The sequence below is a fragment of the Leiobunum rupestre genome, chromosome 7, assembly GCF_980474605.1.
Source record: "Leiobunum rupestre chromosome 7, qqLeiRupe1.1.hap1, whole genome shotgun sequence".
NCBI lineage: Eukaryota > Metazoa > Arthropoda > Arachnida > Opiliones > Sclerosomatidae > Leiobunum > Leiobunum rupestre.
The window spans coordinates 15,722,153-16,010,510 of record NC_143390.1 but is presented as its reverse complement, the minus strand read 5'-3'; the positions used below and the strand labels follow the sequence as shown (position 1 = coordinate 16,010,510).

The window sequence follows — 288,358 nt, the reverse complement described above, 5'->3', positions numbered from 1 at the left end:
TCCTAATTCTCTTTCTAGCTCCCCTTCCCAGCACCCCCCTTAATTTTCCTTTCTCTCGTAAAAGAGGGAATCTAGAGAGAGGAGATCTGCCTAAATTTAAATATCCCGGGGTGTTATTTACGGCCAATCCTAACCCCTCTCTTCGGGGGGAAGAATAGAAAAAAATATTCAAAGTGTACGAAAAGTTGCTATCCCGAAATTTGAGAGCGCGTATAAAATAAAAAGCGGGTAAAAACGTTGTATATTTTTACACTTAACGATAATTATACATAATGCCAGTGGCTCGGTATATTTCGTGGTAAGCAAACACGGTATATTTCCACTACTATTTTAAAATGTTACTCAGCGCGAAATATATTAACGCGGCAAATCTTTTTAATCAACATTGATGCTTTTAGCGATTATTTTTTATATATAAACTAACGACTATTGAAACAATAAAGCTACTTTAAATAAAGTATTTGTTAACAGGGTTTGTAACAATTACTTTTTACCTAAAATACAGGTTATCTCTGACCAATATCTGCCAATTTCGTAGAAATGTTTTGGTAATATTACTGGAATGTGTTTTTAGGTGAAAGAACCACGTGTAAATTTTTAAATATACCGAACTAAAGATATTATTTCTGTAATTTAGCGTGAAAAATAATTGGCAATGCATCGTTTGATTGTATGAATAAAACTATTTAAATTCATGACTAATCCCGGACTTTTCCCTTCAGTTTTGGAGATTTCTAACTTATTTAAGATTCTGTAAGAACCCTAGTTAAATCTTAAATAGTTTGCTTTCAAGGCCTACTAGAGAAATAACGTATTTAGCTATTGAGAATTTACGAGGCAGACTGCAAATCGCAATGAAAATTTTAACAATAACTCCACCTATTTAATTTAATTAATAGGAACTATATAAAGCGTTAAATTTAACTTCTCCATAACGTTCTTAAAGACAGTGAGTGGACCTTAGCAAGGAACCCAGAAAACAGTTTTAATTATTTATAGCAAAAATAAGGTAACTTGTCAAATTATAGGATTATACAGGATACGATAAATTTTAATCATATATTAACCTAATAACTTTTAAAGTACAGGTTACATTAATTTCATGTAAAAAAATGCTTTCAAATAAATAAGTAGAACCGCATACTAGCACAAACTCATGACATTTCAAGAAATTAAAGGATAATAACAGATATTCATTAGCTTTTCCCTGACATTCATTTTGAAGTCATTTTCAAATTCCCTGACCTTTTGGAAACATTTTCAAATTCCCTGACCTTTTGGAAACATTTTCAAATTGTGACTTTTCCCTGACTTTTTGGAAACATTTTCAAATTGTGACTTTTCCCTGACTTTTTGGAAACATTTTCAAATTGTGACTTTTCCCTGACTTTTTGGAAAGATTTTCAAATTGTGACTTTTCCCTGACTTTTTGGAAAGATTTTCAAATTGTGACTTTTCCCTGACTTTTTGGAAAGATTTTCAAATTGTGACTTTTCCCTGACTTTTTGGAAACATTTTCAAATTGTGACTTTTCCCTGACTTTTTGGAAACATTTTCAAATTGTGACTTTTCCCTGACTTTTTGGAAAGATTTTCAAATTGTGACTTTTCCCTGACTTTTTGGAAACATTTTCAAATTGTGACTTTTCCCTGACTTTTTGGAAAGATTTTCAAATTGTGACTTTTCCCTGACTTTTTGGAAACATTTTAAAATTCCCTGACTTTTCCAGGTTTTATAGTAATTATAGGGTTTCAGTAACATAAATAGGTTCTTCGTAATATAGTAGTCAACGATAAATAATTTTTCCCGTTTCGATATTAAAAGGTCCATAAGAATCGCATTAAAACAGGTGAAACCAGCATTGACGAAATCTCTATACTCTCGATAGCAGACTGAAAAATAATGGTCGCTTAAACCAGCGAGCGTTTTCCCTCGCTTTCATATTTAGCAAATGGGCCAAAACCCCCAATTTCCCGTTAAGAATAAACAGGCTTTTTGCCCAAACATCCTTCACAAAAAATTACGCTCTTCTATCGCTACAACGCGTGAACGAAAAATGTTTGGTTGGCAGCGCAGCGTCCAAAAAAAGGGAGATGGGGTGGCCACGAAAACCAATTTTTTAGCCTACAACGGCCAACGCCATCTAACGGCGGCAAAAATAAAGAGCAAGGGGGGGAAGGAAAAAGTCCTAATTCAACATTTTTCTTGTTCAATCAGAAGTATTTCCCCGCTCCATTAATTTTTCATATCGGCGCTGCCATAGCGAAGAAAAACGGGGGGGGGACTTTAAGGGGCAAGGGGTGAGCCCCCGAGCCACGAACTTGGGGGCAACGGGGGGAAACGGGCGAAAAAAGCAGCTAGAATGAGATGATGATGAAGAGAGAAGTAATGGAAAATGACCCAAAATTCATCCTGCCGAACGGAAAATTCGCTCTCCATCACCGCAAAACCTCACCTCACCCGATACTACCTACAATGGAAGGATAAATACCATCAAACCTATAAAGAAGGTATTAGGTTAGTCCGACGCGAAACGTACAGCTATCCCTACTAAAAAACCGCTCATCAATTCTAGAAGGGGGGCTATTTTTTCATCTATTTTCTTTTACGTCCCCCCTTGTTTCGTTCTCTTCTAAATGAGAGTATCGGCTTCTAATAATCTTGTTTTTTTTTAAAAGAATACTACGGATGGGGGGGGGGTGACCTAACTGTGGATCAGACAAAAGAACAGAAAAGCTTTCTTGATGACAATGTCATTTAGGGGAAGCTACCCCAATAGGGGGGTTAAGGATAAAGATGGGACCTCGAAAAAAATTGGGTGATAAAGTAACGTGCCCAAAATGAGGTTTCCTACCCTTAACGACACCCCTTATTCCTAACCCCCCTTTATTTTATTTTTTATTTTCTTAATGGAAGGTGGGTGGGAGACTGAAAAATCAATATTAATGAGGATCGCCCAATTAAATCTAACTACTTATTCAACCACTCTTTTCGGTCGCCAGTCGCCTCTGATTATTTATGTTTAGAGGATGCGCATTTAAATACAGTTGACTGGAAGAGGAAAAAAGTTTGGGTGATTTTCCATTTCCAGCAATTACTCCTGTTCTAACGAGACGATTTTTTACGGTAACTTAAACCCCATCCACTAATTCCTCTCTAAGGTTTTTTATTCGTTCGATTGGCTCTAAATCTAGTCGGATAATTCAAATCGATTGTTAACAAAAGAGATTTCAAATAAAATTTTTCTTCTACGTGAACTAAAGTTTAGGAAGGAATCTAAAATCATTTTTCAATGGTTTAAATTATTGTTGAATTTAATGCGCCGTTTTAATATTCGTATTTAAAATGCACGATTTATTTCGCTTTGTTTAGATTTCCTAGTCCTATCAATTTGCGAACCCCTGAAAGAGATAAAGACTTCGATACCGTTTGTTTCGCACGATAACAACGGGACGGATAAACCTAATAAAAATAACCCTCTTCATATTTTAATTACTTTTTCATTTAATGAGAAATACCCTACCATGAATAACACCAAGTTTTGGCTAAATTAAATCAATTTTATTTTAAACACGTTATAAATTGAGTTTGTATTTAATTGATTTAATTGCAGGAATACAAATTACAAAAAAAAAGGTTATAAAAAATAACTTTTCAAATTCAAATAATAAATAGTAATCAAAATTTGATTTCGTTTAATTTTAAATTATGTGAATAATTTGACTGTAAAATCTAATCGTTCAAAAACAATTAAAATAAATCTGATATAAATCCTGAACATATCCGATTTAAATAAAAAAACAATCAAATTAATTTTAAAAAATCCGATTTAAATAAAAAAACAATCAAATTAATTTTAAAAAATCCGATTTAAATAAAAAACAATCAAATTAATCTAATAAATCCGATTAAATTATAACGTCAAATTTAAAAAATTCGATTTAAATAAAAAACAATCCAATTAATTTAAAAAATCCGATTAAATTAAAACGTCAAATTTAAAAAATCCGATTTAAATAAAAGCATCAAATTTTTATTTAATAAAATCCAATTTAAATTAAAACGTCAAATTTTTATTTAAAAAATCCAATTTAAATAAAAACATCAAATTTTTATTTAAAAATATCAATTTAAATAAAATTAATGGATTAAAAATCAAAACATTTAAATAAATTGGTTAAATTTATTTTTAAAAAATCCAAAACACCAACCCAAACTGTTTTACCATCAATTATTTATCAGTTGGTAAATAACGAGTAGAAGTAAAAATATACAATGATATTTTTAGATGGTTGCCACAAGAAACGAATGGAAAAAACAAGGAAAAATGATGAGATTGTCCATCTATAAACTTAAGGGTACAGGGAGCCAATTGTGCCGAGTAAAAACGAATGAATCGAAAGATGTTGAAGGATCCATCAAGTCAGACACCTTCAATATCTTCTGTTAAACTTCCCATCGTTTTTCTTATTTGGAGGACCTTCTCCCCATCACGAAAAGGGAGGAATAGCGAGAGTGGATAACAAAGAAAAACCTCACCTCATTCTACTTTTGTCGTTACCTCTTTCAGATCGAAATAAAAACAAAGATTTCAGAGGAGGGCATTTTTTGTGATGTACACGAAAGGGTCTTAAAAATAACATGTAACCGCGTGGGAGGGAATAAATATAAAACAAGAAAGCTGACAAAATAAAATATAAGAAACATTTGCTTTTGATTTGGAAGGAGAAAAAATAAACCGATAAAGAAATCGGAAATATTTCTTTGAAAAAAAAGCAATATCATAAGCCTATATATTTAGGAATTTAGAATTTATTTTTGGGTTTGTTGGAAGTTTAAATTTAAAAGCAACTGTTGTTTTTACCAAAATACCGTGGCTGCCATAACCTAGTGCAATTTGTACTGAAATTTCACTTAGAACTAATAGAATTTTGGCAACACTATCACTTTAACCAGAGCCCCCCCCCCCCCTCAAATCTTATTGGATAAATATGATTATATTTCTAAAAATATAGGACTTTATAGGACTATTTTTACAAAATTATAGGATTTTATAGGACTATATACTTTATGCATTTAAGAACAAAATCTATATTTAGAGAAATAAATCTTTGATTTTCACTTAAAAAATAGAAACTAAGCATTTTATCACAAAATTATACTCTTAGCTAACCATGTTAACAATAACAAAAGTATAGACTAGAATGACTTGGTATAGGAATTTATCCTATATCTAAATCTAGCAATTTAACTGAGTGGCTGGATTTGAAATGGGCAAAATATCAAAATTAAAGGATTTTATAGGACTTTTGGGGGATTTTGCTAAAAATATAGGATGTTATAGGACATTGTTGAAATTATAGGATTTTATAGGAATTATTTGAACCTCTGGGACCCCTGCTTTAACCTTAACAGGGTTGCCAACTATATTTTCAGATTGAAATTTCCTACTATTTCTGAACAAGTTTGGAGATTTTTCTTGGAACGTTGTAGGGCCAAATTAAATAATTTCTAACTTTAATTTATTTTTAACTCAAGTTATTGAACTTACCTCAACTTAAATCTCAGTTTAACGTTTTATTGCAATGGTGGAATTAAAATAGTTATCACAGATTAACAGCAAAAATACCTTCATAACATTCCGAAAATAATTCTGAAAATTCACTGACTTTTGAGCTATTTTAAAATTTTAAGGGTTGTCTGATTTAAATCAATTTTATTTAAATTATTAATTTTATTATTAATCATTAATTCAAATGAATTTAAACTATAGTTTCGGTCGATTTATTTATCAAAAACCAGCATAAAACCATAAAGGAGCTAACAGTTCTACGTCACACGACGTCATACATTGAAAAAAGTCTACCCAACATGGCGGCCACAGCCAAAGCTACGGAGAGTTAGTTCCCTTTAAAATCTACAACCCTTGATTTTACCTAACCTGTTTGAACCCTTCACAATAATCATTAGCACCCTAACCATCGAACAATCCACTTATTAAAAATAACAAAATGATATGATTAAATATATTACGCGTGGCTACCGTATAAAACCTTTTGCAGATAGCATGGATACCATGAGAAAACGTGAAAAAACTATAAATAAATTAATGGAAACTATAAAATTACACGACTTCTCCAGCTTGATATTTTCTTGTACGATTATTTCAATTTTTAGGTTCTGTATATCCATCACATTTTAATAGATTCAATCAAGATTGACCCAAAGGGTATACGGGTAATTTCCACGAGTTTTAGACTGACATGCAAATACAACGGATGAGATGTGGGCGGCAGGAACGTTTCCCATTTCCCCAATAACGAAAACTACGGGCTTCCGTGTACGAAAAACGCGAAATACGGAATGTCCGATCAAAAAATGCAAGATATTTCATTTCAGTCTGAGAGAGTTAAGTACTGGCAGAAAATATGGGCGCACCTGTGGGTTCCCAACCAACCAAAACCGAATTAATAAGAGACGGCAGAAAAACTTTCGCTCACTGTCGAATGAAGCAGCCCGAACCACTTTCAATATTTCCTTTACCCGAGCAACCGGCCAAAACGACCGCCTTATCGGATCGGTATCGCAAACTGGATGGTGCTTTAGCTCCTTAAAATGAAACTATTAAAAACTAAATTTTAGACTATTTACACAAAATATTTGTGTTTTAAAATAAACTTAAAATTACTTAAATCTAGTATGTAACGACCAATTTCGTCGTTTATAAAGATTGTCACTTCAGGGTTGCCTCAATATTTTCATATTTAAATTCCCTGACTATTCAGTTTTCCCTGACCATGAGATTTTCCCTGATATTTCAACGCCAAAATTGTAAAATATTTAATTTATTTTTACTTAGAATGTTAATAAAGGCCAAACTTTCAAGGAACAAAATAAACACAGAATTTTTCGAAGATATACAGAAAAATTAACTTCAAAAAGTGTCAAGTTAAAATTGATTTCTTGAAATTCCCTGACCTTTGACATTTTAGGCGAATTTTTTAATTCCCTGACGTGTGGCAACCCTGCACTTTGTTTAGCTATTGCTTGACCATACTTTATTAACATTCGCAGAGTAACCAGCATGTAAGTCTCAATAATATATAGGAATTATAGCATATAAATATTAAAATTAAATATGATTTATAGCACTAAAATGTCTCCAGAAAATTGCTTAATTAAATAAAGCTACAATTATAGGATTATGTACGACCACTTCATAGTTGTTTCTATGAAAAAAAAATTAATAAAAAGTAAATATAGGATAAAAATTAAATCACAGAATTTTAGTAAATACAGCATAATTAAATGCAAGGATTTTGTACGACAATTTCAAAATCATAGGAAATATAGCATAATAATGAAACTCTAGGATTTTGTATAACTACATCAGAATTATAGTAAATATAGCATGATGAAATCCTAGGATTTTTTGTACGACTATTTAAGAATTACAATAAATACAGCATAATTAAATGCTAGGATTTTAAACGATTATTTCAGTCATAGTAAATAGAATATAATTAAATCCTATACGAAATACAGCATAATTAAATGCTAAGATTTTGTACAACCATTTCAGAATCATAGGAAGTATAGCATAATAATGAAATTCTAGGATTTTGTATCACTACTTCAGAATTATAGTATTTAGTAAGATCATTTCAGAATTACAGTAAATAAAGCATAAATTCTATAATAATTTAAAACTATTTCAGAATTTCACGAAATATAGCATTATGAAATTCTAGGATTTTGTATCACTACTTCAGAATTATAGTAAGTATAGCATAATGAAATCCTAGTATTTAGTAAGATCATTTCAGAATTACAGTAAATAAAGCATAAATTCTATAATAATTTAAAACTATTTCAGAATTTCACGAAATATAGCATTATGAAATTCTAGGATTTTGAACGGCCATTTCAGACTGATACGAAATGTATAAGAGGCGAGCTTCTTTGTGAAAACGACACGCGACGACTCGTTTCCTATTAACCAATAAAGAATCTTGTGGAAAGAAAATCCGATTTTTCTGCTTCCTTAGAAAGTTGGAAAGAATTTTTTCGAGTGGAAGGCATGATCAAACACTATCAAGATGTGATGATCGGACAACTACGAGTCGACGCGAAAGAGGGCAATACCAGTAAGGAAAATATTACTTTTAAGATACCAATATTGTTCTAAGTACCTCCCCTAAAAAAGAACGACAGCAGATAAGTTATCAGTGTGAACATACGAGAGTGGCCAGTTTCCAATTCTCCTACAAAACGACCCACTTGAGGGGGTCATTTGCTTAGCACTCTCGTATTAAAGGAACAAAAACACACGAGTTAGAAAAATAACGTATGAAAAGTTTACATTGCGTTGTCTTTTGCCAATAACAATAATTAGATCCATTGCTGCCGCAATTTATTCCCTGACATTTCCAGGTTTTTGCCTGACCAAATTTTCCCTGACCATTTTTGTAGAATAAATGAATGGTTTTAGGTAAAATTTCGCAAAATATTTATTATGTATTTTTAATATCTCTTTCAAAAATGTATTTGCCTTTTTTTTTGGGAATCATTTTCAAATTCCCTGATTTACCCCTGACCTTTTAGAATATTTTCAAAATCCCAGACTTTCCCTTGTTTTCCCTGGAAATCTTTTAGCAGGGTTGCCATAGATTTTAGATTAAAATTTCCCGAACTTTAAGAAATTTTCCCAGAATTATTTAAGACCACGTTTTGGCAATTTTCAAACTAAACTTCACATTTTTTTTTATTTGCAACCAAAATTAAATTACCTGACTTTTTCATGCTTTCCAAGTACTGTAGCACCCCTGTTTAGAAATTTTCCCTGAATATTTTAAAACCAAAATGATGGCATTTTAAATTTTATAATTTACTTTTAAATTAATGATTACCATTCAACTCATATTTTAGTATGAGCCTTTACCTCAATTATTTATTATTTTTATTATTATTAATTTATTTTAAACAACTTATTTCAACGGTGCAATTATTAAGTTTAAAAATGAGCAAAACGTTTAAGAAACCTTAATAATTTTCAAAAATTATTCACTGAACTAAAGTAAAAATAATTTCATGAAATTGTGAAGATGAAAATTTAAAATAAATAATATTTTTACTGCAACGTTTAAAAAATAACCAGAACTTTTTAAGACCTACAGAAAAAATTTCAAGATAAACTTAAATTCCGTGACAAAATTCTTTAAATACCGAGACTTTTAAGGGCTAAATTCCTTAACCTGATTATACCTCCAAAATAAAATCACCCTTTTTTATTTTTATTATTTATTATGTAAATTATTATTGTAATTCAAGCCGTTTCTAATTCCTTGGAAATAACGTTATCTTCCAGACTAAACCCAGCGTTATTAGACACCCGATGGTAGCGTACACAGCACCTGACAATACTATGACATTAACATAAACTAATTAAACGGACTGACTAGAAATCATTATTCGTAAGTTAGAGCGTAGTCCGTAAATAAACTTCCAACTGTCTTCGCTAAGGCGGAGCTTTCTAGCGGTGTGAAGGATTGTAAACTAAGCTTAGCACTTTCCCCCTCAAACGAAGTGGGGGGAGGGCTTTATATATTTATAAGGTACTAATCTCATCTTGATTTAATTTGCGAAGCCTTGGTCAACTCTCGGGGATTCCAGTACGGAATTTGAAGATCCCTCATTCCATCAAAGGTGACAATGTAAGGCGCGGGAGACGGAAAACGGGGAAAAAAATCTGCTAAGACAGAGTTAATTCTCCGCTCTTGCCCCGAAGACGCTATTAAAAAGAGACCCGGATTACACGGGGGGGTTCTACTCCCTCTACCGGGAAGAGCGAGAAAATTTAATTGGCATCATCATTAAAGAAGAACGAAGGTTGCCAGTGAGACGAAGAGATGATAGAGATCAGTCTCTCCTCCGTAGAAACCCCACCAAAAAAAAACGGTTCTCCTGAATAAAATATGAATTTTTCTTCTGAGCAGGAACTTTATAATCCCACCAGAGGGTTTGATGGGATTAGCAAATCAATGGAAAACTTTTCCCGGAGACTTCAGAAATGCTACAGAGGCCTAAAGGGTATTAACATCCGATGGTGAGGAACGAAGCCGATGGATTGGTAAAGTTAACACCTCTCCTTTAACAGCGCTAGTGCCACGTAACTATCAAACTCAACACCGAAGGAACAGCGTGGTTGCGGGGGAATTTAAGAGAACAAAAATAGATTTTACTTCCATATTTAAATGAGGGTAGCGTCTCCCAACGGGGAGAGGGGGGCCAGAGTTGAGCGGAGTGAAATGAGAAAGACGCCAAGAGGGACGGGGGAGGGGGACCGAGCTTAAAACTTGGCTGTCCGTCCGTCCTGCGTGGAATATAGTCGTTCAATCATTTCTTCGGCGACACAACCTACAACCCTCAAAAACGATGCTCTTGGCGCGGTACAAATAAACGCTCGAGGGGTCGGGGTTCGCCAGTAAGAACGCCGGACCTTACAAGCTATAGCCCTACCTTCCCTTCGCTGTATTGTTGAAATGGGGGGGTTGACAAGAGGGGGGGGTCTTGGGGAACATTCTTTGGGCATTTCCAACTAAGTTAATGGACTAAAACTGTTCCATTTAAATAGATTATCCAGAATAATGTATAGGAGGAATTCTAAGTAAAAATGAAATATTACTTTTTCCTCAATGCCAGTGGAATATTATAATAAAAGTTTTTGGTATTTTTTTTTGTTACTGGCTTTCTAGTTCATGTTCTCCGAAAAATAAAATTCTGTAAAGTTACGACTAGTAGCTACGATAAATAAAAATATTAAACATTAACAAATTAAAATTCCGATACAGATTTTGAAAGCAAAGATATGAAATTTTTCGATTCATTTATCTCAGGGCTCCCACCAAAATCTGAAAACAAAATAGGAAAATAGGGCATTTTTCTGGCTAGAAATAGGGTGAAATAGGAACCAAATTTTTTAAATAGGAACCAAATAGGGACCATTTTAATAAAAAAAATAAGATCTTTATTTAAACTTTTAAAAGTAGCAAATTTTAAAAACTGACTTAGTTTTAATTTAAAAAATGTTTTATCACAAAAATGTCTTAGTTTTAATTTCTAAAAAAACTATAGACGTGAATAAATACAATTCTGGTTCAATATTTTAAACCGATGGTACTTTTCACCAAATGTACTAAAAATAGGGTGATTTTGTGACCAAATCCCAATGTTATGGTGGTTTAGTGACCTCGAAAAAAAGTAGGGGCTTTTAGGTATATTAGGGACCTGGTGGGAGCCCTGTTATCTACATAAAATTGGTAGAAGAAATTTTCACTACTTAAGAAATTATTTTTTCTTTGACTTAATACCTCAATTAATTATCTATAAATCTTAACAGTGTTGCCAGTTTCTTCTCATCCAAATTCATTGACATTTCACAGTTTCCTCTGATCATTTCAAAAGATATTTTCCAAATTAATTTAAACCAAAATTTTGTAATTTTTAATCTATAAATTTTATTAAAGTTTTTCATTTGCAACCAAAATCATATTCCCTAACGTTTTTACTAGTTCTTTAACCCATTTTCAAATTCAGTGACTTTTCCAGGTTTCCCTGGTAGTGTGGCAACTCTTACAACACAATAAACTACCCCCTAATATTTTGAAGTTTAACAAAAAATAAGTTTAAATAAATATTAATTTTGCACCATGTTAGTATGGTTTTAGTATTGAAATGAGTGAATAATAAAACTTAAGAAAGCACGCTTGGACGTTTGGTTAGGTAAGAAAAAAATCTTATTGCTACGCGTAAATTCTAAAAACAAAATACATAAACCGAAAAGATTCTCAGCAAAAATTAATATGAAAAATAATGTATCTTTTAAAAACATATTTTCAATCTGTAATTATATTAATTAGTAGCTTTATTTTTGTTTAAATAATTATGAAATTAGACGTATTTATAGTATCATTTTAATTAAAATATTAATAATTTCCAGTACTAAACATAAAAAAACTAAGATGATAAGAAAAACTACGGTAACGACATTTCATAGTTCATACCCACCATACCCACTTTAAACTAATGATAAAATTTTATCATTTACATTGGATAAAGGCAAATATACACTATAAGCGATGTTACTGTTGTAATTAATCAAAACGCTTATAAAGTATACCGGTACCTAAATTACTTTTGGTAATCGTGAATGTACATCATTACAGCGAACCGTAAATAATTATTAGATAAAATATTTCTACGAAACATGGTATTTATAGACTTTTCTCATGTAATCATTTCTTTGAAGGTTACACCATAAACAGAAATGTATGGGGAAAATGCCATGAATTCCTCAAACAACATGACAGTATTCGCAAAAATGCAGCAGTTGCAATATGACGGGTACCACAGCATATTTCACAGTCTCCGTAACGAGTAGTATTACGTTGTTGAATAACAGGACTTGATAAACACTAATAGGCAATTTATAGCTACGCGCGAATGTAGGCAATTGGATGACGTAAACAATTCAAAAGTGTAATTGTGGTTTAAAAATACTATTGAAACTATAGAACCATGATAGAAATATAAACCAAAAAATTCCCTATTCGCGTTGATACACTACGAGTAAAACCTAAAATGTTATGAAAAATTACGTGTCAATCAATTTAAAAACGTATGACGTAGACTATAATCAAATATTTTTTCAAATAATATAGAATTTACACTTTAAAATGACAGCCAATGATAAATATACAGCATGACAAGACAGAATTAAGTCATAATGCAGCATCGTAAGGCAACGCAAAGAGTCGCTACTCTCTCAGTTAAAATAGACGCAGCGCAAATTAACGGTTCTCAATTTAAAAATTAAATGTAGAAAAAGATGCACTAATACATTTAATTTGGTAGTTTACCATATCCACTACATGTCAATAACGCATTGACAAGAGTCAGACTGGAAAGAAGCCCTATATGGGCCAAAATAGCAAAAATTTAACACTGGGCCTATTTCTCATAGGATTTTGCTGGCAAAACGTTCCAAAAACCGAATTTGGCGCCCACCGGGAATGGGGAAATAAAGAGAAATTCGGTACTCACTTCGTGAATGATTTTGCAGCCCCTGACCGCTCCAATCTGTCCAAATAGAGCCAGGATGAGCTCCTCAGTCACGGAGGGATCTAGGTTACCAACGTACCTAAGTATTTTAAAAGGGAAAGGCTTATTAGAAGAGCGGCAATGCCGAAGAAAGGAGACACGTTGTACCCTTGTACACACACACATGTGAAAAGGAATGGCTGGTGCCGAGGGAACTCGGTAGCACAAAGCCGGCATACACAAATACGCGTTAAAACGACGTCTTAAACGCTAAACTTACAGAGTACGTGGTTGATTTTCATTTCCCAGATCCTGGAAGAGAACGTACATTGAGTCCATGAGGCTGAAAAACCACTGCAATCGGCAATTATTCGAAAGAAAATTCTTAAACCTAGTTCGACATAATGGCGTCTGATCACTGAGCCTACAATAACAGCGCACGCGTCACCTCAGCCGCAAGGGCTTCTGGGAGCATCCGGTTTCCGTGGCGCGAAAATCGCGATTTTCAAACATCCACTTTTGTCAAACTGGTAAGAAATGGTTACCTAGTCGTACTAAAACCCAACAAAATTATAGAAAATGACCATTTTCTTCAATTTAAATCTAAAAATGTTATTAATCGAATAAATTCAAGGATTTTTAAGCAGAATATAAATAGTTTTAAGCTAAATAGTAAGCTTAGTATAAAAAAATCGTAATTTTGGCTATATTTGAGCTAGAGTTACTACGTTTATAAACTAAAGAATATAGATATAATTTAGGCCTACGATGACTAATTCGCGGGCTATCACCGATTTAAATTTTCTCTTGCGTAAACTGATTACAAACTACCACCACACCCATATGATTTTAATAATTTTTATTTGTTAAGTCAGTCTGACCTAGATTAAGTAATTACTTGTTAATATATCTTCTAAAATTATCATACTTGTTTTTACAAAAAAAAACAAGTATGACAGCCTAGAACAGTACGTTTATTCGAACCAAAAAAAATTTGAAAAATCTAGAATGAAACGCGGAAAATATTGAAATTATATATTTAGCATTTCGAAACATAGATCCTGTACGTTTCAAATTTCTGGTGAAAGGGAAATTTATCGGCCCTTTCGCCGATTTCAATACATTATAAAAGGTCGTAAAGAGTAGGACAAAGTAGGTCAAAAGAGTAGTAAATCTTTTAAAAGAACGGAGCCATGGTTTCGACCAACAAGAGGGATACTCCCCAAAAACCTGCAAAGAAAAGGGAAGGCGTTATCCTAAATTATCAGTATAGATTTAACATTGTGATAAATTGATCGGCGTTAAGATGGTGACCAAACTATCGAGTGCGTCGATTCTCGAATGGGACCTTCGAGGGTTCGATTCAAACAAAACTGCACGTGAAAGTGAGAGTGAGATAAAAAAAATATATAAATTTTAAATAGAGAGTCGGCGAAAACCCGCAAAAATATTTACATACGAAGTGGAGAAGAAATTCGATGGAGTGACCCGAATAAAAGGAGCTATTTATATAAAGTCTCGCTCTGGAAATGCGGTGAAAACAGAAGAGAGATCACTTCTATTTATATGCAAATTAGGGGAAGACCACTTTCCTAGAACTCTCGGTCGCCGAGCGTGAAATATCGGCAATCGACCAAAAGACATCACCCATCCCGTCACCCCGACCGCCGCCCTGACACTCCCTCCCCCTTTATTCCGCTTCTTTTAAATCGAAAAATATAAATGTATTAATAAATCGTCTTAACGATGCAGATATTATTTATTCACGACTTTAAAACAGGGAGCGCGCCTTAGCTGATTTCATACACTGATAAGACGGTTCTCTCGTTCATAATCGTCGACTAACTTCATTAATTGCGAAATAAATCACGGGATTTATTAATCTTCTTTCGTAAATAACCCAACCATTATCGAGGTAGTTGTTTAATACGCAGTCTCTGTTTTACATCTACGCCGAGAGATGTCGCTAGCGCATCGTGAAACGAAGTTTACGAGGCAGAGACGCCGCGGCTGCGATTCCTTTTTCGAAGAAGGGGGATAAAGTTTACACTCAGTCAGTGCCAATACCACGTAATTCCGAATATAAGTAATACGAAATTATTTAATGTACTTTCGAAGTATTTTCCAAAATTACCCTTATTTTTCACTTTCAAATAAATTAAAAATTAATCATTTATTTATTGTTGTCATCAAACCGATAAACAATTTTTAGGAATATCTGGATTATATTGTAAAATTTAAATAATAACATGACCTTGAAAAACATTTGTGTTTTTTTAGTCTTGCCTCCATTTAAGAGATAAAGCTGTTATATTCGTGTTTAATGTTAACAGTTGAAGTCGTTAATATTAGCATAGTGCCTTTAAAATTACATACATTTTATTTTGGGCCACGAACCTAGCCCAACTTGTTCGTTAAAATTTCGATTATTTACTCATCATTTCCTAAAGTTTTTGATTATTTGCACGTCTACCTAGACTTGAAAATATTTAAAAATTGCATCTGATATTTATATTTACTTGTGTTATATCAGATGCAATTTTTAAAAATTTTCAAGTCTAGGTAGAAAATTCCAGAAAAATTCGAGGGAATTAAATTTTTTCTATCAAATAGATGTTAACGGTAATAGTTAGTGTAATTAGCTGTTGGCTCGCGTGGAATGAAGGGCTTGCCACCACCCTCGTAAGCATTGTAACCCGGCCATTGGTAATTAAAAATATGTAAAAAATTAAGAAATAATTCCAAATGTTAAGAATTAAGTCAAAAATTAAGAAATAAGTCAAAATATTAAGAAATAAGTCAAAAATTAAGAAATAAGCCAAAAATTAAGAAATAAGCCAAAAATTAAGAAATAAGTCAAAAATTCAGAAATAAGTCAAAAATTCAGAAATAAGTCAAAAACTCAGAAATAAGTCAAAAATTCAGAAATAAGTAAAAAAATCAGAAATAAGTAAAATATTAAGATAAGTAAAAAATTTAAAAATAAGTCAAAAATTCTGAAATAAGTCAAAAATTACGATTATGATTACTCGGGAGACATGGTATTTCTTACTGTAAATTAGAAAAAAAAATAATTACTAAGATACAGTGTTGTCCGTCATGTTTTTGTTAAAATGGCGACATTCACGTCTCGCCGTTAAACAAAGTTTACTGACGTTCGAAGCTGCTACTAAACGTAACATATATCCCCTTCCAAGATAGATTTACAAGGTTTTAGTCTCCCTCGCCTTACACGTGTGATTTATAGGCTCCCATTTCATAGATTAATAAACCAACTAAGAAAATTGTTGTCATCAAACCGAAAAACATTTTTTAGGAATACCTGGATTATACTGTAAGAAAATAAAAACGTGACCTTGAAATTTTTTTTTTTTTTTTAGTTTTGTTTTCATTTAAGAGATGAAGCTGCTACATTCGTGTTTTATGTTCACGGTTGAAGTCGTTAATAATAGTGCCTCTAAAATTACATACATTTTAATTTGTGCTACAAGCTTGTTCGTTAAAATTTCAGTTAAGTTAGAAGAAACCACCTATGGACTGTGCGAAGGATAATAAAATACGCGAAAAAGTAGATTAGTTCATAATTAAAAGGGATAATATAGCTAAACCCTAAACAAATTTGAAGAAATTAAAAAACTTACTAATAAACCAACTAAGAAAATTGTTGTCATCAAACCGATAAACATTTTTTTAGGAATACCTGGATTATACTGTAAGAAAATAAAAACGTGACCTTGAAAAATATTTTTTATTTTTTTTTAGTTTTGCCTTCATTTAAGAGATGGAGCTGCTACATTCGTGTTTTATGTTCACGGCTGAAGTCGTTAATAATAGTGCCTCTAAAATTACATAAATTTTAATTTGTGCTACAAACGTAGCCCAAGCTTGTTCGTTAAAATTTCAGTTAAGTTAGAAGAAACCACCTATGGACTGTGCGAAGGATAATAAAATACGCGAAAAAGTAGATTAGTTCATAATTAAAAGGGATAATATAGCTAAACCCTAAACAAATTTGAAGAAATTAAAAAACTTACTAATAACTCGTACCAATAGGTCTTCGAGTAAACAAAAAGACGCGAATCTCGGATCAAATAGATCTTCGAGTTAAAATTTCGACTATTTTCATCTTTTCCTAAAGCTTTTGATTATTTTCAGGTCTACCTAGACTTGGTAATATTTAAAAATTGCATCTGATATAACATAATTAAAAAATACATATATATATATTGAGAAAATTCCAAATGTGTTCTATCAGATAGATACGTCGGATATTTCCCTTTATCCGTACAAAAATGTACATAAAACCAAAAGACAGAAACGGATATTGCCGGAAGAACAGTAAAAGTAATTTGGACAAGAAAGAAATGAGTGAGATTCGTTGCGAGAATATACTTTGTATGTGAAAGGATGAAAACAATTTTTTCTCATCAGTGGGAAAAAGCCCCCCACAAAAAAAGGGCCATCTTCCTCCCCCCCCCCCCCCCCTTGAAGACTTTGCATGAGACCCCAGCTGAGAGGGGCTTTTCTCGGGGGGGGGGGGGGTAGAAAGAGCCGATCGTTTGCCCCAACTTCCGCCCCTTTGTTTTCCTCAGACGCTCTTTGCCGCTCATTATTACAGCGAGAGAACTTTTCACTCCTTTCCACTTCGGTTATTTTTCTATATTTCGCACCCTGGCACCGCCCCCTTTCCCCGGGCAGCTAGCCTCAGAGACAGCCTTGGAATAACGGGGGGGGGGGAGGGGGCGCTGAGGGAAGAACACAAGAAACCCCTTTCCAAAAAATATATGGGCCATTTCGCGGGAAAAGCTAACAGAAACAAATAAGCGTCAAAGTTCGCCTACGGAGATAAATGAGAACGGCCATGCAGGCCTCGGCGTTGTATCGCGGATTAAGGAGGCGACGTAATCTCGAAAGCTGACGGCTTCTAAGATTCCTCCTTCATCCCTACACGTCAGATCGGACGGCTCAAATATCCGGGCTAGTGTGACTGCCTAGTCTGTCCGTCCACGGCCAACTTTGATTTCTCGCGCATCTCTCGCGCTACAGCGGCCATCTCATTCGTTGACGTTCCTGTGTTAACCTATGAGCAAAAGATGTGTATGACGTCAGCGCCCCTAGCGGATTATTATTTTTAGTATAGTTTTTACATTGGGGACAATATAACCACCGAGCGTGGCGCTGAACTCCTACACATTATAGTACAGTTTATAGGGGGAAAATCCTTACTCGCGGAATTTCGACGAATGTGTTGGCCGTAGTAGGGCGAACAGCGCGTGATCAAAGTTGGCCGTGGTCCGTCCTAAGGTGCGTCTCAAACGAGGGGTCCAACATTTTGTGTTCGGGACAGGGGCGCACGAGGGCTCGGACATTCCCAAAAAAAGCGTACGGGATTTCGAAATCTCTGTGATTTCGCGATTTCGTCAAATATTTCACGATTTCGTCGGAGATTTCGCGATTTCGTCAGAGATTTCGCGATTTCATAAGATTTCGCAATTTTATTAGAGATTTCGCGATTTCATAAGATTTCGCAATTTTATTAGAGATTTCGCGATTTCATAAGATTTCGCAATTTTATTAGAGATTTCGCGATTTCATAAGATTTCGCAATTTTATTAGAGATTTCGCGATTTCATAAGATTTCGCAATTTTATTAGAGATTTCGCGATTTCATAAGATTTCACGATTTCAAAACATTTCGTGATTTCGTCAAAGATTTCTCGATTTCGTCAGAGATTTCGCGATTTCGTCAAAGATTTCGCGATTTCAAAAGATTTCGCGATTTCAAAACATTTCGTGATTTCGTCAAAGATTTCTCGATTTCGTCAGAGATTTCGCGATTTCGTCAAAGATTTTGCGATTTCAAAAGATTTTGCGATTTCAAAAAATTTTGCGATTTCGTCAGAGATTTTGAAATTTGGTCAGAGATTTTGCGATTTCTTCAGGTATTTCGCGATTTCGTCGGAGATTTCTTCTGAAGTGTACGGGATTTTGTACAAATGTCCGACCCCTCGGGGACGCATTAACCATTAGGCCGAGTATGCACGTGCCTAGGGCGCCATTTTTCCAGGGGCCGCCAAAACTGTGATAAAGCCCCACGGTCAAAGTACGTGGGTTGCCCCTACCACGGCCAACTTTGATCTCTCGCGCTACAGCGGCCATCTCATTCGTTGACGTTTCTGTGTTAACCTATGATGATGTGTATGACGTGAGCGCCCCTAGCGGATTATTATTTTTAGTATAGTTTTTACATTGAAGTCAATATAACAACCGAGCGTGGCGCTGAACTCCTACACGTTATAGTACAGTTTATAGGGGGAAAATCCTTGCTCGCGGAATTTCGACGAATGTGTTGGCCGCTGTAGCGCGAACAGCGCGTGATCAAAGTTGGCCGTGCCCCTACTTAGCTAACCAACCCGTTAGACAATGCCCAAGGGCGGAAAATTATTCTGTGCCTAAAGGCGCCGAAAGGGTTAATCCGCCCCTGGATCGGGATTTAAAATTTTAAAAAAATCCCGGATTATTTACTGTGTATTTGTCAGCGAAATTCTTGGATTTTGTACAGGATTTTGTACAATGGCCGACCCCTCGGTCTCAAAGGGTTGTATACTATTGGACCGAATCCCGTTTGACCGAATCCCATTGAACCGAAAAGTATTTTCGTTTATAGCCCAACATGGCGGGATTCAGTTGAATGGGAAATTTAAATCTGGTTCGTTTTCACTTCGGGTAGGTTAGTTCAGGTTGGGTTAGGTTAGGTTAGGTTAGTTCAGGTTGGGTTGGGTTAGGTTAGGTTAGGTTAGTTCAGGTTGGGTTGGGTTAGGTTAGGTTAGGTTAGGTTAGGTTAGATATGGTAGGCAACTATTTCACGTCGGGTCTTATCAAGGTTATTTTCCAAAATTAAACCCGGAAAATATCAAATTTCAAGGGAAAAAGGTCTAAAAATACACGTCGGTACGAAATAATAAATATTTAAGACATAGTTTAGTCCAAATTAGATATACTATCGTCACGTAACCTACGATATATAAATATGTATCACTAACGGTATATTGAATGAAAACCGAGCAAAACGCGTTTTTCGGTCGATTGGAATTCGGTTGAATGGTACATTCGGACGAATGGGATTTCGCTCCAATGGTCTACAATCGTCTCAAAGTTGTAGATTTGGTTTCGACGCCATCTATATAGGGTTTCCAGACGTACGATAATTATCGTATACGTCGATAATTTTGAGATAATTTTTGGGACGTACGATATTTTTCGATAATTCAGCTCACGCGTACGATAATGTACGATAATTTTATTAATTGGCTGAAAACCAGTTAAAACGGTGATTTTTAAATATAAGTTTTCAATCGGTAGAACTTTAAACGTTGTTAAAAATTTTGATTTCAAAAGTTTAACGTCACTATTTCACAAACAAATTAAATCTACCGCCAGTTTTCAGGCATACGATAATTTTTTCTGAGAACGATAATTTTTTGGCTGTGGTACGATAATTCGAGTTTTAGGAACTGGCAACGCTGACGCCATCGCCGCACTCCGTTGTTAGAGTAGTAGGTGAATGTAGTAGGAACTGTAGGTTGTGACTACAGCATACTATATTCGTTTGGTATTTTATAATAGGCTTTTCTGTAAAATAAGCTTCGTTTGCTGAACTGGTTTTTATGTAGTTCATTCGTCACGTCGAAATACGTAACAGTTCAGTTCAGTTCAGTTCAGATTATACTTCAAAACAGGGTGCCTCACTGAATTTACTCTTATATCAGAGTTAAGTGTTCCCTGTTATAACATACCATATACAATATATACAGCAGGACTGCCAGCAACAACTCCTTCCGCGTCAGTGTTCCGGGGTGGTAAATACCACCTGACATTTATTGTGGCAAATTGTGGCAAAAAGTGTCATGGTAAATAATGATTTTTAGTGACAAATTGACAAATAGTCGCAAATATTAGAAAAAGTAAAAATACTAATAGATTTTTCGTATGAAATACCATTGGGATATTTTTTATATTTTTCACATAAATATATAAAATGTTTGGCTATTATGAAACATTTGTAAAGCACAATTAAATATTTTTATTTTATTCATTGCTAAACGTTACAGCAAATAAAGTGTTCTAAGAGTACAAAATTATTTTTCCCCCTTTTTGTCATTATATGCCATTACTTGTCACTATTTACCAGTGACATGGCCTATATTCGAAAAAAGTGACATTTTAGGAACACTGTAATCCGCGTTGAGTTTGCAAGTTATCTCCATGCTGATTAGATGGGTTTATCCCCGAGCTCTTCGGTTTTCCCTTCCATAAAAACTTGATGTTTACGGTAATAGTTAGTGTAGGGAGCTCTTGGCTCGCGTGAGGGCTTGCCGCCACCCTCGTACGCATTGTAACCCTGCCATTTAAGAAATGTCAAAAAATAAGAAATAAGTAAAAAAATTAACAAATAAGTAAAAAATTAACAAAGAAGAACAAATTTTAACAAACAAGTAAAAAAATTAACAAATAAGTAAAAAAATTAAGAAATAAGTAAAAAATTAAGAAATTAGTAAAAAATTAAGAAATAAGTAAAATATTAAGAATTTAGTAAAAAATTAAGAAATAAGTAAAATATTAAGAATTTAGTTAGAAATTAAGAAATAAGTAAAAAATTAAGAAATTAGTAAGAAATCAAGAAAAAAGTAAAAAATTAAGAAATGTCAAAAAAATAAGAAATAAGTAAAAAATTAACAAATAGGTAAAAAAATCAAGAAATAAGTAAAAAAATTAACAAATAGGTAAAAAAATCAAGAAATAAGTAAAAAAATTAACAAATAGGTAAAAAAATCAAGAAATAAGTTAAAAAATTAACAAATAAGGAATAAATTAAGAAATAAGTAAGAAATTAAGAAATAAGTAAAAAATTAAGAATTAAATCAAAAATTAAGAAATAAGAACAAAATTACGATTATTATGAATAAGGTGACATGGTATTTTTTACCGTAAATTAGAGTAAATTCATTACCAAGATACAGTGTTGCCCGTCATGGTTTTATGAAAATGGGGACATTCACGTCTCGCCGTTAAACAAAGTTTACTGACGTTCGAAGCTGCTACTAAACGTAACATATATCACCTTCCAAGATATATTTACAAGGTTTTAGTCTCCCTCATCCTACACGTGTGATGTATAGGCTCCTATTTCATAGTTAAAAAAAACATCTAAGAAAATTAATACGAGCAACCAAGGCCTAGCCTCAAAAATGTTTTCCCAAAAACACACAAGCCAATTTCGTTGCGTGATTGATTATGCGTTTTTTCTTTATATTCTTTAAACTGGTCAAGCGTGGTGGAATGGTCAAACACGCTCCCACGTTTAAGCTCCTAATAACCATTTCAGCCTCAGATGTTTTTTCTTACTTGAGATTTGATTCAATCCTATCTCAGTCTTAAATTTAATATTATCATAAGTAACATAATAACAATAAGTATGATACTTCCTATTGCTTTAATGCTAATTTTCTAATCGAACCTTTTTCGGCACTGATACTCTCTTCAAGCTGTGACTTGGACTCGCGACTTACCGTTTTGGATGCCTACTTTTTGATAAAAATTTAAGCCTAATATCGGAGAGCACGTTCTGGAGTCGCGAGGGACTTTGGCTTTGTTTAGAAGCCCGCGTGCGAATCACGCGTGATAAAAAAACATGAGCTCGTGGCGCCGAGAAAAACTTTTTTAATTTTTATCATTTTAGCCTAATATTACCCCTATCTATCGGAAACCAGATATTTCGGCTTAGCGGAAGTCTCGCATATTTTAGACACTAGAGGGCTCTGTGCTGAGAAAACATCTTGATTACGCAATAATTATGTTAATCCGTTTGGTTGTAAATCTCGTTAATTGTCATACTTATTGTAATTATGTTACTTATGATATTATTCATCTATAGAGTAATTTCACTATGGCCGCCATTTTGTGCGGGATTTTTTCCCAATTTGCGAAAAAGCATGGACGACGTCGTGTCACGTGGGACTGAAATCACTGAAGTTAGTTACTGTCGAGGGGCTAGTCACTCGGCGTAATCGGTGTACAAGCCCGTACCTTTGACTGTACCGTTCAAGGATCTAAATAATAATAGCAGTATTTGCCATAGATCTAGAGTAAAATTACCTTAAAAAAGAGTCCAAGATTTAACTGAATTCCCTGACTTCTTATGATGAATAATTTCCGAGATAATTTCGAATCTATCTTAGAATCGGAGGTGGAAAACGTATCGTTTAACTATACCAATTATACTAAAATAATAACTATAATTATAGTTATTTAACGTGATAACATGGATGGTTATGAGAGACGTTTGAAAATTCAAATCACAACCGCTAAAACCGTTAAAAATCAGTTTCCTGTTTATGACGATTGAATCACCAGGATAAAAAATATTTGCCTGGCAACGCTGCTGAACGCGTTAACACTTTTATTTGGAGTCTTTATAGGGAAATGTTATAGATCTGGGCCGTCCTTGTTGTTAATTAGTCCATGAGTAAGATTTGGATTTATTTGAAAGATCATGTTTAAATAAACTCAAAAATATCAGTCGTAAAATTGTATCTTTTTTTAATGACGAGAAATTAATTTTTAAACGAGCGAAATTTACCCGCCAAGCAATCTGCCATTTTGTTTCGCGGTGAGGTTTTAGGACTTAAATCACGAGCTTTCGCGCTATAACAGCGCTCTGTTCCATGTGCGCGCTAGCTCCAAGGTTCGTAGAGAAAAATACATGCGCTAGCTCCGCGTGCGGTCTGCGGAGGGAAGGCGAAAGAAAATGGCAGCTCGCTTGGCGGGTAAATTTCGCTCGTTTAAAAATTAATTTCTCGTCATTAAAAAAAGATACAATTTTACGACTGATATTTTTGGGTATATTTAAACATGATCTTTCAAATATACCCAAGTTTTACCCAACCTGGAGTTTTCCTTTAACTTAAAACGCGTTATTTTGAAAGGCGTCACTAAATTTCATTTGACCGTATTATTTTACAAAATCTAGAATTCACCAAAAAAAAAAAAATTTCACTAAATTTCACTTAACTCACTAAAACTATCGGTATTAGCATAAGCCTATAATATTATTCCATAAGTTTGTCACTTTGGGGAATATCTTACTGAGAGCTAGTAACGGAGTGACGTCATCACAAGAAGAAAATCTCCCCCTAGCGAGGCGCTGTTAAAGGCTACTTGTGACGCGGGAGCAAGCGGACGCAAAACGGCGACGAAGCCCGTTATGCAGTCTGTCTTGTGAATAGCTCTCAGTAAAACTTTTGCATGTGGAGAATAGGAAGTGTCACACTTATGTAACAATCTTATATACTTATGCCGCGTAATCGGTGTACAGGCCATCTGATAGTTAGCCCCTTGGTTACTGAGCTATATAGGCCTAGTTTTAATAATTATTCTTATAACTTTGACCTCAAATTTCTCACATTGAATTGAAAAACTCGAGCTTTGTAGGATGACTTGGTAATTAAATTTAATTAATTTACCAATAGATATGCTAAAACATTTATTTATATTTACTCAGTGGTGTAGTCCTAAAAAACGAAAAACCGGGGCGCTACCGGGGTACGGCCAACTTCGATTACGTGTCAGCCGCTATAAATGTAGGTCCAACTTCGATTATTAGTGTGATCGAAGCTGGCCGTGACTAAGTGACTATTTGAAATTTTATGGTATTTTCCTGCGGGCAATATTTATAACAAATTCACATACTCTTTATTCGAGAAAAATGATTTACAAAATAGAAGCAAGGCGCGCCTTGGCAAGTTGAAAAAAAAAGGCAGGGCGCGCCCTGGCAAAAATGAAAAAGCACCGGGGCGACGCCCTGGCCCGACTACACCACTGTATTTACTGATAACATAAGCCTATAATAAGGGCCCATGTTAACGGCGTTGTCCTGGAGAGAAGAAAATTAACGTACGACGATAGGGCAGTAGCGACATCTTCGTTTTAAAAATTTTCTACATCTAAAATATTCTCTTACTTTTTAAAGTTTTTAGAGCAGCCACAATCGGGTGACGGGTTGATAGGTGCCACACAAAACGCGTCTAAATCTCAAATTTGGAAAATAAATACCTTCAGAAACAAGTTCTCTTATTTCTAAAAGCCACTTTTAGGTTCTGATGAATCATTTCGCAACGATAAGTGTTAATTTTAAGTTTGAAAGTGATCAAATTGTGTATAAGCCTTTGCTACGGTGCTTAGGGCTGGCGGCGGAGATTTCTCCCGCGTGATTCTAAGTTTAAAAACGTTCGCGCACGGCTTCCGCGCATTCATCATGAAAACGCGCGAAATTCATTTGGAGAAATGCCTAGTTGAGGATGTGGCCACTAGGACGTGCAGATTTTGAATAACTACCTCTTAATAACGGGTATGTAATCGTCAAAAATTTGGCCTAGACCTTTGCTTATGGGGACCTTATGATAACTAAGAGGTGTATATTTGTCACTTGTTCTGGAACAAAAGGTGTACACTATTCGTTACGGTCAGAGGATTTTCTACTAATCCTTACAAGGAGGTGTAAAGCATAGCTGCACGGACTCGTCTCAATTTTGAGCCAATTTGTGAGTTTGAGTCATTAAATCACGAGCCTCGGCTGGGACCATTCGAAAAAACGTAAACCATTTTGAGCACGAGCTAGATAAACACAAGTTAATGGCTTAAAGCCTGCAATTTTATTGTCGCGTACCCTGCCCTTTCTAAAAATCGTTTGAACTGATTTAAATAAACCAGCATTCATGCTATTTTAGAATGAGGTATTCGTGGTTAACAACAAATGAGACCGAGGTGAGTCCACATGAAAAATAAAACTTAACTGAGTCTGAGCTGAGCCTGTACAATATTTTTCCTAACATTGAGACCGATACGAGCACTTAAACGTAAAAATTTTGAGATGAGCCCGAGTCCAACTTGGGCCGTGCAGCTATGGTGTAAAGAGAGTAAATTGATAAAATCGTCTGCTTATACAGGATTTCTCTGGTGAAATCGGGTAAGATGGCCACAGGCAGACATTTGAAAAAACGTTATTACTCCGACTCGAACCATTCGCCACCACAGAATAGGAGTAAAATGACGTCATAGAGCTACTCTACTTACACTACTTCGAAATCCCAGAACCAGTTTTACACAAACAATGACCTCATAGTTCTCAAGGGACCTAATTGTTAAAAATGGTGTTATGTTAAAAATTGCGTCCTAATGGTCGATCTAGAAGATTTCTAGTAACGCGTACATATCCTAATTGGAGTTGCGTGATCAATCCTTCCGTTTTGATAATTAAAGTACAAATTTAGCTCGAAGTAATGACGGACGAACACGCAAAAGTGAGGTTAAAACGCCCTTGGCGCCATCTCTCTGCGGCGGTGACAACTATTTCGCCTTAGTTATCTCCTCCGCATAGTGATGGCGCCAAGGGCGTTTTAACCCCTCTTTTTGGGGCATGCACTGATAAAACAGATTCGAAATGATCGGCAAAATCTTCAATATAACTTTCTAAAGTTTTAATTTATTAACCACACAGGTGTTTCCAGGTGAGGGCGGGGGGTATCAGGGGCAATTTTCCACCAATCATTGTTTTTACAAATAGTGTGACCTCCAGGCTACGCTACCGCTTCATCAATGATAAGTTCATAGCGAGGGGTCCAACATTCGTAAAAATCCCAAACACTCTAGAGAAAAATGATTTTAAATATCTTGAAATCAACTTGAAAATCCCAAAAATCAGTTCCAAAATCTTGAAATCAATTAAAAAATCCCAAATAAAACATTTCCAAAATCTTGAAATCAATTAAAAAATCCCAAATAAAACATTTCCAAAATCTTGAAATCAATTAAAAAATCCCAAATAAAACATTTCCAAAATCTTGAAATCCACTTGAAAATCCCGAAAAATTATTTTAAAATATCTTTAAATTAATTTGAAAATACCAAAAATTATTTTAAAATATCTTTAAATCAATTTGAAAATACCAAAAATTAATTTCAAAAATCTTGAAAAAATCCTAAAAATCAGATAAAAAATCTTGAAATCAATTTCAAAATCCCTAAAATCAGTTCCAAAATCTTGAAATCAATTTCAAAATCCCAGAAATCAGTTCCAAAATTTTGAAATCAACTTAATTGCAAAAATAAGTTCCAAAATTTTGAAATCAACTTAATCCCAAAAATCAGTTCCAAAATTTTGAAATCAACTTAATTGCAAAAATAAGTTCCAAAATTTTGAAATCAACTTAATTGCAAAAATAAGTTCCATAATCTTGAAATCAACTTGAAAATCCAAAAAAAAACAGTTCCAAAATCTTAAAATCAACTTGAAAATCCCAAAATTCAGTTCCAAAATCTCGAAATCATCCTTAAAAAAATAATAAATCAAACCGAAAATGGTTCTCTGAAATCTCGAAAACCTGTTTTCGATTTCTGAAATAACTTAGAGATTCAAAATACGCAAATTCAATTCAGTTCAAGGACACAGAAATACAAAATAAACAATTTAGAGACTTCTTAACTTTTAACCCAATAAAAAATAATCGTTTAAAAATACGTAACATCCAATACAAAGATATAAAATATTCCAGTATATATATATATACATATATAAAAGAGAGAAAAAAACTCAAGAAAAAAAGCCATTGTTGGGCGGCGGTACAAAGAAAACTGCTTAAAACAAAGGCGAACGGCAGACTTCCGAAGTAGCACCCGCCAAAAAAAATGCAAGAAATAAAAATAAGAATGAAAAAAAAAACAGTAGCAATTTCCAGACGCTCTATTGGTTGTCTTCCGGAACTAAGATAAAGTAAAGGGGGGTCCCTCTAAAGAAGAAATGGGGGTGAAAGAACCAGTTCCGGTACTGAAGTGCCATTGTCCGCCTCTCTCGATGCTCTTGACGATACGTCGAAAACAAGGCGATTTCTCCCGAACTCCATCTCTCTCTTATCATCCGAAAACGGGAAGGTTAATATGTAAAAAGATAGCCCGAAAGACTAGCTAAGTTCCGATCGATTGCATCTTCAATTTTTCCAAGAGGCAGCGACCGCTACTTCCGTGCGCGTTGAAGTCTACCCTGCCTCCAATTTGCCTCGTCGAGAGGATGTGATTGAAAATCTCTCTTTCGTGAGATCTCGAAGCCAGAATGTTTTTCAGGGCTTCAACAAAGACTCGTTGCTTACGTTACCTCATTCTAATGTTATCTAGGGTCTTTCCTTATAGTTTAAAAACGATTCGATTATATATCAAGCTATATCAATTTTGAAAATAAATAAATTAACAAATAAATAAATAAAAAAATTAACTAATAAATAAATCAAAAAATAACCAAATAAATTAAAAAATTAACAAAGAAGTAAAAAATCAACAAATAAGTAAAAAAATTAAGAAATAGGTAAAAAAAATAACAAATAAGTAAAAAAATAACAAATGAGTAAAAAATTAACAAATAGGTAAAAAAATCAAGAAATAAGAAAAAATTAACAAATAAGTAAAAAATTAACAAATAGGTAAAAAAATCAAGAAATAAGAAAAAAAATTAACAAGTAAAACATTAAGAAATTAGTATGAAATTAAGAAATAAGTAAAAAATTAAGAAATAAATCAAAAATTAAGAAATAAGAACAAAATTACGATTATTTCCTCATTCTAATATTATCTAGGATCTTTCCTTATAATTTAAAAACGATTCGATTATATATCAAGCTATACCAATTTTATAAAAACTTAACGGTAATAGTTAATGTTGGGAGCTGTTGGTTCGCGTGGCATGAAGGGCTTGCTACAACCCTCCTAAGAATTCTAATGAATTAATGGAATTAGAAGTTGCTAGGTTACTGGGGTCTAAAGTGGTGCCTTAGCTATTAGCCTAGCTGATTATTATTATTATTATTATTATTATTATTATTATTATTATTATTATTATTATTATTATTATTATTATTATTATTATTATTATTCATATTATTCGTTTAGCGTAGCTTAAACATATTAAAAATATTTTTCCAAATGACGTCAAAAAGCAACCTAAATACTCCGTCCAATAATTGGCCTTTTCAGTTTAGACAAAGCCACCTAGCATCCAACGCGAGAAACTTATAAGCTGCTGTATTTTCGTTTGCTAAGCAGACGCGTTTTTGATATATCGCCTGAATTACAAAAGAAAATCCAGCAATTTATGAGTTTTTCGCGTTGGCCGTTAGATGGCTTTGTCTAAACTGAAAAGGTCAATTCAGTTTGCATATCCATTTAGATGCAGCGGACGAATTAATATAGCAGACTAAAATTCAGACCAATCAGAAGTTTATGTTACCTGATTACCTCTTCCGAATAAAAAGTGTAACACGAAAACGTTCTAAATACACCGAACTCCACCGAGTAGAAAGTGTAACACGAAAACGTCCCAAATACACCGAACTCCACCGAGTAAAAAGTGTAACACGAAAACGTCCCAAATACACCGAACTCCACCGAGTAGAAAGTGTAACACGAAAACGTCCCAAATACACCGAGCTCCACCGAGTAAAAAGTGTAACATGAAAACGTCCCAAATACACAAAACTCTCCCAATAAATTTCCGTGTAGTGTAGTTAGTGTAAAATAGGGAAGCTAATTATAAGGGCAAGCGTAAAAAGCGTACACTTTTAAATCTAAATTCAAAATGGCCGAGCAATTTACGTCAAGTTGGAATCGGTAGGATAAAAAAGTCTGTGAGGGGGTCAACAATGGAGGAGGGGGGCTACGGGCTCTTAAAGGGGCTCTCGCTTAAAGTTGCGCCTTCGAATTCCATTTTTAATAAGGAAGAAACGAAGCGTGATAAAGAAATTGGCTTTCCACGCTCGGCCGACCAACTTTTTCCATTCTGGCATCAACCTCCCACCCAGTTCCCTCGTCTTCCCGGCCCCCAACCCCGCGGGGGTTTGGCCCCTTCTTCGCCGTCGTCGTAGTGAAGTTTCCGAGAGGCTCAAAACCGGGAGCGCTAACTCCTTCCATCGACATTTCGCCCCATCTTTACACGTTCTGCCCAACTTGCTCGAAAAACGTCATCTGGGAGAGCAACCCGCAGCAGGCTCGTTTCCAGGAAAATTTCTCTATCTCCGCGAGAGTCTCCTCTTTCATTTTGCTCTAGCGCCTCTTACTTCTCATCTGCATCATTGCCGGCGTCCTAAAAAGTTTTCCCCAAAACCGGCTATTGCAAGGACCGATGACTTCTCCTTCGTTCAGTCGAGACATCTTCCCACGCAATTCTTTCCAGACTTTTGCTCCTACTTTACTCGCCTGTCCTGGTTATCCGCCGCACCTGCGAAAAGGAAGACGATTCGTAAAACTATCAGAAAGCGTTTGTCTAGTACAATATTTATTAGGGATGCATCGATATGGGTACAGCCGATATATAGGCTATTCGTGGCCGATATTAACAAAGTTATTTTTTTATAATCATAATTAGTTAGGCTATTACCCGTGATTAAAAAATGTCGATACAAATATAAATATTTTTATTGAAACAATTTGAAATTGTAATTTACAGATATATAATTTAAAAGGGGTTTAAAAGTGTAAATTTTTAGGTTTTCTTTTTAATAAAATAATTGTAACTTACTCTTCTACTAATAATCAACCACCTTAGGCCCAAGTCATCTATCGACTTTTAAAGCCATTAATTCAGGTGGCCGGGTTACAATGCGTTGGAGGGTGGTGGCAAGCCCTTCATGCCACGCGAGCCAACAGCTCCCTACACTCACTATTACCGTTCATAATCTTTATAAATACATTTAAAAAACGTTTCTACTTTTAAATTATCCGAATTCTTACAATTATCTGTAGATTATCCCCAAATTAGAAGATAATAAATAAATAGTGCATATATAAGCACAAGAATGATGTAAAAGTTATCGCTTCTACAGGGAAAAAACTCAGACAAATTTGGGGCTAATTAAACTCAATGGCACTACGTACAAATTAAATTCAACCTTTGGGAAACTTTGGGAAAAAAGAAAGATTATAAATTTAATCTGGCGAAACTTTTGAAGAATGACAAACTCTCGCTTGGATTAACGACCTCCGATCCAGCGAGGATATTTGGAAAAATTATACGTTTTTCTAATCAACTTAAGAATTTCTCGGAAATCTCACGCCTCAGACCGAACTAAGAAGTGTATAGACTGGAGATGAAGTGGCGCACTCTGGTGGTGGATTTTCCTTCGCCCCCCACCCCCCCTCCACCATCTAGTAATCATTGCGCGAATAAGAGCGGGATGTAGGAAAGAAGATGGAGAGAGAGAGAGAGTGAGAGAGAGAGAGAGAGAGAGAGAGAGAGAGAGAGAGAGAGAGAGAGAGAGAGAGAGAGAGAAGAGAGAGAGAGAGAGAGAGAGAGATAAAGAGAGAGAGAGAGAGAGAGAGAGAAAGAGAGAGAGAGAGAGAGAGAGAGAGAGAGAGAGAGAGACAGAGATAAAAAGAGAGAGAGAGAGAGAAAGAGAGAGAGAGAGAGAGAGAGAGAGAGAGAGAGAGAGAGAGAGAGAGAGAGAGAGAGAGAGGGGGGGGGATGATAGCCGGGTTTGTTTTGGGAGAGCCGGCTCAACAAGATTAAGGCTAGATTTACTTCGTTCCTTCTCTACTTTCCATCGACTGCGCCAGAAATTGCTTCTTCCAAGTCAGCGAGAAAATTTTCTTCTCCTTACCAGCATCATCCTTCGGCTCGTCTTCAGTCGATGATTTTTTTCTTGTTCTCATTGACTTTTTTTCTCTCCATCCTCGCATCGCGAGCTTAACGGGAGTCGAGTGTTCCTTCATTTTTATTTCATCCGCTTCAACGGCGCGAGTTAAACGCCAAATAAAAAGACACAGAAAAAGAAGATTCTATTTCGAAGCGGAAGAAAAAAATTCTTTCGTTTAACGCCAGGTGATCCGAGTGGCCGTTTTTATTTTATTATTATCATTTCGGGTCGGCGCCACCTGCTTCGACACGAGGAGAAGAAGTTGCCTAAGTATAACGAAACAGTCAATAAAACACGGGGTCTAGAGGTAACACTCACGCTACATTTAAAAGGGTACTTTTGTTTTGTTTCCGATGATTAGGCGCCAGAGGACAAAAAAAATGAAAACTTCAAGTTGACAAAGTTCGATTTCAAAAGTTTGATTCTTCCGTAGAAATTTGTTACATTGCTGACAATTCGGTTCTCTGTTTTTCAATTTATTTACAAAGTTTCTTTACTGGAACTAGTGTCTACGTTCAGGGTTTTTCCGAGGTAGGCTAGATTATGGAAAATAAGCTACCAGCCCCCGAGCAATTCTCGATTTAATTACAAAGTTTCTTTACGGGAACCAGTGTCTACGTTCAGGGTTTTTCCGAGGTAGGCTAGACTATGGAAAATAAGCTACCATCCCCCGAGCAATTCTCGATTTAGTTACAAAGTTTCTTTACTGGAACCAGTTTCTACGTTCAGGATTTTTCCGAGGTAGGCTAGACTATGGAAAATAAGCTACCAGCCCCGTGCAATTCTCGATTTAGTTACAAAGTTTCTTTACTGGAACCAGTGTCTACGTTCAGGGTTTTTCCAAGGTAGGCTAGACTATGGAAAATAAGCTACCATCCCCCGTGCCATTCTCGATTTAATTACAAAGTTTCTTTACTGGAACTAGTGTCTACGTTCAGGATTTTTCCGAGGTAGTCTAGACTCTGAAAATGCTCCCAGTGCACGTGAAATTCTCAAAAAATCCATACAAAGAAACAAACCTCCAAAATTACGAGTAGCCTACCACCTACATTATTAATAAACTAGGTACAAACTTGAAGGTATAAAAATGTTCTTAATAAACTATAATCAAAAGCAAACAGATTAAAGGAATAATAAGTAGTTTTCAATTAGGTCAAATTAATGTAACATAACAAAATCTATTGAACAGAAGAAAAACAAGGCAAGTTTGATGTAACAATGGAACGGTATGAGTCCTAAAATGGGCTCATTGGCAATCGGAAAAAAGTAAGTAAAAGTCAGTGTATCTCAACCAGCCGTCGTCAGCGATCCTATATAGGAACAGGGAGGGGGAAGGAAGAGGGGAAGCTAGTACGACGCCTGAACGTCAAACAAGCACCAGTAATTAGTGGAAGAGAGACGGAAAATAACACAGGGTAAACACCATCAGAGCCGAACCCTAGTTTGTAAGGAAAGCTTTAATTAAAATTTCAACCCCCTCGCTATAGCACCCCCCTCTCAGCCCACCCCATCGTTTACGACATTCTGCAACGAATTTCTTTTAAAGTAGAAGGGGGGGGTAAAGCAATTCACTTCCCCCTCTTCCCTAAGCTCTACGATCGAATTGAAAGGTATATATATGTGGTTCAGTGTTGGCTGAAAAGAGCTACAATTTCAAAGCTATTTGGGGAAGGGAGGGCTGAAGGCTTGGGGTAGAAAATCACGTTCCCCCGACCTAATTGGAAAATCAATCTGGAGAAAGGACGCGCGACATTGGCGCGTGGGGGGAGGGCGATGTTTCGAACCCCAATAATTTCACCTTCATCGCTTTTCTTTTGTTTGGTCTTCTTTGGTTAATAGAAAACAGAAACCCCCCCATTCACTCATTCTCTGGAACTGAAGGCATCGGGTCCCCCCAGAATCATTCTCTGGGCTTCTCTCTGTTCCCCCTTCCCTTCGTAGCGCGCTCTTTGAATCTACAGCCTCCAGCCATCCATTTAAACGTTTACGGTGACAGAGATTGGATGCTAATTTGGTTCTGTTCTTTTGATATATTGTCCTCATCGAACCGTCTATTGTTCGTGGCTTCTGACTCCTCCCATAGGCAGGTTAAGAGACTAACGTCATAAGGAGGAATATAAATAAAAGGGAGAAATATGTAGCGTTAATTATAGCCATTGTTTTCATGATTCTTGGAAGATATTATACGCTTTCGGGTGTATGAGCTTAATATTATTTTTCACCTTTGCAGGGAAAAAGAGGAAAAGAATACAGGAAGGGGCGTGGTTTTTCCCCCGGGAATCATTAGACGAACATGATACTACTTTCTTATTCTCTGTTCACCTAAATAAATTCTTACTAAAAGATAAGGAAAATTTTACCTACATTGTCAAATTAATTAAGTTTTTTTAAACCATTTTCGAATGTAATTTTAGATTAACTTTAAAAGGGCTCTATTAACTTGACTAGCCGGGTTTCAAAAGTAAATATAACTTAAGTTCGTTTGGTGCCAAATTTGAAATAATAATGGTGCAAATTATGTACATTGACAATGGATTGACTACATCCAGTTTGAAAATGCAATGTGGCAAGCTACCATATTAACTTGGAAAGCCAGGTTTCAAATCAGTATATATATATTTAACCGGTTTAGTGCATTTTTTTTTAAATGTGGTGCACAATGGTGCATTTTTTTAAAATGTGGTGCACAATGGTGCATTTTTTTTAAATGTGGTGCACAATGGTGCATTTTTTTAATGTGGTGCACAATGGTGCATTTTTTTAATGTGGTGCACAATGGTGCATTTTTTTAATGTGGTGCACAATGGTGCAATTTTTTTAATGTGGTGCACAATGGTGCATTTTTTTAATGTGGTGCACAATGGTGCAATTTTTTTTTAATGTGGTGCACAATGGTGCAATTTTTTTAATGTGGTGCACAATGGTGCAATTGTTTTTAATGTGGTGCACAATGGTGCAAAACTAGCGCAACCAGTTAGGCTTTTTACATTAGGGAAAAAAGTCATTTATTGTTAACATTAAATTGGCCCGCCCATTTCCAGTGTATTATATCTTTTAAATTTGAAAATGATGGTGCACAATGGTGCAAAATTGGTGCAATGAGCTAGACTACTTCAATCATTGAATTTAAGAAAGTGGCCAGCTGCCATTAACTTGGCCTCCAAATTTAAATAACTCGTAAGCCGTGATGGTGCAAAATTTGAAAGTGGTGGTGCATAATGTGTGCAATATATTTAGTTAGGTAACTATGGCGAGCAAGGTTAATGGAGCCCTTTAGGCGCAGATATACCTCCTTAAGCCCCATTTTCATGCTCGCTGGTAGCGGGTAAAAATCGACAAAATCCGCTTTCGCTACACACTTTTTCACTTTCCGCGTCGATCTGTTTCAAACAGATATTTTAGCTTTATTTTCACGCTTGCGAGTGGCGGATGCGAATTTTGACGATTTTTATCCGCTACCAGCGAGCATGAAAATGGGCCTTAAAAGATTTCACAAATGTAGCGAAAGTTCAAGGAACCCCAAAATTCTAAGTTTTTATTTTGGTTTTCTATAGCCCGTTATATTTGGTGACAAATCAGATAGTCGGTGTGAGATTTTGAAGTAGGCTGTCGTCGGGCAATATTTCTTTGTCGACTTGAAAACAGTTACTCGTTGCTGTCCAAAGAATTACGGATGAATGACACGAAACGGGAAAAAAATGTACTTATTGCCTCGCCATCACCGAAGAAGGGACCTTCTCTACAAAGTTGACACTTGTCCGCTGGAATTCCCCAGGGGCTGACCGTCCAAAAAGGGAGCCAACCAGACGTATAAATCTTCGGACATCAACCGCGCGAGGCCCCTATTTGAGTCGGTCACCCGACTGCCCTCTCCAGCCAATACGGTGCGCCGGAAGAGAAAATACTAGCCATATTTACTCGCTTATAGACTCATCAAACCTCGGGCTAGTTGTAAACAAACTTTGTGCTGGCCTAACTTCTTTTGTTCCTTTTCAAAACATCAATCTCTCTCTCTATATTTACGCTCTGTTATCTCACCTTTGACACTGTTTCGTCAATCACGGAGCGTCCTTATCTATTCGTGATAAATAGCGCGATAGACCGAGGATGACCTTCCGGCGATATTTGCCTTATTTCGGGAAACAAAACGCTACCTGACAGCTCCACTCGATTGAGGGAAAAAGGCAAATTTCAGCGACGAGGATTTATACCAGTCCGTATCTTTAACTGAACTATCAGGTTATATTCAAACTCGATTCGTACAAATACTGGTGGGGCGCTTCAGCCTAGTACATTGCTGCGCTGCGGTTGGAGCACTTCTACAGGCGTTTGTAGGCCAATTTTAGACCTTCTTAAGCACTAGCCAAAGTTAAAAATACTCTTCTATTTCAAAAAGTACATTGTCATTAAATAACTAATAATATAATATAAAATAGTAATAAAGTAAATTAAGATATTTCTAATTAATTCCTTGAAGACAGTTCAAATATTAAACACCGACCAGGAGGGAAATGAATTAAAAATAAGTTTGAGAAAATTAAACTTTCTCATTCCCATTCATTATTAATTCTTTCGCTAAATTAAAACAAAAAACGTCATTATACATTTAGTTCTTTCGGAAACGAGAAATGTTATTCGGAGCTTCGTTCTTTTTCGTATAATTTCGTTCTGTTCTTCGCGAGTTTTTTGACAAGTTAAATACTAGGAGTTAATATTTCAACATTTTAAGACCCCCTCCTTCTCTATCCTAGAGAAAATAAAATTGTTTTATTTTTTTTTGCGCCTAAGATTTCTTTTTATAAAATTTTTTTTCCTCGGAATAATTTTTTTTATCTTCATTATGGTAAAAGATATAATGGTATTATTGAATAAAAGGCATGAAGGCTCGTACTAGAATGATAGTAAGAGGAAGAAGAAGCTGAAGAGAAAAGGGGGCGTATGCCCCTTCATTTCCTATCTTCAAACTATCCGTAAAGGCAGCTAATTTTCTAGTCTGGAATCCCCGAGCGTCTAGGAGAAAAACTTCGGAATTAAAAGATGGAGGAAAGAATAAAAAAAAATCTTCCTTTTCTTCTCATCCCGCAGCTCTCCATCCTCGCCTTGGTCCCAAATATATATATATATATATATATATATATAGAATTAAGACAATTTTCCATTTTGCCGTATCTCGTTTAGGTTATCTTCTCTTCGCTTTGGGCGGATCCGGAGCCGTTGCCAATCCCCGAGGGGAGAGCCATCTATCTTCAACGGGAAAAAGCTCGAGCGGAGAAATTAGAAAAATTTTCATTTCACGCGTCATGAAAAGAAAGGATATTAAAGAAAGAGGTATCCCCTAATAAAATAACTGAAAATGAAAAAGGGAATAGAGAAAAAAATTGAAATAGAAGAAGTAAAGAAAGTGGGAGAAAATTAGGGAGAAAACTTCATTTGGAAATTCATCATAGTCGTCAGAAAAAAAATGGAAGAGGTTGACGCTTTAAAGAGACTTAACGAAATAATGGGATTCATAAGTAGGCGTTAGATTTTGGAAATATGTCTTTAGTTTATTACGAGATTATTTTGATGAAAAATGTAAAATAAATAACGCGAGTAAAAAAAATCCATTGGATGAACTATTTTCAGATTCTGACTGTGTATAAAACGTTTCAGCCAATTGCCGGTCTAGTACGTTAAAACAGCGATATCTTTCAATATGGCGATACCCATTGAGCCTTAAAGTAAAAAAAGGATACCTATTATCTGAAAATGGGTTTTAAATCTAAAAGTATCCGAGAGGATAGTATCATTTTAGGGTGTTTAGCCCATTGGGTTAGCCTAGCGTGGATTACTCTTCAGAATTCCCAAAACAAGCTCACCTTAAAGGCGAGACCCAGAAACGACTTGACCTACAAAATCCGTCACCTTTGTCTCAACGACGAAGTGAAACGTTCTGGACTATAGTAGTAGCGCCTTAATAAAAAAAAAAGTAGACGTGCTGAACGACTATCATTCTGGGCCCCGTTCCGTTTTTATCTACTCCGGCTTTTTCGCGGGTCAATATATATAGAGGCTGGCGGGGTGGGCTATAGAGTGCCATCTCACACTGAGAGAGACGAGACAGTCATGGGCCTTTGGATACTTTTATTGCTGGGTGTAAAAAGACTAATTTCGCGATGCAATTATTTGCCCGTCTTCGTGAGTCCCGCTTTACGACCAATATATTATTATCTATCCGATATAAAAGTTTTAATTTAGAATCATCCGCGGGCATAAAATGATTTTACGACCCAGAGATTACCATTTGGAGAAATAAAACCAAAAATAATGCCCTTTCCTATATTTGCCACTTTTTGAAATCAATATATCAATGGACTTACGAGGACCTATAATATATCAATGGACTTACGAGGACCTATAATATATCAATGGACTTACGAGGACCTATACTAAATAGAAAGTCGAGTGAACGGTCATTATCACCCTTCCGTTTTCGCGGTGAAAGAACAGGACAGACAAAAATGCCACTTTTTGTTGATGGTTGAGGTATGAGCTTTTGCGATATGGTAACGCCTTTATTTCGAGCAACAAAAGACTTAATTTCGTAGGGGCCAGTAGATAAACCGACACTAAAACAAAAGGAAATGAAGCTTTTTATAAATCTTCCATTCACTAAGGCCATCAATAGATTTTATAATCAATTGTGACATCAACCAGGTGTATAAGGTTAGCTTACGTACGAATTAAGATGTTTTTTACTAAACAATTCCTATAATTATTAATTAATCGATTAATACTTCAAATAATCCGATAAATATTTGATATAAATAATATAAATATTCGAGACGCGTTAATAAACGATTTAATATAAATTACAAAATCGATAAATTTTAAATAAAAAGGAAGATTTTTACTCCGATATTACTGTAGATGGCGCTACACAACACTAGGAAGGCTACAGTATTATCGGAGTAAATATCTTCCTCGGAGTCATTGAACTACATGGTTCGTTAATAGCCTCGTACTATTCGCTTAAGGTGTAACAAATATTCGATATAGTTAAAGAAAATTTTAAATTTCACAAGATCGAGGACCGTATGATATCAAGGAAAAAAATCTGATAGTTCGCTGATTATGGAAGCAAAGAAAAAAATTATGACGAAGAAGAAAGGGAGGGGGGCGAAAAAGTGGGCAGGAATTAGGAGTGACACCGGAGATTGAGTTGTCTCAATCGGCTGGGCGCGTTAAGAGACGTGCTTGATTGACCAAGGGTCACTTTCGCCCTCCGCCACCGGGTTTTCTTCCTTTCGCTTGGCTACTAACCTTCCCCGATCGCGGCTGATATAAAGAAAACTAATAGAAGATTTCTCGTTCAGCCTGCCTCTGCGTCTAATATACATCTCTCTGGCTCTGTTCTTGTACGCCAGCAGTTCCACTCGCTGGAAAAAGATGGCCAAAAACAAGTGGCGGAATAAAAGGGTTAGGGTTCTCCTATACCTACAAATGTGTCCGATGGGACGAATTTGCCCTCTCCAGAAAGAAATTGGGGGCTATTCCTTATTTTCTCATAGGAGACGGCACCCGTACCCCATTACTACCACACCACCCATTCTAGTATGCTCAGCCAGTACTCAGGGTCAATAGTGCAGTCGTTTCTTACTCAACAATGTGTTCCTTGTATCAGTCTACTCTTACTCTATTATATTACCTTATACATGATTTTTATCGCCCTTCTATCGGATTCGTGCCGTAGAATTCGTTCTTTCCTGGGCTTGGGGGTCAAAGCTTAGAGGTCATTTGTAGGTCAAAAATTCAACAGGGTTCGTACAAATTCCCGGAATTAAATTCCCTGACATTTCCAGGTTTTCCCTGACCAAATTGCCCAATTTTCCCTGACCATTTTTGTAGAATAAATGAATGGTTTGAGATAAAATCTTGAAAAATATTTTATTTCAAAAATGTATTTGTCTGATTTTTTTGGGGTCATTTTAAAGTTCCCTTACTTTTTGGGACCATTTATAAATTCCTTGACTTTTCTCTGTAATTTTCGAAACATTTTAAAATTCCCTGACTTTTCCCTGACCTTTTGGAAACATTTTAAAATTCCCTGACCTTTCCCTGACATTTTCGAAACATTTTAAAATTCCCTGACTTTTCCAGGCTCTTCAGGTTTTCCAGGTAGAGTACGAACCCTGTCCAACATATTGGCCAACCTTTACGTAAGAAAATTAAATTTTAACAAAGGCTAGTGTTAATATAATAGAACTCTACCGAATGCGATTCAAATTGGGGGTCCGCAAGGTTAAGCGCGTAAAATGTTTACGTCTAGAGTCTTATCTTTGTCCGAGGTGGAGAGTCCGAAGGAAGGTTGGGCGGCGAGAAAGAATGAGAAGAAAGAAAAGAAAAAAGTAATTTCAATATTCAAAAACGTTTAATCACCGACTGAAGGTCCGCTCATGAATTATGTAAACAAATTAGGCTCGAGAGAATTCCGGCAGAGGGAGGAGGAGGACCAACGTGGCCTTGTCTTCCTCCTGTCCACGTCAGTTTGGGAACACTAAACTTTCATCTCAGTGACGGATTAGACACCCTTCCCTCCCATCGAGCAGCATCGGGGAACCCTCCGGTAATTCCTCTGGCTGGAGTGCGTGCTAGTGGGCCAATATCGGCTAGAACAAACGACAGGCGAGGGAAAAACTAATTGAAAATTCGGGAGCGGCCGGCCACATTTTTATTTCATCGATGTCATTACCTACATTCTGGTCTCTCCCGGTTTCTTTTAGTTTTCTTTCGATAAGAAACAAATTTCGGTTACGGATCAGATTTAACGGATTCTAAATTTTGCTATGATACGCCCTATAACCAATAAACACGTCACTCGTTTTTTAAATGGATTGTAGAAAAACAGATTATATTTCCTAAACATTTTGTCAAGCGATAAAGAACAGTAAAGTCAAACATTTTTTACAGCGAACTGTTTAAATTCATGCCCTAACTAATTAGTTAAAAAGGTACTAAATAAACATATGGGATAAGTTCCAGTTAGTTATTCACTTAATTATCTCATTTAACTAACATTTTATTTTTTGATTTAATATACTTTGTCACTACTCTATTGTTTTGCTAATAAATATGCGAGGGGGTAGTCACTTAAGTAATCAGGTGTACAAATCATAGGTAATCATGGGAATTCACTTAAAATAATCACAAGAAAATCACCGAAAATTTGTGAATAATCACTGGAAATCATCGAAAACTTACGAGCAATCACTGGTAATCAACGATTGTGTAAAAAAATCAGTAATCAAGTGTACAAAATATTTACGAGTGACTACCCCTCGTAAATATGTATTGTATTATTATACTATTCGCTTTGATATTTAACCATAAGCTAGATCAATCAAAGTCAGCGTATATAAATACACCGGCTAATTAAATCTACTTTGATTCGTTGTTTACCTAGCCGAAATTCATATAAAGTACCTCATTTCCTTCTATTTGGTATTTATAAAACTCGCTTCAATTTCCAAATATTTGGAGTCACATCGAATAACATTAGATTATAAATATTTTCGACGATTTTTTATAGAGATATCTTTTACTCCTTGAATAGAAAAATCTGTCGATTCCTTCATACAGAGAAGAGAGAATATAGGCACTTTGATGGGGCTTATATTACAAGTCGTGCCAAAGTGGGTGCTCTCTTCTAATCACGTTAGATGGAGACACTTTCCATTCCACTTTCTTTCCTTTACCACCCACTTCTCTCTCCTCCCAAACTTCCTTTTACAGAAGACACTGCCACCTTTACTTTAGTCGAGCGACTTATCGAAGCTTCTCCTCTGGCAATTGAGACGCTAGAAGGAAACGAGTACATTCAAAACGGATTGGTCCTAGCCGTAAATCCCAGGTAAGTCCTTTCGTCTTGACCAAATTTCCGCCCACGGAGAAGGAAGTTGAACCTCCCGCCAAATTGAATCAAATTTCCAGGTGTCGTTTAACATATCAGGCGGGTTGGTCCGCGGAGGGTGGGGAACAGTTTTGAATGGGGGAGACTTATATACGTATAAGTATAGATAAGGTATTACCCATTTCGGAGTTAAGGGTAAAATCGCTCTCCGAGCGAAAATGTGGAGATACGGAAAAAAAGAGTTAAAAGTAGGGGAGAGTGAACATCTAAATATTTTCGGGATCTTTTCACCTGCAGGGAAGGTTGAGGTGGAGTAGCTGCTTTGGGGATGTTCGACTGGCTTTCAACAGCGGGGTTGTCGGCCGCCTGACGGTAGGTTACTTTCTTAATGGAGTCAAAGCGAGCGGAAGCCCACACAGAGAGGGGAAGGGGGAGGAACGGGGGAACCGAGATTTAAGAGACTGAATGGATCGGGAAGGTGGATGAGGGAAATTGATAAAGGAGAAAGTCGGCTTACACCGGTATAGTTTCACGCGTTTAAGTTAAGAGTTTAAGTATTCCGCCTTTGGGGGAGAGCTTCCCGTCCGTGTTAATTTTAGAAGTTTCGCGCGAATTAATTTCTGGCTGTTCGTCTAAAAACGGGAAGACGAGAGGCTTATCAGGGAACGAGAGGGCGTGGAGAGACGGTAGGAGGGGGTGAGCCGCGGACGACGAACGTGATTGATGACCTGGTCGTTCGAATATCGATCATCGAAAACTTCTCTGTTTTTCCAAGCAGTTCCATTCTGATAAGGATTTCTAAAAGATCGCCGCCTCCCTCGAGACCCGTGAGCGAGAACCAATAGGGGGAGGGGGGCCAGGATAAAAAATATCAGCGCGAAAGGGGAACATTCAAAATTATTCCATCCATAGAGAGAAAAGAACTTTAAAGAGCGAGCTAAGAAAATCGAGCCAGATCATGAAAGTTGAAATAAGTGCCCCTTCTTACATATACGAATAAAAGAACGGGAGCGAATTCTTACAACAGCTCATCGAGATTCCGAACATTTTCTCCTCTATATTCAGAACCATCTACCGAGGCTAAGATTTCGTACGATAACGACAGACAAAATTGAATACTTGACGAGTCTATATATCATAAACAGTTCGATTTTGGAGAAATTAATAATAGAATGGAAGAAAATTCCAGCCAAACCGGAAGACAAATTACGTATATTCATGACGCGTTTAAAACGAGCGAATCCAAATTGTTATAAGCTAACTTGGAAGCTCGACGGGATGAAATCCCACTAATATACGTATAACTCAAAGACTTTACCGTACCGCCGGAACAATTTAAAAATTCCCGCTGATGCTGGGTCGATTTTTGTTTTACGCCCACCTAATATTGCCTACGTTGGCTATTCCCTGATAGGTTGACCTTATCGACGGTCCCCACTCTGATCATCCGACACTTTAGACGAAGGTACCACGACGGTGAAGTCTATTTAATTTTATTCCAAGTCCAAACTACACATAGGGACTGAATAGTTTTTTATTTTTACGGGGAAAAAGTGGAAGGGATGGGTTTTGGAGGAAGCCCTACCAGGAAAGGGGGGGGGGGGGCTGAAGGGAGCTACATTTGGGAATTCGGAGAGTTTTAGAAAGATAGAGAGGATAGAGTCATTAATTTCCTTAATGGAAAAGCGGCTCACTCTATGGAAAGTGTACAAAGCGACCAACCACTCTACGCGAGCACTAGCCTTCCCCCGATATTCGCCCAGTTTCGGGGGAAAGGAGCCAGTGGTAATTCACCCATGGGGTTTCATGGCCCCGGTGTCACTAATCAATAGAACGGGAGGCGACCCATGCGACCAGCCAGGGGCATCCAACCATCGCCATCGTGCTATCTGAATAATTACCCGCTCTCGAACTATTTACACCGGAAAAGAGTAAAGAACACCCAACGTTGAATTAGATACTATTTATTTACTCCGAGTTTGAGAACAGGGGATAACCTTAACAACAGCCTCGTTCCTTTAAGACCGACTTAAAGTTTAAATATATCAGACCTATAGTTACGTTTCCAACTACACTAATTTTAAAGTTAAGTAGAAATTACTACGGTCAAATCGTCTCTAACTAGAAACATCCCTTGACAATAAGAGCATGACCCGCGTCATTTCTAATGGCAGCCCTGACCTCGATTAGCGAGGGTTATAGGCCTTCGATTTAAATCGTGGTAAAAAATTAAATAAAGAATCTTCCAAGTGTAACGCCCCTAAGAAAAATATTCTCGTCTTTCGCGATTAACAGTGTCCTTATACGGAGGGAGATGGGAAGGGGGGGGGGTTGCATCTTAATACCGACCTCGAGCTTTGACCCTGGGAGGTCAATCCGTCAAATCAACGAGCCGTCAAGCTTCCCCTTTCTTCATTTTGGTCATGCACTCACCGTCCGCTTTAGGGTATTTTTTTCACCAATAAAACTCCTTATAAAGCTACGGGTCAGGATGGCCTTAACTCGAGCCTGTCGGTGGTCAATATATAAACTAAGCGAGCGGAGATAGAAGTAGAGCCGCTCCTCCAATCAAAAGCGGAAAGCGAGATTTGGTCTGAGCCCCGAACCCCTCCGAACCCTCCGCGCAACCCGCCGACACACGTATACGAGATAAGAAGAAAAGAACGAGCCAGAGCACGCGTTGTGTTCGATCTTAATCGAATAATCGATTACGAAGCCAATGGGTGCGTAACGTGGCGATGCTGATGGCATAAAGAAAACGGCGGTCAAGTTCTCACACGATACAACCAAATAGCTTACCTTCGACTTCGTATCTTACCGTCGAGTAGGTGACAGCTAATTGCGAAAATTTTCACCTATTGTATTTGTAACCGTAACATTTAGCTAGAGGTCGGGGATGGTTAACTTTTATTCAATAGATAAAGCTCTCAAAATTATTCGTAAAACGTTTTGATCAAGTAATTTATATTTCTGTATTATACGATTAATTTTTTGATAAATTTGTAAAATTAATCGGAAAAACGACATTTTTTTCGATAAAAAAACTCAAATTTTCCGAAATATTAACCGGTAAATTTCTTTGTTTACATTTTTTCCCGAAAAAATCCATTTAAACATGTATAATGATTAACCGTTACCGAGCTCTACATTTAGCTGACTTTTCCGGCATCAATTCTCTATTTGAAGATTTAATTACCCAAGTTATATAAATAATTTTTACATTGTCTACAATTTCTCTGTTAAACTCAATGCTAATTTCAATTTCAATTTAAACAACGTGGAATTTCTTGGAATGTGTTAAATCGGATAAGCAATTCTTAGGATGTTGTAAATCGGATAAGCAATTCTTAAGTTAGAAGAAACCACCTATGAACTGTGCGAAGGATGATAAAATACGCGAAAAAGTAGATTAGTCCATAATTAAAGGGAATAATATAGCTAAATCCTAAACAAATTTGAAGAAATTAAAAAACTTACTAATAACTCGTACCAATCAATGTTATAAATTGGACAAACACTTCTTCAGATTTTATAAATCAGACAAGCATTTCTTAGGGTTTTGTAAATCGAACAAGCTTTCTTAGGATGTTATAAGTCGGATAAGCAAATCTTAGAATGTTCTAAATTGGACAAGCAAATCTTAGGATTTTATAAATCTGACAAGAAATTATTAGGATTTTGTAAATCAAACAAGCAATATTTGGATGTTATAAATCGGACAAGCATTTCTTAGGATGTTTTAAATCGGACAAGCATTTCTTAGGATGTTTTAAATCGGACAAGCAATTTCTTGGAATGTTATAAACCGTACAAGTAATTTAAAGAACGTTATAAATAGAAGAAGCAATTCTTAGAACGTTATAAATCGGACAAGGAATTTCTTGGAATATTATAAATCGTAAAAGTAATTTATAGAAAATTATAAATCGGACACGCAATTCTTAGAACGTTATAAATAGAACAAGCAATTATTTTAATGTTATAAATCGTACAAGCAATTTCTAGAACGTTATAAATTGGGGGGTTCAAAAACGTGTATATAATAGCGCAACCAAAAGCAATCAAATCTTGGCGAATCCAGGGACGTCCAAATTTAGGTCATGGAGATTAAAATCGAGGTCAATGCGAACGGGTCCGTGGTCGGAAATGAAGGAAGGAGGGGCGAGTGGGTGGGTAGTCGGACGGGCCAATATAGGGTCGACATTAAGAAGAGCGGCCACGAGTGCCAGGAGGGAAAGAAAACTCGAAGGAGATAAAAAAGAGCGGGTCGGTAGGCGAACAAGAAAGCGCCATTTTCGCTTCAAAGTAAATGCCGCCGCCGGTATATATATAGATTGAGAGACGGCCAATGGGCCAGCGATGGAGCCTTAGACCACGGTCAAGACGGAGAGAGACAGGAAAAAATCCCCAACACGTTGGTGCGCTGACCATAAATTAGGAAGTCCCTTCTGGAAAGGGGGAGCGGAGAGATGGCGTCGTTACTTTAGGTTAGATGCGGCCCACCAACTATTAGGGCGATGGAAAAAACCAGCTCCACATCCTCCTATATATTTTTTCTTTTTGTTCTTAACCTACACTCTTTAGGCATTCTGGGAATGCTCTGACCCCTCCTTTTAAGCTGCGGCGGATCCACGCTCCTCTAACTCCCAGGGCATCATTCATCCCATCGTCCGGAAAACAAAACGCATTTATCCCGCCAAAAAAATTCGCGCCCGTTATCCTGGTTCACCGAAATAGGAACGCTATAGTAGCCACCCTGGCCACCACCTTTGTTAAGACGCCGTACCCCCCATGCTCTCAAAACGGTTCATTTGAATCATTTATCTTTGGAAAGCGACGATTTTTTTAAAAATAATTTCGACTATCGAATATTTTGCATTTTGCAATATCATACGGTAGAATCAAAAATGTAAGGAAAAACGTCACCAGGGCTAATTTAATTATTTTATATGTGATGAACCGGAAATAAGTAACTCAACCTTGACTACCTTCGGAGAAAAACAATTTTTTTTGACGCTGCTGTATCTTCAATCTTTTGGTGTCTGGTCTTACGTCGTTAGTTGGTATGATATAAAATCTTAATTTTCGAAATAACATGAATAAATAAAAGGCATTTGTCATTAGCCTAAGGGTTGTAAAAAAGCACTTTCTTAAAATTTTTATAAAAACAAATAAAAAAATGAAATATTTTGCCAAAAGTTTAAAACAAGAAATATTATCAGCGAAAAATATAAAAGCTTTATAATTCTTTTACGAGCCTACATAGAGAGCCTATATTCTTTACAACTCGAATAAAGTAGTTTTTTAAACCCCTTTACACGGAGAAGAGTGCTTATAAAAACGACGATTGTCTGGAGAGAAGGTATTTTTGCCGGAGAAGGGAGGGAAAGATGGGGATGGTGTTTATCCGAAAGACGAGATTTCTCGAAAAGAGTTGGAAGTATAGAGATCAATTTTGAGCCATCCATCAAAGAGGGGTAATCGAAACTCACGGGCCGGTATTTGTAACGTTAGAACAGCGCCTCCTTTCGTCCGACGGAAGAAGCTGGAGAACAGAATGTTATTACAGGTTTCGAAGCTTATCTCGCTAAAAGCCAGAGGGCGCTTCAATCGAACGAAGATTTTAATAGCAACCTTCCTCCCGCTTACGCTCGTTATTATAAAAGAAAGAAAAGTTTCTTCGACAGACGAGGAATATACAAGCACTGTAAGACAGACCAGCCTCTGAGACGTACAGACTTTACCCTTGCCCTCACCCTGGACCTTGTGTCGTTTCTTTCTCGCTTTTCAAGGGGGAGGACGGATATATATAGATAGATAAATTTATAGATATCAAAGAATAATTTGAAGGCACCCAATACCGTCAATATGTACACGATAACTTCGTGTTTCACGGCTCCTTCTTACCGCCCCCCCCCCTTACCCGATGCCTACAGCCTTCATCTTGCTCTTCTTTCATCCCCCCCCCCTCCCGGAGGATGAACGAGGGATTCTGAAATGAAACGGACCGTTCGCACTAATATTTTACTTTTTAACTTTTTAATTATTTTTTTGTTATTTTACAGTTACTAGAAACACCACTGTTAAGGAAATAAAAATTATTATAATAGAAAAAATATTTTTTTGTTATTTTATGGTTACTAGAAACACATTGTTAAAGAAATAAAATTAATTATGGTAGAAAAATATTTTTTGTTATTTTATAGTTATGTATAGAAACACCATTGTTAAAGAAATAAAAATAATTATAATATAAAAAATATTTTTTGTTATTTTATAGTTACTAGAAACACCCTTGTTAAGGAAATAAAAATAATTATAATAGAAAAAATATTTTTTGTTATTTTATAGTTATGTATAGAAACACCATTGTTAAAGAAATAAAAATAATTATAATATAAAAATATTTTTTGTTATTTTATAGTTACTAGAAACACCCTTGTTAAGGAAATAAAAATAATTATAATAGAAAAAATATTTTTTGTTATTTAATAGTTACTAGAAACACATTGTTAAAGAAAAAAAATAATAATGATTGAAAAATTCTTTCAATTTAAATGTTATTGTGAATTTAAACCATTTTTAAATCTCATTATTAGTTTTGTTACAGTTATTAACTGTCAATTTCATATATGATGGATTACGTCAATTATTTTATTAACTTTCTCGAAATGGAAGTCTGTTTTTAAATCAATAAATATAATAAGAAATAAATAAGAAATAAATAAGGAATAAATAAGAAATAGATAAGAAATAAATAAGAAATAGATAATAAATAAATAAGAAATAAATAAGAAATAAATAAGGAAGAAATAAGAAATAAATAAGAAAGAAATAAGAAAGAAATAATAAATAAATAAGAAATAAATAAGAAAGAAATAAGAAATAAATAAGAAATAAATAAGAAATAAATAAGAAAGAAATAAGAAATAAATAAGAAATTTTTAAGAAATAGGAAGCAAATAAAGAGTTAAATAATAAGAAATAAGAAGCAAATAAAGAGTTAAATAAACGAAAAAATCCAATAAATAAATAAACAATAAATAATAAATATAAACAATAAATAAATAGTATTTTTTTAAAATTTCCGTAGGAAACAAGTTAAAATAATTTAAAATATTTTGGTATTATCATCTTGGTAAATTTTAAAATCGTAATAGATTTAAGTGCGAACTAGACTAGTGCAGTGTACTTTACCATTCCCCAATTTTTGGGATCCTTTTCCTATTTTCTCGCTCATCAATATGTAATTTATGGAAAAATATAGCGGCATCATCTCTTGGTAAGAACTTGCCATTTTTTGACGTCCCCCCCTTCTCCCTCTCCATCTCTTGCAGCATCCCGATCCTCGTTTCGGTGTTTCTTCGCCCGATTACTGTCTCTTTCAACTCCTACGATTCCTTCCTGACAAACACCACTACCACCTCGCGGGCAACAATCTCCTAATGCTTTCCAGATATTGAAGTTTTCCTCCTATCCTCTCCTCCCATCCTCCCATCCCCGCGATGCGGGAGACGATGGTTATGAAAATTTTCTAAACTCTAAAAAACTACCAACTATTTTGCTCTAGGAAAATTCGAAGAGGGGAGGGGGGAAGGAAAGAGTAAAATTAGTAAACGAAACACGCGCGCGGTTTTAACAATCGATTTTGCGAGTCCTAGCGGACAAGGATAAAAATATGCCATAGTTATTTTTTTTAAACCCGAGATTTTTTAATAACAATAATCAGCTAGGCTAATACCCAAGGCACCACCTTAGGCCTAAGTCATCATGCGACTTTTGAAGCCCTTAATTCAGGTGGCCGGGTTACAATGCGTAGGAGGGTGGTGGCAAGCCCTGCATGCCACGCGATCGAGCCAACAGCTCCCTACACTAACTATTACCGTTAACCTAGACAAGTTTTTATATAAATAATATAGTTTCTAATCGTCTTGAATAGATATTTTTTTATAAAACGAATAATAAGTACAAATGTAACATTTTGTTCGTGCCATAGACAAGTAAACTAATGGACACGAATCCGAAACAAAAAAAAACATTCTACAAAACGCATCGTACGCTAGTGCGCCTACCGAGAGAATTTCCAAACATTTCCACCCAAATGCAAAGTACCTGCGTAAAAACTTTAAATGACACCTTTAAGATATTAGGTCTAACGCTTGTTATTTTGCTTACGCGTTTAATATTTCCGAAAACAGGCGCGCAATCTGGATTTTACTCTACTATTTTACTTGTCCATGTTTGTACGTCACAAGACAGAGCTTAGCATGTTCGATTTGAACGCTCGCTACAAAATCAGAAGTTACTCGCAGCTCCAGGACGCTCTCTTAGACTTGTAAAAGAAAGAGGCAGTGACGTTAGAGCTACATTAAAACAAGATAGCCATGTTACTTTGTAAAAAAAAACCTATTGTTATGTCAGTCAATTTTTGATTTTATAAAATGTCTTTACGCTTGCCCAACTTGTTGAAATGTTGCCCTGGAATAGTTCAGCCAATCCCTAAGAATGAGTTCATAAACTCTTTAGTGGGAGAGAAAACGGATCCACAGCTGAAGCGGGGAGGCAACATTTCAACAAGATGGCCAAGGTTATTTTATAAAAAGAACTGTTGAAATTCAGAAATTGACTCATAATGTAATATCATGCCGTAGTGAAATTATCATCGTAGAAACGAGGATAAGCTACGACATCTGTTGTCAGTTTCTATAAGCTTTGAAGGTGCTTGACGAATTATTACGAATTAGAGCTTTAAAGTTTCTTGTTTAATTAGTACACGACATCTGTTATCAGTTTCTATTAATTTTGAGGGTGCTTTGAAAATTAGTATTTACTTTACGAGTTATTACGAATAAGAGCTTTGAATGCTCTTATTAATTTAATATTAATTTTAAATATAAATTTTTTGACGAATCATTATGAACAGGAATCCACACCTCTACTTGGAATGCTTATCGCGGCAGATTTCTGTCTCGATGTGGCTGACGTTTTTTTGACGTCACTATGTTAACTTAACAAACACCAACGTGAGAGGGGAGCGCGCGCAGAGGGGATTTTTTTTCTCTTAGGCGGGGCCAAAGCCATCAAAGTGATCTTACCATACGATATACGGCAGGATAAGCATTCCAAGTAGAGGTATGGATTCCTGGTATGAATAATTATATTTTTAAGGTTCCTTAAAAGTTTACATTAACCAAGGAGGATAGGAATGGAGGCGAAGTAGGAGGGATGAACGCGCATGCATCCTTGTAAGAAGTTTAGCGCGAACTCGGCGGGAAAATTTTGGAAAAATGGCGGCAACACGTAGCGTAGCGGCCGCAATCTTGCCGCCATTTTCCGAATTTTGTTTTTCTCCCTTCCTAACAGAGCACTTATGGCCCCAGCAAAACTTCTCAATTTCATTTAAAAGATCCCTTAAAAGTTTACATTAACAGACAAATGATGGCGCCACCAAAATTTATCAGTTTCATTTAAAAGGTCCCTTAAAAGTTTACATTAACAGACAAATGATGGCGCCACCAAAATTTATCAGTTTCATTTAAAAAGTTCCTTAAAAGTTTACATTAACAGACCAATGATGGCGCCACCAAAATTTATCAGTTTCATTTAAAAGGTCCCTTAAAAGTTTACATTAACAGACAAATGATGGCGCCACCAAAATTTATCAGTTTCATTTAAAAGGTCCCTTAAAAGTTTACATTAACAGACAAATGATGGCGCCACCAAAATTTATCAGTTTCATTTAAAAAGTTCCTTAAAAGTTTACATTAACAGACCAATGATGGCGCCACCAAAATTTATCAGTTTCATTTAAAAAGTTCCTTAAAAGTTTACATTAACAGACCAATGATGGCGCCACCAAAATTTATCAGTTTCATTTAAAAGGTCCCTTAAAAGTTTACATTAACAGACAAATGATGGCGCCACCAAAATTTATCAGTTTCATTTAAAGGTTCCTTAAACGCTTACGTTAACGAACACATAATGGCGCCCCCATATATCCTCTTTATTCTTTGACAAGGTGATACGAGTCCCTTTGATTATAAATGGTCCGAGATTCAAATCTTCCCAACTTAATTGAAGTAGATATTAAATATCACGGATTATCAAGATTTGGGAGTAGCTCTCTAGCAAAAAGTAAAAGACAAGGGGTATAAAAATACATCAATATGACGTGCATGGTCTGCGGAAGAGGGAAAAGGGATTACCAACGCCAGAAACAAATCCACCATGTTACTATCTCTCGAGATGACCACGTATACGTAAAAATCCCGTCGATACAAGTTCTTTTTTTCGATCTTTCTTCTCTTTTTATCCGATATTCTTGGCATCCGTAGCCAACGTGTCACGACCAGACACCCTAGCTAGTGCCAGTAGCCGTAAAAGAAGGATGAGAAATAAACCAAGATTTATAGGTGAAAAAATAGTCGGTACCAAAATTGAAGTTTCTCGTACATCTAGTAGTTTAAGGGTGCACACGCAATCCGTCAAAAAACAGTTTATAGGCCCAACACTGTAGCTGAAGAGGGTTTTTTTTCCTACCACGGGAATCTTGATTAAACTATCTTATAAATCATACTACTTCCACCCAAGACGGCAATTGTGTTTTTTTCCCCCACCCATATTAAACCCTTGTTTTAGCTACTCAATTTTACAGTTTGGTAATAGCGATTAGCGTGAACCAAAATGTGTTTAGACGCGATGTAATTACAAAAAGGTCAGAGGCACCTTTATACCCCTTTTCAGACGAGGCCTATAAAACTGGTTTAATGGAATATCAGTTATTTTTTTTCAGTACAGTTTAGGTTAAATAAACGGAGTCTTAATTGGTTTGTTATAAGCCTCATCTGAAAAGGGTTTTAGAGCTTTGAATGCTGTAAATTGTAGTACAAATAACTGAAGGATTTTGCCACCGAGGGGTCGGACATTCAAAGAAATCCCGTACACTTTCCAAGAAATCTCGGAATCCGGCAAGAAATCCAGAAATCTGACGCTAAATCTCGAAATCCGGCAAGAAATTCAGAAATATAACGCGAAATCTCGAAATCCGGCAAGCAATCCAGAAATCTGACGCGAAATCTCGAAATCTGGCAAGAAATCCAGAAATCTGACGCGAAATATTGAAATTCCGGAATCTGACGATAAATATCGAAATCCGACGTTAAATCCTGAATTCCAGCGAGAAATCTCGAAATCCGACCTGAAATCTTGAAATTCAGCGAAAAATCGCAAAAATCCGACGATAAATCTTGAAATCCAACATGAAATCCCGGATTTCCAAATCCCCTACAGGTTTTTGGTGAATGTCCGACCCTCGATTGCCACTCTATTAACGATAAAATGTCAGCTGGTATTTCAAATTTGGTCGCTTTACGGTTTCATTTACATTTTACAAGTCTACTCGCGTGTATTCGTGGTATCTGAATAATTTTAAATGAAGTCATTACCTACCCTGGAGGCACATTTTGACCGTAAAGGCCCAAACACACATACGGTTCGCAAGCGATTTCGCCTGCGAATTTTCGGGCACGCACCCATGCGCCATGACGTCCATTCTATTTAAGTCACGTGACGCGACGCGATTTGCCAGCGAAATTTCGCGCGCGAAGGCTATGTGTGCATCCGCCTTAAGTGTTAAAAATTAATTGTTATTTTTAAATATTTATATATTTCTAATATGATTTATATCTTTTAAATAAATCCCAATTAATATTTAGTTTAATCGTTAAAGGTAACACGTGCATAAAAACAACGGTAGACCGAACAAATTTGAAATTCCAGTAGCTTATTTACCTTAACTACATATCTGTACTAAAATTTACACCCTTCTAAGGTTGCAGCTGAGTATAGGTAAGTAAAATTAATTTTAGATAGTATAGGAGCTTTATCCTAAAGGAAATTTAAACTAGATTTTGGTCCTGCGATTAGCTCTTTCTATAAAATAATATACAGGGTGTTTTTTTGCTCGAAAAAGTGATTGTTTTCAAAAACTATGTTTTCTAGAAAGTTGAAATTTGTACTGTACATTAAACGTGCCGGGGGACACTTTCTACCAAAATTGTATCTAAATCGAAAAATATTTTCACGTTTTTCGAAAATTTAAATTTTAACCGCTAGGTGCTATAAGAAAATTGTAGAGCGTCACCGAAAACGTGCAAATAGCGTTGGCGCGAAAAAAATAGACGTCTTTTTCACTGATAAATACGACTTGAAAAAGTGACAAGTTGGGCAAGCTTAAATAACTTTTTTGAATTTCATTGGGAGAGTAGTGTAACTTTATGAAAGTCAGAAATTTGTTATGTATAAAAAGCGTTATTAACTTTAACGGCACGATGAATCTAACGTAATCACGTGACCTCTCGTATTTTATATAAAGAGCTATTGGCCGGGAATTAACTATTTTCACAGATAATGCGGTATCTAAAGCTAGATTCTGTTAAATATAATACTTAGCGTAATTGCAAAATAGAGTAACTCTAACATTAAAAAAATATATACAGGGTGTTTCAAAAGGTTTTGCACAGGCCCGGACTGGCTCCTTTGGGGACCCTCGGCTAGAGACTGAAGAGGGGCCCCCTTACCGGGCGGTGTTGAGGTTTGGAATAAAAATCTATTTCATATTAAAATTTATTTTAAGCAATTTGGGGCCCCCTGGAGCCGCTATGGCCAGTCCGGGCCTGGTTATGCAAAATATTTTAGGCGTTGTAGGGGGTGAGTTGAGAAGTATGCCTGTTTTTTCCCAATTTCCCTACGATGAGTTAAAAGAGCGCCAGAGAGCTTCAAAGTGTGACCTACTAGCCCCTGGAAGTAGGCTGCAACAATCGTAAAATTGAACAACACCCAAACCACACAAAATCAGAGACTACCAAACCCCTACAAAGGTGGAAAATAAACAAAATCAGAAAACCATAAAAATGGTTTAAAGCTCTTGAGCTAGTGTAACGCAATTCGAAGACATTTTGTAGGAATGTTGGTGCCTTTCGGTACTTATGGAATAATGGTAATAATGTTATTCCCGATGGCGTACTTACTGAATTGATAAATGCCCAGAGAAAATGGGACCTTCAAAATCTCCATGCTCAAGGTTTCCAAAATACGAGCACTGTGTTATTTCCTTCCCCCCTTGCGTGCCTGTGAGAAAATTCGACCATAACGCCACTGAATCTTCTCACTATACACTAATCATCTCCAAAGTATAATAAATACATTCATGGTAAAACTATTTATTTTATCTTAGGTGGGGTGGCGGAGTGGTTAGCACTTTCGCCTCGCAGCAAGAGGAGCCGGGTTCGAACCCAGCTTGTGGCACTGGGAGAAAACTCGGAACAACTCCTTCCGCGTTGAGTTTGCTGGTTTAAGGGGTTTTCCCTCGAGCTCTTCAGTTTCCCCTTCCATAAAAACTTGTTGAGGTTAATGGTAATAGTTAGTGTAGGGAGCTGTTGGCTCGCGTGGCTTGAAGGGCTGGCCACCACCCTCCTACGCATTGTAACCCGGCCACCTGAATTAATGGCTTCAAAAGTCGCTTGATGACTTAGGCCTAAGGTGGTGCCTTGGGTATTAGCCTAGCTGATTATTATTAAAAGTATTAAAGAAACGACAACAAATTTAATATTATCAAATTTATTTAGAAAATGCGAAATAGTCTATGACGTAGTAACCTATCCCCCCCCAAGTTTTTTTTCTTTTTAAGAACCAGAAAAACTAACCGAAATAGTTAACACATACTAAGGTAATAATTAAACTTTGTACAACTAGAACAAATTATCATTAACAATTAAAAAAAATGTTTGTGATTTTTTGTACACCCGTAGCCCGTCTTATGGAAAACAGTTATTTTTTGTACAAGTAACGAATGTATATAATATAAACAAATAATCTCACTGTTTCAACGAAAACGCAAAAAAAAACGCATTAACGTATCGAAAGAACGAAAAAAAATTAATAATTTACGTTTTTAGAAAAACGATGAGCGCGTAGAAATTACACTGTTTTTGTTTAGATTTAAGCGTTGGACGATTTTTAATCATCATTTCATTTTCATTATATTTTTTTTTCTCATTTTCAATTTCATCGAAAAAATAATTCTATTGGCTGGCAATCGAAGTTGTTCGTTTGTTTACTCCTTAAGATCCATCCGCGAAGTGCTTTATTTAAAATAAATGAAACGAAAGTTTAACTTTAATCCGGTCGTCATGTCGGTGAAGATCCGGAAGCGGAATTATCAACTTCCGGTTTGACGATTTGGTAGGTGATCAAATATTCTGGATACGCCTTTTAAATTGAAAGAAAAATAAAATTGTTAGTTAGATAGTCAAACGGAGTTCCGTTTGAAAATTCAAAATTGTAATTATTTTTGGTAAGCCACTTCAAAAACAAATCGAAACCGAAATCTGGTGTACATTTCTAATATTTCAATTCTATTTCTACTATTTCAATTCTATATCTACTATTTCAATTGTATTTTTAATATTTTTATTCTATTTCCATTTTATTTTTAATATTTCTATTCCATTTCTAATATTTCTATTCCATTTCTAATATTTTTATTCCATTTCTAATATTTCTATTCCATTTATACTATTTCAATTGTATTTTTAATATTTTTATTCTGTTTCTATTTTATTTCTAATATTTCTTTTATTTCTAATAATTTCTATTCCATTTCTAATATTTCTAATCCATTTCTAATATTTCTAATCCATTTCTAATATTTCTAATCCATTTCTAATATTTCTAATCCATTTCTAATATTTCTAATATTTCTAATCCATTTCTAATATTTCTATTCCATTTCTAATATTTCTATTCCATTTCTAATATTTCTATTCCATTTCTAATATTTCTATTCCATTTCTAATATTTCTATTCCATTTCTAATATTTCTATTCCATTTCTAATATTTCTATTCCATTTCTAATATTTCTATTCCATTTCTAATATTTCTATTCCATTTCTAATATTTCTATTCCATTTCTAATATTTCTATTCCATTTCTAATATTTCTAATCCATTTCTAATATTTCTAATATTTCTAATCCATTTCTAATATTTCTATTCCATTTCTAATATTTCTATTTCATTTCTAATATTTCTATTCCATTTCTAATATTTCTATTCCATTTCTAATATTTCTATTCCATTTCTAATATTTCTATTCCATTTCTAATATTTCTATTCCATTTCTAATATTTCTATTCCATTTCTAATATTTCTATTCCATTTCTAATATTTCTATTCCATTTCTAATATTTCTATTCCATTTCTAATATTTCTCAAATATTTCCGATTTTTATAAAATATTTCTGAAACTTTTCCGATATTTCTCCAATATTTCTTAAAATATTCCGATATTTCTCTAACATTTAAGATACTTATAAATAATATGATCCGACATACCTATATTTTCAATATTTTTCAAACATTTTCAATATTTCTAAATTTTCTATAGCATTTCCAATAGTTATCGAACATTTAAGATATTTCGAAAATATTTTTGAAATTTCCTGAAGAACTACTCAAAATAACTTCTCTTATTTCTAGAGATACATTTAATCCGATTTTCCGAATATTTCAAATACTTCTCCGAATTTCTCAAATGTCCTATATTTTTAAAGATTGTTAGGTTTCCAGAAATAATGATTTCGAATTCTTAAGTGTCTATCCCCTCGTGGTATGCCACGAAACCAGCGTTTTAAAAATACAGATTGAGATAGTGAAAGGCTATGACATACTTGTTCACCACGATAGACGACGTATTCGTGGTAAGCGAGACCTCCGACACTGGGTCGTCCGCAGACGGAATGGTGTCCGGGCGGGGCGTGGGCCATCTTCATGGCGGAAAACTGAAGGAAACATTTGCCCAAGGCCACTCGACATAGCAAAAGTTGCCTGCAAAAATCACCATTAACAACGGATTTTTAATATGATTTGCAAGTGTTCGAAACAAAGTACAGGGTTGCCACAATATTCTCAGATTCAAACTCCCTGTTTTCCCTGACCATTTTAAATATTTTCCTTGTCTTTTAAGGTTAAAATTAGACAGTTTTTTACTTTTACATTTATCAGAAGTTAATAAATTTAATCAAATTGTAATTCAGTACACAAGTTATTTCAACGTTAAAAAAAATTCAATGATTTAAATAATAGTAACAGAATTGCGCATAGATCTAGAGTAAAATTAAATTAAAAAGTGTCAAGATTAAACTGAATTCCCTGACTTTTCACAAATTCTTTTTAAATTCCCTGATTTCCCTGACGTGTGGCAACCCTGAAGTACTTAGCCCTGATAATTGCCAAAGATTGCAAATTATAAACAAAAGACAAAATTCAATCAAGACATTAAAATAGTTATTGAAAACGGTTTTAGATTATTCAAAGACGTTCAGTTGTCGTGTGACTGTGCTTTAAGACAACTACTGACTACTCTTACAAAAACGACTTGATCCAATGATCAAATATGGATCTTATTGGAATTAAGACCAATCCAGTTTGAATCCTATCGTTTTTACAACAGGTTTTTCGATCGCAATTTTTGATCAATGTCGAATTTGGATCTGAACAATTTTGGATTTAATTTTCGTTAACTTAGTTTAAAAAAAATCATAACCCTAGATTTAATGCAGTTCACGTTACGTATTTTTAAATTAAGGTAACGTTTTGAAAAAAATGGATCCACGATTTTCTTAATAGACAGGTTAAACCACGTCTCTTAAAACTTGTAGGGTAAATTTATATTTATATCAACACTTCTACAAAATTCTTCCAACACGGTTTCGAGCTAAATCCGAGGCGTGGATTAACCTGTCTACAGGGTGACCACAGATATTTTAAAATCCTTTAAAGGAATTATAGGAAATTTATCAGTGAAATATAGCAAAATATAGGAAGAAAGTTGGGAGAAAAACAGGAAAAAATAGAAGAAAATTAATTATACAATAAGAGTAAACGATTGTCAAAATTGTTTAAAGGGGGTATAACATTCAAAATAAAGTGGATAACTGATAGAAATAGTCGAAAACTATCGGCAAACAGTGTTGGAAATAAACATCTTTAAAAACTAGGACAATTTGAAGACTTCCAAGGGTAAAATATCAACTATTTTAATTTGTTCAGATTTTTGAGTTAACATATAGCAGGGTTGCCACAAAATTTTCAGATTCAAATTCCCTGACTATTCCCTGTTTTCACTGACCATTTTAACAGATTTTCCCTGACTTATTAAGGCCAAAATTTTTCTTTTATATTTTACTTTTATTAGAAGTTAATAAATTTAGATCAACTTATATTTCAGTAAAAAGGTTATTGCAATGTTGAAAAAATTAGCCAAACATTCAAGGAAATAAATGATAATCGTGGAATTTGTCATAGATCTAGAGTTGAATTACCTTCAAAAAGTGCCAAGATAAAATTGAATTCCCTGACTTTTCCGTGAATTTTTACCAATTCTTAAAATTCCCTGACATTTTAGACCCATTTTTAAATTCCCTGACTCTTCCCTGATTTCCCTGACGTGTGGCAACCATGTATAGGGTATTATAGGAAATTTAATGAAATTATAGGAGAAAAAAGGAAGGACGTTAAATTATAGGAAAAAATAGGAATTATATGAACTGTGGTCCTCCTGTGTCTATTATAAAACCAAAAACCGTAATATCAATAAAAAAGCGTGTACAAATCAAATCCTAACCTTTGGCAAACGTAACAAGAACGATCCTTATGACTGGGACATCCTGTTCCTCCACCTATGCCGTAGACGTATTGGTTGCTTTTCGAAGAATTCTCCGCGAAATAGATTCCTGTAAGAAAATAAAATTTCACTTCGTAAATTAGTGTTTGCGAAATATGGCTAATTATCGAATGAACAGCTTCCTCGCGATGATTAAAAACCTGAGCTAACAATTTAAGGATCTACGAAATTATGACGCCACTGACGTCTAAAGGCTTAAAAATGAAGTGGCCGCACTTAGCTGGTAATTAAGACAAGGAGGATGATGAGGAGAAGGAGAATTCGGCTAGCGGCCCTCCAGGGTACCCCCCGACACAGACGAGATATTCCCATTTTCTTAGGATGAATGTTAATTAGAAAAGACGGCACGCTAATATTGACTGTCCATCTGGAAATGTCTGAGTCGTCCCCCGACTTAAGAGAGAACCGTCATTTCCAAATGGAACACGCAGTCTGTCTTTTCACAATTAAAAGTTCATCTCCCACTTACAAACTAGAAGACATTAGATCAATACTATCTATACATCAATTTTTAACACGTAAAGAATTAAAGGGTTTACAATGAGAGTTGGAGAGAATATTTCTACATATTTCTTGTCACGGTACGATAGCATTGTTCCCTGCTGCCAGCTAGGAGCAACAAACACAACACCCCACGTAAGGAGAACGCAAACCGTCAAAAGTCGTGGATTTTCTTGTGTACGTTTTTCATTGGCTAGACGCATTAGTGCCTGCAGCCGTCGGAAGGGGAAAATTTTGAAATTGTCTTCCCCCCGCCCGTAAAACGTTCAGCGTAAAGGTTCGTCCAATGAAAGTTGTACACAACACTGCGTTAGCGTGTTTAAAGGCTAGCTGCGTTCAGTATCAGCGTTGCCATACGTACTATAATTATGGTACAAATAGCATAATTTTGCGTGATATTATAAATGGTACTATTATTTTGAGAGCGGACTATATAGTAACCAAATGTACCATATTTACAACCTACTGTACTATAACGGCACTATTTTCAAATTCTAACTTTTCCAAGTACCATGGCAACCCTTCAAAAGCTCCTAGAAGCTTAAAGTTTTAACCTGGTCTTATTCTAACTCGCTTATAAGGAATAAAACCAATCGTTATGGCACAAAATTACGATAATCATGGGGGCCCAAAAACGATCGTTATGGCACAAGATTACGGTAATCATGGGTGCCCAAAAAACCGATCGTTATGGTACCAAATTACGATAATCATGGGTGCCCAAAAAGTTAATGGTTGTGGTACAAAATTACGATAATCATGGGTGCCCCAAAAACCGATCGTTACGGTACAAAATTACGATAATCATGGGTGCCCAAAAATCGATCGTTATGGTACAAAATTACGATAATCATGGGTGCCCAAAAACCGATCGTTATGGTACCAAATTACGATAATCATGGGTGCCCAAAAAGTTAATGGTTGTGGTACAAAATTACGATAATCATGGGTGCCCCAAAAAGTTAATGGTTATGGTACAAAATTACGATAATCATGGGTGCCCAAAAATCGATCGTTATGGTACAAAATTACGATAATCATGGGTGCCCAAAAACCGATCGTTATGGTACAAAATTACGATAATCATGGGTGCCCCAAAAACCGATCGTTATGGTACAAAATTACGATAATCATGGGTACCCAAAAAACCGATCGTAATGGTCATGGGTGCCCACGTACAAATCTTTTATTTTTTTTTACTTTTTTTCAATGATGTGCCCCCCCCCCGAAATCTTGTCTACGCCACTTCATCCACTACTCCCAGATTAATAAAAAATAATCTAAATTAATGCCTTAATTTTAATTCAAATTATAAAACTAATTTTAAGACAAACCACACGAAAATACGTTGCCTTTTAGCTAACATATTCGCTCTTGCAGCAGACAGAGACAGAAAGTTTTGTCCGAACTTTTTCGTAGTTAGATCGAGCCGAGAGGATCATTCATCCTTGGAGGATGTGTGTCAAAGACTCGCTTTATTCCGAAAAAGGAAACGACCAAAAAACAAGAGAAAAGGAATCGAACTGAGGATGTTAACCCGCCCCCTCCAAAGTCCCTTCCCCCTCCCCAAGTACTAGGTCCCCTTCCAAAAACTTGGGACCGTCTCTCTCTCCTGCCAGGCGCGTTATTTGCATTTCTCCATTACACCTGCTATAGCCGAAGTCCCTACTTTTTTTCTTCCCCTTTTCTCCATCTCGCTGTAAGGTTTTTCTCGATAAAATTGGAAAGTCTTCGGTGCGCGCATAAGTGAATAGTTGCTGCCTGAGAAAAGTGGTAAGTTTTCGCTCTCTTCCAGCAAAAAAAAACTATTCTCATTTAAATAACCCCCTTTTTCTTCCAGGCGTCGGCAACCGAATCTTTTATTTCTAGCGCCGAGATAAGATTATTTCTTCTTTCAAACATTTCTCGCGCGGGAAGGCTTACATTCGGTCAAAGTTATCGCGGGCTAACTTAAGCAATTGGAGATTCGCGCCCGAAGAAAACAATATATATTTATGATTTGGATTAACTTTTTCTTTCAATGTCTGTGGTCAAAGACAGTGCCACTGCTGAACAGTCAAAGCCAGTACGGTTGCGGCGCCATGGTTTTGGCCAGGTAGGTTTTAAAGGGGCATTAATACTGCGAAAGGGGTCTTAAAAATTACAATTTTGGTAATTAAAAGTTATCCCCCATATACTTTGTCTTACGATTTTAACTAAATTTATTAGACGGAAATAGAAATATTGTGGAAGGAACAATATATTTTGATAGTTTTAGGAATTTAAAGTGCCTCGAAATACTTCTAATGGGCCACATATATATATAGGGACCCGAAATACTTCTAATGGGCCACATATATATAGGGACCCCGAAATACTTCTAATGGGCCCACACAAATAACATAGGGGCCACTGAAATAATTCTAATGAGCCCCCACACAAATAAAAATATAGACCCCGAAATCCATCTAATGGACCCCCACTCAAATAAAAATAGGGGACCCGAAATTCTTCTAATGGGCCCCATATAAATAGGGACCCCGAAATCCTTCTAATGAACCCCATAAAAATAGTGGACCCGAAATTCTTCTAATGGGCCCACACAAATAAAATAGGGGCCACTGGAAGCCTTCTAATGAGCACGTACTCAAATAAAAATAGGGACCCCGAAATCCTGCTATTGGGCCCCATATAAATAGGGACCCCGAAATCCTTCTAATGGGCCCCATAAAAATAAAAATAGTGGACCCGAAATTCTTCTAATGGGCCCACACAAATCAAACAGGGGCAACTGAAATTCTTCTAATAGGCCCCATACAAATAAAAATAGGGACTCCGAAATCCTGCTAATGGGCCCCATATAAATAGCGACCCCGATATCCTTCTCATGAGCACGCACTCATATAAAAATGGGGACCCCGATATCATTCTAATGAGCACGCACTCAAAAATAGGGACCCCGAAATTTTTCTAATGGACCCAATATAAATAGGGACCCTGAAATCCTTCTAATGGGCCCCATAAAAATAAAAAGGTGGACCCGAAACTCTTCTAATGGGCCCCCATTCAAATAAAAATAGGGACCTAACGTTCTTGGCCTACCTTAAAAATAGTTTCTAGCGCCGCGACTGGCCAAAGCCTAGATTTAGTGATTCAACAATTAATCAAAACGACGTAGCTGCCAAATTAATTTAAAAAAGAATATCTCTAAACTACATAGTTGCGCTACAAAACTACAGATGGCGTTAGTATAATTAACATAATTTCGTGCGATAGTAAAATCTCTAGTATATTTTATTATAAAATACCAATCCAAAAGTTTTGAAAGTAACGAAACCACGATGAACAGGGTGCAAATAAACCAAAACGCAGAATGGTTAAAGGGCACCCACCACTTACAACATTTTGGGGGTAGTAACGCAATGTTTCCTATACGCTTCCGAACACCCCCCCTCCCCGTAGATAAGATAAACGCGGAACATTTAGTTTTAAAAACAACAAAGGAGCCGAGAGAAAGACGGGGAAGAGAGGGATTAGAAAATATATTAGCAGCTAGAGGGCACCTTTTACCTGCGCGGAACAAAATGAAACCATATTTCTGCACGCGCGCGCTACGGAAGATGGGTACACGAATAATGAACGAGTTATAAGCGGACGAGGGGCTCGCGTTTAAGGCATATAACTCCAAAACAATAACAAGAAGAGCAGAGCGGAGAAAGGCAAATTTTGAGGGGGGTGCCCCCTGTTGGATAAACAGAGAACTAAGTTTCTAGGCGACTGAGATAGAACCCGACGGCCCCGGTGGAGAGTGCGCTGGATACGAGGGCCCGCGAAGAGAGCCTCGTCGGGCCCGGGGTAAAGTAAAGGGGGGAGGCGGAACGGGATAGATGGGCTTTCCGAAATTCAATTTGGCGCCTCCACTCTCTCGTCTCTCTTTGTTTACCGAGCTCTCGCTAGGTGGCCACGTTACAGCTGCGTTACGCGACGCTTTAGAATATATTTTCGGCGAAATGGCCATTCACACGCCTGGCATGCCGCAAATTTCAAAAGGGGGCTGATACAATGATACAACGCGAACATTGCCCCGTATGAATATTTTCGAGATCTAAAGACCCGTACCACGACGTACTCTCACTTCGGTGATATTTGCAAAACATTACTAAAATTGCATTAACTTTATCGATATCATTGCAATTTGCGAGTTACCAGTAAAATATTGGAAAAGTAATTATCAATATAAGTGATTGAAAAATAACTACAATATATACAGCATGAATGCTAGCAATTATTCCCTAATAATATAGAGGTATCATAAAATAAAACCTACAATATATACAGCAGGACTGCCAGCAATTATTCCCTAATAATATTTAGAGATTATAACAAAAAAATCTACAATATATACAGCAGGACTGCCAGGAATTATTCCATAAAATATATAGATATTATAACATAAAATATACAATATATACAGCAGGACTGCCAGGAATTAATCCCTAATAATAAATAGATATTGTAGAAACAAGAATGTATTTATTTATACTCAGGGAGAATGAATATGTCGAGACTATCGACGGACACGTTGAGGCCCTAACCCCGTCACGCTAAGGAGGGGGGGGGGGAGCAGGCGGTCTTATTTTCTGCGTCCTCGCTGCAGCGTTAATCGCGTCGAAAAACGTAATTTTTAAGAACCAATGAGATTGCAGTATTATTTGATTTTATTAAAGCGGAGGAGCATACCGGGAGGCCCAACGGGTGGAATTGGAGAAACGATAAAAATAATCTCGGCATATTCATTCTCACTGAGTATAAATAAATACATTCTTGGTAGAAAAAAATATGAAAATAATATACAATTATTCATTGAACTAAACTACAGATTTATAGGGGTTTTCTGGGGATAAAAATATCATTAGATTCAAATTCAAGGCTTTTTATATTGTTAAAATATAAATATATACAATTTTTATAGGATACTGGTCCAAGGGGTGGGTCCTATGGGTAGCGAAATGTAAAATTATACTGGTCGCAGCTACATCATTTTATTCTCACCCCAACCGCCATTTTGGAATATGGCCGCTCAAGAAAATGCGCGCGTATAAACGTTTAGAATTTGACATAGTTTTATGGCTTTTTACAATTATTTTTATATAATGGTCGCAGCCTCATCATTATATTTTCACCCCAACCGCCATTTTGGAATATGGCCGCTCAAGAAAATGCGCGCGTATAAACGTTTAGAATTTGACATAGTTTTATGGCTTTTTACAATTATTTTTATATAATGGTCGCAGCCTCATCATTATATTTTCACCCCAACCGCCATTTTGGAATATGGCCGCTCAAGAAAATGCGCGCGTATAAACGTTTAGAATTTGACATAGTTTTATGGCTTTTTACAATTATTTTTATATAATGGTCGCAGCCTCATCATTATATTTTCACCCCAACCGCCATTTTGGAATATGGCCGCTCAAGAAAATGCGCGCGTATAAACGTTTAGAATTTGACATAGTTTTATGGCTTTTTACAATTATTTTTATATAATGGTCGCAGCCTCATCATTATATTTTCACCCCAACCGCCATTTTGGAATATGGCCGCTCAAGAAAATGCGCGCGTATAAACGTTTAGAATTTGACATAGTTTTATGGCTTTTTACAATTATTTTTATATAATGGTCGCAGCCTCATCATTATATTTTCACCCCAACCGCCATTTTGGAAGATGGCCGCTTAAGAAAATCCTCGCTTATAAACGTTTATAAAAATAATTGTAGAAAGTCATCAATCCGGGGCGTTTCGATAAAACATATTTCCCAACATATGTCTAGAATAGTGATTACAGAATAACGCAACGAAATATTTGAAAATGTCTATTAGTCAGCTTCGTAATATTCTCTCTCTCTCAAGCGGGGTCAATCTTTATAAACTGGGGAGGAAATAATCTTTGAAAATATATTACTTTCACTCGACGCGGTAGCAATTTGAAGGAACTACGGCTGAAGGAAATAATAACGGAATAAATCATTGGTGCGCCTCCGAAGAGAATCGTATACGGCGAATAAATATATATACAAAAGGCAGGGCTAGCTAGCCAGTTTCTAAATATTCTTCGGCCTTTTATGCAGCAGTCAATAACGGCGGAACGAGGTGTTCCATACAAGGGTGGAGAAGTTTAAGGAGAGTAAATACAGAACGCATTAATCATATTTAAAGATTTCCAAAGAGTGAAATGGGGGAGGGGCTTCGATGGAACCTGCAAACTGACCAAAATATTTTCCAAATACTCTTGGTCCAACTGATAGTTGCCATCGTTAAAGGTTTCAATTAAATCTATTCGGTAGCGTAGCCAAAGGGACTCCTTTTCGAGCCCACTGTAATATTACGTAATTTTTGTGTTGTTAATTTTGCGGAAAATATTTTTCCGCAAACGGCGCGGAAAGCCAATTCCGCTGTTTTTTAGGCCCAGTAAAAACCAGGCTTTAGGCTGGTTTTCACTAGTGTTGTTAATTTTCCGAAAAAAATAAAATAAATTTTCCGCAAATCGGAAAAATAAAAAATTGAAACAAATTACTTTTTAATGGTTTTTAATTTTTTAAACTTTTTATCGATATAAAATGTCTAATATCAGTAAACATACCACAAAACATTAATAGTGTTACATTGTTAATCAGTTTAAACTAGTATAGATGTTTAGTTTTACTTTCAGATTCGAAAAAAAATGAGGCCAAAATTCCGCTTTATTTAAATTTGAAAACTATATTAGTCTAATCATGGAATGAAAACTTTTTTTAATTTTTTTTCGGAAAAATACGGAAAATTTTCCGGAAAGAGGGCCTCGGTCATTTTCCGATTTACAACACTCATAATTTTTAACCCTCCTCGACGAATTTATGATTCCAACCCCCACTAAATATTGTTAGTTTATTAAACCTAATTAAGAATTAACTTAAAATTCACTATACTGAAAAATTTATATCAATTATCAGAAGTATATAAAACACAGCTTTATTGGAAGTATTCATCTTATTATATTGCTAATGTTATTCGCTTGAAAAAAGTGTACCTACCGAGGCAACCACTGATATTTATTAAAAACCTTTAGGAAGAACTAATATAGAGTAAAGACATTATGACGTCACCCATGATTTTTCCTAGAGAAAAAAAAATTAGCGCCCAAAATGGCGGCCATAGTTAAAGCTAAGGACTGCCACTACTCTATTGCGGGAAAATGTGTCACATAATGACTTTTTAAAACTAAAATATCGTTTAAAAATAAGTTAATTTCACTACACAGTTTAATTTATACATTTTACACCAAAATCGGGAATTAAATTATGGAAAAAAGGACTTTTCCCTATAAAAACAGGATAAAATAGGGAATAAAATTTTCAAAATAGGAACCATATAGGGATCAATGTAAAAGAAAAAGTTCTTATTTGAAGTAAATTCCAAAATTCCGCCCTACGATTTAATAATGTTTCCTAGTTTGTGGCGCCACCTTGTGTACTATGTTCGAACTAGTTATCATTAATTTTCAACTTTGATTATTTTGTAAACTGTCCTTGAGCAGATGTATAAACATATTTTAAGATTATGTTGTATTCCCTGGACTTCATGAAAATAGGCTACTTTAGTAGATTTAGATTTCGGACCTCGAAGAAAAATAGGGACTTTAAGAATTTTAGGGACCTGGGTGGAGCCCTGGATGAGGGTTATGCTGCTGCGGTATCAATACCCTCAGCTACAAGTTTCATAATTTTCATTAACTATGCGGATACTTCCAACGTAATACTGGTGATTTTACACAGACTAGCAGCTAGGAGTAACAAACACAAGGAGAACGCAGCTAGCCTTTAAACACGCTAACGCAGTGTTGTGTACAAATTTAATTGGACGAGCCTTTACGCTGAACGTTTTACGGAAAGGGGGAACACAATTTCCGAATTTTCCCCTTCCGACGGCAGCAGGCGATAATGCGTCTAACCAATGAAAAATGTACGCAAGAAAATGCACGACTTTTGACGGGTTGGTTGCTCCTAGCTAGCAGGGTTGGTTGATTTAATCATGATTAAAATCAAGATTTAAATTAACTGTTTGTTTTTAAATCATTGTATAATTTAATAGAGGGACTAACCACTTCTTCAAATTCTGTACACCGATTACAGCCTTTGGTAGTGCTAAATATGTAATCGATTACGTAATCACTTTAGTACAGTCAAAGCTACGGGCTTGTACACCGATTGCGGGTAGTGGTCAACCCTTCTTTTTAAAAGTAGGAATAAAAAATTGCAAAAATACTTTTTTTTTAAATTAAAATACATAAGAAATTAGAGCAAACTAAAATATTAAATAGTAATTAAATTCAATTAAGATTTAATTTAATTCAAGAGTAGCTAGCTAATAAAAGTAAAATATCCGTTAATTACACAGGAAAAGAGTCATTAATTGTATAAAAAACAATTAAATCTAAAAACACGAATTTCAATAAAAAAATCGATCGATTTGATTTTTATTAAATCCAAAAAGTGGCAACCCTGCAGTTAAATCCAAAAAGTGGCAACCCTGCAGTTTAGCGATTCACATAGATATTCTTCCAGACTAAATCATCCTCCCAAGAAGTAATATTTCCGAGAGCCAGGACCCGCAAGGTATTGTTTATACTGTGCTTGTGGAAATAATGGAAACTTTTCACTTGTGAACAGAATGTCGTGTTTTTCGAAAACCTTAATATCCTATGTCAAAAAAGTTACCTGGTTAAAAAGGAACGCTTGTTGCTGCCGTAAAGGTGAAAAATTTCCATTATTCTAACAAGCGCTATATAACCGGGTGGCCACAGTTTTTTCACAATAAAATTTCCTGACTTTTTCCAGGTTTACCCTGACTGATTTTGTATTTTGTTACCTATATTTTAGTGGGGTGGCGGAGTGGTTAGCACTTTCGCCTCGCAGCAAGAGGAGCCGGGTTCGATCCCAGCTTGTGGCACTGGGTGAAAACTCTAAACAACTCTTTCCGCGTTGAGTTTGCTGGTTAAAGGGGTTTTCCCCCGAGAGCTCTTCGGTTTCCCCTTCCATAAAAACTTCTTGAGGTTAACGGTAATAGTGAGTGTACGAAACTGTTGGCTCGCGTGGCATGAAGGGCTTGCCACCACCACGCATTGTAATCCGGCCACCCGAGTTATTGGCTTTAAAAGTCGCTTGATGACTTAGGCCTAAGGTGGTGCCTGGGGTATTAGCCTAGCTGATTATTATTATTATTATTAAAAGTTTCCTATTTGCAACCGAAATTAAATTCCCTGACATTTCCCTGATTTTTATACCCATATTCAAATTCCCTGACGTTTCCCTGATTTTTATACCCGTATTCAAATTCCCTGACATTTCCCTGATTTTTATACCCATATTCAAATTCCCTGACGTTTCCCTGATTTTTATACCCGTATTCAAATTCCCTGACTTTTCCAGGAATTCCAGGTTTTTCAGGTACAGTGGCAACCCTGTATAAGCAGTGACTTGCGGGTCCTGACTCTCGGAAATATTACTTCTGGGCAATTTATTTTGAGAATGATTTATTGAAGCGTCTATCGTAAGTGGCAGGGTGTTCGAGAGGGGAGCGAAAATAGACGAAATTAAGTTTAATATTATAAATTTCGCCGGTCAATTCCATCGTGACCATGGAAACGGAAAGTTAAAAATACACTGGGACGTTGGGGGAGAAGAGAGAAATCCCCCCCCCCCCCGTATCTCAACCGAGCCTGTTTTCCATGACAATTAAATCCGTTCTGTTAGATCTGTCGCCTTCAAAGGAGAGAGAGAGAGAGAGAGAATTGGGGAATAGAATGACTGGTCCTCCTTTTCATCCGCATTTACATAGCCCGAGGACTTAATCCAAAAGACGTATAGATTCTACCAAGTTAGACGGATACGGGGACTCGGAACGTCACCGCCTTCCACCAGTGTTTTTCCCAGACGTACGACGCGCGTTAAGAAGATGCGCCCGACGTCCGGGTATAGCTTTACTCCGGGATAAAAGCGGCCGCTTTATACATAAGCATTTATCTCAGTTTCTAAGAATTATATGAGCGGCCATACTTCGTCCTGAGAAAAGGCAGCCAGCGCCACGCGCGGTCTCGGAGGAAACAAATTTAGGGGGTCCTCGATTAGGCAGCTGTGTTCGGCTAAACGCATTTCTGCATGCTTAATTAGGTTAGGAGAGAGAAAAGACGGGGGACGGGAATTTTCCCCAAAGGAGCCTACAAGACACCGCTTTTAAAATCATAATTTTGCGCCCCTCCCAGTCTTTTAGGCTTTTTCCGTCCCCGGTTCCCTCGTACGTACATCAAAAAAAGCCGACGGGAACATTAACGTGGGATTTGCTAGAGGAAGAAATATTTATATAATTTAATTTCCTAAAAAAACCCAGTTGGTCAGTTAAATTTTGTACTTCCTGTCTCGGCCGATCCAATTTTGAATATTTCATTAGCATCTCTGCATTTTAATTAATCATAATTAAAATAAGAAAGGTTAACAGTTTGAAAGGAACATTTGCAGTTACACGTTGTAGAAGGTTTTGAAATTACAACTACATGTTTTAGAAGGTTGGAAATTAAAATTTTACTTCGGTTACTGTAAATGGTAATCTAAACACCGTCAACCATTAGCCAAATAAGCAGATGCTTTGGTATCCAGGAAAAGGTTTATTTCATAAGTAACGTATTAACCATAAGTATGACACTTTTTCCCAACGATGACACTTCATATTATGATTATGCTATTTTTCCCAACGAACCTTTTTTCGACAATGACACTTTCGACGATTTGGACAAGCAACTTTTGAATCTCAAAGTGATTTCAGAAATCAGAAACTGAGATTTCAGATATTTATATTTTAATTTAAATGTACTTTCGGCCTCAGTGCCATAACTTCAAATTAAGTTTAAAAAGTCGATACTATAAGGAGTTTGGTTTCTTTATAAAAACCACTTTTTAAAAAAAAATTAAGTATCAGTAAATTTTAATTTATATGTACTTTGGACCTCAGAGCCAGCACGTCAAATTAAGTTTTAAAAAGTCGATACTATAAGGATTTTGGTTTCTATATAAAAACCACTTTTAAAAAAAAATTAAGTATCAGTAAATTTTAATTTATATGTACTTTGGACCTCAGAGCCAGCACGTCAAATTAAGTTTCAAAAAGTCGATACTACAAGGATTTTGGTTTCTATATAAAAACCACTTTTTAAAATAATTTAAAAAAAAGTATCAGTAAATTTATGGGTTAAACCGGAGCAAAAAAAAAGGGTAAGAAGTTAAAAAAAAATTGGATTGACTGAAATACAAATTGGATGAAAAGAAGGGCGGGTAATATATATTTCTGGTGACGTATAGATGGAGCCACTTTCTGACATTTCTACTCTCGCTTTAAAAGGGGAAAGAGAAAACGCGCGAGAGAAAAAAAAGGAGATTTTCACCATATTTTACGATCGAATGAATCGGCCAAAGTCGAAGAAGCGAAAGTGAGAGTTCAAAAGCGATTCGGAATAAAAAAAAACCAAAAATCTCTCAGACTTGCCTTTTTTTATCTCTTTAGGAAAAAACCTCCAGCTCAAATCTATGTCAAGAAGTATGGTCTAAGTTAAATTTCGTGGCACTTAAATAGCGTCACCGTCTTTACTTTTGAGTCGGGAATAAGATTTAAATGAAAAGTTTAAAAAAGATCAAACGGGTAATTTCAACAGAAATCGAAAAGAAAATGTATTCAAGATGGTCTCCGTAATATGATATTTCTAGTTTAAAAGTCGTTACAAAGTAAACTCCGATAAAAACCAATCGAAATTACAGGACGTCTAGGAAATAATACAAAAATAAATCGTAATTATAGCATCAAGAATTTCCAAATTATAGCGTAGCTATAGGATATGTATGTATTACAGAATTATAGGATAAGAATGTCAAAATTATAGGATAAGAATGTCAAAATTATAGGATAAGAATTTCAAAATTATAAGATAAGAATTTCAAAATTATAAGATAAGAAAGAATTTAAAAATTATAAGATAAGAAAGAATTTCAAAATTATAAGATAAGAAAGAATTTCTAAATTATAAGATAAGAAAGAATTTCAAAATTATAAGATAAGAAAGAATTTCTAAATTATAAGAAAATAATTTAAAAATTATTAGGTAAGATTTTAAAAACTATTGGGTAATTATACGATAAGAATTTAAAATTTATTGGGTAATTATACGATAAGAATTTAAAAATTATTGGGTAATTATACTATAAGAATTTAAAAATTATTGGGTAATTATACGATAAGAATTTAAAAATTATTGGGTAATTATAAGATAAGAATTTAAAAATTATTGGGTAATTATAGGATAAGAATTTATAAATTATTGGGTAATTATAGGATAAGAATTTCAAAATTATTGGGTTATTATAGAAAAAGAATTTCAAAATTATTGGGTTATTATAGAATAAGAATTTCAAAATTATTGCGTTATTATAGAATAAGAATTTCAAAATTATTGCGTTATTATAGAATAAGAATTTCAAAATTATAGGTAAGTTATATGATAAGAATTAAAAAAATTTAGTATAAGAATTTCAAAATTATAGGATGATAATTTCAAAATTATAGGTAAGTTATATGATAAGAATTAAAAAAATTTAGTATAAGAATTTCAAAATTATAGGATGATAATTTCAAAATTATAGGATGATAATTTCAAAATTATAGGTAAGTTATATGATAAGAATTAAAAAAATTTAGTATAAGAATTTCAAAATTATAGGATGATAATTTCAAAATTATAGGTAAGTTATATGATAAGAATTAAAAAAAATTAGTATAAGAATTTAAAAATTATAGGATGAGAATTTCAAAATATTAAAATTACGAGTTTTATAGGACAAAAACTATCGAATTTTACGACTTCTATATGACATATTTGAAGACTCACAATTTTAAAATTTCGAAACCTTTCAGAATTTTATCAGTTTTGGTTTAACCAATAAGTCAAGAATATGGGAAATTTAGATTAAATATGGAATTATAGAACCATATCAGAATTATAGGATCCCAGCACCGTAATTAAAAAAAGGAATTTTTCGTCTTACAATATCAACCGATAAAATTATACCGGTAGGTCAAATAGGCATCCTAATTTTTTTGTGCAAGAATGATAAATGACAGAGGTTAAATCAGAGAAAGGTAAAAAAATCTGAAAAGGGACCTAACCATAAAAAAACTTTTTTTTATACCCCCGACGTAACCAAAAGTAGAAATGACAGTAGAGGTGACTGATTTTTCGCTGTCACACAAGCGGGGGAAGGTGCTCAAAATTTTTCTTTTTCCCCTCCTACACTTAAGCCCGCCGGGAGGGTGACAAAAGAGAGTAGATCATATCAGGAATTATAGAAACCAAGACAAAAAAGCGCCCAGGGAAAAGATAGGTTTGATGGAAAACCATGAAAAAAATGTCACTTCTAAATGGTGAATTGGCAGTGTGTCTTAAGTAGATTTAGATATGCTCTAAAATTTACTATAGAACCGGATTTATTTAAACAGTTTATTTTCCATATATATTTCAGTATGAAAAGTTAACTATGGCTTAAACTGTAAACCCGATTTTGCAAGCCTCGTTGAAAATAAAATGACTATATTAAGTAGAGCTCTGCGTAACAGATAAAATAACTGACAAAATTTCGATTAATCGTAAATATTTTGGTTAACTGTTTATTTATGGATATTATCCATGGATAAACAACGATTTAACATGCAAAAAAATAATTTATATTTCCGGATAATTGTAGGTAATGGATAAAAATAAAATAAGTGGTTAATTTTTATCCAAACGCCGAACTCTAATATTAAGACAATTTTTAAATTTCTTCCAGTAGGTATACCATTATCATGTACGATTGATTTCGCCAGTTTCAATAATGTAAAGGTACTTTCAAATACTACAAGCACAGCCAACTTCAATAGTTTGAGTTTTGACAATTGGACAAAATGGTACTTTTGGGCGAGACTAATTTTAAGAAGATGGCGTAATGTATTTGAAACTGGCCAATTTACTACTAACTACAGGAGTACAGGTTTACCAGGTTTTGACTTAAGACAGTCATTCTCCTAACAAGGAGACATCCCGAGGTGTAACCCACCGATTTTGTTCAAACTGGGGGGATTGGTAGACCTTCATGTGTCATAAAAAATACTAAAGGGAATTTATTCAATGGGCAACAGTTTTGCCATGGCAACGAAAAATGTTTTTGACAACAAAAAATTGAAATTTTTCCCATTGAAAATAACATGGGATTCTGACCGATTCCTAGCCCCCCCCCCCTGTGAAAAATTTTCACAAATTTCAAAAATTCGAAAATGACAAAAATAGAAAAAATAGATAAAAATTGACAAAAAAAACATCAAAACTGATCAACTTTTGATCAATTTGAGGTCAAAATCCCATGTTATTTTCAATGGGAAAATTTAATATTTTGTGTTGTCAAAAACATTTTTCGTTGCCATGGCAAAACGGTTGCCCATTGAATAAATTCCCTTTAGGATTTTTCATGATACACGAAGGTCTACCAATCCCCCCAGTTTGAACAAAATCGGTGGGTTACACTTCGGGATGTCTCCTTGTAAGTATTAATAAATTCTTGCCTCACACATAATAACAAGATGTCACGAAACGCGAACACGTTAATTTTAATTAATTTTTAGACAAACCAAATTTTTCGAGTTACCTCATTTTGGAAATAAGGTATTGAAACACGAACGAGTTAGATGGAGCCTGTATGAATTTGCACAAAATTCAAATATGAAAATAGTGCGTACGCCGGTTGTGGGGTCCCGCGATTATTCCAGAAATATCACTTAAAATTAAAATTTCTTAATACAACCGAAAACGTAGTTCCGAAATGATCAGCACCAACTAAAAATATAATTTTCAACCAAGTCGGTCTTAATGTAAGAAAAATATACATTCAAATTCAAAAATCGCCAAAAATCACTAAAATGTGCAAATGCCCCACTTCCGGTGGCCTGATCTCGCAACCGATTGACGTATGAAGGGGGAAGACTACAGTGGTCATTGTCTACTTTCGCGCTATTTCAAGCTGAACTCTTTTAATTTTGTATTTTAACTCATAAAATGAATATTTAAGTGTAGAACAGCCTCTTGTTTAGTGATTAAAATAATTTTGACAATTTAAAATTTAAAAGTAATTAAGTTATTACGTTTTAATTCGGACCCCGGGAGCTAAAAAGGTTGGGCAAGCGGCCAAACTACCCTTTAGTTAGGACCTTATATCTCGTTAACTATTAATATTAGAATTATCAAAATTATTTTAAGCACTAGAGGAAGGTTAAACCTAATAAGAAAAATATAATTCAATTATGTTACAACAGAAACGTTCAGCTTGAGCGAAAAAGAGGCTTTTACTGTATTCTTCCCCCTTAACTAGAGGTCGGTAACGGTTAATCATTATCCATGTTTAAATTGATTTTTTTCGGGAAAAAAATGTAAACAAAGAAATTTACCGGTTAATATTTCGGAAAATGATTAAAAAACATGTATTATTCGTAAAATTTGAGCTTTTTATCGAAAAAAACGTTGTTTTTCCGATTAATTTTACAAATTTATCAAAAAATTAATCGGATAATAAATAATTATAAATTACTTGATCAAAACGTTTTACGAATAATTTTGAGAGCTTTATCTATTGAATAAAAGTTAACCATCCCCGACCTCTACCCTTAACATGCCGCGAGAAATCGAAAGAACACAGTACGAGAAACTAATACCCAATTCCCCTAGGGATTGAGTATAAAAACGATACCTTTAAATATAAAATACTAAAAACACTAAATCGTCAATAAAAATTTGTTCAATGCTTAACGGTAATAACAACAACAACAACAACAACAACAACAATAATATAATATATATATAATATTAATAATGTGGTTTCACTCTTAAGATGTTTGCTAATGGGTTGTACCATTAGCCATTTCACGGTTACTCAACGAGAATCCCAATAATGAACCATCCCACTCTCTCGTTCGTTTCGGTTAAGTACAAATAAAAACGCTTTTAATGAGTAGGAAACGGAAGTGAGGAAGTGAACGATCAAAAGTCTTTTACCCCCTTCCCTCCTCCCCGCCACCGAAATGGATATAACGTCTATAATAAAATATTCGAGGGGGTAGCCACTTCGAAAAAAAATGTACACCAGATTTCTGATTTCCAAATATTTTCGATATTTCTCAATTATTTCCGATATTTCTCAAATATTTCCGATATTTCTCAAATATTTCCGATATTTCTCAAATATTTCCGATATTTTTCAAATATTTCCGATATTTCTCTAATATTTCCGGTATTTCTCTAATATTTCCGGTATTTCTCAAATATTTCCGATATTTCTCAAAATTTCCGATATTTCTCAAAATTTCCGATATTTCTCAAATATTTCCGATATTTCTCAAATATTTCCGACATTTCTCAATTATTTCCGATATTTCTCAATTATTTCCGATATTTCTCAAATATTTCCGATATTTCTCAAATATTTCCGATATTTCTCAAATATTTCCGGTATTTCTCAAATATTTCCGGTATTTCTCAAATATTTCCGGTATTTCTCAAATATTTCCGGTATTTCTCAAATATTTCCGGTATTTCTTTGGATTTCTCGTGGATATCTAATATTTCCTATATTTCTTGTGGATTTCTAGATTTCCGGAAATAATTATTTGGATTTCTCGCTATCTGTACACCATATTTCTTAAGTGGCTACCCCCTCGAAAATATTATTCCAACGCGGGCAATCGAACGAAAGGAGAGGGGGGGAGTCAATTAAGGAAGTACTAGTACTGACCAGCTCCGAACATGCCCCCGATGTAGGCGTGTCGCTCGTCGAATCCCTTCTGGACGATAGCGTTGATGAAGGGCGATCCGTGGAAGAGCATTCGCTCGTTGGCCTGGTTGTGGTTCTCCTCCGAGACCTGCCGCCGACGGTGACAGTATCTCTCCCACAATTTACGATTTCGAACTTTTTGGATCTGAGGATATAAACAAAATTGACACTCAGTTAGAAAAAAATACTTATTTAGGATTGAATTTTCGTAGTACGTTTCCATAAGAGGAAAATTAATATTACTGGAAGAATGGAATAAAAATATTACATATTAAAATATTTCATTAGAAATATTTACATAAACAGGGTTGCCACAATATTTTCAGATTAAAATTATTTGATTTTTCCAGGTTTATCATTTTTAATCAAAACTATGGGCATTTTTTAGCTTATTATTTAGTAAAACAATAATTCACTGATTTTCCCCCCAGGTTTGAAAAGTTAATGAAATTCCCAGACATTATATCTGATATTATCGTTGACTTTTCGGGTCATATTTTTTTCCAACTTAAAAAAAAAAGTATCTGGCTTTTCGCTGATATTTTTAACAGTTTTAAAAATACGGCGACTTTCCGCTGATATTTTTACCAGCTTAAAAAATTCCCTGATATTTTTTTTAGAATCTTCGTAAAAATTCCCTGGGTTTCCGCTGATATTTTTAGATTCCAAAAATTCCCTGGGTTTCCGCTGATATTTTTAGATTCCAAAAATTCCCTGGGTTTCCGCTGATATTTTTACCAGCTTAAAAAATTCCCTGATATTTTTTTTTACAATTTTCAAAAAATTCCTTGGATTTTCGCTGATATTTTTAGATTAACAAAAATTCCCTGGGTTTCCGCTGATATTTTTAGAATAACAAAACATTCCTTGGGTTTCCGCTGATATTTTTAGATTAACAAAACATTCCCTGGGTTTCCGCTGATATTTTTAGATTAAAACAATTTCCCTGGGTTTCCGCTGATATTTTTATTTTACAAAAATTCCCTGGGTTTCCGCTGATATTTTTTTACAAGCTTTAAAAATCCCCTGGATGGTCACTGACATTTTTACCAACTTAAAAAATTCCCTGGATTTTCACTGACATTTTCCAGTATTTTTAAAAAATTATCTGGCTTTTCGCTGATACTTTTTACCAGCTTTAAAAAATTATCTGGCTTTTCGCAGATATTTTTTACGAGCTTAAAACACAATTATAATTTTTCCTGTTTTCCGATGTAATTTTTTTTTAAATAGAGCTAATACCCAAGGCACCACCTTCGACCACATAAGCATTGTTGCTTGTGCGTGATCAAGTAACAGGTGGCCGGGTTACAATGCGTAGGATGGTGGTGGCAAGCCCTTCATGCCACGCGAGCCAACAGCTCCCTACACTAACTATTACCGTTAACCTCAGCAAGTTTTTAGAAGGGGAAACCGAAGATCTCGGTGGAAAACCCCTTTAACCAGTGGGGAGAGAACTTACAAACTCTACGCGGAAGGAGGGGTTTCGGATTTTCACCCAGTGCCACTAGCTGGGATCGAACCCGGCTCCTCTCGCTGCGAGGCTAAAGTGCTAACCACTCAGCCACCCCATATTATAGATAAATATTTAAAAGTTATTTTATTTTAATCCGAATGAAAATTGCGGGCAAAATGATGTTTAGAAGATTTAAATTATCCGAGTATGACCGTATAACTTTTAAAAGGAATGAACTAAGATGGTTAAAAGTGATAAGTTGGAACTTTCAATTTACCGAAAATTCGGGTGGTCTTTTCTTTTTATTGTATCGTTAAAAAATAAGATAAAACGCCTAACGAGTTTTAATGAAATGAGGGAAAAAAAGATAAATACTTGGGCCTTTAAACGCGAACTAAAAAATAAAAATAAAGACGGAATGAGAGAAACGTAATCAGTAGTGAAACGTTCGATAAAAAAATCCCTTTTTTGGGTTTAATTCCTATTATTCCGTTTGCAAAAAGCGGAACAAGTTTATATATAAGAAAAGGTCGCTGGGAAGAGGGTGAATTCGAGGCGATTACCAAACAAAGGTTTTCTTGAAGAATTTGCCCATTATAATACGGGCGGGCGAAAAATAAAATAACGAAGAAGGGTGGGGTGCAGGGACATACAGATGCAAAGTAAAAAGCGGCCTTGCTTTGATCCGACTTGGGAGAGGATGGGAAGGTATACGCTACTAGGAATGAATGATTCGGTAAATTCAAGGGGCTATATATATATATATATATATATATATATATATATATATTTGGCAGAGAGGAAACAAAAAAACACGAAGCAGTAAGAAGAGATAATTTAGCCTGGCAGAGAAAGATCAAATGTAATTTCCCGACTTTTCGGGGAAGAAAATTGAGAAGAACAGAGTAGAAGGCCGCAAATGCGATTTAACTCGGGGAGAACAAAAATAGAAGGAAGAGAAGATGAGGAAGCTCAAGAGCAGACTCGAAACGGATTATCAAAATTTTAATATAGACGTATAGCTTTCTACAAATAAACAAAACTAGAATATATTACAGAAGGGTTATTTCACAAAAACGTCAATAAAGGTTTCATATACAGGGTGTTTCGAAAAGTTAAGGGGGAAGACTACAGTGACCATTGTCTACTTTCGCGCTATTTCAAGCTGAACTCTTTTAATTTTGTATTTTAACTTATAAAATTAATATTTAAGTGTAGAACAGCCTCTTGTTTAGTGCTTAAAATAATTTTGACAATTTTAAATATAAAAGTAATTAAATTATTACGTTTTAATTCGGACCCCCGGAAATAAACAAGTTGGGCAAGCGGCCAAACTACCCTTTAGTTAGGACCTTATATCTCGTTAACTATTAATATTAGAGTAATAAAAATATTTTAAGCGCTAGAGGAAGGTTCAGCCTAATAAGAAAAATATAATTCAATTATGTAATTGTTAAAACAGAAACGTTCAGCTTGAACGAAAAAGAGGCTTTTACTGTATTCTTCCCCCTTAAGCAAAAATTTTAAGGAGTTGTAGGGGGCGAGTTGAGAAGTATGCCTGTTTTTTCCCCATTTTCCTACGATGAGTTAAAAGAGCGCCAGATAGCTTCAAAGTGTGGCCTACTAGCCCCTGGAAGTAGGCTGCAACAAGCGCAAAACCAAGCAGCAGGGAAATAGGAACATTAAGGTTTTTGTTCGTGTGATAGGTAAAAAAGAACTTTGTAAGCAAATCGAGGTAACCAGCGTAAAAAAGTAAACTTAAACAGTCGTGATGGACAGCGATTTCTCATCTCATTTTCCTACTTTGTCCTTCTGTGTTTAATTAAACTCATTGCACATTTCTTATTTACTCATTTGTTTTTTGTTATTTATCTCAAATCCCACGCATTCGCAAATTCATCGTACCCCTGAAATCACATTTCCCTGCTGCTTGGTTTAGCGCTTGTTGCAGCCTACTTCCAGGGGCTAGAAGGCCACACTTTGAAGCTCTCTGGCGCTCTTTTCACTCATTTAGACTAAATTACCAAATTTATAGGAGTTTTATAGGGTTAAAATATAGAAATACGCAAGTTTTATAGCATGTATTTAAGAGGAGTTGTAACAATGCAAGACCGATCAGAAAGGAAAATTCTAAATCTTTTCGAATTTGCTCCTTTATGATTTACGCGAAAAATTACAAATTAAATATACAGGGTTGCCATAGAATTTTGAGATTCAAATTCCCTGTTTTCCCTGACCATTTTAAGAGATTTTCCTTGACATTTTAAGGCCCAATTTTTATTTTATATTTGACTTTTATCAGAAGTTAATAAATTTTAATGAACTTATATTTCAGTAAAAAGGTTATTGCAATGTTGAAAAAATTAGCCAAACTTTCAAGGAAATAAATGTTAATCTTAGAATTTGTCATAGATCTAGAGTAGAAATACCTTAAAAAAGTGCCCAGATAAAATTTTATTTCCTGACTTTTCCCTGACTTTTTACAAATTCGAAAAATTCCCTGACATTTCCCTGACTTTTTAGGTCCATTCTTTAATTCCCTGACTTTTCCCTGTTTTCCCTGACGTGTCGCAACCCTGATATATTTTTTGTTGGTGTTAATTTTTTTAAATTATCTCAGTTAGGTTTTAACCGAATTTTTTAAAATATAGTAAATATAGTATAAAAATGGAATTATAAGATTTTTTGTGGACAATTTCAGAAAAATAGGAATTATAGGATTAGTGGGGGCCATATTATTTTCTTCGATGAGGTATTACACAATAATATTAATTTGTCTGGCACTACTTGTTTATTTAGGTGTAAATACTTAGATGTAAATTATCATGATTAAATCTGATTAAAATAAATTCGGTAGCTTTGGCTGTACAAAGATTAAATTTTTAATCCCAATAAATTTCAATCAGGGGACACCCTTGGATAAAGTGAATATACATCGTTCAAAGCTCTACAAGCAACATAAAAAGATAAGTTGTCGGCCATTTTTCAAGATGGCGACGAAAGTACAAGAAGAGGAGATAATCACATCCCACCACGTTAAACAGTGGACTAATTAACATAAGAAGTTTTTATCTGTTAATCTTTTCTTCTAATAATTAATATTCATTTTATATTTCAGCACGTTTTAGGAACGAAACTAATTTTGAAATTTTTCTAATGGAAGTTTATTCTGACGTAAACAATACTCTAAACTAGTGTTAACTAATTGAAATTAAAATTTTCAACGATTACCTTTACACTATAAAATAAATTTAAATGCCGAAACATGTAACGATATTTAATTTTATTTATTAAAATTTATTTTTATAGTGTAAAGGTAATCGTTGAAAATTTTAATTTCAATTGAAAATTATTCTTTTATATAAACGTTAGTGTACAAAGCCGTTTGTATCTTGCTTTTCATTGTAAAAATAAAATGTGATTTTTATTTCCGACACCGTGAAATTAGCATTGATGTAACGTAACCAAGCTAGTTTAAAGTGACAAATGAAGTTCGCAATCTTGTTAAAAATCGAGCATGCTATTCTTTGGAAATAGGTTGTAAATTTCACCCAAAAAAACCCTAGAGAAATTAGGGAATTGGAGCAGCACTATCGGACGAATGTAAATTGGAAGGTAACACCGGCTAACGGTTAAAAAGAAAAGACCAAAAAGGTTTTCGCAGTCTCTTTTCAATTTAATATGTTAGAAAGGATCTTCTTCTCTCAGGAGGGTCCCGATTTTTAATTTGGGGGGGGGGGGGGGGTTAAAACCAGCGACCATAAATACACGCCCTACTAGAAATCTTTTCAATCGCGAAGTATTTTAATTCAAATTCCGTTTATACCATATAGAAATATATATTTAATTAAAAGAGGTGAAATATTTTAATTTTGGGAAATTGAAAGGAAAGACAATTTCAGCGAAGAGGGGTTAAGCAGGGAAGCTTTTTTAAGGAGGGACTTAAAAGGACAAAAGATTGGGAAATAAATTTTCGGTTAGCGATTCCGACCTCCACAAAAAACAACGTAATAAAATACTACAACGCGGGAGAGACGGAAGCACCTGTATAAAAAGAATAAGAACAAGTTGGCAAAAGGAAAAATACCGTACGGCGCTTAAGTCGCCATCTACATTCGTCAAATTGAACAGGTGAGAAACGATAATAATATTTTAAAATTAACATAATTTAATATTAATTTAATTCCTCATTTTAATTTTAAAATTACGCTTTTAAGTTTAGCTGACAGCCTCACTAGATGGCTCCATATTCCTAGAGAAGACGAAGCGACAAAGCCATAAGAATATTTATTTTAGTAGTCAGCCTGACTAGTGAGCCTCCTATCTTAATTTATTTTAGTAGTCACTGACTAGTGGGGGTAAAAATTGGGGGTATAAAAACAAGAAGGACAGCCAACATTTTGCTTTACCCGTCAGAATTAAAAAATAAATTTAGTATCACTTGAGTTACATGATGTGACTTTTCAATAAAATGGGATTGATGAATGATGAATTTATGATACGCCATATTCGCCATTATTTATCAATATTTAGGTACATTTTTCACTAGTCAAATTGAGGGCCCCCACTCAAATCTTCAATTTTTTTATAGGAAAAATAGGATTATTTTTCTAAAAATATAGGACTTTATAGGACTATTTTTACAAAATTATAGGATTTCATAGGATTATATATGCTATTTAATTTACTAACTTTATTCATTTAAAACCAAAATCTATATTTAGAGGAATAAATATTTGATTTTCACTTAAAAAATAGAAACTATTTAACCATTTTATTACAAAAATATACTAGTAGCTAACCATGTTAACAATAACAAATGAATAGACTAGAATGACTTTGTATAGGAATTTACCCTATAGCTAAATCTAGCAATTTAACTGAGTGGCTGGATTTGAAATGAGCAAAATATCAAAATTATAGGATTTTATAGGCCTTTTGGGGGATTTTGCTAAAAATATAGGATGTTATAGGACATTTTTGAAAATATAGGATTTTATAGGAATTATAGGACCTCTGGGGTCCCTGCTTATGTCGCAGGAAAATAGGAAAAAACAGGCATACTTCTAAACTCACCCCCTACAACTCCCTATAATTTTTGCATAACCTTTTGAAACACCCTGTAGTTTAATAATCTTGATCAACGTATAATTCCGGCATCGTCCATAATACGCCGGGCTGAAAAAGCTTTCTTTATAGTACTTTTTTCGAGGTGAAGGTAAGGGAAGAAGATTCTGACTAGCCTAGATTTATCCAATGAGCGAACAAAGAAGATGGGGAGGATGAAAAAGATGGAATAAAAGAATGATGTGAAAGAGGGGGTGATAAGAGACAGCGGGGGAGGAACGGTGTCGCCTGGAAGATGAGGAAGGGAAGTGGGTGACAAAAAATCCGTAGAAGAATCCAGCCGCGACAAAGCAGGACACGCGCGCCGAGCCAAGAGGGTGAGACACAGAGAGGATGAGCGAAGAGATATTGTTAAACACGTCCAAAGGCAAACTTTTTAGCGCCGTTTTGAGGTTATCGCCTTCTTTTTCTTAGCGCGATATTATGAAGTGGACCTTATTGTCGGATGGATTGAACTAGGACCCCATCTTTCGCCTCGCAGCGAGAGGAGCCAGGTTCGATCCCAACTTGTGGCCGAGGGGCAGGTCACTTCCTTGATTAACGACGCACCCCTCAAAAGATTAAAACCGATTTAATCGTGATTATTTTGATTAAATTCAATTTAATCACGATTAAGTTGATTAAATCATGTTTAATCATGATTAGAATGTTTAAATCTGATTTAATCATGATTAAATGATTAAATCTGATTAAAATGATTAAAATGATTAAATCTGATTAAAATGATTAAATCTGATTAAAATGATTAAATCCCGATTAAAAAATTATATCGTGATTAGTATTATTAAATCGTACTTTAGTTTTGATTTTAATGATAAATTCTCGGTTCGACCGATTATATTGATTAAATCGTGATTAAAATAATAATCAGCTATCAGCTAGGCTAATACCCAAGGCACCACCTTAGGCCTAAGTCATCAAGCGACTAATTAAAATGATTAAATCTAATTAAAATAATTAAATTTAATTAAAATGATTAAATCCTGATTAGAATGATTAAATCTAATTAAAATGATTAAATCTAATTAAAATGATTAAATCTAATTAAAATGATTAAATCTAATTAAAATGATTAAATCTAATTAAAATGATTAAATCTAATTAAAATGATTAAATCCTGATTAAAATGATTAAATCCTGATTAAAATGATTAAATCCTGATTAGAATGATTAAATCCTGATTAGAATGATTAAATCTCGTTTAAATTGTGATTAGATTTTTTAATCTTGATTGCCCTGATTTAATCATTTTACTATGATTAAGACGCACCCAAAATGGAAGTGACCTGCCCCTCGCTTGTGGCACTGGGTGAAAACTCGGAACAACTCCTTCCGCGTTGAGTTTGCAAGCTCTCTCTCCACTGGTTAGAGGGGTTTTCCCCCGAGCTCTTCGGTTCCCCCTTCCATAAAAACTTGTTGAGGTTAACGGAAATAGTTAGTGTAGGGAGCTGTTGACTCGCGTACCATCCACCCACGCATTGTAACACGGCCACCTGAATTAATGGCTTTAGAAGTCGCTTGATGACTTAGGCCTAAGGTGGTGCCTTGGGTATTAGCCTAGCTGATTATTATTATTCTTCATTTTTTTATACAGGGCGGCAAAAATTTTCACAGATTTAAATTTCCTAACCGTTTTAAGTTATTTTCCCTGACCTTTTAAGGCAGAAATTAGACATTTTTAAATTTTACATTTATCAGAAGTTAATAAAATTTAATCAACTTATATTTCAGTACAAAAGTTATTTCAACGTTAAGCCTTTCGAAGATCTTAATAATAACGGAATTTGCTATAATTAGATTTAGAGTAAAATTACCTTAAAAAAGTGTCAAGATAAAACTAAACTCCCCTACATTTTACAAATTCTTAAAATTTCCCGAAGGAAATATAGGATTATATATAAAGGATTATATTTCAAAAATATAGGACTTTATGGGACTGATTTTTCAAAAGAATACGATTTTATAGGACTATGCTATTTCATTTACTAACTTTATGCATTTAAAAACAAAATCTATATTTAGTGAAATAAATCTTTGATTTTCACTTCAAAAATAGAAACTATATTACCATTTTATCCCAAATATACTAGTAGCTAAGTTAACCATGTTAACAATAACAAAAGTATAGACTAGAATGACTTTGTATAGAAATATTTACTATATCTAAATCTACAGGATTCGTACAAAATTTCCGGAATTAAATTCCCTGACATTTCCAAGTTTTCCCTGACCAATTTCCAAATTGTTTGAGGTAAAATCTTGAAAAAATATTGATAATATATATCTTTCAAAAACTTATTTGCCGGTTTTTTGGCGGTCATTTTAAAATTCCCTTGTTACTTGTTTGGATCATTTTAAAATTCCCTTGTTCCTTATTTGGATCATTTTAAAATTCCCTGACCATGTGGAAACATTTTCATATTCCCTGACTTTTCCAGGTATCTAGTAATTTAACTGAGTGGCGGGCAAAATATCAAAATTACAGGTTTTTAAAGAACTTTTTGCTAAAAATATAGGTTGTTACAGTACATTTTTTTTTTTGAAAATATAGGATTTTATAGGAATTATTAGAGGTTCTATTTGAATACTCTTATTTATGCTAGATGGCGACAATAGATTTTTTTTTGAGGAGAAAAAATTCCGATTTATTACGAAAACCATTTCTAACCCTATTTTAAGCTTTGTTTTATCTAAAAATTTAAACGTTTCAGACTGAGAGCGCCATCTGGTAAGACTTCAATTATTTAAAAGTCAGCCTCTAACAGCGTTACACCTGTGACCCCCTCCACTTATATATCAGTCTATTAGAAAATGGCATAGTGACGTCACTAATGCTTCCCTATAAAATATTACCACTACGTAGTACGTACCTTTGGCTATGCTTACCGAATTTTTGTGCTAAATTTGTATAGGAGCAAGCATAAATGAAGTGCTATGACACCACACTGCCATCTAGGAGCAACAAACACAAGGAGAACGAAGCTAACCTTTAAGGGGGAAGTCTGAGGTAAGTTCAGAAAAACATGGTTTTTTCTTGAACTAGTTACCGAATAACTAACACTGATAAAAATAAACGGTTTGCGGCGCTTTGAAGTAAAAGGTTGGAAGTAGTTAATGAGTGCATTTCGTAAAGCTAATACTAAAATTTAATTAAATACAAATGAATAAACGTAACTTTCTATTTGTCATAATAATTCAAATACGGCTTGTCAGATAACTATGGTTGAACCTTTGAAAAGTAGAGAAACCAACAGGGTATTTAATGAATCTTTATCAAAGTTGACGTATGAATTGTACTATTAAAAATTAATGTTTTACTGAAACCCCACCGCTTTTTCGTGGTTTAAATCGAAAGATCAGAGATGTCGCTACTGTGAGATATTTGGAAGATATAGGTCTTTCGAAGACAGTGTGTCAATCACTTAAGCGACAAAAGAAAATCCAATTTCCACGAATTACGACGTGCTATGTTTCGGTAGTCACAACAGGGATTCTCGCGGGCCACCGAACCACCCGCCGGCAGCAGGTAGAAAAATGTCCGTAGGCTAGGAAAGGGGTGGATAAACAAAGACAGGGCAAAGAGCGAGTCAAACATTACTCTGGGTATAATGGGGGGGGGGGGGGCTAAAAAGTGCAGAATTAGAAATATTTGGGAAAACAGGGGATTTTGGTCGTCTCGCTAACGGCATAGGACCCAGTCCAAAGACTATATATACGCTTCGCGATGCGTATATATAGTCTTTGACCCAGTCGCATTTGAACATTTAATATCAGCTATCCATCGATGAAATTCAAGCCTTCGTGTTGTGTAAAATGTTATTAAAAAATACGGGTAAATATCTAATTTTTGGTCAATATCTAATTTTTGGTCAATGTCTAATTTTGGGTCAATGTCTAAATTTGTTTCTATATAATAATAAATACATTCAAATATTTCATTCAAATTAAAAATTATCTTAAACAATATTGTTTAACTTTAAATATAATATTTGTTTAAAAAATGGTTTCACTATCTAAATTCTTTGAATTTTACACGTACTTAATAAAGCTTTTCGAATTAAATTTACATAACCTGCTCGAATTTTATTCAATTTAAAAACTTAATAAAATTTCATCCAATTCACAGTAGCTGATAAAATTTTACCCAATTTACAGTACCTGATCAATCTACCCAAATTTAGACATTTGATATGAATTTTACCAATTTACCTGAATTTAGATATTTATAGTAAATTTACCCAATATACCCATTTGAATTTAGATTTTTACCCAAATTTATTGGGCTTTATCGACCAGAATAACCCTTAAGACTAATTTTTATCCAAATTTAAAAAGGTACGGTGGTAAATTCCAAAACATTTGGTCGATTTGTCGTGGAATGACCCCAAATTTAGAAGTTTACCAAAATTTAGATATTTACCCGAATTCAGATATTTCAAATTAAAATATTTACCCAAATTTAACCACCTACCACCTTTGTTAAAAAATTTTGAATAATTTCATAAGGGTGGGGGGGGGGGGGACCATTAGAATCTTCGATTTTGCCATGTTAATTTACATAGATAAATATATTACTTTAGTTGTCAAAAACGTTTTCGGTTGCCATGGTAAAACTAAAGCCCATCGCATTTTTCCCTTTGGGATTTTTTTTAAGTTACATGAAGGTCTACTTAATCCCTGAATTTAAACAAAATTGATGAGTTACACCTCGGGTAGTCTCCTTATAAGACATTCATCGCCGCATTTTTAAAATAAAAGTATTTCACAACAGAATTTGTTTTGGTCCATTCGTGGAGGTAGGAAATCCCGATTTTGTTCTCAGCGGGGAGCTTTTTAAGAAACTCGTATTTGGACGTTTTCATGGAAATCTACTCTCGACTTTCAACCGGGTTTCACACCCCAGAAACCTCTACACTTGGAATGTTCAATGTTCTAACCACTCTCTCGACTTCCTTCGGATAAGGGCAGCTGGCCGGTCGTTTAATTTTGCAGTAGCGCGTGATTACTGTAAACTCCAAGCAAATCGATCCCAGTTTAATGCTAAAAACTGCTTTAGCTTTATTAATTTCCCAATTTATTAGCTTAGGAAAATTAATACGTCAACGAACACAAAACTCAATCCTAAGAAGGAGAAGCATTCTTTCGTTGGCCATTACTAAAATTAAGCTATATTAAGAATTAGGTTCCACTAAGCACTAACTTCTTCAAATGAGCCCCAAAATTAATATTTGATGTAATGCTATAGGGATAAGGGTGCGTAATGATTCGACTGTGGTGCATAATGGTGCGTTATGGGTGCGTTTGATTGGTTAACAAGTTTTAGGATAAAGTTGGCCCCCCTTTGAGATTGCAATTACTTACTGAACACCATGGGGGGTGCGTAATGGTTTACGGATGGTGCATAATGGGTGCCTTTCAATCAACTTGTTAATTTTTGAACACAGCGTTTGGGGGGGGGGGGGGCAAGTTAACTGAGCCCTTTCGAGTTCTTATCTGTAGTTTACGTCACTGGGAATTTACCAGGTTACCGCCCCTTTTCCGCGGCTTATTTTAAATAAAAATTAAAAATTTAAACATTGAAATGTTCGCGTACGATTACAAAAACCTATTCGCAAAATTTACTAATTTAATCACGTCAACAATTAAATGTATTGTTTATATCTTTATATTTCTGCTTACATTTATTTTTTAATTTAAAAAGTGTCGTTAAAACCTAGGTTAAAACATGTGAAACCACAACCTTTTAGTAGTGCTCGGAATTATTTATTCATTATCATAAATTGCGATATTTTTTTCCTCATCGTATTGAAGAAATAAACTTGTTATATAACCAACGATTTCGTTAATCTACTACTCATTCAAATAAATAATTGTTTTTATTAAGTTTTAGGTGTATCCACTTTCTTTTATTCAGCTATTTCATCTTGAAATATTACTATTTAAATTAAGGCTAAAAGTATTTATTCGTGAATAAAAAAAGTCCGAGCACTTCTTATTAGTAACTACATTTCCAACTAAATAAACCCCCAGTGTATCAAACACGTGTTCGTGCGTTTTCATTCGAAGAAAATCCAGATTTACCAAGGAAATACAGGTGGGTTTCCCGTATTTCAGAAAATACGTGTTTTCTCAAATACGACCGTTTTCATTCGCGTAGCACGGATTTAGAAATACGGATTTAGGAAATCCGTATTTCCTACCTCCATGAAAACATAGTCATAGACGAAGAACGGGTACCGTTATGATTTTACTTTCTGAAAGACGGCATCGCAGAGTAGGAAACTTTGGGAGGGAGGGGGGGGGGCGTTAGACCTTGCATTACCTACCCTCCCCCTCACCCCATACCCTATGCTGGTGCCTCATGTTGGCAAGCAGGGCTGTTTATAATCAGCAGCGACCCCTCGCTGCGCGTTGCCGCCGTTCCGATCCTCCGGTAGAAGCTCTATTGTTACTCGCTGTCAATCAATGCTTTCAGTTTTAAATTCGTCCGTAAAGTTCAATCGAAAATATTTACCGGCAACACTGCCAAGAGACGAGTTTCAGCGCCATCTAGTATTTTTTTCTCGAAACACAAAACCTCAGACTTCCCCCTTAAACGCAGTGTTGTGTACAAATTCCTTTGGACGAACCTTTTCGCTGAACGTTTCACGGGCGGGGGGGAAGACAATTACCGAATTTCCCCCTTCCGACGGCAGCAGGCGCTAAAGCGTCTAAGGAATGAAAACTGTACACAAGAAAATGCACGACTTTTGACGGGTTGCGTTCTCCTTGTGTGGGGTGCTGTGTTTGTTGCTCCTAGCTGCCATTAATGAAGAGTTAAAAAAACCATCCAAAATGGCGGACATAAACCAAACTACAAAGTGCTATCAGTGCTGCCAAACGGTAGTCCATAGCATATCTTAAAATTTTAAAGGGGCCTACAAACCTACGAAAGGGGACCCAATAAAATAAAATTTTGAGGAAGAAGCACCATAGGTTGCTAGCTTTAGGATATAAAAAATAGTTCCTACATCCTAAGGTCCCCCCCCACCAAAGTACTTTACCAAAACTTCCAGCCACGGCGAAAGTGAAACATGTAATACTTCACGATGGCCGTCTTGTTTAAATCTCCGAAGCTATTATTGGGCTCTTCCATCGCCCGAGAGTCCTCCCACCCCATCTCTCTCTTTCAAAGATAAACGTTTCGGTAGATCAGGTAGACTTTACCTCCTCTCACACCCCCGCCAAGAAATCGATGGCTATTGTTCATCCGAGCTTGCAACATGAAAAATAAAGGCCGGAGGGGGGGGGGAGGAGAAAGGTAGAGAGCGAGAGATACTTGTTTCTTTCTTTCCCCCCAAATAAAACCCCCCGCGGAACTCGGACGCGACAAGTTATATATACACAAGTGTCACCCCCCCCCCCGCAACATCGCGCGCGCCACCGACAAGAAAGCACGTAATAGCAAACAACCGTGTACGTAGAACGTTGGGAGGGGGGGGGGGTGAGATATCTCAAATGGTTGGGAACAGAGGAAAATCTATATATGGGAACATTCCGTTGCGAAGTAAAAATTCTTTAAGGCACAAACTCGTAAGTTGGCTGTCGCTTGACAGGGCGGTACGAAACCGCGGTGAGGGTAAAGTAGGCGTTTATAAATTTAAAACGAAACTGACAATTGATATTGTACCCCGCGTCGGAAAGCGGGAAACTACGTTACCAAGGCCCGGCATATTTCTTTTATATTAATCTTAAAAAGGGGGCAGGGTTTTAGCGACACCGCGAGGGGAAACTTTGAACTTTACCACGTGGCTGGAATAACTTCTAAAACGAATTTAAACAATCTTAAAGCGGTTTTCGATAGTAATTTCGAGTTTCTTCTTCGAGCTTAGTAAGAGAGTGCCGCTACTAGGGGGCGTAAAAAGCCCTTACTCATTCTTACAATGTTCAGGAATTTAACCCGAACGTATAAAACTTTACTAAAATGAAAATTCCACGATTTTTAAAAACAAGAGGGTACTAAGAGAAGAGGGGGGGGGGATACACCCCCCTTTTTGAGGTTGAAGATTCTTATGATAGAAAAAAAATCCCGTGCGGGAGTGTGGGGCTCTTTTCGATCTACAAAACTACGACCTTTTTTAATCAAATAAGAATCGGACTAGAAATTCACTTCCCGGGGGAGGGGCCGGAAAACGGCAAAAAAAGGAATTATATGAAACAAAAAATGCTACGAGATAGCTGTGGGGGAGAATGTTAAAATATAAAAACAAAGTAAAGGATACCGAAACACAGAAACAATTTGGATGCCATGGCCGTCTCCAAAAAAAAATAACTTCCGCAAATTAAATTTAGAAACATTTCCCTCCTCACTACAGAAAAAAAAGTCAAATACCGTGGTTTTTCTCGGAGAACAAAGCCTTGGTGTTTCAGAAAAGTCACGTTTATTTTGAGAAATCAAACTAAACGTACGAATTTGTCGGTTTGTTACATCACTGGCGCCATCTAGTTGGTCTACCGTAAAAGGACGCAAAATATTTGGGTATCGGCAATTTCCGTTTAATCTAAGTTGGTTTCATCTTGAACAATGTACGGTTCGTTACGGAACATTTCAAAAAACGCTAGCTCTATTTTTTGATCTAATGCACAGCATTGGCGATATCTAGTTGGTCTATTGTAATACGACGTAAAATATTTAGGTATTCACGACTTCCGTTTGGTTTTTGTGTGTTTTTTTTGGCTGGGTAATTTTTCTCCCTGTGTGCCTGGTGTGAAGGTCTTGTTGCTATGTGCACCAATCCCCGCTACTTGTTATTCTGCCCTCCCTCCTTAATCTAAGTTCGCTTTTGGTAGGTCATTTCACCTGGCACTCTGTACGGTTTGATACGGAACATTTGTACGAACTTTAGCTCCATTTTTTACCTAATGCGCAACGTTGGCGCCATCTACATTGATCAACTGTAACACGACGCAAATTATTTAGCTATTCGCTAATTTCGCGTTTAATATAAGTTGGCTCCTGGTAGAGCTCTTCCCCTTCTTACTAACGTTAGGTCTATTTTTGATCTAATACGCTTATCGTATATTTTAAAATGGGAATGAAAATTGTTTTCCAAATCTCGTCAAAGGTAAACTAAATCATCAAGGGAATATTATATAAAAGGATAGGGCTGGTAGAAAGCATAGTTGAGAAAATATAATTGTAAAACTATAGGAAACTTTTAACCTTGGGGATATCCAAATGGAGGTTGGTAGGGGGCGTAATTGTCTAGGCCCCTTATGGGAGTATATTGACAGAGATGCTGAAAATTGGAAGATATCCATTAGTCGAACCTACATAGGAAGGGAATGTTTCAAAAATAGAGAGGGCTTGAAATTAAAAGAGATTAGTGCCGGCGTTTGGGGAAAACGGCGTTACGAGTTCGGCCCGATTTTCATTTTCATAATAGGCTCTCGACTGACGCTAATGGCGCGAATTTCCGTAGGTTTCGCTTCTAAAGCCCGGTCGGCCTCGTTAGAAGAGAGCCGTCTAATGAGGGGGCGGGGGATCGAGCCCCACCAACCCCGGGGCCAAACCCACCACCGGGTTCCTTACATCCGGATTAATTACTTCGAGTTCGAAGCTATTAATTTCTACTGACCAAAGCGACCCTGATTGAAAAACAAACAAGTTCGCCCATCCACCCCGCGAAAGATATCTTTCGCTGGTTACCCCCTCACAACCCAATCGGACAAACTCATTAGTCCCATCCATACCCCCCTTCTTTGACATACAAGCTGAAAATTAGGCCCCTCTGAACTCTTCGGATAATAGTTACGTGTCCCAGTTCATCATTAGCGAAAACGGCGGATTTTTTAAAAACATTACATCAGCCAGAATGATACTGATCAAGATGACTCAAAAACAAACATGGTAATACTGGTTAAATTATACCATTAAGGAGCGGTACCGTTTGAACGGCAACATTAAAATTGGTGTGGAGGAAGCAACGTGGCTGAACCTGCTCAAACTACAATTACTACACCGCGACGCCCTGAAGCTAGTACCTTTTGCGTTGTACGGCAGCGCTACATGCGGACTTTCTTTGAACTAGTTCACGCCACAATAGCGGCCACATTTTCCCCGTTTCGCCAGTGCATGGCCAGTGTTACGGTGCAATTTGAGCAGATTCTGCTACTTAGTTTTCCCAACACCACTTTTGTTGCGTTTTAACATAAAGGAGCTACTACCAATTGTTTATGTAGGAAACCATTACCGATATAAAGACAAGACGGTACATCAATCTACGTGAAAGCGTACTTTACATACGAAGGATATTACATATCGCGGCGTCGGCGTAAAATCTAAAGACCACGCGGTTCTCGAGTATCATAATGGACACGGACAGTTGTAGCCAATTGCGGAAACAAGGGGCCTAGATTATCATATAAGAGTGGCGCGGAATGGCCCATGTTGCGGTTTAATCGCGACTTCGAGGTCTACAGACTCGGGGAATTTGCGAAGGAAATAGGTCTCTTTCCCGAGTTTCTCCGACATTCGGCGGAGGAGTTTCGCTCCTATCACGGCCGGCCGACGATAATAGGAGATTTCCCTCCGTTTCCCCTCCCCCAAGCTAGAGCCGAATGCCAAAGGCTTAATCGTAGGAAATAGTCCAAAAGCGGAGAGGTCCCATGAATTATAATACAACACCGCTTAAGGTTAGATCGACCGCCTCCTCCCACTCTCTTCCCCTACCTCTGGATTGCTCTAGGGCGGATGAGGTGGAACAGGCTGGAGGAGGCAATAGTGGAAAAGGGGGGAGTTGGATTGCTAGAAGGGGGAAGAGTAAAAGGAAATGCGAGAGTTTATGGCAATTCCCACTAATGGTTAATTCGTCCTCCGCCTAATACTCGTTAGGCTTGCCACGATTCATTATCTCTTTGATTCAATTAAGCAGAAAGTAATTTAAAAGAAGAGGCCTTCATAATTTAGAAAATTTCTCTCATTTTTCAGGGCGACCCTGCGCTGTCCCTTTCGCATTTGCGTCCCCCCCCCCTCCTTAACTCACCATTGCACGCCCTCAGAATAAAATTTGAATAAAAACGACAGAAGCGTGGTAGCATTGAGTTAAAAACTCTCTCCGGTAATGGTTAAAGAGGTTTTCCGACTTAATAGCTAACCATTATAAGGAAGGGTGCCCATTAATATCGAGTGCCTGTATATCAGACTACCCACTTACCTAGTTACCGTAAAGTTCCCAGTGTAAAATAATAGTAGGGGATGAAGACTAGCTCTTCTCTTAATCTACTGTCAGGTAAAACCTATCCGGTCTGCTAAACGTACACCAGCAAAACACCCATGTTACGCAGTTAAGATGAGTTTACAAGTGGCTAAGGTTGTAGCGATCTATTTAAAATTTCTAAAAAAGCACCATAAGATGGAATGAACCAACTCACCTTTAGAACGTTGTATCTTGAAAATACTCCACCAGCGTGGCCATTATCTCTATGTTCCCGTATAGTCCCTTGCATCTGTTAAAACATTAACACGATATTATCTTCGGTATAAAAACAAATTACATTATAGTGAAGAAAATTTGAAAATTTCCTGAATTCTGATAAAATTTAAGTTGATATACGCAACAAATAAAATATATAAGAAAAAGACTATCCAAAAATGGACAATTTTCTTAGGAACAATAACTATTTATTCTTTGACCTATTTGTTAAAAGCCAGAGTAGGCAAGTAATGGGGAAATTCCGACTAATACTAAGTCTCCAGAGAACAATTTCATTTTAAGGCAAATTTGCTAATAATTTTTTTTTTCTCTCCCTGGTGCACATTAAAGTTTTGAAGCCATCAAAAGTGGGAATTTCGCATCCCCCATTTTCTTGAGGATGAGAAAGCCATTTTCCTCCCAAGGGATGGGAAGATAAAAAAAAAGGGAAAAGGTTCTCATCCAAAGAAAAAAAAGGGGGAAGAGAATCTTTGAGCACTTTGCCTTTTAATGAGCGAAGGAGAAACAAAAATCAACCGGGAGCTACCAAATTTGGGATAAAGAGGGGAAAGAGAACAGAAAGGATGCTAAAGATGGCTTTTGGATGGATGCGAGAAGTATTCGTTGATGATAAAGTTAAAGCGAGGGAAAGAGCGGGAATAATACGAAAGGGAGAAAACTGACTTTTAAAAGTTTGTTATTACGGAGCAGAAAAAAAGTTTCATTAAAAGCCATTAAAACAAGCGCTTTCCCTCGCTCTCTCTCTTTCACTTCTTAATTTTTTTCCCGTGACAAGTTTTCTGCATATTAAATATCTTAAATTAAGAAAAAATTCCAAATTTAACCCCCTTTCTCTTAAACTTATTAGAATAAGCACCCTTTTGTGAATATTAATAAGCACTAAGACAGGGTTTAACCTCTTTTTAAATAGGGGCCAGAGATTTCTTAAAAGCCATTTCTAACTAAATTTTTACCTTGTTATAGCTTTCATCTGCATTAAGAGTTCTTTTTGTTTAATTTTTATTAAAGAATGAAATTTCGGGCTACACAGTCTTAAAAGTTTCTACTTATACTCAACTTGAAGTTAAACTATCTTATAACAAAAGCATAGTGCTAAGCAAATCATATAATTGAAAGAAAATACAGTTATGATTTTTGTAAAAAGAAGAGAACTGTGTACTCCGTGTTACAACTACAATTTTTCTGACATTCTATAGAAATTTAATTGATAGAAAATTTACGGGAAAAAAGGCACTCTAATATGAAACGGACAATACATATCTCCTAAAATGTTCAAATCAAGGCAAAAACTTAAAACCTTAAAGAGTAAGTTTCATATCGATTTTCAGAATATAAATTTAACTACTTTATATTTATCTTGTTCATTTTATCATGGGCTTTTCAAAATGTAACTCACTTGATGAAAATACTGTCGTTAAGTTTCTTTAATATTAAATGAAATTTACATGTAACGTCCCCCTGTGGCTTTAATTATGAACGATAATTTTACCGCTTCATGTTAGTGACGTCATTGACTACGGTTTATTCATAATTTTTCCCACTGCATCTGGTAATATCCTTGCTATGTAATATGGCGGTGCCAATTTAGCGGGCGCTCTAAAGAATAAGCGTGTTTTTAAAACCATGTAAGTACACGCGTCGAAAATTCAGTAGTAGAATCTCATGGTTCTATAAGAGATTTTTTGGATTCGGCCACGGAATCAGTAGCATCTACATTTTGTATCAAAGTCCAAACTCTATGTTGGGGATAGCGGCCAATGAGAAATAACGTGTAGTCAAAGACGTCAATCAGCACCCTAAAATTCAAATTGTTTTGGCGTTCTACTAATTATTTCTAATTAACTACGATACTTTATACTAGGGTTTAATAACCAAATTGAGGCGGTAATGAATAATTTGTCACTTACTCTTTATTTACCTGTTTTATTAGTCCTAATTCAATAAAATAAAATAAAATTTCTACAATATTCAGTTAAAATTTAAGGTATATCAATTATAATTAAAATTACTTAATATAATGAAGGTAAATGATATTTGACCGCTTCTTTGATAAACCAGAAAAAACCAACCACCAAAATCATGCAACAGAAAAGCAAAGCAGCAATTACCTCTTCTTCAATAGCTAAATACTCTTTATCATCCAGCAACAAATCGATCAGTACTGTGCCTGTACTAGCTGGCATGAAAGCATTAAGAGCTATAACAGTTTACAATTAATAAAATTAACATACAAAACTTACTAAACAACGCTAAATTAGAAACAATAATACTTACATGAACAGGAATAAAGCTTTTCAATGCCTTTAATAAGCTTATGACGATGGCCGTACGCGTTAACACCTATTTGTTTCAATTCCTCGTGTCCCATTTCAGCCAAAATATCCAACGTTATCTGTTTTTAAAGGATTTGATGTTATTTAAGAAACACTGGAGTCAGCATGGAATCATCAACGCTAGGGACGGTTTGCAGGTGTAGATTTTACTTTATCTACTGTGAAGAATGTTGGTTGAAAACCCCACCCAATATTTATCCAAAGACCAGAATGTGAACCAATAGGCTCTTACATAATTTTTAGTCCGAGTACCCCACCCACATCAAAAAACCTTTTCTGTGGCTGCAATCAACCACCATCATAGCATGTTAATAACGAACATTCTTCAGGTATTGGTTGAATTCAGTAACTCTCAACGAAGTATTTGAAAAATTATTTTCTTTGAGACCATTGCTAACATGATGTAGACTCTTGTTGAACGCTTTTTACGCTTGTTGTAAAATATAGTCTGTTGAGGCATCTGGAACGTCACATGACCGTTGAGCAACAGAAAAACCTGCTCTTACAGCCGATGACTTCGTTGCTCAACGAACAGGCAAAGTGATGTCAAAACCGGAGTCAAAAAACCTGTTCAGTAAAAAACCACTGACCATTGAGCTCGGCGCTGAGCTTTTTTAGAGTTACTGAATGCGGCCATGATTAGTTCCATCAGTTCACTAGCTCTACAAAAATGCAAAATAATTACCTGTTCTTTCTCAAACAGCTCCCTCAGTTGATCAAGACCCACAGAAACGAGGAAGGATGGAACACTCATATTAGAATTAACAGTTGGATCTGGGGCATCATTTGTGTCAAAATCAATGCACCCATCTCCGTGTTGCGAAGTTCCAATCGGGTGGGTAGCTCCAGAAGGCATAGTAGGAGGCGAACAACCCATGGGAGATGTACAGTTTGAGGAAGATATGGGTGCACCAGCTGGTGGACTGGAAATGGCTTTACTGTCAGGATTCGGTGACACAACTACCGAGGATGAGTTGCTAACTATTCCGTGAGAGCTACTTTTTTGTGTACTTAATAACCCTAAAGCCAATGGAATATCTCCATCTATCTTCAGAGGTGACAAAGGCGCTAGTGAACTTGGTGAGAGTTGGGATGGTAAACTGCGAGAATAAAAGTATTTAAGAGTGTAATTTATTTACAGACTTAGAATAGCTACATACCATGGAGTTGTGATTGGAGAGAGGGAATTGGCGCAAGGTGTGGACACTGGTAAAGATGATGGAGGCATAGCATCTGATAACAGACACTTCACATCTTCCGCCGTCGCCAGATCTAAGGGAGTTTGGCCTTCATGGTTTTTGGTTACAGGATCAGCTCCATGAGCCAACTGAAAAAAAAAAAAGAGGTTAACCGTTAGTCAGATAATATTAATAATAATTAAGAAATAACCTACAAGTAGAGCGCAAAGTTGAGTTCTGCCCTTTTGGGCTGCTTCGTGGAGAGGAGTGAAACCCCAGCGATCCGTTGCATTGACTACTGTATTAAATTTGATAAGTAGAGCTGCTATGTCCAAATGCTTCAAATTTAAAATGAAATACCAGGTGTTTCAATGAATTAAAAAATAATATTGAATTTAAACCAAAAAAGAAACTTACTCCATAGGAAGAAGCATTGTGCAAAGGAATAAGTCCGCCTTTATCCTGAGCATTGACATCGGCCCCATTTTCTAGAAGAAATTCTGCCACTTCCAGATTATTATAGCCAGCTATGAGAAAATAAATAGCAATTAAACACAAATAACTAAACATATCTACAAAATAATTACCAGCTAAATGTAATGGAGTGGAGTTTCGTCCTTGAGAATCTCGACAGTTTATGTTTTCGGGTGAAACTAGTTTTATAATTCTGGCTAGATTTCCTTTTTTGGCTGCGTCTAAGAGAGCTGAATCTCCTTTCAAAAGATCAGCAACATCATTATCTCCTTCTCGAACTAAATCGAGAGGAATATGACCGTCTCTGTTCTTTTTCCCAGGATCAGCGCCATTCTGATTTGGTACAACAGAAAAAAAATAATGACATCTATTAAATAGGAAAATGTATAAAAAATACCTTAATGAGAAGTTTCACTATTTCGTATTTCCCTTTAGCCGATGCTTCGTGAAGAGGGGTAAATTTCCACAGATCAGAAACGTTCACATTGGCACCATTCTGAACTAAAAGCTCAGCCACATCGTAATGACCGTAGGAACAAGCATTGTGGAGAGGAACTAGACCCCTAGAGGAAAAAATAGCAATTTTATTAAATACTTGTTTACTTAACTATAAGACAACCAAAAAATACCCTTTATCTTTGGCATGGACATCAGCTCTGTTTTGAAGAAGATACTCAACCACACTAACCTAATTAATAAACAAATAAATTTACATCTAAATACGTAGATCTTTGTTTAAAATTTTCAAATGAAATTTACCCTGTTGTAACCAGCAGCAAAGTGAAGTGGAGTACTTTGCCTTCCATCAACATCACGACAATTCACTACTGAGCAGTGAGTTGAAAGAATTCTCTGCATTATCATAAAATAATTATTTTACATTTAGGTAAGAGCTCCATAAATAATTGAAAATACTACAGATGAACTGAAACCGATGTGATATCAGTATAGCGATAATGCAATATTCTCGATTAATCGGTTTGTGTCTAATTTACCGATTTTACACGATACCAAAGCTAGATATTAATAATTTAATAATTAATACTAGAAGTTTTCAAATTTTTCAATATACTCTTGAGAGAGAAGTACCCATTTATGCTACAAAAATGAAACATGCGTACTCAAGGTTCCGTAAAATGTATTTCATTGCCTAATGTCATAAAATTAAAAATTACACTGTATTTCTAAAAAATTATATTTTTCCCATGTAATAGTTTTAGCAAGAGACAGAAGAAAAAGAGTGTGCCTCAACGCTGCCTACATGTGCCATAAAAATTTCCAACTTCTACATCATGTTCTTTCCCCCTTACGCATGATTAAATTTGACGGGCATAGCACTTTGAAAATGCGTTATTCGAGAGTTCGCCCGAATTCCTACTAGGGTTGAGGGCATAGGGGTACGAGGGATGTTGGCAAAGTTCGAAGTTTTCAGGAAACCTATGGTAAAAGCTAGGGGAGCCCTCTCGAGGCAGACTCTTTTTTCTTCTGTCTCTTGGTTTCAGATTATTACTATGAAAATATATTTTGCTTCACCTTCTGTTTTCATTTCCAAAAATAATAATCAACATAATATAATAGGTGGATACTTTTCTCGTAAAATACATATTATATAAATTCTGATTCCAAAGCCAAATATTAAAATAAAGGTTAGACTAAATCCTAAACAGAAGTGGGTTTCGCTTCAAAACCCAAGTACAAAGTGTCTTACTTTGACTACTTCTAAATCCCCAGCCTTCGCTGCTTCTAAAATTTGATATTCAGCATCCGCAACACCAAGAGGTGGGTCTATTTGAAATAATAATTCCATGTTAGTGAAAAATGTTAAACAACTTTGAAAATTTAAATCAATAATTACCAGAGAGCATTTTTTGAACACCTTCACTGGCTACTTGGGCCGCAGTGTAGCCCTGAAGACTAACAATGGTAGGATCTACTCCGTAAGAGAGTAAAAGCCTACAAGCTTGAACATTTCCGTCTCTGGCACATCGGTGTAAAGCCGTTTGCCCTAAGCCATCTAAGGCATTAACTTTAGCCCCATGTTTTAAGACTACATCCATTATGTCAAAATTGGAACGATCAGCGGCAGAATGTAACGGTGTTAGGAACCTGAAAATAAATTTTATTTAAGAATCAACTTGGAGTCAAAGGTAAGTTAAATTTCAACAACTTACTCTTTATTTTTGTCATTAAGATTGGCACCTTTGCGGATCAAAGCTTCGGTTACTTGTTTTCTTTTAGGATAAGGAGAAGTTACCGCACAATGCTAAAACGCAAATCAAATTTATTGAATACACCAAAGTTTGTAAATTTTGTAATAAATACCAAAGGCGTATCCCCGCTGAATGGATGTTTGAAATTAACAACATCTAATGAGAGATATTTCTTGACCCTGGTTGGATCGGTTAGCCTGGAGGCTTCGAGTAAACAATGACCTTTATATTCGTCTGAAAAATTGGGTAACAGTGCGATTAAAAATTTACATATTTTTTTTTAAATAGTAACTAACACTGCAGTCTCTCCTGAAGTTCTCTAGCAGGTGCCACATCGACAGCAGATTTAGAGTGACAATTGAGCAAAGTAGGATCTGCGCCGTGGCATAACAAGAGCGAACAAACTTCAACACGTGATTTAGAAGCGGCTTCGTGAAGAGGCGTAAATTGCCATAAATCCATGGCATTTACATTCGCACCGTGCTTGCAAAATAAAAAAGAAGAATATTATAGCCAAAGTAAACAGGATACTTAAAAAATTAAATATTATACTTTAATTAAGAGCTCAGTGACTTCAAAATGACCGTATGAACAGGCATTGTGTAATGGGACCAAGCCTCTGAAATTATTAAAAAATTTAATATCTAATAATGAATTAATGAGTAATTAACTAGTGATCATACGGGGACCCCAACCCCAACTCGGGTCAGGTTGTTAAGGTTTTTGGACCACATCCAAAAAAAACCCGACAAAAAAACAGCCGAGCGAGTGCTTATCTACAACCAAAATGGGGAAGGAGGGCGCTGTTGTTTAGATTTTGCTGTCAAAGTCAGTTAAACGATTTTTAATTATGCCTTAAGTATTGGTTATTTGGTAGCATTTTGGACATTTTATAAGATAAATAAAGATGTGCTACTTTTTTATGAGTTTTGTCACTTTTGTAGTTAAAAACTAAAATTCCAAAAGACATCCACCTGAGTCGGTTTTTCGGGGTTTTTTTCTCTCCCCGACTCAGACTCAAATGTCACCCCGTATGATCGCTATAATTAGCTTATTATTTTACCCTTTATCTTTTGCATGTACATCCGCGCCATGCTGAAGGAGAAGCTGGACTACTCTAATTCTACCAAGAGAAAAATGAAAGATTAAAATGAGACATTCATATGAACAAAAAAAATCAACAATTTTTAAATACCTATTATATCCAGCTGCCAAATGTAGTGGAGTTGACTAATTAAGAGAAAAGTTGTTATTATTTTATAAAAAATAAACAGTTCTGTAGCAACGAATAACGGACCACCTTTTTCAGACATTTTTAATAAAACTGGGTTTAGTAATTTGGTTACCTAAAAGGGGTCAAAATCACACTTCATAAACGTCGTCTGAAAAAGGTATTACCATCACTGCACTACTGCTTTGACTTTGGTAAGGTGTCAGTTTACGACCTATTGAGATCCAAATTAATTTAAATCAAAATTACTTTTCTTCCATCGCTAGCATGGCAATTCACATTTAATATAGTTAATAGTGAGACAAGTTTTTCTTCATTCCCACTTCTGGCAGCTTCAAGGAGCTCATCTTTCCGATATTCACCAGTGAGAACTGACCTAGCTGAAGGATCAGCCATTTCCATGGGAGTTTTATTATCTGTGTTTCTGATCATAGGATCAGCACCGTGTTGAAGTAAAACTAAGAAAAGACTGCCATGAGACTTGGTCTAATATACATATACTTGGAATCTATATCATTCATCATTATTTACCTATACAAACGTCAATTTTTCCTTTTATAGCAGCTTCATGCAAAGGAGTATAATTCCAATTATCTCGAGCATTTGGGTCTGCTCCATTTTTGAGAAGCAACTGAACGACTTCAGCATGTCCGAATGAACAGGCATTGTGTAAAGGAATTAAACCACCATCGTCACGTGCGTGAACATTTGCACCATTTTGAAGAAGATGTTCCACCACATCTCTACGGCCAAAACCTACGAAATGTATTAATTATAATTTTTGAAAAGACTGGTTCAGAGTCGCTATGTCTTTTTGTTCGGCATAAAAATGTAAAGAAGAGTGGGTAGGAGATCTGAGAGGCCAGTGGGAGTTCTATGAATTAAAAAACCATGAAATTTTTAATGAACAGTGTCTATGAAATTTTCATTCTTCATAGTCAGTAATATCACTATAGGTGTACAATGCAAAACCAGGTTTGAACTACCTCAAAGCTTAAGGCTATAATAATAATAATAATAATAAAGGCTTTATTGTCTGGAATTATAACAACAGACCAAGATATCCCCTTCAGCATAGCTGATTTCTAAGGGGGTTCAAGATAATTTAAGCACTATATTTTTAAATAAAGTTGGAACTTGATCCCAAAATTTGGCTTGGGCACTGTGATATCTGCTTACTATGCCAAATAAAAAAGCAATCAAGAAATATCACATTAATCCCTAGAGCACTGACAGTTTTTATATGAGAGATATTTCTTGTTGGTGACACCAACATTTTGAGAGATTTTATACTACCAATAGTCTATCTATTTACTAGTAGAAATGATAATGTAAAATATTTTATAATTGACTCCAAATGAATGATTCTACTGATAGAGAAAATTGTTAATTTTTCATGCTTAGTTTCAATATCATTTGTCCCTTTCACTGACAAACGACTGATTGCTTTTAATGGAAGGGATAGGGAACTAAGGACACAGTAAATCATGCAAGATAGTAGGGACCCCACAAAAATTTTGTGTTGAATCCACTGATAGACTTTAACACAAACAAGGAGGTTGCTGTTACAAATACAAGCTTGACAAACATTAACAAGTCTTTTAAATATCATTTGTAATTGGAAGCTACGACAACTGATACACGTAATAAATGATATAATAAATAAACTTGTATGTCAGACCATAGACAAAAGATTCTCTTTTATTTGTCTATGGTCAGACCATGGTTAGCCTTAAGTAAACTTTAGCAGAGAGGTTAAGGCTTAACTAACCTGCTGCAAAGTGCAATGGAGTGGATTTTCTCCCTGCTGTATCTCTAGAGTTTACATTATGCGGATTCACTAATTTCTTAACTCTTGAAACATCACCATTCCTGCAAGCTTCAAATAATTCTCGTCCAATATCAGAACAACCGTGGGATAAATCTGATGATGGCAAAGTCGCTCTTCTAGTCGCCATCTTCCATCTTTCGCTGTTCGAAAACTTCGAAACCAGCGTTGCCAGACTTGAAAAACGAAATTATTGTATTCTTGCTTAAAAATTATTGATTCTTGGGATAAATTATTGCAATTCTCACACGGCCAATTTTAGCGTTAGCCGCGCGAAATTCAAAAATAAAATCTTGGAGGAATAAAACCAGTATACAGGAGTTGCGGAGAGCTGCGAAATCGGTTTCGTCAGTGACCGTTAACTCGCGCGAGATGGAGGGGTTCAAACGCAACTAGCGCCAACTGCATACGGAATTTTGCAACTATTCTCATTTTATATCATTTGTTTTCGCGTCGTCTGGTTTGTTTTGAAACATTTCTAAATTCCTTGCGCCTTTTTTCCAAAATGACTCGTATTTGTTTGGAGGAATAAAACAAACCAGATGACTCGAAAACAATGCTATAAAATGAGAATAGTTGCAAAATTCCGTATGCAGTTGGCGCTAGTCGCGTTTGAACCCCTCCGTCTCCCGCGAGTTCACGGTCACTGACGCAGCTCTCCGCAACTCCTGTATACTTGTTTTATTCCTCCAAGATAAAATAGTGTAATTATTGAAATTTGAACTATGTACGTTATACTTATTTTACACTATAACACTGAAGTATAAGTATTACAAAATTTATTGCACATATTTAAAAAATTACAAATTTAAATTTTTAAAATAGGAATGCGAGTCTTAGAATAAAATATCTCTACAGAATCAGATTCTTCAGACAATAATTCAACTGTAAATATTAATTTGTTTTAAGAAAGAGTTTCAATACCAATTCCAAATTGAAAACTTACCGTTATTAGAAGTCGCCATTCTTTTTAGAAAATAATAATTGGTATAATGTTACCCATGTATCCCTAAACTGCTTTCAACGTGATTCTCAACCACAAACCTAAGATTACTAGACTTGTCCAAACATGGAGGAAGCAACTACTATCATGGAGAAGAAAAGCAGGCGCGCGAAAAGCGGCCCAATACACCTTTGTGCCCAGTAGAGTGTCGCCACCTTTTAATGAATGGAACAACTATAACTTTATAAAAATTCCGTAATGACTGTCTTAAAATAGGAGTCGCTAAAAGCCTACGAACCAGGCTGAACGCCTGCCGAATCTAGCGGATTTTCGTGCCGCACTTCGAACAATCGGCCCGTGCTAGAGGTATCGTAGTTTCTTTCTCCATTGTCCAAAGAACTCCAAACCCAATGATAAGTGATAAGCAGATAACGATAGGATTTGGCGCGGTACATAGAATATCCATGGGCGCACTGAACAAGGGAACTGAGACCAGGGTGGGAAATAAGGATTCTTTTGAAAGTGAACATGTTACCATAGTCTATGGACGAGGCCCGGGCTTACGGCCGAAGCCGAAGTTCTCCGAACTGCCATAACCAAATAAAAAACTGACGAGACTGGAAAAAACCATCTTAAACTAAAATTATTGAAATTATGGTACACAACTTTAAAATTATTGTAAATAAGCGTACAATATTGTACAAGCCTAAAATTATGGTACGACCAAAATTTTGGGCTAAAATTATTGTTTTGTACAATAATTATGGTACGTCTGGCAACGCTGCTTCGAAACCATACAGTGATGCCAGATTGAGAAAAAATTTCCACATCTAGGGAAATTCAATTCGAGGTGGGGATGATTTTAAAACGAAACTATTAAAAATTCACAAGATCTGACAAAATTTATAAAAATTTAAAATGTAAATAAAATAAAACTAGGAGAATATATATAGCGCTATATTTTCTATACTTAGTTTGAAAACAATGAAATCTACTTTTCCCGGGGAACTTTTGTTACGTAAATATGAATGTTTCCACGGCGTACATCAGAGGGTGCTCAAATTTCCTATTTAAATGAACTTATATTTTAATGTATTTTCCAATAAACATTTTGAAGGTCACGATGGCCCTATTCAAGGTCGAGGTGGCCACTCAGTGGAGATCACCCCTCCCTCTGGCCTAGATGGTTCATTTACCAACCCCCCCCTTGTTGAAGATCGAAATGGACATTTAGTTAAGTACACACTACACACCCCCCTGTTGGAGAAGGACATTTATTAAAGGTCATACCCCTTTGTTGGAAGTCGAGATGGGCAGTGGTGTAGTCGGGCCAGGGCGTCGCCCCGGTGCTTTTTTCAAAGGCAGGGTGCCGCCCAGTCTTGGTTTTTCCATTTTTCCAGGGTGCGCCTTGCTTCTATTTCGTAAATCATTTTTCTCGAATAAAGGGTATGTGAATTTGTTATAAATTTTGCCAGCAGGAAAATACTATAACAATTTCAAATAGTCACCTAGTCACGGCCAGCTTCGATCACGTTTATAATCGAAGTTGGATGTACATTTATAGCGGCCGGTACAGCCAACTTCGATTACGTGCGAAATCGAAGTTAGCCGTACCCCTGTTCTTTGTTCTTTAGGGCTACACCAATAGATGGGCTATTAGTAAACATTACTCTCCTGTTGGAAGTAAAGTAAGACATTTAAAAGATCACACCCCCTGTTAAAAGTTGAGATGAAGATTTAGAAAATAGCACACCCTTTTGTTGGAAGTCCAGATGGCCATTTAGTAAAAAATAGTCTTCTCCCTGGCCTAAATCGAACCGTATCTTGTAAGTGGTAAAGGGGGAAGTACTCCAAAATGGAATTTTTCGTTCCAATACCACGACTATAGTTTTATTTTGACACCTGTAAAGTAAGTTAATCTTTCCTCTAGCACTTCAAATATTTTTCATTATATTTGAGTTAATATTTAGGGAGTTATAATTTGAATAAGTAGACCTGTTTTAGTTCCAGTCCAGCTCCAAAATGGCTAAACGTAATAACTTAATTCCTGTTTCAATACACTCTTTTTCGCGGTATTTAGCTGGGCACGTCCATCTTTAGTTTCCCCATTTAACCCCCATTCTCCTTACCCTCTGCCCATAGACCCAAACCTGGACTCTCCACCGAGCGGGGATTCAAGGCGCGAAAAAGAGTGTATAGAAAGAGCGTAATATTAAAATCTAGTACGTTAAATATTTTTGGGTTTTGAAATTTAACGTATTAATATCGATTAATCACAATTTTAACCAAAATAGTGTGTATTCACGAGGCGGGGCTTAGTCCCAATTTAGAATTTCCCGCGTAAAGACCAAACCGCCTTCTCGGATCGGAAGGTTTTTAAAAAACGTCGGGCGGCCATATTGTCTGTGATATCTCCTAGTCGCTAATCGTGGTGCTATTAATGTTAAAATTAATTTAAATAACGAGAAGGATAAATTTCGTGCTGGATATGCCGAATGCATTTCTGGGAGTGATAAAATTAGGTATATGCGAAAAATATTTATATTACCACAATCTTGTATTGCACATTTATGGCGTTTTCCATTGGGACTGCTCCGAGCGTGATTCGGATTTGCCTTCTACGTCATCGCTCTACCACGGAGAACTCCGCTAGGTGCTCGGAGGACTAGACTTCCAGCCCTCCCAATGGAATACGAATTTTTCTCGGAGTCACTTTGCTTAAAAATTGCTCTTTTTTGGTTGCCCCGTCCCTCGAGTTGGGGCAGCTCGGATCAATCCGCGAGGGAGCAACAGTGCCAATGGAAGACGTGCCTCCTTTTTGGAGTTGCCCTTTTGGTCCCAATGGAACACGTTTTATATTTAGGAGCGCTCAGAGGACTCCAATGGAAAACGCCATTAGACATTTTCACCAGTTATCTGCCTAGGCTTAGAAACACAGCTAAACTTCCAAAATTGTGTTAGACAAAATGGCCACTGGCACAACTCGCGATAAAAAAATTCGGTCGTTCATCGTCATCAAACGTCATTCGTATAAGGCGTGGCTTAGACTAATACGTCACAAGAATACACACTTACCATCAGGATTTTATAAAAATAAAGCTTTTTTCCCCGGGTAGTACTCTTCTGGTAGGCTCTTTCCCTACCATGCGATTGGCGAGCGGGAAAAGGAGAGGGGGTTCAAAGGGCTAGCGGCACATATGTAGTAAATAGAGCCGACTTGTCCATAAGGCAGAGTGGGCAAAGTTCCTAGGGCCTACGAAAATTTTAGTATAAATTAGGGCCTACTATTCCATGTAAAAGGGCGATAATTAAAAAGTTGGCACCCCCCCCGTTTATATTTTTTTATTTAAAAAAGGGGAATTTTCAAGTTTCAAGAAAAATGAGTTTAATATATAACCCAACATTTTTTAATCAATTTTACATGTAATACTTTGGTGGTCTCTTTGCCCCCCCCCCCTCACTACGCCTCTGCGAAGTACGGTAAATGATATTTTTGCCTAAGGCCTACAGTAGAGGGTCAAAAGTTACCTGAAAGCGCTAGCTAAGACAGAAAATCAGGTGAACACTGCTATATATCCCACTTTTGCCCGTAAGGAAGGTAAACGCTGAAGCAAAAACGCAACACGCGTAGCAAAAACGTAACACGCGTAGCAAAAAGTCCTCGTAGCAAAAATCCCTCGTAGCAAAAACGTAACACGCGTAGCAAAAACGTAACACGCGTAGCAAAAAGTCCTCGTAGCAAAAACGTAACACGCGTAGCAAAAAAGTCCTCGTAGCAAAAACGTAACACGCGTAGAAAAAAAGTCCTCGTAGCAAAAACGTAACACGCGTAGCAAAAACGTAACACGCGTAGCAAAAAGTCCTCGTAGCAAAAACGTAACACGCGTAGCAAAAAGTCCTCGTAGCAAAAACGTAACACGCGTAGCAAAAAAGTCCTCGTAGCAAAAACGTAACACGCGTAGCAAAAAGTCCTCGTAGCAAAAACGTAACACGCGTAGCAAAAAAGTCCTCGTAGCAAAAACGTAACACGCGTAGCAAAAAAGTCCTCGTAGCAAAAACGTAACACGCGTAGCAAAAAAGTCCTCGTAGCAAAAACGTAACACGCGTAGCAAAAAAGTCCTCGTAGCAAAAACGTAACACGCGTAGCAAAAAGTCCTCGTAGCAAAAACGTAACACGCGTAGCAAAAAAGTCCTCGTAGCAAAAACGTAACACGCGTAGCAAAAAGTCCTCGTAGCAAAAACGTAACACGCGTAGCAAAAAAGTCCTCGTAGCAAAAACGTAACACGCGTAGCAAAAAAGTCCTGAACTGCTTAAAAATCCCAACTAAACCTCCCCTTCTACGAAGTCCCTTTCTTTCACACTAACTCCCCTTCTACGAAGTCCCTTTCTTTCACACTAACTCGTATTGCTTTAATGCTAATTTTCTAACCGAACCTTTTTTCGGCACTGATACTCTCTTCAAGCTGTGACTTGGACTCGCGACTTACCGTTTTGGATGACTACTTTTTGATAAAAATTTAAGCCTAATATCGGAGAGCACGTTCTGGAGTCGCGAGGGGCTTTGGATTTGTTTAGAAGCCCGCGTGCGAATCACGCGTGATAAAAAACATGAGCTCGTGGCGCCGAGAAAACCTTTTTTAATTTTTATCATTTTAGCCTAATATTACCCCTATCTATCGGAAACCAGATATTTCGGCTTAGCGGAAGTATCGCATATTTTAGACACTAGAGGGCTCTGTGCTGAGAAAACATCTTGATTACGCAATAACTATGAAAATCACTTTGGTTGTAAAACTCGTTAATTGTCATACTTATTGTTATTATGTTACTTATGCTTATAGTTATAGATTTACGTTCTTGATATTTAAAATTCTAGCAGTTATCGTCTAACATAATCCCCTGGACCAATTCATTAAAAGAATTTCTTTATAAATTAATTTGTTTACAAATTTCAATTAAAACATTTAATAGAAAACCTAAATTTTCACTTAGACCTCTAAAATACCGTATTTATGGAAAGGAAAAGGTAATTGTCTCCGGGAAAAAAATTATAATTTGCGTGGATTGGAAATTGGGGCCTCGAACGCTAAAAAAATATCTTAATTATTTTTTTAAAGCTCTCCATTTTTTTGCAATTTAAAAAATTATTCATGGCATTTTACGTAGTACCTTAAAAAAATTTAAAGATTTTATGAAATATAGCTATTTCTATAAAACAAGATACGAGAGGTCACGTGTAAATATTTTTCAACTTCACTAGATAATAGTTATTGAAGATAGAGAGAACGTGCTGGATTCGATATGGATTTTGGAATTTGAAGTCCACGTGCCAAACGCGCGTGCCAATAAAGTAGTAAAAAGCTTATGCCCGTAACATTTTATACTTGTTTATTTTATGGAAACACCTCAGTTCAGTTCAGCTCTTTTCCCACCCCGGGGAGGTCCCTTTCGGTTCAGGGAGGCTCACTATTGCTTCGCGTTCATTGAGATAGAAAATAAGAAGAGGCATGCGTTATCAGCTCAGTTCACTTTTCCACTCCAAATTTGGTCCCTTTAAATCAGGGAGGCTCACTTAAACTTCCGGATAAGGGGCGCAGTGGGGGGACATGTTGAGTGTCACGACGTTGGTCGTTTAGTAGGTTTGCGGAGCGACCACCACCTGTCCAGGAGGTGTTGGGTGGCCTCCGTCGTCTCTGTTTTTTGTTTTCCTGCGGCAAGTCCAAGCCATCGGAGATAATCCGGGGATGATGGGGTTACTACCATAGGCATTTGCTCGAACTCGCGTATTAAAAGTCGCTCCGGGGTCAACACCGGGCACCCTTCCAAGATGTGGGCCTCGGTTTCTGACGGGCAGCGCAGAGGTTGCATGTTGGTGCGTCCCCAAGGATCTCGGACTCCCTGGCTGCCGTTGGGAGGGCGCCGGTGCGTGCCTGGAACAGTAGACAGCTTCCTCGGCTGTTGTCATATATGGCTTCTTTGGCTGGCTTTTGCTTTAAGGCTGGTCTTGCTACTGACCTCTTTTTTCCAGCGCGATTCGTTTGTGGCTGCGACGTCCCTCCATACCCGTTGTCGCCACAGTTTTGCGGTGGGGCAGGCTCCCAGGTTCGCCCGGACCGTGAACTTCCTGTAGAGGCGATTTGTGCGGCGGCTCCATTGCGTTCGGTCGGCGGGCCTATCGATATAGTCGTATACCGCACGTATCTGGCGATCCGTGGGAGCCTGTAGGCATGCTCCGAAAGAGGACCAGTCAATCTCCCCTTCTATGGCCGCGTTAGCCGTGATGGCGTTGCCTCCCAGGGACACCTTGCCAACTTCCCTTTGCCTTCGCTCGAGGATCTTCCAAGTTGTGGCATTTAGACACAAACTTTCCGTGGCAAACGTCAGGGCGGGGATGGCGACGGACTTCCACAGGGCGCGGCCCACCTCGTATCTGTCGTAAGACCCACGGCTCATCGAGGAGATTGAACCTTTCAACCTATTCGCCTTCGTAATACGGGTGGATACAATTACCCCCAGGTATTTCGTCTGGTCTACCTCCTGGAGCGCCTGGCCATCTAGGTAGAACACCGGTGCCGGGAGATCTTCCGGTAGAAGGGCTTTTTGGTGTGAAGTTCATTATTACCGACTTAGCGAGGCAGAATCGCATTGCTTTTCCTTTGGCGAACGTCCCAGGGAAGAAGTACGTAGCGGCACCACACCGTTCTGGAGGAACTAGAAATAGACGTAAGAAACCAACTACAGCTTTTGAAAACCAAACTTTTTAGGCTCTAAGGAAGTTTCTGTAACTTGTAATAGGCTTTATTATCATAAATAAAGTAAATTGTTTTGAAGTTTGATATATTACTTTCTTTACATACAATTTTGAATGAATTATAATAATTTAATTATAGTAATTATGTAAATTTAAATAAATCTTTAAATAGTTAAAGCTTGTGAAGTTCCAAATTGGATTTTAGATTCAACAAAACCGGGAGAAAAGTATACAATTTTAAGGGTTTCATAATATTTGTGATATCGGTATATACAAAAACAACTTTATAGCAGACTTAATAATTTGGTCAGTTCGGAGACACTCGAGATTAATAATATACATCTAGCACCTACTGTTGCACGGAAACATTAACACTTCCAAAAACGTCTTCGGATGTCCAATACGAAACGTTCTATGGTCTCGACACTCTTGAGTTAGAAGTGTCATCCTCAGATAAAGAATATAAGAAGAAAAGTTGCCCTAATAATTAATATTCCGTGATTAATGTTATTTAAAATTTGTAGTCAGTATGGATGGATTTTGAATCTACTGAAATGGACGAGATTGAAGATATTTCGTCCAACTTCAATAAAACTGTTTAAATTTTTACACCAAACTGGATTGAAGAATAAAAAAACCAGCAATACCCTCAGTTACTATGAAGCTTTGCCATGACAGTTCATTTGTATTCTCCGAAAGCTTACGATTTCATGATAAAACACCTTTGTTTACCACATCCCAACCCTCTACGAGAATGGATAAACAAAAGCCGTCCAACCTAGCTTCACAGCTGAAAGTTTTAAATACATGAAACGTCAATCAAGAAACATACTGAATGGACAGGAAATGAATTTTCCGGATTCGTTCAGTAATTCGTCCATGCTTTGGCTAAATTAACTTTTCGATTGTTGGCACAGACTTTATTGTACCGCGTGATAATCTAAACTCGTATAAATGTTGGAAAGAAACACTCAAATATTCCCCCTAAAATCTCTACTATATTCCATTTACACTAGCGCCATCTTTTAGTAGATACTTGAAACTTTCGTAGGTGCTCTTTCCCTTTAATTTTCAAATGCCAATATTTTATTTGAATATTTTACGCAAAATCGGAATTTTTTGCTAGCGAAATAGAATAGAAATATAAGTAGAAAGCCAGTTGCGTGAGGGAAAGTACACCTTTGTCCGGTCCATCGAACTTAGAAATGGATTATGTCTTCACGGTAGGTCCCTGTAGAAAGATTGTAGTGCCCGGTAAAATAAGTAGGCTTCAACAATCAAATAAACTTTACTTTCTTTACGCCTTTGGTGATTATACCAGCTGATTTCTTAAATTTATCCCATCGTGAGAAAATTGTAATAAGCAAAAGTGACATAATTACCAAAAGTGTGTCAATCGGACCTATTTCTTAATGAATGTTACGAGCGAAATACAAGTTGGGAAGGGAGAAGGGAAAGTATGCCGTAGGGAGGGCAGGAAGTTAAAACCAACAAATAACGCCTAGTAGTGAGGAACGGAGGAACTAAGTAGCACTGGTCAAAGTTAGTGTATTTTTTTGATTTTTCGTCATTCTGTGGAGATGCTATCGCCATCTACCTACGATATAATACCATAGACTAAAAAAGGTCCAGAAAGGCGACAATAAATAGTCTTTAATGTGGTCGATCTCGAGTCGAGCATTCATTAAACCTTTAGCATACGAAAGTACAGGGATTGTCACACTTTTGGTAATTATGTCACTTTTGTAATAAGGATTACTTAGAAGAATTCCACTAAAAATCTCCTAACACGATTTCGAGAAAGAGGGGAGGGCGGAAAGAAGTTGATACTATTGACATCATAGTACTCTTCCCACTTAATACTTATGTTTAAGAATGATTAAAAACTTCAGAAACATGGAACAATATTTTTATTATTGTCGTAAAATTTATATCACTTCCCCATTAATGACGAAAACCTCCTAGAGTCAAGATTATTTTCTAGAGAACATTCTCTATATTAACAGTTTTAGTCGAGTTTGTCAAAGGAAAAAATATTTACAAATAACATTTTGTTTTCATGGGGTATTCTTGTTTTCATATATAAACAGAATGGTTTGTTTTTTCCAACGGAAAAAGTGACGCTTTATAAACTGAATTACGTGAAAAAACGTTTGAGCATTTTATATTATTATTTATATATAAGGAAGTTTTTATATATCTCAAAATTTTAGGCGAGTGGTTTCCGGTCATCCAAGGATAATCCCCAAGCAACCACTGATTAAAAACAGGTTATTTTTTTTTCCACGAAAGTATTATTTATAATAAATTTTTTAAACAAAATGGATAATCGTACCGAAAGAAAAATCGTCAAAATAATGAGAATTAAAGCGCTTCTTAACTCGATTGGAAACTAGGCCTACTTTGACGTATTAGCTTTCAACCATTTGCGCTTAATTAATTCTATTATTTCTACAAGGAAGAATGCGCCGGTTATTTTACATATTTTTTTTCCTAGAAATCACTCCAAAGGTCTTTTAAAGCTTACATAATTTTCACGTTTATTCGAAATTTTGTCTAATTAGCCACCTTTGAAACGAAACCGCTATTCGCTTACTCTTTAGCCCGCGCATTCTTTCTCGATGATACGCGATCAAAGAAGTGGCCTCGCATCTTAATTTCTAAAACAAGCCTTACGAGAAACATTTATTACGATTTGTTATTTTTACGTGAACTATGTTTTTATTTATTTTTCCAAACGTTTCGTATTTTTTATTTACTTCTTTTTCATTTAAGAATAGTAATTACTAGTTTATTTTTAAAAAGTGCTTTTTGTTAACTATCGAAAATCTTCGAAATTTGAAATTAAAAGCCAGACCACTTCTATCGACAAGAACAGTGTCAATTTCGAATACGTAAACATATTTGTTTAGAAATCGACTCTGATTGGAGGTAATATAGGGTGACGTCAAAGTAGGTCACCGTTTACATTACCCTTCTATTGGGGGGAATTGTAAAACACGGAACGAAATCGAATTTTGTTACACAACGCTCCCGAAGCTTCGATCTGATTTAGGGGCTCTTAATTTCTTATTAAAGAAGTTAAATCTAGAGATAGTATCATACTTTTTTTTAATAGAGTTATATATATTTATCGATTATGTAAAATCGAGTAAAGATTTGTATGGTTTATTTAGTGGGCATCGGTTTTTGTTATCTAATAAGAACGCTATTTCGATAATTTTCTATAGTTACTTTGTTGGTGGGGCAATTTATTTTCATTATTTTTAGAAGGGGGAGAATATTCATATATATCTTATTTACTTTTTTAAATTTTCAACCTTTTTTTAAATCTAACGAGTCATATAGTTTAATCCGAAGTAACTTTCTACTGTTTCCTTTACCGTCTTAAAGTTAACTTTTATTTATTATTTATTTTGTTTTGTACAACCAAGTAACTATTTCTGTAGTAAAGGTTAATTTTTTTTTGCATCCGAAAAAACATGTTTCAGCGTTTTTATTTATCTACAAGCGACCCTATCAACCCGACGTACTTTTAAAAAGAATATTTAAATCTTGTAATCGTGATACCTCACCAGTTTTTTTATTCCTCCAAAAATTGAATCTTTACGCTTTTCTCATTGTTGCGGTATTTTCATTACAGTTTAAATCCGTATTTTTTTTTAAATAAAAAGAAAATAATGTTTCTAAGATTAATTTAAAACCCAACGCCCTACGTTTTTTTTGAATCGGTCAAAAAATGTTTTTTTTTTGTTTTTTTTTTGTCAGCGTGTTTTTTAATTGTTGATTGTGTTATTTTGGTTTTGTAAGAAGAGGAACCGACGCTACTCGAAGCGCTTCCTTTGAGTTCTTAAATCGTAACAAAAGTAGGAAAAAATTACCTTTTAAGAAATTGGAATATAATAATTCCTAGAAAAATGCTCCTTGGCTCTCACGAAATATCATTTATATATTAAATACAGAGAAAAATGTTTTGTTGTAATACCGTAGCTATGTTTTTTTTGTATTTATATAATTTGAATGAGGGATAGCTAATAGAAACCTTGCACATTTTTTTCTTCGCGTAATGACGAAAACGTTTTCTCAAAAAAGAAAGCGGTAGAGTGCCTTCATCTTCAATATATCGTCGTCACACTTGATTTTCACTTTTATTTTGACGTTCAGTACCGCGTAAAAGCTGAAGCGAATGCTCTAAATTTTAATACCTGACCCCTTTACACCTATTTATATATATTTTTGAAGAAACTCTATAATACTTAATTTTTTCAGGGTAATTTTCATAAAAAACAATAACGGGAAAAATATGTTGTACTTAAATTCTGGTCGTTGTGTGCATTTTTTTTTGTTTATTTCGAAACGTCGCCGCTGAAGAGTTCGATATAATCCAATATCCGCCACTGCAAATTTGGCACTCGCGTTTTATCGAACAAGGAGCCGGCGCGATTTTAACTATCTTTTTTTAAATCTCTCATTAACTGTACGAATGAACGAATAAACACGTTTAAATTTCTTAGTTTTCGCTAAACCTAACTTCGTAGCAAGAGCGCCAAACTCCCGGTTCGAACTGGTTTTTTCTTCACGCATAATTTCATAACTGAGGATAATTTTTTTTATATCCGCTGAACTATTAAGAGTTATTTGGGTTGTCGTAGTAGTAGTTGTGGTACGACGATTAGAGAACCGACGTGTAACTAATCATGACATGAGTAGAAGAAACGGCCGCGAACCCGGCAGCACCGATTGAGGCGGCGGTTGGTTAGCGAAAATGTAGTAGGAAATATCGGGTTGATTCTGGGAGTTCTCGGGGTAGAAGAGCGCGTGGCTGCTGAACGGGGTTCTAGAACCCCAACCCCTTCTTTGGGCCACTCGACGACGTTCAGGCGACGTAACCATCAGTCACAATTCGGTGTTGAAAACTGACATGGAGTGCGTTATGTTCTCGTCCTGCGAACAAATACACGGTTAACGATGCCAATAGCCTGACTAGAACCAAAGATAATTTAGACCTCCGTACGCTAGATTCGAATTCAGTGAGCTTTCAAATAGGGACTTTGCAGGGTGTTTCAAAAATTTTAAGGAGTTGTAGGGGGTGAGTTGATAAAGGCCTTTTCACACGAGCCAACTTTTTGATCCAACTAGATGAGTCAACTTGAGTTGAGTCAACTAGTTGGTTTGTGTGAATAAAGGCCTTTTCACACGAGCCAACTTTTTGATCCAACTAGATGAGTCAACTTTGAGTTGAGTCAACTAGTTGGTTTGTGTGAATAAAGGCCTTTTCACACGAGCCAACTTTTTGATCCAACTAGATGAGTCAACTTTGAGTTGAGTCAACTAGTTGGTTTGTGTGAATAAAGGCTTTTTCACACGAGCCAACTTTTTGATCCAACTAGATGAGTCAACTTTGAGTTGAGTCAACTAGTTGGTTTGTGTGAATAAAAGTTCTATGAGTTGATCCACCAAAAAGGTACGCTAGAAAAAAATGGATCACTGATCCATTTTTGCTGACTCAGCATTTGGATTTGAAAAGTTGGCTCGTGTGAAAAGGTCTTAAGTGTGCCGGTTTTTTCCCCATTTAAAGAGAGCCAGATAGCTTCAAAGTGTGACCTACTAGCCTCTGGAAGTAGGCTGCGACAATCGTAAAATTGAACAACACCCAAACCCCACAAAATCAGAGACTACCAAACCCTTACAAAGGTGGAAAATAAACAAAATCAGAAAACCATAAAAATGGTTTAAAGTTCTTGAACTAGTGTAACGCAATTCGGAGCATTTTGTAGGCATGTTTGTGCCTTTAGGTACTTATGGAATATTCGTATTAATGTTATTCCCGATGGCGTAGTTACTGAATTGATAAATGCCCAGAGAAAATGGGACCTTCAAAATCTCCATGCTCAAGGTTTCCAAAATACGAGCACTGTGTTATTTCCTACCTACCTACTAGCCCCTGGAAGTAGGCTGCAACAATCGCAAAACCAAGCAGCAATGAAATGCGAACATTAAGGTAAAAAAGGACTTTGTAAACAAATTAAGGTAACCAGCGTAAAAAGGTAACTTAAACAGTATTTAAAGTCCCTGCTTCTTATATAGTTTCCGCTTGTTGCAGCCTACTTCCAGGGGATAGTAGGTCACACTTTGAAGCTCTCTGACGCCCTTTTAACTCATCGTAGGGAAATGGGAAAAAAACAGGCACACTTATCAACGCACCCCCTACAACTCCTTAAAGTTTTTGCATAACCTTTTGAAACACCCTGTATAATACGTCACCCATGCTTTTTCTAATTGAAAAAAAAATACACACACAGAATACAAGCATGGCGGCCATAGCCCAAGGTACGGCGTGACGTCATGCTGCTAAGTCCCTATAGGCCTTTCTATAAAATAAGCTACGCTTGCTGAACTTGTTTTTATGTAGCTCATAAGTAGAAATAAGTAGAAGTTAAAAAAAAACAGGGTGCCTCATTGAGTTTACTCTTATGTCCAGGGCTTTTCGTAGTAAAACGTCATCGATACGTCACCCGTGACGCAGCAGCAACATCATAACCAGAAGGCCAATGTTACTTTATAGAAAGACCTATTGACGGTTTAGTAACGAAGCGAGTACCCACTTACGACACGTGACCTCCGAAAAAATGTCCTCCATCACTTGCTGTAATTACCATGGAGGTAATTGTTTCGGAGTTCCAGAAGGAAGTGGGTAAACGCTATTGACTACGCACGAGGCAGTGATTTCGAAACTAGGGTACGAAGGCTATATTATCTTTGCTAGAACCCAGTGTCGGATTAACAACAGCCCGGACCCCTAGGCTTGAGTTTTATTTAGTGGCCCTCTAGCATTTCTCTAAACTCGTTCTCGGGCCCCCTGCCTTTTGGCAAACGATCTGGGCCCCTAGGCTTAAACCTACTCAGCCTATTTGTTAATCCGCCACTGCTAGAGACCATAGACTAGATATTCACCCTTGAACACGAGTCCAAAAATTCGTCAATAGTCACAACTCCGTCCTTGTTGAGGTCCAGTTTCTGTATGGAGGATGGAATCAATTAGTGGATTGTTAATGGTGCGATAAACCGATTCACAAATTGCTCGAGAGAAAACATTTAGAAGCCATTAGAGGTTCGATTTTTAAGCTTTTATTTATATAAGATGCCGGTAAGGAAATTGATTTACTAAAAATAACAACTTCTAATTAAACGTATCGTTAGTGTAGTAACAATAAACAAAAGCAAAACTCAGGAAAAATGATCGGTTTTTACATAAATAGAACTATCTACGTTTTAGGCTTAGGGTATTTAAAAATTGGCCTCTATATTCTATAATGGCGTCAAATGTGTATCGTTCTATACCGAGGATCAGGTCACTTCCATTTTGGGTGCGTCTGAATCATAGTAAAATGATTAAGTCAGGGTAATCGTGATTAAATCAGGGTAATCAAGATTAAAAAATCTAATCAAGATTAGAAAATCTAATCACGATTTAAACGAGATTTAATCATTCTAATCATGATCTAATCTATTTAATCATTTAAACGAGATTTATTCATTTTAATTAGATTTAATCATTTTATTAGATTTAATCATTTTAATCACGATTTAATCATTTTAATCACGATTTAATCATTTTAATCACGATTTAATCATTTTAATCACGATTTAACCATTTTAATCACGATTTAATCAATATAATCGGTCGAATCGAGAATTTATCATTAAAATCAAAACTAAAGTACGATTTAATCATACTAATCACGATATAATTTTTTTAATCAGGATTTAATCATTTTAAACAGATTTAATATTTAATCAGATTTAATCATTTAATCATGATTAAATCAGATTTAAACATTCTAATCATGATTAAACTTGATTTAATCAACTTAATCGTGATTAAATTGAATTTAATCAAAATAATCACGATTAAATCGGATTTAATCTTTTGAGGGGTGCGTCGTTAATCAAGGAAGTGACCTGCCCCTCGTTCTATACGCGGAGGAGAGACACCGACCTGGAAGACCTTTTCCACGTGGTCCCTGGTGGTATTTTCTTCTACGACGGGTTCACAGGTCCTGCCCACGATATCGTAGATAGCCATCACAATTCGGGTTAGTTCGTCCTTCGTGATGAAACCATCCCCGTTAATGTCGTACAAGTTGAAAGCCCAACGAAGTTTCTCCTGAAGACTGCCTCGTGCCAACACGGACATACCTATCACGAAGTCCTGACCAAGAGAAGAAAAGTCGAGGTTATACATCGGACGCTGAGGTGGTGATTCCGAAAATTACCGTGAAGGTGATTCCTCCGGTGTGGTCTTGATCGAATGTATTGAAGACGAAGTGAGCGTACTGCGTAGTGTCCGCGCCCCTGGGGAAGAACTGGGCGTAGATACCCTTGAAGGTATCCTCTCTGACCATCCCGGACGGACACTCCTGTTTGAAACCCCGATACATCAACTGGAGCTCCCGCTTGTTGAACTTGGTCAACTCGCAGAGCGTGTCGATAGCCTCGGGCTTGTAGTGGACAGTGTCCCCCGTCATTTCGTCGATATCGCATTCCGCTAAAAACGAAACGAAATATTTTAATTCGATATCAACTTAAACCAAGAACGCGTACCGGTACCCAAGAATATGGGATTAGCATACTTCGATAGATTTCAATCGTTTATAGGCGCTTCAATAAAACATCTTCAATGAAATTGCCAAGAAGTAATATTTCAAGTTACTGAATATCTATGAGCAACAAACACAGCACCCCACACAAGGAGAACGCAACCCGTCGTGCATTTTCTTGCGTACAATTTTAATTGGTTAGACGCTTTAGCGCCTGCTGCTGCCGTCGGAAGGGGAAAATTGTTTTCCCCCTTTCCGTAAAACGTTCCACGTAAAGGTTCGTCCAATAAAATTTGTACACAACACCGCGTTAGCGTGTTTAAAGGCTAACTGCTCCTTGTGTTTGTTGCTCCTAGCTGTGCATATAGTGCTTGTTGAAATAATGGAAACTTTTCACCTTTACGGTATGCAACGATGGTAGCTTTTTTGACCTATTAAGGCTTAGCAAAAACACGACGTTCTGTTTACAGGTGAAAAGTTTAGATTATTTCAACAAAAACTATATTAATAATTACTTATATGTCCTAGCTCTCGGAAATATTACTTGGCGATTTTCTTGAAAATGTTTTATTTAAGCGCCTATTTGAAAGCGGATGATTTTTCAATACAAAGTATGCGTGGCTAGACATGTGGCTACGCCTTCCAATATCCTCAGGTACCTGAATACAATCTTGGTATGACTCATTAATGAATATTAAAAATCAGAACCAAAGAAATATTTCTTTGGCATTTCCACGACGGCTCTTAAGCTCCGTAATTAAAATCTCCGTCCGTAATGGAAATATTTCGAGCAAAAATTAATTTTGTCAGATATTTGATTGGAATACGCGGCAGAGGGGAGATGAGCACTTGAAAATCTCCCGGGGGAGAGGAATAGGGGGAAAGAAATGAACCGAGTCATACCGTACCATCCTTAATACGACTCGTTTAAAAAATGTCCTCGAAGAGGCGAAGTGGGAGACGTTTATGAAGAATTAGGTCTAAGCTTTCAACGGGAGGGGCTTAATGTCACGGTAAGAATTTCCGAACGACCCTCATTCTCGACAAGTTTTAATAAAGATTTGGAGAAGAGAGCATTCATTTCGCGAGAGATGGCCAAAGGTGAGGACGAAATTAGGTTCCAGAAGGGAAAGCGATTCTTGGAAGAAAGGGGAGATAGACAATTTTGTTGTTTATCGCTTTTAGCTTTGTGGGAGGAGGAGAACGAGAGAAGACAAAATGCTTTTGCTAAAAACAGAAAAGAAAAATCTATATTTAAAAAAAGTCACGTGGCATTTACACCTCGGAATGTCAGTCAAAAGAATGGCGCTATCCCTGTCGGGAATTTTACAGTCTCCGCCCATTTGGACGTTAAATTGGTTTCGTTCCGATTTGCAGAGGGGTTGCCGTTTGAAATATGGTTGCCGGATGCTTTTATATGGGATTAGAATAGCGAAGGATGCGTTTGCGCATGCTCTTTTATGCTGCTCTCGAAAACACTTACACCCCTTCGATTTTTTTATAAAGGGTTCCAACCGGAAATGCGGTTAGAGACTGCTGATTTATAATAAATTATGAAACCCGCATCACTCGGTTAAAACACATCATTTAAATAAAAATTTTGTCCACTTTCAATTAGATTATGTTTAGCAATTTAAATATAAAGTAAATCGAAAAACATTTAGCGGTATATCTGTTTATTTAATGGATTATCAAATGGTATTATATCTATTTTTTCGATGATCAAATGGTATTATATCTATTTATTTGATTATCAAATGATAATATATCTATTAGTTGGATTATCAAATGCTATTATATCTATTTATTCAATTATCAAATGATATTCTATTTATTTATTCGATTATCAAATGATATTATAACTATTTGTTGGATTATAAAAAGCTATTATATATTTTTATTCGATAATCAAATGGTATTATATCTATTTAGTCGATTATCAAATGATATTATATCTATTTAGTCGATTATCAAATGATATTATATCTATTTGTTGGATTATCAAATGCTATTATATCTATTTATTCAATTATCAAATGATATTCTATTTATTTATTCGATTATCAAATGATTTTATAACTATTTGTTGGATTATAAAAAGCTATTATATCTATTTATTCGATTATCAAATGCTATTATATCTATTTATTCGTTTATCAAATGGTATTATATCTATTTGTTGGATTATAAAATGCTATTATATCTATTTATTCGATTATAAAAAGCTATTATATCTATTTATTCGATTATCAAATGCTATTATATCTATTTACTCGTTTATCAAATGCTCAAAGGATATTTGCGCATAAAGTAGTCTACAAAATAAAATATCCAATATAAAAATGGATTTAATATATATATTGATCAAACTGATCGGAAAACGAACCAAAAAGGATCACCCAACAACCCAAGATGACCTGGCGAGGTTCATCCACCCATAAATACGAAAGCTACTTTTCTTGCCTGATCTACCAACTCCTCCTCCACCTCCTGAACCTCCGGTGGCCCTGACAGTTTGCATCTCGAGGGATTTCTCTTCGAAAGGCTCGAGATGATCCTTATCCCCCTCTTCTTCTCGATGGATCCGCTCCCGAAGTTAATTCTCTTATCTTCAAATCGCGTCCAGTTCCTCTCCGCAAAATAAATCTCTATCTTCTGGAAAAGCTCGAACGCGGACAAATCTTTTTAATCAAGAAATAGCGACTAATAAAAACCGTCTTTTGTTCTTTGAACGACTAAAGGCTGAAATCGCGAAACTTTAGTTTGAAAATCTCGAATTAAGAGAGCGTAACGTTTTATTTAAAGGCGTTGAAGAGAGTAGAATCGTCCGGGCGTCTTTTGGCCGGTTCGCGATTCCTCCGACTGACGAGGACAATTAAGAGGAGAGGACCTAAGAAGAACCCGAATTATAAATTCTTTGTTCTTTCTCTGGAAGCCTAAAGGAGAATCTGGGCCCCTCACTTCGTACAAAGAGCGGATTACGATCAAAACCCGCGGCGGCCCGAGCTCGGCCGGAGATGAAGCCTTACACCGCTCCCGCTAACGTCCCAGTTCAAAGTGGTAAACTAGATTTCAACGACCTTGCCTCGCCACGATTTAGTCAACGAGGCTACGTGGATTGGCAGAAGGATCACTCGGGGACTCCCCTTAGACCAGACACTAAAGTCAAAGGTTGAGCTACGCGCTCCGGATCTCAACGAGTAGTTTCCGGTAAGACGCGACGATACAGTAAACGAAGCTAGGGATGGAAGAGAGGAGATTTTGAACTGTAGCCAAAAGACCAACGCGTAAAGGGATAAAGCGCGCGTCGCATCAGAAAGCGAACGGAGCAAACCGGAACCGGCTAGAAAAAAGAGAAGCCCCCCTTCCCCATCTTCCCTTTACGCACATCGGTTTCCGAAGTTTTCCCGAACGAATTCCGAACGAAATCCGAACAACGTCGCATCTCGCAATTAGAAAAAGGTTCGTGAAGTAACGAGCGTGTTTTCGTCGGTAAAATTTAAAAGAAGTCATCGTTTTGCCCCTCCCTTCGTATTTTCTCTCTCCTCCCCTTTATTTTTTTTAACCGAACGTACCCTACACAATACGTACCGGAGATACTAGCCAAGTTTTGGCTCGAAAGTAATGGGGTCATTCTTTAGTATAAATTATTTTTTCCTATAGTTTCGGGAAGTTCGGACTGAAGATGGAGGGGGGAAATATCTCAGAAATAGAATGGATCCGGAGGATCCTATTGAAAGTGCCATCCCTTAATGGTTGCCACTTGGCAAGGGGATATATATTTTTTTACGCGTATGTCGCGTAAGTCGCGTAAGTGCGCGAAACTTTAAACTGTAATTTCTACCGGAAAAAAGCATATCGAATATAGAAACTTTACGATCTATAAGTATACCCGGAAAGCTTCGAATCTTTCTAGAGAGCTCACTAATTATTTTCGCGAACTCCTTCAAAATCTCGGGAGGATTCGAGGCGACAACAAACGCGGTTATAGTTTCACTGACTAAGGTTCTTCGCTAGCAGCCTCTAGAAAAAAACGCGTCCAAGACGACTCCGCGGTTCTATATTTTCACCATTTGGATAAAGGTAACCCGTTAAACGAACAGAGGCAGTGGGAGAGGAAAGTGGGTTTCGGAACTTATCGTGGCGAGGGCAAACGCCAAAGTTTGAAAAATCGCTGACGACCGGCCTGAGGTTGCAGAAGCGCGCTTGATCGCGCAAAGATGCGGTGGACATCTAGCTATACCGGAGCCTCTCTTTCTCTTAAGCCCATTGAGCGAACTGATGACTGCGACTACACTATTTTCAACCGAAACCGCGAATTGAGGACATTTCGGATTCGGGGGAAAAAATTGGTGAGTTTAAATCACGATCATGTATATGTACAAACCTTTATGGCAGATAAATGTATCCAAATCATTCGGACCATTAAATGATATCGGTTATATAATTAAAAATACATTATGGAAATGTTCATTAAGTAACTCCTTTCGAGCTGAGTTTGCAAGTTCTTACGCCCACTGATTAAAGGGGTTTCCCACGAGTTCTTCGGTTTCACCTTTTCACAAAAACTTGCCTCCTACGCATTGTAACCCAGCCACTTGATTTAAGGGCATTAAAAGCAGGTTGGAAAAAAGCGACGTTTTTTAAAAATATAAAAGTCCAGTGGCCTAAACCGTTTAAAATCACTTAAAAATGCTCAAATAATCAAATTGTTTATATCTAGCCCTCATTACTTCGAAAATACTCAAATTGACCGACTTAAAAATTACGTTTTTGCGCGTGACAGTACACTTTAATACATAGTGAGGTATAGCAAGCTTATTTACCTGCTTTATACCCTAACGTGGTGGTGTATTTTGACGTGCAAAATGAATTTTAAGATCCACCCATTATATCTAACCCACATTACTTCGTGAGACGACGTAGCAGACGACCAAAAGTGAAGGTTAAGTTTTAGTTTCGTTTTGGAATAAATAGTATTTAAAATTTTCAAAATTTTTAATTCATTTCTCAATATTTTCTTTAATAAAAAAGAAATTTAACCATGGATTTTTTTCGGTGGTTAAAACCGGAATAAACCAGGCTGGCTGGTTCTCCCACTAGATGACTTAGGCCTAAAGCGATGCCTTGGGTATTTGCCTATCTGATTATTATTATTATGATAATAATCAAATGGCGCTGTCGATATAGGATTACGAAAACATTATATAATAGTGACCAAGACATTTAATATTAATTTGATTTTCATTTAATTTCATTAACAATTAATACCGAATACGACTCCCTACGCAAAAATTTCATTTAAATAAAAGATTAATAATAATAATAATAATCAGCTAGGCTAATACCCAAGGCACCACCTTAGTCCTAAGTCATCAAGCGACTTTTGAAGCCTTTAATTCAGGTGGCCGGGTTGCAATGCGTAGGAGGGTGGTGGCAAGCCCTGCATGCCACGCGTACGAGCCAACAGCTCCCTACACTGAAATTGTAGTTCCAAATTTTACTAAAAGAGTGGATGAAAAGCTCTCACTTCCTTATTTAATTGCAAAGGGGAGCTATTAACCGAGGGAAAATGGAAGCTAAGGAAAAACAAATAAAATATATTTTTATTTTGATGATTAACATCATCACGTTAGCGAACTAATTGCTAAAAACGTTTTAAACAAATATTTTGTCTTCATAATTAAATGATTAAACTAATTGTGGCAAATTTCAACGCTACATATATTTGCGCATAAATATTGACTACTGTACGTTAATCCTGAATAAAATAAAAGTGAATTTTCTACATAAATTACATACATTTAAATTTTTGGTAATTTTTAATGAAGAAAAGTTTAAATAAATGTTTATTTTGATTCAATTCATTTATAATGTATGACATTTATCACCATATTTTCGAGGATATTCTTACTAAAACCTAAAAGTAAAATTATATTAAATTGGATGTGTTTGATTATTATTAAGTGTAATTTTTCCGTAAAATCCAACATTTTTTTATATATTGCAGGGACCCCAGCCAATACTGCCCAAAATATATAGAAATCATTAAAACCAAATTTAAAGATTATAGGATAATTTCAGACCTAAATTAAAGGAGTAGGTACATTTGTTCGAATTTCATTCGTCCGTACCGCCGAAATAAAAAATGTATCAATCGTTCGAATTGGACAACTTGTTTGTTTCATTCGTCCGAATCGGTAGCATCACTGTCCGAATTCTGTCGCTAAATTAGTATCCTATTATGTCCATTTTTCCTTTGGCCGATATAGTAAGTGGGAATTGCGTTGAATATTGTGGATATGTTAGGTTAGGTTAGGTTAGGTTAGGTTAGGTTCACGTTAATGTTACTATTTTCTTATATTAACAATATTTAAAAAAAAAACAACCAATTTCTAATGTTCGAAAACACGGACAAACGATTATTCGAACAAATGAAATTCGCCAGTAAAGTTAACATAAATTGAACGACTAAATCACCAACAAAGGTTGTGATAAATTTTTCGGGCAAATGAAATACGTTTTCGGACATACGATCCGGATTTCCGGCATTCGGACAAATGATCATTCGAACATTTGTACCACCGTTCGGACGAATGAAATTCGAACAAATGTACCCAAATCAAATTAAAAATATAAAATATTTTTTTTAGGGTAAAATAAAATACGTAAATTTTACATCGTGTATTTATAAAAGAAGGTCGTAACAACGTAAGACAGATCGGAAAAGAAATTTCAAAATCTTTTCAAATCCGTGATTTCAATTTTACCTATGGTCATATTGCTTTATGAAAAAAATGACAAATTAAATAAATTTCTGGTTGGTGTGTAAATCTGTAAAACTTTTTTAGTGAGGGTTTAACGGAATATCCTAAAAATATAGGAGATATAGGATTAAAAAATTCAATTATAGAATTTTATAGGACCATTTGAGAATTATAGAAAAATGTAGAAATGGGATAAAACCTGGTTCACTATACATAATACCATAAGTAACATAATAACCATAAGTATGACACTTCATATTCACCCAATGCAATTTTTTTAATGATAGTCTGTTTCGCCAAAGACAACGTAAAATATTAGCCTTTTCGACGGACCAGCCAAGGCCTATTGAAAATTGAAATGCTTTCAAAAGGGTAAATAAAGCTTACTTTTGGAAAATAATGATGAATTATTGAATCGGAGTATAAAAATAACTATTATAAACACTGACTCCATTTCAGAAGTTAGTTTTTTTTTTCGCATTTCAAACCTAAACGCGTCTACGCTCGTATTTATCGCCATCAAACTAACCAACTATTTTGCCAACGGAAAGAGTAGGAAGGGACGAGTTCCTGTTCGGAAACTTCCTATTTCGCAATCACTCCACGACAGATAATCCTTAACCGAATTCGTTCTGTGTCATATTTATGTTTATTATGTTACTTATGATAATATACAATATATTTTTTGTTTGATGTTGTACGTCACATATTATAATTGTATACGGAAAACTAAATTATCTAAATTATTAATTATTTTAAATTACATTTTAAATTTAATATTGGTTTTTCTCAAGAAATTTAATACTTTTAAAGTTAATGACGACGTTGATTATTTGTTACGTAATTACCAAACGTTACTCCACGTTACTAGCGGTTAGGGGACGTGTCTAAAAACCGATCATTCGCGTAAAGTAATTTACGAACAGCCCCTAAGCCCGGTTTTACAAGTCTTCGGGGGAAAAAAATAAAATATTGCCTACTCAAATAAAGTGGTATTTATTTGATTTGCATAGCGCCATTTCATCGTGTAAAGCGACTTGCAAAAATGGTCGAATAAATGTTATTTAAATTTGTCGAAACATTCGGCACACGAAAATTCGCGTAAGGATCGTCAAAAGTGAAAAACGCTCGCGTATCATTATTTAAATTAACTGCACTTAGAAGTACGAAAATACGCGGGCGGATCGAGGACATCCTGTAGACATTTATCCAGTATGTTGAAAGGCGTCGTCATGGCAACGTTTATGAATATAATATTGCCGCGGTGTACGTCGCGCTCCGTGAGCTCCCTCCATTAAAGGTGTAACAAGAGGCCTTTTTGGGATGGTCAGAAAACGTCTTCCGCCCGCCACGCCCACTCTCATCATAAAAATATATACACTCCAATAAAAACAGAATACGAGAAGATAGAAAATACCGAAGTTCGGGTGGGAATGGGTTGGACGATAAACACTCCGAAAGCCATTTTCATCGACGGGGGTAGTAAAGGGGGGAAGAAATAGGCTCGCCAATCAATCCGGGCGAGTCAATGGCAACAAGCTTTCAATCTTTAATTAGTTATTTCGAAGGGTGAGGAGCGCTTATTAACCTTGCCATTAGTTTGATCAAGCCAAAAGGGGGAGAGGCGTTCATTACGCCATCTATAGTTGAGAAACTGCGGATTGTTGCGTCGCGCGATTGGGGTCAGCGCGCGCGGTTAAGACTTCTTAACTAGCTCTAACGATAACCAACGAGCTTCGAAGTTGCGTTTCTATATCGGGAACAAAGGCCCGGTTCGCCTCAAATGGAATATGCTAATGAGGCTGGCGCATGACTAGCATTTAAGAAGGAGACTAACATCGAGTAGAGTGCGTTTTCGGATTAAACGTCGGCAGACGGAAGCCTATAAATAGCCGTAAGAAATGTAAAGGTTGAAAAATAGTACGGTGACGCGATAAATATTTAAATTACGTACCTACATTTATAATATTACAATTATATCGGCAAAGAACAAGGTCCGTAAAGTAAGCACCTGCTGGTGCTCTTCACCCTGGTTTCACCGTATTTTAAAAATGTTTTGACGATGTCAAATGTATGGCACTCGTGAAACCATTTAAATGGTTTCCTCCCTGATTTGAAAGGGATTTGTATTTAATCAAAGAGTAAATAAAGATTCGATCCTTCATTCTACTTTTTTTGTACATTATGGTATAATCTTTGAATATAGTTTTTATTTAACCTTCAATTTATATTTTTATTTTTGTAAATAGTATTTCATAATTTTCTCTTAAATTACTTTCGTAGATTTTTCATTTATACCTGCAAATCCAGTTAACGAATTCATCCCTGTTAGAAAAGGGATTTAATTATCTCAAAGAGGATTCTTTGTCGTTAAAACAATTACTGTAAATAATTTTCTACCATATGTAGCTTTTTGTAAATATTTTTTCTTTAAGGCAAAGAACTGATACCAAGAGAAAATAGATATTTATTAATTCATTAATTCTACCTTAATAAGGCGAATGCATGGTAGCTTGACCCAAGTCCGCTGAAAAATTATACATCATCGAGCTAATGTTTTTAGAATATATTTTGAACATGTTTATTATTATTATTCGATTTATTTTATTATATTATATATTAATTTAAAATTATCACGCCAGTTTAACTCCTACCTATTGAAAAAGGTTACCCCATGATAAATTCAATTTCATTAGAATTAAGCACTAATGTTAAAAATTAATTCGGTAAGTTAGGCTCCTCTCTGATATAATAAGGACCTTAAGTTGGACCGTGGGAAAATTAAGATTAATTCATTCATTTATTCGCAGTATATATACTGAACATACCTAAATATAAATAAATATAATATTGTTTGCACTTTATACAAACATTCATTCATTAATTTTAGTGCGAAAATCTAAATCGATTATAAACTGAATAAACATTCATTAAAATATCAGGCCTTTTTAGTGCTCGGAATTGTTTATTCACTATCCACAAATTTTCCGATTTATTTAAAAAACGTTGGTAAAAAATATATCATTTTAACTTAATTAATTATGTTTTTACGCAACCAAGCATTTATTTGAATAAAAGTGGTATTTATTTAAATAATTGTTTGTTTTATTTAAAAAATAGGCTTAGTAACTTTCGATTATTTAAACATTTTACAATTTTTATTCAACTATTGGTTATTTAAATGAATATTATTTAAATATCGCCGAGCTTATTTTATTCATGGATAAAAATTAATCGAATGCCGAGCACTAGGCATTTTATCCATTTGTGTACAACACCTATTTACCGGTTGGATATATTCTATCCAACTATTTCTAGCTGTAGAAATCCATTAATCGTTTTTAACCAATGAAATGGTACAAGAAAATTGACGCGATGAGCTATATAAATCTTTATCGAACCACTCAAGTACCTTTTTAAGGCTTCAATCCTATTCGACCAACATAATGAAGCGAGCGTCATATATATAAAGATGGAACTTAATAGGCGAAGAATCTAGTGAGGGAACTTCTTCGGAGGAGAGGATCACCGCAAATATTCAGGGTCAAGAAAATGTCATCCGAGATGCCTGTGGGATGAAAAATATAATAGGCGAGAAGGCTCGCAGCGGTGCGCGATTGCCCGGGACTTTGCCAAAGAAAAACTGATCACTGATAGGGGGAGGGGACAGGGGGGGTATAGACCCTTTATTACGAGCGGTTTGATCCCCAGCTCCCCCCCCATTGTTCCGGATTAACAATGGAAGGAACGCTGGTAAATAAGGCTCGCGCGTGACGTTCGCCCGAATCTCTCTTCTCCGAGCAGGATGCTCCCTCGTCCATCACTCCCTATCTTCGCCCAATTCTATACAGGGATGACTTTACCCTCTTAGTACCGCCTAACATCGCCGTCAGGTTAGTGGAGGAATTTCAAGGGAGGTCGGAAGAGCATGCGGATATAAAAAGAGGGGGGGGGGCGATGCCCCTTAACTTATATTCCTATCCCATCCCCCCCCTGCCACCCATTCTCCGCTTAGAAGGGACCAGAGCCCGAATTTTGCTGAACTGCGAAGATGACATCGGCGAGTAGACTCAGGGGCGCCCACCAGCACTTTGTGGAAAAGAGCCCACCCTCCTCTTCAATGCAACCCCCCCCTACCAACTTTACAATATATTTCTGAACAGTTCGGTAAAAAGAGCGGGGAGGGGGGGGGGGTAACCCAACTTGTTGATTGGATCGACTTTGCGACCGAATTTATAGTTTTAGAAGAAGTGAAAAAAAAATCGATCGAAAGTAAATCAAAGAAATATACAAGGAAAAAATTCGAATGGTTCTCTCGGGTAATAAAAAAATGGCCGGCTTATGTCGTTAAATTTTTACGGAGGCTGAAGAGTTAAATATTTAATATTTCGCGATATATTTCGGTTATCGAACCGTTTCTTTAAAAATAACATATTATATCAAACCTATTTCCTAAATTGAAAAGATATGCTTTGCCTAAATTGATTCTTATGAAAATGAGAAGGTGGACCCTGGTGGGGCTCTTCTTCTCGAACACCGGTGTGCCGCCCTTGGAACAGTTTTACAGGGGTTTGCTCTACTTTGGCCTACTATTTTAGAAAATGAGCCATAACAACATTACTACCGGTGATTACCAAAAATATGAGCGAGTCAATAAATATTTTCGATCGATAAAATTTTTCAATATTCGACCGTTTATATTTGATAGAGTAACTCCGAATGACCGCGGTAAATAAGACACGGAAAAACGTTCCGTTGATTACAAACTGCGTTTCGTACCCCCCCCCCCCCACACACACAAAAAAACCAACTTAAGAAAGCTACCGTGAGTTCTGAGAATAAGTTACGAAGCGTCTAGGTAGGGTGGAGGGAGAACCGAAATCGAAAATAACAATTTCGCGTTTTAAGGTCGGTTGCTGCAAATAAACTAAAGAGGAGGACTAAAACGGAAAACCCATTTCACGTAATGTGTGTACTATAGCTTTTACGGTTCTCTGACTACGCGTCGTGTGTCAGGCCGAGCTGTTTATCTTCGGGCAGCACGGTACGAGTATCCCATTGGATTATTTCAGAATGGCTTGACGCCGTAATTGCGCCGCGACCAGCCTCGTTTCCGACTTAACTATATTCACCGATTTTTCATGTTTTCAAACTCCCCCAATATTACCACTCCACACACGCGAAATTCCTATAAAATACAGGGTGATTGTCTACTTAAAACTAAATAGGTCATGTAAGTCATTTTGTATGTCAGTTTTGGCCATTGAAATGATCTATAGGGCTCGGCGTTCGGATAGGAATTTTTCCGTTCATCTCTTTTGTATCCATATCCGAAAATTATCCAAATAAAAACTTATTTGTTGCATATTAAATCGTATAATAGTCGCGAATAATATCCATAAATAAACAGTTAATCGAATTTTTTTATGAATAAAATTATCTCAAAAAGGAGTCTGGCCGTTGCTTTGTTTGGTCAAGATTTTCCTAAACTTTAATTCACCTGTTTTTTGGGTTCTTAACGATATAAGGTTTTAATTTTCTTAAAACTTAAAACACCGATCTTTAAACCAATTTAGATTAGTACGCTATAAATAATAATAATAATAATAATAATACTAATTAGCTAGGCTAATACCAAAAGCCCGCAAAGTCATCTAGCTAATTTTTATATACTTTTATTTATTTGAAACTATTAGTGTCGTAAGTCGGAAAATGACCGAGGCCTTTTTTTCCGGAAAATTTTCCATATTTTTCCGAAAAAAATAAAATGAGTAGTCTAGTATATTGTTTGCAAATTTAAATAAAGCGGCATTTTCGCCTAATTTTTTCGAATCTGAAAGTAAAAGTAAACCTCTAGACTAGTTAAAAACTGATTAACAATGTAACACTATTAATGTTTTGTAGTATGTTTACTGATATTAGACATTTTATATCGATGAAAAGTTAAAAATATTAAAAACCCTTAAATAGTAATTTATGTTTCAATTTTTTATTTTTCCGATTTGCGGAAATTTTTCTGGAAATTTTTCCGCATTTTATTTTTCCGGAAAACTAACAACACTAGAAACTATACATCTTGAGAACTAACCCACATTTAAAATCTGATTTTCGGATATATTTTTTCATTGATTCTCAAACAGTGGCGGCGCCAGGAATTTTCACGAGGGTAGGCAAACCAAATAAATGGGCCCCCGACACGGGACCCCCCTTTTCTCAACGAAATGCTTCAATAAAATAAAATAGCGATGTACATGACGAACAAAAAAGTTCTAACAACAGTAAAACGCGTCCAAATATAACAGAACTGGTTTTATTTACTAGGAGATACCTCAAAAATTTCTAAATACATTATCGAGATTTCTTTCATTGTTATTTATAAATAATTTTGTCTCTTGGGATAAATTTGGGGCCCCCTATAGGGTGATTTTGGGGCCCCTCAAAATTTTAAAGTAGGCAGTGGCCTACCTGGCCTACCCCCTAGCGCCGCCACTGTTCTCAAAGTGCTAACCGATTTGGACTACCACTACTTTCCACAAAAGCAACATACATTTAATAAAAAAGTATCATCGAATTACAGATTTAGCAACATACGTAACGACAACACTGAATGCGCGAGAAGAACTTCGAGTCGTTCTTGCTCTTTTTACGGGGTTCGTCTTACCCTCAGGTTCCGTAATTCCAGTCCAGGCTTCCCGAATGTATTTCCACAGACGGCCGCGAATGGAGTTTCGCCGGTGATTGGACTGGGCCACCGACGACGAGGAAGCGTTCTTGGCGGAAGAAGATTGCAGCCGACTGGCCGAACTGGACTGGTGAACGTTGGCCAGACTGTAAGGCCTGATGTGGCTCTTGGTGGTGGCGGCCGAAGTATGCGAAGACACCATCCCGTACATCGTGACGACCAGCGCTCGGAACCGGCCACTCGTCAGATTAGTCCGTCGTCGTCCTCGGACGATCCAAATCCTGGGGGACCCCACCGTGTCCGGCCTCTTCGCTACTGACCACACTGTCCACACGCACTTTCGCCGCTAAACTACCACGACGATCAAAGGAGCGCTACGGATTCGCGACATTCGCGAACAAAGTTTACCTCGGCGAAGGCGACAAGACATTCAAGTAAGAACCATATTATCTTTCTCTCTAGTTAGGATCAATGAATGTAATTAACTTTCTCACCACAAACGCGTTTACTTTTCTCTTCGGCTATTTGAATAGTTAAAATTAAGCGAGGGACATTGTGTGGGGGGTTCGAATTAGCAGGGGGACACGAGATGAAAACTTTGGCTTCCGGGCGAAAGTAACCACTTGTTGACCGCGAGAGATCTTGGAGACACTCTTTCGGCAGCACACACGGAGCACTTTCTCTCGCGGGACGAAGGAGGAGGAGAGAGCGGCCAAAGCACGCTATTCAATCACCCAGAATTAGCTTTTCCTATAGAGAATATCATACGCAAGCGCCGTGCGGCCCGATTCTCTGCCCAGATCCAACTTTGTTACGGAGACCGCGACGACAGCGCCGCCTTTATTTTTCCATCCGCGGTAATCTGACAGCGCTTTCCGAGCTATTACGGAGTTCCACACTCCCTTCGGATAGAGTCAGCCGACACCTTATTTCCGAACCGAGGTCCGGTAAAATATCCTCGAGGCTACTCGGAAATTTTCAGAAAAATTAAATCTAGGACCTCGAGGGATTAATTAAAAGAGTTTGCTTTTCCATTTTCTACTAGACTTCCGTTGCTATGGTCGTGAATATACGATAAGCGTATGTTACGTTATAACCGTAACTATGACACTTTGACAATTAGTTACTACATCCTTTTTTTAGGCAGTGAAATAAAAAAAATTCTAAATAACGCTACCAGTTGATAACTTCGTGAACTATACTCCTGCAGAGAATGTAATAGCCACCACTTTGTTTTGTTTACTTTTGTGGCCAAGGCTTAGCGAAATTAAAAACTCTTTCAAAAAGAAAACTAACTCTTACTTTAGAAAAATAATGATGAATTATTTAATTGAAATACAAAAGATTTAGATAGCTTAAAATATAGAAAATTTAAGCAATAAACCATTTAAAAAAAATACCAAAAAATCAATCAACAAAAAAATCAATGATCAGGATTTTATTCTGTACAAAATGTAGGCTTAGTTCAAAATATAAAAATAATTGTGTAAATATTAACGAAGTAATCTTTAAGTCGTCTATATCTTAATCCTTCATTAGAATATAAAATTTATTACTAGAAATACAAAGTCCATCTCTACAGGCAAAATATTTCGATTTTCAAAAGGGAATGTGTTTTGTTTAGGGTTTATCAAAATCAACCTACATTTTCTCAGTAGTTTAGATTGACTGAATTTGAAGTTTATTTGAATTTGAAAAAAGAATACCACAAAAACTATTAAGTTTTGGTTCGACAACGCTACAAGTGTCAGATCAATGGTTATTACGTTACTTATGCTGTAAATAATGGATGAAAATGGTAATATCTTTAATATTAGTTATACATAAGTGTCACATCAATGGTTATTACGCTACTTATGCTATAAATAATGGATGAAAATGGTAATATCTTAATTTCAATGAAAAACAGTAAAATATTTTAATTTTTATTGAAAATACTTCACGGAAATAAGACTATAATAATACTTCAAATATCAGTTATACATAATTGTCACATCAATGGTTATTACGTTACTTATGCTAAAAATAATGGATGAAAATGGTAATATCTTTAATTTCAATGAAAAACAGTAATTTTTTTAAATTTTATTGAAAATACTTCAGTAAAATAAGACTCTAATAATGCTTCAAATATAGTTATGACCATTAAACTTAGCGATTCGCTACTGGGATACTAATAAAAAAATGTGTAGGAGTGTGGGGGTAATGATCATTAAACAACCAGCGCATGCGCCCGATAATAGTCCCGAAAAACTCCCCGAATACCGGTACGCCAAAAAAAAGGGCGTTAACGAGAGCAAAAACCGGGCATTGAAAACAATTGCTGTTAACAATATAGCGAGTAATTTAATAAATTGTCCCCGAAAAGGAAACGACCGTGGGTACTTTAAATGTCATCGGTGGTGGGTTGGACGATGGGGAGAGGGTCGAGTTTGTAAAAATGAAATAATGGATATAATTGCAATGTATTAATAGTTAGGGCTCAATACCGTTAGTGGAAAGAGAGGGCCTAACTCGCTTAGAAGAACCTACCTTGCCCATAAAAGACGCCGGAGATAATCTCCGCATACGAGCCTACCCGATATAAACATAGTTCGGACGAGGAGGTAGGCTATGATTTCATCGTTATTGCGTAATAGACAATTTGATATCGCCGTTACCATGGTGACGGAAAAATATAGCGCGAAAAACGCCTCATTCTTTCCCCCTCCCCCGTCTCCCCCACATCGGCAACTTTTATTAAAGGGACTAGAAACGAGCCCATAGAAAGGCGGCAGAGCTGTATCGTCAAGGGCCGCCGGAGAAGGTAACCTAGGCAACCCGTTCAAGCCACGCGTATTATTCCCCCCCCCCTAACCGAACCCCCCACTTTTTCTCACGATCTCCCACTGTGCACCTTGACGAAATATATTTATACGTTAGTTACGCAGGTAGGAAATAATACAGCACTATATACCATTGTTCGGTCAATTTTGTCGGGTAAGGGTGCTTACTTAATTTATTTACGGGACTGTTTTGGTAATTAATTGAAATGTTCCTTTAAGTATTTACTACCTTAGTGGTAATCAACCGTGCTGGGCCAAACTCTTAAATAGTGCGCCTTTCTGGTGTGGGTAAAAAATAACAATTTTTTGGCAAATCTTTTGGCTAAAGAAAATCATTTTAAAAAAATTCCAATATTTAGAGCTCCTTTGGGTGTAAAATCAGCGTTTGGTTCCTTAAATAAAAGGTCATCAACCGGTTTGGACCCCTCCACAATGTTAGAAATGAAGGTTTTATTTAAGACCTCTAAAGTGGGTAAAAAAATTCCTATATTATTTCTGTATTGCCACAAAACATATTTAAACCTTCTGCTCTCCAAATTCACACCTTTTTGCGAGTGTTTAAGTGTAGGGAGCTGTTGGCTCTCGTGGTATGAAGGGCTTGCCAACACCCTCCTACGCATTGTAACCCGGCCACCTGTTTAAAGACATTAAAAGTCGCTCGATGACTTGGGCCTAAAGTGGTGCCTTGGGTATTAGCCTAGCTGATTATTTATTTTATTCTTTTACACTTTTTTTATCCACTTAACTTCACAAATAGTAAGAAGTTAGACCTTTTAAACTCTATTTTCAGTCCTTTATAGGTCCTTACTTTTTTTAAATTATTCAATACGACTTAATATACTAACCATTAAGACGGCCAGATTAATCTGGTTTTCAGCCTGGGGCAATAGCCCAATAAGTGTCCCTGAATTAGCGGAACAAAGGAAGGTTGCAAAACGAAAGATATCATTTAAGTATTTCGGTATTTGATATATATATATAACAAAAATTGCTCGGCGCCCATATTTGGGTACGCATAGTTGGACGCCTTAATCAATATCCCCTAAATTAAAAATCTGTAATTAAACATTTAAAGATTTAACTGCTGTTAAATATTCGCATTGTCTTATTTTAAAGAAAATATTCAAAAAGGAAATAACCTAGTATTCAAATACTAGTCTCGAAATGTATCCATATAATTTTTTCTTCGTTTAAGGGAATTAAATGGGTATTCAAAAGTATTAAATGTAAGAACATAACTTCTTTATACCTTTACCACCAGGACTGGAAAAGGTTAAGTCTTAGGGCTTCTTTCCTTTCAATACCCCAAAAGGCATTGTATTCAACATGAAAGAGTAAAATAGGTCTAAACTAAATTATTAGACCTTTTTTAGTACCTAAATGGTTTGAAATAAATTAAAAGTCCAATTGTAGTCGTTTTATAAACCTTTATTTTTACCAGTGCACATCGCACCCTTTCTAAGATGGCTTATATTATTATTTTAATTACTAATTATCAAATCTTTACAATAAAATGCATTGGATGAACGCGTAGAATCGAATAATTTACACTATTCGAAGGATTTCATTATCATAAATTCCTTATCTAACACTCATCGTAACCTAATTTCCGTTATTATTTTATAACCGCTAATAAACTCTTCTCGATTTTAGACTAATAAAGCTCGCAATTTTAGGTAAATATTGTTGTAAAGAATAACATAGTACATTTTAATTTGAACTTCATTAGCTTCTTTAAGGTAAGACCTTCACTTAAAGGGGAACGGTCAAGCTTTAACCAGTTAGATAGCCCTATAGCTAATTAAAAACTAAAATTTATGGCGAAAACCGCATCAAAAAATATTGAGTGGTTAATTTTTAATAAAATAAAGAAATTTCGGGAAATCGAAAAGCGTGCGTCCGCCGCGACACCTGGTGAGAAGTCGGTGAGACGGAAAAACAACGTAAAAGCGCGCGCTGCTGAAGACGCAAAAAATTTGTTTCGCACGCGCGGCGCGTTCCAGTTATAAGAGATCTAAGCCTAAATTGCTCCATTTTAAAAGTTAGGATAGTTCGCAAATCAATCATATGGGGTTAGGGGCGCTGGCGGCAGCCCCTAAGATGGCGGCGAAAATTCAAACCCAAACACCTGGCGTGTTTTTTCGTTTCAACTTTTTGGGCCAAAAGCTATTTTTTCAAGACAAAAAAGGTACGTGTTAGTATATTGAACGTCTTGTTAATCTTTTGAAACAGAAATAAGGCCACATTTGGAAAAGCTTGGCCTTTCCCCTTTAAGTTTTTCTTCTGGAACATTTATTTGGTTTCCTTGTGCGTGACGTTCTTCTATCATTTTTAATTCGGGTGTAAGTTGGCTTCGTGTAACTGTTTTAACACACCTAAAAATGGGCATTAGCACCTAACACTAGCTTGTCATTAAAATTAATTTTAAAGTGACAAACGTTTTGAAATTAGCAATTTTAATTAAAATAATGCAAACATAATTTTACTTTAAAGTTTCACAATAAATTCACCTGACCGTATATCACCTCGCTTGTAAATTCGCAGTACGATCACGCGTAACATTTCCTGATAATGCACAGGGCGAAATTAGGAAGTCCGGTTTGGTGAGGGGGGGGGGGTTGGGGTTTATACCCCTCTAACAGGGCGTGGCTCACACCGGAAGTCGATTAATAATAATAAAAAATAGACCGACATTTTATACCTCTACAATATACTGTACAGAATTAATTTGATCCGAACACTCGCACTGCCGTGCAAAGCACAAAAGCATTAACGACCAAAACCAAAATATAGAGAAAACCCGCGAAATTCAAACTTTCTTTGTCTTAAGATACCCCAACTTACTTCTTTCAAGTTTATATAGTAGACTTGGACTTTTCAACTCAAATTATATTCTGGTACTAAACAATTTACAGGCCAAACGATATTTCAGAAATATCATTAATAAATGCTTTTTACCACGTATATGTTGGACTATTTATGTCTTAAAACGCGAAAAAAATGCGTCTTGATTTGACTTTTTAAAAAAATAAACACATTAATGCGTTTTTGGTTTGAAAATAATGCAAAAACCTAAAATAATGCGTTTTGCAACAAGTCATTTCTCTAAGAACAAAAATTTTAAATTCGAAAATTAGTTCAAAATTGAATTTAACGTATAAAATAAGGTGAAATAAAACCAAAATCTGTAAATCGAAAATTTGTTCGTTAATGCTTTTGTGCTTTGCACGGCAGCGCAGTGGTCAGGAAGAAACAACACGACAGTCATACGATGGAAAGAACTTTTTAAAACTATAGTTTCCATAGAAACCGGATTACTGAGACAGAGAGATTGATTATAATAAGCTTGAAAACGTAATAGAAATATTACCAATAATTTTCGGTGGTCAAAATTTAAAATAAATGATGTCTATTACGTAAGTAATGAACTTGGGTTCATAAATTTCGGAAATGGTTCACGACGAGGGCTCGAAAGTCTTGGAGTAAAAGAAAGTTGAAACTGCAGCAACAGAAATTGAGTTCTTTCGCGGTGACTCCGCCTAAAACGTGTTAAGCTTGCCCAAAGATCTAATACTCTATCTCACTTACAACGTATCTCCATTTTTTCCCAAATTATAATCGAAACCTTTTTTTGTCAATGCTTTAAGATATCGATTCGGGTCACTAAAGCTGCACCCAATCAACCACACTGTTAGAAATAAAGGTCTTATTTTAGACCTCTAAAGTGGTTAAGAAAATTTTTTAATATTTAAAACCATTCAGGGCATTACCGAAGAACATTTAAGGGGGAAGAATACAGTAAAAGCCTCTTATTCGTTCAAGCTGAACGTTTCTGTTTTAACAATTACATAATTGAATTATATTTTTCTTATTAGGCTGAACCTTCCTCTAGTGCTTAAAATAATTTTGATAATTCTAATATTAATAGTTAACGAGATATAAGGTCCTAACTAAAGGGTAGTTTGAGCGCTTGCCTAACTTTTTTAGCTCCGGGGGTCCGAATTAAAACGTAATAACTTAATTACTTTTAAATTTAAAATTGTCAAAATTATTTTAATCACTAAACAAGAGGCTGTTTTACACATAAATATTAATTTTATAAGTAAAAATACAAAATTAAAAGAGTTCAGCTTGAAATAGCGCGAAATTAGACAATGGCCACTGTAGTCTTCCACCTTAAACCTTCTGCTCTCCAAATTGAGATCTTTTGTGGAGTGTTTAAATACTTCTTTTACACTTTTTTTAAATCTATTTTACTTCATAAATAGTAAGAAGTTAGACCTTTTAAACTATATTTTCAGTCCTTTTTAGGTCCTTACTTTTTTTTTAATTATTCAATACGACTTAATATACTAACCATTAAGACGGCCAGATTAATCTGGTTTTCAGCCGGGGGCAATAGTCCACAAAGCGTTCCAGAATTAGCGGAACAAAGAGTGTTGCAAAACGCAAAATATCATTAAGTATTTCGGTATTTGATATAGATATAACAAAAATTGCTGGGCACCCATATTTGGGTACGCATAGTTGGACGCCTTAATCAATATCCCTATATTTAAATTCTGTAATTAAAGATTCAACTGCTGTTAAATATTCGCATTATCTTATTTTAAAGAAAATATTCAAAAAGGAAATAACCTAGTATTCAAATACTAGTCTCGAAATGTATCCATATATATTTTTTCTTCGTTTAAGGGAATTAAATGGGTATTCAAAAGTATTAAATGTAAGAACATAACTTTTTTATACCTTTACCACCAGGACTGGAAAAGGTTAAGTCTTAGGGCTTATTCCCTTTCAATACCCCAAATGGTATTGTATTCAACATGAAAGAGTAAAATTAGTCTAAACTAAATTATTAGACCTTTTTTAGTACCTAAATGGCTTCGAATAAACCTTTATTTTTAACAGTGTACTTAAATCTATATTGTGGTAACGTGCGTAATATAATAATAATAATAATAATAATAATAATAATAATAATAATAATCATCATCATCAGCTAGGCTAATACCCAAGGCACCAATCTTTAGACATTGTGATGAACGATAATGTCAAAGGTCAAATTAATGAGGGGCTAAGTACATGTAAAAAATACTATAAAAACTCTAATACCAAATCTTATAAAACTTCTTTATAAACGAAAATAAATGTAAGTATTCATTTTCGACCCAGTTACATTTAAAGAAAGTGATATACATATACGGTCGAATACTTTCGTATCAAAAATAACACGCGAACCCCAGAGCGACTTAGCTTGTAAATACCGCTCATATCGATCGAAACCTCTACTCAAACGCTTTATCTAAGAATACAACGCCACCTGCCGAGACCTTAAAGTACAGTTTTATTTAGTTTTGTTCGGAAAGCTTTTATAATAGACATCGGCAAAATGTTTTTCACCATTGTCCCCCGTTTCCATTAATAGGTTATTTACAACGATTTTTACTATAAATACACGATTTCCCCTCGCCCCCCCCCCGTCACAATATCGATCGATCGATATATCGATCAATCCGGTAGAACAGCGTAATCGATACGGTATGATTTAACACAATCTCCAATTTCGAAAATTAATCGCAATTAATTTAATAATTTAATAGGTCAAAAATAGGTTAAAACGCCTGTAGAAGTGTTCCAACCACATTAGAGTTGTGTACAGTTCAGAAGAGCACCACCAGGGGCGTAACATACGTCTTTTCTCCATTGATCTTTTCCATTGATTTTCTCAAGCGTTTTCTGGAAAGCTGTTTCCTATCTCATTTAGATCAGAACTAGAATTACTAGATCGTTATGGTAAACGAATGTTGGAGCGATAAAACGATTCTAATTCATCCGGAACGTAAATAATGACCAAGGTTAATTAACGGATAAATAATTTCTCTAGCCAGTACAGTAGGTGAATATCTGATAAATATTTTCGATTGTAAATATCACCGTTATTTTAGGTCTAGCCATAAAATGCAATAGATGAGTTATAGATTTTTTTCGATATAGAAATGACGTACGAAACGGGACGTGGTGGGGAAAATACGAGAGCCACCGTAAGATTTAATGGAGGGAAAACGCCATCTGGCGACGAGGAAAATTATGAAAGAGTGGTTTATCGATTCTGGTGTTAGCTCGGTGCGATTGCAAAATGACAAATTGACTTATTTTTTTGGACGCACCTGCCTGCGGTACACAATTAAAATTATACACCTACGTATCTGTAAATTGCAGTAGAGCAACCCCTAGCGCAAAACTTGAGTCAGAATTATTAATTTATAATAAATTAAAATAATTTGTCCCCTAGCGCAAAACTAGAGTCAGAATTATTAATTTAAATGTTGCATTACATTTCATAATTAAAATTGATGTCTACGACAATAATAAATTGAAATAATTTGTTCAAAAGAGGATTACGCAAATATATAATTAACGGAAATGTCTAAGGATTTCTAGATGGAAAATTAATACCAAAATTAGGGTCACAACTTTTAATCGATTACATTCTATTTTTAAAATTTCTGGATTAATCGATTAAATTACCTTTTTAATTAATTTCAAACATTGCGTAAAAGTAGGCTTAGTCACTCGACTATGTTTTGGTCATATAAAATATACAAAAGACCAAAATGTCGCCAACCAATCAACGATGATAATCTCCCCTCCTCCTGCCTTCCTCTCCGACGTTGTTTTAAGGGGATTTCCCCCTAGTTCTTCGGTTTCCCTTTTCCCATAAAAATTTGCTGAGGTTAACGGTAACAGTAAGTGTTGTTGACTAGCGTAGCATGAAAGGCTTGCTAACAGCCACCACTAGATGACTTGGGCCTAAGGTGATTATTAGTAGAAGAGTAAATTATAGTTATTTTATTAAAAAGAAAACTTAAAAATTTACACTTTTAAGCCCCAATTAATTATCTGTGAATTACAATTTCCAATTGTTTCAATAAAAATATTTATATTTGTATCGACATTTTTAATAACGTCTACATTTTAACTTTTTAATTACAATATGTTTAAAAGTGTAAATTTTCAGATTTCTTGAATTTAATAAACGAATTTTTTATCGAGTTCCCTGATAACCGGTTGTCTTTGATCCATAACGTACACTGCACGTCCTCTATCTCAACAAAATAAGGACAAACGATAGAGCTAGAAAAACTACAACCGGCGTGGTAGAACCAAAAAAAAAAGGATTGCAGTAAAAGGGCAAAAAATCTTAAATCGTATCCAGCAACAGCAGACGGAAAGGAAATATTTGCCATAAAAGAAAAGCAAAAAACGAACGAGCTGCCGGAATTTCTGATGTTGGCCTATGAAATAATAAAGTCCTTATCGCGATTCCAATTCGCTCACGGCCCCCGACAGAAAAAGGCCCAGAAAAACAGAAAGATGGGAAAAAATTCCCGACTGCCAAGAACGGATGGAGAACGATCGGCGGAGGGACACAAAATGTAGGCTCGCGGTTGGAAGATGAGAGGGGGCGGGAAAAAAAGGGGGGGACCATTAGAGAGGCACACGCCACTGTTATCTCCAGCGCCATTACCAGAAACGAAATAGCGAGGCCAAAGAAAAGAAACGACCAGAAAGTTTGGCAGACTCGAATGACATTTTTACACCAGTTGTTAAGCGAGCGACAATACGAAAATGCGCCTACCTTATTGCCATCTATCGGATTCAGCGGGAGACTAACGTATACCTAGCTGCTGTCGTAAAAAAAAGCTAAAACGCCGATAATATATAGAGAATAGGGAGTTATAGTATCTCTTTTTCCCACACTGTATTTAAATGAAAGTTAAAACATGGTTACTTTTAACGCGTAATAAATCAGTATGGGATTTTATGTCGATCTGTCAATAGTGACCTCTATTGTAGATAAATAAAAGCTCGTGAAAAAATAAACTATTAATTATGAAAATAATGTAATAAAATTATTTACTTTTATAACGTAAAAATTAAATATTTTCTGTAAAAATATATATCAAATTATGTCTATCTTTACTCAACGTAAAAATTAATTATTTTCGGTAAAAATTTATTTATGTCTAACTTTACTTAATGTAAAAATTATTTTCTGTAAAAAATTATTTAAAATTATGTCTATCTTTACTGAACGTAAAAATTAGTTATTTTCTGTAAAAAAATTATATAAAATTGTCTATCTTTATTCTTTACTCAAAGTAAAAATTAATTATTTTCTGAAATAATTTATTTAAAATTGTCTATGTTTACTTAACGTAAAAATTAATTATTTTCTGTAAAAAAATTATTTAAAATTATGTCTATATTTACTCAACATAAACTTTTTTTTTCAGCAAAAATTTATTTAAGATTATGCCTATATTTACTCAAGATAAAAATTTATTATTTTCTGCAAAAATTTATTTAAGATTATGTTACATAGATGGCGCTACCGTTCAATAACGATAAAAGAGAGGGATTTGGAGTAGCCATATTTTACTTTTGAGTGCTATTCGAAGCTTACTTAATTGCAACGCTCTAAAGATGAAAAACCGTGGTTAAAAGCGTACGCTATAGATCAAGGCAGTGCATAATAGGATTTTATTCTCGTAACTATCGTCGTGCCTTTTTTGGCATTTGAAAGACCCGCGTTTTCGCGCCAGGTTGCCGCCTCCCTTTAATTCGTCCTCCGACGCCGGTCGCGCTATCTGTTATTCCAAAAGAGCAATCCCGGATTTTTATAACATCTTTTCCTCTCACTTCTACTTTCTTCCGCTAGAGGCGCGAAATAAAAGTCCACTTCATCGCAGCCTCTACTTTCTCTCTCTCTCTCTCCTTCGCTCTCCGTGGAAGTTTCTCCTTTTCTCCGTCGCGAGCGCTTCGGTAGTTCTCCAGCGCGCGCCGTTCCCTCTCTCTCTCTCATAACGCCAATCTCATCTGGACGAAAAATAATTTGGGTTCTTTATAGGATCGCTGTCGAAGCTACTTCAGCGAAACAAACGAGTGGATTGTATCGCCCGACTTCGCGTTGGGAAAAATAATATTAAAGCTATATACGCAATACAGGGTGCTAACTAAAAAACGGTACAGGGTGTTTTAGCTAGGATTTTGAAATTTTCAAGACACATAGATCGTGCAGGTGGTCAAATTGGAACCATTTCTCTAAATCCAATTTTTTTTCGAGATAACTTTGAATGTCCTTGAACTATGAGTTAAAGGTCATCCGAGTTTGAAAATTCTAAAAACCCCTACCAGATGAGTATGTCTAACAAATTTTGATACTCTAGCGTGAGTACTTTACGAGTTATTAACCTTTCAACCTGGTACATTATTTTCATCGCGAACTAACGGTTTTTGTCTAAAATCCCTCGACTTTTTATTGGTCAAATTAGGTGGGCCCAAAGCTATTTAGTCTTAAAATGTGAACACGTTTCTTATTGAAACCAGCTTTGTATCTTTAATGGTTTTCGAGATAAATTTTGAATGACCTTGAAACATAATTCAAGGGCATGGAAATTTCCATTTTAAGTGACCCCCAACGTGTTCTATGTGTCCTGAAAAGTTGAAATTCCTAGTTAAATTACATTTTGAGTTAATGGCCCTGTATCGTTTTTTAGTTAACACCCTGTACAGTAAATTTCCTACTTTAAAATAATTTTTCGCTTTCGCTTGAAAAACCCGCGAAATTTTGAAAATTTCCGCTACTATCGTTAGCTTCTATTTTCTTCCTAGGTAACTTGTAGCGGAAGCGGATCTTACCCACTACAAGCGAGCGTGAAAATCTTAAAAGTATCTCTAAGACCTAAATTCCCACGTTATTTACGACCACATACAATTAACAATTCTCCGAAATTTAAGTACAGATGGCGCTAAACGTGCCAGTGAATATACCACGAGGTCTTATAGGAGATAAATGCGATTCCTTAACGTAGGACATCCCCGCCTAAAGACATCAATTGATCGGCGAGGTGAATAGATTGCAACTTTTAAATTGGGCGAAAAGCGGAGAAAATCGTTTTTAGACTATCTCCGCGCGCGCGCGTGGGTGGAAGGGAGGAATAAATGATGCTGGATGAAGATTAAGATGGGGATGGAGGTGGGCCAATGTTGTCGAAAGAGGAAAAGGGAGTTAGATTGATCAATAGAGGTCAGGGTGATGGGAGCGAGCGAACGCCGGGGGGAGGAACCTAGAAAATTGGACAAGGGCGAAATGGAAGTGCCAAAAAGTAGGTTGCCAGAAGGATGTCGCCTCATTCGAGGTGGAGCTGATGGATTGGGTTAAGAGCACCGTCTCAACCACCTTCCATTCAGCACTTTCGAGAATAGCATTTTCACTTTTTTATTTTGTTTGCCTGAGATGTAATCATAAAACGATGACGACAGATCGACTATTTCGTCGATCAGTGGAGCCCTATTTAAATGCCTTTCGACCATTAATCTAGAACATATTTTCTTGAAAGAAGTTTCTATTCGGATTTAGCGACAAAAGGTTTCTTCCTTTCTTTACCTTCTACAACCAGCAATAACAAAATAAATAGTACGCCTACCATTTATAAAATATATTATAGGATAACTTTATTTCCGGATTGTTGTCTGCAGTGTTTTTTCTATGGGCGTCTACTTACTCTGTCACGTATTGGAAATAACCAGGGTTGGCTGATTTAAATCAATTGATTTAAATTATGATTTAAAACACAATTTATTTCAATGGAGGAATAAAAAATTGAAAAAAAAAACGTTTCTTAAGAAATAAAATATATAGGAAATCTGAGAAAACTAAAATATTAAAAAGTTATTTAAAATTTCATTTAATTCAAGATTATCTAATTAATAAAAGTTAGAATATCCGTTAATTATACAGGAAAAGGGCCATTAATTCGGAAAAAGAGCCATTAATTCAGGAAAAGAGTCATTAATTCGGAAAAAGAGCCCTTAATTTAGGAAAAGGGCCATTAACTAGGAAAAAGAGCCCTTAATTCGGAAAAAGAGCCCTTAATTCAGGAAAAGAGCCATTAATTCGGAAAAAGAGCCCTTCATTCAGGAAAAGGGCAATTAATTTAGGAAAAGGGCCATTAATTTAGGAAAAGGGCCATTAATTCAGAAAAAGAGCCCTTAATTCCGGAAAAGGGCCATTAATTCCGGAAAAGGGCCATTAATTCGGAAAAAAGAGCCCTTAATTCAGGAAAAGGGCCATTAATTCAGGAAAAGGGCCATTAATTGTATAAAATCAATAAAACCCATAAATAAAATAAAATCAATCAAACCAATAAAATCAATCAAACCAATAAAATCAATAAATTCAAAAAATCAATAAATTCAAAAAAATCAATAAATTCAAAAAAATCAATAAATTCAAAAAAATCAATATAATCAATAAGCCTGTATATAAAGCCATTACGCTTTCCGAACTTGTTTTAATGTATAGCTTTCGTCACGAGATACGATCATACGTAGGAGTTCAGTTCAGTTTTGAAGGTTAGATCTTTATAAAAAGGGCGACTCGTCGAATTTTAATTAACTTGTTAAAATATTCCACGCGCTCTTTAATATTTTAGGGTAAAAGGCTCGCGTATTTTTTGTATTTCAGGGAGCACGCGCGAAATCGCTCGAGCCCATTTACGCGCGTGGATTTTTTTTAACAAGTTGAATAAGACATAAATAGAGTTTATGCTAGCTAGGAGCCACAAACACAAGGAGAACGCAGCTAGCCTTTAAACACGTTAACGAAGGGTTGTGTACGAATTTCATTGGACGAGCGTCACGAGCCTTTACGCTGAACGTTTTACAGGCGGGGGGGGGGAGGGGGGAGGCAATTACCGAATTTTCCCCTTCCAACGGCAGCAGGCGCTAAAGCGTCTAGCCAATGAAAAGTGTACACAAGGAAATCCACGACTTTTGACGGGTTGCGTTCTACTTGTGTGGGGTGTTGTGTTTGTTGCTCCTAGATGCTAGCGTCTATATTGGCTATCAAAGTAAAACGTCACTTCTACGTCACGAGTGATGCGCCCGATACATCTAAACAATAAGGCCAATGTTACTTTTTAGAAAGGCCTATTAAATCAATAAATTCCATTAATTCAATATAATCAATAAAATAAAAAAATCAATAAATTCAATAAAATCCAATTTATATAAAAAATCGATTATTTTATTTTTTATTAGAAAAATAAAAAAAGTTCCAACCCTGCGTTATGTTTGTTGCCTTGTTTATTAAATGCCATAAAGAAATAAGTACTTCGGTATTAAGTTAATTATTTATTTACGAAAATAATTAGTAATGATGTTACATTGTCACTTCTTCAGTCAAGTCTGTCTTCAAACTCGGGGATTGGTAGACCTTCATGTATCATGAAAAATCCTAAAGGGAATTTATTCAATGGGCAACCGTTTTGCCATGGCAACGAAAAATGTTTTTGACAACACAAAATATTAAGTTTTCCCATTGAAAACAACATGGGATTTTTATCTCAAATTGATCAAAAGTTGTTCAATTTTGATGTTTTTTGTCAATTTTTATCTATTTTTTCTATTTTTCGCATTTACAAAATTTTGAAATTTGTAAAAAATTTTCACAGGGGCGGTCCTAGGAATCGGTCAGAATCGCATGTTAATTTCAATGGGAAAATTTCCATTTGTTGTTGTCAAAAACATTTTTCGTTGCCATGGCAAAACGGTTGCCCATTGAATAAATTCCCTTTAGGATTTTTCAAGTTACATGAAGGTCTACCAATCCCCCGAGTTTGAACAAAACCCGTGGGTTACACTTCGGGATGTCTCCTTGTCAGCAACGCCTTCTCTCGCGGGTACAAAACATAATACAAACATTATTACAAGTTTTTTTAAATAGATAATTGCTTTTTCCTCTTAATTACTCTTCCTCTTGATGAAACTATCACTTCCTGATCAGATTCTATTGATACGGGTATGGTTCTCCTTGGGCTACCAAACATCTGTGTGGTAGAGTCGGTGGTGGAGTTGGTTTCCTTCTCGGAGATGGTCGCTTGAGTACTTTCTGGCTTGGATACTGCGTGCGTATGTGCACAGTGCAGTCTCGTTCGCTGTAATCCTCTGATCTAATGTCATTTATCTCTTGTGCACTTGTCTCCTCTAAACCTGGAAAGTGATAACTTTCTGTATCAGTCTGTTCCCCAATTCGTTTCCGTCTGTCGTCATGAGTTCTAATCAGGTTCGGTGACTTCATGACCTCTCTGGAGGTATCCACCCCTGTGTGGAGTATGGCCGTTTTCGCTACTTCTTGTGGTAAACCTCTGTTTGCAACCGGATATACTGGTCGTTGTATTTGATTTCTTAAAGTCGGTTCTTGTAATGATTTACCACTTTCTTTCTGTTTGGCCATCTTTGGTAGGATTGGTTGTACTCTCAACCGTAGATTTACTCTCGTTCTCTTGAAGACTTGTATGTTTTAATGATATACGATTCAGGGTTCTTCCCCACCTTCATGATTATGGCCTTCGTTCCGTATAAAACCAGACATTGTCTCCCTGGTATAATGGCTCTAATTGTTTTTGTGGAAGTCTGGATCGATAGAAGACCATGTCTTGTTGCCTTTTAACCAGTGCATTGTTAATGGCTTTTGTATCATAATGTAGTAGTAACGATTTCTGAGTGATATCATTTGGCGTACGCACATTTCTACCCATTAAAACGTCATTGGGGCTGAATCCCCCTTTTTTCAATGTTTGCACACTACGCTCCGACATCCCGTTACTTTGTGGAAAATATGACTAGAGGTAACATGTTAAACGCCCCATTTCACCAAAAACCAAAGTATATGAACCATTGTCTGAAATAAGTCGTCGCGGCATTCCATGTCCCGTAAAGTGCGGAGTCATAAATTTTATTACAGTTCATGCGTCTCGATGTATTTTGAGTAGTAATCTACAAGTAGGACTTGTGTTTAAACAAATCAGTCCCTACTGTATGCCAGGGTAGCGGTGGGATTGGTGTCGCCTGCAATGGTCTTTACGCATTAGCACGGCTTTTCTAACAGCATAATGGACAGGTAAGTACATATTGTGTTATGTCAGTGGTCATACTTGACCAATATATATTTAGACATGCTTTCGTCTACTTTTAATAGATCTGGAACTATGAGCCGATGACAGTGCCGGCCCGAGGCAAGTTTTAGGATGGAGCGAGATCCGATTATGGCGCCCCCTTGTTTTTCCCCAATATAAAAATATTTTTTCCTTTATTTTTATTTACAACTAAGACTTGGTGCCTGGAGCGGCCGCTCCATTCGCCCTATGGTAGGGCCGGCCCTGAGCCGATCACCACGGTATAATAAGTCATCACTTCTACAGAGTTCTTCTTGAGTTGGCCAATAAGCCCATATTACTTTTGACCATACTTGGTCTTTATATCTTGACCAGCCTTCTCTGACATACTGCATTAATTGTTGCAATATTTTATCGCTTTTTGTAGCCTCTTGGTCGCGGATAATGAAATTAACCCGTAAATTGTGGCACACGATCCTTCCATGTAACTAGTAGAGTAAGATACTGTGGAGCTCTTGATGTGAAGTTGCGTTCCCACTACATATATCAGGGTTGTATCTGGCTAAATCACAGAGTCACGCGTTGTAATGTCGGTGAAAGTAGGTTAAATGGTTTATTTAAGATGTACCGTGATATTAGTTGTGGCTATGTAGAAATGGAAGTGTTTACACGCATATAGTACGGCAAGTAGTTCCTTCTCGATTAGTGCATACGGTCTTTGAGTTGGCGATAACGTCATAGATGCATATTATATTGGTTGTCCCTCCTGCAGCGTAACTGCACCCACTCCGTAACTGCTTGAATCCACCGATATAATAGTCGGTTTCACTAGCTGTAGAATGTTAAAACTGGTGCTCTTGTAATTATATTTATTATATAATGAAAATCGGTTTGGAAGTTTGAATTCCAATGAAATTCTATCTTCGGGGATAGCAATTGACGTAATCGTGCTGTGCATTCTGAATACTCTGGTATAAATTTTGCTAGGTAATTAACCATACCTAGAAACCTCTCTCTCTACTGGTTAAAGGGGTTTCCCCTTTCCATAAAAACCTATAGAGGTTAGCGGTAATAGTTAGTGTAGGGAGCTGTTGGGTCGGGTGCAGGGTTGGCTAGATTTTGCCAAGGGTGGAAAAAACCGGGTGGAAAAAACTAGATTTTTCCATGGTCTTTTCCACCTCTAGTGGCAAAATTAAAAAAAAAATAATAATAGCAGTGATATTGTTCTATTCTATTCACTCTTCTTCTGGCCTTTTTTCATCTCTCCTATTTGCAATGAAGAAATTAGTTACTTAATAGATATATCAATTATTAATTTAGCATGAAAAGAGATTTTTCCACTTTTTTCCGGTTTTTTCCATTTATTCCACTTTTTTCCGGTTTTTTCCATTTATTCCATTTTTTCCGGTTTTTACCAGTTTTTCCCACATGTCCCGGCAAAAACCTGTTTTTGCCGGGTTTTTTCCAACCCTGGTCGGGTGGTCTTGAAGCGTTTTCCACCACTCTCCTACGCATTGTAACCCGGCCACCCAATTTAAGGCATTAAAAGTCGCCTGATGACTTAGGCCTATGGTGGTGCCTTGGGTATCAGCCTAGCTGATTATTATTACTATTTTCCACGTTATCAAGTAATTTTTTATTGGTACCTAGATTGTACTTGGAAGTTCTTCTTGTATTTGTTGAAGGTGGAACGCATGCTCCCCTGTCAAAGGCGACAAGCAGGGTCACGGAATTAGATGCCTTGGGTATTAGCCAAGCTGATTATTATTATTATTATATTTGCCAGCCAATGACGATGCCGGGATGTTCTGGGAAGGTAGGCGAAGTACCTGGAACCCCCCTAATTTGATTCGATTGAACCCCTTAGAAGGATTTTGGGATTCCTTATATTTTGATAAAAGCTAGCAAAATGTGGTAATCCACCCTCAAAATAAATTAATTTTCGAGCAGTAAAAAGTTAACCGTTGAAAGTTATCACTTATTTTTCATTATTTTGCCTCACCTTTGTAGAATTAATGTGTTTTTTTATATATTTTCAAGGCACTAGAAGGTAGGCCATGGCTTGTGGCGTAGCTAGCATGGGTGACACCCGGGGCGGATATCACGGTGTGCTACTTACTAGTGTCTAGTTTGTGGAAGTTTTTATTTTTTCCACGGTCGGGTGTCACCTCCCAATCAGGTCCAAACGGGTGGCACCCAGGGTGGGCCGCCCTCCCTAGCTACGCCACTGGCCATGGTCTACCTTGGTAACAGACTAGAAGCATAGGGTGCGCCGCAACGAAAGCGGAGAGAACTAATTTATCTTCAGCCATCCTCCAATTTACCAGAGTAAATAGAAGTATACGGCGCCCTCTCCAGTTAATTTTTATCAACATCCCTTTTTAAGTGAAATATCGAAGTAAGAAGCTCGCTCGCTAAGAGGATGAGGCGAGATGCGAGGATGGAGAGAGAGAAGCGCCGGAGGATGACGGGAGAGCTAAATAATGGCCAGGAGGATGGAGAAATGGACTTCTCGAGGAACGTCTTTGATGATACAATATCATCGATTGGGGAAGCTAAAAATAGAATCGCCCCCCCCCCACGCGCGTTCACTCCTCTCCTCCCTCCCTCGGAATCTCTGTCCTCGAATGTTGTTACGAATAGGGGATAGAGACCCCTAGCGTGGATGAAAGAAACTAATATAAATTCTCCAAAGGTCGAGCTTTTTGTCGTCTTCCAGAAAGTGGCGATTAGCTTTTTTCTTTTTTTTATCCGGCGCGCGACCGTTACAAAAGAAGGAGAACCGATTTGTAGCGTCGAATTCAATGATTGCGCAAAATTATTTTTCTCTTATCGAGTCCTCCAATTGCTATTGGATCAACTTCAACGTCAACGGTCCGAGTACAAGGGGACAAAAAGGTTATCCTTTCCACCTTCGCTCATTCCCAAATATAAGAGAGTTGTTTTTTCACCCTCCACCAGAGGGACAAAAGACGGTATAAATAACGTTACAAGTTTGGGAAGAAAAGACTAATTCAATTTTCTTTATACCCCTGACTAACGGGCATTGTGCCCGTGGGGAGAGAGTCGAGAGGTATAGTCGCGGGCGAAATAAATTAATTTTCGCTCGAGTAGATGGCGCTGAAAGAGAAGAAAAATGTTCGCTACTCACCCAGTGAAGAAAAGCCGGAACCGAAGCTACTCTTCCTTCGCTTCTTAACCTGCCTGACTCTCCGGAAGACAGTACCGACTGCGCTCATCGAACCATCACCGCGAAAGCGCAACCGACGAACGAGATAAAAGAGATAAAACCAAAATAATGAATTAGAAAATGCGGCTGGAATGATAAAAACAACTAATAACAAGTAGGCCCGTGAAGAAACTAATTTATATTTTAAGACGGCGAAAGAGGAGCGACGTAACCCCGCAGGGAGCCCGACTAGCTTCAATTTGAGTAAACAAGGGTATAAGTCATTCTTGATGAAAGTAGAAGACGGTACTGACTTTTGGTGACCCAATATTTGATGTTCTTCACTTCCCTCGAAGGTTGCGTGACGTCTTCTTCGTCGCCCTTCCTAGGGCTCATCTTGACGATAGCCACGGACTCTGAAAGCAGAGGACAGACTGCAAGTAGGTCAGTAGGCCGACGCCAAGTGCCGGCACAAGCTGATATTACAAACATTTATACAAAAGCAACAGTATGTGAACAAACGTATGCCTGCTCTGCAGTGTGTGTAAACCTCCAAAATAAACGTTCTTTTAATCAATTGATGCATTTACCTCCAAAATAACCGTTCTTTTAATCAATTGATGCATTTACCTCCAAAATAACCGTTCTTTTAATCAATTGATGCATTTAGCTCCAAAATAACCGTTCTTTAAATCAATTGATACCTCCAAAATAACCGTTATTTAAATCAATTGAAACCTCCAAAATTACCGCTGTTTAAATCAATTTATACCTCCAAAATAACCGTTCTTTAAATCAATTGATATCTCCAAAATAACCGTTCTTTAAATCAATTGATACCTCCAAAATAACCGTTCTTTAAATCAATTGATACCTCTAAAATTACCGTTCTTTAAATCAATTGATACCTCCAAAATAACCGTTCTTTAAATCAATTGATATCTCCAAAATAACCGTTCTTTAAATCAATTGATATCTCCAAAATATACGTTCTTTAAATCAATTGATATCTCCAAAATAAACGTTCTTTAAATCAATTGATATCTCCAAAATAACCTTTCTTTAAATCAATTGATACCTCCAAAATAACCGTTCTTTAAATCAATTGATACCTCCAAAATTACCGTTCTTTAAATCAATTGATACCTCCAAAATAACCGTTCTTTAAATCAATTGATATCTCCAAAATAATCGTTCTTTAAAGTAATTGATATCTCCAAAATATACGTTCTTTAAATCAATTGATATCTCCAAAATAACCGTTCTTTAAATCAATTGATATCTCCAAAATAACCGTTCTTTAAATCAATTGATATCTCCAAAATATACGTTCTTTAAATCAGTATATATATTCAAAATAATTTGAGAACTGACCTGTGTCATTTACTAGGATTCTCTGATTTAAATAAGTAATTTAAAACGCGATTGAAAACAAATAATTATTAGAGAAATTGATTAAATCGCTTATTACACTTAAATGTATTTATGAAAATGGAAAAAGGTAGTTCCAATTTAGAGCAAACTAATAATAATATTAATAATTATAATAATCAGTTAGGCTAATACGCAAGACACGACCTTAGGCCCAATGCAGTTAGCGACTTTTAATGCCTTTAAATCAGGTGGCCGGGTTACAATGCGTAGGAGGGTGGTGGAAAGCCCTTCGTGCCACGCGAGTCAACAGCTTCTTATACTTACTATCCGTTAACCTCTACAAGGTTTAATGGAAATGGGAAACCGAAGAACTCGAAGAAAGTCCCCTTTAACCAGTGGGGAGGCTACTACTAAATTACAATTAGTGATTAAATTGAGAAGAACAGTTATTAAATGTTAAAAAAGAATAAAACAAAAATCCGATTTAAATAAAATAAATCGATTTTTTTGGGAAAATAAATCAATAACCAAGGTATTTACTAAGAGAACAAAGACCTTCCCATGGCGCATTTTATAAATACAATTTTTAACAAAACAAATACAACTAATCACGATGACGTTTTATTAAAAACGCCAAGTCATCTTCCATAATAAAGTCATCCATAATTCTTTACCCCGCCGTCAGAAAATAAATGAATTATCCTACAATTTCCCCCAAACCCAATGAAAAGTTTCCATTTCTTAAAGAAAATGATTTACATTTCTGCCATTTCAAATCCCCACACATTAGTTATCCATTGTAAATCCTGCTCCACAAATCTCGCAACGCGTTGTTTATCACGCGGGGAACAAATTGCAAGGCGCAAGTCTGCCGAAATAAATTTGAATCCTCGACACACTGTGTTTTGAATAATTTATAGTTTTGACTTTTTCAAAGGGGGCTGAGATGGGGGGAGGTTAAAAGGGGGAGGGAAGAAGATTAGGGTTAAAAAGGGGGAGAGGGCGAAACACACGTTTCAAGAGATGGAAATGGATGTCATTGTGTCATTGTTATTTTTTTTCTCAATCTCTCTATCTTGTCCGTCGCCCTTCTCGCCTAACTTATTCTTTTATCCCTGTTGCGTCGCGATCTTTTGGCGTCTTTAAGCTCCCTCTTGCGGAGATAAAAGACAAAAAAAAAGCGCAGGAAGAAAAGGCAGGGATCGAACATGTGTGACCCCGCCTGTGAGACACAAACAAAGATCGAAATTGATCCCCTTTCGGAACGTTGTACCCGGGAAAGGGAAAAATACGAGAGTCTCGCCAACGACCAATGACAAATGAGACGGGTCGTCTGTTAGGCGCCAGCCACTAATCAATGGCGCCATCTTCCGAGAAAAATACCCCCCTTATTAATTATGTATCGATAATAACTAGAATAGACCAATAAATTGACCAAACGCCCGTAAAGGGGTCCAACACGCTAGACCCCGGTGTTCGGCGGAGAAAACTTGTCTAATTAGTACTTGAACCCATGGAGAGATTAGTGTGGATAATACGGTGAATTTAAGGAGGATATTTATCCTCCCTAAGACGAGAAAGTCACGTACTGCTGTCTCGAGAGCGCGCGGAGGGGATGTGACGTGTGAACGCGGATGGCTCCCACGAGAGGGAGCTTCTCTCCCAAGATCCAAAACACGCTCCTCTCCACGCTCATCCTCTTCTTTATTCGTGACATAAGACCACCGAGCAATGCAGCCAGAGAGAGAGAGAGAAAGAGAGAGAGAGAGAGAGAGAGAGAGAGAGAGAGTTAAATTTGGGACGGCGTGGTGTGGTCTTTAGTTTGCTTTTGGACTTTTGAGAGTTAACTTATTTGGAAGACAACACGTCTTTGAATGGGAAGGGGTCCCAGCCTGTCGCCTAACGAGAAACTCGGGCCCCAGTAATCAGAATTAAGAGAACAAAGACACTTACAAAGAACGAGCGCGTTTCTAAATAATGGCCAGAAATAATTAGACGTATTATACATTTCGGAATTCCTTCGTTGCCTCGCGTTGTTTAAAAGTAATGGTGCGCGTAGTAATATTGTAACATAACCTCTTAATGATCCTTACTACGATTATTGGCTTTTAAGATTACAACGTAAACTAAAATATAGCTCGTGTATAATGCTAACTCAAATGGAAATACCCTAATGAATTCCTTCAAATCCAGAAAGAATTTCTTTATACTTAGGGAGATAAACTACGCTGTTGCTCCTCCTCTCAGAAGTCCAATCAAATTGAACCGATATTTCATTGGCTCCCTAACACTTACGTCTTTCCTTCCACCTATCGTGATGGGAGAGAACTAAGACCATGGTGCTCACGGATCAAGTAAGAGAAGTAAGAAATTGTGAACATTTGTCCTAAAGTATAAATAAGGCTGGGCGAATAGCACTTTTAGCCTATCGAGACGAATATCGAATACTTAAAAAGTTTCTAATCAAATACCGAAACGAATAGTAGTTTTCGTACCAATTACCGAATAGTTAGGCTTAATCCAAATACTACCTTATCGAATACTCGTCGAATATTGGGTCGAATATTGGTCGAATATAGGCCCAAATATTAGTCTAATAACAGGTCTAATAGTCAAAATATTTTAAATTTTAATATCTAAATAGTAGAACTGAATTATGTAGTGTTGTTAATTTTCCGGATAAATAAAATGCGGAAAAATTTCCAGAAACTTTTTCGGAAATGTTTTCGAATTGCGGAAAATGTATAATAACTGTAAAAAAACTGCAAAACATTAATAGTGTTACATTGGTAATCAGTTTAAAGCTAGTCAAGAGGTTTAGTTTTACTCTCCGATTCCAAAAAATGACGCAAAAACTTTTTTTCCCGGAAAACTACGGAATATTTTCCGATTTACAACATTATGACATCATAGGTGACCTATGACGTAAATAAAAAACTAACTATCTGTACACACAAAAAAATATCTGCCGAGAGCCAACTGACCAATGACCTACGTTCTTTTATATAGAATTGCCCTGTAGATTCTTTATTCTAGCCGTCAACCGTCAAGTGAGAGCTCTACCATAGATATTCCTTCCCCCCTAAACCGGCTTTGGCTTCACCCTCTCCATAGACAGCTATGAGGTGATACAGGCTGATGGGCCAGGCGGGAATAACAGTCTAGATTTTCAAAATTTTCGCCGAATAATAAAGACCGAACAATAGAAATGTTATTCGATATTAGATCAAATACCAAAAGACGCGTGAAACGAATATCGAGACTGTTATTCGTAATTTTTACCTCTCCGAGGGGACTTTGTACCCTAGGAGGGATTATACAACCACCGTGTCTGTCTGTCTGTGGGTGGGTCTGTCTGTCAGGCCTGCGAACGCGTTCGCATTTTCGGGGCAAAGGGTAATCACTGCGTACCCAGTTTCTTAGAATCAGGGAAAAGGTTTTTCCAAAAGCGCCCTCTTTTTGTCATTGGGTGTAGTATAATTTTTTGATCGGCCGGGATTCGAACCCGAGTCCTCTTGAACGACAGGTGCGCGTTCTACCGCAGACGAGGAGTAATACACTCGTGATGCGGTGTATCCTTCCGCGAATTTACCGGAAAATACGCCATTTTACATCGTGAAGAGGAGTGATACATTCGTGATGTAAATTCGCGTTATTGAAAATTGCCTCTAGCCATGGTCAATTTTTATGGCCTGGATTTAACAAATATATTATAAATTTCTTAGTAGTGTCTACCTATTTTTTATTTCAGCGCAACCGACCTTTGAAACTCTGGCTTTGCCTTTTCGTTGTAGTTTCGTCTTGCGCCGTTTTATCAAAGTGCAAGTATCTTCGATGGTTATTTTTACAAAATAAACGCAATCGCAATATCAATGTTTCATACTCCATACATCACTGGGAGAAAAGGGAATATTATTAATGGAAGTATAACACCAATGACGGGTTTTATTTCGAAAAGAAGTTCGAATAAAAAGAAATGGCCACCATAATTCTCGAAGGTCCCATCTCGAGACGAGAATACTTTATATTCCAAGAAATAAAATCGCGTAGTCTAGAGAAAGATGGGGCAACGTTACCAGCGCCATCTCTCTCTCTCTAGGAGAACCGAATGAAAAATCCAATTCTTGTAGCGTATCCGAAAACCCCAAGTTGAATCGCGTTTAAAAAAGAGCCCGAAATAGTTCTTTCGAATTCCGCCAGGGGTCGTCCCCGCGGTCACCCCCTGAAATCTGATGGATGAATTTCTGAAGGTTTTGTGGGACCCTATTTATCAGTATACCCTGATGAACCGGATAACCAAAAATATGGAGAGCCACATTACAGAAACATTCGAATATCGATTCTTTTCATCGGAATAAATAAGAAAATTCTACAGAGTGTAAAATCGATAATCAGAGTTATTTTTTGTAACCCGCGATTTATAAGGTATAGTTTCGTAACGGAGATGCATCGCTATTTTATTATAATGCTATCATAATATCGCTTACAGCGTTCTGGCGCACTCGAAATATATCAGCAAAACGAGCGGTTATTTTTCGTTGACGACGCAAAAATCTTTTTTTTTTCAAGTACCGTAGTAGATGGTGTATGAAATTGACTTTAATAATATGCGGCGACGTCTGGGCTACTTTAGTTTGGCTCCTATAGAGGGCGCTTTTTTAAAAAGCTTTATTTTATATATTTTTTAAAAGGTTCGTTGGTTGGTTGGTCTTGCTTAAAATGTATCCTTTCTCGTTTTAGCCCGAAAACGACCTAGCCTCCCCCCGAGGGGTAATTTTTAAACGTACAGCCCAAATTCTTTCATATACAGGGTTGGGCTAAAAAATAACCCACACCAAACAAAAGTAATGGCGTTTGGAGTGTCAGGCTCAATAAGATGTTTCACACTTCAAATCGATAATATTATATATATAATATCATAAGTAACATAATAAATATTGGTATGGTACAGAACGAATTCGGATAATGCTAGTCTGTCGTGGAGTGATTGCGAAATAGGAAGTTTCAGACTCTTTCCCTTTGCTAAATAGTTTGGTAATTTAGTGGCGAGAAATACGGGCGTACACGCGTTTAGCTTGGAAATTCGAAAAAAACTAACTTCGGAAATGGAGCTAGTGTTTTTAATAGTGATTTTTATCTTCCGTTTCAATAATTCATCAATATTTTCCAAAAGTAAGCGTTATTTACACTTTTGAAAGAATTTCAATTTTCAATAGGCCTTGGCTGGTCCATCGAAAAGGATGCCGGCGGACCGGTGGCATCTTCCAAATACTAGGAGCAGTTCGCCGTCGGTACTTAATGGTTTACGTGGTCATTGACGAAACAGACTATCATTAAAAAAATTGCATTGGGTAAATAAGAAGTGTCATACTTAAGTTTATTATGTTACTTATGATAATATGTAATTAATAAAATTAATTCACATCAGAATAAAAAATATACATTACCCCTCAAAAGAATTTGCCTCGCTAAATGACAAAACCGCATTATCAGAATATTTTGCTAATTTCAGATCGAGATAAGTTTTCTAAACGTAAAAAGTTGGACATCAATTACAAGTGTACATTAATTTGTTAAAGAATGTCCTTCAATTATTAAAACAACTCTAATATATATGGAAAATTTTCGCTTTCTATTCTAATAACATAAATCAAATGTGATGGAAAAGTAAAAATATTAAACTTTTCACCCTAATTTTGATGGGGTGGGCTCTCCGAAGGGCGGGAAGGAAACCGACCAAAGACGAGGTTTTAAAAATGTCGTTAATGTAACTATAGTTTAGGAATTAGCAAACTTTAATTGCCCCCATCCGCGTCCCCACTCCTCCTTCTCTTCCGCATCCGTCCCCATCGTCTCATCTTGAGCCTCCGCCCATCCTCCTCCGAGGATCACGGTCGCGTCTCTTCGGCTGCAACCTTCTGGCATTCGATTTATCAAAAATGTCCCCTCTCGCCCCCCTGCCATCCCCCAAAAGAAGCATTAAGATCAACCCCCCTCCATTTATCCCGCCTTTCCTTCTACTAAGATGAAATATTTTCTAAAAATAAGATTATCCCTGACCTCCTGACATCACTCCCCGGGGGAAATTCTGGAGAAGAGAGATCCAAAATGTCCTCCCCTTGAACCCCGTCCCCCTCCTTTGGCCCAAAAATATGAATCCGAGATATGCAACAGAAAGCCAAGGTCGGGTTTCGACAGCGTACCCCGCTCAGAATGTTAAATTCCGTTCCCACTTCAAATTGTTATAATTAGATTTAACACGGGATCTTAATTTTTTATATACCCACTTTTTTTAGATACATTGTATTTTAATTTGTAAAATTGGATAATTTTTTTCCCTTCTTTGATCAATTTTTTTTTCCTTCTTTGAAAAATTAGGTTGGTTAGTAAGTTGCCTCGAGAAATATTCAATTAAAACCGTGGGTGCGTGTAGGGTAAGGCGTTTAAACCTTATTAGATTAACGGAAGTGCGTGTTAGGAGATTTTTAATACCTTACTTCCTGTACACGATCTCAGTTTCCTTTCACGTCGTTAATAAGAAACCCTTTAAAGTTACTCAAGTAGCTAAAATAAAGCGATTAAGCTATTTGGGAAACTGACTTCAAAGATTATAAATAAGTCGTTATCTTCACAATACTTAAAGGGGAACGGCCAAGCTTTTGCAAATATCGCCATATTTGCATATCAAAAGATCAACAAGACGTTCAATATACTTACACGTATCTTATTTTGTCTTGAAAAAATTGTTTTGTGCCCAAAAAGTTGAAACGCAAAATAAGGCCAAGTATTTAGTTTGAATTTTCGCCACCATCTTAAGGTGTATCGCTAGCGCCAGCACGACCTTAGTGAGCGATTTGCGAACTATCCCAACTTTTGAAATCGCGCAATTTAGGAGTGTCTCACCGATTTCTCACCAGGTGTCGCAGCGGACGCGCGCTTTTCAATTTCCCGAAATTTCTTTATTTTATTAAATATTAACCGCTTAATATTTTTTGATGCGGTTTTCGCCATAAATTTGAGTTTTTACCGGGCCATAGGGCCAGTGGCGTAGCCAGGAGGGGGGTCACGGGGGAAAACGTATGGTCGTACGTACAAATATTTTTATTTTTTTACTTTTTTTGTGCCCCCCCCCTCCGAAACAAAATCCTGGCTACGCTACTGCATAGGGCTATCTAACAGGTTAATGCTTGACCGTTCCCCTTTAAGAGCTATATAGTAGAGTATTGGGATATCACGGTTTCCATGGCTACCGAGCGAAAAGTACAACGCGACTATTAGGGCCTGTACGGCACCGGTAATTGAAAAACGAAAACACGTGTTCTTTTTTTGGTTTCGATTCTTAGTTCCATTGTCAACTAATAGATGTCGCTTCGTGGAGCTATACGCTATTTATTAAGGTAGGGACTATCCCAGTTCCATTTGATAATACGCGACTTCGTTTCCGGAACGGTATTACCACGGAAGGAATAAGTGCGCAGAGCGAGATCTTCCAGGAAATGTACTTTGCCCACCGACGGTGAACGTAAGAGAAAAGACAAGGTTTTTTCTTTTTATTCCAAAAAAGTATTTTAATGATATCACGTAGTGTAAGTAAGTCTCTCATATCTTTTCCTTGCTCCTACTCTATACTGAAAAAAGCTTCATTTCTTCGAAGCTTTTTACAACCGCTACCAGTAATGGACACGCTACCACGGACTTCTTTTCCCAGAAAGAGAGAAAGAGAGTAACGAGGGCACGAGTTCTTGATAAGAAATCAAGTTAGGCTTTTTTATTTCAAGCACGACGTTATAGCCCGAAATTTACTAAATCAAATAAATACTGGTTGTTTTCGATGTGACTTGAATGAATATTTATTGTACCTTTGAAATACAAAATCTGTTTTTGTAACAGGGAGGAAACCGTTAAATGAATTCGCGGGCTTAAACAAATAAATAGAATAAAATAATTTTAAAATTTAGTTTTAAAATGACATAGGAATTTAATTATAATGATAGGCAATCCAAAACATATCCGAAACATCATCTTCAGACCCGTAGCCAGGATTTTTAAAACCAACCCTTAAAACTCAATTTCTTTCCTAAGCCCTATTAAAATGAGCTTGTAGGTCCATACGGGCCACACTGGCGTTTGACATTGGAAGTTTGGAACACGTAGTTTAAAAAGAAATAAATTTAATTTAAATAAAAAGCAAGTTGAATTTCAAATCACATTAGTTTCGTCTTTATTTGTTTGTGTATTTACCACAAATTTATTCATACTTGGACTTACAAAAACTTGATTAATCTCATGCGAGCCGATATACTTGGGAAAAACTGAATAAACAACGACACCGTACGGGAAACTAACCTTAGTTATCGAAATCGCGCTCAGAATCGGAGGGCGTTTTCCTTATGATGAGAAAATCGAGTCAAATATAATCTAATTTCCATTTGACGCGATAAATTGCACTTGGGAATTGTGGGTATAGCTATTTCTATGTATGAAAATAGTTTCATAAAAACTTAACTTCATAAGGAAAACGCCTCCAACATGGGGAGTATAGCAGTCTGATAACTTCGGTTCATTTACTTCTGGTCCAATCAATATTTGTACTTGATTACGTGCCATATTATTCTTGGACTTAACTAAATATTATATGTGAATAGGATATTTTTTATTGATTTCGTTTGCTTGCTTTCATATTTTTCTAGGGGCACAATGATATTTTTAAGGGGGCACTCTCAGATTTTTTTGATGGGGCCGAGCCCCCTCAATGGCTAGGGGTCTGATCATCTTAAATAAATCAAAAGATCGGGACAAAAATCAAGAAATTAAACTGCATTTTTAACCTTATTCGACATAAAATAAATAATAAACGAATAATAATACCAAGAAATCAACGCGTAGGAGCGTTGTGGTAAGTACTTCATGGCACGCTAGCCAAAAGCTTCCTAAACTCACTATTACCTTTAAAGGGGAACGGTCAAGCTTTAACCAGTTAGATAGCCCTATAGCCCATTAAAAACTAAAATTTATGGCGAAAACCGCATCAAAAAATATTGAGTGGTTAATTTTTAATAAAATAAAGAAATTTCGGGAAATCGAAAAGCGCGCGTCCGCCGCGACACCTGGTGAGAAGTCGGTGAGACAGAAAAACTACGTAAAAGCGCGCGCTGCTGAAGACGCAAAAAATATGTTCCAGTTTTAAGAAACCTAAGCCTAAATTGCGCGATTTTAAAAGTTAGGATAGTTCGCAAATCGCTCATACGGGGTTAGCAGCGCTGGCGGCAGCCCCTAAGATGGCGGCGAAAATTCAAACCCAAACACCTGGCGTTATTTTTCGTTTCAACTTTTTGGGCCAAAAGCTATTTTTTCAAGACAAAAAAAGGTACGTGTTAGTATATTGAACGTCTTGTTAATCTTTTGATACGGAAATAAGGCCATATTTGGCCGTTCCCCTTTAACCTATCCCAGATTTTATGAAAAAAGGAAGCCAAAAAAATCGAAGAAAAACCATTTAACCAACGGGCAGAGAGCTTTCAAAATCAACGCAGAAGGAGTTGTTCCAAGTTTTCACCCAGTGCCACAAGATGGAATCAAATCCGGCTTATATTGCCGCGAGGCGAAAGTGCTAACCAATCCGCCACAGCACTCTGGGTTTTCCTTGACAGCCATGTCAATAAATTTGGTCCAGTCGTCCACAGAATTGGCCGACTTGCGAAGATGGCCGTATCCATTATACAAGTTGATTTTTTTAACCAAGGAATACTGCTGCGCATGATTCCTTACCCGATTGACTGAGTTCACAGTTAAACGGTTTCGACCATTTGATACTTTTAAATAAAACACAGAACTTTGCTTGGGCAAACTCGAGCTCCAGGGTGAAGTGTTCTTAAACCACCAAACTAGGCCGAAACTATAAATATCTCAAGTTAACGATGATAAAATTAGCTAATTTGCAATGCAGTCCATAGGTGGTTCCTTTTAACTTAACATTTCATACATACTATTCTCCACCACTCTCCCCCTTCTCGGTTTTTCGTTGCTATGCAACTCTTTTTGAAATTTTTAATATTTAGGCTTAGTTTCTCTTTTCGGTGTAACAGTCGCAATCCAGATTTCCCGAACGCTACTGATGAGTCCCAAATAGGACGAAACCGGTCTATCGTTGGAATTTCTGGCTATTTTATTTAATTAAATTTAGTTTTCCACTCGAAGATCTATTTGGTCCGAGATTCGCGTCTTTATGTTTGCTCGAAGACCTATCGGTACGAGCTATTTGTAAGTTTTTAAATTTCTTAAAATTTGTTAAGGGTTTAGCTTTTTTATCGCTTTTCACAATGGACTAATCTACTTATTCGCTAATTTTATCATCCTTATAAATATCTCAGACGACGTTGACAATAATTTACCAAGAATGAAGAAACAGAGAAAATGAAACCAGATGGAAAACTAGCTAATAATCTGGACAAAATCGCCTTAGCACTATCACACCCTCGTCAACTGTATCATTAGATCTGTCAGTGAAATAATGAATCGACTTTCGTCATTACGGATAGAACAGCCTTTAACAGGCTCGATTGGACACAAAATGGCGGCGACTAAAGCCAATGTTGAAAGTATCAGAAATAAAAGGTGTCGAAAGTCGAGGCGGAAAAAAGGGCGTATGGGCTATAAACAGTCATCAAAATAAGGAGGATGTCTGGAGGTGTGGCCGCGATGAAACTGGGCGTCCGAATTATGGGTCAAATCCGACGCGGAAAAAGAGAGTGGAGTTACGGATCTCGATGGGTTGTTGTGTTCCAAAAATATTATCACCTGCCCGACTAGCACCATCTACCAGGAGAGAAATATCCTCTCAGCCACTCTCGTCTCTCTCTCTCTCTCTCTCTCTCTCTCTCTCTCTCTCTCTCTCTCTCTCTCTTGGATTCGTTCATCTATCGATCGAAGCTCTGAGAACGGCGTTGGAGGTCAACGAAGGTAAGGGGAACGAATTGAGGTGGAGATAACGGGCAGGTAGCGTAAGAGGCTTGGGTTGATGGATGGGGATGTGGAGAGAGAGAGGGGGAGAAGGGGAGAACAGTCAAGTTGTTTGTTCGTTGCGTTAAACAATTAACTCGTTTTTCGGGGACTGGCACGCGTCGGAAAAGAGACGAGTTCTATCTTTAGTGGCCGCGAAACAAAACTGTTTTCCTTCTGATCATAATCTGAAGATTTTGACAGAGCTAGATTTGATCCGTGGCTGTTAAAACTCGCTGTTGTTTCAAAACATGGCGTTATTTTAGGCGACGTATTTGAATTGGCAGGTAGTCGAAAGCGATAATCGTACCATCTTTGAAAGTCTATTGCAAAAGACTAAGAGAAACCCCAATTGAAAAATAATTACAAAATTCACCACATTCCTCGAAACTATGGTCGTATTAGAAAATCCTTGTTCCCATTGGACCTTTCGCAGCTGCACTGGTCGGTGAGCTGGAAAAGTTAATCAATCGAGACTCCCAGTGGCCAAGCGCTAATCATAGCGGTGGCTAGTTCAATGAGGCAGTCAGGACAGTCGCCAATCCGTGTCTGAGGTAGCTGAGGAGGGTTTGGACCGTTCTATCTTGCATTCGAATCTAAACAGCAAACTGCCGAGAAAGGAGAAACTGTCCCGTTTTCGGGAAAGCGCCGCCCAGGGAGAAAATGATCTTCAACTAGAGCTACCTCCGGTTGACGCAAACTTCAAAGTACTTCCGAAACAAGTTAAGTTTTATAAAAACGCAGCGTTGGCATAGAACCAGCCATACCGGTTATAGCCACGTGGTTAAACCCGGATTTAGCCACTTGAAAAAATCCAGATTTGTTTGGCTTTTTTAATAAAAAAATTACAATATAAATATTTTAGTAAATTAATAGTTTTAATTTGGAAATTTAGTTTATTTTTTGTTTCATATTTAGAAACCGGTTTATTTTTACCAGTTTTTCGGTCGGTTTAATTCCAAAGTTCGCTGCCTCGCTTCTATCGGTGCGTCATACACAAAAACTAAGGGGGAATTTCCCGAGGAAATCAAAAGAATTCAGTTATTTTATATAGTTATTTCGCTTTATTTGTTTAGTTTAACGACAATAACTGCAGACAATTTCCACTTACATAAGTAAAAGGTAGTTAATATTTTAGTCGGTTATAACCGAAAAAAACCGGGTTTAGCAAATTAAAACCACTGGTCTGGATTTTTTCAAAAAAGCCGGCTTTTTCCAACCCTGTAAAAACGTAACAACGGCTAAGAGTAACGGACCAAAAAACTCTTAAGCTTAGTTCATTTACATCTTATTTGGACTAAACGTTCAATTTGTTTACGGAAGCAATTCGGTATAAGAGCAGCCGGATGAAGGGCCAAGGCTCCGGGTCTTTTAAAACTCAAATTCAAATGGGAACTTTTGAGTGGAAAAATCAATAATATATGGGAGAAAGTTTTGAAAGATTTTCCTTCGCAATAACGCGACCACTAGACGCCACTCTCTTCCTCCCTTGGGTCCTCTATTTTGGGGTGCTGAACCAATAATTTTAAGCCCTCCGGAAATGATTTAAAATTCTCTTTTTAACACGAACTTTCCCGAAAAGTCAAATTTTAAATCTTTCAAAAGGGGAGACCAAAATTTCAAACGCGTGAGCTATATCGTGGATTTTCCAAAGTTTACGGTCTGATAATAATACCATACACAACAGAAGTTTGCTGGATATTCGACTGCTAAACGGACACAAAATGTCTGCTTAGCAGACGAAAATCTAGAGATTGAGGAGCTTCTCGCGTTGGCCGCTACGTGGCTAAATGTAAACCTAAAAGACTAATTAGTGGACCGTAAACGGAAAATTATTACATTACTGGTGCTATTGAAAAGCTCACTATGAAAACAACATCTCTAGCTAAATTATTTGGTCAAAGTAACAAATCTTTCTATAATTTTTTTTATACTTATCCAACTTCTTAAAAGTAGAAGACTAAGCTTTGGTAGAATTATCTTCGCACGTGCAATTTGCATTAGCATTAGAAAATAGAAAACTCCTCGTGATTCGAGCACGCGCTCCTAGTGTTGGAAAAGGTAAATATAGTGACGCAAGAGTTACATTAACACGAGAAGGCCATGTTACATTATAGAAAGAACAATTCTGAGTTGAAACTTCTAACAATTCTGAGTGTTTTCAAAGTGAGCTTTCCTAAAAAGCTAGTTTCCATTACTGCACCGCCATCTATCGGCCTTAAAAATAACTATTAGGATGGTACTTGTCACAACAAAGGGAACTCCAAGTTAAAGTCATAGATCACTGACGTCACGCTGAGATATAACGTCAAAGTGACAAAGTACCATCCTCGTCTGCTTTTTCGTCTAACTGAACATGTATCAGATATTATTGAAACTCTTTTACTTCCGTTTCCCATCTATAAGGACGTGTGACTAAACGTAGCAACGGGTCCCAATTTTCATAAGTCAATAGTCCTCTAACAACCCAACGTAATTTTCCAACCAAAGGATCGTAGTATTCATATACTAACCCAATAAACCTAATCTCAATCTAACATTAACCTTACCTAAGCCTAACTTTACCAAACATAAACCTTACCTAAATTTAACCTAGCGTAAACAAACCAGTGTTGGGTAAAATACTTCGTTCTCAGTATTTAAAATAAAATGCTAAATACTTGCTAGAATATGTATTTAAAACAAAATGCTAAATACTTGCTAGAATATGTATTTAAAACAAAATGCTAAATACTTGCTAGAATATGTATTTAAAATAAAAATCTAAATACTTTCTAGAATAAATATTTAAAATAAAATATTAAATACTTGCTAGAATAAATATTTAAAATAAATTATTAAATACTTGCTAGAATAAGTATTTAAATTAAAATGCTAAATACTTGCTAGAATAAGTATTTAAAATAAAATGCTAAATACTATTTGGGAAAAGTATTTAAAATAAAATACTAAATACTGTTTGGAAAAAGTATTTAAAATAAAATACTAAATACACTTTGGGAAAAGTGTTTAGTAAAAAATACTAAATACTCTATGGGAAAAATGTTTAAAATAAAATACTTTATTTTAGTATTTTAAAATACTAAATACTCTATGGGAAAAATGTTTCAAATAAAATACTTTATTTTAGTATTTTAAAATACTAAATACTCTATGGGAAAAATGTTTCAAATAAAATACTTTATTTTAGTATTTTAAAATACTAAATACTCTTCTTTTCGCGTCAAACCTCGAGCCAATTAATTTGAAATGTCGTGTTACGTCTTACACTTGACGTAGTTAAGCCCCGCCTTTTTTTCGACGCGCTTTCGTATCACCGTCCCAATGGAACCTTAGACATTCCAAGTGTATACCTCTATAGTTTCTTGGTACCATATAAAGAGAAGTTTATTATAAATAGCTGAATGGATTTTATTGAAGCGTCTATTTTATATTGCATAATATTAATATAGGGTGACGGATGAGCGAATTGATGGAAATGATAACCAAAACAATTCGCCCATTATTTTTTTATTAATTTAAATTATTACGACTGGTTTTCTATAATTATATTTTATCTGAAAACTTCTGAAAACAAGGAAGTAGGAGAAAAACCAAATTGGACGCCGGCTTACCCAGGATTTCAGTCGCGGAGTAAAAGCGGTAACCCCTACACAAATCGTCGAATCTTCCTTCTCCCGGGAGAGACACTAACTTTCCTGTCGCAAACGGTGACTTCCTCTTTTTTCACGGTTCAGCATCAATGCAAGCTCCTAACTTTTTCGGCTAAGCCAGATTTAAAACAATTTCTAGGCGCTCAAGTCAGGGGCCATACGGTTTGTGCCTTTGTGTTGTTTTTTTTATCTTCGATTGCAGGCGCTGCCTGAAGAGGAAGGGAAAACCTAAAAATACACGTGATCACTTTCGTTCGCTTCCCTACACCGAGAAAACATAAGACAAACTCCGGGGAAAAAAACGTTTTTCGGTAGAAAACAATTCTTTTAAGAATGAGAATTCGACTCCCCGCAAAGGTTTCCGCCTCTGCCTATAATCAAACTCATGGTAGAAGATTCAATATATAGAAATTCCGGAGAAAAAACCAGAGTCGAAAGATTGTACGAACTTAAAATGAGTTTTTTCCTCTAAAATCCAACGAAGCTTAGATTAAAGTAGATATATAGAGAATCCCACCTATTAAATTGTTTCTAAGTCCTTCACATTTATTCTGGGAAGAAACAGGCTAAAGAATCTAAACTATGGGATGACGCGAAAATGAAAAAAATCTTATTTTCCTAAATTCTGCACCAAATATGGAATTGTTTTAAGTTTAACTCCGTGTAGTTAGAAAGTTTTAACTTTAGTTTGAGGTTTTCATTTTTTCATTAATTTTAAAATTACTTATATCATAAGTAACAATAATTTAAGTATGACGCGTACAATTTTTCTAGACGTTGATAAAATATATCTCTTATTATATTCATCTTCTCATAAAGTTGAAAATTTTTAGAGTTGTTAATTTAATAAAATGCTGAAAATTTTCCGTAAATTGGAAAAATAAATAATTGAAACATAAATTACTTTATAGGGGTTTTTAATGTTTTTAACTTTTTATCGATGTAAAATGTCTAATAACAGTAAACATACTACAAAACATTAATAGTGTTATATTGTTAATCAGTTTAAACCGAGGGGCTGGTCACTCAACGTAATCGGTGTACAGAGCCGTACCTTTGACTGTACTAATGGGATTACGCGTAATCTTTGAATTCCCTGCCTTTGGCAGTGCTAATTTAGGCGTAATCGATGTACAGACTTTCTAAGAGTGGTTAGCCCCTCGATTTAAACTAGCTTAGAGGTTTAGTTTTACTATTAGATTAGTGATGCGAAAATGCCGCTTTATTTAAATTTGTAAACAATATATTAGACTAATCAAGGAATGAAAACTTTTTTATTTTTTTCGGAAAAATTCGGGAAATTTCCGAAAAAAAAGGCCTCGGTCATTATCCGCAGAAAATTTTCCGGGCTTTGGGTATTAGCCTAGCTGATTAGTATTATTATTAAAATTTGTAATGGTATTTCTCTGCTTAAAGGGAATATAACCTCGGGTTTTAGGTGTGGTACACCAAACTTCGACCATTTCCCGCTCCCTCCTATGACTTTAGATATTTTTGGCGGACTTGAGGTTATATTCCCTTTAAAGATGAAATTTTTTTAAATTTTACTCCGTGAGGATATTTACTGATAAATAAACCATATTTTTAAAAAATGCCCCCGCTCTGCTTTTTATTCTGAAAAGTATTTTGAAAAATGAAAGGGAAACCGCGAAGTTATATGTATCAAACTACCATAATCAAAACAAGCCTACTTAATTATAATGAATTGCTAATTCTGGAAGCAATAACGTTTCACGAACATCAACATTGTATGTGTATTCTATCTTTAAAACGAGAGAAGGACAATAGAGTCAGTGGCGAAACGAAATCCAAATACGTTTCCCATCATTCGGCCACTTTTCGAATTGTCGGGTGGCGAACTCTCGAAGAATAAGTGTGGGTCCATCGCGCAGGAAGGGATAGATTTGAAATCAGCCAATTCTCCAAAGCGAAAACCAAAGAGCGATGGGAAAAAGGAGACGCGTCGAAAGAGGAGTAAAGATGTTATTTTCTTTGGGTGACGGCCAACTACAGCCGGAGTCGCGTCAGCTTCTCACGCGGAGAGTCCCGGCACAGTAAACCCCATCTTAGCCACGATGAGAGAGAGACGATTGCCTTTATTCGCCAACTCACTCTCACTCTCTTTGCTCGGAGACATACGTGGGGGAGAGACGTTCGGAGCGCTGATACAGCTATTGTCGCTTTTCTATCCGAGCTGAAACCTTCGGAATGATGACTTCTTCAACCGCGCACTCTCTTCTCCTCTCTCTCTCTCTCACTCTCACTCTCTTCTCCTATCTCTCTCTCTTTCACTCTCACTCTCACTCTCTTCTCCTCGCTCTCTCTTTCACTCTCACTCTCACTCTCTTCTCCTCTTTCTCGGTACACACACACACGCACAAACTCATACGGCCGATGCCGACTGAGATGTTTTCTTGTACTATGGACACTGTCATCCGTCGGCGATTTGTACTTTTTGAGCTACCCATTTCGATCAGTAAAAGAATTGGAGAAACGAGAGTGGAAAGAAATTGAAGTTTAGCTTTTAGGTTGGGAGATCTTAAGTATTTACTTTGAAAATACCGTCAACGTTTGACAGTGTGGCGACCAATTTTTTTTATTTATTTTTCAAATCTGATTACGTTTATTAGTTTCAACCATATTTATGTGAACTTTGAAATATTGGGTTTTGAAGTGGTTAGCACTCTTGCCTCGCAGCAAGCCCAGGTTTGATTCTAACTTGTGGCACTGGGTGAAAACTCGGAAGCACTCTTTCTGCGTTGAGTTTGCATGTTCTCTTCGGTTTCCCCTTCCTATAAAAACTTGTAGAGGTTATCGGTAGTAGTAAGTGTAGGGAGCTGTTCGTTCGTGTGGCATGAAGGGCTTGCAACCACCCTCCTACGTATTGTAATCCGGCCACCTGTTTAAGGCTTTATAAGTCGCTAGGTGGGGCTTAAGGTGGTGCATTAGGTATTAGCCTAGCTGATTGATTACTATTATTATTAAGTTTAAAATTTAAATTTTGTTGATTATTTTGTTTATTTATTTAGATAAATTTTAATTACGGTTCCGTGTTTTCGAGCTGTTTTATTATACGAGCCCAATTAATTTTATTTTAATTTAGTTGAGTGTGAAACAGTTTTAGCCGTAATCAATTTGAAATCAAGCCACCGAGAGAGCATGCGTGTAAATTAGTTTTACGCGCAGCTTCTTTGTAACCCGGCCACCTGTTTAAAGGCATTAAAAGTCGCTCGATGACTTGGGCCTAAGGTGGTGCCTTGGGTATTAGCCTAGATTTTGTCTGGGTACCTAGATTGCAGTTGGAAGTTCTTCTTGTGTTCGTTAAAGGTGGACCGCCCTCTCCCCTGTCAAAGCCAACAAGCGAGTCATGGAAAGACGGTGTCCATTGAAGCCTCGTCCTCACTTAAGGGATTAGGATGTCTCCATCTTCTTTGATCAATTCTCCTGCGATACCTTAGGATTGCCAATACTCAAATTATGAAATAAACTTAATTATTTAGTGTCTTAGTCGCTCCAAGCATGGAAAATAACCCCCTGGGTTATTTCTCACAAGGTCACCGTTTGGGGGAAGGTTAGTGACTTTATTATCCAGAGTACACTCTTAAAAAAAAAGGGTTTCTTTACAAACCTTTAAGGGTGTTTTCTTGTCCCATATTTAACACCTTAACAGGTTTATAAAGGATGTTATTCTACACCTTAAAAAGCAGTTTTCCTGCTAGGGTGTTAATTTACACTGTTTGGGGTGCTTATGTCCTCCGTTTTGGTTCTTTTGTTAACAGTTTGTGGTATAAAACTATTCACTTCAGGGTTATTATCTACTCCCTCTAGGGTACAAGACCACTCCTTTTAGGGTACCAAACGACTCCCTTCAGGGTGTTACACTACTACCTTCAGGGTGTTACACTACCCCCTTCAGGGTTCTACAATACTCCCTTAAGAGTTCTATAATACTCCCTTTAAAGTTTTTAACTACTCCCTTTAAGGTTCTAAACTACTGCCTTAAGGGTGCTACAATACTCCCTTTAAAGTGTTAAAATACTCCTTTTAGGGTACTAAACTACTGCCTTAAGGGAGCTACACCCTTACCAGGTGTTAAATCACTCAATTTACGGGGTAATATAACAGCCTTTATACACCTTTTCAGGTTTTTAATTTGGGACAATAAAAATCCCTTTAGGGCGTTTAAATTAACATTCAAGAGTGTTTTTTTACAGATATTACACCCTTAATATACCATTAAAACACCCTTTTTTTTAAGAGTGTAGAGCTCGGCGTTTGGATAAGAAATATCCGTTTTATTTGTTTTTATCCATAGACGAAAATTTTCCGAATAAAAACTTTTTTTTGCACATTAATTCGTTTTATAACCGCGAATAATATCCATAAATAAACAGTTAACCGAAATTTTTATGGATAATTGAAATTTTGGCGGTTAATTTATCTGTTCCGCCGAGCCTTAATCCAGAGTAGCCAAAAAAATTCATATTCAAATTCCCTGACTATCTCCTGTTTTCCCTGACCATTTTAAGAGATTTTCCCAGTTAAAAAAATTAAATGCACTTGTATTTCAGTAAAAAGGTTATTGCAATGTTGAAAAAATTAGTCAAAAGTTCAAGGAAATAAATGATAATCATAGAATTTGTCATAGATCTAGAGTTAAATTACCTTCAAAAAGTGTCAAAAGGAAATTGAATTCCCTGACGTTTTACAAATTATAATAATAATAATCAGCTAGGCTAATACCCAAGGCACCACCATAGGCCTAAGTCATCAAGCGACTTTTAAAGCCATTAATTCAGGCGGCCGGGTTACAATGCCTAGGAGGGTGGTGGCAAGCCCTGCATGCCGCGCGAGCCAACAACTCCCTACAATAACTATTACCGTTAACCTCTACAAGTTTTGATAATTCCCTGACCTTTCCCTGACTTTTTAGGCCCATTTTAAAATTCCCTGACATTTCCCTGACGTGTGGCAACCCTGTTTTCCACGCGACGTGGTGGATAACCAAATCAAAGAATTCTTGATTTTTCGGATGGGTCTCGCTTGGATTCCAAAGGATAAATTTAGTTTTGAATGAAAACATAAGTATATAATATATATGTTAAGAGATATTCTGCTAAGGTTATTCGCTTGAAACATGAACCTACGCAGGCCTCCGTTGATTTTCTAAAAAACGTTTCATATGAAAAAATGGTTTATAAATAGGTAAATATCCGTACGTAATTTTTACATTTTATATCTTTAAGCGAATGATTAACCCGGTAAATTTTGGATGGCGATGCGTTGAATAAATCAGTGAATCTAATCTGCGTCGAACCTGTGAAGGTACATTTTTTTTCCAACGCCTAGATGGAGGTCGTAACTTCGTAAGGGATATATTATACAGCCGAATTTAGTGGTTTCCCATTATGCTATAAACAGTGACTTGACTTACGTCGTCAGTTATTATTTTTTGTCAATATTTACAAGACGTCAACTGAAGCTTATTCTTATGAAATATCCCTTTTAAAGGTGTTGTCCAATAGAAAGCGCTTAATAAATTCACGTAACATCCTTGAACAAAATATTAAGCCTAAATAACGATGTTATTTCGCAATTAACCGAATCTAATCAGCAGCAAGAAGAGTTTAAAGGCGCATCCCCCGTAGCCAATTTCCAAATCTCCCCCTAATAACTTCGATAATTCCCTTCCACTAAGTATGTCAAATCGTACTTAATTATCCTTTAAACGTCCTTAACATTAAAGAAGAGAATTAGGACGCGAAGTCGTTTAATATTCGGGTCGATTGGTCAGGGTACATATAGAAACTCCGAAATATTAATCCAATACACACCTCGGGTATCCCTTGTCCAAACTTTCGATTAATTAATGACAAAAGGATTACTCATCCAAAGTTTGCAGTCGAAGGGCCGTTCATATTTGGAGCTAGAGATGAGAGGGCCTTAAATACCTTCGGAGTCGGACGCTTAAGAAATTCATTATCCATCGTCGGATGAAACAATGAATGGAGGGGATCCTGATATTGTTTCTCCTCTCGATCCCCTTCGCCAAATCGATTTTTCTAGTCGAGTGGAATGGTAAATTTCGCGATTGGATGCCCCTGGCCCAAATATATCGCCAAAGGAGTTAAGAAACCCCCTTCCTTTTTCCAAAATAATGATAAAAAAGCCCTTTATCTTTAATAGGTTCAATACAGGTTTAGGCGAGTATAAAAAGAATACAGAAAAGAAGGCAGAAAAGGGGTAAAAATCGTTTCTCAAATAGGAACTCCCGGAAGAATCGCTTCCTCCGTCTCGAGAAATTTACCGACTTCTTGTCTTTTTTTTTATACTTTCGATAAAATGGAAAACACTTTTCTGTAAAATGGAAGGAATAAAAAGCGTCAAGAAGTATAACAAACCACCCCTATTTTTTACGTAAAATATAAAAAGCCATGGTTTCACCCGTTTTCACGATAAAGTTCTTGAATTTTCGTTATATAATTTTATAATTATTTCCATCTTTAAAAGCTTAAATTCTAACGTCGAGGTACTTTAATACTCATAGTAGAATTTCCGCTTTGCGAAGTTCTATTACAATTGAAAATATGTATTATTGAAAATTTAAAAAAAAGGTGGGTTAATAACTTAATTATAAATGAAAATTTAAAAAAGGTGGGTTAATAACTTAATTATAAATGAAAATTTTAAATAAAGGTGTGTTAATAACTTAATTATAAATCAAAATTCTCAAAAATTGACAAATAAATTATAATTTGGTTAATAAATTATCTATAAACTAACCCCAAAAATGGGTTAATAGATTAATTATAAACTAACCCGAAAAAATGGTTACTAAATTAATTATAAACTAACCCCAGAAATGGGTTACTAAATTAATTATAAATTAATCCCAATAATGGGTTATTAAATTAATTATAAATTAACCCCAAAAATAGGTTAAAAACAAATTATAAATTAACCCCAAAAATGTGTTAGTAAATTAATTATAAATTAACCCGAAAAATGGGTTAATAAATAAATTATAAATTAATATTTTCACAAAAATGGGTTTATAAATAAATTTTTTATTAAAATGTCATTAAGAAATGGGCTATAAATTAAATTAAAATTATCACAAAAAATGGCCTTTAAATTAAATTAAAATTATTAGAAAAAAGTGTAAATAAACTAATTATAAATTAAAATTATTAGAAAAAAAGTGTAAATAAACTAATTATAAATTAAAATGATCACAAAAAAATGAGTAAATAAACTAATTATAAATTAAAAATATCACAAAAAATTGGTAAATAAATTAATTATAAAAAATTATCACCAAAAATGGGTAAATAAATTAATTATAAATTAAAATTTCCCTAAAAAATGGGCTAATAAATTAACTATAAATTAAAATGTGTTTTCTCGAAAAGAACGTTCCTATAGTAAAATTCCTATTTACGCCCTTTTAGGAAACCACCCATAATAAGAAGAAAAACTTGTCTAACAATAGTTTGCATTTAGGACGTTGGCCAAACACGACATTTGGTGGAACAAGGAATATATAGGGGTGGACAGGAAAGGGCTCTGTATACCGCAGGAAGGGATGAACTCCGGGGCCGCGTGTACTTGGGCGTTGCCCCGGCACGGAGGAAGTACCTCCACCCCCCTTTCCCTTCCGAGCGAGCCACCTCTTTTCTTTCTGAAACTCCCACACACTTACACCAACATATATCCCTCATCCGTTTTAAGTTTATTGGTTTTCCCTTCTTCCCAGTTATAGATCGATCTCTCGCGAATATGGAGGTGCTGACCTACTCCACGGATACTCCATCCCCACGAAAATAACGTGGGGAAACTCATACAATCGTGATACAAAACGCAGTTGTATTTACAACCAGCGATAAAGATTTAATTTTAAAATATGATATGTCTATTTTTGGCCTACTAGCGCCTGTAAAAGTGTTCCAATAGCAATACACTGGTGTTAAGAAAAAGTACGACATTTAGGAGTCGCGGGATAAATAAAGTCTTTTTCCTCAATATTTAAGACGAAACACGTTTACGTTAATTGAAATTAAGTAATAAAACTACGTTTAAGTGAAGATTAAATTAAGTAATAAAACTACATTTAAGTGAAGATTAAATTAAACTTGAAAACGTTTTCTGAAGTTTTATTTTCAGTTCATTTCTGATTCTGTTCCTATAATGTCCAGCACAGGCGACTTTATCAGGATAGAGGAAAAGCCTTGGAAAGCCTTTTCTCTTCTTCCGGCCCCCTCTAAGAGTTCAAGGCAAAATAGGCGTGTACCCATTTCACGGGTCCCAAATAGGTTTTAAGACAAAGTGCGCCGAGACAGAGACTGCACGATAGGATCATTATGTATCCTTTCCCGAGAGCGTATATCCATAGTGATTCGCCTAATGCCCTTTGAAAGGGAACATCATCTCCCATTATCCCATCATGCACCGGGATCCGAACCAAAACATACCACGCTGACAACATTACCCTTAAGCGTATAAGGCTTTAACAATCTAACATCGGATCAGACCTTATTAAACAAAATAACATTAGAGTAGGAAAACTACCAAGGTGTGCGGTGAAATTACCATTTGGATTCAAATAAACACTGAGAGAAAAATATTGCGTAGAAATTACAAATGTTCTGTATTTTTTACAGAGAGTTTCGTAAATATCTTTTACTTGAGATTCCTGTAATTTATACAAATAGCTCATAGTAAATTTTTCAACCAGAATCATTGTATTGTATACAACTGAAATAATAATAAAAATTTACGACACGCCTGTAAATTTTACGGAATATACATTTTGTATTTTAAATACCAAAAAACATCCTGTAATTTATACTGTAAAAATTTCTTGAATATAGTAATTTAAACAGTACAGTACTGTATTTCAAAAAATACAGAACGGGTGCTGTAAAATATTTCTGTAAATTCTACAGTTTTTTTCTCAGTTAACTAATATATATTCTTGCAGAAAAACCACTAATTTTATACGTAACCTAACGCGTATTTTATATATTATGGCAGGGTGGTGAGGTGGTTAGCACTTTCAACTCGCAGCAAGAGAGGACGTGTTCTATCCCAGCTTGTGGCACTGGGTGAAAACTCGGAACAACTCTTTCCGCGTTAAGTTTGAAAGTTATCTCTCTGTCTGTTAAAGGGGTTTTCAACCGAGTTCTTTGGTTTCCAATTTCCATAAAAACGTGGACGTCTTAAAGCAATAGTTATACTCAGTTGTAGGTTAAGAAAGGTAAAATATATAGTACATTTGGCGGAGTTTGCAAGTTCTCTCCCCACTGGTTTAAGGGGTTTTCCCCCGAGATCTTCGGTTTCCCCTTCCATAAAAACTTGTTGAGGTTAACGGTAATAGTTAGTGTAGGGAGCTGTTGGCTCGCGTGGCTTGCAGGGCTTGCCACCACCCTCCTACGCATTTGTAACCCGGCCACCTGAATTAAAAGGCTTTAAAAGTCGCTCGATGACTTAGGCCTAGGGTGGTGCCTTGGGTATTAGCCTAGCTGATTATTATTATTATTATTATTATTATTATTAAACCGACGGCGGGAATTTCTAATTTCGCCTATTATCTGTTGAATTCCTAAAGGTTCCTACCCGTGTTATATTAATCCATTTTAGAAATGTCTATTGCATAATTTTGTCCCGTTCTATACTTACTCTGGACTCAAAAAACGGAATTTTTTAGGTATGTCTCACTTGTAGTAATAAAATTCAACCGTAAACAGGCCAAATTCGAAATTCCCGCCGCCGATTTACCGGACATTCGTGCTAGTATTTTTCCACCAAATGTACTAAATATTTTGCCTTTTTTAACCCGCAACTGAGTATAGTGAAGGGATGCTAGTGTTTACCTGTGGCAGAACTAGCCACAACCCTCCCACGCGGTTTAAATTCCCCTGTATCGCTGTTGAAAGGGAATCAGGCCTGTTTCAATGCAGGCTATGAATATAGCTTATTCTTATTACTATCTATCGTCATTAAATTTAAATTAGTCCATTATTTGTAAGTTTTTAAATTTATTCAAATTTGTTAAGGGTTTAGCTTTTTAATCCCTTTTCATAATGGACTAATCTACTTATTCGCTAATTTTATCATCCTTTGCAATGCAGTCCATAGGTGGTTCCTTTTAACTTAACATTGCGTATATACTATTCTCCACCACTCTCCCCCTTCTCGGCATTTTGTTGCTACGCAACGCGTTTTAAAATTTTTAATGTTTAGGCTTAGTTTCTCTTTTCCGTGTTATAGTCGCGAGCCAGATTTCCCGCACGGTACTGATGAGTCCCAAATAGGACGAAACCGGTCTATCGTTGGAATTTATGGCTATTTTATTTAATTTAATTTAGATTTTCACTAGAAACTCTATTTGGTCCGAGATTCGCGTCTTTTTGTTTGCTCGAAGACCTATTGGTACGAGCTGTTTGTAAGTTTTCAAATTTCTTCAAATTTGTTTAGGGTTTAGCTTTTTTATCCCTTTACATTTTCGATAATTATATCATCCTTTGCAATTCAGTCCATAGGTGGTTCCTTTTAAATTAAATTTAAATACCATTTACGCTATCGAAAATTGCCAAAATACTATCCAAAATCTAAGAAGCAAAAAGTAAAGTTTAGTCATTGTGAACGGAATTCTTTATGGCAGTTAGTGAAAGTACCTTCGGTAAGAAACAAGCACAACCTGGATGATGCAAGCGCTTGACGTCATATAGAGTTCCGGAGGAGGGAGGTTATGGAGGAAACGACTAACCACTTCCGTCGTGCGTTTGACATTATCTGACGGTTACGTTTCCACCGATAAAAGGAACCCTTTTCTTTTCCTCTCTTCTCTTACATGTAGGTTAGCGCGCAAGCGACGTTAGGGTTCTGTAATGAAATCATTCCCCAGAGAAGCCAAAAACGCCCAGCCGCGAAACGAAAAAGATTCGTGTCACATCACACTGGCAGTCATGTCTATCCGCGGCTGTTAGATAAAGCTCTATTTTAAGGCATATCTCATCTTGAGCAATTATATTTTAGAGGAAAAACCCCCAACCGACTGTGGACTTCTTCCAAAAAATTCGCGAAGATTCTATCGTCGCAAATTGTGCCAAGAATCACTATTTACAATTTACCCTTTGATTCGAGCATTTTCGTTACTTGGAATATAATATATCAGCGAAAATTAACGAACAGGGATTCTTTGTTGTACTCGGTGAATCAACTTATTTATCATCACTAACAAGGAGAGTACCCGAGGTGTTTATTGGTGATTTTGTTCAAAGTTGGGCGTCATGTAGACCTATATGAGATATGAAATTTCCCAAAAGGAGACGTTGCACTACCCATTCTATTTGTCATGGCAACTGAAAAAGATTTTGACCACTTGAAACAAAAATAAGATTTTTTCCTTATTTTAACCAAAAAGTGTTACAATTTTACCCCAAAAATATTCCAATTCACCCAAACTTGATGAAAGTGTGGTCCAAATTACCCATTTCGTGACTTTTAAATTTTTTTAAAAGAGAAAATCCCATGCTTTTATAATTGGAGATTTTTGGTTTTAAGTGATCAAAAACATACAGTACTTTCCAATTGACTTTTGCTACGTGTTACCAAAATTTGTTTTATTAGAAATTTCTTTTTAATTTTTTTATACGTTCTCAGCAATCGCTTACATTTTGAAATTGGAGTGCGTGATAAACTGCTTCGTGCTTCGTTTCGTTAATTAAAGTACAAGTTTAGCTCACGGTAATGACTGACGCGGGCGCAAATTCAATTTTTCAACTCGCGATAATGACCGACGCACGCGTTACTCGAATATTATCTCAAATATATCAAATTAGGAATTCCAACCTTGGACTAATTAACTACAGGAACGTTTCAGCCATATTTTAAAATGACGAAATCTACGCTATCTTACGGCAATATATAGTTCCCTCCCCTCATTTTCTAACCACGGGTTATAGAAATGCGAAATACAATGGTTTTTTAAGGGAAAATCCTACTAAAAGTATCCCCGCTTTAGTAGTGCTTTAATTTCTCATATCTACTAGAATGCGTTTCGTGAATCTAAAACCACATACCTCATTATTAAGAAATTGCATTTGAATAAATATCCAAACTATAATGCAAATAATTAATTTATAGCTCGGATATTGTTGTTTATACGTTAATTAAGGGTGCATTTAAAAAATAAACAATAAATATGAAACAATAAAGGTTTCAAGTGAGAAAACCTCTTCAGGGCGGGCACGCTTCCTCTAATAGAAGAATTGGGTGTTTCTAGTATCGTTCTAGACAAGCGCCATGAGCGAGAAAAGAGAGAAGCTATGGCGCACCCTACCCAACAAGGGGGGTTCTACTCCCTTTAAGGATTTTATTATTTCGAGCTCAAAGAACAGACGCCAAAAATTAGGGTTTTCCATCGCTAACTAACAGTATTGCTGCGTGTGATACATTCAAACATGCGCAGTTGCTAGCATGTCTATTTTTTCAGATAGAGGGCTGGAAATAAGAGGTTGCACGTTTACTTAATCAGTCCAAGTTTCAATAGACTTCTATGGCATATATGTGAACTATATCACAGTTCGGATTTTAACATTCGGGCTTCGTCACAACCTAGGAAATGGACTTTAATTTCTTTTTAGATAAACAATTATTTACACGCCTTACAAAGGTTTTAGTTCATATTAGTATCAGAATATGTAACAAAATTACTCATGTTTACTCCTCCGTATGATATTTTCACAGATAAAATTTCAATGAGACCTTGTTTCAAAAATTAAAAATTCTTATAATAATTGCGCTATTGAAAAGCTTACCACGGAAAGGAAAACACGCGATCGCGAGGTAAACTAGAGATTGTTAAGCCAGAAACGCGCGGAATTCCCCGCGTTTTAAAAATTAGTTTCACTAAAGCCGTGTCCGAATACTCTGGCTAATGGCTAAATCTTGGCAAATACGGAATTGGCCAAATTCTAGATGCGTCCGAATTCTCTTGGTCGGCTTCAAAGTCGACTCAATTTTAGACAGAATCGATGCTGTCTAATTCTTGGCTAAATTCTAGATGCGTCCGAATTCTCTTAGTCAGCTTCAAAGTCGACTCAATTTTAGACAGAATCGATGCTGTCTAATTCTTGGCTAAATTCAATAATGGCGGCATCATCGTAGTCGTATTCAATGGATTCAAATAGTTTAATTAATGAAAAAATATTAAAAGCGCTAGATGACCTGGGCCTATGGCTTGAAAATTTTGTTTTCTTCCAAGGCAACCTGACTAGGAATTTGAACACACTCTTAGTTCCGTTTCCCTTCTATATAGTTGATGACGCATTTTTCGTCACGGAGTTGGTAATGACGTAATATAAGTCATATTCCGTGAACAAGGTTTAATTAACGAAAATGTTTTTTTGGGATAAATATATGAGTGAATATGTTACATATGGTATTATCAAGAATGCATTTATTTATTTTTAAGGATAATGATAATTTTCCGACAATTCGTGGGCATTATAGTCCAATTTAACTTCAGGTACGAGTAGAGGGATACTAAAAACGTTTTCAATCGCGTCGGAAGTAATTATGTAATTATTTATTTTTATTCATAACCACAAATTATCCGAAAAATATACGAAAAAACCGAATATTTTTGCAAGATGAACGTTTTAGTTTTAACAATTACACAATCGAATTATATTTTAATTAATATGCTGAACCTTCCTCTAGTGCTTAAAATAATTTTGATAATTCTAATATTAATAGTTAACGAGATATAAGGCTATAACTAAAGGGTAGTTTGGGCGCTTGCCCAGCTTGTTAAGCTCCGGGGGTCCGAATTAAAACGTAATAATTAAATTACTTTGAAATTTAAAATTGTCAAAATTATTTTGAGCACTAAACAAGAGGCTGTTCTACAGTTAAAAATTTTTTTTAAGTTAAAACACAAAAATAAAACAGTTCAGCTTGAAATAGCGCGAAAATAGACAATACACACTGTAGTCTTCCCCCTTAAATCGTTGTTTATTCGTATAAAATGTTCATAAAAAACAGTTAACCAAACTTTTTATTGTTAATCGAAATATGGCCGGTTATTTTATTCGTTCCGCCGACCGCTTTGTGTAAGGGAACCAACGAGCTATCGTACTGATTGGATTGGTCCTAGTTTACTGTTAGGGCAAGATGAGGATTGGTATCAACGATGAAAATCGTCTCAACATTCAGTCATTCTCCCTAAGTATATACATTCTTGGAATAAGGCAATATATTAAATATAACTTCATAGGGATCATATAATTTACATTATCAACAGCAGCTAGGCTAATACTCTTGGCAGTACTTTAGGTCCAAGTCAGCTAGCGACTTATAATGCCTTTAAATCAGGTGGCCGGCTTACAACGCGTATAGGAGATTAGTGTTAGGCCCTTCATGCCATGTGGGCTTTTGTGGATGCTAAATAAATTCCCGCCTTTATTAGCGAAAACGAAACACTGATTCCCAAAGGTGTGGTGGCGGAGTGGTGAGCACTTTCGCCTCGTAGCAAGAGAAGCCGGGTTCGATTCCCGCTTGTAGCACTGGGTAAAAACTTAGAATCACTCCTTCCGCGTAAAGATTCTCTCCTCACGGGTTTAAGGGGTTTTCCATCCCATAAAAACTTGTAAATGTTAACGTTAATAGTTAGTGTAGGGAGATGTTGGCTCGCTGGCATGCGCATGAAGGGCTTGCCACCACCCTCCTATGCATTTTAACCCGGCCACTTGAATTAAAGGCATTGAAGGTCACTAGATGATTTGCGCCTAAGGTCGTGCCTTGGGTATTAGCCTAGCTGAAAATTAATTTGACTATAAGATTTGGTTATTTAAGAAAGCTGAGGAAAACTAACATACGTAATTATATTTTACTGTAAAGTTCCATAGCAATAAAAATACCATTTCGAAGGTTTAGTTTAGGCTAACTGTAGATTTGCAATATATTAAGTTGGGAAAAACACCTAGCAATATAAATACCATTTCGAAGGTTTAGTTTAGGCTAACTGTAGATTTGCAATATATTAAGTTGGGAAAAACACCTAGCAATATAAATACCATTTCGAAGGTTTAGTTTAGGCTAACTGTAGATTTGCAATATATTAAGTTGGGAAAAACACCTAGCAATATAAATACCATTTCGAAGGTTTAGTTTAGGCTAACTGTAGATTTGCAATATATTAAGTTGGGAAAAACACCTAGCAATATAAATACCATTTCGAAGGTTTAGTTTAGGCTAACTGTAGATTTGCAATATATTAAGTTGGGAAAAACACCTAGCAATATAAATACCATTTCGAAGGTTTAGTTTAGGCTAACTGTAGATTTGCAATATATTAAGTTGGGAAAAACACCTAGCAATATAAATACCATTTCGAAGGTTTAGTTTAGGCTAACTGTAGATTTGCAATATATTAAGTTGGGAAAAACACCTAGCAATATAAATACCATTTCGAAGGTTTAGTTTAGGCTAACTGTAGATTTGCAATATATTAAGTTGGGAAAAACACCTAGCAATATAAATACCATTTCGAAGGTTTAGTTTAGGCTAACTGTAGATTTGCAATATATTAAGTTGGGAAAAACACCTAGCAATATAAATACCATTTCGAAGGTTTAGTTTAGGCTAACTGTAGATTTGCAATATATTAAGTTGGGAAAAACACCTAGCAATATAAATACCATTTCGAAGGTTTAGTTTAGGCTAACTGTAGATTTGCAATATATTAAGTTGGGAAAAACACCTAGCAATATAAATACCATTTCGAAGGTTTAGTTTAGGCTAACTGTAGATTTGCAATATATTAAGTTGGGAAAAACACCTAGCAATATAAATACCATTTCGAAGGTTTAGTTTAGGCTAACTGTAGATTTGCAATATATTAAGTTGGGAAAAACACCTAGCAATATAAATACCATTTCGAAGGTTTAGTTTAGGCTAACTGTAGATTTGCAATATATTAAGTTGGGAAAAACACCTAGCAATATAAATACCATTTCGAAGGTTTAGTTTAGGCTAACTGTAGATTTGCAATATATTAAGTTGGGAAAAACACCTAGCAATATAAATACCATTTCGAAGGTTTAGTTTAGGCTAACTGTAGATTTGCAATATATTAAGTTGGGAAAAACACCTAGCAATATAAATACCATTTCGAAGGTTTAGTTTAGGCTAACTGTAGATTTGCAATATATTAAGTTGGGAAAAACACCTAGCAATATAAATACCATTTCGAAGGTTTAGTTTAGGCTAACTGTAGATTTGCAATATATTAAGTTGGGAAAAACACCTAGCAATATAAATACCATTTCGAAGGTTTAGTTTAGGCTAACTGTAGATTTGCAATATATTAAGTTGGGAAAAACACCTAGCAATATAAATACCATTTCGAAGGTTTAGTTTAGGCTAACTGTAGATTTGCAATATATTAAGTTGGGAAAAACACCTAGCAATATAAATACCATTTCGAAGGTTTAGTTTAGGCTAACTGTAGATTTGCAATATATTAAGTTGGGAAAAACACCTAGCAATATAAATACCATTTCGAAGGTTTAGTTTAGGCTAACTGTAGATTTGCAATATATTAAGTTGGGAAAAACACCTAGCAATATAAATACCATTTCGAAGGTTTAGTTTAGGCTAACTGTAGATTTGCAATATATTAAGTTGGGAAAAACACCTAGCAATATAAATACCATTTCGAAGGTTTAGTTTAGGCTAACTGTAGATTTGCAATATATTAAGTTGGGAAAAACACCTAGCAATATAAATACCATTTCGAAGGTTTAGTTTAGGCTAACTGTAGATTTGCAATATATTAAGTTGGGAAAAACACCTAGCAATATAAATACCATTTCGAAGGTTTAGTTTAGGCTAACTGTAGATTTGCAATATATTAAGTTGGGAAAAAACCTAGCAATATAAATACCATTTCGAAGGTTTAGTTTAGGCTAACTGTAGATTTGCAATATATTAAGTTGGGAAAAACACCTAGCAATATAAATACCATTTCGAAGGTTTAGTTAGGCTAACTGTAGATTTGCAATATATTAAGTTGGGAAAAACACCTAGCAATATAAATACCATTTCGAAGGTTTAGTTAGGCTAACTGTAGATTTGCAATATATTAAGTTGGGAAAAACACCTAGCAATATAAATACCATTTCGAAGGTTTAGTTTAGGATAACTGTAGATTTGCAATATATTAAGTTGGGAAAAAACACTCGCATTAAAGCGGTATAAAACCATTATATCCCATATCCACTTCTCCCATTCCGGAGAAACCTGGCTTGAATCTCAAAAAACGGGTTTTTCTTATCGATCCGCGTGAAAGCAAGCGGCAGCGGTAAGGAGAGGGGAGGATTTTCCACAGGTCCTTCGTGCGCGATGTTCCGCCGCGAGAGAAGACTGAATCCTCCACCTTTCTTATTTTTTGCTTCCCCGCGCGATCTGGAAGAGGAACCGAAAATCCCCGCAGTTTCCTCTCCTGGAGAGAGCTTGCCATCTAATCGTCAATCGATTCGCCTCGAAACCACGCTCACTCCCGAACTACGTGGCCCAAAGACCCAGTTCCTGGCATCATTCCTTCCTCCTCCCGTTCTTTTCCATCTTCACTCATCTTTTATATATTCTTTTTTCCCCTTCACGGACGCTTGTAGTAACCGCTCTGGTAAACTAATACGAATTTAGACCCCCCCACTCCTGTCGCGTTTCCGGCGCTATTTCAACATCGGACAGCGATGAAATGTTCTCTTGTCAAACGAGATTCGGCCTCGCTTCGACTTTTGCGTAGATCTCCAGTTACGTCCGCGACCCCCAAAAATCATTTTTCTTCGTCACTAGCCATTTTTTTCTCTCGGTTATTTAGTTTTATTCGTGGAGAGAAGTTGCCGAAAAGCGGAACGACTTTCGGGTAATCCCGTAATACGAATACCAAAGAGGAATGGTTCAACTTGTCGCTCCACATTCGAATTTTAAGCAGCTAGAAAAGTTTCTAGATTTGAGATTCGAATAAAATACGAAATTTCGTACGGTGTGAAGTTTGCATTTTGATAAAGCTGTACTTTCTGATATTAGATGTTAGCATAAGTAACGTAATAGCCGTAGTTTATGACACTTCCTATTGCTTTAATTGGTCATTTTCTTAGTGAATATTTTTGGACACTGACCGTATCGCTTAGCTCCGACTAGGACTTGTAACCGAACCGAGTGGTATATTTCGCCGTATTTAAACACTAGGATGACGTTGTGCTGAACTAAGCCTTTGATTGCGTTCTAGCTCTGAAAATTAGTTTGGTGATAATGATTTATGTTATACCATTCTATAAAATAATACTTATGTGGTTATTCAAGGTTCGTACGAAAATTGCGGGTCTAAAATCCCTGACTTTTGCCAATATTCCTGACCTTTTTGGTCATATTTTGGACATTTTTTAAATTATGTTTGGTCAAAAATTATTTGTTAATGTGTGGTTTGGTTGACTAAATAAAATCCCTGACTTATCCCTGAGTTTCTACGAAATTATTTAAATCCCTGACTTATCCCTGACCTTTTTCCTCTATTTTACAGATCCCTGACTTATCCCTGACCTTTTTCCTCTATTTTACAGATCCCTGACTTATCCAGGTTTTCCAGGATATCCAGGTTCTGTACGAACCCTGTTATTTACTTTTGTGTATAACGAGGTTGAACGTTGGGTCTGATTTTTCATGAACCAGTGCGGCTCATTATTATCTTTTATCTGGCAAACGAGCAACACTGGACACTGGTTGGTCGATATAATATATGACTAAATAAATGAAATATGTCTAGCCCGAATAAGGACGGAACATAAGCCAAACTCTTAAAACCAAAGAATAATGAAAATTGCCAGTCCTACAGCAGTAGCTTTGAAGTCTTTGCCATGGGTTTGACTGGTTTAACTCGGATTTTATAGAATGGTCTATTGATTGGTATTATTTTATTTATGACTCTACGCATTTTATTTCATCGATTATGGTTTACTGTATCATCTAAATCAAGTGTAGATGAAATTAAAGGTTACACGTACCAGGGTCACCCAGAATTCTATAAAACTAGCAGTTAAGGTTTGTCTCTAACACAGCATAGATATGTCTTTTTTTCGTGAGACAGTCAAGTCTGCAGTAACTGTCCAGCAAACCTTTCGCCTGATCGGTGATGGCTTTAAAATCGAAATTTTATGAAGCCATATAAAAAGAGAATGACCGATATTTTAAAGCAAGATAACAAGCAGATACGTTTTGAAAGGGGATAATGTTTACTTGTCAGATTGTGGCAGAAGTAACTTTGTCACTAACCAAAGCGTAATAAACATAAGTATGTCATCCGGAATAAATCGTTTAATTACCTTCTACCCTATAGCGACTTCGTAATGTTAAGGCCAAGGCTTAGGGGAGTTAAAAGTGCTCTCTAATTGAATATTAAAACCTTCTTTATAAAAATAGTGACAATTATTGCAACATAAAATTGACTATTACATACTATTAAACCATGTACGAGAGTCAAACTGTAACTTACTCTTTATTGCAATATTTACCAAAGTTTACAAGGCATGGCAACAAGTAAATTTTTGACAGTGAGTTGTCAATAATCTCATTAAATTATATTTAACGTACATTTATATTTATATTTTTATTTTTATTTTTATTTAAATTTTCGATTTTATTTTGGCCAGGCCGGAGCACTCACACCAGAGCCTAAAATTTCATGCTAAGACCTTGGATCTACTAAAACTTTTACCATAAGTATATAAGTGTGGCACTTACTATTCTTCACATGCAAACGTTTTACTGACGAGGAGACTACCCGAGGTGATTATCACCGATTTTGTTGAAACTTGGTGGGTATGTAGACCTTATGGTAACATGAAATTTCACCAAGGGAAAAGTTGCAATGGGCATTAGTTTTTCCATGGCAACCGAAAATGTTTTTGACAACACAGTATGTGTATTTTCCCATTGAAAATAACAATCTGATCAATTTAACATATTTTGATCAAATTGAGCAAAATTCATCAAAATATCATAAAATTCATTTCATTTGTCAATTTTGATCTATTTTTTTGGTTTTGAAATTTTTCACTGGGAGTACCCTTAGAAGTGCTCAGATTCCCATGTTATTTTCAATGGGAAAATATACATACTGTGTTGTCAAAAACATTTTCGGTTGCCATGGCAAAACTAATCCCCATTGCAATTAAAATTTCATGTTACCATAAGGTCTACATACCCACCTAGTTTCAACAAAATCGGTGAAAATCACCTCGGGTAGTCTCCCCGTGAGAGCTATTCACATTACGGGTTTCGTCACCTGTAGCCTTTGACAGCGCCTCGCTAGGGTTAGATTTTCTTCTTGTGATGACGTCACTCCATTACTAGCTCTCAGTAAAATATTCCCCAAAGTGACAAACTTATGGAACAATATTATAGACTTAGGTTATTACTAATTTGTCAGTGGCTAAGAAAGATGGATGCCACCATTAACAACGCTTTACAAGGCGCTAAATGATTAGACCTGTGTGGTTCCCAAGGTGGTTCCTTGTGTAGTAGCTTAGTAGCTTACTAAGAAAAACGTCATGAAAAAGACTACATACTTATGATAAAATAAGATATTTTCTGTAATCCGAATTACTTCAAGATAAAAATATCCAATAGCAACGATTCAACTATTACTATAATACAGTGTCAAAAAAAGAAACATGGTCTACATCCTAAAGCTAGAAAACCCAAAACTACTCTCTACAGAATCCGCATCTATTTAAAGTTTCATTGTTGAAAATAAACCTTCGCAGAATCGGAAAAAAGTAGAAGGCACAGTTTGAGGTAGCCGTACCAATGTATTTCCAAAGGCCATCTAATATTTAAGACGCAGTCGCGATGAAAAGGCAATGCAGAAGGAACGGGCCTATACAGTCCTACGATTCGTACAACACGCGCGCAGTCACGGACAAGAAAAAAGTATAGAGGGAGGGAGAGAGAGAGAGAGAGAGAGAGAGAGAGAGAGAGAGAGAGAGAGAGAGAGAGAGAGAGAGAGAGAGAGAGAACCACGAATCGTGAAGCTGACTGAAACACTCCGGGATCTATAACAGCTCTGCTAGGACTATGAGAAGAGTAGGAGATCGAAATATAAAATCAATGGAGCCACTGGCGAGAGTCGCGGGGATATCCATTTTAGTAATGGTCTTTGCCCAGAAATAGCTTCTTAACACGTCGAATGCCTATAGTGGAGATCAGACGCGCTCATTCAAAAAAGGGAACTATCCCCCACCTTAACACGCTTGACCATTTCTTTATTGTATCGGTGCAGCGTACATTCAAGCGGAACCCCTGATGCACTGAACGTGCATGTCACAAAAGTATTACGGGAAGGTATGGCCAAAAACAAGTTAATATTTAATAGAGAAACTTCAGGCTTCTCTACACACATTAACTGCTATTCGCGTTGTATCGACCGATTCTAGCTACAGCCCGTCTAAGGTCATATTTCTAATCAAGGAACAATTGAAAATAAGCAAAATTAAGTTATCCTTGACGAAGACACGATGATGTACCAAAAATTAAGTTATAATAATAATAATAATAATTATTATTATAACCTGCATTGCAACAGGCCGGGGCCCTTTTAACTGCCATACAGGAGAATTTAAACCGCGTGGGAGGGTTGTAGCTAGCGCTGCCACAGATAATGTATGAAATTCTACTATATTCCGATTTGATACAAACATAATTTAATTTAAACTGACTGCGATTCCAAATTAAACTGTTTGTGTATAGATTCCAGTTATATTTAAACTGTTTGAGTATAGATTCCAGACTTCCAGTTGAATTGAAACTGGATGAGTGTTGATTTCAGTTTGATTTAAACTGGATGCGTGTTGATTCCAGTTGGATTTAAACTGGAATGGTGTTGATTCCATTTGAATTGAAACGGTTTGTGAATAGATTCCAGTTAGATTTAAACTGGATGCGTGTTGATTCCAGTTGGATTTAAACTGGATGCGTGTTGATTCCAGTTGGATTTAAACTGGATGCGTGTTGATTCCAGTTGGATTTAAACTGGATGTGTGTCGATTCCAGTTGGATTTAAACTGGATGCGTGTTGATTCCAGTTGGATTTAAACTGGATGCGTGTCGATTCCAGTTGGATTTAAACTGGATGCGTGTTGATTCCAGTTGGATTTAAACTGGATGAGTGTTGATTTCAGTTGGATTTAAACTGGATGAGTGTTGATTTCAGTTGGATTTAAACTGGATGCGTGTTGATTTCAGTTTGATTTAAACTGGATGCGTGTTGATTCCAGTTGGATATAAACTGGATGCGTGTTGATTCCAGTTGGATTTAAACTGGATGCGTGTTGATTCCAGTTGGATTTAAACTGGATGCGTGTTGATTCCAGTTGGATTTAAACTGGATGCGTGTTGATTCCAGTTGGATTTAAACTGGATGCGTGTCGATTCCAGTTGGATTTAAACTGGATGAGTGTTGATTTCAGTTTGATTTAAACTGGATGCGTGTTGATTCCAGTTGGATTTAAACTGGATGTGTGTCGATTCCAGTTGGATTTAAACTGGATGCGTGTTGATTCCAGTTGGATTTAAACTGGATGCGTGTTGATTCCAGTTGGATTTAAACTGGATGCGTGTCGATTCCAGTTGGATTTAAACTGGATGAGTGTTGATTTCAGTTTGATTTAAACTGTATGCGTGTCGATTCCAGTTGGATTTAAACTGGATGCGTGTCGATTCCAGTTGGATTTAAACTGGATGCGTGTCGATTCCAGTTGGATTTAAACTGGATGCGTGTCGATTCCAGTTGGATTTAAACTGGATGAGTGTCGATTTCAGTTTGATTTAAACTGGATGCGTGTTGATTCGAGTTGGATTTAAACTGGATGCGTGTTGATTCCAGTTGGATTTAAACTGGATGCGTGTCGATTCCAGTTGGATTTAAACTGGATGCGTGTTGATTCCAGTTGGATTTAAACTGGATGCGTGTTGATTTCAGTTTGATTTAAACTGGATGCGTGTTGATTCCAGTTGGATTTAAACTGGATGTGTGTCGATTCCAGTTGGATTTAAACTGGATGCGTGTTGATTCCAGTTGGATTTAAACTGGATGCGTGTTGATTCCAGTTGGATTTAAACTGGATGCGTGTTGATTCCAGTTGGATTTAAACTGGATGCGTGTCGATTCCAGTTGGATTTAAACTGGATGAGTGTTGATTTCAGTTTGATTTAAACTGTATGCGTGTCGATTCCAGTTGGATTTAAACTGGATGTGTGTCGATTCCAGTTGGATTTAAACTGGATGAGTGTCGATTTCAGTTTGATTTAAACTGGATGCGTGTTGATTCCAGTTGGATTTAAACTGGATGCGTGTTGATTCCAGTTGGATTTAAACTGGATGAGTGTTGATTCCAGTTGGATTTAAACTGGATGAGTGTTGATTCCAGTTGGATTTAAACTGGATGAGTGTTGATTTCAGTTTGATTTAAACTGGATGAGTGTTGATTTCAGTTTGATTTAAACTGGATGCGTGTTGATTCCAGTTGGATTTAAACTGGATGCGTGTCGATTCCAGTTGGATTTAAACTGGATGCGTGTCGATTCCAGTTGGATTTAAACTGGATGCGTGTCGATTCCAGTTGGATTTAAACTGGATGCGTGTTGATTCCAGTTGGATTTAAACTGGATGCGTGTTGATTCCAGTTGGATTTAAACTGGATGCGTGTCGATTCCAGTTGGATTTAAACTGGATGCGTGTCGATTCCAGTTGGATTTAAACTGGATGCGTGTCGATTCCAGTTGGATTTAAACTGGATGCGTGTCGATTCCAGTTGGATTTAAACTGGATGCGTGTTGATTCCAGTTGGATTTAAACTGGATGCGTGTCGATTCCAGTTGGATTTAAACTGGATGCGTGTTGATTCCAGTTGGATTTAAACTGGATGCGTGTTGATTCCAGTTGGATTTAAACTGGATGCGTGTTGATTCCAGTTGGATTTAAACTGGATGCGTGTTGATTCCAGTTGGATTTAAACTGGATGCGTGTTGATTCCAGTTGGATTTAAACTGGATGCGTGTTGATTCCAGTTGGATTTAAACTGGATGCGTGTTGATTCCAGTTGGATTTAAACTGGATGCGTGTTGATTCCAGTTGGATTTAAACTGGATGCGTGTTGATTCCAGTTGGATTTAAACTGGATGCGTGTTGATTCCAGTTGGATTTAAACTGGATGCGTGTTGATTCCAGTTGGATTTAAACTGGATGCGTGTTGATTCCAGTTGGATTTAAACTGGATGCGTGTTGATTCCAGTTGGATTTAAACTGGATGCGTGTTGATTCCAGTTGGATTTAAACTGGATGCGTGTTGATTCCAGTTGGATTTAAACTGGATGCGTGTTGATTCCAGTTGGATTTAAACTGGATGCGTGTTGATTCCAGTTGGATTTAAACTGGATGCGTGTTGATTCCAGTTGGATTTAAACTGGATGCGTGTTGATTCCAGTTGGATTTAAACTGGATGCGTGTTGATTCCAGTTGGATTTAAACTGGATGCGTGTTGATTCCAGTTGGATTTAAACTGGATGCGTGTTGATTCCAGTTGGATTTAAACTGGATGAGTGTTGATTTCAGTTGGATTTAAACTGGATGCGTGTTGATTTCAGTTTGATTTAAACTGGATGCGTGTTGATTCCAGTTGGATATAAACTGGATGCGTGTTGATTCCAGTTGGATTTAAACTGGATGCGTGTCGATTCCAGTTGGATTTAAACTGGATGCGTGTCGATTCCAGTTGGATTTAAACTGGATGCGTGTCGATTCCAGTTGGATTTAAACTGGATGCGTGTCGATTCCAGTTGGATTTAAACTGGATGAGTGTTGATTTCAGTTTGATTTAAACTGGATGCGTGTTGATTCCAGTTGGATTTAAACTGGATGCGTGTCGATTCCAGTTGGATTTAAACTGGATGCGTGTCGATTCCAGTTGGATTTAAACTGGATGCGTGTCGATTCCAGTTGGATTTAAACTGGATGCGTGTTGATTCCAGTTGGATTTAAACTGGATGCGTGTTGATTCCAGTTGGATTTAAACTGGATGCGTGTTGATTCCAGTTGGATTTAAACTGGATGCGTGTTGATTCCAGTTGGATTTAAACTGGATGCGTGTTGATTCCAGTTGGATTTAAACTGGATGCGTGTTGATTCCAGTTGGATTTAAACTGGATGCGTGTTGATTCCAGTTGGATTTAAACTGGATGCGTGTCGATTCCAGTTGGATTTAAACTGGATGCGTGTCGATTCCAGTTGGATTTAAACTGGATGCGTGTCGATTCCAGTTGGATTTAAACTGGATGAGTGTTGATTTCAGTTTGATTTAAACTGGATGCGTGTCGATTCCAGTTGGATTTAAACTGGATGCGTGTTGATTCCAGTTGGATTTAAACTGGATGCGTGTTGATTCCAGTTGGATTTAAACTGGATGAGTGTTGATTCCAGTTGGATTTAAACTGGATGCGTGTTGATTCCAGTTGGATTTAAACTGGATGAGTGTTGATTTCAGTTTGATTTAAACTGGATGCGTGTTGATTCCAGTTGGATTTAAACTGGATGTGTGTCGATTCCAGTTGGATTTAAACTGGATGCGTGTTGATTCCAGTTGGATTTAAACTGGATGCGTGTTGATTCCAGTTGGATTTAAACTGGATGCGTGTCGATTCCAGTTGGATTTAAACTGGATGAGTGTTGATTTCAGTTTGATTTAAACTGTATGCGTGTCGATTCCAGTTGGATTTAAACTGGATGCGTGTCGATTCCAGTTGGATTTAAACTGGATGAGTGTCGATTTCAGTTTGATTTAAACTGGATGCGTGTTGATTCCAGTTGGATTTAAACTGGATGCGTGTTGATTCCAGTTGGATTTAAACTGGATGCGTGTCGATTCCAGTTGGATTTAAACTGGATGCGTGTTGATTCCAGTTGGATTTAAACTGGATGCGTGTTGATTCCAGTTGGATTTAAACTGGATGTGTGTCGATTCCAGTTGGATTTAAACTGGATGCGTGTTGATTCCAGTTGGATTTAAACTGGATGCGTGTTGATTCCAGTTGGATTTAAACTGGATGCGTGTTGATTCCAGTTGGATTTAAACTGGATGCGTGTCGATTCCAGTTGGATTTAAACTGGATGCGTGTTGATTCCAGTTTGATTTAAACTGGATGCGTGTTGATTCCAGTTGGATTTAAACTGGATGTGTGTCGATTCCAGTTGGATTTAAACTGGATGCGTGTTGATTCCAGTTGGATTTAAACTGGATGCGTGTTGATTCCAGTTGGATTTAAACTGGATGCGTGTTGATTCCAGTTGGATTTAAACTGGATGCGTGTCGATTCCAGTTGGATTTAAACTGGATGAGTGTTGATTTCAGTTTGATTTAAACTGTATGCGTGTCGATTCCAGTTGGATTTAAACTGGATGTGTGTCGATTCCAGTTGGATTTAAACTGGATGAGTGTCGATTTCAGTTTGATTTAAACTGGATGCGTGTTGATTCCAGTTGGATTTAAACTGGATGCGTGTTGATTCCAGTTGGATTTAAACTGGATGAGTGTTGATTCCAGTTGGATTTAAACTGGATGAGTGTTGATTCCAGTTGGATTTAAACTGGATGAGTGTTGATTTCAGTTTGATTTAAACTGGATGCGTGTCGATTCCAGTTGGATTTAAACTGGATGCGTGTCGATTCCAGTTGGATTTAAACTGGATGCGTGTCGATTCCAGTTGGATTTAAACTGGATGCGTGTCGATTCCAGTTGGATTTAAACTGGATGCGTGTTGATTCCAGTTGGATTTAAACTGGATGCGTGTCGATTCCAGTTGGATTTAAACTGGATGCGTGTCGATTCCAGTTGGATTTAAACTGGATGCGTGTTGATTCCAGTTGGATTTAAACTGGATGCGTGTCGATTCCAGTTGGATTTAAACTGGATGCGTGTCGATTCCAGTTGGATTTAAACTGGATGCGTGTCGATTCCAGTTGGATTTAAACTGGATGCGTGTCGATTCCAGTTGGATTTAAACTGGATGCGTGTCGATTCCAGTTGGATTTAAACTGGATGCGTGTCGATTCCAGTTGGATTTAAACTGGATGCGTGTCGATTCCAGTTGGATTTAAACTGGATGCGTGTTGATTCCAGTTGGATTTAAACTGGATGCGTGTCGATTCCAGTTGGATTTAAACTGGATGCGTGTTGATTCCAGTTGGATTTAAACTGGATGCGTGTTGATTCCAGTTGGATTTAAACTGGATGCGTGTTGATTCCAGTTGGATTTAAACTGGATGCGTGTTGATTCCAGTTGGATTTAAACTGGATGGGTGTTGATTCCAGTTGGATTTAAACTGGATGCGTGTTGATTCCAGTTGGATTTAAACTGGATGCGTGTTGATTCCAGTTGGATTTAAACTGGATGCGTGTTGATTCCAGTTGGATTTAAACTGGGTGCGTGTTGATTCCAGTTGGATTTAAACTGGATGCGTGTTGATTCCAGTTGGATTTAAACTGGATGCGTGTTGATTCCAGTTGGATTTAAACTGGATGCGTGTTGATTCCAGTTGGATTTAAACTGGATGCGTGTTGATTCCAGTTGGATTTAAACTGGATGCGTGTTGATTCCAGTTGGATTTAAACTGGATGCGTGTTGATTCCAGTTGGATTTAAACTGGATGCGTGTTGTTTCCAGTTGGATTTAAACTGGATGCGTGTTGATTCCAGTTGGATTTAAACTGGATGCGTGTTGATTCCAGTTGGATTTAAACTGGATGCGTGTTGATTCCAGTTGGATTTAAACTGGATGCGTGTTGATTCCAGTTGGATTTAAACTGGATGCGTGTTGATTCCAGTTGGATTTAAACTGGATGCGTGTTGATTCCAGTTGGATTTAAACTGGATGCGTGTTGATTTCAGTGGGATTTAAACTGGATGCGTGTTGATTCCAGTTGAATTGAAACTGGATGCGTGTTGATTTCAGTTTGATTTAAACTGGATGCGTGTTGATTCCAGTTGAATTGAAACTGGATGAGTGTTGATTTCAGTTTGATTTAAACTGGATGCGTGTTGATTCCAGTTGGATTTAAACTGGATGAGTGTTGATTTCAGTTGGATTTAAACTGGATGCGTGTTGATTCCAGTTGGATTTAAACTGGATGCGTGTTGATTCCAGTTGGATTTAAACTGGATGAGTGTTGATTTCAGTTTGATTTAAACTGGATGCGTGTTGATTCCAGTTGGATTTAAACTGGATGCGTGTTGATTCCAGTTGGATTTAAACTGGATGCGTGTTGATTCCAGTTGGATTTAAACTGGATGCGTGTTGATTCCAGTTGGATTTAAACTGGATGCGTGTTGATTCCAGTTGGATTTAAACTGGATGCGTGTTGATTCCAGTTGGATTTAAACTGGATGCGTGTTGATTCCAGTTGGATTTAAACTGGATGCGTGTTGATTCCAGTTGGATTTAAACTGGATGCGTGTTGATTCCAGTTGGATTTAAACTGGATGCGTGTTGATTCCAGTTGGATTTAAACTGGATGCGTGTTGATTCCAGTTGGATTTAAACTGGATGCGTGTTGATTCCAGTTGGATTTAAACTGGATGCGTGTTGATTCCAGTTGGATTTAAACTGGATGCGTGTTGATTCCAGTTGGATTTAAATTGGATGCGTGTTGTTTCCAGTTGGATTTAAACTGGATGCGTGTTGATTCCAGTTGGATTTAAACTGGATGCGTGTTGATTCCAGTTGGATTTAAACTGGATGCGTGTTGATTCCAGTTGGATTTAAACTGGATGCGTGTTGATTCCAGTTGGATTTAAACTGGATGCGTGTTGATTCCAGTTGGATTTAAACTGGATGCGTGTTGATTCCAGTTGGATTTAAACTGGATGCGTGTTGATTTCAGTGGGATTTAAACTGGATGCGTGTTGATTCCAGTTGAATTGAAACTGGATGCGTGTTGATTTCAGTTGGATTTAAACTGGATGCGTGTTGATTCCAGTTGGATTTAAACTGGATGCGTGTTGATTCCAGTTGGATTTAAACTGGATGAGTGTTGATTTCAGTTTGATTTAAACTGGATGCGTGTTGATTCCAGTTGGATTTAAACTGGATGAGTGTTGATTTCAGTTGGATTTAAACTGGATGAGTGTTGATTTCAGTTGGATTTAAACTGGATGCGTGTTGATTCCAGTTGGATTTAAACTGGATGCGTGTTGATTCCAGTTGGATTTAAACTGGATGCGTGTTGATTCCAGTTGGATTTAAACTGGATGCGTGTTGATTCCAGTTGGATTTAAACTGGATGCGTGTTGATTCCAGTTGGATTTAAACTGGATGCGTGTTGATTCCAGTTGGATTTAAACTGGATGCGTGTTGATTCCAGTTGGATTTAAACTGGATGCGTGTTGATTCCAGTTGGATTTAAACTGGATACGTGTTGATTCCAGTTGGATTTAAACTGGGTGCGTGTTGATTCCAGTTGGATTTAAACTGGATGCGTGTTGATTCCAGTTGGATTTAAAGTGGATGCGTGTTGATTCCAGTTGGATTTAAACTGGATGCGTGTTGATTCCAGTTGGATTAAGTATTGGACATTTTCGCAACGGTATGTTGTTTAAGATTTTTTTCAGAGGATATTTTACAGAATTGAACAGTAAAAAAAGGTTTCTACGTTGATGGAATGGTAAATGGTTAGTTATAGCGTCAGAATAAAATGTACAAACACCAAAGATTGTTTCAGTCTACTAGTAACCCCAATCAGCGAAAAATCTTGGAAAAGTGCAATACAGCAAAACAATTCACCCGTTTTTTTACGAAAATTCAAATCAAGAATCAAAGCCTAACGAATTTCGGTTCTTTCCAATATTGAAAGCCAATTCATTACCGACTGAAACGAGAACGGCATGATTACGTTGCACACCGAAAATAGTTAGTTAGAGGCACTCTAAATGAAGTGACGATCTAGGTCAACACCCATCGGGCCGTAATAATCGGAAAGGGGTCAAAGTTAAAGTAGGGGTTATCAGTCCGCCGGCAGATAAGCGAGCGAGAGGGGAGATAAGGGGGCCGAATTGGAGTGTCTATCCTCCACTGATAGCCCGGGAACCATCTTCCTTCCTTTCACCTAAAAAACTAAATCCGTGATACCTCATATAGAGTGGAAAAGAGTGGTCCTTTGGTGGCTGCCCTAACGATAATCGGGACGCTGCGAGAGTGGAGGAGCGCCGTGATGAGGGAGAAGAGGCAATTTAGCCCCGATCCTTTCTCGCTGATAGTTATGAGAACCTGGGATATATACTTATTACCGGGATAGATAAGAGCGGAGCCTTCGCCGCGAGTGAAAAAAAACCGAAAATGGCCGAAAACTCCCGACGAAAATAAAACGTCGACTACGGAGAAGAGCAGATACGGTTTCACTTACATTGTTCCCCGAAGAATCCGGGTCACGGCGTATACCACCATCATCCGACGCCCGCACTCGCCAAAGACCAGGTTACATATATTTTAAGATACCGCTTGGTCGCTAATACCGGGGATCTAAGAAATTATAATCCTTTGATACCGGCGCCTATTATGATGCGTAAATTTATTATTATCGCGTGTCGGAACTCGGAACAATGTTTTCGCGAATTTTATTAAGATTGTCAAACACCTTCGTAAATATTCAGCGATGTAATTTACAAGCCATTATTCAAAGTTTAATTTAATAATTACGGTTAACTATATTTCTACGGTATAGTGATATTGGATGTAATGGTATTCTAAATAAAAAAAGTTTAATTTGTCGTGACGAAGATCACAAGTGTTATATCAATTTTAATCTCTTTCAGTATGACCAGAAGTAAGATAACCGAAGTTATCAGACTGCTATACTCCCCATGTGGGAGGCATGTCCTTATGAAGTTACATTTCGAACTTGAATTTGGAATTTTGCGCGCTCCTAAGCCAAAAAAAAAACGTTTTGGTTTTTATGAAACTATTTTTTATACATAGAAATGGCTATACCCACAATTCCCAAGTGCAATTTATCGCGCCAAAAGACGGGGATGGAAATTAGCTTTTATTTGACTCATTTTCTCATCATTTTCATAAGGAAAACGCCCTCCGATTCTGAGCGCTATTTCGATATATCGGGTAATTTACTTCTGGTATGACCAAAAACAACAATCAGCTATGCGAATACCCAAGGTACCACCTTAGGCCCAAATCACATAGAGAATTTTATCGAATTTAATTCAGGTGGCCGGGTTAAACTGCACTTCATGCCACCCGAGCTCACAGCTCCCCACCCCTTATTATTAACGTTAACCTCAACAAATTTTTATGAAAGATAAACCGAAGAAGTCGAGGGAAAAACCATTTAACCAGTATGTAGAGTACTTGCAAACTCAACGCAGAAGGTGTAGCTCCGAGTTTCTACCCAGCGCTCCTATAACTGGTCCATGAGAACGATGGTCAGTTGAAAATGTTAGCTGATAGCTTTAGGCGTGGGCTGCCGTTTAAGTCGAGCTGAGCAACCATATTATTTGCGCCGCCTAATCTCTATATTTTATAACGCAATTTTTTGCATCCCATTTTACATTTTTGGCGCCCCAATTTTCCAGAATTTTGTGCCTTCAAATAAACTCACACGACCCTAAACGCGCGCACGCCTACGCTGATAGCTATGCGTGGAGTGACGTATAATTGCCGTCATGCCCAAAAACGATAAGAGTCTCTAGCGATAAAAATATGAAAACTCAAAAACAAGTTATCAAGCGAAGGCCCTACGCCTCGGTACGGCTTCTTCACTATGACGACGAGGCAAAAAGCGCGTATAAAGCAGCGTTCAGACTATGTGAAAATATTACTTGAGCATCGGTCGTGACGTTTCGGTTATGTTGGTCGCGTCGGTTCGTTCATTTCACTGTTCAGAAAGGGACCAACCTTGCACATAGATTAACATAAAAAGTGATTGTTCATCCAATCAGAACTCACAAGGAGACTACCCGAGGTGGTTATCACCGATTTTGTTGAAACTCGGGGGTTAGGCAGACCTTATGGTAGTATGAAAATTGCCAAAGGGAAAAGTTGCAATGGGCTTTAGTTTTCCCATGGCACCCGAAAATGTTTTTGACCTCTCAAAACAAAAAAATCTACATTTAAAAAAGCATGGGATTTTCTCGGTTTCACTTACTTAAAAAATTTGAAAAAATTTTATTTTCAAAACATACCCAAAAAGATTAATTTGACCTATTTTGGGTAAAATTTATCAATGATTTTGGCTAAAATTGATAAATTTTGGTTAAATTTTAACAAAATTTGGGTAACCTAGAAAATCCCATGCTTTTTTAAATGGAGAGGTCAAAAACATTTTCGGTTGCCATAAGAAAACTAAAGCCCTTTGCGAATTTTCATACTACCACAAGGTCTAGATAACCCCCGAGTTTCAACAAAATCGGTGATAACCACCTCGGGTAGTCTCCTTGTCAGTGATAACGGCGGAAAAATTGAAATAATGTTTTATCCACCTCTGATTGTTTATAGTATTTCGATGGTTCTAAAGGTCGCCACTACCTAGAGTCAGCGTGGATGAGGCATAAGGCTAATTGTCTGCTATGAACTTTTTGAGCTTTAAACCGAGACGCCATCTAGGCAGTCCGCAACGAAATGAAAAAATGTAAACGGCACGCGCGAAAATTTAAAGTCTCTGTTGAGAAGTCTGAACGGTGTAAGAAATCGAGAGAACCGACACGATCGACGCAAACGTCATATTTTCACATAGTCTGAACGCTGCTTTAGTCTGAGATTCACCAAAAATGCGTGGTCATTCTAGAAATGACTCTCTGTAACAATGTAACACGTGAAAGATATGGAACACTAACACTAATGTTATCATTATTGTTATCGCTGTTGGTGGTTGGGAACTGGATAGGCTCTAGATGGCGCCTTTGTCGTTTTAAATTCCACGTGCGTAGATTCAAGGTGCTGTGAGACCAGTTTTCCTGACCGTATTTTCCGGTCAAAATTTCAACCAGATGGCGGTCATGACCAGGACCGGATTAAAGTATCTTGGAGCCCTAACCAAATTAAATCTTAGAGCCCCCACCCTATCTGCAATTGCCCAAGGGCTAGGGCCTGGTTTCAAATGTTAATTTTATTTTCAGTTCTGTATGCCCATAAAAACTACGATTCAATATGCAGAGTATATTTAAACATAGTACAGAAAATGCTTTAATCTAAACAATTAACCAAGAACTAACATTTACAATTAATTTACTCATGGGTCCCGTGATATCTTAAAATCCATTACGTTAATGAGCTGCAAAAGAGATGTAAAAATCCCTAATTTATCAATCAGATATTGTCCGTTCGTCAGTCACAAATCAGGAAATCAATTGTTCAACAATTCCATAAATTAATAAAAATAATAATAATAATAATCAGCTAGGCTAATACCCAAGGCACCACCTTAGGCCTAAGTCATCAAGCGACTTTTAAAGCCAATAATGCAGGTGGCCGGGTTACAATGCGTACGAGGGTAGTGGCAAGCCCTTCATGCCACGCGAGCCAACAGCTCCCTACTCTAACTATTACCGTTATGAAAATATAATTTACCAATTTTTTTAAACAAAAGTAAGAATGAAAATAAAGTAATTTTAAAAGTTAAAATTGTTAAAGGAAAGTTCCACCTTATACATATTTCTTTATAAATGAGCTTGTCTATATCAGTAATATGATAAATCATAAACGTTTCCTTTAAAACTCGTCTCTAATTAAGTTTAATTACGTAAGAATTTAATTTTTTCTACTTTCGTCTTCTCCGAAATACACCCGTTGAAAATCACGTGACTGACTCAAGCATCTGATAGGCTCTCTTATAAACCAATCGCGGAGTCTTCTTTTCGTCCTTTCCTCTAACTATAATTCATACCTATACTCAGAAAAAGATAAGTATAAGAACCCGATTTGAAGACCATGCCTAGGGCCAGGAAATCTGCTAACACGGTCATGACTGTCCCTCTAAGGTGTGATATGGGAAAGGGTGAAGACAATACAGCGATGATAATGTCACGAGAACACTGTCTCTTCCAAAACAAATCCGACCAAAGTGCATCTAAGTACCGTCCATTAGAGAGACTTTCAACTACAGGAGTAACATTTGGAAAAAGGTTTCCTCGTGCAAATAAAGTCCCCGTAAAAGTGTACTTATTGGAAGCTGAAAAAGAGCCCCGAGTTTTGAGATTGTCGGAGTGGACCATATCAAAACGTTTACAGCTACCTCGAGGGAATTTAATTGACCCGTCACAAAAGTATTTCTGCCGTCGTTATCAGAAAAAAATGTAAGTCAAAAACTAGGCGTTCAAACATGAAAGGTATATAATGAAAACATTCCGGGTTAAAGTTAAAAGGAGTAGGGAGTAACAGAGGCCGACGTCGTTAAAAAGGTTCGCTCCTTAAAACACAGGATTAAATCAGTTTCTTTGAGCTTTTAAAGTTAAGGGTCGTTGAGTAATCGGCTTATAAGGGCCATAGTTTATAGAAGTCATTACCCCCCCATCGCGAGTGTGGTTCTATCTAAAGCTGAGCAAACAGAATCGGTCTTCTTCCCGCGAAGAAATTGCTCACTGCGTTTCCCGCAAGCGCGATCAAAACGTACTTAGGTCGATACGGGTAACGCGTTACGACTACGAGTGACTGTGTTCCCCATTCCTAGATACGAGTGAATATAAACTCGCCCTTTTATCATTTCTTCTACACGTGTCCGGGGAAACATCGAGGGCGGTCGGACATGTTCGCTCATCCATACATTATGTCCCGATAGAGTCTAGACTTCTACAGGTTGGCGGAGCTACGAGCAGTGGATGGCGAAAATACGGCGACACACAATCGCCGTTCTCTATATGATTTATAGATATCCTCTACAGTTACTATATTTCAATATCAATCCGTGTGTAATTTGAATTTTAATCGAAAGCGGAGACACCCGGCGGAAAAAAATAATAAGTGGCTACATGGTCCATCTACGTGTTGAAATGGTTTTCCACGTTAAGAAAAAAATAAGGGACAGAATAAATAAAAATTGAGTGAATAATGCTTAAGAATCACAAGGAACAGAATAAATAAAAAATTGAGTGAAATTAACTAAAAATCACAAGGATCAAATGAATAAAAAGTGGGTGAAAATAGCATAAAATCGCCAGGTACAGAAGATATAAAAATTGGGCGAAAATAGGTTAAACATCACCAGCGATAGAATTATTTAAAATTTCGTGAAATGAACTTAAAAATTACAAAGGCCAAATGAATAAAAAAAATTGGTTTAAAATAGCTTAAAATAACCAGGGACGGAATATGAATAAAAAATAAAATTGTCCCAACCACAGCATCCAATCACAAGCTAGAGATCCCAAATCAAAGAGTTTTAGGCTAATAATTTCGGCAATCGCCTAAACAAAAGCCGACCTAAGGTAAGCCTGCTGAATATTCATGTTATTAAATAAATTAATGATGTACTACTTTAGGCTTATATCGCATTTGTTTAAGTACTGTTTAAGCTCTTTAAAATTCAGTTTCATCCCTGCATAAAAGCTCGAAACTAACAAAGACAGCGACACTAGCCTTAAACAATATTTCCGAAACTAAAGCATTCATTTATTAAGCAGAATCGAAATAGCGAAAATAATACCTGTTTTTAAATGTATCAAATACAATATTTCACTAATAGCTAAACTAAATGAAGTTGATTGTCCCACGCTTTTTTCTGATATATAAACTATTTATTTTAGAAATCAGAAACTTTAGTAAGGGAATTCTTTAGTTTGTAAATTTAGGAAATTAATAAAATATTTCATGGTTTGAAAAATTTACTTATTTTCACCGGCTGAAGAAAGTCATAGAACATAGTCTGAATATTCGTTAAAGTCTGTATCAAACATACAAACTTTATAAATTTGATTCTGTCGAAATAATAGACAGTTTAAACCAGCTCCAGAAAACAACCTTAAATCGTGTAGGGGGAACTTGTAGAAGGTGCAGGCTATACACACAAAGGTACATCTACACTCCTACAAGATCCCCCTACACGTTTTCAGGCAATAACTTAACCTCTCTATTATCATAATGAAAAATAGTCACGAAAAAGCAAGTCAATACGTAAAATATCAATTGGTTAAAGAAACTTCTATAACTATCTAAAATAACTTTTCCGGAGTGAATCCAACAAAATTTTTCAAATGAATGGGGGGAACCTGGTACAAATAACCGGGGCCCGTGCAGCCTTGGGGCCCGTGTTTGAACAAACGAGGTTTATTTCTTCCGGGTTTCTCTCCGAAAATGTATAGCTATCTCCAGTAGCAACTGTTGTCTTGGGGCCCGGAAATATGTTTTACCGCGGCCCGGGAGCGCTCTCGGTGGCCCTGTGTCTGTTTTTTTTTTTCCAACAAAGGCTGGAACAGTTTTAAAAATTTACTTTAAAAACACCTTTACAAGTACCCTTTTCTTATTTCAATATTTTTATATAACTATGATATTCTGATAGTATACCGAAACTCCATGCTGTTCTCAAGAGTTATTGGAAGACACCGTCTACTGTGTTTGCATATTCTAGATCAAACATCAGAACCGCACGGGACGACCTGGGTTTGACAAGGCTACTGAATCATCACCTCTAACAAGGAGAGTACCCGAGGTGTTTATTGCCGATTTAGTTCAAAGTCGGCCGTAATGTAGACCGATATGAGATATGAAATTTCCCAAAAGGAGACGTTGCACTACCCATTCGATTTGCCATGGCAACCGAAAATGTTTTTGACCACTTACAACCAAAATAAGATTTTTTCCTTATTTTACCCAAAATTTGTTACAAAGTGATCAAAAACATTTTCGGTTGCCATAGCAAATCGAATGGGTAGTGCAACGTCTCCTTTTGGGAAATTTCATATTACATATAGGTCTACATTACGCCCGACTTTGAACAAAATCGGCAATAAGCACCTCGGGTACTCTCCTTGTAAGTGTAATTTAGAATGTCTGGGCAGATATTTTCAACAGGTTTAATGGGCATAGCTACTTTTTTACAAAATAATTTTAGGCATCTTTGGTTTTAGCATGACGGTGCACCAGCACATCAACATCGTGATGTTATGGACCGCAGTAATGATTTTCAAAATTCCAATAACAGAAATAAATTGCAATCATCTTGTAGTCATCACTTAAAAATTATATTAGATAATACCAACGTGAAATAATATTTTAGGGAAAAACTGGACTATTTCGACAGATCCAAATTTTTTTGTAAGTTCCATGGTATGGTCTACTGATTTTTCATTGAAACTGTTTGTCTTCCGGTGAATAAATATTTCTTTCAAAATCATTAAATAGTTACCGATTTTTTTTAATTTAGAAATTAAAGAGTTCCCTTACATTAAAACCCACAATGAAAATTTAAAAATTCTAGATTAACTACTTTTTTACAGAAAAATTCATCGGCTTAATTAAATAAAATGTATAGGATTTGTTAAACATCTTGTAAAATAAACCTCACAAATAGGTGAAATTGGTCGAAACATATATCTAAATTAAATCGATAGTACACGTGAAGTATAAAACAGTTAAAAAATAAACTACAAAATTAGATGAAATTGGTACAAAAATATATCTAAATTAAGTCGACGATAAACGTTAAGTATAATCAATTTTGAAAAATAATATTCAGAATAAGGTGTAATTGGCCGAAAATATATATCAAATTTAACGTGCTATAGAAAAGACCATTCCAGAGAATTAAGAGAGGAAAATTTAGGTAGAAGAAGAATAGACGTTGTCGGATAGAAACATCCTGGTTATACATCAGCGAAGAGCAACTGGAAGATGCGCGCCTTATTTTGAATGTTAAAAGAATCCTTTACTTTTGTCTTACATTCGGTACGGCCCCATCTTAAGTAAGCATTCAGTAAAATAAGAGCTGAAATAGCTTTTACTTCGGAGAGACGGGCTGAATCCATAATACGGAAGGATCCGCTAACTCGGGTTTGCCTTTGAAAAATAGATCCTGAATCGATCAATTTTGCGCAACTAAGAGTGTCTGCTTTAGGAAAAAAAAAGGGTAAAAATTGCGAGGAGGATATCAGAGCGGCGAATGTTATAAAAATTATACGAAGGATAGCGTTACATCGAATTCCCCTTGGGCTTTCCTTAATGTTTTTTTTTCATTTTATGCCTAGTACTTCTTCTTTCCTTAATTAGAGAATATCTTTTCTGTCCCTTTTTAAATATTTAATGCTTTCTATTAGTGAGGGTAAACAGAGCCTAAAAATTTAATAAGAAACGAAACTCCCATCCGTTACTTTCTCTTAAAGAAAATGAAGTGTTTTTTTTCCTCCAGATGATGAAATCCGTGATAAATATATTTAAATCGTAGTGAAAAGTCAAGTAACATTTATTGATGTAACTATCTGCAAGAGGAGAACAGTTTGTGGCACCTAGGAGCAACAAACACAGCACCCCACACAAGGAGAATGCAACCCTTCAAAAGTCGTGGATTTTCTTGCGTACAATTTTCATTGGTTAGATGCTTTAGCGCCTACTGCCGTCGGAAGGGGGGAATTCGGAAATTGTCTTCCCCTCCGCCCGTAAAACGTTCAGCGTAAAGGCTCGTCCAATGAAATTTGTACAAAACACTGCCTTAGCGTGTTTAAAGGCTAGCTGCGTTCTCCTTGTGTTTGTTGCTCCTAGGTGGCACTGAAAAGGAGACGACCCGAAGTGATTTTCACTGATTTTGTTTAAATTCCGGGGATAAGTAGACCTTTATGTAACTTGAAATTTCCCAAAAGGAAAAGGTTCGACGGGCTTTAGTTTTGCCATGACAACCAAAAATGTTTTAATTTTTCTATATTTTAATACATAGGGTTAGTTTTACCATATTAATACATTAAGTTAATAATAATAATAATAATAATCAGCTATGCTAATACCCAAGGCACCACCTTAGGCCCAAGTCATCTAGCGACTCATCCCCAAAATTTTAACCAAATCAGTGAAAATCACCTCGGGTTGTCTCCTTGTCAGTGAACACTTCTTACACGTTGAGTGGTTTTTCTCCTGGTACTTCGGTTTCTTCTCCCCATAAAATTAAAGCAACATTTGAAATAGGGTGATACCGCCAAAAGCCTGTTGCAATGAGGGTAATAAAATGCTTTAGTCCCACTCGACCGAAATCCCATTAGACCGAAGGCGGTTTTTGAGGTGTCCCATTCGACCGAATTCCGCCGAAACGTGCGGTTTTTATGTGTCCCATTCGACCGAACGCTGCTATATAAATTGACTTTTGCTATGTTTTCAATTTAGTTACTGAAGTCGTTTGCAATGGAGCGGATAGCTAATAAAGGATGGTATTTATACATCAATAATAATTATTTATTCCGTCTTAATAAAAAGAAAGATACAAAACTGAAATAGTAAACTTAACCAACTCTAACCTAACCTAACCTAACCTAACCTAAACGTGGATCTTCGATAGTGCATACCTTATAAATAAAATACCAAATCACCCCGCCAATTGGGCTACATTTTAAAATTCTTTCGGTCGAATGGGATTTCGGTCGAATGGGAATAAACGTATAAAATAGCTCTATTTATAATAAACTAAAAATAGTCATAAACCAACAACGACGTAAGTATATTTAAAATCCGGACATATTGAAGCGATTCTTTAAATAAGATTGTTCGCGTGCTGTCGTCTTTAATTCGTGACGTCAATGGTCGTAAACGAGAAAGCGTCGTCGTCATAGCAACGAATAGTAGCTACATAGCGCGGTAGACCAAGATTAAGAAATTTATCGAAAGAGACAGAGATGAATAGAAGTAGGCAACAACGTAGACGACTCGGAAGTCTACTACAAAGTCGACAAAGCAGCACCTATGATAGCGGAAAAGGGAGCCGTGTAGCCGAGTAAAAAGGTGGCTTATCCCCGGAACAGACAGCGAGAGAAAGCAGTTAGTACATCATCTATTCAGTCTCGACGGCTCTACCATTAATCTCGTCAACGGCCTTTCGACTTACCCCGTTAGCGCCTCAAAGGAAACGAACAATAGACGATACCCCTACCAAATTCTTGCGGCCACGCGTCCATTTTTTTATCATTTTTATTATTATTCCTAGTTTTTTCCCGAAGCAACCCTTTGACACGGCCGCTATAGGGTGGGGGGGCTTATGTTTCGTCATCTTGTCTTTTGAGAACATTTTTCTTCGCCTTTGTCGGAGGGCCCGGGGCCCGCAAGGGAAAGGAGGATAAACGCGTATCCTAAATAGAAACAGAAAAGCGCGTGCAAATTCCCGACGGAATTGAAAGGTAATGGTTCGGAATGGCTCCGAGAGATGGCGTTGCCGTAGAAAAAGAGGAATCCCAAAAAAAACGTAGCCACAAAAGAGGAACGAGGACGACATGTCGACGAAAATTTCTTCCGCCCGAGTGAAATAAGTTGCAAACTGAATATAAGGGGTTGCCGTTACCTGTCAAAACAGACAGAGTTTGGGCGTTTTTTTCTTCCGAAATCGGATTTTGTAAAGCGGCTAACTTTAGTTTTTATTTTCAACTTCCTTTTTAACGCTCGAAATTACCTTTATCTCGCTTTTTTTACGCGAAAACGGTTTAGTTTCGTCCGAAGGTATAGACGCATTCACATATTGCCTACAGGGAAATATGCAAAAAGGGGCGAAATCCACCCGAGGTACCTTCCTATTTAATCATGTTTGAGATAGATGGCGACACTATAAAGTTTATCAAAAATAAACCTTTTTAAAAAGTTATTAATTAATTACTAAATTATAGTACTTTAAATTCTTATTAAAAATATATAATTTTTGTAATTTAAATTAACAATTAATTTTAACAGAAGTTAACACTCTCCGCCATAGATGGCACTATAATACGATTTTAAATTATCCAATCAGGGAAGATAATTTTGTATTTTAAATCTCGACAAAACCGTTCTCCACTAAAAACCGAAAACTTTCAACCAATCGTTGAAAATCAAAATTATGACGTCATGCTGCTATCAGAGTGCCATCTACTAACAAATAACGCCATCACCACGTTACCTCGGATGAATATTACCCCTTTAAAGTCGTCTTTGCCCCTTAAAAATTGTAAATCGATCTATTGACCATACCAGCGCGTACGAGCGGGATCCTTTGAGAGGAGGCGCATGGTATGGAACGCTGACAACATTTTCCCATTAAAAAAGGCGCCAGATTAATGTCTCGTATTAAAGAATTACCATAAGTAAATTAACGCGTGAATAATAAGTATGACATTTCTTATTCTGTCGATGCTAATTTCTTCAATGATAATCTATTTCCCCAATTACCATATAAATCATAACGTAGCCAATTACTGGAAAAAAAATCAAAAAATTAGTTGTTCATACAACCATACGTTTTGGGGGGCACGTGCCCACACCCTAGCTACGCCATTGGTACCTGTGACAGAGCATTGACCGCGAACAGCCTAGTTGAAGGATCAGACAGAAATTCAACGTCATAAACGGTAGAAAACGATTTGAATCGATTCCAATCGATATCAAGGCAAGTGTGAACGCGGCTTTACTTATAGCTATTATGTTACTTATGACAATGCAAAACTGACCTCTCTGGTAGAAATGATCTTAAAGGCCTAGAATTTCTTCTGCCAGTTTTCCTGTAAGTTTCCTTTCCGCCGAGCAAATATCCTGGTGGTAGGCCAACGTGTCCTGCGGTTGGCCTACCACCAGGATATTTGCACGACGGGAAGGAAACTTACAGGAAAACTGGCAGAAGAAATCCTAGGCCTTTAACCCAAGGGCACGATACTGTTCCATAATCACGCAACCCTTTCTTTATTAGCCTAGTCAGCTGCCACGTTTTACGCCAAAAAGGCTAAATCTAAGTAGGTGATTTAGTGAAAACAGAAAACGTGCATTTGCAGCTATACAGGGTGTCTCCATTTGATCGGCCCAGGCATTTTTCTCAAAAACTATATTTTCTAGAAAAGTGAAATTTTGAGTATGTACTCTCTCGAGGGAGATCGTTGTTGTTTGTAAGTTTCTGAAAAATCGTGAAATTTTTCACGGTTTTAGAAGTGTTAGTTTTTATTTCCATAAAAACTTGAAGAGGTTAGTGTAGGGAGCTGTTGGCTCGATCGCGTGGCATGCAGGGTATGCTACCACCCTCCTACGCATTGTAACCCGGCCACCTGAATCAATGGCTTCAAAAATCGCTTGATGACTTAGGCCTTAGGTGGTGCCTTGGGTATTAGCCTAGCTGATTAAAAAAAAACGCTACGTGTATAGACGAAAAGTTTAAATTTTGTTTGTTTTTCATGACCAATTATTTCAGTGACGAAATGTCTGATTTCCAGCATACCAATTCCATTAGAGGTTTTCGAGTATGCTCTACAACTTGCTTATTGAAACTTTTCGTCTGCCACGTAGCGTTCAAAAACTAACACTTCCAAAGCCGTGAAACATTTCACGATTTTTCAGAAATTTACAAATAACAATGATCTCCCCCAAGAGAGTACATACTGAAAATTTCACATTTCTAGAAAGTATAGTTTTTGAGAAAAATGCCTGGGACGATCAAATGAAGACACCCTGTACAGTATAACAATGATTTGGATCGAAAGTTTCAAGGTTAAAGTTTTCTGGGAAATAAGGAAACCGAGAACAAAGGGTTAAAACGCAAGTAGAAAATCATGTTCCCGAATAAAGCTAATGTTTTATTATTAGGTCTATTTCTGAAAATCTCTCCTCTATTTGCCTAGTGGAAGCAATTAGGAGAAGGGTTATCAGCGAGTCCACCAAAAAGAATACAGAAACAGCTCTCGTAAAATGACCGGGCCAGCGTCTAGTTAAACCACTTTTAATTGCCGAAAAGCAAAACTATTTATTACGTGCGGGCTGAGGCAGCTACTTTCACTTTCCTTTTAAGCGAGCTAATGCGGGTAGATGCTCCATAATTTGCTCGGCTATTAAATACACCCTATTTGAGCGTTACTGGAACTGCCAAAAATGTTATGACGCTCAGAGGGACAAATTTAAAAAGTTACCAAAAAAAACCCCTCGAAACGTTTTCGTTTACGACTGGGAAAATTTAGCTTCTGTTACTCGCTGATAAGTCTCGTCAGGCATGTCTAAAATCAACAAGTTGGATAGCACACGAATAATCGAGGTTTTTTACTGCGTTTTTGTGAAGATAGTAGCTTGAATCCCAATAGACAAAACAAATGATCGAGTGTTTAAATGCATTAAATATATTATTTTACTGATAGCTACATTAAGTTCTGATTATGCAGGGCGTTTAAATTTAATCGTAATACGATTTTTTGCGATAGGCAATTTACTTTAGAATTTTGAATTTTACAGTTTTTATTAGTAAGGGATATTTTCAAAATTTCAGAAAAATCGGTAAATTTTTCATTGTTTCGATAACTTAATTTTGTTCACCCGTACCCAGAAAGCCAACAGTGTCAATATGAAGGTAGTAGATCATACTCTAAACCTTACAAATAAAGTTGATTCTGTCAAAATAGGACTATTTTCATAAAAAAACAAGTTCGTAAGTGTTTATTAGTAAGGGGACTCTTTAATTTTTATCAGAAAAATAGGACAATATTTGTTGGTTTTGAAACATTATTTTTTCCCCGGTACAACCACTTATTGTTTTAAAATATTTCTTTTTTCGTAATCTAAGAACCAGGCCAAATAACAGCTTCAAATATCTCTATGCTCTAATTTTCGCCGAAATTAAATATATCGTGTTTCAGGTAAACTGCCAAAAATGTTACGAACGCATCTTAGAACGGACCCAAATAGCTTTTCCAATCTTTCACATTTATAGCAATAGCTCGTCAAAGGAATTAAATTGGGCTTTAAGGGGGAAGACTACAGTGACCATTGTCTACTTTCACGCTATTTCAAGCTGAACTATTTTAATTTTGTATTTTAACTTAAAAAAAATAATATTTAAGTGTAGAACAGTCTCTTGTTTAGTGCTTAAAATAATTTTGACAATTTTAAATTTAAAAGTAATTAAGTTATTACGTTTTAACTCGGTCCCCCGGAGCTAAACAAGTTGGGCAAGCGCCCAAACTACCCTTTAGTTAGGACCTTATATCTCGTGAACTAATAAAATTATAATTATCAAAATTATTTTAAGCACTAGAGGAAGGTTCAACCTAATAGTAAAAATATAATTCAATTATGTTAAAACAGAAACGTTCAGCTTGAACGAAAAAGAGGCTTTTACTGTATTCTTCCCCCTTAACGGTGGACTAAATACGAACAGACAAAAATCCTCGAATTGGACATTCACGTTGCAGTAAAGACTCGAACAGACTACGAACACGCGAGACTAATACCTCCGTTTGAGCAGATTTATCAAAAACTAAAATAGGGCTGAATATAATTTGGAACGGTTTTTTTAAGCGATGATGGAGAGCTCTGACGAAGGCGTAGGTGGCACATTGGAAGTCATCTCTGGCGCTGTTGGCTAAAAGTGTATCATTATCCCAGCGTCCCAGACGGTACCCAGGGAAGGAAAAAAGAGTAAAACTCGAGCTATTAAATTAGAGAGAGCGGAGGGAGGCAAAGCGGAAGAGCGAAAGACAGAAATAAACGCGATTTCACCCTTCGTTTCGCGCGAAATGTATTTTTAATTACGAGGCAACTTAAAATTAACTGGCTCGTCATACGTTGATTAATTAGGGACCGTAACTTCACACACTAATGCGATGAAATCTGAGGAGGGACAACTAAACCTTAAATTTTTCTTATAACGCCTTAGAAATGAACTTTAACATTCGGTCATTTAAAGTTCAAAACACTTCAAAACTAATATACATTCAGGGTACCCTATATGTGATCAGTCTATTGCAATTTATAATGAAATTCTTCACAATTATCGCATGCAATTTTGACTTTTGATATAATTATATGAACGTTGGATTTCAATTAATTTTAATGCATTTAACAATATTTAGTTTTTATAGGGAATATAAGCTGCAAACCAATCTTTAAGTACAGTGGCGCCAAAGATTTTTAAAGCCAAAGGCAAGAGCGGCCAGAGCTGCAAACGTTGGTGTTATATTCCGTTTAATCAGTATGTTGAAAAATAATAACATAGTCTTTATAAGTATAATAATAATCATCATAATCATCTAGCGACTTTTGAAGCCTTTAATTCAGGTGGACGGGTTACGATGCGTAGGAGGGTGGTGGCAAGCCCTTCATGCCACGCGAGCCAACAGCTCCCTACACTAACTATTACCGGTAACCTCGTCAAGTTTTTATGGAAAGGGGAAACTGAAGAACTCTGGGAAAAACCCCTTTAACCAGTGGGGAGATAACTTGCAAAATCTCCGAGTTTTCATTAAAAATATAAGATGAATTAATTTTTTTATTTTCCCACTATCCAACTTGGGGTAGCGTTTACAATTGGGAGGAAACAATAAATAAAAAATATATGTACAAAATATAAACAAAATAGTCAAATTTAGTTCGAAAACTTTACCTCAGAACACTGTTCAGGGATAAGGTAATTAACCAAAAAAATCCATATCAATAAACGGACATTTATGGGGGTAATTAGGGTTGTGCGAGTACTCGAAACTCTACCTCGAATAAGTAATTCGAGAATACTCGTCGATTACCGATTACTCGAATAAGCTGCTCTCTAAACTCGTCAAGTATTGGTTTTTCTATCCTCGTTGCTTCAAAGTTCAAAGAGGGTTTTTTACTACTCTATGGGGGGCAATAAACGGTACTTAAAAAGTTGTGGAGAATGTGGTTTATTTAAATTAAAGGAATATTTAAGTTATTTTTTACTCCTTTTAAATTTAATTTCATAATTACTTGAATAAAACCAGCTCCTAATCAAGTACGCGATAACCCGACTCGTTAAAAATATGACTCTAGGTTTTTTTTAGTTGCTCGACTCGAATAAGAGAAAGTTGTCCCTTAATCAAGTACTCGCTTACTCGACTCGACTTCAATATTACTCGAAAAATTAGATTTTTTTTTAATTTAGTTTTTCACTCGAAGATCTATTGGTCCGAGTTTCGCATATTATATTTGCTCGAAAACCTATACGAGCTATGTAAGTTTTTAAATTTTCTTCAAATGTTTTAAATTTTCTTCAAATGTTTTAAATTTTCTTCAAATGTTTTAAATTTTCTTCAAATGTTTTAAATTTTCTTCAAATGTTTTAAATTTTCTTCAAATTTTTAAAATTTTCTTAAATTTTTTAAAATTTTCTTCAAATTTGTTTACGGTTTAGCTTTTTTATCCCTTTTAATAATGGACTAATCTACTAATTCGCTAATTTTATCATCATTTGCATTACAGTCCATAGGTAGTTCCTTTTAACGTTACATTCAATATTGCTCGACTCGAATACTCGATGAAAACTATTTTGATACTCGATGAAAACTATTTTGATACTCGATAACCGACTCAATTGCCTAAAACCACTAATCGCACCGCCTTAGGGGTAATTCGAAATAGCGAATAAGTATCTGATCTATACAAGTATCAAATTGTAGCTAAATATTATGTTTAAAAATTAGCAGAGAGTGGTACATTGGACAATAAAAAGTATGAAATAGTATTTTTATGTAAATTTCTTCCACAGCGAGTAGGCGGTAGTAGTCCGGAAAGAAAGGGTTAAGGATTGAGGAGTGAGTGGCTGAGTCGGAAGGAACTGGTTCGCGACTCCTCCATTGTTTCCGAAAACGACCGTTTAAATATCGTTCCCCGTCCCTAATTGTAGTTGGGCCGTGTTCCTCCGCAAAGAACAGACGGGTTCGCACTCCTACCCTATTTTCCACGGCGCGACAAACACCGTGTTACTTTTTTCTTACACAGACAGATCTTTCCCGTTATATACTAGCCGGTGGGGCAGCCCGAAGGCGGGGAAACGGTCCAGTCAACGCGTCAGTTTAATCCTTCGCGTCTATATCCGTTGTAGACGTTCCCCCCATATTTCTTTATCGGAAAACCGATTACGGAAAACCTGGTCGATTCGGCTTCACCTCCGGGCTCCTTTTTCCGACTCCGGTTCGAGGGAGTTCGTAGGGAAAAGGATTTCGCCCGCAACAGTTTAAATAAGCTCGCCATTGTGCTAGAGAGAGCAAAGTGGTTAGACTAATGACCGGACAGTTAAATTTCCATTTAAAATCTTGCCTCGCCGCCAGTCGTCGCTGTTGCTGTTGTACGGCTGTTACGTATTACCCGATACGAAAATTGCGCTTCCACAAAATTCATTAAAACGTTCTTTTTCATTTTCGCTATCGGTTTTCCAAAGAATTTGCGTATTTTTTTTAACAATTTAAGAAATTTAACGTTATTTCATTCTTTGATGTTTTAAAATAATTTATTTACGAGTTCTCTTTAAGATTTATTCCAAACTTTTCATAATTACGTAATTGTAATTAAACAACTTTTAAAAATAAAATATAAAACAGTATTTTGATTTTGAGCATAAATTTGAATCTCTAGAGTATACTAACGAATATCGCTTCATTAATATTAATTGCGCCTTTCTAAATTACGCTATACGCTATTCCGAAATTATGGTAATAAAATTATTATAATGGCTAATATTGCGGCACTTCAAAACGTCAGCCATATTAGGCGGCTTTTATACGCGTAGGCGATCTAGGCCAATGTTTAGGGCTTCAGGTTGATGGGGTCTTAACAACAACACAAATTTGCAGTTATATTTATAGATTGCAGTTAAGTTAATATTTAAATTACAGTTATACCAATAAAGCATTTTGGTGTTCGGCTCTTCAGTGTTTTTCAATTTGATGTTATTAAATAAAATTAAAAGTTTATAATTATTTATAACATGTGAAATCGACCATTCATATCAGTATGACAAATATGTTTGGTGGACTTTGCACGGCGTGTGGTTTTAGGTAAAAATGTAGGTAACTTTTTTGACAAACATTTTATACACGAATATTTAACATTTGCTATTTAATTACCGTATGACTAAATATTTATAACTAATTTTTTATACAATATAAGATATCGAAATTCGTCAGTGATCCAAACGAGAAAAAAAGACATTTAAAAACATGATTTATTGAGATTACTTTAAGTTTGAATAAACATTAATTTTTGGTTTTGGCTTTAATAACTGGTACTCTCAACAACTAATATATTTTTGAAAGATAGACAGCCGATTGCCACCCCAAAACGATACATATTTCCATCTAAAAAGTTATACCTAAAATATTGCGAATTCTTTAGACAACGTCCCCTTTTTAGCAGCTTAAAAATAATTATTCTTATATAAAAATTTAAATACTTATGATATGTTTATTAAATTAGTACAAAAATGACAAATTGTATAATGTCAAAAACAGAGGAATAATATTTTTGGTTCTATTGCAAGTTGTAGAATTTTTGTGAACCTAAATTTTTGTTTCCCAGCCTTTTTTAATTTTTCAAATTATCAGCTTAAAAATTTGCCAAATTATCAACTTAGAAATTTGCCCAATTATTAACTTAAACATTTGCCAAATTATCAACTTATAAATTTGCCAAATTATCAACTTATAAATTTGCCAAATTATTAACTTAGAAATTTGCCAAATTATTAACTTAAAAATTTGCCAAATTATTAAGTTAGTCGTAAATTAGAAAATTTCAAATTTATTTTCCATTGTACTTACAAGGAGAGTACCCGAGGTGTTTATTGCCGATTTAGTTCAAAGTCGGCCGTAATGTGGACCTATATGAGATATGAAATTTCCCAAAACGAGACGTTGCACTACCCATTAGATTTGCCATGGCAACCGAAAATGTTTTTGACCACTTACAACCAAAATAAGATTTTTCCCTTATTTTACCCAAAATTTGTTACAAATTTACCCTAAAAATGTTTCAATTTACCCAAACTTGATGAAATTTACCTAAATGTGGTCCAAATTACACATTTCGTGATTTTCAAAATATTTCATAGCTAGGACCCTGTGAAACCGAGAAAATCCTATGCTTTTTTAAATGGAGATTTTATTGTTTTAAGTGATCAAAAACATTTTCGGTTTCTATAGCAAAACGAATGGGTAGTGCAACGTCTCCTTTTGGGAAATTTCATATCTCATATAGGTCTACATTACGCCCGACTTTGAACAAAATTGGCAATAAACACCTCGGGTACTCTCCTTGTTAGTTATTAAATTATTTAGTTTCGTTTATAAATTAGGAAATTACGTCATGATAATGTGCATAAATTATAATTTGATTGCTAAGATAATTATTTAACTAAAAAATTAGTAATTTGAGTAATTACTGAATAATTTACTTTCTAAATAGTATTTTTTTAATTTTCCTTAATTAATACTTCACTAATAAAAAATTAGTTAACTGTTACACTGCACCTAACAAATACTTTCGAAATGATACCATAGATTCTGTATCACTTTTTCACGGACCTCTAAAACCAGGCCTCGCATTCTACGTATTTCTCCTAGCATCGCATTATCTTTTGAATTTTTGACCTTTCAAACTCACATCCGTTGGTGACCAAAGTTCATAGGCTACGAGATGTGGCTTTCAACCGTCTATACTGCCCAATTTCAGCCGATTTACCCCCTTCAATAGACCATAACAACGACAACCATTCGGAACACCGGGATGGCTATTTTGGGAGGGTACACTTTAAACATTTCAGACATATTAGGTGTGCGTTACGCTTATTAATAACATAGCACCAACGTTCTATATCCATCGCGGCTCTAAGGGTATATTACGATGCTACAAGGACGCACTTTCGCGGTCACATAACTGAGAGTCAATCATTTTAGCTAATATCGAGAAAGGGTTTCACGGTAATATCAGTCGATTAGAACACTACTAGGATGAGATTAGCTTCCAGCGGGTCAGTAGAATAGAGAGAGAGAGAGAGATTCGGAGAGGAGGGGACGGGCGAGGGGGTGGAAGGGAGGGAGGAATTTAAGAGGAAAGGAGCCAGAGGTGATTATAGGGGTCACCGGTTGTACAATCTCGCTCGGAGCAGTGGACTTGGATTATTTTAAGCTCCTTAGAAACTGAACTTTCTTTCGTTCGGTTACGCTATAGGGATAAAAATCCAGAAAAGTTAAGAGAAGGCTATATATCTACGAGGGAAAAAAACAATTTCCGATGCCGTCCTGGTCACCGGATTAAAAGGCTAAAAGGTTTTACTATAAAATAATTTCCACTTTTATTAAGCTATTTTGCCACTGTATAAAAACCGCCCGTTATTTTAACTCGAATAATTAACAAACTGTAAATTAAAAAAATAATCTGATAGTGTTTGATATAATTTAGGGTAACAATGGAATGATTTACAAATTAACGACACGTCTGCATCGAGACCCATGGTGATATCACTAATTCTAAACACAGTTACCATTTTTTTTACGCCAAAGGCAATACATAAAAAAGTAGCCATATTTGTGGAACACCAATGTCCGGTTTTTCTATAAAAGAATTTCCACTTTTATTTAAGTCCTAGGTTTTTTTTCTGCCTGTTCCCTTTTAAATTAACTTAAGGCCTTTTCACACGAGCCAACTTTTTGACCCATCTAGATGAGTCAACTTGAGTTGAGTCAACTAGTTGGTTCGTGTGAATAAAAGTTCGATGAGTTGATCCACCAAAAAAGTACGCGAGTAAAAAATGGATCACTGATCCATTTTTGCTGACTCAGCATTTTGATTTGAAAAGTTGGCTCGTGTGAAAAGGCCTTTAGTGGAGCACAAATACCCTGGTGATAGGCCAACCGCTGAACATGTTATCCTAATTTAAAGGGGGACAGGCAGAAGAAAACCTAGGCCTTTAAGCTATTTTGTCACTGTTTAAAAACTGCCCGTTATTTTAACTCAAATAACCAACAAACTGTAAATTTAAAAAATAATCTGATAAGTGTTTGACAGAAATTAGGGTCACAATCCATGGAATGATTTAAAAATTGATGACATGTCTGCATCGAGACCCATGGCGATATCACCTATTCTAAACACGGTTACCATTTTTATTTTCGTTAAAGGCAATACATAAAAAGTAGCCATATTTGTGGAACAACAATGTTGGGCATTTTTACAGCATAGCCTCTAAAGGTTTTAAAATATACAACGAAATAGAGCCAGGTTCTGATGAGACTCGCATCCTTAAAAAGGAGGGTGGTCTGAGGCCATGGTATCCACTTTCCCCCGGGGGGGATAAAGGAATTGGTTCCTTCAACCAAAAACGCCAAAAAGAAAACCACCCGAAGAAGGAATAGACATTTGGAGGCTGGAGAGTACGCGGATCCGAAGGATGCTGAAACAGGAGGAACGAAGCTGACAGAAAAGAGCAGAGCTGCGGGCCTCGGCTCGGTTCGATCGTGCACGTCGGGTGACTCGGCCGCTCCTGGGCTTGTCGATGGAATAGTCCGCGCGCTGGTGGCCGGCCGGGAATATCGACTAGTGACGTCGCGTTGCTATGGATACATTCTTTCCCTTCGTAACTATTCGGAAGTGGTCGCTCTGTATTTCGTTATATAGCCTTAGTTCGCGGGCGGGGATATAGGGGGCGCTCGCAAAATGTAAACAGAGTCGATCCGAGCTTTAACCACGTCCAAGGCCGGACTTTTACGAATATAGTAAAGAGAAGAATGGAATGCGAGAGGCGAACACGCTTCAATTTCCACTACGTGCTATCTTTAAGTCCAATGCAAAACTAGAGGAAAGAGCGCTTTTTATGGCCTAAGAATCCAGACCTACAAACTGGGCCTAGCCTCTCTCTCTCTCTCTCTCGAAAAGAATGATAAGCCAGGCCTGCCGCCAGGGGAGGGTTGTAACATTTTCCAGCTCTCCTTATAACTACTTATTATTCAAAAAGAAAAGAGTAAAAGGGAACGGCGCGGCGAAGGTTTAATTAATTTCGAGAGAGAGAATAATTCTAGATCGTGCATGCCTCGGAATAATTTTTGATGTCCTGTTGGCGAGAATCCGTAGCCTCCGACCAACCGCTCGGAAGGGTGAATATAAAAAGGCGAAACGCGTTCGGATGGAAAACCCTACGTGGTTCGTAATGTTTATTAGCCATTTAATACTACGCGGTGAGATTTAGTAAGTAAAATAGCGATAGCAGCCGACGGTAAGGGTACCTCGAAAGGCCGCAAATGGTAAAAACGCTTACCAATTAAAGCGACGAAGTACTAGACAAACGAACAACTGTTGAGCGGTTGGTAGAATTACAAGGGTGAACTTTATATATCCGCGTTTGGATTTCACACTAAGCCTCGACGCGTTCTCCTTAAAATGAAACTTGAATAATAAATGTCGTAAATTTGGGAATTTATATAGCCCGCAATTGTTATTCCCCGATTATATACTAAGACGCCGTTTATACGAAAGGATATCGTTCCGAGATAATATACCTCCCCCCTTTGTTCACCTAAAAATGTATTTTAATTAATAATAATATGCTCGGTTTACGATAAGGGGGTTTCAGCCTTTGCCTACGTACTATAAACTATTCGGATAGACTTTGAAGCTTGTCAAGATGAATTATCAAGTGGGAATGCGTATGGGATTGAAATTGTAGCCTCGACTGAATCCCGATTTGTACAGGCGCGGCTTCTAATCTAAAACTAAAGCGAAAACTTACACGGACGAAAGGCGAGATTTCAGCAACTGTTACCGTTGTTTATTTTAATTACGGACAGTTCATTAAAGGTAGGACTGGTGGCGTCGCTCGGAAAACTGTGGCTTGATAAATTAGTCTTGGGTTCGCACTTTTGCTTTCCCTCTCTCTCTCTCTCTCTCTCTCTCTCTCTCTGGTATTATATACAGTTGAAGCTAGGCTAAGTCTTACGAAAGATGGTGACTTTTACGACAATGATGGATTACCTCGATCGCACTCTCATATATTACTATTATTTCTGTCTCGATACTGTTGCTGCATGGCGCAATTTTACCAACGCTGCCATCTACCGCTCGTAATTCAAAATATTAAGGAAAAAGACTGAACCGTAATTGCGAAGACGGTTCAACTATTATAAAGTCAGAATTGGGTGACGTAAACGACTCGTGAACTTACAAAGGGAAAAGTTAATTTGGAAATGGTGAGAGTATTAAATAATAAACAACTAGTTGGAAGAATCTTTTTGATGTACAGTTCCGATCAAAAGTTTGGGGCCGTTTTCTCTTGGCAGCCATTTTGTTTCTATTTTATGTAGATTACCGACTGGGGGCGTTTTGGAAAGAATACTTTCACGAAAATAATATGCAGTGAAAAATAATGCGCTAGCGCCATTTTGGAGGGAGCAAATTATATCGTGTCAACGTTTGTTCGACGCGTGATCACACCCAGAAACCAAATCTAGTTCCATTTTGCAAATGATATTCGAACCTTTAAAGTTATTGAAGATATAGTGACGAAGAAATCCTGGAAATTAACCCTAATTTCATTAAATTGCTCTTGTTTCAATTAAAAATGAAATTAGGGTTAATTTTTATGTTTTTCATCGTCACTATTTCGTCAATAATTTTAAAAGTTCGAATCCAATTTGCAAAATGCAACTAGATTTGGTGTCTGCATGAGTGTGATCGGACAAGAGTGTAGGTACAATATAATTTATTCATTTTTTTCATGATGTCATTTTGGAGCGGTTTTCTATTTCCGGCTACGATCACGCCCAAATGGTGCTATCGCAATTTTTTTAACTAAATATTATTTTCGTGAAGGTATTCTTTCCAAAAAGCCCCCCAAAATGGCTGCCAAAAGAAAACGGCCAGAAACTTTGATCAGGACTGTACATGTTCATGTTTAAAGGAGGAATTATTCTAAACCACGTGAGAAATGCGACACGACAAGCAGCTGCGCGATTCACAATGTCGTTAAGAAGATCAAGAATTTCGATTAGTAAGTTTCTCCAGGTTGTGGTCGCCATAGTGGTAAGTGTGCGGTAAAGAGTGAAGTACTTGGATCCACAAAATAGCGGCTAGGATATATTGGAGCAACGTCTCTCCAATGTAAATACATTCGTAGACCAAAAGTTTATGTTTGTATATGGTGTTCCATCACGTGTAATGCACATATTGCGTGTTGGGCGGATATCATACAATTTGAAAAGTACCAAGGCGTATTTCATTATGAAATTTCTTCATTATTCTTCGTATAATAATAATAACAATAGTCTACAAACTAGACCTATTCATTTCAACTATAAACAGCAAATGAACCAAAAGTAATATATTATAGAATACACTAATTTAAGGGCGACTGTCGATATGAAAAAAGCCACGCCCATATTTTAGCGCGGCACCTATTAAGCGGTTTAATTGAGAAAGAGTGAAGAAAATTTGGAAGAATAACCAATTTGTGTTCATTAGCGACGGCTTAGTGGTCTACCATCCACCAGATTAGACGCGCGGTTGACGCTTCTTTCCACGCCATCCTTTCAAATTCATAAACGCGGCAGACCCGAGGCCCACTCGACTCATTACAGTAAAGAAGAGAGACGTACTTAGCCGGAATTTCGTTCCATTTTTCAGACCATGTACTAATAACTACCGGACGTTAGCTGGCAAATGGCGCTTTGCCGTTTCTAGCCGCGTATCTTCTTGACAAGGCATGATCGCGAAGGCAAAAACACCGCCTTCTTCTCAGCTAGGATTTATAAAAGAATGGAGATAAAATAACAGTTCTATAGTATTAATCGCCTTTCAGACTTTACGTATAAAATTCACGCGCCCAGATAGTCCGTCACTCGATACTACGTAACGTGTACGTGTCTCGCCTTTATAAAATGTGGAAAAGCGGGAGTTATAAAGTTTCACTCTGATGTAGTAGATTTCAGGGGACGCCCCATTAATTTTCTTTCCTCCCGAAGCCATTCGGAAGAGCTGAGATCTTACTTTTTTATTACCGCGGGTTCGACGGTCGTCGCGTTTCTGGGACTTTATCGTCCCCGTTACGGGGCTAGTCACTCCACGTAAACGGTGTACACGCTCGTACCTTTGACTATACGCGTACTCTTTACAGTTTGTACCTTTAATAGCGTTGAGTACGCCTTATCTGACAATGGTTAGCCCTTCGCTAAGTTAGGGAAACGTCCACTAATGATTGTCGAAAACTGGCTTTAAATTGCGCAGAAAGTGTACTATGTACTTTTTCTTACACGATTTGTTTAATCCCACATACTTTAAAATATGAAAACCTCTTAATTGATAATAAAAACGTTACATTCATTAACGTAAATATTTTTGGGTTCATTAATTAATACTGCATACTATAGTAAAAATGATTGATAACTATAATTAAAAATAATAATCCGTACTTAATAATAAAAAGTTACAATAATAATTAAAAATAATAATCCGTACTTAATAATAAAAAGTTACAATAATAATTAAAATAATAATCCGTACTTAATAATTAAATTTTACAATAATAATTAAAAATAATAATCCGTACTTAATAATTAAAAGGTACAATAAATAATATTTAAATAATAATCCTTACTTAATAATAAAAAGGTACAATAAATAATATTTAAATAATAATCCTTACTTAATAATAAAAAGTTACAATTAATAATATTTAAATAATAATCAGAAATAATAAAAAGTTACAATAAATAATAGTTAAATAATAATCCGTACTTAATAATAAAAAGATACAAATAATATTTAAATAATAATCCGTACTTAATAATAAAAAGATACAAATAATATTTAAATAATAATCAGTAATAATAAAAAGTTAGAATAAATATTTAAATAATAATCAGTAATAATAAAAAGTTAGAATAAATATTTAAATAATAATCAGTAATAATAAAAAGTTAGAATAAATATGTAAATAATAATCAGTAATAATAAAAAGTTAGAATAAATATTTAAATAATAATCAGTAATAATAAAAAGTTACAATAAATAATGTTTAAATAAAAATCAGTAATAATAAAAAGTTACAATTAAGAATTTTGAAATAATAATCAGTAATAGTAAAAAGTTACAATAAATAATGTTTGAATAATAATCAGTAATAATAAAAAGTTACCATAAATAATATTTCAATAATAATCAGTAACAATAAAAAGTTACAATAAATAATATTTAAATAATAATCAGTAATAATAAAAAGTTACAATAAAGAATGTTTAAATAATATTCAATGATAATAATTAGTAATAATAAATAATATATAATTAGTTATGAACTATGAATAATAAAGTAGTTATTTAAAAAATATCTAGGAACTAAAGTTTAAAAAATTTCGAATGCGTCTCCTGGTAGCTAACTTCTCCCTGAACACCGCTGTCGCGCTGGGAGGACGCCTACATTTTTCGCTCTTCAATTTTCAAAAGAAATTTATTAAAAGCGGCTCAGTGTAATTCTGAATATGGAACATATAACGCTCAAAAAAAGGATGGCGGTACGTGAGTAATTGCAACAGTTTTTTTTACCACCGCTTTTGTCAAGTTTTAATTAATCGCTTGGCACCCATTTGGACGTCTGATGGCTCTTGGGCTGTGCCTGACATCGTAACAGTACCCCGTCGCAAACAATGCCACCTCATTATGAAAGTCTATAAAGTCGCAACTCGTAGGCACTTTAGAAAAACGGTGACGCATCAGAACATGCTCTGCATTAGAAAAGTCAGAAACGAACCATCAGGTATGGGAACTCTTAATTGAAGCAATTAACGATATAAAGAAGAGTATTGATCCCAAACTGGAGAATTCTCAGGCCAATATTAGGCCATGTATCAAAAAGGTATCCTGAAATGTTTGCGTTTAAGAAAAAACCGGAGGATATCGTTGTAAATAAAATTCGATTTGAATAAAAAGTATTTTAAAAAGGCTCCAAATACCACCCATTTCTCAAGACATTGATGCTAAATCAAAAATACTTTTTGATAAATCATAAGGTGAAACCTCTTCAAACATCAGCACTCGACTTAATTTCAGGAACACAAGGTTAAACAGAAAACTATCGTTGTATTTGTGGTACCTGCACCGCAACTCAATGGTGTTAATTTAGTCCAAAACTATGTTGCCTAGAGATCGGCGTTTGAATAGGAAATTATCCAATTATTTATTTTTATTCAAAGCCGACAATTATCCAAAAAATATAATAAAAAAAACGATTATTTTTGCATGTTAAACCGTTGTTTATTCGTATAAAATGTTCATAAATAAACAGTTAACCAAAGTTTTTATGATTAATCGAAATTTTGACGGTTAATTTACTAAAACTAATATGAGGTAAAGGTTGAACCGAGTGGTTCCAGGGAATTTACATCCTGAAACGAGTCAACGTACAATGGAAGCTGCCGAAAACACGACCTCAGTTTAAATTTAGTTAACGATTAAAAAAGTAATAAAAGGTCCAAGAAACTGTAGAACAAAAAAACCATAAAAATATTTTGAAGTTTTGATTAATAATATAAGCTTCACTTGGCTTATATTATTAATCCAAGGTGGCCGGTCACCTCTAAGACTAACTGGTTTTGCTTACAATAGATGTCGCAAGTGTAGAAAGAAGAAACAAGGTAGTCAAGCCTTGGGTATTAGCCTAACTGATTATTAAAGGTAGCATCTTGAGGGCGGCATCAATCACCGCTCAGCCCTATTATTGGTTCGATAGGCAGAGGTATAACAAAGCATAAATAAATTTTTGCTACACACATTGTCTAAGTTAATTTTTATTTTATTTGATATTTTTCTTTTGTTATTTACGTCTTTCTTGTGACATTTCTTGCATACCTTTTGGATTTTCATTTCTTTTCTTAAGCTGGTTGTCTTTATAGAGCTTTTGTTATTAATCCTTTCCCCAGGCAATTTAAAACTATTTGCCATACCATTTTAAAATCCGATTTTGCTTTGTCATTTTAATAATAAATAATAATCAGCTAGGCTAATACCCAAGGCACCACCTTAGGCCCATGTCATCTAGCGACTTTTAATACCTTAAACAGGTGGCCGGGTTACAATGCCCCCACAGTTTTAAAATTTTATCTCTTATAACTTAATTTTTTTCTAAATTTTCCATAACTACTTTCACTCTCAGTTCTTACTGATTATTTATCTTCTTTCTGTAGTGAATCTTTCGTTTAAAATGTTTTAACTGATTCGAAAGTAGAATTAAATGTTTTGGCTGCAACGTTGCCAATTAAGACTTTTTTCACTTTAGCCGCATTTAAAAACCTTTTACAGAAAAACAATTAATAAGCTGGAATTTTTCATTTTCTTCTAGAAGATTGAAAAGCTGCAAAATATATAATTTCCGAAATTAATTTAGGTATAAAAATATAGGAAAATAATGTTATCAAATAAAGGTTTTAAAGCTACAAAAAATTCCTCTTTCCCAATTAAATTTGCGATTGCCATTCCAAAACCGGCTTGGTCATTTATTTTAATTGTAAATGCATGGCTTATTTTATCTTTATTTCACTTATGCAAGCCTGGAAAACTGAAAAGAGCTAATGTTATACAATACTCTAATTTATAAAAATTTCATTAAATTAGAAAATAAATGTCTACTTACTTGCATATTTTTCTTAAAAAGGTTAGATTTATGGTAGACATCTCATTTAACCCGTCTTCAATTAATTTTTTGGATGTTTTTAAAAAATGAATCAATTTGACTTGAATTTCGAATTTTCTATCTTTTTGTAATCTTAGTTTTATTTTTTTCTTAAATATGAAATTATATACGTTATTGGTTTTTAGAAAACTGTAAAATATTGTTTCTAATATATTATATATGGTAATTACTTGAAATTAATTCTTACCTGGTTCTTTTTTATTTGAAACACAGCTGCGTTCATCATAAATCGAAGGTTGTCTCCATGTAATTAAATAGTTAAATCATGGTTAAATAATAAATAAAAATGTTAGCTACTCTACCGAAAGGAAAAGCACCCTACCAAAAGAAAAGCCCGAGATAATTTAGCCACCTTGGCTACAAGGCCGCCGAACATTTAAATATATGTTTCCATAAAATCCCCGTCAAAGTCAAATATAGAATTTGTGAAACCGCAACTGGACATACAACAGGTTTTTCTTTATACTGCCAAAGCTGATGTCAAAGTTCTGGCACCAATGTTCGACAGAAGGGCAAGACAGTCGGGGAGGATTTTATGGAAAGAAGTACTATGAATTCAAATCGACAATTTCGGTTCAGAGGCAGTGCATCCACTTTGGAAAATTTGAAATTCCTATTTTCTGCACTAGGTAACCTAAAAATTCCCATTTTTGCCTCTTAAATGTTAAAAATTCCCCAAAATCTTCCTTGTTGAATCTGAATATAATACGCTTAAAAATCTGCTATATTTCAATGTGATTGATGTTATAATCAGTTGTAGGGCAATTGTCACTTCGCTTATAGTGCAGCTGTATCCCTGTCTATCCGCAACCGAAAGTAGTCTAGGTGGAGCAACGGCGCTAGCTTCTCCGAGGTAGTGCATATGATCTAGCGTCTGCTACAGACAAATTAAAAAGTCATAAGAACGTTTTTTCTTAAATAAATTTATCAAAATATAAGCAAACGATGCAAAAAGTATGAATATTTATAAAGTCAAATTAACGAATAACGATGAGGAAAAACTAACTGATTCCCTTTTCTAATTCCCTACAGATGGAAGCACTGTTCAGAGGTGGCGCCACTTACACACCCTAACCCAAAGCCGAGTCACCCATCGCGCACCCGTTTCCCCCTACAGAACCTCAGTCTCTACTCCATCATGGACTAATAATCTAAAGGGGACTCACGGTTTTCGATATTTTGACCCCGTAGGTGTGGCCTAAATCGGAAGGCTTACTGAGGTACGCCTCAAGAATTCTGTATATCTATCACTGCGAGAGGCTTAGTCGAGGCTTAGGCGACAGTACGTGCGATAAAGTTTGGTTAGGCCAAGTTTGTCCACATTGAACTGAAATTACCCGTGATTTTCCTATTCCCAGTATTCACGCGTGCTTTTTAAAGTTTGAACAGCGAGTTCTCTTTGATTCTTGGTTCATGCCACCCGGCGTGATTTTATATTATTTTTCACCTATTGTTCCAGCATGCTCAAGCCTATGCTCTCAATACGTTTAAGTACACAAGTCATACTGACATTGGATAGCTTAGCTTTGTACGTGTTGCCATCTATCGGTGACCAAAATTAGTATTTGCTAAAAAGGACGCGTTAGCTTAGGCCTTGAGTTTGCAAGTTCTCTCCCCACTGGTTTAAGGGGTTTTCCCCGAGCTCTTCGGTTTCCCCATCCATAAAAACTTGGTGTAGGGATCTGTTGGCTCGCGTGGCGTGAGGGGCTTGCCACCACCCTCTTACGCATTGTGACCCGGCCACCTGAATTAATGGCTTTAAAAGTCGCTAGATGACTGAGGCCTAAGGTGGTGCCGTAGGTATTCATCTAGCTAATAATGTTGATAGCCGGGGGACCCTATATTAACATGGAGTTAAAGTCACGTGTTATTTATTTGCTTTTGGTTGAAAGTTGGCGCTATATCGTAGCGCATCCAGAAAATACACGTTGTTTGCTAGTTGTCGCTTTCGTATCAGTCCCTCGTAGAATTGTGGATCTATAATATTTCATATATCCATGCGAGAATCTCACGAACGTTGTAAACTAAGCCTTGACAATAAATGTTATTTTTACACGATTTAAAGGGAGAAAACATTTGAATTAATTGAAAAGGAAGATTTCATCGGAAATTAACTTACCATTCTGTATTCTCTGAAATTCATTTTCGTCCACCAAAATATCATACTGTTTATTTTCTTCAGCGTTAAGTATACTGACTAGAATATTAGCTGCCATTTTTATTTATAATTCATCCCCCTTTTGGCTAATTGAGAATGCTCGGAGGCATTCTCACACTTCTCAAGAGAACTCGTGAGAAATGAGAAGAGATTACGTCACTTCCTGTCAGGGTTTAAAAAAACCCAGCCCATTGGGCTTTATTGCGTTTTATTGGGTTTTTTTGGGATTTTTACCTAAAATGATACCCTAAATCGATGATTTACTACATTTTTATTTTTTATTTTCAATTTAACACTACTTATTTCTCGCCCTTATTCTTATCTATCGTAGACGTAAAGTATCGTCTGCTCCATGTTCTGCTAAATATTGATTGAAAGTTGCAGAAGTTTAAAACTTACTGTTTAGTTAACACTGTTAACTTGCTACTATTATATTAGTGTTTACCAAAACACTGGTAATGTATTTTGTGTAAATACGTTTTATAAAAAAGCAATATTTTTGTAATATTATAGAATTTAAAGAATTAAAGTTGAAATAAAGTTTAATTCTTTAAATTCTTTAATATAGTTTAATATAGTTTAATTATTAAACTATAACTTTTAACTTTTTTCGTCATTTTTGAAACTTTTTAAGGTGGGTTTTTTAAGTGGGCTTTATTGTGGGTTTTTTAAATTCTAACCCTGCTTCAACGGAAGAATTCTTAGAATTTTGACGCTACCCTGTGTAGCACCTTCAACTTGTCTATACATGTAATGTATACATTCCACGTAGCGCGTATTACGTCAGTTATTTAAAGCCACCACTAATTCAGAATTCGCGAGAAAACACCTTTACAGGAGCAAGGTCTATTTTTGACCTACTACGTGTTTTCCGGCAGTTCTCTCTACCAATTTATGGGCAACAATATCGAGCTAAGAATCTTTATTCATCCCTTATCTCGAGTGTTTTGCTAGCTTATCAATATGGCTTAGAGTATCTGCGGTGACGGCGTCGGAACAATTAGAAGTGCTCTCTCTCTGAAATTGGCACGAGGGCAAAGAGAAAATCCGCTATGGAGTAATTTAACGGGAATCTCTTTCCAAATATTCCATCAAGTTCTAAAGTGGAAAAGGAAATAGCAGATGAGGAAATAAGGGGGGGTAGAAAGAGAAAGATAGGGGGGGGGGAGAGACCAACATTGCGGTTTTTAGAATCGACAGACTGAGAGGCGAAAATGACGAATGCTTTTTTGATGTTCCTCGTCGCCATTAGAGTGGATCCGAAAGAAAAATGGGAAGAGAGAGAGAGAGAGAGGAATGAGTTGGAAATGAGCATTTTGTCGTTGAAAGGAGAGTGCTTGTGAAGGGAGCGACGTACGCCAAACAACTCCGTATTACGCCAGCAGGTGGCGCTACCAGCGGTCCTCTCTCGGCGAATGGCGATGGTCGACCAAGATAACCGGAGCAGGAATCGATCACAGACCGAGCGTAAACTCCTTTCCATTCCATCGCGAACCGAGGCCTAAATGGGCAGCGCTAGCGAAGGCAGAGATTATAACCTTTAAGGCTCGCCAAACGACGTGGACGAGAGTTGCTGGAGAAATTACTTAGCTAGGGACGCGATAGGCGAGACTCCGGGAGTTTAGGGTTCTGGAATAAAAAAACACCAGCCTCGATCGAAATGTTAATTTTGATATCGGACAAACACTTTACCAAAGAGTTATTTTTGTTTAGTTCGCGATCGGGGCATGCTCGGAGCTAAGCGTCGGGAAAATTATGGGCTCGTAAAAAGTTTTGATGGTGGTGGTTTTACCCCCTTTTGCTTATTTTAAAAGTCTCTGGCCATCGGGTTTACTGAAAACGTTTTAGAGCTAACTCGCTCAGGCTGTTTTTTACGATGTCGGCGTCTCGCGCGTCTTTTTTATCGTAGCCAGGCGCTGCGGATCGTCAATTAGAAGGTATATCAAGCGCCTCACTCCTGGCCCCCTCCTGTTCCAATCGCACCAGCGGAGCCTTATCTTTCTCTCTCGTTTACTCTTTGAGAAACTAATCCATCAAATGAAGAGTTTATTGGCTGCTATTGAGGGCCCTAATTAAATCCGGTAACGGCTTATCCTTCAACTCCCCTACCTTCCTTCCTTCCCACGTCATAACATTGATCTTTCCAACCCCCCCCCCCTCTTCTCGCCGTATGTTTCATGTATATGCATTTTTTAAAGTGAATTATATTTCCATCCTATATTCTCTTGAGAATTTATTATTAGATTGGAAAAGAGGTGGGTTGTTAGTAGGGTATTTTACCTTTCTTAAATTTCTGGGCTCTGGTTATGAGAGGATTTATTAACAGCAACTAGACCTCAACAATGGATCAATTTTTGGGTGCTTCGACGTATATATCGTTTGTTTTTGATGTTATTACGAAATATAGTTTTTAAAATAAAAAAACGTATTCTTGATGGTTTTTCAAAATGGAAAGAGTATAATTTTTAATGGCCTAAATTAGAGATTCCCAGTTCGTCATTTTAAGGTGAAGAAAGCTTGAACTAACTCTAATATACCCACAAATACTATAAAAAAGGAATCAGCTCTTTTGAAAATGAGCTAACTAATCACTATCACAAATGTTCCGAAATTATGAGGTATGCTTGTGATTTACAAATATTAACTGTTATGAAATTGGATATTATTATGAACTGCATTTTTGGTCTATAGTTATTTATATTTACTAATATAATCATAAGTAATGTAACCATGATAAGTAATACCCTTTGCTGAATGTTTTTTCTTACACCTTAGACCAAGAAACACAGGGACGTCGCACGGTAGATATTTCGCACCCAAAGCTTCGTTGCGGCTGCCTATTTCCTATGTATTTCGCGCTGTTTCGCTAGTATTTCAATTTTTATTGGCTATTTGAGTCCCGTGCACAGCCCAACAATCTGTCAGCACGTGACCTGCAACAGCGTGGCTCCAAAAAACGAAATTTCTGGTATGTTTTTTAATATTTGTGTCTCTAAAATATTAAAAAAATATAAAATAATTTAAAAAAAATTAACTCTTAGCTGATTATTTTTTTCAAGTTCTTTAAAAAACGTTATTTTTATCTCTCATGGATGGCGCCTATTGACTATCTGTATCACCTAACCCCCCTCTCCCTACCGCAGACGCAACAAAGCCCCGCCGAAAAATAAAGATTTGGGTATGCTATGAGCGAGACGTCCCTGTGTTTCTTGGTCTAAGCTTACACCATTTCTTCAAAAATGAAAATAGCGAAACGCGGAAGCGACTTCTTGAACAATACTTCCGGGAATGTAACCTCCACCAATGATATTTAATACTTAAAAATGAAAACTTTCGAAAATAGTTATGAATTATTCAATTGGAATAAAATATGGATTATTACATAAACTCCGGATTTTGAAAAGCTAGTCAAAAAGACTACTAAATTTACGGACTATCGATTTGTAAATCCTATTAATTTTCAGTGGTTCAATTGGTTTTACCAGGAAACTATATAGGTATACATTTGGAATGTCGAAGGAAGATTTTTACGGCCGTGATGAAGCTCGTAGAAACGGGCGTGTCTTAAAGCGGGAAAACTCACGAGATAAACTCTCGCGCCTCGCTACCCTAATTCGACAAAAACTCGTCATTAAGAATAGTCATGGTTATTATATTATTAGCTTACCGATTATCTCTTTTATAACCATAAAAATACCTGTAATTAGGTATCGCTACACTTCTTTCGCGAAGAACATTATAATTGCTTCAAAATATTTAGTACGATAACAAATTGAGGTTTTTAAATCCATTGTTTTATAAGCCTATTTTGCGCGGGAAGATCGTCTATTTGTTACCATGACGACGCATTCTTTTCGCGTCAAACCTCGAGCCAATGTCGCGTTAGGTCTTACACTTGACGTAGTTAAGTCCCGCCTTTTTCTCGACGCGCTTTCGTATCACCGTCCCAATGGAACCTTAGTCATTCCCAGTGTATACCTCTATAGTTTCCTGGTTTTACTATGACGAAAATTCTACAGGTGTCATACCTGATGTTAGTAGCGCATCTCAAATAACAGTTGCGTTATTGAGCAGATAAATATGATTAATCAGAAAGATTATCTGTATTTGTCCCGATGTTATCAGATCAGATGATGCGGGTGAAAATGATAACCAGATAGTTTATACCCGAAACTAATCCGTTTCATTGTAAACTGACAGACGGAAGTTATCCAGATTTCAAATGCTTTACAGTTATCGATTTTACATATCCCGCGATTAAAATCCTTTCGAAATATTAGTATACCGTTTATTTTGTTATTTGCTTCCACAATGTTATATATCTGCTAAACGTATATGTAAGATAAATGACCAGATAACTGAATCTGCTCAGAAAAAATTTACCGGATCTGTTCAGATCGGTTACTTGGGATAATGAATCAGATATAATTTCAGATCAAATTGCTTGATATGGGGAATATACAAGAATAACCTGATCTGGCTAACTCATTATTTTCAGATATTCGAGACTAACGACCTGAATGGCCCAAAGCAATAATTTGGATCTAATTAATTAAAATTAAATTAATCTATAAAATATATTACAAAAGGCACGAAGATTTTAATATTCGATTGTACGTTAATTATTTAAAAGGAATTTTTTTTTAGACTTCTTGAGCTTAATCAGGGGAAAAAGGGACCTTTTCGATAAAAATACGGCCAAATAGAGACGAAAGTTTTCAAAATAGGAACCAAATAGGGATCAATGTAAAAAGTTCTTTAGTTGAACATTGAGAATTTATTATTTATAATTACGCAGGAATTAATATATATAGAAGTTTCATTTCAAATTAAGGAATACCTCTGCGTATCGTTCCATACCAGAGTGACTGAGAAAAATCATTTCACCTCGGGCAGGAATCGAACCTACGACCTTTGGGTTACCGTTGAACTCTGTCCTAGTATTTACTAATGTTTCCAAATTTGTGCCGCCATCTGGTGTACTATGTTTCGAAGTATTTTATCGTTAATCCTCAGCTTTTATTATTTTGTAAACAATCTTTGAGGAGCAGATGTATTATTAACATAACATAATAATAACATAATTTTACGATTAAGTTGGACTTCCTGGATTTCATGAAAATAGCGAGGTGCTAGAGATCGGAGGAACAATTAATAAATGAAAAGGCAAAATTTCGATTAATCATATAAATTTATTTACTGTTTATTTATGAACATTTTATACGAATAAACAACGATTTAACATGCAAAAATAATGTTTTTTTTCTGATATTTTTTGGATAATTGTCGGTTATGAATAAAAATAAATAATTGGATAATTTCTTATTCAAACTCCGCGCCGATCTCTACGAGGTGCAGCTCACTGCAATGATTATTAGAACACCATCGTATGATTAAATCATGATTAGATTAAAATTAAATCTGTAGCTTTGACAGTACAAAGATTAAAAATGATTAAATCATGAAAAAAAATTTAATCATGATTATTAGGACACCCTGTAACCAAGTAATCTGCCTCTAGGAAAATAGAGTACATTAGGAGACCAAACTCTATTTTAAGGTAGATTTTAGTACTTTGAAGAAAAATAGAGAATTTTAGGTATTTTAGGTACCGGGTGGGAGCCTTTTTATTTAACCCAATAGCCCTATGGCGAATCTTAATTAATTATAATTTATTTTTATCCCTTATCCCCAAACAAACTTACGCGCAATTATTGTGATTACTTTCCAAAAAGAAAGCTCAAAGTAGTGGTAGTAAGGTTAACTAATATTTCAATTGCACGGGCTATTCGCTCCAAGAATAATTGAAAAACTTCAGTGGCACGTTTTTTGAACTGACTGAGGGGTTGGGTTGCCTCCAAACGTTATTAAGTGGCCTTTTCTTAATTAAGGTCCCCCGAAAATAATTAGGTAAGTATTTTTCTCCTAATAATTTTTTTATCGCGTTCTCTGGAGTATATATTCTATAGAACAACTTGGTAATACAGACAATAGCGTGCCCGTTTGACGTATAAACATTATTTTTCATTCCTCGCCATAGAAACAAAAGTCGTACGACAGCAGTCAGGAAAACCCCCAACGCGGCAAACGAAATAAAGCCATTTAGACAGTGGAATACACTAGACTTGACTATTCGAATGCTTCGAGGACGATAGGTATCAACTTAAGCGTGTTGTTTCAAAAATGGCGGGGATAATTTCTTATGAAAAATTCAGCTTCCTTTCGACACGTACGAAACAGTCGCGACTCTATTTTGCCTAAATAATAAATGCGCAATACTCTTAAAAGGATATTCGAAATTGTACACTCGCGCTGATTGGACATTGCTTTACCACTTTCAAGTGTCACCGCGGACGCGTTTAGTTCTTAAATATCGCCATCTAACCAAAAATGCTAGCTTTGATCGAAATCAAGCGTCATTACCAATACATCTCAACTTGGGTAGATGCCCCCCTCAACCCCTGTCGCGCAACTTTCCGGCTACGCCCTGTTGATATATATATATATATATATACACACGACAATGTTCTTTTCGTCAGTAAAAATAAGCTAAGTGAAAATTTAAGTCATAAAACTATATAGTGCTTTAATAAATATCGAACGCGTGTCAACTTGGCAGTCGACCGCTACACGGCGCTTTCTATTACGAGCGTGCAAACAAAGTAGGCGCGGGGGAAAAGAAGAGGGGGGCATCAGGTCGAAATAAATGATAACAGCCAATACAACTACATAAACAAACACGCGTCAACTCGAAACGATAGGGAAAGTAACTTTGGGGGGACACGCGAAATTGGATATAAAAGAACTGGCAGAATAAGCTGCGACTGCAGCAAATACGGAAGAGTTTAAATCGTTTGATTGGACGTTGTCCGAGGGGTGATTAGAGTCCGTCTGGTGCCAGTTTCTTTCCTTGGGGCCTAAGGAGGCAAGTGCGGGACTAAGAGGAAAAGCAGAGGGAAGAGGTTTGTCCGTTCGGGGCAGCGGGGAATCGATAAAAATGTTCGATAAAAATTGCTAGTGCGCTATTTAGTAGTCATTCCCTGTGTATTGTAATGACGAGGACGCGATGATCGTCCATGTACCTTTTTAGTGTGCCAACGCCGTTCTTGGATTCATATTACATCCACGCCTGTGTAATTAAAATTAAACCAGTCACAGAATAAAATGCATTATTTATTTCAAAATAAACGCGTATAAATATATTAATATATACATATTAATATTAACTTTACAGAATAGCGTAAGTAACGTGGGAATGGATAATTTTCCTTAAAATTACGAATCCACTTAATTTTTCAAATCGTTATATTCAATCCCAGTTTTCGTAATATTGACTTTCCCCATAAAGAGTCAAAATCTCAATTCCGTATTTCGTTTAATAATATACACTAATTAAAAAGGGCAGGTAATGAAAAGCAAATTTTACCTTTACGATTAATATTAATACGACAATTTAATTTAGAAATAAATCAATTGAATTTTGGTATCCTAAACGCTCTTGTTTGCACTTAGGAGCGTTTTCTAGGTATAAGTGAATCCAATGCATTAACGTTTTAAATCGATCCATGCCGATTTGAAATTACTAACGATAGTCTATCACGGTACTATTACTTAAACATTTGAATGAAACCTGTTAAAGACCCCAGCCCCTTAGTCGTAGACAAACCAGGAATAACAACGTCTGAGAATGAAATCTCTTCGGTCGGGGAAGAAAAGGTCTAACTTTACTTCTGTATTATCATACGCGAGTGCACAGAACGATTTATATCTTAATAATGTACACTGCTCTAAATCCAGGGCCCCGGTCTTACATCTTGTCTTTAATGGTTTCGCTCCGGGAGGGGGATTTTGAATATTATGGGGTTCGTAGCAATCTGGCGGTGTACCGAATGGTCATTTTATATTTCCATCACGTCTTCATAGGCCACCCACATCTCCACCTTCGGGAACTGGCAGACTAAATTTCGAGACCGAAAATTATTTACATTATAAAACTATTTAATATCTACTGGGTTATATTTGCCGCTGTCGTATGACGATTGCTAAAACAGTTATAATTTACCAGTTACATTTCTTAAACATAAAACGTATAAGAACATGAAGTGGTTAAACTTTGGAAACTCTTTAAAATTGCTTGATATTGGATCACATAATATGTTCTTGTATTAGAGTTATATTAATCTTATATTACTGCATTATTTAATTAAAGTTAGAGAAATGGTTTTTATATTGAATTTATATTAAATTTAAAATATATTTTTCTTATCCTCATATAATATAGATATGTACAAACTAACAAGGAGACGACCCGAGTCGTTACACACCGATTTCGTTCAAACTCGAGGGATTGGTAGACCTTCATGTAACTTGAAAAATCCTAAAGGGAATTTATTCAATGGGTAACGGTCTTGCCATGGCAACGAAAAATGATTTTGACAACATAAAATGGAAATTTTTCCTATTTTAGCCATACCGGTTCATTTTCACCCATTTGGATCAAATTGATCAAAATGTGATCAATTTTGATTTTTTTCGTCAATTTTTAATTTTTGTTTATAATTTTGGTATTTTAAATTTTTTAAAATTTTTTAAAAATCTTTCACAGGGAATCGGTCCAAATCCCATGTTATTTTCAATGGGAAAATTTCCATTTTATGTTGTCAAAAACATTTTTCGTTGCCATGGCAAAACCGTTGCCCATTGAATAAATTCCCTTTAGGATTTTTCAAGTTACATGAAGGTCTACCAATCCCCCGAGTTTGAACAAAATCGGTGTGTATACCTCGGGTCGTCTCCTTGTAAGTTTTAAATAAATATATAATTAACCTCATAATTAATATAATTTTCTCAGCTGCATTTTCAATCCTGGATGTTACGTATTCACATTATACATTTTTAATTAATTACCTTGTCAATTCTTTCACTTACTTATGATTCTTTGTAGAATGCCTATAAATTGTATTTCATGATAAGGTGAAGTTTTTAGAAAAACAACCAAATTATTTCCCCACCATATTTTGAATTACATTTTCCATTCACACTCTTTCCTATTTTAAAAGATATTAAATATTTAATTTACCAACAATTTTAACTTGTTTTAATTTGTTATATTTAAACGTCAACCAAGACGGCTTATTTTAAAGATCTTTACGTATGCCGACCGCAGACGACGGGCGGCGAACACGCGTATGGTATAGGGTTATCACCATACCGTCCCCGAAGGAGATTATTATGAAATTTTGGTAAAATAAATAAATAAATTTGAAACTTACTCATATGACTTGCAAGCGAAATAACGATAAATAACGAACTTACAAATACATCCAGGTCAAATTGTTAATTACTCGCTACAGCCGCGAGGAATATCGCTTTTTTCTAGCGCGCGTGCAAATCACTCGTGCGAAGCATATACTAATAAAGCTGTGTTGTGACGTAAGAGCAACATTTTAACAAGTTAGGCAAAATCAATTTTTTTTATAAAATTAATTATTATAATGATCTAAGACGGTTACTTACGTATAAGGTAAATAAAGAAAAATTAAAAACCACTTTGTTTACGTAATACAAATTTTAATTAAAAACAAATTAAAATCGACGACTAGTTTCGCTCTCTATACAGAGGCATCATCAGGTCTGGTCAGGGGAATACAAATGAAGTAAACTACGTTTCGCGATAAAAAACATACAAAAGAGGGGGGAAATAAATATACATAGAAATGATCACGTGTCAAGTGTAGAGTTATATAGATTTTTAAACCAGAAATCAGCTCTGTATAGAGAGCGAAACTAGTCGTCGATTTTAATTTGTTTTTAATTAAAATTTGTATTACGTAAACAAAGTGGTTTTTAATTTTTCTTTATTTATTAATTATTATGTTTAAATCTGACGAGAAATTAAACCCGTTCCGTTGAAACACTTTTTATTTTCTCGCTAGCCGTCGGCCATGTTAATTATATGCGAATATAAGAATTTGTTGCCGTGAAACGCATATACGTCACTGACAAGGAGAGTACCCGAGGTGTTTATTGCCGAATTTGTTCAAAGTCGGGCGTAGTGTAAACCTATATGATATATTAAATTTCCCAAAAGGAGACGTTGCACTACCCATTCGATTTGCCATGGAAACCAAAAATGTTTTTGACCACTTAAAACCAAATTAAGTTTTTTTTCTTATTTTACCCAAAAATGTTCCAATTTACCCAAACTTGATGAAATTTACCTAAATATGATCCAAATTACCCATTTCGTGATTTAATTTTTTTTTTAAATTTTCGTGCAACTAAGAAAATACCAAGCTTTTTTAAATGGGGATTTTTTTGTTTTAAGTGGTCAAAAACATTTTCGGTTGCCATGGAAAATCGAACGGTGAAGTATTTCAGTGACGGCGATCCCGTGGGGACTCTGGGGCCCCCATAGGGAAAAACAAACAGGGGCAGAGCCCCCACAGAAATAAAATTGAGGAAAATAGCAATCGGGGAAATATTTATAATCTCACTGCCTTTATTTGGGTCCGAATTCAGTCTTTTTACAGAAGTTATTTTGAGATTGCAGATGCGAGTAGCATTAAGATGATATAACCGTAAGATTGATTTCGATAGATTTATCCAAACAAAAAATCGCCCCGTTGTGTGCCCTTTTTTACCTAAAATACCCTCGTAAAGTATGTGGCCAAGAAAGGCTTAATTATCTATCCATGGGCCAAATAATGATAAATCCAGGACATGACTCTGGTACCTTCACGCGTACTAAATCGGCCGTCCACTAAAAGACACAGGCGGCCATTTTAGTAGGGGGGAAAAGGAGGAAAAAATAAAAAAAATTGGGGGCAAAATCAAGCAAGTTTCCGGTTTCCCGAACGCCATCTAGTGATGACTGAGTCGGAATTCGGAAATAAGTGGCGGTTGTAATTCGAAAATCCTGCCATATTTGGCCCCTCATTTTTTGATAAATTTTAACGATTCTAGGAAAGTATATGTTTAATATTAAATAATTATATATATTATACTAATTATGAACTTAGTACGTATAAAAATAACTACTTCCTTTAATAACCACACTATATATGATAACTGTGAATAAATATTCCAGGATATTTACTACGACGACCACGTGTATTATTTTTGAAAACTGTCCCTAAAAAATTTGCTCCCAAAATGACGTAGGTCCGCGATCGAGCGTTTTTCCCAATAGGGGGCAATAGTGATCGGGTGTTAGCGCTGTTGGACGGGTTTTTCGCATAGAGTCATGTCCTGGATTTATCATTATTTGGCCCATGATCTATCCATGTACACAGATATTTTTCTAAAGATATCGTCTTAACTTTTATTATCAATGTATTCATTGACGGATGAGATATTAGAAAGAACACTTTAAAAAATATATATATAGTACGAAAAATTTTGAGCTGTACATTTTCTTGCTTAAGTTTTAAGTATATGGATTTTTGGATAAAAAATTAATTGTGCCCCCCACAGAAATGTTTTCCGATCGCTGCCGCCGCTTTCGTTACCCCCTTCTAGTGCCAGGGATAAATTAGACCATGATCAACATAGTCATTAAGTGGCGTGGCGGAGTGGTTAGCACTCTCACCTCCCAGCAAGAGGAGCTGGGTTCAATCCCAGCTTGTGGTACTAGCAGAAAGCTCGTTATAAATCTTCTTGAGTTAAGTTTGCAAGTTTTATCCAAACTGGTTAAAGGCGTTTTCCACAAAGTTTTTCGGTTTAACATTTACCATAAAAATTTGCTGAGGTTATCGGTAATAGTTAGTGTTGGCTGGCTTAGCTGATTATTGTTATTATTCCTAGGGATAAACGAATTCAAGACCAAATAGAGAGATATTAATGATATAAAAATGCATAAAAATTACACTAATTACTATTAAGTATCGTCAGATGGCACTATACTTAACGTGACACTATTAAACTCACTACAGCCTGAGCTGAAACTTTCTGGAATCTCGTTGAAAAACTTAAGCCATTAGGGGCTGTTCACAAATTACGTAACGTGGTAGGGGGGAGGGGTGGTTTTGGCAAGCGTTACGAAATGTTACGTGGGGGGAGGCAGGGTTCACTGAAATGTTACGTAACACATCTTATTTTTAATATCGTAAAATAAAATTTTCTCCATTTTCAGAAACAGTCACAATTATTAAAAACATTTGTATTTTCATTGGTTTACTCACGTTTAAAAGAATTTCATACCCATGGGTATAAAGTGTTGCGTAAAAATACAGTTGTAATTTCAAATGATAATTACAAACAATAAAATTTAGTACCTGATCTTATTGTACTTTATTACCAGCATATTAGTTGTTACGTACTATAATAATTTAAGGGGGGGGGGTTCGATATTTGTTACGTAATTTAAGAAGAGGGGTCTTTCCATTTGTTACTCTTTGTTACGAGGGGGAGGGGGGGGAGTTCAAAAAGTGGTTTTTCTGCGTTACGTAATTTGTGAACAGCCCCTTACAGGGAAAGCTGGGCTAGCATGAAATGCCTTCTCGGTTACATACCTACTTAATTTCCTGGGTTCTGGTATGGGACTCTCACGGGGGCAAGCGGTTAGCCTGCCACTTCAGTCGATTATCGTGAAAGTATCGTAGTATCTATCAGAATCCCGAGTCGCTGGATGTGCCAGATTAAACAATTTTTCATTGTCAGAGCTTGTGCTCGTCGTTCCCTTTTAGGAGCTCTCTCCAAAGGGTTTGACTCTTTACCTACGTAGGTACAGCATCCACTCTTAATCCCACTGCTGTGTGCGAAGTGGGGATTGGTCCACCCATTGCTGATCCTTCTGCTGGGTTGAGTGGCTTGCGTCAAAGGTGCTACCATCAGTAGTAGGGTTCTACTACCCATGCTGGATTTGTCACCTGTCCGGGCTAGGTGGATGCTGGCGTAGGGTACTATGATGATAGGCCTCCGGTGGTATGGTCTCTCCGACCTGGTACTTTCTAGTATCTTTCTTCTTCGCGTCATACCGTCTTTTTTTTGTTTGACTTGGATTGTTTTTTAGCTTTCTCTGATTTTTCTAGCTCTTTCCTGGCACCTTGGAGCAACAAGCACCGCACCCCACTGTCCCACACATAGAGGTCGGCGTTTGAATAAGAAATTATACGATTGTTTATATTTATCCATAACCGAGAATTATTCAGAAATATTCGAAAAAAATGATTAATTTTGCATGTTAAATCGTTGTTTAATCGTATAGTTTATTCATATAAATCAAATAATACTAATTTTAATGATTAATTGAAATTATTTGTTCCGCCGACCTCTACCCACACAAGGAGAACGCAACCCGTCAAAACTCGTGCATTTTCTTGCGTAAAGATTTCATTGGTTAGACGCTTTAGCGCCTGCTGCCGCCGGAAGGGAAAAATTCGGAAATTGTCTTCCCCCCCCCCGCCCGTAAAACGTCCAGCGTAAAGGCTCGTCCAATGAAATTTGTACACAACACTACGTTAGCGTGTTTAAGGGCTAGCTGCGTTCTCCTAGTGTTTGTTGCTCCTAGCTGGCATGGTCTAACTCACGCACAGGCTCTTCTTTGGACCATGATATACGAGCTTTCCTTAGCAAGGCGGGTATTCAACCCTAATGGAATTCGAAAAGGGATTAATGTATGGTAACTTGTACCACAATGGCAAAAACCCCGAAGTTGCTGCGTCTGTTTCCATCTACGCGTTCTGGATGAACTTTATCGTACAGTATACTCTAGACATAGTTTGATTTTCTGACTCAACCAATCCAATCTAGAACTTGGGGTGGCCTTAATCCGCCATTCGCTGAAGTTCTTTTCCCGCGAAAGAAACGCCATTCCTCAATCGCTAATGAAAATACGAGAACTCCCAAGACGCATAACGATTCGGTTCCTAATTTATTTAGTGACGCGAAGAGCGAAAGAGATTCCGTATACTCAGGACTGCTTTCGCTTCAACCCACTTTGTCAAATAGTCTATTGCTTTTAAAATATGTCAAAAACGGCCCACAAAGGTCGATTTCTATTATTACGAACTACCTCTTGGTAAGAGCTTAAGCCTCTCATAAGGTCCCCATAAGCAAAGGTCTAGGCCAAATTTCCGACGATCACATACCCGTTATTAAGAGGTAGGTATTCAAAATCTGCACCTCCTAGTGGTTACGAGGGGTCTGACATTTGTACAAAATCCCGTACACTTCTCAAGAAATCTCCGACGAAATCACGAAATTGCGAAATCCCTGACGAAATCACAAAATCTTTTGAAATCCCGAAATCTTTGACGAAATCGCGAAATCTCTGACTAAATCGCGAAATCTCCCACGAAACCGCGAAATCTTTGACGAAATCGCGAAATTACAGAGATTTCGAAATCCCGTACGCTTTTTATGGGAATGTCCGACCCGCTCGATTGGTTACGTCCTCAACTATGCATTTCTGGAATAAATTTCGCGAGCCTTGCGCGGACGTTTTTGAACTTATAACCACGCGGGATAAATCTCCGCCGCGAGCCCTTAGCACCATATAGCCAAGGTGTTTCTATAAAATACGGGAGGTCATGTACTAATGTTTTGTCTACGTCACTAAGCACGCGCGGGCAGTCGAGAGACCATTAGCCACGTGCAAAACTCGCGTTCAAGTAAAGCATTTAAATAACTTACGATCCTGACGCAGATAACATTTTATGCTTCTAATTTTATTGTTTTATTTTATAGAACTACCTATTTTATCACTTAAAACTTAAAATTAACACTTATCCTTGCAAAATGATTCATCAGAACCTAAAACTGGCTATTAGAAGTAAGAGTTGCATTTCTGAAGGTATTTATTTTTCAAATTTGAGATTTAGACGCGTTTGTGTGGCATTTATCAACCCGAGCGTGGCTGCTCTACCATGTAAAATAATATTTTAGATGTAGAAATTTTGAAAACGAAGAAGTCGCTACTGCCCTTTCGCCGTACGTTCATTTTCTTATCGCATGGATACATGCGGCTCTATGCTAGACCTTTACTTATGGGGACCTTATTTTACGATACTGCTAAAGGAAGCTTCATTACGGAGCGCTGGACCAACTTGCGTAACTTCAACCATCAATAACGTTCTCTCAGCTTTGCCAATGAGTTATCGAACCCCAAATATCCTCCTGCCACGGAATCGTTGGCTAATCATAATTCTGTGTGTACAAGAGGGAATGACTCTTTATAGAATACACCTGCACTATCAGAGCTTCTACAAGTTCCTGCCTACCAGCGGGAAAAACTTAAAGTTTAAATTATTCCTCCATTGGAGCCAAAAAAATCCATTGTTTTCCGTTATAGCATTGACCCATGGTCATGTCGATACGATCGAAAACGATCCAGGGTCAAAAGTACCATTGAAGCTACAAGTTCATTGGAGTTGCATCTCTCCTCTGTGTTGCTCAATCTGCGGAGATGAGCCTTTACTTTTTTTCGGTGTCGTGTAGTACCAATACCGGGTGTTTCAAAAGGTTATGCAAAAATGTTAAGGAGTTGTAGGGGATGAGTTGAGAAGTATGCCTGTTTTTTCCCATTTTACTACTGCTGCTTGGTTTTGCGCTTGTTGCAGCCTAGTTCCAGGGGCTAGTAGGTCACACTTTGAAGCTCTCTGGCGCTCTTTTAATTCATCGTAGGAAAATGGGGGAAAAAACAGGCATACTTCTCAACTCACCCCCTACAACTCATTAACCTTTTTGCATAAACTTTTGAAACACCCTGTATAGAAAGCGAGACAGTGACTGGCGTCTTCTGAGGGGCCAACCAAAAGCTATTATATAGCTATGTCCTTTTCACAGGAGACCTTTCGTAGGTCCAGGTAACTAAAATATTTCCACCTGCTTAGTTGATAAATAGGATAGAATGGTTGTATTATAAGCAAAACTGACTCGATTTATATTTCTTCATCATTAACGACAAAGAGTCAAATTAATCTAACGACACCTAAAATTTGTTCCGAAACAATTTTTTTTACCAAATAAGTATTGGGATTTATAGTAATTGGTATCAATTTACTATCGGAGTCTTCGCTATCGATAATACACTGTATTTTGGTTTTGACCACAAAACAGTGAGTACCTTCTGTTTTTGCTCCTCGTCTAGATCAAACCCCAACTAATTCTTTTAACTTGTGTAAAACCATTGCCACTACCAAACCATTGCCACTACCAAACCACTGCTTGAAACCCGTCGATGCGTGTCACCCTGGAGGGCACACAACAAGGTCTTATCCAACCGAGTAAATTAACATTCTCAAAGACCTTTCGTTGATTACCGACTTAAGCGCGCCTGTATCCATCAAAGTTCGAATTCGATCGATTGCCGATAAAACAGCGTTCAATACTGGCCCATCTTCACTGGGTTGAGTTATTTATGATAGTACGTACGAAAACCCCTTTACGAAGACAACCGATAGGTTCCTGTGGAACCTAATCCACACTTGAGGATTCCATTGGCTCCTGATGTCTTGATTAGGGGAAGGTGATACATTTCCTCTCATTTTGAAAAGCCCAATCTTCCAGTTATCTTGGTCTTGATAACTCTGGTCTCGAATCCACTTGGCCAGTTGCCCCCCAAAATGTACCTCGTCCTCTTAAACTACCTAAGCAGTCTGTCGAACTAAATCAGCCACTTGGTTCCCCGAAATCTCCCGTACGAGGGATAACCCCCAAATATCGTTGGTACTGGTAAAATGGTCGGAAATCGAACATTTTACTAATCTATGGCGATCGATACGAAATACAGTCGAAAAATCGTCACTGACTTAAACAATGGGGTAGAACAATTGTTAGCGGATTACCCACTGAAAAGTTATTACTTTTAGTATTTTATATTCGGTAATATTTCCTACAAATTTTACGGATACAAAATATAATAATGGTTTATTTAGTTTGTAATTATTGACTATAACATTTCTTTAAGAGTTAGCTATGCTATCACCGTAGGCGTCACCATATGTCCCCAATTAGACTAGCGGATCCATGATTCCATGGTTACAATGATAAGGAAGGTGGTTGCGAACTCTGCACACCACGCTAGCCAGAAGCTCCCTACACTTACTATTACCAATAATCTATGCACATTTTTATCGAAGGAGAAACGCAAGAACTAAGGCGAAACCCCATTACCCAGTGGGGAGATTTCGTTTATAGTTACCCCGTGTATTTCATTTCACTTTTTTTTACTAAATAAATTGTTAAATTTAAGGTCAGGTTGTTATTTATCGAATTAAAATGATTTAATCTACATCATTAACTTATTAACTTAGTTCATTATTTTCCGTTAATTGACAATAATGAAATTAATATAGGCGAACTAAATTAATTATAAGGATTCAATAATTACGATAAATTTATTTCAAAATTTCACTGAAGAATAATAACTTAAATGTGTGTTGTAATACCTAATGCACCATTTTAGGCCCAAGTCATCTAGCGACTTATAATGCCTTTAAACATTGGCCGGGTTACAATGCGTAGGAGGGTGGTGGCAAGCTCTTCATGCCACGCGAGCAAACAGCTCCCTACACTAAGCTACTACCGGTAACCTCTTCAAATGTTTATGGAAAGGGGAAACTGAAGGACTTTCCAAAATACTATAAAATTATGAAAAATCAGGCTCAAAATTTAAGTAGTCTAGAAAAAGCCGAGTTTTAGGCTAATTATCATTCGCTCGTGTCGAAAGTTTGAGAGATAAAATTTAGCTCAACTTTTTCACTTAATCTATCAAGATTAAAGTAGTGAAGACCATAGATTAGGATTCTGCCTTTAACTAATTTCAATACAATATAGTTTAAGAACCATCGAAATTTTTCCTGTAATGATTGTCCGTCGATGATCTGGGAAAAACCTCTGGCTTAAGTAATCCAAGAATTACAATTAAAATAACATACTTTTACGTGACTTAACTTAGAAAATATGGAAACGCGTTTAACCTAATGTAACTTTAAGAGCAAAATATATGATCGAGTCATCAGAGTGAAATTTTCTAACCCTTATAGCAAAATATTCATTTTCGTCTCGCAAAATCCCCATCTTCGGGTGTTTCAACCTTCATCGAAAATGGCACTTAACTCATTGAACCAATCTAATATTATTCGATCATCTCGTTCATTAATTTATGCCGAGACGGAAATGTTCTCACTTCTAGTTTCAATTATTAGAAGATTTAACGCTCATCCTGACTCCAAACCGTTTGACCTGCTCCAAAATGAGTGGGGTGAGGTCATCACTTGTAAATTCACAACTGTAAATTCACTTCTTATTCCTTAGTAAATTTATTGTTATTTAGTAATTATTGATTAATTTATTAATATGAAGAATATAATCAGGTTAAAAAATAATAGGTAGCCGCAATATAAGTTTCTGTTTTAATGATTACATACAGGGTGTCTCAAAAGGTTATGCAAAAATTTTAAGGACTTGTAGAGGGTGAGTTGTGAAGTATGCCTGTTTTGTCCCATTTTCCTACGATGAGTATTAAGAGCGCCAGAGAGCTTCAAAGTGTGACCTACTAGCCCCTGTAAGTAGGCTGCGACAAGCGCAAAACCAAGCAGCAGGGACTTTAAATACTGTATAACTTTTCTTTGTTACGCTGGTTACCTCGATTTGTTTACAAAGTCCTTTTTTACCTATCACACGAACCCAAACCTTAATGTTCGCATTTCCCTGCTGCTTGGTTTTGCGCTTGTTGCAGCCTACTCATCTCACCCCCTACAACTCCTTCAAATGTTTGCATAACCTTTTGAAACACCCTGTATACCGCTAATTCTAGTGAAGGGTAATAGTTATTTTTAAGCCATTATTAACTTTAAGTTGAAGTAAAATTGCAAAGATTACGCGTATATTTAATAGATAATTATTATTATTACAGTTAAACGAATAACATTTTGTTAAAAATGTGTTATTTTCTGAAGCAAAGTTGGTTTACATTTCTCCGAGGAGCGGTTTATTTATGCCACGTGACTTCAAAAATGCAGTGGGAAATATACTAACAATTTTAAGTTATCGACTTTTGGCTGGGTATAGTTAGAGTTTAATGAATATTAAACATTTTGGTAATTTATACGTCTTCTTCAATATTATCTACGACGTATTTTCAAGTCAGTAATTAAAAGTTTAAATCTTTCCGTAAAACGTCGTTATCTCGTAGACGTCCAAACACATTGCACGCGGTAGATCTAAATAGAGCAAACTACGTAAAATCTCCCCCCTACGTCAACGGATTAGCTGGTTTAACGTCATGGAGCGCGGCAATCTCGTCGACGCACGAGCTCGAAATAGTTAATATTAAATTCGATTGAAAATTTATATAGCCAAATTCGGGTCCTTATCTGCCGAGCAAACGGGTGAGGATAATTAAAATTATTCGTCATACGATCGTATTGCTACAGCCCGAGTTAATGGTCGATCGAAATCGCGCGCGTAAAACCGCCACTTCCCGAAATGACCCACCCTGCTAAGCGCGAGCGTTAGAATTAATGAATTAAATTGCAATGGGGAGGTATAATATTTAATTTGATTGATCTTAATTAACGACTCGTAATAAATTTCAAGTACTTATCGTGTATCAGGATATTTTAGTTCGGAATTTCACGACCGACTAAAAATCGATAACTACTAGGTATTCAGACGGCTGGTACGACCTTTTTACCCGCGATGCATTGCTATAGCAGACTCCTTCCCGTAGAAATCTAATAATCGAATTGGATCATCTAACATTGGCGCGTCGTATTTCTAATTTTTCCTATACATACTGAGGTCATTTTTTCGTCCATTTTTTTATACGTAAGAGTATAGACCGAGCCTTTGTCTAGGGAAGGCCCTAGGGTCGCGAGCCAGGTCACTCTCGAGCTTCAAATTCGTTTACGATCTCCCGCTTTTTAATCTCCTAAATTGAGAAAGAGTTTTCCCCGCAGTGCAACGCAGCGTCGGCTGACCAACGAAATCCTCCCGTTTCGCAACCGAAAAACAACGGCATCACCCGCTACTTTAGTCCAAAGTGTATCTTATATATTACGCGTCTATTACATAAGCTTCGACCACACTATCAGCTGATTATCTACCCCGTGAGGAACAGACGCCACCGCCATAGCAACATCAACCCACACTCACTCCGCGGACTAATAGGCTCGTTGTCTGTTTTGTCATTTTTCAAGATACACGGCGCGCCTATGTCCCGGTTCGTAATGAACTTGGACACACCAAGGGTCTCTCGCTTCGACAAACATTGCTCGTATCAGAGTATAATTAGAGAGACGACCACGATGAAAATTTATTCTGGAAATTTAAACCGGCCGCAGTCTGAAGCGCTTAGGGTATTATGTATATATATATATATATATATATATATATATATATATATATATATATATATATATATATATATATATATATATATATATATATACGAATGTAATACGGAACTTATTATCCGAAATAGTGAAATACTATTCCCGTGTAATTCAACTACGGTATTATTTAGTCAAACACGCTTCTAACAAGGAGACATCCCGAAGTGTAACCCACCGATTTTGTTCAAACTCGGGGGATTGGTAGACCTTCGTGTATCATGAAAATTTCTAAAGGGAATTTATTCAATGGGCAACCGTTTTGCCATGGCAACGAAAAATGTTTTTGACAACACAAAATATTAAATTTTCCTTTTGAAAATAACATGGGATTTTGACCGATTCCAAAATTTAAAAAAAAAATAAAATACCAAAATTATAAAAAAATTGATAAAAATTGACGAAAAATATCAAAATTGATCTCACTTTGATCAATTTTTTTAATTTTTTTCACAGGGAAATTGGTCAAAATCCCATGTTATTTTCAATGGGAAAATTTCAATTTTATGTTGTCAAAAACATTTTTCGTTGCCATGGCAAACCCGTTGCCAATTGAATAAAATCACTTTAGGATTTTTCCAGTTACATGAAGGTCTACCAATCCCCCGAGTTTGAACAAAATCGGTGTGTAACACCTCGGGTAGTCTCCTTGTAAGTATAACACAATATTCACGTATAGATTCCGTATAGACTAATCACTTTATTGCTAAAGTTGTTAATTTTCCGGAAAAATTAAATGAGAAAAATACGGAACATTTTCCGAAAAAAAAGCCTTGAAAATTTTTCAGAAAATTATCCGAGTGGAAAATTTCCGACTTAAAATCTTTTTCTTAAATTCTTCTGTACAAAATCAAGGAGTTATCTATATATACATAAGGATAATGCTAAGCTGATACTATTTTTAGCTATAGAGAAAATATGGTAGATAGCATGAAATTAAGATCGAAGGGATTTAAGTTTTAAATAGAATTTCGACATTTTAAGGTATTTTACTTAAATTCTTCTGTACAATATCATTAATTTATCTATTTAAATTTAGAGATATTGACGATTTCAGTCTATTTTTAACTTAACCGAAGAAAATATCGTTGATAGCATAAGATTAAGATTGAAGGGACTAAAATTAAAAAACCAATTTCGACATTCTAAGGCAATTTTCCTGAAATTCTTCTGTCCAATATCATTAAGGTATTTATATATATTGACAATTTTCCGGTTTTGTTTTATTCCACCTCACAGCCTGTCAGTATGATCTTCCCATTAAAGTTTGATCAAATCGACACGGTATATAATAATAATAATCAGCTGGGCTAATACCCAAGGCACAACCTTAGGCCTAACTCATCAAGCGACTTTTAAAGCCATTAATTCAGGTGACCGGGTGGTGGCAAGCCCTTCACGCCACGCGAGCCAACTGCTCCCTACACTCACTATTACCGATTGAAACACGCGTTTTCCCTTCCCCACTTCAACTAAGAAGCGCATTTAATACCCAAACAAGAATGCTATTTAATTTTAAACATATTTAAAGTGTTTAGTAATAATATTTAATTGTTGACATGACGTCGTCGTTAGAAAAACCAGCGCGCGATTGTTAAGTCTGAATATAGTATACGAGACGTCTTTCAGAGCCTAGAATCCCGAAGTCTTTGAAGGCCTGTCAAGTGACAGAAAAAAGAGATACTTTCAAAGACATTCTTGGACGTCAAAAAGCGTCGCCCTCCCCCCTCCGACGTTTCCCTCTCGTCCCCAACAATTCGCGATATTTCACGCTGCTGAAATTGCAATTAAAATGTTTTTATTCTTTACTTTCTTTAGACGAGCATCTTCAGCCAAGAGAGAACAAATAAACAAAAAATATTTATCTCTCTTTGCTGACTCTTCGAGAGAGCGACTGAGTGAGTTTGAAAAGACAAGGTGTGGAATCGTTTTCGCACGAGAAACAACGCTACCAAGTACTCGACACACCGTCGACTGTTAACCAGAGTATATAGCTTCAAACACGGCTCCATCGCAGGCACAACGCCAAAATAATGTCAAGGGGATCAGGTGAACTAAATGGCAAGGTGACCGAACAGGAAACCATTGCAGACATTCTTAACGAGCAAGGGGAACTAGAAAATGTTGACCATAATGATATCCGGATAAAATTCAGAAGGTGAATGTTCAAAACAAAAACACAGTATTAAAATTGCATAACTATTTTAGTTATTATGATATACATTAAATTCAATGTAAAAAAAATTGTTTAATAAACCCGTGTGTAAAAAAATATACAAAGATTTAATCATTGGTTTTTGTATTAAGAACCAAAAATAAAGGTTTTATATTACAGGTATTTTACGTTTGGTATATACCCGGATTTGCCTAAAACAAATATTTCGGGTCTCATAGAGGTTAAGTGCCCAACGTTATGGGCGACAATGTATAAGTTTTTCCCCAAGCCTTCCGCAGATAAAATGAGCTTCCAATTCAACTGCTACTAGACTTTATCCAACCTCTTACGATCTTCGAAATATTTATTTAAAAAATTTATAAGGTTTACGGGATCAACTTTGAGGTCGTATTATTGATTTAAAGAAACGGTGATCCTGAAGTAAAGTGTTTGAGTTAATTTTTAATAAATCGTAATTTTTAAGAGGCGACTAGTACAAGCGTGTGATCCGTGATTTAGTTCTAAGTACGAACAGTGATTTCTACGCTCAGGCGTGTGTGTGGGTGATATAAGAGTGAGTAGATAGAGTGAATCCTTTACCTTCGTGATCCTCGTGTCGTTCGGGCATCTTGGTGAAGGCGAAGCTCTTGACCCGGGCACCCCCGACACCAGGTCCAGCCAGAGCCCCTGGGCCGCCTCCTCCTCCCCCGGCTCCGGCGATGTTACTTCCGGATGGGGTGGTGGAGGCCAGCGAACCGCCCGTGTCCGCCCTCGACGCCGCCATCTGAACACGCTCAGGAACTAATCTTTCCTGGCTGCGGATTCTCACCACGACCCTCTCAATTTTTGCCGAATTCCGAAGAAACGACCGCCTCTTCAGTCAAAACCAGCACCACCGACGACCACACACCAGCAGTACGACTGAACGAAAAACGCGTAGAGACGCGATCACCGGGTGCCGGTGCAAAGCGCTACTCGCTTCAATCAGTTAATTATACTATTAAAGACGGGTTAGCTATTACGATAAAGAGTTATCAGCGCACCAGCGTCAGTCTTTCAACTTGCAAGTCGCCATGTCTCACGCGCACCATCCTAGCAGCATCGCCAATGTCCGATGCGGCGGCGACGACACCAACAGTTGTTGCGGGGTCCTCGGTGTGGATCTCTCCTCTCTCTTTTCCACTGATGGGAATCAGCCTTCTCTCTTCCGCGTTATCTCTCTCTCGGTCGCGAACGCTGACACCGACGCTGGCATTCCGTAAATAAGCCTCGGCTAGCGTTTAGGCTTAATAAAACGTCAAACTCGCGACTAGCTCACTCGGCTCGCCGCCGTAAATCGTTTGATAACCCAAAACGTTAAAAAACCTTTCGACCATCAAAAGGGGGGGTCAGAGAGGGGGTGACGCGTGATTTGTTTTCTTGCCCATCAGAATCCGTTATCACAGTTTGAATTATTGATTTTTTCTTTTAATTTAATATTTTATTTCTCGTACTTGTTTGTTTATACCTCCTTTTTGGTAAAAAAATACAGAAAGGTACGCTTATTTACATCATTTCGATCGCGAATCGTCGATCCCGCGTTGAAAGACTGTAGAAGCGATTAAAAGCACCATTTTGCCCGTACTGAGTCCAAACACGTACGAAATAGAGTTCGATTGCAATTAACGACGTAAACCAATCGCGACACGAAATTCATGATTTTTGAATGAACGTAAATTTGCAAAACTATCACTTTGAAATAGATATACGAACCAACGATGAAGGTGTACCGAATTATATAAATGAATAAATATCAAAACTGCTTAAAGAGAAAAGTTAGAAAACGCAAACTAGAAGAGAATTGTGTTGAAGAAATTAACTGGGCTAATAATTATAACGATTATTAATAAATATAAAAAAGAAGCGTTTGATTGGGTCGCTCTGTTTCTAAGTATACTTGAATTTACAGGGAATCAGCCCGTAACGGTTTCATTTTGCCGATTACGGCCGGAGTTGTTTAAAAACCGAGGTCTTCGGGTTCGCGTTAGAGCCGGGAATATGTCGAGATCGGGGAACGTTTCGAGAGAGAAGGCCATTGCGCACGCGCCCGCCACACTTCCCCCTTGCCCCCCCCCTCCCCCGCCACCGCCACCACCAACCTCTCTCTGTATCTTCTCTACTCTACACTCTTCTACTTACGTACGACGCGGAATGAGGAGAAGCGGCGCGGATCCGAACGCGTACGGCGGCAGGCGGGCTTCCCCCTTCGCGCGCGTAAACTAGAACGATATATTTTCTCGATTGAGAAGTCCAAGCTGTCTGCCCGCATCTCTCTGGGTCTTTGGGTTCTAGATATTCCCGTCTATTTCAAACTGACCAAAGATACGTATTGATAAAGAAAGAAGTAGTAGACGTAGGAGGGACCTGACACAGAAAGAGAGCGAGAGAGACACGCAGAGAGAGAGAGAGCAGAGGAGCCAGCGAGGAGAACCGTTTTTCGAGGATATCCAAATTTGGAAGCTCCACGATTATTCTTAGTCACGACCCTGTATCGAATTTTATCTTTCACAATCTTATATCGCGAATAAATTTCAAGTTTATAAATAAACCTATTAATAATAGCGTAAACGTGATAGTAGTTCATTCTTTAACGTCACTGTCCACTGTAAAATATATATATTGAAGGATCATGTTTCTACAGAAACGTCGCCTATTTTCTTTATTAACGATGTATTAATTAATTTAATTATATATAAAATTAATATGATAATAACACATGATTGGCGCGAGTGAATAAATTGGTGTTATCGTTTTCCTTTGGGAGGTGAAAGGGAACGGTAACATTTATAATATAATAAAGGGACAAATAGAATTACGCGGATTATATTTTATGCATTTTAATCCCCAGCGGAACTAACATGTACATATTTTATTGACTCGAGAAAGTATTGACTGCCATCTAGTGGCGTAAAAGAAAATTAAATATTTTGAATTTGAACTAAATATTGGACATAAATATCGTTGATTTTATGTAGGAAAAAATCGGAAATATTTAAAATTAACTCATATCAGTGAAAATTAGAGGTATTTTTCAATGGTAGCTTTAGGATTTTATCGATTTATACATCTCAATTTATTATCGTTCTAAACTTATTATTTCATCAAATATTATTAAAATAATCTTAATTTGTTATCAGTAATAAGAATTAAAACGTGTTATATTTATCTTAATGAATACATAAGTTTATGTTATGATTTGAAGCAGATGTCGCTCTTTAAGTATCTCGCGCAGTTTTCGATCTTTCAATGTCGGTAGCTAGAGGGCAGCACCAACGCCGCTCAAGCCAAATAAAGAATACGGAACCAACATTGGATCGTTAAGATCATTTAGAGAGAGTGGAAAATCATACGTAGTTTTCACATTTCAGCCTACAAAAACATTAAATTAATATTCTTCGCAATCATAATTCTGATTAATATTTTCATTCCAGACCAAATTTAAAATTGAAGTAGCTACAAACACAAACGTAAGTTTATTTAAATAAGAAAGTTATTAATATTGTACGACGCATGCGCCGTTGCGCCAAAAAGCAGACGCGATTTTAATTTGCCGTCGTACCTCAGCGTCCCATAACGTCACCTAATTTGCCCCTTTGTTATGAATAGTAATATCGTATAATTAGTTATTTTAAGAGCCAATAGATGGCGGTGCGGTTATGGAAAAATCGCTTTTTTTAATTACGTCGTCGAAAATATTTATTCCTTTCGTATTTAGTATAGGCCTTGGCATTAAAGTGATAGTATAAACATCCATATTTATGTTGGATAAATGAATTTCACATTTCTGTCACCAGGTTTAACAGTAGTTGGCGCTAGTTACGTTAAAAACTGTAGACTGTATTAGCAGACGATTTCTTAATTTAGTTTCTACTCCCTTTAAAAAATTAGCTAACTCAGAAAGGTACACGCAGCGCCAAGTATGTTAGCGGCTTATGTGGGAACTTCATAACCAGTTCGATAACTGTCTTAGTTGTAACCCTAATTCGCCAGTGTTAATAATGTTAAGGTACTTTCAAGTAGAGCCAACTTGAATAGTTTTGATTCGCCCTTTTATTTTATCGCAATTGGCCAGGATGGTACTTTTGCGAGAGACTAATTTTAAGAACGCGCTGCCTTATTCAGTGCAATTTTTTTGGAAACCGATAGATGGCGGTAATGTTATAGAAACTGGCCAAAAATTTCTCAACATTCAAAATTATTTTAATAATAAAATCTATTAGAAAAAAGTAATAACCGTTCAACCATGGTTAAAATTTATAGTTCTTGATATTTAATGTTTCTTTTGCCTTTTCATTGGGGGTTGGGGGGGGGGATTATTGAAACAATTATTTTAATGTTGTTTTTAATAAATGAAACTGAAATGTTAGTGGTCTATTTTTGGAACTAATACGTTTCTAAAACGGAAACATAGCGAGCTTCTAGTTGTATAATGGAGAAGGAGGCAATGTACAGAGAATTAGAGGCAGCCACAGTACAAAATAAGATTAATATTCGCAACGAAAACGACCATTCCAGGACCATTAATAAGGGGAATAAACCTCCAGAGAAGGGAGAAAAAATTGTTGCCCAATAATAAGGGTTCGTTTCGCTGCCGAGCACCGACGTTATACTGGCGAAACCGACTCACGGGGGCTCGAAAATTACGAACAACCACTTAGCGCTAATTTACGGGGCTGGGAATAGACGATAACCTAACAGCCAACGTCGACTGATACCGCGATTTAAGGTACGGGAACGGTATTGTCTGTAGTATCTTCGGAAGCAGGTAAGGAGGGCGGAATCGAAGGCCTAAAGGGCGGTGGACCCCGTTTGCCCCATTAATATTCGAAAGAGACCCTTACAAGGGTCGAGTTCGTTCATCAAGGGCCTTAATGACGCCTGCCCCGTTATTTTGCTTTACGAAGTAAAACCCTTCTCAAAACGGATATTATAAATAGATCGTTGAAGTTTAGCTTTGTCGCATTTCGAAAGGGCGACACGCGCGTCACCCGATACCCGGATATACGGTTAAAACGTCACTCGTACTACCTTCCAGCGTAGTGGCGGGTGAATGGGGCTTTCCCCCACAGTGGCATTGTCTTACCCCCGCCAGTCTTATTACGGGCGGCTCTTGTCGTGTTCAAATGTTCCGAAAGCACGCGTCGGAGGGTCGAGTCACGGCAACTTTTATTTCCGCCCCTGCCTACAGTGTACGCCCCATCTGCCGGTAGGCAGGGCGGGGCTTGTAGCCTGATATAAATTATATCGCAACCCCCTATTTACAATATTTATCCTTCTACGAAACCAACCTACCGTAATATTTTATTTATTTTGACCATTTACATTTCGATTTTATTTTTACCGCGACATATTTAACGAGCCCGCACCTGGGTCATATTGTCGTCTCAGTCGATACCGCCGACTTAAATTCCGATGTTACTTAATGCATATTTACTCCAACGTCCCCTTTAATGTCGACGTAAATCCTTGAGAGAAATATACACGCTTTAGGAATAACAGACAATGAAGTAATTTATTTTAATCGACGCTGCGTTTGATTTTACGAGACATCGTTATACGGGATAACGGTAAATAGATAATTTAAATTGAGGAAAAATTAATTTCCGATTTGGCTTAATTCCATACAGATGGTCGTTAATAATATTTATTACCGTTTTAAGCTATATCAAGGTTATTGCGCGAGTAATTTATTATAATAAAAATTATTTAAAATGGTGTATTTAGAAGTAATTGGGAAACCAATATAAAGACTTATATTTGTAAGATAAATATGTTTTTTACGAATGGGTTATTAATAATAACTATGAGACAAATTTTACTCAAATGAAAGTAAATTTTACTAATATAACTATCAATTACCATTTACCCCTAAACTACAAGGGAACCAATTGATACCAAATATCTAAGCTCTCGTCTACGTCTTGCAGTGGCGTAAATAGCGCCCCCGCAGAACCCGAGAACTAGGGGCCCCCCAAACGTTTATGATTAAAATCGGTGCTACTTAAAAGGGCCCCGAGTCGTTTTTCGCGGGGGGGGGGGTGGAGTTCCTAGTTACGCCACTGACGTCTTGCTCAGAAATTATGTAGAGTAATGTAAAGTCTTTTGACTAATTTGAGGTAAAATGTTTTTGACCAGCATAGCTAGGTCAATAAAATTAATGAAATTACAAATTTTGTACAGTAAATAAATTAATACTTCAACTCAGTAATCCATATATCTACTCGGAATGCTTATCGCGGCAGATTTTCGTCTCGATGTGACTGACGGTTTATTTTGACTTCACTATGTTAACTTAACAAACAACAACAATTAACGTGAGAGGTGAGCGCGCGAAAAACGGGATTTTTTATCTCGTAGGCGGGGCCAAAGCCGTCAAATAAGCATTCCTAGTACAGGTATGGATTCCTTTTTTTCCCCATCATAATATCCAAATTTATGGAAACCCAAATCATTATTACTTTTGTAAAAATAATTAGCCGAGGCGGACATCCGTTTAGAAATAAACTGGGTTTTGATACAGTCAAACAAGGCCTGACAGTTATGTACGGTGACCTTAACCAAAAAACAGGACATAGGAAATTCGTCAATGAGGGAAAAAAAGTCCAACAGACGACAGTTAGTCGCGCTACTTAGTCTAGAAATTAAGCAGTCTCCTTTCTCCAAACTCGCGCTAATTTGTAATCAGATTTGGAATCATTTTCCCCCTTCATATTCCATACCCAGTTTGCGGTTCACCAATGCGCGCTAAGTAAAGGAGTACAAAACGCAGTCTATACCCTGTGCCGTAAGTAGGAAATCTGGCGAGCCACTTAATTAAGCGAATGACGAATGGGAACAAGACTCGGTCCAACACATCTCGTTCGGAAATCGGTCCGAGTTGGAAAGGCAAAACCATCTCGAGTGAGCCGCCCAATACACCCCTGGCGCGGGGGTGGTCGCGAACGGGGGACGGAATTATAACGTTATGAAAAGAGATTCAAACTGCGCGAAAAGGAGAAGATGGAAAAGAAGTTAAGTAAGAAGAAGAAAAATATGAAGGACGGATGAAAAAAGCGGCGTATCCCGCCCTCGACAAGGCTAAGAAAAGCTACAAAGGCTCCCTCTGTCAGCGAACACTTCAACTACAAAGGTGCCGACGCCAGCACCGAAAGTCAGAAAAGCTCCTCCACAGCAAGAGCCCCCATCGCAATGGAGAAAAAAATCTTTTTCTTCACTTATTTTCTGACGCATTCGCCGTGGACCAAATCATAATAGGCTAGACTCTCTCTCCACAATGATTTTTTCTTCCTTAAAAGTTAAAATCCGAGGGTCCCATCGACTATTTACGGTTTGGTCAAGATTCCAGTTGTCAAGGGTATAGGGTCACTTTAAAGAAATTCTATAAATAACTTTTATTCAGAGATAATTAACGGGATATACGTAATGTTAAAAGTGCAGGGTATTAACAGAACCAGTCGTTCCGTATAAGAAACTAAATCTTGTTTTAAAGATAAAAAGTATTCTTTAACGACAAATCCCATAACATTTTATTACAGTTAGTATTAATTCAAGTGTCTTTAAGTCTATTAGAATAAATATAAAATCGTTTTACTTATAAAAATAAAAACTTTCTAAATTTATGCTCAAACAGTCAAAGATAATAAGGCACATTTGATTTGATTTGCTGTTAAAGAAAATAAGGCACATTTTATTTGATTTGCTGTTAAAGAAAATAAGACACATTTTATTTGATTTTCTGTTAAAGAGAATAAGATACATTTTATTTGATTTCCTGTTAAAGATAATAGGGCACATTTGATTTGATTTGCCGTTAAAGAGAATAAGGCACATTTGATTGGATTTGCTGTTAACATTTTAGTTGATTTGCTGTTAAAAATTGACCTTAGTGTAGGGGATTTGCACTACATGGAAGAAGGCGCTGTTTAGTTGATTTGCACTTTAAGACAACAAAACACAGTTCATTTGATTGGTACTTTAAGACAATAAGACACAGTTTTTTTGATTTGCACTTTAAGACAACAAGACACAGATTGTTTGATTTGCACTTGAAGACAACAACACACAGATTGTTTGATTTGCACTTGAAGACAACAAGACACAGATTGTTTGATTTGCACTTTAAGACAACAAGACACAGATTGTTTGATTTGCACTTGAAGACAACAAGACACAGATTGTTTGATTTGCACTTTGAGACAACAAGACACAGATTGTTTGATTTGCACTTTGAGACAACAAGACACAGTTTATTTGATTTGCACTTTAAGACAACAAGACTCAGATTGTTTGATTTACACTTTGGGACAACAAGGCCTAGTTTAGTTGATGTGCACTTTAAGAGAATAAGGCACAGTGTATTTGATTTGCACTCCAAGAGACTAAAGCAAAATTTTGTTGATTTGCTATTAAAGAGAAAACACCGTTTAGTTGCTTTTAAATTTAAGAGAACCAGGTACATTGTAGTGGATTTGCACTACATGGAATGAGGCACAGCTTAGTTGACTTACACTACATGGAATGAGGCACAGCTTAGTTGACTTACACTCCAAGAGAACCAGGCACAGTGTAGTGAATTTGGCATTATAAGATAATAATTACGTATAGTGTAGAGATACAAGCACAGTGTAGTGGATTTGCACTACAAGAGAATAAGGCACAGTGTAATGGATTTAGCGTCGCAAGATAATAAGGCACAGTTCAGTTGAAGATAACGTGAAGTTCAGTTGATTTTCTGTTGAAGATAACGTGAAGTTTAGTTGATTTTCTGTTAAAGAAAAGGCACAATTTAGTTGATTTTCTGTTAACGAAAAGGCACAATTTAGTTGATTTTCTGTTAAAGAAAAGGCACAATTTAGTAGATTTTCTGTTAAAGAAAAGGCACAATTTAGTTGATTTTCTGTTAAAGAAAAGGCACAATTTAATTGATTTTCTGTTAAAGAAAAGGCACAATTTAATTGATTTTCTGTTAAAGAAAAGGCACAATTTAATTGATTTGCTGTTAAAGAAAAGGCACAATTTAATTTATTTTCAGTTAAAGAAAAGGCACAATTTAGTTGATTTTCTGTTAAAGAAAAGGCACAATTTAATTTATTTTCTGTTAAAGAAAAGGCACAATTTATTTGATTTTCTGTTAAAGAAAAGGCACAATTTAGTTGATTTTCTGTTAAAGAAAAGGCACAATTTAGTTGATTTTCTGTTAAAGAAAAGGCACAATTTAATTGATTTTCTGTTAAAGAAAAGGCACAATTTAATTTATTTTCTGTTAAAGAAAAGGCACAATTTAATTGATTTTCTGTTAAAGAAAAGGCACAATTTAATTTATTTTCTGTTAAAGAAAAGGCACAATTTAGTTGATTTTCTGTTAAAGAAAAGGCACAATTTAGTTGATTTTCTGTTAAAGAAAAGGCACAATTTAATTGATTTTCTGTTAAAGAAAAGGCACAATTTAGTTGATTTTCTGTTAAAGAAAAGGCACAATTTAGTTGATTTTCTGTTAAAGAAAAGGCACAATTTAATTGATTTTCTGTTAAAGAAAAGGCACAATTTAATTTATTTTCTGTTAAAGAAAAGGCACAATTTAATTGATTTTCTGTTAAAGAAAAGGCACAATTTAATTTATTTTCTGTTAAAGAAAAGGCACAATTTAGTTGATTTTCTGTTAAAGAAAAGGCACAATTTAGTTGATTTTCTGTTAAAGAAAAGGCACAATTTAATTGATTTTCTGTTAAAGAAAAGGCACAATTTAATTTATTTTCTGTTAAAGAAAAGGCACAATTTAATTGATTTTCTGTTAAAGAAAAGGCACAATTTAATTTATTTTCTGTTAAAGAAAAGGCACAATTTAGTTGATTTTCTGTTAAAGAAAAGGCACAATTTAATTGAATTTCTGTTAAAGAAAAGGCACAATTTAGTTGATTTGCTATTATAGAGTTTAGGAACATTACAGTTAAATATAAGTATAACATGGCAGATTAGGCACATTGCAGTTAAAGATAATCAAACGCAATTCAATTGATTGGTCGCGATACCAAATAGGTTGCCAAACACGATATCGACCACACTGAGAACTGGGAAATCTTATAAAGAAGGATTGGGCTCGATGAAAGAAAAAAAAACAGCAAGCGCAAAAATGTCGAAAATGGCCCGAGCGGTTTCCTTTTTTCGAGAGTCCCGCAGTAATTGATCGTTCAGAGTTGAGAAGAAGAAGAGGGGCCGTAGGGGGGGGGGGCAGGGGGCCGGAGGGGGGCAGTCAGGCAGTATGAAAAAGAAACGCACACAGAACGCAAATTGAAAAGAGAGCGGTCGAAATCCGGTTAGAGGAATTTGCGCTTGTTTATTTCCAATGAGTAATCCCTTTACGAGAGCGCCTTGTAATCTTATCAAATTATTGGACGCGTTCTCGCCTCCTGCCCGTATCGCGGCGGGCCCTCGTGCATGCGCGCACCGCCATGACCAAAAAAAACCCGAAGAAAAAAGGTCGCCATCGTATACAAACACACACGGTCGAGTTGGAATTTGATTAGTCGTTTTTACGGGAAACTTAATACGCGTCTAGAACGACTCGTATTTACGTACGCGTATCGAGACTGTTTCATTGGTATTCAGTCTTCATCTTGTCGCGTGATGGGCTTAACACTCTCTGGCGTTGCGTATACTAGCGCCGGCTATTGTAGTTAGCTCTTGGCTTCTACGCCAGAGAACTTTAAGTAACCTAATTAGCGACCCTCGACTTTTCGAATAGCCCCGAGAGAGAACTATACGATTACGCAACGACTAATTGTAATTTTGTCCTTTTGTTTACTAATAAACTTCAACTAGGAAATGGAGATCAAGGGTAATAAGGCCGACGTCATTTTGGATGCATTAAAAACAATCAACGGAATTTTAGTCGCAGGGCCCACGTACTGCTAACGCCTATATACCCTTGCAACTGGGAAAGCGCGGAGGTTTTTATTACTACAGGGTTGCCACACGTCAGGGAAAACAGGGAAATCGGGGAAAAGTCAGGGAATTTAAAAATGGGCCTAAAAAGTCAGGGAAATGTCAGGGAATTTTAAGAATTGGTAAAACTTCAGGGAAAAGTCAGGGAATTCAATTTTATCTGGGCCCTTTTTGAAGGTAACTTAACTCTAGATGTATGACAAATTATCATTTATTTTCTTGAATGTTTGGCTAATTTTTTCAACATTGCAATAACCTTTTTACTGAAATATAAGTCCATCTAAATTTATTAACTTCCGATAAAAGTAAAATATAAAAGAAAAATTTTGGCCTTAATAAGTCAGGGAAAATCTCATAAAATGGTCAGGGAAAACAGGGAATAGTCTGGGAATTTGAATCTGAAAATGTTGTGGCAACCCAGAAGTATATAATATTTATCTTACGAGGGATGTATTAATCTTCCTACGATTGCAACATGAACCTTCGCTATTACCAGAAGTAAATTAACCGAAGTTATCGAAATAGCGCTCAGAATCGGAGGGCGTTTTCCTTAGTGCTCGGATTTCAATTATTTATTATCCATGAATAAAATAAGCTCGGCGATATTTAAATAATATTTATTTAAATAACCAATAGTTGAATAAAAATTGTAAAATGTTTAAATAATCGAAAGTGAATAAGACTATTATTTAAATAAAACAAACAATTATTTAAATAAAACAAACAATTATTTAAATATATGCCACTTGTATTCAAATAAATGCTTGGTTGCGTAAAAAACATAGTTAAATAAGTTAAAATGATATTCTTTTTACCAACGTTTTATAAATGAATCTGAAAATTTGTGGATAATGAATAAACAATTCCGAGCACTAGTTTTCCTTATGAAAATAGAGGTCGGGGATGGTTAACTTTTATTCAATAGATAAAGCTCTCAAAATTATTCGTAAAACGTTTTGATCAAGTAATTTAGATTTCTGAATTATCCGATTAATTTTTTTGATAAATTTGTAAAATTAATCGGAAAAACGACGTTTTTTTCGATAAAAAGCTCAAATTTTACGAATAATACATGTTTTTTAATTATTTCCGAAATATTAACCGGTAAATTTCTTTGTTTACATTTTCCCCCGAAAAATATCAATTTAAACATGGATAATGATTAACCGTCCCCGACCTCTATATGAAAATGATGAGAAAATCGAGTCAAATAAAAGCTATATTCCATCCCCGCCTTTTGACGCGATAAATTGCACTTGGGAATTGTGGGTATAGCTATTTCTATGTATAAAAAATGGTTTCATAAAAACAATAACTTTTTTTTTTCGGCGTAGAAGCGCGCAAAATTTCTAATTTGAGGTCAAAACGCCTCCCACATGGGGAGTATAGTAATCTGATAACTTCGGTTCATTTACTTCTGCTATTACCTATAACTATTATAAATAAAGTAAATATCTCTAAATATGATATTTTTTGCATTTTACATGGTCAGCATGGTGCAGTGGCGAAAGGTATGGTCGTACGAAAAAACCTTTACGTATTTTTACTCTTTTTCCAATGGTGTCCCCCCCCAACCCATCCTGGCTACGCTATTGGCATGGTGTAATAACTGCACCAAATTTTTAACAGTGATGCGGAGTAAGCTTGCGAGGCGTTACTGGATTATCCCAATTCTTGTAGGTGGATCCGGTTTAGGTAATGTTTGAATTCTTGTGCCAAAGTCGGTGATGAATTAATTTTAAACCAATCCTATACCGGTGTTAATATAATCATCAACTAATTTGATCTTAAACCAATCCTAGACCGGGGTTAATTTACTCTTAAACCAATCCTAGACCTGTATTACTATCCTAGACCGGTGTTAATTTATTCTTAAACCAATCCTGGACCTGTATTACTATCCTAGACCGGTGTCAAATTAGTCTTAAACCAATCCTAGACCTGTATTGCAATCCTAGACCGGCGTTAAATTAATCTTAAACCAATACTAGACCTGTATTACAATCCTAGACTGGTGTTAAATTAATCTTAAACCAATCCTAGACCTGTTTAACTATCCAAGACTGGTGTTAAATTAATCTTAAACCAATCCTAGACCTGTATTACTATCCTAGACCGGTGTTAATTTATTCTTAAACCAATCCTAGACCTGTATTACTATCCTAGACCGGTGTCAAATTAGTCTTAAACCAATAATAGACCTGATTACAATCCTAGATCGGTGTTGAATTATCTTAAACCAATCCTAGACCTGTATTACAATCCTAGACTGGTGTTAAATTAATCTTAAACCAATCCTAGACCTGTTTTACTATCCAAGACTGGTGTTAAATTAATCTTAAACCAATCCTAGACCTGTATTACTATCCTAGACCGGTGTTAATTTATTCTTAAACCAATCCTAGACCTGTATTACTATCCTAGACCGGTGTCAAATTAGTCTTAAACCAATCATATTCCTGATTACTATCCTAGACCGGTGTTAAATTAATCTTAAACCAATAATAGACCTGTATTACTATCCTAGACCGGTTTTAAATTAATCTTAAACCAATACTAGACCTGTATTACTATCCTAGACCGGTGTTAAATTTATCTTAAACCAATACTAGACCTGTATTACAATCCTAGACCGGTGTTAAATTAATCTTAAACCAATCCTAGACCTGTATTACTATCCTAGACTGGTGTTGAATTATCTTAAACCAATCCTAGACCTGTATTACTATCCTAGACCGGTGTTAAATTAATCTTAAACCTATCCTAGACCTGTATTACTATCCTAGACCGGTGTTAAATTAATCTTAAACCAATCCTAGACCTGTATTACTATCCTAGACTGGTGTTGAATTATCTAAAACCAATCCTAGACCTGTATTACTATCCTAGACCGGTGTTAAATTAATCTTAAACCTATCCTAGCCCTGTATTACTATCCTAGACCGGTGTTAAATTAATCTTAAACCAATACTAGACCTGTATTACAATCCTAGACCGGTGTTGAATTATCTTAAAATAACCTTTACCGGTGTTAATTTAATCTTCAACTAATCCTAGACCGCTGTTAATTTTCTCTTAAACCAATCATAGACCAGTGTTAATTTATTCTTAAACCAATACTAGACCTGTATTACAATCCTAGACCGGTGTTGAATTAATTTAAAATACTCCGAGACCGGTGTTAAATTAATCGTAAATTAATCCTAGACTGGTGTCAAATTAATCTTAAACCAATCCTAGACCTGTATTGCAATCCTAGACCGGTGTTAAATTAATCTTAAACCAATACTAGACCTTTATTACAATCCTAGATCGGTGTTGAATTATCTTAAACCAATCCTAGACCTGTATTACAATCCTAGACTGGTGTTAAATTAATCTTAAACCAATCCTAGACCTGTTTTACTATCCAAGACTGGTGTTAAATTAATCTTAAACCAATCCTAGACCTGTATTACTATCCTAGACCGGTGTTAATTTATTCTTAAACCAATCCTAGACCTGTATTACTATCCTAGACCGGTGTCAAATTAATCTTAAACCAATCATAGACCTGATTACTATCCTAGACCGGTGTTAAAATAATCTTAAACCAATAATAGACCTGTATTACTATCCTAGACCGGTGTTAAATTAATCTTAAACCAATACTAGACCTGTATTACTATCCTAGACCGGTGTTAAATTAATCTTAAACCAATACTAGACCTGTATTACTATCCTAGACCGGTGTTAAATTTATCTTAAACCAATACTAGACCTCTATTACAATCCTAGACCGGTGTTAAATTAATCTTAAACCAATCCTAGACCTGTATTACTATCCTAGACTGGTGTTGAATTATCTTAAACCAATCCTAGACCTGTATTACTATCCTAGACCGGTGTTAAATTAATCTTAAACCTATCCTAGACCTGTATTACTATCCTAGACCGGTGTTAAATTAATCTTAAACCAATCCTAGACCTGTATTACTATCCTAGACTGGTGTTGAATTATCTAAAACCAATCCTAGACCTGTATTACTATCCTAGACCGGTGTTAAATTAATCTTAAACCTATCCTAGCCCTGTATTACTATCCTAGACCGGTGTTAAATTAATCTTAAACCAATACTAGACCTGTATTACAATCCTAGACCGGTGTTGAATTATCTTAAAATAACCTTTACCGGTGTTAATTTAATCTTCAACTAATCCTAGACCGCTGTTAATTTTCTCTTAAACCAATCATAGACCAGTGTTAATTTATTCTTAAACCAATACTAGACCTGTATTACAATCCTAGACCGGTGTTGAATTAATTTAAAATACTCCGAGACCGGTGTTAAATTAATCGTAAATTAATCCTAGACTGGTGTCAAATTAATCTTAAACCAATCCTTGACGCTGTTAAATTAATCTTAAATCAATCTTAAACTAGCTTTAGGTGAAAATAGGAAGCCAAAAATCTTGAACATTTTGTGCCACTGAAATGCAACTTATTACATAGAATAATTCAGAGGGGTCAACGAAAAGGCTGACTTCGACCCATTTAAATAATATGATTCCCATAAACATGACATTTCAAACGAAATACAGAAAATTTCCCTCGTGAAAAGTAGGTTAAAACACTCGATAACAATTTCTCCGAGTGCAATAAATCAAAGCAAAATTACAAGTGGCGTCATAACGTTAGTCAAACTCTGGAAGGATTACATTTCAGCCTCATACATAAGGTTGAATCCCCGATGATCTTTTGACTAAAAACACAAAAACACCTTGTTACATTTTGACGCCCCAAAACGAGTATTAATAAATCTATCTTTCTCGGAGCTCCTTCAAATCTAATATATTGAAGGGTCATTTATTTTTGCAGGGCTCCCAGTCACTTTCGCTCTTGCAAATGTCAAAAATATAACATTAGACGCGAAGTCAATTAAGAAATAACTTAAGCCAGTTGCTCCTTCAATCAAATATTTCACTTCATCTTTCTTCAAAGCGCCAAGAAAGAAAATGGAGATGAAGATCTGGAGGGGGGATGAGAGTTGAAATGGGGATGCTAAAAGGGGGAGGAAATAGCTTGGAATTGTACAAAAATTGAGCGACCCCCAAATCAACGAAGGCCATAGATATCCGCAATTCCAATTTGTTCCAAATAAAATTAAACGGTATATTTTTGTTGTTTTCCAAACTCGTTCCAAATTTAATATCATGTCCTAATTATAATGAAAATCTTCTGAATATCGCGCATCATAAAGATTTTAAATCTTATAGACTTTATTTCCTGAGTTAAATTAAACGAATTGTTTTCAATTTATTTGGTGCATGCAGTAAAATAAAGTTAAACGTGCCTGAATTAAAGGCTTTAAAAGTCGCTCGATGACTTAGGCCTAGGGTGGTGCCTTGGGTATTAGCCTAGCTGATTATTATTATTATTATTATGATACATATGTTTGGTGCAGTGGGTAAAATAAAGTTAAACCTGCGAGGTACAAACATATGTTTGGTGCAGTGGATAAAATGAAGTTAAGCGTGCGAGGTAGATATATATGTTTGGTGCAGTGGGCAAAATGAAGTTAAACGTGCGAGGTACATATATATGTTTGGTGCAGTGGGTAAAATAAAGTTAAACGTGCGAGGTTCATATATATGTTTGGTGCAGTGGATAAAATGAAGTTAAACGTGCGAGGTACATACATATGTTTGGTGCAGTGGGTAAAATAAAGTTCAACGTGCAATGTACATATATATGTTAGGTGCAGTGGGTAAAATGAAGTTCAACTTGCGAGGTACATATATATGTTTGGTGCAGTGGGTAAAATAAAGTTAAACGTGCGAGGTACATATATATGTTTGGTGCAGTGGGTAAAATAAAGTTAAACGTGCGAGGTTCATATATATGTTTGGTGCAGTGGATAAAATGAAGTTAAACGTGCGAGGTACATACATATGGTTGGTGCAGTGGGTAAAATAAAGTTCAACGTGCAAGGTACATATATAGGTTTGGTGCAGTGGGTAACGTGCGAGGTACTTACATATGTTTGGTGCAGTGGGTAAAATGAAGTTAAGTGTGCGAGGTAGATATATATGTTTGGTGCAGTGGGCAAAATGAAGTTAAACGTGCGAGGTTCATATATATGTTAGGTGCAGTGGGTAAAATGAAGTTCAACTTGCGAGGTACATACATATGTTAGGTGCAGTGGGTAAAATAAAGTTCAGCTTGCGATGTACATATATAGGTTTGGTGCAGTGGGTAACGTGCGAGGTACTTACATATGTTTGGTGCAGTGGGTAAAATGAAGTTCAACTTGCGAGGTACATACATATGTTAGGTGCAGTGGGTAAAATGAAGTTCAACGTGCGAGGTACATACATATCTTTGGTGCAGTGGGTAAAATGAAGTTAAACGTGCGAGGTACATATATAGGTTTGGTGCAGTGGGTAACATGCGAGGTACATAAATATGTTTGATGCAGTGGTTGAACTAAAGTTAAACATCCAAGGTACATATATATGTTAGAAATTGTTTAGATATATATCTGCCACAAAAATGAAAAATACCTTCGCCGGCTGGAGGTTATTCTCAATAGAGCCGCCGATGCGTTTCCAAGTACCTTTAAAAACCTAGCTTAAAGCTGTCAATGCTTTGCCAACCAGCATCAATATGCCTTAAGCCGGTAATTAGGAAACGTTACGCTGTAACAAGCCATCCAATATTTTCTTTAATTTATTTATTTATTTATTTACATAACCCTAAAAAATTATTTCTCACAATTGTATGTTTCAGGGAAGAATATATATTAGCATTATTTATTCATTTCCAGACGTCCAGTTTGGGAGCCCGTAAGACACCCGAACTTTCAGCAACTGGCAGAAATTTGGAGTCTCCGTTGTGCTTGGAGAATGTTTCTGGAAAAAACATGTTTAAAGTAAATTGGTAAACATAACACGTGATCCAAGTGGTAAATACTGCTTCTTCGGCTTTCTAGCATGTCGTACTTTGCGGAATGTCGATGGTCAAAGTAGTAAATATCGTCTCTTGGGCTTTGCGGAATCTCGATTAAAAACCACAGTGGTTATAGATAAAATGTAATATCATTTTTGTGCGGCCTAGTTACCGGATGTTGTTCAGGGTCATCTAGCGAATTTACTTGTCTTTAATTCAGATGGCCGGGTTAAATTGCTACAGATTTGAATGTCACTAGGCTTTTTTTTTAACCGTTTTTGTCAGCCCCTCAGACAAATGCGTGTTACTTTGGGATTTGATTTAGTTGTTGGCATTTTCCTTTATGTAGGGTGTTTGAGAAAATATTGTTTGTGAAGAAAGTTTGGTAATTTACACGTGTTTTTAATTGTGGTAAGAATTATTTAATTTGATGTATGAGGTTGGCTGGAACGAAATAGTGTCGAGATATTTAAGTGTTGTTTTCATACTTTCTTGACTTTCGTTTCATTGTTCATTTGTTTATTGACCTTGGTATGGTAAACCCCTGTATTTACTCATATCACATTAACCTTAATTCGTTAGTAGAGATTACGTATGCCCTAGAGTTAGTGTTCTATGTTAGTAATCAAAACTTAGCATTACAAAATAAATTCCAATGCTACCTTTAGTATAGATAAGGAAGTCCATTTTCGTTGCAAAAATTAGTAATATAATGATATTTAAAAAAATGGATATGAAATCTTATAATTACAATAACCTTATAAAGAATATTAAATTCGTTACCTATATATTTTAAAACTTAAAAATTGATGGTTTTTTTGTTTATTTACTATTATTATTATTATTATTATTATTTTTTAGTTTATGAATGTTTAAATATTGTGATATTGAACGTTATATTAATTTCTAAAAATTGTTCAATTGCTAAGTATATCCTTGTACTGTTGCTGTGCATATTAAACGTGCTATTTTATTCTATTCTAGTAATATAAACACTTTTTACACTAAAACAAAACGATAAAATTTCTCATACTCCAATGTACGGACTCGGAAAACAACCAAAATCCCGTACACTTTGTCTAAAATCTTTAAACTCTTTCTATGGTAAATTAACATTGAAATCCCAAAATCACTTCAAAAAGTAATGTTAAAATCGCCAAAATCTCTACGAAATCCCAAAATCCCGTGCAAAATAATGGCAAGTGTCCGACCCCTCGAAATTTCCTCAAATATAAGTAACTAGAGAAAAGAGTATTTCGCTATAAAACGACCGTAAAAAAACAATTGTTTAACAATACATCGACCATCAAGAATCCCGTAAGTATAAAAACTTATATATATATATATATATATTACAGTTTAAAGTTAAACAGGTCTTTTAGAGAAATGTTTATGGGATGAAAAAATCCGATCCGATTGCGGGACGAACGGTTGTATATTATATTATTATTATATCATATCAATGGGAGGGATAAAATCGTGAAGACATACAAGCCCGTGGAAGATCTGGAGGGGGGGAAGCAACACGTATTCCACTCTCGCGGAAAAGGGGGGGGGGGCGAGTATATAATCGGAGGAGCGAGCCGGTCGGCGATTTCAAGGGAGCCGCTGATCGCCCGAGGGTCAACTTTTGACGGAGAAGTTTAGCAACGGAGTAGATTATTAGAGAGCGGCATGGACTTAATAGGAGGCTAGAAATTGCCAGATGCTAGGGAAAAACACCGATTTTTACACCTCGCCGAGATAGCTACCAGCTTCCTACCCTCCCTTACTAAGAAACCCCCCTTTATGTAGCTACCCCCTCATCCCCACAAGAAACTACCCGCTTGCAGCCAGTGCATCCATATTCGAATTACGAGGAAGATGCCGCATAACTAGAGGGGGGACATTCAATGAGATTTATAACATTAAACTTAGGTACAACGAGATAACCTTTAGGATAATTTTAAGGTATATAGAAGTTTAGATTTATATATATATATATATATATATATATATATATATATATATATATATATATATAGGTAAAACCATTGGCTACAAACTTCTCGGAATTTCACTATTAAAACCGCAAAATATTTTAAAAAATACAAAAAAATAATATAAAAATTAAATTTTGATGCTGATTCATAATTTGAATTGTTATGCTTTATTAGGTAAAACCATTGGGTACAAACTTTTCGGAATTTCACTATTAAAAATACAAAAAAAATATTATAAAAATTGAATTTGATGCTGATTTATCGTTTGAATTTTTATGCTTTATTGGGTAAAACTATTGTTTACAAACTTCTCGGAATTTCACTATTAAAACCGCAAAATATTAAAAAAAAACAAAAAATAATATAAAAATTGAATTTTGGTGCTGATTCATCGTTTGAATTTTTATGCGTTATTGGGTGAAACTATTGTTTACATACTTCTTGGAATTTCAAGATTAAAACCACAAAATATTTAAAAAAATACAAATAAAGAATAAAAAAATTGAATTTTGATGCTGATTCATCGTTTGAATTTTAATGCTTTATTAGGTAAAACAATTGTTTACAATCTTCTCGGAATTTCACGATTAAAACCGCAAAATATTTAAAAAAATACAAAAAATAATATAAAAATTAAATTTTGATGCTGATTCATCGTTTGATATTTTATTTTCAAAATTGAAGTCAGCTTTAGGCGGCGTATATTAGGTGGTATTTTGTAACAGCTCTGTCGTCTTATTGGATTTACGATAAAGTCTTACAGGCTGTTGAATATTATACAAAAATATGTATGGATAATTAATCAAAAATGCGTGCATTCGAAAAATATTTGGCCAAATATCGAATTTCTGGGATAGCTGCTGAACAAGGCGTAATGTCTTACAGACTGTTACAAATTACCCAATTTACCCAAAATATGATAGGATAATTAATTTAAAAGTAACATCAATGATTAAACTACATCGTAATATTATGTAATATCGGATTTACTATTATGTCTTACAGACTGTTACAGATTACAAAATATGTAATTATAATTAATTCAAAATTAACATCCCAGATCGTAATATCAGGTAATATCTCATGTAATATATTGTCTTACAGACTGTAACATATTACCAAAATTATCATAGTGTTGTTAATTTTCCGGAAAAATAAAATGCGGAAACTTTTCCGCAAATAGTAAAAATAAAAGATTGAATCATAAAACTACTTTTAAAGGGATTTATCGATATGAAATGTCTAATATAAGTAAACATACTACAAAACATTAATAGTGTTACATTATTAATCAGTTTAAACTAGGTTTAGTTTTACTTTTAGATTCGAAAAAATGAGGCGAAAATGCCGCTTCATTTAAATTTGCAAACAATATATTAGACTGATCATTTTTTATTTTTTTCGGAAAAATACGGAAAAAAGGGTTCGGTCATTTTTCGTGGAAATGTTTCCGACTTACAACACTAAAAATATGTATTTATAATCAATTCAAAGGTAAAATCCCAGATTAAACTCAGATAATAATACCAGGTAATATTCCATGTACTATAATGTCTGTTACAAATCACAAAGAAAAATATGTACGAATAATTAATTGAAAACCATATATTTTATATATCATTCTCCCAAAAAAGACCTCAAAATTATAACTGAATTTTGATATTTTGATAATGCTTTTAAACCTTTACGCTCAACCCCTATAATGAAAGCAACGAGTTTATAAATGGGATGAGGCGAGGGGTGGGGTGGGGGTATTGAAAATCCGAGGGGTGGGTCGTGAATGGCGGCATCTTTAAAGGTAGAAACGATTATCCAAGTTTATAGAAAGAAAGCGCTATTCCCCGTAACACCTCCGAGTGATCCCAGCCCGAAGCCAACTTAGATATACCTATTTATACACGAATGTATCCTTCATTTTGCGGCGCATATTTTGGAGAAACGATTGTTTTCATTGGAGTCGACGAATCCCAAATGCGGTACCAACTCGAGAGCCATCGTTTTGTAATTTACATCTTTTTCAACTTAGAAAAAGATCATTTCTCCGGAGATAAACAGATAATTGCGTTTACGATCATTCGGTGAAGACGTTTCTTTCCAAACGAGATCTCAGTTTAGGGAATTTTATGGGAGCAGCCATCTTTAAAGCTAGTACGAAATTGGGTGTCGTCAATTGGTAGGCATTGATCGATTGGGTTTCAGATAACGCTAATTATGATTTTCTCCCATAAGAGAATTAATTAACTCTCGTATTAACACATGGTAAGTTACGAATAATACTACATAACAATGTATTTCGTCCGAGGGGTCGGACATTTGCCTGTTTTGTGTACGGGATTTTGGATTTTTAAAAATCCAGGATTTTTTATTGTGGATTTGTCATACAAAGTCTATGGGAGCAAAATTCTTGGATTTTGGATTTGTGGATTTTTTCCAAATTTTGTAAGGGTTTTGGCCAAATGTCCGACCCCTCGATTTCATCGCCTTTTTTTTCTAGAAATTATTTATTATTTTTTTCAACTTGGTAATAAATTCATAAATCAGTAAATTCGAAATGGTCAGTAAATTCGAAATGGTCAGTAAATTAACTCTTACGAGAAACCATATTAATGTTTCTAATGGTATTCGCTTGAAAACTACATTGCAAATTGATTTAATAAAACATTTCATAGTTATAAATGAGTAAGTATAAGTTTTATTTTTAACATAGATGATGGCCAATTGATCAAGTTATATTTGGTATATTCCCGTTGGATAGAATGATATTGGGTCGAATTTCCAATGGATCGAATCAAAAAATATACTTTCCCAATTGATCGAATTCCAATTTTGTAATCCCATTGGGTCGAATCCCATTTATTCCAAAAAGTAAAAATATTTTTACCTATGGTTGAATGAACAATTAACATTAAATTCGATATAATACAAAGGTCAATAAAGAAAGCAATATAAAATTGTAATTTGTTTATTTCGTTAGGTTAGGTTAGGTTAGGTTTCATGCTTTCACTTGTGAGCAAACAAAATGTCGGTCGAATGGGATTCTGTTGAATGAGAATCGACCCAATGGGGCAAAAGCTTTATTATATGCTATAATTCATCTCAACAGATCCAGTTAGATGAACACTTATTTGACTTATAGGTTTAGTTTATGCATAACTATGTGAAAAGCAAATCTAAATAAATTTGTAAAATCGGTAACCACGAAGCATCTTAAATCTGCTTAATGAATGAATCTGCTTACAATGAATTCAGATTAATTTCGGGTTTAAACAATCTGATTTGCATTTCGACAGTGCACATATCTAGAGGTGGGCAAAACAGATAAAATAACTGCCAAAATATCGATTAACCATAAAAATTGTGGTTACCTGTTTATTTATAGATATTATCCACGGATAGAAAGGGATTTAACATGCAAAATATAATTTTATTTTTCGGATTAAAATCGTCGGTTGTGGATAAAAAAAGATAAAATGATTAATTCTTATCCAAACGCCGACCTCTACACATATCAACTAATCTGATATTATCTTAACGTAAATGCAGATAATATTAACTCTGATATACCCTAATAATTCCCTTGGATCAGATAACGCAACTGTTTTCTGAGACTTTAGGTTGTTCCCAAAATGCTAGGTGCAACAAACACACAAGGATAACGCAACAAGTTAAAAGTCGTGCATTTTCTTGCGTACAAATTTCATTGGTTAGAGGCTTTAGCGCCTGCTGCCATCGGAAGGGGAATATTCTGAAATTCTCCCCCCCCCTTTCCGTAAAAAGTTCAGCGTAAAGGCTCGTCCAATGAAATTTGTACACAACCATGCGTTAGAGTGTTTAAAGGCTAGTTCTCCTTGTGTTTGTTGCTCCTAGCCAAAATGTTGTAAAATTTAAACCTTCATACAGAACGACGATAAGACAAATCAAGTACATTAAGAAAGAACGCAATGTTATTGAATTCCTGGAAATTTTCAATGCTTATTATATTCGTACATATTTGAGAAATGATACAGCGAAATATAATATAAAGCATCGGTATCTCACAAATCAGAAAGTCCAAAGTGAGAACGGGCAAAAGCAGGAACAACATGGTCATTGGTTGAGCACCTATTGTAAACATTGTTAAAAGTCAAAGGGGAGACAAGCGTCCTCATATACATGACCATTGATGGATTAATAACGAATATGAGGAACAAATATTGGAGAATGAAATCCAAAAGTTACATATTGGGCTTAAGAACAACAATCGAGTGTAAATAATTGTGTATTGACACTTAAATTTGAAATAATATTTCTAGAAAATATATATGAAATGGAATATTATTTTTTGAGAATATATAGAAAATTGAATATGGTTTTGGGAATATATATTAAATGGAATTTTATTGTGAGGGAATATAAAAAATGAATATTATTGTGAGGGAATATAAAAAAATGAATATTATTGTGAGGGAATATAAAAAAATGAATATTATTGTGAGGGAATATAAAAAAATGAATATTATTGTGAGGGAATATAAAAAAATGAATATTATTGTGAGGGAATATATAAAAAATGGCATATATATATATATATATTATTGAATATTATTGTGAGGGAATATATAAAAAATGGCATATATATAAAATGGAATATTAGTGTGGGGGAATATATAAAATTAAATATTATTGTGGGGGAATATATGAAATTAAATATTATTGTGGGGGAATATATAAAAAATTAAATATTATTGTGGGGGAATATTTAAAATTATAAATTATTGTGGGTAACCTATAAAATTAAATATTTTTGTGAGGGAATATATAAAATTAAATATTATGGTGGGGGAATATATATGAAATTAAATATTATTGTGGGGGAATAAATAAAATTAAATATTATTGTGAGGGTATATATATTAAATGGAATATTAATGGGGGGAATATATATAAAATTTAATATTATTTACGGAATATAATTGTTGCGAAATTGATATAAAACTGAATATTCTTGTTAGGAATTTTATATGAAATGGAATATAATAGTTGTGAAATCTATATAAAATTAAATATTTGGCATAATGGTTTAAATAAATATATTTTACACTATGAGAGCCGCTGAAATCGTCAATAAAATTCAAGTGACTCAGGTATAACTTCCAGTTTTTCAAAGCACATTATTTGTTACCCCAACCACAAAATTAAAATGATTCTGTTGCCCTTTAAAGATTTATGTATCTAGTTCATATTTTTTTATTTTATCCAGAAATGCTTTTCTATCAAGATTTAAACATAAATTTTTGTATTGCAAGATAAAATATAATTTATCTAAAAACTACCATACTTCATAACTATTTTAATATAAATTACCATATAATATTTTTCTTCCTTATTGTTTTTCTTAGGAAATTAAGTTGTTATATTCATCAACAGAATAATAATTTACAAGTTTTGGGCGATTGACATATTTTCTAAATAAAAAGTTCTCATTTTTTACTATCAACTCTTACAGTACCTCATTTTTCTTTCATATTCGTTTGAAAAATGTATATTCGCATTTTCCTGCGGCCTTTGGAGGAAAATACGTAAATATCTTTAGGTATTGTATATTTAATATTTCACATCGTTAAACATGTATACATGATACATTTTCAGTCGTGGTACAATTTACATGCACGCATCCGCAATTTTGTGGTAAATTCGTGACTGATAAGGCCTATTTTCTTATATTATTTATGTTAAAATTTGTAAATTTAAGTAAATAAATATTTTTGATTACATATTGTAAAATATAAAAAAAAGATTTTGTCCAATAAATGTTTCCTAATTACTATATCTATACTGGGAAAAATTGCGGATTTTCTCCTCAAAATTCTGAACGTAAGAATTTTATTTATTCTCCCTCCCTCAACCGGCAGATCAGCCTCTCGTTGCGAAAGTCAAATAGGGCGAAATGGGATTGGTCCTAGCCGACCACTCTCAGGGCCTAATCTGACGTTACCGATTAGTCCCGAGCTAACCCCTCATGACCATTCTGGAACGGGCGCACGCGATACTCTGTTTGGATACGGGTTGTCATAGAAACGCATTTATAGTCTTTAGTCTCTCATTTTCGCTGACTTCCTTAAGACGTAAGGCTGATTCTATTCGCCGAACCCCCTGCCCTCCCGAAATTGCTAAGCACAAACATACAGCGAAAGGCAATATATATACATTTACATATATAATATATATAAAACTAGAAAATTGAATGAAATTGGAAGTTTGCATGGTAGCCGAAAGTCGCAAGGAAATATCCGCATTTTATTTTATGAATTATTGATAAACAATTAGCGAAATAAATTATTAATCAGGAAATTAAGCAGTATAGTTAGTTAATTACGTTTAGTTGAGTGTAAAAGGCATCTAAATAGGTTAAGATAATACAACAAGTTCATATTATACCTCGAGCGAAATAAATATTAATTTAATACGTAAACATATGTCTTTAAACGGTGTTGGTCCATTTGATCGAAAAATATGTGATCGACAGTCGATCATTATACGTTGCAATTGATCGAAATTCCATTTGATCGAATCCCATTTGTCATTTGTTTCATAAGATCGAACCTTCAAATGATCGAATACTATTTGATCGGATTCAAAAGTATTTATAGTACCAGTTGGTATGTTTTTATTTTACCGAATGTCAATATGAAGTGCAGAAGGAATAATGATGGAATAATTCATTGCTTAAGTACAGAAGGAATAATGATGGAATAATTAATTGCTTTAACTGTATTAAGCCACAAAGATGAAGAGATTTTTACTTTATACACTATATGATGGAATTTTTTATGACATCGACGATAACGGCCCGTTGTTTTTGATATATATAAATAGGGTCAGGTTAGGTTAGGTTAGGTTAATGTACGCACCTTTTCGATTTACTCCCAAAAACTAGTAGTTTTACCCTACAGTAGCTTTCGATCAAATTTCGTTCGATCAAATGTCATTCGATCCAATGCCATTCGATCAAATGCAATTCGATCAAATGGAAATTCGATCAAATGGGACCCGTTCGATCATTTGGGAATCGATCAAATAGATTCAAACCCTTTAAACAGTTTCCAATATGTCATGTATTTCTCGGCCAAAAGAGCATCATGTCTGAAATTTTACAATAAGTTAATTTATACAATAAATTAATTATTTATCATATAAGAAAGTCAGCAGTTCATGTATTTTGTACCGCACTAAATTTTATCTCGAAACGTATTTTCAAATCAGCAGAAGCTATATTTCAAGTTACACCTTTCAATTAAGCGTCTAATATTAACAGTATAGAGATGGATATGCCAATAAGTCGCAAGATGACTTCGGCCCCAAAAAATCTGTAAATTTTCCTAAAAAATATTACTACTCAATAAAATTGAAATTGAAATTGAAATACTTCTGTCGTAAGACCAATCTTATACACTTCTGATAAAACGTATCAAATTGTCTAAGAATGATAATTTTTCCAGATGTAAATTTTTTTATTCGAAATCCAAATTTAAATGGACTATAAGAAGGTAACAATATTACTAGACAGACAACTTATTATGTCTCCTGCGCCTAAATAGGCGCCTAAAACGATTATGACTCCTTAATTTGCATATTAAAACCATTAAACATACATAAAGCGAAACGTAATGCTACACTGTTTTTCGTTGTTTTTTTATCCTCAAAGGGAAGTCGATTTATTTTGGAGTCGACTATAGTAGCTATATTTTTCGTTCCATTTCATAAGCAATTTCTATATCGTGTTAGGCTGGGCACTATTTAAACGAAATCTACTAATGATAGTAGAATAAAAGTAAACAGTTTCTTGATTAAGGTTATTAATAATCATATAGAAAACTTTATTACAGATAGTAAAATTACCTTACTTACTCATTACCAGTTAGAAATAGGATAAACATTATATTTACTTATTTTATCGTAGTGTTGTAAGTCGGAAAATATTCGGTATTTTTCCGAGAAAAAATAAAAAAAGTTTTCATTCCATGATTAGTCTAATATATTGTTTGCTTATTTAAATAAAGTGGCATTTTCGAATCTTAAAGTAAAACTAAACCTCTAGACTAGTTTAAACTGATGTAACACTATCACTGTTTTGTAGTATGTTTACTCATAGAAACTACAAGAGGAATAGAAAGAGTCGATGAAAAGTGTTACGGGCTCGGTACGGGCAAAAGGTTCTCCGTTCATTTCCCCTTGGATCAAATTGGCCGTCATTTCCAAAGCTTTTTTTTGATTGGACCAGAGATAACCGGAAATGAAGGTAGAACCTTTTGCCCGTGTCATCCTAGTAAATCACGTACAAAGGCAGGGCCTTCTATTCCTGTGGTAGTTTCTATAGTTTACTGATATTAGACATTTTACATCAATAAAAAGTTAAAAACATTAAAAACCCTTAAAAGTAATTTATGTTGGAATTTTTATTTTTCCAATTTGCGGAAAATTTTCCGCGATTTGAAATATTTTTCGAATTTTTTTTTATTTTTCCGGAAAATTAACAACACTATTTTACCGTTAATTTACGCACATTTTGAAGCGGTTGACTATTTCCGCGGGAATTCATAAAAACAGAGGGAATTTTATGTCAAAGTATATTTTCAATCCTGTAAATTAGGCTGGGTAATTGGCCACGAATGAAAAAGGTTTCTTTTAAAGAAAAATATTTTTATAAATCGTGAAAGACAGGAAATGTCACGGTCGACGTGTGATGGTGGCCCGAGAGATGTCGTGGGGGGGGCGTTTGGCTTCTTAATATGCAAATAAGGCGGCACTATCTCTTTGAGATTAGCCACTAAAGGCACTTACAAATCTTCAAAGGACCAATTTGAAGTTAGATTTGCCGAAAAATATGTTATCGCTCGATTTAACACTAATTAAGTAAATTACCGCCACCCTGATTCCAACTACCATTTTCCACAACTCACTAATAAATATCTTAAGAATGTACATTTCGAAATCAAAAACATATTTGTCGAAATCTCTTCGACACATTTCAACAAATCGGTGATTGGTTTTAGGACACTGTTCAATTTAGAGTTGTTAATTTTTTGGAAAAATAAAATGCGGAAAAAAGTTCCAGAAATTTTCCGGAAAATTTTCCGCAGATCGGAAAAATAAAAATGGCAACAAATTACTTTTTAAGGGTTTTTAATGTTTTTTATCGATATAAAATGTCTAATTACAGTAAATATACATTAATAGTGTTACATTGTTAATTAGTTTAAATTAGTCTAGAGGTTTAGTTTTACTTTTAGATTCGAAAAAATGAGGCTAAAATGCCACTTTATTTAAATTAGTAAACAATATTAGACTATTCATGGAATGAAAACTTTTTTTATTTTTTTCGGAAAAATACCGAAAATTTCAACACTAGTTCAGTTAATGGTTTTCATTAAAAAATAAAAAGTTCAACATACTTCTCCTATATCACGGTTGGTGATTAATTTACAACTTTAATCAAAGCTAGAAAATTCAAATTATCCGAATATATTTTATTTTTTACGTTTAGTTTTTAAGCTAAGCAAACAGAAATGACAACGCTGCATAAATCAAACGAAATTTCTGCGTATTAAAATTTAGGTCTATACATACACATTGAAACCACCGTGTTGAAACCAAATATAATAAAAGGGGATAGAAGGAAGGGGGATGGAACTGGAATTTAATTATAATATCGCGTGATGCCACTTTCCGCCGCTAGATGGTGTATATCAACTTTTATTATAAGGTTTATACGCGAGGGTTCGAACGAGCGGAGGAACACCTATAACACAATGGTAGTATGTGTGTGCTAAGCTAAAACTAAGTAGAGGGGAGTTGGATATTCCGCCCCTGGGGTGCGCACCAAGCCCCCGAAATGACGGGAACGACATCCTGCGACGGTGCTACCTACCTTTATGTTGCTGATTATGGCAGGCCTTAATCAGAGGGGAGGCGCGGTAGTAGGAGCAACAAGGATACGACTCATTGATATTCATATTATTTCCCCATTATTGCGTATTTCTCTGATCAAAGGAACCGCTACATTTTACAGAATTTTAAATGAATATTATTCATTTATAATGTATAATTAAAATATTGGGTTAAATATTGTACGTATTTAGCATAAGTTTATAAAATTATTTAAGAACTAAGTATCTATATCCATATATTTCTGATGCTATTTACTCGAAACATGAGCCTTTGCGGGTTCATGATGACCTATTGTACGGGAAATAAACCATTTAATCTAGGAGCAACAAACACAGCAGCCCAGACAAGGAGAACGCAAGCAATCAAAAGTCGTATATTTTCTTGTATACAATTTTAATTGGTTATTCCCCCCCCCCCCCGCCCGTAAAACGTTCAGCGTAAAGGCTCGTCCAATGAAATTTGTACACAACATTGCGTTAGCGTTTTTAAAGGGAATATAACCTGCAACGCAATCTTTATGGAAGACCCCTTAAATTTTTTAAATTTCCCTGTACAGTGGCGCCTAATATTTCTAAAACCAAAGGCAAGAGCGGCCAGAACTGCAAACGTTGGTATTCCACACCAAATACCCGAGGTTGTATTCCCTTTAAAGGCTAGCTGCGTTCCCCTTGTGTTTGTTGCTCCTAGATTTAATGAACTTCTAAGCCTATAACATCGATAAATTTATGGTTTAAAAGTAAAATAAATTACCTACGTACGGTAATTTTAACATTTATGATCAATGGGAAACGTATCTGTACATTTCCAAATCTAACTACAAGTCATTTGTAAACCCCTAAAAGCAAAACACGCTTAAATTATCAAAAGTAAACGAACCGAAGTTATCAGACTGCTATACTCCCCATGTTGAGGGCGTTTTCCTTATGAAGTTACATTTTGACCTCGAATTTGAAATTTTGCGCGCTCCTGGACCCATAAAAAAAGTATTGTTTTTTATGAAACCATTTTTTATACATAGAAATAGCTATACCCACAATTCCCAAGCGCAATTTATCCCGTCAAAAGACGGGGATGGAAATTAGCTTTTATTTGACTCGATTTTCTCATCATTTTCATACGGAACACGCCCTCCGATTCTGAGCGCTATTTCGAGAACTTTGGTTCATTTACTTCTGATATTATTAAATGACATATAATAAATACCATTAAAATAAGTTTAGTAAACCATGATTTCAGAACACGTCTTCCAGTATTCTTTCACAATTACACCTTCGAAAAAAGAAGTCTAGATAAAGCTATTTTCGCGCATCTAGGCCAATAGTTGATTTTGGTGTTCCGCTTTGGAAATGAAGGAAAAAAGATGGAGCGCATTACACAGTTCAATAGGAGTTCTATTCATTCTTCAGGCGCTATTTATCAACTCTGGTGGTCTTCATCGTGCTCTGTATCTCCCTCTAGCGGCTATCCACTTTTTATACGCGAGACACCAATAAGTAAGGGTGGCCAAGGTGAGAGCGAGGTGTCTGTTGCAAGCTGCAGCTGCCACGGCTGCCACTTTGGCCCCACCTCGCGGATTACCCACTGCGATTGCTATCGGCCTCCAATTAAGCATTTTTAACGCCGTCTCTCTCTTGAGAAATTACTCTATTCCCCTTAATGACTTAATAGATGGCCCACAAAAGAGAAGAGGACCGTGTTTGGGTGAAACCGTCGATGGCCAAACACCCTAGGTTGATCCCCGTGTCGGAGGGAGATATATAAGTTGAGGTTTCATCAAACAAAGTCACAGACGCCTGTTGAAAGAAAAAAGCTCTTATTATGGGAAAATATCTAGAAGAATGGATAGATTTTTTTTATTCACCAAATGCGGGCATTTACTTAAAAATTTTACTAATTATAATTTCTTAGACACGACTAAGGATTGTATTTTTATAACGTTAATTCAAATAAAGGCAAAATCGAATGGGCGGTATACTCGGAATTAACAATAGATGCCGTACGTAATACCAATGACGTACCTTGACACATAAGGACAATGAAAATTAAGAACCCTATACAAAAAATTAAGCTCTCTATTCCGTCGCCATTTAAGCGTGTCACACCGTTAATGAATTTCGACACGAACAGAAATAATTGAAATTATACATTTAAATTATTAATTGCGCGAAGACTTTTTCATTAACTATTTTTTATATTACCACTACAACGCTAATAAAGTAACGAAAGGTATTTAGATATAAATGGAACACTGTGTATTATTATCATAAGTAATATTACGAGATAAAAGTACGACGCTTCTTTATTTTTCCAACTTTAATGTTTTTAGTGATAGTTTGTTTCGTCCATGAACATATAAATTATAACGTTGCTAAGTACGAACAACTCACCGTTATTTATTTTTAGTCTTTGTAACAACGCCAGACTAATAACCGCCGCCAGGAGTTATACAGATCAAGGCTTATTGAAAATTGAAAAGCTTATCAAAATTGAAAAGCTTATCCAAATTGAAAAAACCTTTACTTGGGAAATAAATTGATGTTGAAACGGACTATCAAATTAACCAATATAAACACTTTAGCTTTGTTACTGTAGGTATAGTTACTTTCGAATTTTGGACCTAAGCACATTTTCACTCGTATCAAACTAACAGTAACCAACAGTAATTAATGCGTACTAACTAGGCAATATAGGCCAATGCCAAGGGCTCGCGCTTTCGAAGGGCCCGGATTCTAAAGGTATGTTTCCTTACAGTTATTTTAGTGGGAAAAATAAAACGGTATATTCCGGTTAGAAGACTTAATTTAATAATTATGATGATTTAGTTGTTAAAGTTAATATTAACATTTTGTTTAGGAGAGGCTAAGTCGATAACGACTTTTATGCCTCTGTATGTGTATTTATATTAATATATTATGTTAATTTATTTCGATTTTTAAAGGAAAAATCAAATATCAATGGCTACATAAAAAATTACAAAAATAGTTGTCATGTCATTAGTTACTTCAAAAAAAGTTACAAAAAGAGTTCTTATACCGACAAGAGAGATACATTTATACAATTTTATTTAATACGCATGATTTATTAAATTTTTTAAATCAGTTCACAGTAACTGCCGACGGGTTAATGTTATTGAATAGTTTCTCGCCATAAAAGAAAATTGATTTTAGTTTTGATTTTTTACTTGCGAATGGAACGTCTAAAATTTGTCCTGAAAACTGCTAAAACGACCATAGAAATTTGACCAATGAAGGAAGTAATGAACTTCCGGTTCGAAATCTTCCAACTAGCCAATCGATCTGCGATAAACTATGATTATCGTAAATAATTTAATGTCATACTTATCTTTATATTATCTTACTTGTAATAGTATTAATAATAAATACGACTTCCTTCACTTCGGATGAATTACGACTAATAAACGAAGTAACAGTTCTTAAAGCCTTTTGTTAAAGAGGCATTACATTAAAAAAAAAGGAACGGTTTCACGCCATTTCATTTTGTCGCACGAACTTCAAATTATCTCTGCTTGAATTAAAAAAAAACCGTTCGGGTTTCATCAAACGACTCGGACAATTCTCCTCCCTCTCCGAATTATCAAACTTCGTCATTATAATCCCGGCTCTTTTAACTCCACCTTTTCTAAGTACGAAATATAAAAAGTAAATGGATTGAGGGGAGGGGGGAAGGGGGCACAGGCGTACGGAGCTGGAAGGGTCGCGTGACTCCTCGTGAATTTATTAGCCGCCTCCCACTCCGCCCCCCCCCTGGCCAACGCCGCTATTTAACTTCTTATTGATTGCGCGCCTTTACCAGAGTCATTTTTCCAGCGACTCAACGACGCTTGTTTTATTAATTAACCTCTGATTGCATGATGGCATGAGATAACGTTAGTTAATCTTTAATACTAAACAGTCCTATTGAAAGTCGGCGTTGATGGTGTTTCAATCTAATGCTTTTGAACAATTAAAGTTCCATAGAGGATAGAATCTAGACGAGTGTCAATTTAATTTTGTTATTTCTATGAGTCACGTAGAAAATAATTCAGCCGATAATTATTCTCGGCTTTACATTACATAAATAAAGTAGTAGATTAAGTAGATTCGAAATCTTTTTGCGTTTGTATGATATGTCGTGACGCCATAAGTAATGTTAGATTTATCAGCAAAGGTTTAAAATTTAGCATTATACAATAATTGAAATTCCTTACAAAATGGTGTATAAAATTTTATTCCAAAATTATTCCAAAATTGGTCAGATACAAATTCGGTTATAATCTTAATTTTGATCAAATATCAGTACGGTGTAATTCTGTAACATACCTTTTCAAGAAACGAAAATAAAACATTTGTATAGATAAAGGTACCACTAAAATATTTAGTTTTTTACAAAATATATGGTTTTGTTTAAAATATTTTTTTAATTTAGTAACATCAAAGTGTAGTAATTTTTCTTACCAACAACAAGTCCATTATATAGTAATAATTTCCTTTCCCTTTTGCACCCCGAACCCAACCTCTGCCACCATCTATGCAGCTAAGTTACCATTAAAATATACCATTTAGGTATAGTATCATACGTAATATGGTGGTAGCTATATTAAAAACCACAGAATAACTCCCAAAATTTGGCCAGAATTTCCGATAGCTCCTCAGATCCAACAAATGACACTTTGTCATTTTTCAAGCCCAATTTCCGATGTTCTAACGATTACTGTGACCCTTTCAGTAACAGCAAAAACGTTAATATTAGTCAATATTTATTGTAAAAGGTCAAAATATTTTCTAACAGAGTTGTAAGTCGGAAAATTTTCCGGAAAATGACCGAGCCCTTTTTTCCGAAAAAAATAAAAAAAAGTTTTCATTCCGTGATTAGTCTAATATATTGTTTGCAAATTTAAATAAAGTGGCATTTTCGCCACATTTTTTATAATCTAAAAGTAAAACTAAACCTCTAGACTAGTTTAAACTGATTAACAATGCAACACTATTAATGTTTTGTAGTATGTATACTGATATTAGACATTTTATATCGATAAAAAGTTAAAAAAGTTAAAAACCCATAAAATGTAATTTATTTTTCAATTTATTAATTTTACGATTTGCGGAAAATTTTTCGGAATTTTTTACGCATTTTATTTTACCGAAAAATTAACAACTCTATTTTAGAACATCGTTAATAAATTCATACAAAATCCTAACACAAATTGCAACCACTTTTCATGAAGTCTTTTTGACGAAGAAATATTGAAAATAGGAAATATGGTATTCGTATTGCTCGAG

General features: G+C 36.1%; 3 protein-coding genes across 7 annotated transcripts in view; all 3 read right to left on the bottom strand.

The window, feature by feature from the left end:
- The window catches only part of LOC149934899 (nucleolysin TIAR-like), a 296,032-nt gene extending 282,520 nt beyond the window's left edge, over window positions 1-13,512 (bottom strand). For all 4 annotated transcript variants that reach the window (XM_090152831.1, XM_090152832.1, XM_090152833.1 and 1 more), the window contains exons 1-2: window positions 13,379-13,512; window positions 13,102-13,198 (exon numbers count right to left, since the gene is read on the bottom strand). In XM_090152831.1, the coding sequence (XP_090008957.1) occupies window positions 13,102-13,198; window positions 13,379-13,437 (156 nt within the window). In that variant the 5' untranslated portion in view covers window positions 13,438-13,512. The remainder of the gene's footprint in view (window positions 1-13,101; window positions 13,199-13,378) is intronic.
- Window positions 13,513-55,364: 41,852 nt separating this feature from the next.
- On the bottom strand, window positions 55,365-105,993 carry Tnks (tankyrase). Its single transcript, XM_090154859.1, has 27 exons — window positions 105,919-105,993; window positions 104,126-104,336; window positions 102,886-103,110; window positions 102,604-102,812; window positions 102,319-102,353; window positions 102,187-102,246; window positions 101,676-101,742; window positions 101,420-101,606; window positions 101,236-101,357; window positions 101,085-101,176; window positions 100,769-101,019; window positions 100,622-100,698; window positions 99,673-99,765; window positions 99,543-99,601; window positions 99,311-99,476; window positions 99,027-99,246; window positions 98,857-98,966; window positions 98,655-98,777; window positions 98,422-98,588; window positions 97,947-98,361; window positions 97,203-97,320; window positions 97,037-97,125; window positions 94,867-94,941; window positions 76,833-77,016; window positions 59,402-59,510; window positions 57,447-57,603; window positions 55,365-55,986 (listed from the first exon to the last, which is right to left on the bottom strand). Exons 1-27 carry the CDS (start codon window positions 105,919-105,921, stop codon window positions 55,906-55,908), a joined length of 3,705 nt encoding a protein of 1,234 aa, XP_090010985.1. The 5' UTR covers window positions 105,922-105,993; the 3' UTR covers window positions 55,365-55,905.
- Window positions 105,994-113,781: 7,788 nt separating this feature from the next.
- LOC149934897 (Kv channel-interacting protein 4-like) lies at window positions 113,782-255,282 on the bottom strand. 2 transcript variants are annotated; one of them, XM_090181122.1, is made up of 7 exons: window positions 253,863-255,282; window positions 154,199-154,318; window positions 153,867-153,944; window positions 120,154-120,425; window positions 119,877-120,089; window positions 118,832-118,894; window positions 113,782-116,821 (listed from the first exon to the last, which is right to left on the bottom strand). In XM_090181122.1, exons 1-7 carry the CDS (start codon window positions 254,044-254,046, stop codon window positions 116,774-116,776), a joined length of 978 nt encoding a protein of 325 aa, XP_090037248.1. In that variant the 5' UTR covers window positions 254,047-255,282; the 3' UTR covers window positions 113,782-116,773. The 2 variants fall into 2 exon arrangements, with proteins under 2 accessions (XP_090037248.1, XP_090037249.1); XM_090181123.1 differs by having other exon boundaries at window positions 154,199-154,300.
- Window positions 255,283-288,358: the final 33,076 nt, after the last annotated feature.

Coding starts and splice junctions, on each gene's coding strand:
- Tnks (XM_090154859.1), bottom strand. Junction 102,813..102,885: donor AAAAATTGACGTTTGTATAG/GTAAATAATGAT, acceptor GTCTTTTCTTAG/TTTTACTTCAACACGGTGCT. Junction 94,942..97,036: donor ATTTAGCTATTGAAGAAGAG/GTAATTGCTGCT, acceptor ATGTTTTAACAG/ATGCAAGGGACTATACGGGA.
- LOC149934897 (XM_090181122.1), bottom strand. CDS start 254,046: ATGGCGGCGTCGAGGGCGGACACGGGCGGTTCGCTGGCCTCCACCACC. Junction 120,090..120,153: donor CCGGAGGAATCACCTTCACG/GTAATTTTCGGA, acceptor TCTCTTGGTCAG/GACTTCGTGATAGGTATGTC. Junction 116,822..118,831: donor TTTTGGACTCGTGTTCAAGG/GTGAATATCTAG, acceptor ATTTGTTCGCAG/GACGAGAACATAACGCACTC.